The following is a 288,358-nucleotide window of genomic DNA, read 5'->3' on the forward strand; positions in this document are numbered from 1 at the left end:
TTAGGAATCAGGTTGAGCAAATGTCCCCCGTGCCTTGTGCTGTGCTCTGTGAGAAGAATAAGGAGCGTGTGCTCTGCAGGTGGGCAGAGGCCTGGGAAGTTGCTGGTGGGCAATTCATTTGCTGGGAAAGTGATGGTAACGCATCAGTGAGAGGAACATATTAGTTTGTGGGTATGTAGTCTGCTCCCACTGCTCACGAGGCTCCACATTTCCCAGGGCACTATGAATAAATAATGCAGTATGAAAATGAAGGCAACGTGGTTATCGGGGCTGTTAGATGGAAACACATCGGGAGCTGATTTGGATCTGAATATTCTGCCTATAGTTTAATGTAGTGGCTACTGGGGAAATCACTTCTCTGGAAGATCGTGCATGCTGGTGAGGAGAGGGTATCATGCTGGTCCTGGGACATGCTTATCTTTAGGAAAGAGTATTGGGAAATTTCGCTTCACGTTGGTGAAACTTGATTACTGCCTTATCATTCAGAGCTCGAGGGATATATCCATGCTGTTCTTATAACCTGTTATTTCCTCGCAGTTCCTCATATAAGTGATGGAGGCTGTGATGTAGAACTGCATGTGTGTGTGTGCAGGAGAGGGAGAGCCTTGTGCCTCTGTAAATGAAAATCCATCTGCTTTCTGTCTGGAGGAGGATGCTCAGTGCTGGGCACAGGCTGTTTGCTCTGGCTGTCACAGTGAGCAGTGGTCAGTGAAGGTGTAAAGCTGCAGGCCCCAGAAACGGGAAACTTGCAGTAGCTGATTGAGGACAGAGATGTGGCTCCTCTGGCAACCCCCCAGGTCCTAAAGCTGCCCAAAGCAACAGCTCAGGGTCCCTGGGAGATTCTGTTTCTGCAGCAGGGCTCATTGCTGGTTCTGTGGGAAAGGGAGCCAGGGGGGAACAAACCAGAGCTGTGCCAGGGTGCTCACGCTGTTGTTCCTGGTCCACATGCCAGGACCCCCAGTGCTCCCACCAGCTCACGGGGAGACACTGATCCCACACCAGACCCTCAAACCAGGGACTTTAGTCCCAGGGACTTGAACTCCACTTTGATGCCAACAGGCAGGGAACCTGCTGATAGTGCTGGAGGAGATCCAAAGCAATGCCAGCACATCCCAGTCCTTATCCAAGTGCGGAGCTGGAGGTGCCTTTTTGATTGGGGGTTGCATTAAAGCCTTTCAGTCTTCAGTGACTTCTTCAGTGAGAAACAGGTGAGTAGGGAATTATTGAGAGAACTTCTGCCTCCTCTGCCAAGCACAGAGTGACAACCCCGTGCAGGGACCTGGGGGAACACTGTGAGCTCCCCAGTAGGTTGTTAAAAAATCATTTTTATTAGGAAAGCAGAAATCCCACTTGTGAGAAAGATTGTTTCATGGGAGTAGATCTGGGGTTGCTAAACAGAGTTTTCCACTTCCAGCCAACCCACGTCACATGGTGGATGCTCTGGTTGTCTTGCCAAAAGGTGGGCTCAGGCCACACCAAGGGGGAAAGTGTTTCTGTGTGCACCAGTCCTTTTTTGTTTTTACCATGAAAAAATCTCAGACCTCTGGGGTCCACGGGTGCAGGGACAATGGCACCTGGAGAGGCACTTGGTACTTACAGCACCCCTGGAAGTGTTTGATCTCAGGGCCTTGGCACAAAGCTCCTCCTCAATTTTCTATTTTTTTTGCCCAATCTTTAGCTCATTTAATTCCTCATCCCAGTTTCCTCCTGAACATGTGATTGAATCCAATACTGTTCCCTACCTCCTTATGGAGTTCTGGAATATAGCACTGAACTTTCAAACTTTGTCATCTGTAAAAAAAAATTGCTTTACGTGTGAAAGTAAAATAAAAATTAAAACACCATTGACAAGAAAAATGGTTTTGAGCAATTTTCATTTTACTCTTTATGTCTTAAAACTGCCTCAATATTCTAGCAATAATTTTGGGTTGTTTTGACCTGAAAGAATCAAAGTCTTTCTTTTCTGACAAGGTTGACAGATGCTTTGACTGATGATAGCGAAAATCAGGTCTTTTAGTCTAAGAAATGTTACAACATCATTTGCATACAAACAGGGACAGAGATGAGCTCTTGAAAATCTTTTGCACTTGCAAATCCTGACACTGGAGACGAATAAAAGGAATTTTACTCCCTAAGCCCAGCAGATGCTCAGCAATAATGACATTGTTATCAACATTGGTTTGAAACTCCAAATTATGAGAGTGAAACTGGGAGATTTTTGTCTTTCCTCCCCCCAGACAGGCTCTCCCCATCCTCTCTCGGCTGTTAACAATCCAGGAGCATTAAAGGCAGGGATCTCTGCGGCTGCAGTGAAGCCCCATGGGGAGCCAGGCTTGTTTGTTCCAGTTCTCTGTGCATCCCAAATCAACTTCTCTTCTTTGTATCTTTTGCCATAAACAATTATGTTCATAAATATGCAAAGATTTGCTTCCTCTGAGCAAACCCCTCCACTGTCACAACTGGGCCAGGCGGTGAAGCCACTCACGCTTATTCCCATCATTATGAACTCCAAAATGAAATGAAATGAGAAGGCCAAATGTTGGGAGAGGAGGCTGTGGGACTTGGACAGGGACAGGGCAGTGCCTCTTGTGGGGGCTGCTCTGTTGCGCCTGCCTGGAGGGCTGCCCATGGCCCTGCTGTGTGCCCAGTGGGGGGAGAGCTTCTCCCCTTCCCCTTTCTCTTCCTCTCCCCCTTTGCCTTGCTTCTCTATTTTCCCTTTCCCTTTTTCCTTTTCCTTTTCCTTTTTCTTTTCCTTTTCCTTTTTTCCTTTCCCTTTTCTCCTTTTCTTTCCCCCCTTATTTTCTCCCTTTCCCTCTTTTCCTTTTTCCCCTTTCCCTTTTCTCCTTTTTGCTTTCCCATTTCCCTTTATTTCCCTTCATTTCCCTTTATTTTCCTTTATTTCCCTTTTCCTTTTTCCCTTTCCCTTTCCATTTCCTTTTCCCTTTTCCCCTTTCCCTTCCAGGCTGGCAGCACCCACCAAAGCTGGCAGCAAGCCATCCCCACCCCAAACTGGTGACACACTGGCACTTCTGGAGGGGCTCACTGAGGTCCCCCACACTCAGACACTGCTGTGGTAGGGTCTGGCTTCCCCTGGCACATAAAAAAAATAAACTGCCATTTCACCCATGTGTTACCCAAGGACAAGGTTTCAATTTAACTCCTCAGAGGGGCCCGGAGCTGCAGGGGAGCACAGGGCAGCATCGCATCTGCTGGACAGAAATCCTGCAAATTTTGGTCTAAACCATGAGGATTTTGCAGTGGCTCTCCCTGGCTCCCTTTCCCTCCCCTGTGGTCACATGAACAGTGCGCCATGTGAGAGGCAAGTACTTCACTCAGCATTTTAAAACTGTTTGTTACAAGACTCTATGAATTTAGTAAAACTTCCTAAATATTCACAAACTGCTCAGCAGCTCCATGAAGGATGGAGCAGGCTTGGGCAGGGGGGAGAATTTACTGATTTGTAGAGTCATCATATAAATTATTCACCAGCCCTAATCTGCCCAGCTGTATTTACTGTCCTGGGCCAAGAACTCCAGAGGCTGCTGCTCCCAACACCAACCAGCAATTTTGCTGCTTCGGCTTTTGGCGGTGAGTCAAGGTCAGACCTGACCCAGGCAGATGGGGTGGGAGGATGGGGGGGATCACTGGAAGCATCCAACAGGAAAAATCTCCATTAGGCCAATATATGAATGGCCTTTCCAACAGGCACTCTATGCATGGTGAACAAGCAGCAGTAATTATGGAATTGCAGAGGCTCCAGATGTTTTGTGTACGTTTTAGTCTTCATTTACTTGTTTTCTGTGCCGAGTTACTTGGGATACTGAAAAATGTAAATAATGAATATGTGATGAGCAGCAAGAATAGATCTCTGCCCTGCCTCCCTCTTCCAAAAAAGCTAATTAATCCAAATACTAAAATAAAAACTGCTTGAGTCTGCTCCAGCATCAGCCCTGAAAGAGCGCTCATGAGCAAATAACTGAAAACTAAAGCCCAGTTTACAGAAAAAAAGAAAAATTCCCAAGTTCTATATTGCTACAGCGAGCTCTTTCTGCCAGTGGGGATCTAAGGGAGGGTTGTGTCGATAGGAAACAACTCTGATAGAAATTGCTGGCACCCAGGTGCCAACAAACTGCCTCAAACCCTGGGCTAGAGCCACTGGTTTAAATCAGAACTGTTTTGACAGCCTCCTTCATCCCAGATTTTTTAGCTCCTTGTTGTTAAAAGCATCATTCTGGTGGAAGTTTGGAGATGGGGAAACTGAGGCACAGAGAACAAGCAGGGCTGGCAGCCAAAGGGATCCCTGTGATTGGGGTGGGAGCAGATTGCTGGGCTGGGTTTCTTAAAAATCAGGGCATGTGATAGTACATACATTGCCTAACATACACCCAGCATGGCTCAGGGTTGGCTTTCTCCTGGCTGTTGATATGGGATCCCAGTCTGGAGGACTGAGGGTTTGACTGCAGGAATTATATGGGGGATATATACATATATACACACATATATATGTGTACATATGTATATACTGTGATCTGATGTGTGCTCTTCAGAGTTTAATGCTTTATTTAGACTGAATTAACTTGCTTCACAGGGCTTTGTTTATCCATTTTAATAAATCAGCTCTTTCAGCTAAATCTTGCCTTAAGAGTTGATCATAACCAGAGCCTCTAAGAGCGCAGCAGATATAAATATTTGCTTTTACAACGGGAAAACTCTCCTGAGAATGCTTTAGCAACTGGCTGGGTTTGCCTAAAACAGGGAAGCTGGTAATTTGCGGAGTTGTTAATAAGAAGTGAAGAAGCAGAGAGGCGGAGCTGCAGGTAAGGAATCTTTGGTCACTGACCCAAGGGTCAGTGTGCCACAGGTACTTTAAGCCTGCAAGCTGGTTTCCTCCACTCCTCTCAGGTGAGGATGGAGCCTGGAGGCAGTTGAAGCTGATGCTGTAACATGGAGGGAGCACAAAGCACAACACTGGAGTCCAGTGTGGATGGGCAGAGGTAGCAAATACAAGTAATTTAAACTTTCTAATTTTTTCCTCTACTTAGAGATCCACACAAGCATTCTTGGCACTAGAAATAAGTGTCTTGCTGTCCCCTTTCCTTCTCCTTTTTTTTCTCCCCTATAAATGCACTGATATGTCACAATTTGTGGATGCTTTTGGAAAGGCGCCCAAGCTCTCCAGTGACTTGTTCCTGGCCCTTGGCATCCTTGGCCACCGACTCCCCTTTGTGCTCAAATAGGAGCTGAATTCCTAAATAGTTTTAAGGATCTAGGTTGAAAACGTGTTGCATTAAAAAAAAAAAATCTTTAAATAAAATACTCTGGAATTGCTCTTAGCTAATGAGCTTTCCTGGCTGTGGAGGATGGTCATCTAAATGGTGGCAGATAATCTCTAGGAGAATGAGGACAGCCTAGATTTCAAGAATAGCATAATTGTATGTAAATGCAAGGAACAGGGAGCTTTTTTTAGCCTGAAAGAGTAAAGTTCATCAGATAACATGGCAGCTTGAAGCCCAGGAGCTCAGATTAGCTGAGGGCTGGGGAGGGGGCTGGGGAGCAGACACAACAGAGCCTGGTGGGTGCTGCCAGCCCAATGCTACACAGGCATGGCTTTTGGGGGTATTAAATTGTGAGGATAAATATGTGCCCGTTTCTCAGGAGCCCTCAGCCTTCATCTAACAGCTCCCCTTAATTAACCCCCCACTCAGTGCTTCTGTCTTTCAGGGAACCTTCATCAGCAAATGGCTCTGCAAAGCCACCAAGCACTGTGGGAAATGCCAGAGCCACTTGGGCCTTTTGCAAATGTGGGATTATCTAGGGAAAATGATTTCCAGATCGGGGTGCTGCTGATTATTTCTAACCTCACACTTATGTTATCTGCATCTTTCTGCAGAGGCTCTGCTGATCTTACTATAATGTCTGTGCACTGGGCTCAAGGCTGGGTGGCTTTTGCCTTCCCGAAAAACAAGCCTCAGTGTGCTGGAAGCTTCCCTGCACAGCTTCAGTGGCTTTTGGGCTGACATGCTGCCAACACTGGGGCATTTTAGGTGTTACACGGGCCCTACTGAGCCCCACAGCCTGCTGGGGAACATGGATGTGAAGGATGATGTGCTCTCACTACCGCCTGGGCTATGGCCAAGTGTGCAATGCAGATGCTGGCTTTCATATGAAGTTTAACTTCAGTCCATCCCCTGGGTTCACACTTGGCAGGTCTTGCCGAGGACTTCTTGGGGAAAAAAGGGGGAAAAAAGAGAGGTTTTTTAGGGAAGAAAACTGTGGCAGCAATAGATCTGATCAGATTTAATTATTTATTTTTTTTTTAAGCAACAGTGACAGTGTGCCAGGCCAACTCTGGCAGCACAGCTGTCTGGGGCAAAGCAAAAAGCTACCCACTCCCTCAGCCAGTGAGCCCAGAGAAACTGGACCCACTGACACTCATCCTGAGCTTCAGGTGGTGTCACCTTCACTCAGTTGTTGGAGACACGAAAGCAAATGTCTGTGTGTGCCCCCTGCTCCCACGGGGCACTGGCACCCGCACGCAGCGGGCACAGAGAGCGAAACCAGCAGGGCCAGATGGCGACAGAGCAAAATTTTACAGACTGGTAGCTCCGTCCCTCAAGCTCAGTGGGTTTGTCAGGAATGGTTAATCATACTCCAAGTGGGCTAAAGAAGACAAAAAAGAGCATTCTTTTTTTTTCCTTTTTTAACCACGTGTCTCCAAGCGTACAGGACTTCTGGAGCCCGTATGAAAAATAAAAAAGGTTTGAAAGATGCATTTGCACTTTTTTTGCTGAAATTTGTACCAACTCTGTCTTTCTTAAACAATGTGATCTGAGATCTTTCTGTTGTGCTGGTGAAGGCCCCAGGAGCGGGGAGCATCACCTGAGACACTCTTACCTCCCCAGTTTGTTGCCCACCTGTTCTGACTCCAGGGCTGCATTAAAGCTGGGGTGTACACCAGTCATGGCAGGGATAGGGATGCTCAGCAGTGAGAACCAAATTTTTGAAGAGCTGCATCCAGCAGCAAAACCATCCTGTGAACGGGGGCACTGTGCCCTGGATTTCAGTACAAAATTGCAGGGGAAAAGTGCAGCAATTCTGTTGCAAGGAGTTTCTACAGCTTGTTCCATTAGCCCTGGGGAGAGGCAGTTAGGAGGAAAAGGGGAAAGGCTGGGAATTAGTGTTTTACCATTTGCTGAGCAATCCAGGCTCCCGCTGTACAAGAGTAGCTCAGTTGTACCACAGCTTTCAGACAACATTCATTGTCCTTTTAATCACTGACAGTGAATTAAATTGTACATATTAAATGCCAATTATATAATAACCTGCAGTTCCAGTGTCATACTTGTTCCTGAAAACAATATCCCTACCCGACTCACCAGGTCTATTTTGGAAAACATGGAAAAATCTGTGGTCTTTCTAAGAAAAAGGCAGTTATTTGTAAATTCCACATTGAAGTCTCTCCCAGACTATGCCAGAGGCCCACCAGGGATTTTGGCTGAGCAGTGCTGGCTTTTACCAGGTGTTTACTTCAAAACACCCTGGAAGTGTTCAGAAAGTGGCACTTGGGGATATGGGTTAGTGAACACAGTGTGTTGGGCTGATCTTGCTCAATGATCTTAGAGGTCTTTTCCAACCTTAATGGTTCTATGACTTGGTTTTTTTAACACCAAAAAATTAGTCCAGGTCACCAACCCTGGGGAAGGTGCGTGGTGTGCAGGCAATGCTTTCCTTGTCCACCAAAACCACATCAGGGATGGGGCTGAGCTGGTTCTTGTGCTTTTATTGCAACACTAGCTTAATGAAAATCAAGTTTTCTACTCACAATTAACCAATACTCCTTAAGAGCAAAAAACATACACGAGACTCTTCCCTTTGGATGAATACTTCCATTTATTCCAACTGGAAAAAACATTTTTTTTAAATATACTTAAGTGTAATTTCTTTTTTCTTTTTAAAGGAATAATAATTATCACATTGTCCTTTACAAACAACAAAAAAATTCCTAGCAATATTCTGTGGTATGGAGACATCCATCTTCCAGATTTTTCTGCATCTGCTGCTTTGAGTAGGCATCAGGGTGTCCCTGTGTGTGCCCAGGGATGCCGGTGCCATCCCTGCAGTGGGACCCTCATTCCCAGGGTGCAGGACAGGGGCTGGCTTGGAGGTGCTGTGGCATCCCGAGATGCTGGCAGCACATGGGACGAGGGCTATTAAGCCAGTTAAGCTCTCAGCCCTCCTGTGGCTCAAAGCCCAGCCTTATCTTAACACCCTCAGGCGCTAACCTGCATCTTTGGGTGCCAAGAGCCCCTTTTGCAAACCTGCTCCTTTCTGGGAAGCACCGGCACAACCTTTCATTGGCTTGCAACTGGGACATGCTGGGATGGCAGAGCCCCAATGGATTAAAGCACACAGAGAACAAACTCACATCCACCATAATACAACACAGCTGAGCCCTATTTATAGACCCTCTGCCACGGTGAGGGCTGTCCTGGCTCTGTGGCAGGGGCTGAGCCCCCCCGGGGGTCAAGCCCCCTGGCCCCACATGGCCCCAGAGGGGTGGGGGCGTCTCGCCAGACAGGATGGGGCCCACGGGGAGCAGTTTGCAGGTGTTCTCATATGTGTTAGGCAGTAGGCAATACTGAGACTTCCACTTGGTAATGAACAGCAGTTAACATAACCCAGGAGACTAGAGCACCATAAGACAAGTCTATATTCAAAACAACGTCATGCTGACATCACACAATTGCACCATTTACACTTTATTTACTCCAAATAATAGTTCAATGTTTAGTAACTTCAGCGTTCTCTACAGAGGTGTGAAATTCCTTCTCCGGCTTTGGTCATGTACAATGTTGCAGACATTTGGTAGTTCTGTTCTTTCCTGTTTAATAACAATTAAAAAAAAAAAAAAGTCCCTTTTGCAGCTGTCAGGGTTCCTGTATCTGACTGGTGGAGCATACCTGTGAATCACAGGCGTGAGCAGATTTCAAAATGCCAATGAGGCCTCATGAATCAGAAAATGCTCTCCTTATTGACCAGGATCAAAACAAATGAACAGAAAAAAAGAATTAAAACAAAAAAACTAAACCTCAAAAACCAATGACAACTCAATTCTCACTGATATACTTAAAGAATTTGGTGATGAAATGGAAGGGGGGATCCAAAGTACTGTTTGGTTAGCTCTGGCTGAAAACAATTCTGAACGTGCATGCATTTTCCCAGTGACTCCTAAGATATAGAAATTACTCTGATATTACAAAATACAAAAATATTTTCTCCAAACTGTCATTTACATCGCATTTACAACAACCATGGAAATAACTTAGGTTCCCACACTGTCTGAGAGACAAATCACCTACCAACATGGCTAATGGAAAACAAAAACGTGGTGGAAAGCAAAAGCTACCGGCAAACTGATGCTGAGAGTCAACAGGGGCAACCAAAACGTACAGACAAACAGAGCTCAAAGGGGTGGCAGTATCTGGGAGAAGGAGGAGAAACTACTGGGTAAATATTACAGGCTAAAGTGAACTTTTTAAATTTTTTTCTCCAAAGTAAGATGTGCAAAATATATTCACCGTGCCCAGGATTATGACTATTTATAGAAGCCAGTCTACAACCTTCTTACAAATCCCCACTCTTCGGGCCTTTTTTTTGTTACAATAAAAGCACTTACATGATCTAAAACAGTGCAAGATTGTGAGTTAATTTACATTCTCCCAAGGTGCCTGGCAAGGATGCCATTAGGATATGATACAGTTTTTGCTCTTCTGTCTTTTCCGGCTGTGCAACTGTCCCCTGGCACCCACCGTGGAAGACTTGGGCATGCTGTACGAGCCGTACTTGTGCAGGAGCTCCTCGCTGGTCACGTACCGGAGGCGGGTGGGCTGGGGAATGGGCTCCCCGAGGAAATAGCCCTCGTTGTCAGACTCCGAAGAGGAGGAGCAGGTGGAGCACCAGTCGTATTCAGCGAAGTAGGGCCCCCACCTCTCGCCCAAGTGGTTCTGCAAGGCGAGATCCGACACCGTCCGGGGACAGTGGCCGTAGACGTCCCTGCGGGGACCCTGCTCCACCGTCTCTCTGCAGCTCCTCTGGTGCATGAACGGGTCGTAGTCGTCCCTGGCTCGGAGCGAGGGTCTCTCCTTCAGCCGGTAGCACTGCTCGCTGGCCAGGTGCAGGGCGTTATCCGACCGGGAACGCCGAGACCGCCGGGGCCGGTGTGGGCGGTAGTGCCGGTCGTCATCCCGCAGGGTAGTTCGCCGGCGCGTGCGCTCACTCATGGGGGCATGTCTGGGCACCTCCTGCACCCCCAGGTTGCCCCCGGGCATCCCAGTGCCATAGTCAAAGCTCTGGTGCATCCGCCCCGGCAGTGGCCGCTCTCGGTAGCTGAGGGGGCTGGCGAGGTTGTGCAGGGTGGGCTCCATGTCCTGGTACTGCTGCGCTGACAGCAGGCTGCGGACGGACTCGGCGCTTCGGAACTGCATGGAGGAGTTCAGGGTCCCCATGTTGCTCATCTTCTCCGAGACGTTCATACCTGAGTCTTTGCTCAGGTCAGGCATGGAGAACCTGGAGAGATGCTCCTGGCGCTTGGCTCCGCCATCTGCTGAGAGGCCTTTGCAGGGAAAGGGCAAAGGAAGGAAAAAAGAGAGTTAAGACGGAGAATTTTCTATCAGTGGAGGGTGGAGGCTGGTTTTGGCCCAAGACTTTTGCTTTAAAATAACTCAGTGGTTTCGATGCTGTCCTGAAGAGCCCTTTCAAGAGGAGGATTTTTATTTTTTTTTTAAAGAGCAGGCAGTTCCTCCTTTGGGGAAATCACACCAATTTAAGGTGTTTTGTGTTGGACTCCAAGTTGCTTTTCACGACTTCCTTTCCCATATGTCTACACTGTCTGCGACTTGATAGGAATAACCAGCGATGCCAGGCAGAAATCATGCGTCAGAGGTAACCTGAGGCCTCCTGCACGCCAAGATAACTGGGGTGCCATGATCCAGCACCCACACCTTGTGCTTGGAGGACTGAACAATGTCGGGGCAAATGAAAACAGGGCCACTGACTAATTCAGGCTTGTCACCATGCTGCACTGCACATATCCCCGAATGACACCCGAAGGCACAGCCTTGGCCACGTGCATGCAGTCGGGTTTCCCAGGAGACAAGGAAACACCCCAGGACAAGACAGTCTTCTATAGCTTCCTGTAAGCAGCAGGACAGCTGGAGGGTCAGGCTATCCCTACAGATATCCAAGGAGCTGTGCATGGGCAGGAGCCAGGAACATCAGCTCCAGCTTGATGAGCTGCCCTGCCTGGGAAGGTGACCCACTGGGTCTCTCTGATGTGACAACAAGCCCTGAGCTCCTACAAGGTGCTTTCCTCCAGCCCAGAAAGCCTTCACCAGGCAGCAGGGAAGTGGGGTGTCTCCTCAGCACCTGCCCATCGAGAAGAAACAATGCACCCTACACTGCCTAGTCCTTGTCCTGTTTTATGGGTGTTTCCAGACTATTTTCTATCTCCCCATTGGCTTGACGAGTGGCAGCAGTCAGTGCTTGCACTGCAGGCTCAGGACAACGTGTTTCGCAAGTTATTTCAAAGGAAATCCATTTCATCCCAAATCAAACGCAGAGTGTTTGCTTTGGCTCTCTTTTCCCTGTCCCTCTCTGGCAGCCTCCCGGTGCAGACCCAACGCGCAGAGCTGTGCACCATCAGCAGGATTTCCAGCATGACGCACTGCCTTTATGCAATCACCAAGAATTTATGACTTTGTAAATTAATTTAAAAAAATAACAACCCAGCCCACAGTTCAAGAACAAACCTCCTTTTCCCTTAACAAAAGCTGTTTGCATTTCATCGACAGCTCGGCTCCTTCGGCATTAGCCGCTGCTGCCAAACCTGAACAAGAACACAGGCTGCTGTCACTAACCCCACTCATGAGCTGCTTCAGGGTTTCTCTGGATTCAACCTTAAAAAAATCAACAGATCCTGCAAACCTGGACAAAGTTTTCCAAACCCTCCCCTCGGTGGCACTAGGGAGAGCTCTGACTGGCTCTCACATGGTTTGGCTTTGCTCCCCGAGTCCCAGTGCCACAACCACTTCTCCCTGAACCTTTGCTTTTCTGCTCTTAATGGAGATGGTTCTGGAGTTTATGATTACAGAGGAAGGTAAAGTGAAGGTGATCCCTGAATGCTGCAGGAAAAGGGAGAGGCTGGGTTAAAAAAAAAAGGAAAAGGCATGTTTTGTTTCAAAAAGGACACACTTTCCAAGCCAGGCTCATGCCTTTTTTTTTTCCCTAACCCACGCTGATCTTGAGTGAGCAAACCCAATCCTGCCCACTGCCCTTTAAAAACAGTTCTGGATGGGCTCCCTGTCCCCTTCAAAGTCCTGCCCACCCATGCTCCCCACTCCCACTATGGGAGTGAATGATTCCCAGCACGTTTCTCCTCCCTCCTGGAGCCAGGATCTTCTGTCCCTCCTGTGTCACTGTGGAGGAGCCCAGCAACCCCCAGTGAGGGAAAATTAACTTGGTAACATGCACAAGGACCTCCTGCAAAGCCAGAGCAACAGTGGGATTGCTGGTAGAGCTGATCCCAACGAGAATCATGGTGGCCTAATCAGACCTGTCAGACAATGGCTGATGCCAAAGAAAATGACCCCTTGGTGACATTTATGCAGCTCCTCATTAAGAGAATCGGTGCAGCTCCGCAATAAGAACAAGCTATGGCAGTGCTGGGCAGGAATGCAGATCCAACAGCACAGGATGCTTCTGTGGCATCAGCAGGTTGATTTTGGCAGCACTGTTTAAAAGGGATTGACCTCATCCCACTCACAGGGGTGTGGGGTGAGCTGGTGCTTTGCTCCCAGCACCAGCCGCATTGGGTGGTACGGCTGCCCCTCACAGCCATCTCCCTCCTCCAGGGCTGCATCCAGCAAAGAACAAAATTGAGCATCTGGGGAGAGGCTCTGGAGACACAGAAAGAGCAAAACAATATTTTTAAATTAAACAAGACACATCTGCTTCTCCACATAACAGGCAGGAATGGTGTGGTTGAGATCAAGCAGGACGACCAGCAGTGAAACCTGTTTGTTTCTGCCAAGAGAAAAGTAAGCTGTGGTAAGCAGGGTGCTCCAGCTTGGAAAAGGCAGAGACAGCACTTCACCAGTTTAGTTTGTGCAGGACAGGAGTTTCCAGCCCCTAACACACACCTCCAGCAGACACCATGAATGCTTTAGACTTTTCCCCTTGGAATTGCTGGTCAGCACAGGGCAGCGAGTTCAAATAAGGAGCCTGCAATACACACATGGCTCAGGCTCAGAGCATGAGGTTTAATCAGGGAGCGTTTCTGGCTGTTCATCCAGACAGCCTGATTATAATTAAGCACACATGTTTTAAGATCTTGAATTGCTGGGAAAATGTTGATTCTAAGAGGAATCCTGCACAGAGCACGTCCACCACCATCATCGCCAGCACACAGAAGCTGGGGTGTGATGGAACCCATTCTTGGGAGGCTGCAGCAAAGCAAAGCCACCCTGACATCCAATGGCTTCATTTCTCCATAACACAGAGTGGGAAAGGCTCCTTGCTGAGGGCCAAATGCATCTTCCCAGGCAGACTGGGCAGGTTGCACGTGCACATGCCTTTTTTTGGGAACCACAGTACAAAGTGACCCAGCAAGCACTCTCCCTCCGGGAGAGGGAAATTTTATTTCATCTGCTCATCATGACAGTGAAGGATTCATTCTGCTCATTCAGGAGCAAAGATGTGCTCTTCCAGCATTGCTGAAGGCACCAAGAGCTCTGCATAGCTCTTAGGATGCCCAGAGCAGGTACTGGGTTGAGGATGCAAGTTAAAATCCTCATGGAACACAAAGGTGCCTCCAGGCTGAACATTACATTTACACCAGTGTAAAGCATCATGAGTGGGGTTAGGCCCACATTAGTCTTTCTAAGCTCCTGATATGATCCTGTCCCTCCCTATGGAGCAACAAAGGCTCAGCAAAGCCTAGTGGGAGCAAGCCAGGAGAGCTCCGGTATGACCGCAGCGAGTTCAGGGGACAGCAATAACCATTTGTCTAAAAAAATTTCATCTAGAAAGTATAACCTGGGGATAAAGTTTGAAAGAGCAGGGATTGTTTAGTCTAGAAGAGAGAAGGCTGAAGGGGATATAATAACAGCCTTCAAATATGGAAAAAAAATGCTTGCAAAGAGGAGGGAATACATTAATTCTCCAGGTCTGCTGACTCCTGCAAGGAAAATTTCAGCTTGGAGAAGAAGAAAACTCTCCCTGTGTAATCACAGCAGAAGGTGGCTGGGGCAGGCTCCAGCACTGGAGGGTGTCCCTGGCACCTAAAGGCCAGGGATGTCCAGGCACACGCAGGGCAGCTCCAAGTCCCCGCTCCCACACTGCCCTGGAGAGCGCAAAGGTGTCTCCTGAGGTTATCTGCCATTCCAGAGCTACACTTATGCATGAGGCCCCATCTTCTTGAGTTACCAATATTTATTTACAGCCACTGCAGCTCCCTCTTAATGAAGTGTTTCATCTGGGAACACAGCTAATAACCCAAGCAAGCCCCAACCTGGAAGAAAGAGCACGTGAGGGGAGACCCCACCACACAGCCCTGACTTTTTTCTAACAAGGAAACCTGAGAATCTGTTTCCCAAGGCCATCCAGGGGACCAGAAGCCCTGCTCTGGGCCTGTGGCACGGGATGGTTGCTATCACATCGCAAGACCATTACCAGGGTGCAAAACCAGGGGCAATGCGCTGACCCCACCAAAATTTCCTGCTGCAAAATGACGCTCTGAGACACTGAGCGCATCCATCACTGGCTGCCCCAGAGGCCCTTGCACTGTAAGAGGAGAGATGGCACCTGCTGCCAGCGCGGTGCACCGGCCGGTGGCCGCCCCGCAGCCCGATCGGCGCCGGCACCGCGGCGCACGTGGACACAGCAGGTTTTTTTTGCTGCCGCTCTCCGCTGCGTGGGGCCGCCAGGCTCAATATTTCACCCCGGAGCCATGGAAACGCACGCCTTTCGGATGAGCACAAGTGAGAGCTGCAGCTCGTCCGCAGGCGTTCAATACAGAACTCGAGCTGGTTGCAGCGCCGGGGACACAAAGCAGGCTTCTGGGTAATGTTCAGGTTTGCTGAGAACACGCTGCAAAATCCCCTCTGAAGTCTCTCCCCACCCCTATTAAGAACCATGTTTATCCCATAAACATTGCCAAGGGAAATAACACCCGAATAAGCAAAGTGACAGCACAAAGATATCCCTCGTGAGCATCACCTCTGCAACCTTGCCACAACAAAGCACTCGGAGGCGCTTAAACCCCACTGTGTGCTTTGCTAAACCGGGGCTGCAAGTTGCATTAATTATGAATTATTAAACCACTCGGCAAATGACAGCAGAGAGGCCGCAGAGAGTGCGTAGGCTGGGTGTGAGGCTGGGAATGGAGCCCCCCGCGAGGGGAAGCAGCTCCCAGCCCCCATTAAATCAAACTCCCCACGAAGCTGGGCTAACACAGGGTGAGCCAGCATCCCACTACAGAGAGAGCATCAGCTGCTTCACCCCGGCAGGGGAACGCAAAATGCCCTGACTTAGGATATTGCACACAAACAGGGCTGTGCTGACGCTTGCTTCTTGCCTTTACATTTATCACAGTGTACACATTTACCTGTGCATAGCAGCCCTCACCACCTGAGCCCCACAGAGGTGCCTGCCAGCACCAAAACCTGGCACCCAGCCCTGATAGCCAGTGTTTAAATGCAGTTATAGAGACACAGGAGGAGACAGCACAGCATCTCTTGTGTCCAGCCCCCTGTGTCAGAGCCTTCTCTCCCACAGCATCAGGCAGGTACATCCTCAATCCGGGTTTATTTCAAGGTCAATCCCAAGAACTAAAAAGGAACTTAAGGAGAAACAGCCTGCCCAGGGCTTTGTTTATAGTTCAGCCCCATCTCACTTTTGAGCGACCTCAGGGCATGCAGAAATAAAGCAGAACCCTTATGTAACTGAAAATTGTGGAAAATAAACCATTTGGGGGAAAGCAGAGCACTCACCAAGTGGGTCACAGTCCCAACAGCCTCCCATGGTGTGCCCCCATCTGCCACCCATAGGTGTCAGGGTATATTTCCCACCTGATCAATCCTTCTCTCAGCGAGTGCTGCTTGGGAAAGGGGTTGGATTTTAACCCAAAAGCATCCCTGTAACCTCCTCATTACCATCCCCAGCTCCTGAGATGAAGCAGGATGACCAACACGCTGGGTTGCGGATGACGTGCCATTGCTTACCCTGACAACATGTCCTTTTAGAAGTCCATTTTGGGTCTCCCCCTGGTTTGGTTCTTAGCCTACATGCTTTGCACTGTCCATGTGTGACACTGAAGGGGTGAAGCCATGCATATGGCTGATCCTGCAGCAAGCACATCAAACCTCCCACTGGTTGAGCAGCAAGACACGAGTAATGGGGAGAAGAAACACTCCTGACAGTTTTTATAGTGTTTTGGCATTGGGCCTTTGGGATGGAAAACCTCTATCTTCACATGGGTTTTGAAATTATCTGGCTTGGATTGGGGAGTGTTATACCCGGGTCTCAAAATTGCACAAAATCCTCCCAGGGATCTCATCTTCCGACTTGGAAGCAGTTCTGCGCTGCCCGTGCCTGGGGGAAAGAGAGTGATAAGAACATGATGGAGAGCTGGGAGCCTCCTCTTTTTCTTAGAAGAAGCCAGGAACAGTAAATGTGTCATTTTCTGGCTTGTCTAACTCAGCTGGAGTGCCTGGAGCATCTGCCCTCTCCAGCCCACAGGAGAGAGGAGCCCCCATAGGATGCAGTGCTGCTGAGGACATGGGGATGGGGACCACTCTCTGGATCCCTCACACCTCACTGCCATCCTTGAGGGTGTTCAGGAGCTGCTCCCAAGCCCTCAGTGCAGGAGAGACTGGGTCAATGAATGTTTTACCAGAAAATATAACCCTGTCCCTGAGGAACATGGCTTGTTCTCCCCCTCACCTGTCCTGCAGCTTTCAGCTCCTCCTCAAGCAGAGGAAGAAGAGGGACTGGAGAAGATGATGCTGTCAGGTCACTACAACTCAGACATACGGGGATCAGCCCTGACCCACGTGCATATTCATATGTTCTTTCTCTCCATTTGCTGGGTATATCACAACTGTTGTCTAGTCCTGGAAAAACGAACCAATTGGGGCCTTTGGAGCAATGTGTGCCATACAACTGAAATGACATTTCACCCTGTAACAGTGCTGCTGTTTAACATCTTTTTAAACTGGATTTATGACTGTGACAGATGAGGCTGTTCCATTCACCCAAACTCATCTTCTCAAGGAATCCTTTGAAATCTATTTCTCCTTTGCACACAACAGTGTCACCGTTCAATGACACTTCTACCTCCAAAGCGCTCCTGCTCTCTGCAAGGGGCACACAGAGACTGTTCTCAGAGAATAACATTTAGCCTGCAGGTACTTTCTTAAGTGGACTATTTGACCAGCTGGCATTTTCTGGAAATAACTGCTTGGAATCAGCAGAGATCAGTTCTTGATTTCTAATTCTGCTGCCAGGCACATACAATACAGTGCCTGCAAAACCTTTTTTTGTAGGGGAACACAAGCACAAGCACTGGGAGCAGGGCTGATGGACTGAGTATCTTCTGGGAAGTGATTAACCTCTGGTAGGTTCAGGCTTCTCATCATGAGCAAAGCTTCCTGGACAAATTTCATCTTAGCATCGTCCTGATGGCTTAATGCAGGGAGCTATGAGGTAAACATTGCTATAGGATCCACTGTTTTGTGTTGTTACTAATGCCATTAAAAAAAAAAGCAGCCAAAGGAAATAAAAAAATAAAAGATAATATAAAACTATAACATCAGCAAAAATGAGCTCTCTCTTGGAAAACGAGCTGGGAAATATATTTTGCTTTTTACCTCTCCATCCAATGGTCATGTTGGGCAAGAGGAGGACCCAGTCTCCAAACTGTAGTGGATCAAAGTCTGTTGTAGCCTTCAGCTGATGGCAGAAAAGGGATTTTCAAACAGAAACGTGTAGGGGAAGGAGAGATGCCCTCCACCAGCAGGAAATTCTGCCCTTTGCCACTGGATGTGTTTAAATCACATCAGCACTTGTGGCAATTACACAAGCACAAACCAGAGCACAGCAGAGACACTCCCACCTAATTCAAACCCCAAAACAGAGCACAAGGAGGGTCACAGCCACCTCTGCCACTACTGTGTCTGCTGGTGCACTAATGCCCACGGTGACAGCAGAGCACAACCCAGAACTGTGAGGGCACATGCCCAGGATTAACATGGTGTCTCACCTCTTTACTAATCCATGAGGAATTGGCTTTAAAGCGATTAAATAGAGCCTTTTGGGTAAGGTGGAAACCTGGGGTCTTGCAGGAGATTGGGGTCACGTAGATCTTGGCCTACACAATGGCTGACCCTGAAATATTATAGGGAACAGCATCTGCTCACAGCAGGCAGCCTTCCGGCCAAAGGACAGGGATTACCGCTGCACACCCCATAAGTTATCTGCATTTACTGACGTCTCCGGCTAATTAGTAGTTAAAGTCATAATAGAAACATCACAGCAAAATCTGCTGCCAGGGAGGGACCAACTTTTAACATGTGCTCTGCAGGTCAGGGACTGTTTGCCCTTCAGCTCCCTATAAAAAACAGAACGTTTTCAGCGATGCCATAAAACCTTAGATGGATGCGGTGTTAATTATTTCACTTTATAAGGTGGAGCAACTGTGCAGCATCGGTAGCTCAAAGGGACTTCATATGCGAATGCCTGGGAGGTTCCAGCAAAGCAGAGCTGGGGAATGCGGGGTGGAGGGAACGGGGTGAGCCAGACCCCCAGGCTATGTTGGGAGGAGCTCTGCAGGGTGCCTGCTGGGCAGCTTGCTTGGCCCCAGAGGGGATGGCAGGGATGGGAAAAGCCAGGCAGTGGGGTGGTGTGCCCTGACACCACCTGCCCAAAAACCTGCTCTCCCTCAGGTCACCAAGTCTCCCTGTCCTCAAAATGCTGCCAATTAAATTGGATGATAATTTTGTCCTCCATAGCTGCAGACACGGCCCTGGGGTAGCTGCCTGTTGCTGCTGCAGTGCCCCCAGCTCAGCTGAGCCAGCTCCCAGAGCAAGGAAAATTATTAGAACCTTACACATTAATAAAAATGTTATCACCTCACTCTGCAGAGAAACGGTGTACACTTGCTGCAAGCCCCATCACGCTGAGCATCTGCTCCAGAAAGCAGGAAAGCAGTGAAATGTTAAGGCAGGCACTGCCAGTAAGGAAACTCATACTTTGGCTCTGTATGGAGGATGGGTGCCTTTGGGAGGTCTCCCTCTCAGCATTCTTAAAAGGGGTTTCAAAATGAAAGACAGAATGATTTTCACTCCAATACGAAGGCCCTGCCACATTTCCTGCCTCTTGACCTGTATCCCCAATAACTTGTTACACTTCAGCTCCAAAGCATGCAACAACCCCTACGCTGCGCAGGGACTACTCATCCGAGCTTGGTGTTGCTCAAGACTCTTTGTACAGATGGGGTTTACGCAATATGAGTTTTTAGGAACACAAGAGGCTTTGGAAATGTGGAGCTCTGCTTAGGGAAATCTTGTTTCGGAGAGCAATTCCCAACTCCCTCGCCATTTCACATCTACTTCTCCTCTGAGTATATCTGAGGCTGTTTGAGCAAAACCCTTCCCAGCTCATTAGCTTCTCTCCCCCATTTTGCTGCTTGCTGGATAAGGAGATCCTGGTTGAACACAGAGATCATTTCACATCTTGCCATGGGGCTGGCAGCTTCCCTAAACAAACACACCAAATCCCGGGAGTGGGTGAGGAGGCAAGGGCGTAGCAGAGCAAACCTGTCCATCCAGGCAGGGCAGAGCCCAGAGCTCGGGTTCAGCTGGGCTCAGCTCTCCATGGGCCCAGTGATCCTCGCCGGCGCATCCCCACCACCCAGTGCCAGCACCCTGTGGGGCATCCTCGGGACTGGGTACCAAACACCCCACAGGCCACTCACTGCCAGTGACAAGGCAGAAGGACTCTGTTTTGCAGGGCTTCAGGTGCAGGACCTGCCCAAATCCAAGCACGGCTTAGCTGGAACAGAGAAAAGCCAGGGGAGCCGCAAAGAAGCAGCAAGGCAGCATCTCTGGTGAGCAAACCAGACCCACTATTCTCTTTCCTGAGAAGTTTTCTCTGCTGAGGGACTTGGAAGCAAGGATAGCTGTGCCACATGAGCGGAGTGGAGCGAGCTGCAAGGACTGAGACTGCCCAGTGCCAGCTGTGGACCAGAGCCCCACAGAGACATGTCCATGCACTCACACCGATCCCCACAGCCACAAATGAAACCCAAACATGTTTGGGGTGAGAGGTTTGAGAAATATGACCCTGGGATGCTCTCGTGAGAAACGGGCTCAGCCTGATGGGACAAGCATCTTGGCAGGCTTTTCCCTGCAGTTTTTACTGAGGGATTGGGGAAGAGGAATTAAAGAGCTGTGAACAGAGGGGGAGGAATTTCTTTTAACTAGTCATGTACTTGAGGATGGCAAAACACTCAAAAGGGGTTAACTGGGCCTATTTCAAAGCATTTAAAAATTTTTTTGGCCTGCAAGGGCAGCTGACAGCAGTCCTTCAAGCGCTGAAGCCTGGAACCTGCCTCTGTGTTAGCAACTGGCCTTGATTTTCCTCCTCTCTTCACAAAAGGGAGGATTAAAGAGCTCGAAAACACTTGTTTTGAGCTGCACAGGAAGGTCAGCCATCCATAAAGCCCTGCATTTGGTAAAAAAGCAAGCAAAGGGAGAGGGGCTGCCAGGCACACTGGGGCCAGGCAGGCAAGCCCATGTCACCGAGCCATGGTCCCCAAGCTGTCGGTCACCCTTGTATGAGAAGACACCTGCTATGGCACTGACCCAGAGCACCAGGGACTCAATCACATGGAGGGCATCCTGGGGTGGTCTATGGGTGGCAGGAGCAGGGGTGACATACCTGTTGCATTGGAGAGTGCAAGGGACTCCATGGAGCCCCGGGGAGTCTGCTCAGTGGGCGTCAGGTCCTCTGAGAACTTGAGGGCATTGATGGGGTGACGGGTGCGGCACTGCGGTGTCGGCATCCCACCTTCCTCTTCCTCCTCATACTTGGGGACTTTGACACTTCCTCTGGCTTCAGGGAAGCTCTGGTTGGACATGTCACTGTAGCTCTCCTGTGAGCGAAGCCTCCCCGAGTAGTAGTCCTCTCTGCAGTCCTGGATGAAGCTGCCGCCGTGGCTCTTCATTGCCAGCGAGGAGCTCCTCTTTGGGTTGCTGAAATGTTTCGCCCATAAATCTGGCTGCGAGCCTGGGACCTGGCTGGGGTTATAGGAGGTCCTTATGTTGCACTGGCTGAGAAGCTGCAAGGGGGTTTGGGACTGACTTTGCTCCATCTTGCCACCGTAGTGATAGAGCTCGTCCCGGCTCCTCCACAAGTGGTCCCTGTTGAGGCTTGGTGTCTGGCTGGCCAGGCTCAGCAGATCCATCTGCAGGGACAGGGGGTCCACATCGGTGGAGAGACGGTTGGAGGTGACCTGCAGCTGGTTGCACGGGCTGCGTGCCCCCTCCTCGCCTTTGCCCTTGTTCTTGCCAATCTTGGCGCTGCGGCGGGACTCCTTGGCTCGCGCGCTCTGGAAAGCCGAGTCGGAGGAGTCGGAGCCATTGGGGTCGTCGCCAATGCTGCAGGCCCTGGAGCAGAAGATCTGGCCCTGCTTGGGCAGGAAGGGCCGTCCCAGCAGGGACTTCTTGCACTGGGCACAGCAGAAGCAGGTCTCGGTGGCGTGCCAGTGCTGGCCATCGTATGTCATCTGGCCCTGGTCGATACCTTGAGGAGGAAGATGCACAGTGTGTCAAGGCCACTTAACACTGCACAACACTTGCATCAAGGTCAGGCAGGGGTTTTGCGCAACCTGGTCTAGTGGAAGGTGCCCCTGCCCGTGGTGGGGGGTTGGAACAAGATGATCTTTAAGGTCTCTTCCAACCTTAAGCATTTCATGACTCTATAATCCCCTGTGAGTGACATGCACTTGGCCTCAGTCTCAAAAGTCCTTTTTCAGGGTTTCTCCAACGCATGAAACTAATCCCATTTCTAATTCCTCCCAGTTCTAATTCCAGGCCTTTGCTTGGGAGTTACTCAATGTTAGGAAAGGCAGTAGAACCATGCCTCAAGCTATTTTGAATTAAATGGGGATATTTCCGATCATAAAGCAAAGGAATGCAAGAAGTTCTCCATAAAGTCCTTGAAGTCAAAGCAATAATATGCTGCCTATTTAAAAAAACAAAAAGCCTCTAACTGAACCATAATGAGGAATTTGTGCTGCCCTGGTTAAGCATGTAACAGAGCAGATGACATCCCTGTCCCTTGCTGCTGCCGCGGCCCCATCCCAATTTTATTTTGTCTTCTGGAGCCCCTTCTCCAAAAGAGAATGGAAAGAGCTGGCCCCAGGGGTCAAACACACACCCTTGCCTTGCACCCAGATGCATTTCCTGGGTTGCTTCACCAGCCCGCCTTGGGCTCAGTAAGGGAATTGATGCAGACAGTCTGTCCCCCACCAGCAAAACCCCAGGGGGTACACGTCTGCACACTGCTCTCAGTCAGAGCCGTGAGCAAAGCTCCTGAGGTTTCAATTATAACATTTATCCACTTGTTTAAACTGCTGTTCATGGCAAAAACCCTCGTTACCTGAGAAACTGCCACGCACAGCGTGGGCTGGCCAGCACGGCGGGTGCTGCACCCCTGAGTGCACAGCATGTGCTCACACACCCGCCGCGGCCGTGTCGCTGGGGGGCCGAGTGCTGCCAGATAACTTATAAATGAGCAGTATGTTAATGGTCTGTTTTATTCCAGTCTAAATTAGGTTTGGTGTAATCAGGTTTTTTCTCCCCTTGTAACGAGCAAAATGCTTTTATACAGACTGGAGTGCTACACTTGTGGGCAATTAAGAGACAAGACAGTGGGTGGGATCCTATCCGCTCCTTTTCCACTGCCCAAAGCCATCTTGCAGAGGAAGGAGCGCAGCCTCCTTTCTCTATCCTCACCTACCCAACCCAAGCCTTACAAGCACATGCTTACCTCTGATTTACGTGGCTCTTAAGCACAGCACTTAATGACTGCTATGAGCAACTTGCAGCAAAATGGTTGCAGACCCTCCTTTGCTAGAAATGTGCAAATATGCACCAAAACAGGGATTTTACCCTGAAAACCTAACAGTCAGCAGGCTCCAGCCAGCTGGTCAGACTGAAGATCAGCAGATGGGGAAGCACAAGAGAAGGGAGCGTGTGAGAAGCGTTAACAGCTGCTTCTTCACCGCTCTGCAGCTGAGCTTTCGGGAAGGATGTGCTGCAGGTCACAGCAAACGCATCCTCCCAAGTGCTTCACTGAAGCCCTGAATTTCCCCTCCCTGTGCCATCTGGCCAGTGCAAAAGAGCAAAATGTTTGGTTTTTCTTTCCCTGCAGCCCATGAAATATTTGAACATGTGAGCTCACCTCTATAGGCGAAGGGAGAGCTGCCTGCATGCTCACGAGCAAGTGCTCAGCCAAGTGGCAAAGGGGATTGGGGAGAGCAGCGAGGTGCTTCCCAGCCCACCCGGCTGGGGGACAGCATATCCCCCTGAATAAAGTGCATTTTAAATCACTGTTCTAGAAACACAGATGGACCCTAATGCGTTATTCCTTTCTGTCTGAGAACACCTATCTGTGGGGTTGATTTAAAAAGGCAAACAGAAACAATAATGATGCCTAATGAACAAACACCTTTTCTGACAGTGATCTTTTGGCAAGCTTGGATGGGAAAAATCTGTCTTGAAGAGCCAGGCTGTTCACAGGAAAATGAGATTTAAAGGAAAAAAAGCATGTATTATATTAGGCCAGGGAAGGCTTTCACCACTAGCTGCCACAGCTCCTGAGGTACCCTCTGATAATCCTCCCCCTTCTGACTACAGAAAGGGATAAACAGTGGTTTGACCAAACCAATCACTGTGCCACCTCCTTGGTGGGATGGGAGAGGGGCACAAGAGGCTGGAGCAGACCCCAGCCACAGGCAGTCCTGCCCGCAGCCCCACAGTGTTGTAGAAGCCTTAAAGCAATAGCTCCTGCCAGAAACAACCCCCCAGGCAGAGGTTTGACCTGCTGCCCTCCGGCACCGCTGGCACGTACCGATGTGCTGGGCGCAGGTGTCGCAGTACTCGGCGTAGAGGGACTCGAAGCAGCTGCAGCAGTAGGGCCTGCCATCCTTCATGATGTACCGCTGCCCCCCCAGCACCGTCTCACACTCAAAGCAGCAGAAGTGCTTCATGTGCCAGTGCCGCCCTTCGGCCTCGGTGCACTCGTCGGCAAAAATGATCTGGGGGGAAAACACAAACGTGGAGCAGAGTTGGTCAGAAAGGGGTCCTGGGATGCAGATACCAACCTTTGTGCGTCCAGTCCGTGTGTGGCAGCTGTTCCCATTTGTTCATACAACCTCCAAGTTTTACAGCCAGCCACCCTGGTCCAGCATGAGAAATTCCCATGGTTTGGTTTGTGGCAGGGGCATCCATCCTTTCTTAGGAAAATCCATTAAAATGCAAATACCTCAGGAGCGAGTTATTGCCCGGACTGCAAAGCGTTAAGGCAGAGCTGCAGTAACGTGCTTGAAGCTCATCCATCAGCTGACGGGGTCGATCAGGGTAATAAACACGCTTATACACAACCTATCGATCTGGTGGACTTCTGAAGAACAGAGCAGCCACTTACTGGAACACATTTACCCGTCTCTGAAACAGGGACCCGAGCACAAAGGATGAGCAAAAGCACAAGGAGAAGTGGCAGCTCTATGGGGGAGAGAGAAGACAGAGCTACCTGGCTCCTCACAGTCACCAGTACCCCACCCTGTGTGCTTATCAAGGTGATTGCAGTCATTATACCAGTGGGGAAACTGAGGCACAGAGCACTGTTAAGGGTGAGTTGGTGAAGCAGCCATTTAAAATATTTTCAGCAGATGCTTTCTTGCTGTCTCTGTTTCACATTCCCATTCCATCTCAACTCCCAAGCCAAGTCAAGGGACCAAGAAGCCCTGGCTCTGCCCTGTCACAAGGCACACTAAAAGCTTTTCACCTGCAGATCCTCTTAGCCCTGAATTACCCTTTCTCACAATTGGCATTGGATGTTTCAGGGGAAGAAAAGCGTGCTAAAGAAGGAGTTGAATGAAAGACCTAAACGAGAATTTGTAGGGATAAAAAGTATGTGAAAAAAAATTACCCAGCCTAAGCCACAAAGAAATAAGGCCAATCGAATGGTTAGAGGTTGTTTTTTTACTGGTAATGCTACAAATTTAATTGAATACATACGTCAATGCTCTTCAGATATGAAGTGCATATAGCCTTGGATATTTACTATTACACGCTTGCACAGATAGGACGTGGTATTTCATAGTACAGATGGTTTTCCACACTATGGTTTTTGTAACTTTAAAAACCAGAACAATTTCCTTCACCAGCCTTTTAAACAGAGATTGACACTTGAGAAATGCTCAGAGACGACTGTATGGTTTTCTATATCAGTTTTGTATTCCACTTGTTCAGCTCTTATAGCCTGTCAATCGCCTCTCTTAAAGCCTATTTCAGCTTAGTGTGTATACTCAGACACGACTGACTGTAGGAAACACAGCACTCATCCCACCAGAGGCTTCTTCTGGGAAAACAGAGGAGAAAGGAGGACCACCACACCCACCTGGGCTAAAATCATAGCATGGGGGCTGTGCTCTTACTGGAAACAGAGAAGCCCCCAGCTCCCTGCATGTAGACAAGGACCTATCTCTGAACAGTCCTAGGCATACTGCAACAAAGAATACCCGAAACCTCAGGAAAAGCTTGGCTGAACCTTTGGCAAAGCCAAGCCATCATATTTGGTGTGCATGCCTCCATGCAGAGGTCAGGGTGGATGGAGGGGAAAATGCCACCCAGTGAGCAAGGGGAACCCTCTTGTGCCACCCCCACAGGCAGCAGCATCAGTGGCAGATGCTGGGGTAAGCTGGCTCTTACCTCGTCGCACGCGGCACAGCGGGGCTTGAGGCACTCGGCGTGGTGCCTGCCACAGTAGATCTTCCCATCTTGGTAGAAGTAGATCAGGTCAACCAGCAGCTCATTGCAGACGCTGCAGATGAAGCAGGGAGGGTGCCAGCAAACGCCGTGTCCCGCTCGCGAGGCGAAGACGGCCATGTCCCCTCCGTTGATCTGGCCGCCGCACTGTCAGAAAAGCCCGTGATTAACGGGGGGGGTGGGTGAACCCACTGCCACCCATCACCAACCAGTTGCTCTCACAACCACCCCCTGCAGAGTGCCAGGAGCTGAAGTGACTACTCCACATCAAATATTGCAGGGTGCTTTTGAAACATGTCCTGACAGACCCCAGTGCTTGTACCTGGTGGGGTCATGGGCGGGTGCTTCTCCCGCGAGCTTCATAAAACCATAGAATGGTTTGGGTTGGAAGGGATCTTAAAGATCACCAAGTTCCAACCTCTCCTGCCATGGGCAAGGACACCTTCCACTAGACCAGGACCAAGCCCTGTCCAATCCGGCCTTGAATACTTCCAAGGACAGGGCAGCCACAGCTTCTCTGGGTAACCTGTGCCAGGGTCTCACCACCCTCCCAGTAAAGAATTTCTTTCTAATATTTAATCTAAACCTACCCTCTGTTAGTTTAAAGCCATTCTCCCTGTGATAGGGAAAGTCTCTCTCTAGCTCTCTTGTACCCCCTTTAGGTACTGGAAAGGGCTCTAAGGTCTCCCTGGAGCGTTCTCTTCTCCAGACTGAACAAGCCCAAGTCTCTCAGCCTGTCTTCACAGGAGAGGTGCTTCACTGATTCAAGTGTCAGTTCATCAGCTGCTACCCACCTGTTCACAGATGGCTCCTGTCATAGTTACAGGGAATGGCCGAACATTGCCTCTCCCTAAATTTTCCCTCTTCCTTTGGTTGCTGAAGAGTTTGAGCTCCCTCTTCTCCTCCTCATCCAATGAATTGCAATAGCGGACCTAAAAAACACAAGTGATGCTCAGTGTTAGGAATGTTCCTGGCTCCCCAGACAGCGAGTTGCAGTCCCATGGGCCCTGCAAACCTCTGCACGGGGGCTATGCAAACTCTGCCCTTGGCTGAGGGGAGGCTGGAGAAATGCAGGTGTCTGGGCTTCAGTCATCTGGGGTTTGGTCAGAATTTCAAGAGGCTGAGATGAGAAGAAAGGGCAAGAGGAAGGTTGCTCTTTGGCTGCTCAGTTTGCAGAAAAGTCTTAGAAGTTAGATTCTGAGTCCTACCCAGACCAGCAATCGGAGTGATGGTTTTCCTGCTTTCTCCATCAGACTCCTATAGCAGAGGTCTTCAAAACATTTCACTGGCACTTCCAGAGCACAGCCCCTTTTCCCTGTGCAAATGACGGAGTTTCAGTGATTTGTGAACTATTCTTCCAGCACAGGGTCAAGTCTGTACATTTCCAAAACCTTTGCATTGGAAGGTAATAAGGAAATAAGTAAAATAAAATGATACAATGAATGATGCCATCTCCCCAAAGCTTATAAAACTCTGAGGTTTTCTGGGCTATTTTCATCCTGCAGGCTTAACTCTTGGCTGGTTCCACCTCAGTGGAGAGTACGAGCGGAGAGTCAAGGCAGCCACGTATAGTACCAATACCCAATCCAGTCCCCATTATGTAGGAGAGCAGGCTCATGGAGCCGAGCAGGGTTATTCATGTGAGCAACCAACACGCCTTGAGTGTTCAAAGGAGCAAAACTGAGCACGAGGGGAACCCGGATGCAAAATCTGCCAATTTACAGAAAATACACGCAGACTTGCGTGTCTAACTTGCAGCAACATGGGCTGCAGTAGCATCATTTGTGCATATTTATTCCCATATTTTTGGCTGTCAGAGGCTGTGGGTTTCAAGCAGATGCCAGGAAAGCAGGCAGGCAGGTTGGGGCCTGAGGGTGTATAGGAAGAAGCCCCTTCCTGGTGCCTGGAGCTCCCCCTGCGCTGGCAGCGCTGTGCTGTGCCCGTGGCACCCAGCCACACGCAGGCAAACCTGTTAAAATCTGACCTAGACCAAACAAGTTACCTGCATGTATTTTCCAGAGCGGCTTCTTCAGAAAGCAGCATGAAAATGATTCTTTTTGTTTACACAGGGAAATTTTGCGGGTTACCAGAACCCAGTGTTCTCACTGGTGAGATCAGGACGTCAAAAGACCAGACCCTTTTTGCTGCCTCACGTCGTTCTTGCAAGACGTAAGAAGGTTTATTTGCTCTGACTGGTCTTGACTCAACCTCTGGCTTGCGAGGCTCTCCCAGCTCATGAGGTTCAGCTCAAGTGAAGCCCCTCCTTGGCACACTCACTCCCACTCCCAAGGTGAGTTGGAAGCAGCACCTGGGAAAAGGCTTTTGCAACTTCGTATCTGTCTCTAGATGATCTCAACAGCATTACAAGCCACTTTTAATGGGGCTTTGGCCTCCAAGGGCTGATAAAACGCTTTTATTTCAGAGAACTGCAGAACTGATGAAAAATTTTTAACTTCAGAAACAAACAACTCCCCACCTCCAACACAACCAAAGCAGGGAGCAAACATAGCCACTTAAATAGCAACATGATCAAACTTCAAGTAAATCCCCCCAAAAAGCAAAAGGAGTTGAGAAAGGATGAGCCACGCTTCCCCACAAGCAACCCCAGGAGGTGCATCCACTCTCCGCCCGCAGCCCTGCTGATGTCCGAGGACACGTTTTGGATACTGACCTCATTGTCGTGCGGTGGCAGCTGATGCAGAAGCTGCTTTATGCGAGACTTTTCTCCCGGGCTGTTGACGTAGGGTACCTTGTCCTCGGGCAGGCAGCTGTAGTACTGGTGCACCTACGGAGCAAGAGAGGGGACTGCAGAGGGGTTCCCCGGGCGAGCCCAATGCCCCCATGCCCAGCCAGCAGCCACCCCCTGAGCCAGAGGGCGCTGGGTCTTCCCAAAGATTTTGAGCATGGAAAGGCAGCCAGGAGCTGCTCTGGGTTTACTGCCTTTTTCTCCTCCGAGGAAGAGGGGTGGCAGCCCCGGCGAGGCGGCGGGCGCGTTACCGTTTGCTCAGTCAGCCTCCATAGCGTGAGCATGTTGCGCCGGCTGCGGGGATGTGTCGGCACCTGCCTCGGCTGGGGAGGTTAAAAAGGCTGCACTCCGGCAGCCTCCGAGTTGCCGGCTATCTCAGCCTCCACCTCCATCAAAACCCTCCGGGCTTTTTTCTGCAGCAATTTGTGGAAGTAAACAGCAGATAAAATCTGTTGGAAGGCTTAGTTTTTTCTCTTTTGTCTCAGAGCGTATAATTAAAATCGGCTATTAAAAAGGCTGGAGGACGGCGTGCCCAGCGCTGGGAGCGCAGTGCAGCCCGGAGAGGAAGCACACCCTGAACCCCAGCGTCTCTCCTCCGACTGCCACACCTGGGACGTGCACTCAAGGGCCGGGCCAGCACCGGGAGGGGACTCACTGGCTGATCCTCGCTGAAATGGCCACAGTGAAGCTGAACGGCTTGGGAAGAACCAGGAGAAGGAAGAGGTAAGGGAGAGCTCGGCTGGGATTGGGATTCTCTGCAGACCCAGATGCCTCTGGATGCTTGGGCAGAAGGAGAAGGTTGGCTGGCTTCTTTAAATCTGCTCTTGGCTACAGAGATGCAGGCTGTTTTGCCAGCACACACAGCTTTCTGCCTTTGCCACGGTGGGATTAGACCCGAGATGCTCCCTCAGCTCTCAGCAATTCATTTTGGAGTGGCTGCACCGCCTGCAGCTTTCACAGGGCTTTTCCCAAATGACACTTCCTTTGCAGCAGCTTCTGATCAGCTTTTTCCCTCGCTGTATGTTTTGGACTTTAGCCTAGAAAGCACCACCTGGGCTGGCTCTCCCCAGAGAAGCCCTCTCTGCCCACACAATCCCACAGCATCTGTAGATGACAAGCTGCCATGGGTCACCGCGAGGGGTGGGGACACAGGGTCAGGTCACACAGGGCTGGCTGGCAAGAGAGCTCGCCTGTAGGCTCATAAGCTGACAGAGGTGGCTCATAAACATACTTACCTTCCACAAGAAGAAATACCCTTTTATTCCAGAATAAATATCCAAACCTGTTTTATTCAGGAATAATTGCTTTGCATTCACCTCACTCCCTGCTCTCATTTAGAGCTACCTGCAAGCAGAGCTGCTCCAGTGCTTTTCTCAATTTATGTTCCTCCCCAAACTGATGTCACCATCCACCTTTCCCCATCATCATGTTTTCCAGAAAGGGAGATTTTTAGCAGATTTCCACCCGTAACTCTGCAGTGCTGATGACAAGGGAACTGCTTGTGCCATGAAGCTGAAGAACATGCTGAGCATATGCCACTGCAAAACCCTAAATTTGTTTTGCTAAGGCACAGCAGAAACAGACCCACCAGCTATGGAAACTGTCAAAGAAAGAATGGCTGCGAAGTATTTTGTTATGTTAAAAAGAAAACAAACTACGTAGTTGGAATACTTACTTTGCATTTATAGAGCATCCTTCATCCAGGGACATCAAAGCACATTGAAAACGCTTAAATTCTTATGATGTGCTACACAAGGTGGCAAATATACACACTGGAAAGGACTAATTGCAGCATCACAATGTTAAATGAGTGCCGTGAGTTTATGCAGCAAGTCTGTAGCAGAGTTTGCAGTTGAAAATCTCCAGTGATGCCCCAGATGCCATTATCCTTTACTGGGCTGCCAGGTTTCTGTGCTGCCTGCCTGGCCGGCACACACTCCTGCTGGTTTCTCCTGCCAAATTCCCCACGTGCAAACAGGCTGCTCGCTGTGCACTGTGCTCACATTGGTTAGCTTGTGTTTTTATTTCTTGCAATGAAATTTTTTTGCCCACTGAGTCCTTGAAGTTGAAGGAGACCATAAATTATTTTTTTTTGAAGAGCCGCCAAATTCCTAAAGCAACGAGCCCTAAGACGCTCACCCTGGGCAAAAAGCAAGGATTGGGGGTTCTTTCTTCTTCCTTCAGCAGCCTGGGTGCTGCCTTCCCGGAGCCCAGTACAGCAGGATGTATGTGCCCAGCTCCGCTCCTGCTTCCGGTGGGAAGTTTTCCATTTAGTCTCAGCAGGTCCACGGGAACTGGTTCCCATCAGACCAGCAACATAGTTCGGTAGGGATGGGCAATTTGGTTTGAGAAGCAAAACAAAATAAATATAACAGGCTCCAACCTGTGTTCTGTTGCCTGAAATAACCTGAAAGGGTTTGCTTTGGATCCGCGTCAGCCAGGAGAATCTTCCGCAGGGGTGCCCATGGACAGGATGGAATGGAGACAGCTGCCACTCTTTGCCCAGTGCCTGTGGGACATCTCACGAGGAGGAAACCCTTACACCTGCCAATGGCTTCCTCCAGCCACCATCCTTCCTGGGGACAAACTTGAACCAGAGGGCTGCACAGACCTTTTCACCTGGGGCATTGCTCCTGTCCCAAGAGATCCATCCAGAGTGCAGATGAAGAGCAAAAGGACACCCCTTGCCCAGGCTGACGTTAAGCCACGCGTGTGCAAATAACACTCTCCCATCCATCACCCGTTCCCACGGCATGCACCCAGCTCCCTGGCTGGGAGAGCCAAGGCTGGGAGGGACAGTGCCACAGGTTGCCAGCATCCCTGCCTCTGTGCTCAGCCGGTTGCATTTCTGACCCGCCAAGTGAGTGTCTGGCTCAAGAATAAGGAAAATAAAAGAAGGAAAAGGGGATTCTCAGATCAGTCTTGCTTTTCAGGGAAAAGGCATGCAGAAAATGTTAACTTGCTGGAAAATGAAAACTGCTCAGTCTGCACTTTGCTTTCGTACAAAAGGTCACTGTTTTACGTTACAGTAACTCCTCCTCCGTCCGGCTCTGGTTCAGAGCACGCACAAGCCTTGTGGCTGGGGAGCCCTGCAGGGCCAGGGCCAGACCCCCCGTGCACCAGTGGACGGCTCCTCACTGCCCTTACAGGGTCTGCAACATGAGCTGCACCCAGACAAGGACAACAGCGAGGGGCAATGACCCCGGATGGATAACATTTCCTTTTTAAATCGTGCAGTATCTGTAACTGTTTTATTATTAAATACTTCTGCCATACAACACCGCAGCTCTACACACTCCTACTGCCCCTCACAACAGATCTGCTCTGCCCAGGATTATCTAAACAAGCATCATTAACACACAGGAGCCGCTTGTGGTGCCAGACTAGGTTCATCCTCAGTTTCTCCACTTGCCCGACTTCGCTCTGACCTCCACTCACATCTGGATGAGAGAAACTGCAGAGGAATCTGGAATACAAGCCTCACAGAATTCAAGAAGCATTTGGACAATACACTCGGGCACATCGTGTGACTCTTGGGGATGGTCCTGTGCAGGGCTGAGAGTTGGACTCGATGATCCTTGTGGGTCCCTTCCAACTGAGCATATTCTGTGATTCTGTGAGTTAAAATAAGGCCTCAGACAACATCACAAGGCCGCAGATGCCAGGGGGATGGGCTGGACAGTGCACTGGACACCAGGCCAGCTGTGGGTGCTGGGTGCCACGGCACACTGGCCAGCTGGGCAAGCCCCATCCTGCCCCAGGGAGATCTCCCAGGCACTCGGACAGGCTCCGCGTCGCCAGAACCCAGCGCAGCAGATATCCATCTTCCCAGGGTGTTATTCTCACCTTCAAAAGGGAAACGTCCAAACACCAAGCTTTGCTAACAAAAACTGATACACACTTTGGAAATTAACAGCTGCTTGAAGCTAAAAGGGGAAGGGGGCATGGGACAGGAGAGGGAGATAGAAATTAAAAAAGAAAGAAACCAGGAGAAAGGAAAGAACATAATGTAAAATGAGGGTTAGAAAAAGCCTTTTAAGTGGAGCCAACTTTATTCAAAGGCACTGAGGAAAGTAATTACGTTAGTTTACAAATGCCTTTGTGTTCTGCAGTCTTCCTAGGTTTGGGGTGTGTTTCCAGTTTAACTTTGACTGTTTACAAACCTACCCTGACTCTGCTAAATAAAGGCAGGACTGCAGCTTGTCCTGACAGTCCCAGAGTGACCAAAGACAAAACCCACATGAGCATGTCTGTGAGCAACATCTTACACCTCCTAGAAGAAAAAGTTTGCAAACATCCTGCAAATTTAGGCTATTGATGAAGGATCTCTTTGATCAATGAATTAAAGGAGGTGGAGGGGGAATATCATTTTTCTTATGCCACAAATTGCTGTTGGGAAGCAGTGTTTGGTTGTACTCGCCCTGAGTACAACACATCTTCCTAAAGCACTCACCAAACTGGGCTGTTTGGAATGACTGTGCTGCTGGGATGGACTACAAAGGAGCACGAGGTGTCCTGGCACGGGTGCCGACTTGCTCAGCCCTCACAGCTCTGGCACATCCAGCTGGGCAATCCCACCTGGCTTTCATGGAGCCAAACAAACTGCAAAACCATCTGCAAGGTTTTTGCAAAGAACCCTGTGAGGGCAGGACGTGCTGGTCTGAGTGCAGTTCGGTGTCTGCACACAGATGTCCCCAAAAAGGGGACCTTGGTGCATCAGCCACTGCTCAGGCACAGCACAGTAAATCATCACACACAGTGGAGCCTGTCCAAAATACAGGCACACAGCATTGTCCGACATCTACCCATGCCCAGGACAGTATCATTTCCCTTGGGACCATGCTGGGGTACCACAGCCCTGGCAATCCATCCCACACCACCCAGGGATGTAGCACAGCAGCACGGCGAGCTGTTGGCACACTGATGTGCCTGCACTCAGTTGTGGCCCTGTCCCTGGCTGGCTGTGTGTGAGCTCCCACAGGATTTGGCTGCAGAGGGGGGAAGGCAGCCAGTGGCTCTGACAAGCCTGTGCTGGCCCGGGCGAGCAGGGCTGTTCCTGTGGCTTGTCTGCTCCTCCCCAGTGCCGGTTTTGGAACAACACATATCAGGCATTAATGATCTTTTACACTGAGCACTTAAATTTGACAGAGAAACAAATCTGATGCTTTGGTATTTCTCTCATTCCTGCTGGCCTCCCTTGGAAAAGCAAGGGGGAAAAATCCCAAACAAGCCACATGCAAATAACCTTCCCAATGTGTCTGCAAAACACTGCAAGTGCTCGTACACGTCAGCTCACACATGAGTTCCACAGATGACAGCACGTGTGAGCCTGGAAAACGGGTTCAGTGTGCTTTGGCCTGAATCTGGCACGTCCTCCTTTTCCAAGGCCATTAGGATACAAAGCACTTATTTATTTCTTGAAGCAAAACAATCCTTACAGCAAGGCCAGATGCTCTGAAAAAGAGAGGAGAGTGGGAACTGCTGGCTAGGTCTGCCAAGAGGGGGGATGCAGCCAGGCACGCACCCTAGAGGGATCCGGAGTGCCCCCCGAGACCCTGAAACCCCAGCTGGAAGAAGACCTGTATCACCCCCAGATCCATGAGCATGCCCATGTGCCGGCACACGGCGGTGGGAGGCAGATGCTATCCCTGGCGCCGGGCAGTCCGGCATCCCACAATGTTGGGTTTGCTCTTGGAAACCCTCTCCTAAGGCAGAGGGACAAAGGCAGGGAACAAAGGAAAAATAATTTTTCTAAGTGCTATTTTTTCTGGCACGCTCTGCAGCTCTCTGCACGCTCCTCTCCCAGGGCTAACGGCAGCCGAGGCGTCTGAGTGTTGCTGCTCCCCAGTTGAGAATGACATCCATTCCTGCCAAGCCTTTGGAGCAGCTTTTGGTCTGTAAGAGATCCCGCGGAAACATTGCTTCCTGCTGGCATCAAAGAGGAACATTTGAATGAAGGCCGTACATCCACACGTTTTAGACTTGTGAAAGTGTATGACATGATTTTTTCTTTTTTAAGCAGAAATTGAATTTGGATTAAAAGGAGCCAGATCAGTCCTTTCAATAGCATCCAAGAGCGGTCTGTGCTGCGAGGTCCTGACCGGCAGAGCCGCTCTTCCAGGGCTCAGGGTCCCCTGGAGCATCAGGAGTGATAATGATCATCTGCTGCATTGATCATCACTGATCATTCCCCTGTGTATCACACTTAAAATGCTCTTGGATTTCTAAGGCACAGGGTAGCTCTCCAGCATAATGCTGCAACATGGAAAACCTGTAATTACACGCTGGAATAAATCTCCAGGACAAGTTTATACTGTGCAGTTCAGGGCTTTTCAGTTTCCTTTTCCACTCCCTTCTCCTCCCCTGCCTCTCACCTCTGCTGACCACCACACAGCTGCTTCAAATTTCAGAACTGAGCAAACCATGTCAGGTAGGTGGTTTGGCTTCTGTGGCCCACCAAAAGGAGTTGACTCCCTCCCTCATAATAAGATTGTTCAAGGATTAAGTAATTTTAACAGCTTCCATGGGTTCACCACGATCAGGCCAACACCCCAGGATACAGAAATGGAGCAAAAGCCCAGACACATGGTTTTGCCATGTTTTCTTTTGCAGCATGGATGTACTCACACTCCTCCATTCACTCTGCTCCAGGGCAGAAGGAATAGCTCCAGGATCTCCTAACCCGTCCCAGCCACCCCCAAGTCACGCAGCAATGGTATCACACATGGAAAAAGCATTCCATGTGCGGGACTGCTGCTCCATCCAGCAGCTGGGAAGCATTCGGTACAGTCTGATGCCTGGAGGCTGGATTTAGACAGCTTCAGCCTTGAAATAAGAGCCGCTAACTGCCAGGCTATTTAGATACCGAGAGAGTTCACTGAGAAGGTGATGGACTTACCGCTACCTCAAAGTGAAACTGGAGAGCTTTTAAAATTGTGCTGAAATGCAGCTTTTGGCTTAAAATACTCCAGTGTGCACGTGTGTTAGGGGGCAAAATGAGAGGCAGCTGCAGCTCCTGGGACTGGTGTTCATGAGTTACAGCTTCTCCTCAGCACACTCGGCTTCCCATCCACCTTGCTCTGCCAGGAAGGGAGAGTTCTTCATGGGGCTTTTGTCCTTCCTCTACCAGATCATAAATTAGCTTCTCTGCTCCCATTACTATACATGTTTGGGGCACAGGATTGCTTTGGTCTGTCTTACTCCTTCTTTGTTGCATGCATGACTTTAGTCTCTTGAGGAGTGAAACAGTTTGCTGAACTGAGAAGTCTCAAGAAAGGACGAGAAGGTACAAGGCACTTGACCATGACCCACAGGCACAAATGAGACACATGTCCCCCTAGAGATGCCTGGCCCAGATAATGTACTTTCTACCACACCAGGGTGGTGAAAATGGGTATCTTTAGGTAAGGTGTAAATGCATTTTCAATGTAGGTTCACCTCCACTCTCCTTTCCTCACTGCGTGACCTGAACAGCAACTGATGAAACTTGGAGGTTTTATAACTCAAGCCCTTGCTGCAGGTCTTGTAAAAGACCCAGAAGAGGAATTAACATGTATGTCGGCCCCTGAATAAACTCCCTGTGACAGCTACGAGTTTCACACCACTGCAAAGCTCTTGAGGTCCAAGCTCTAACAGCTGCCTTAGAGGAAAATCGTCCCCTGAACCTTCATGCTGCTGATTTTAGTTCAGATGAGATTTTCATAACTTTTTAAGGGCCTCAACCAGAGCAACTGTACTGACAACAAGAGGGATGTAAGTTCTTATGGCACATGCAAGGGTCTCAAATGTTGGCATGCTGGAGCCATACAGAAAGCTGCACCGCAGCTGAAGTAGAGATCCATCTTTTGTTTAATTGGAAATCTCTGCCCATAACCAGCTGCTCCTATTACTGAGACACAATAAAGACAGAAATCCTCAAAAATCCCTTGTATTCAGAAATTCAAGCTGGCATGTTATAACCCCTTTGGATTTCTCCAAACCACAGGCCCAAGGAATTCAAGGCTGCACATTCACATGTATTTACACAGACCTTCCTTGCCTAAAAATGTGAAAAACACATCACAAAAGGACTTATTTTTAAGCATCTGCCCTCAAAACTTATGTCAGTCCAGGGAGAATCAGCTGTCAGACTGCCAGCCCCAGCAGACAAACTGGCTCCCGAAGTTGCCTCCCCTGACTTTGCAGCCAGGCTCGGTCTGGGATCTTGCTTTGCTTAGGACACGTTTCTATCAGTGTCTGCCCATTTCAAGACTCTCACAGTTATTTCTTTATCCAACCATTGAACTGCAGGCAGAGAAAAAGAGTATTTCTCAAAGCCTGTGTCCAGAGCTTCTGCACAGCCACCTCTGCCATTTCTTATCTTCCACAAGAAAAGTCCCTCTTCTGCCATAAGACAACTACTCATTGAGGTCTAATCCAAGTGGGATTAGACCCCACAGGAGCCTCCTGGCCATCCTGTGTAGCTGATTGCTACTACAAGAAACCACATTTTCTAATCACTTCGTAATTTATGGAGCTCAGTCTTGGGTTTTTACCCACCGCTCTCCCTGTTGGCAGGTTGCCGCTGAGCCTTACACCTCTGATGGTTTGAAATCTCTTCCAATTTCCTGCCTGAATGCATTTGGAGCCCATTTATATCTATTTTCTTGTGCCAAAGTTGGAGCTTGAGTAACTGCTCTTTCTCCTTTAATGCACAGGGAGTGATCATAACCCTTCAATTTGTTAGGCTGGACAAAACAAGCTCTTCTAGTCTCCTCAACGAAATAGTATTTCCAGTGTCCTTCCAGTTTATATCCCTCTTCTTGAGCAGCAATGGCATATGTTTTAGCTGCTTTTCCGGATGAATTTTTATCCTACCTTAATGCAGTGGTATTATAATTTTTTTATATTGCTATCTTAATCCCTGTGTTATGAACATATTTAGAAATATATAATATTTATGGCTTTTGAGTAAAGCACTTTGTAATCTTACACACTGATGAGTCATAATATAAGGGACAACTTCCAGCTCCACTCCTCATTGCGATGTCTGGATCAATATCTGTGAACTCTGGACCAATGCTTTTTTTTCTCTTCAGTAGTGGGCACTGAGTAACCAACAAAATTTTGACTAGTTGACAGGTACCACAGACCAGCTGATGCCTGAATTAGTATCCAGGAATCCAGTGAAACCTTATAGATTTGAGTCAATTCCCCTCTAGATGACACTTAATAATTTAAGCTTTGGATTGAAGGGACTCTCCAAATTCTGCAATGACCTGTGGATACTGCCAAAAAAGCGATGTCATGTTTGCAGGCCAACTCCTTCCTGCTGAAATCCTGTAAATTGCTGCGTTGAGTGAGACGTGAGCACTGTCTCCCAAGAATAGTGAGGTAGGAAGGCTGTCGTCCAAGTATAATAAGAAAACTGCATTAGTCTTTCAGGGGAACACTTACCTCCCCAGTTCATATGCTGTGTAGAGGTTTTAATAAAGTAGAATATTGCAGAAAAAGTTGTTTCATTTCATCTGTTTCACGTCAAAAAAATACGACAGCGAAACAGCAGAAGGCAGAATTCTCTGCCTGCAAATCTGTATTTTCAGCCCAGCCTGACAGCAGCGTCCTCAGCCAGAGTGGAGCCCACCAGCTGCTCCATGGCAGACACAGCCTTGCAGGGGCTCCACATCACGTGCACGTACCTGACTCACTGACCAAAAAGCCACAGGTCTGTCTGCAGCCTTGCACAGCTCCAGAGAGTCACTGCAGAGGTATCTCCTACCCCTCAGGAGGCAAATGAGCCTTCCTGCACACTGGGACACTCCCAGCCCTGTGATACCCCAGCCACATGACAACTCCTGGAGAAATTCTGCATCCCTGGAAGTGCTGAAGGCCAGGCTGGATGTGGCATTGAGCAACCTGATCTAGTGGGTGGCATCCCTGCTCATGGCAGGGAGGGTTGGAACCAGATGATCTTTAAAGGTCCTTTCCAAACCAAACCATTCTATGATTCTATGAAATTCAGGGTGCTGCTCTTCACCAGGGGACAAATCCCAGCCCTGCAGTGTGGCTCTTGCATAGCACAGAGAAGTCACACCCAGCTCTTGCACAGCCCAGGGGAGTCACACCTCGCTTTTGTCTCCTTAGTGGCTCATCTCACACATGAAAACTCATGGAAGGGCTGGTGAATGAGCTCTGCTGGATGGATTTCAGTGCCTGTCTCTGGCTCTGCTTACGGCTGCTCTTCATCTCCATGGTGATTAGAGACAGGTCTGAAGTGGCAAATCTGCTAAAAGGCCCAGCGACGCAGACCGAGGAGCGTAATGAGAAAACGAGCGTTCGTATTGAGGAGCATTGTGACTTCTGCAAGAAACAGATGCTGGAAGAACCTAAAAGTGCATTAACCGGGGTAATGCATGAGATGTCAGTAGCTACTGATAGAGCTAATGGATTTCTATTTTCTCTTGAGCATCCCAAACTCCCTGATAGCACAGGAGCTCTTAAAGAGCACCTGAGGTATCAAAGAAGCACACAGGTCTTCTGGAATATGTCACCACCATGCTCAAAGTGGGTTTCAATCGCTGTCCATGCCATGCTGTACTTATTAGAGACCATATCTACCTGGTCAGGTGCCACCTGTCACTAAATACCTGTATTTCCACTCAAAACAATAGGAGCATGGGCCAGCTTGGGCTCCAGAAGCCATTGTCACGCCTGGACAGAAAACAGTGCAGAGAGCAGGTGGCACCAGCTTGGGTCTGATCCTTCAACAGGACTCCCCAAACCCAACTGGTTCAGGTCCCCACAGCAGGAAGGACCAGCAGAGCTACTTCAAGACCATCTGCACTTGTCCACACACCATGTCCTGTGCCTCCTGGGAGGCACAAAAGGAGCCCCTAACATAAGGAAAGTGACAGAAAACAAGGCTGCTGCCTGATTTGCACGGTTGGATGGCACCAAATGAAACACACGGTGCTGTGGAGTTTCAAGCGAAGGCTGAGCGACGCTTATAAAGACAAGGAAAAAAACCCCCAAACCACCAAACAACTGGATTTTCTCTAATCAGACAGATAATATTTACAGCCCAAGGGTAGTGCCAAAATATTTCAGGAAATGCCTAAGCCGGTCTGAATAAAAGCTCATGAAAACACAGTATTTAAGGACAGCAACTACAACAGTAAGAATGAAAGCTTTCCACCCTCTCCCAGCCTCCTTACACAATTTAAAATGATTGCCATAGCAATTATCAAGGCTAAGCTCATTTTGCAATCTCCTCTGCAAATTAAGTTCTGACTTGAACACGTAAAAGACTAGCATAAAAACCAAAGAAATCATGTACACTGGAAGGAATAGAATCAATGCCCGCTCTGCACAGACAGCACGCTGAGGTCTAATCCATCCCGCTCAATTCCTGCATCGAGAGACTTGAGCTTTATTTGAGCTATTCCTTCCAGTAAGGCACAAACATGCTTGAAAAACCCAAACCACAAAGCCTTTGGCCCATTTTTCAGAGTAATCTACCAGCTTTGACTGTCTGCCCTGGACTTACCGCAGAGCAATCCAGGAGGGCAGAACACAAGCACTGAGTCCCTGGGGAACACTGGAGTCCCATCGTTTTTTTCCCAATGAAACATAAGTAGATATGTCTGTATCTTTTCCCTTGCACAACCACAACAAATCCCATCCTGGAAGTATTTTGTTTCCCCTCTCTCAATTGCCAATTACATCTACAGATGCAGAAAACCACGGGTCCTTGCAAGGATCACACGTGTATTTTGCTCCATTTGTGCATTCAGACCAGATCTGTCTCTGCAGGTCTCTCTAGTGCACCCAGAAACAGCCACATGCCTGCACCCTTAGAAGAAAAATCAGGAAAACTATTTCCAAAGAACATATTAAAACAATTATTTTCTGGTAACTGGGTGGTGTCATTGTTACCTGCTCGGGCTTCAGGCCGGGCGGGACCCACGCGTACTCCTCCAAGGCACAGCCTGAGTCGTCGTCAGAAGTGGAATTCCTCTGGAAGTCAAACATGAGCTTTGTGACCGTCTTCTCCATCTCCAGAGGCATAACTGTTACGATGTGCTCTTCCTGGGAGCACTTACAGTGAAGGCAAATCTTCCTGCAAGAGGAGGGGAGAGGAAAAAAAGGAGATGCCTCAGTGAGCTGCACTTTAAATAAGAAAGCAAAGCGATTCCTGCCAGTCGCTGGCCTGCAGGGACTAAACTCAACCCTTTCTTATGCTCAGGCATTTCCAAACGCAGGATTTGTCTCTTACAGGGAGGAAATAAAAGTTCATACTTGCTGTAACAACACTTGGCAATCCAGCTGAGTCAGACTGCCCAATGTTTTGGGATACGCAATTGCTTGTCCCTTTACTGCACCACGAGGAGTATTTCCAGGGGCCAGCACAGGCAAGGGCCGTGCACCCGCCCGGTGGAGGTTGACACGCCAGCTATAATTGCAGAGTTGTTACCGAATTTAGGACAGCTGAGCACTTCACTAATACGGAAAATGGTTGATTGACTGGGAAGCTGTGAATGACAAGTCCCTTTAGCATGCTGATAGCATAAATTTGCTTATTAAAGTAGCATAAAAATTGATTATAGTCTGAACATATAAAGCTAAATTAAATTAAGGGAGGCTACAAAAACCACAGTCACACTACAGTGGAATCTTAACCACCCTGCTCGGCAGCACTTGCTGCGGCTCAGCAGAATAGGGAGGAAAGCACAAGAAGAAATGAAAGAACAGCCCACAGGTTGCAATTTAACAGCCATTAGATTAGTTCACTGCAAATATCACTTATTCTTAACACTTCTTTTAAGGGGTTGTTGTTCCTGCAGCTTGTGGTCCGTGAGATTTTCCTCAAAGGCTTGAATTCGAGCATTTATCTGCAGGGCTGCAAGGACAACACAGAATCACAGAATGGTCTGGGTTAGAAGGGACCTTAGAGATCATCTAGATCCAACACTCCCTGCCATGGGCAGAGACACCTTCCACTAGACCAGGGTGCTCAGAGCTTCATCCAGTCTGGCCTTGAACACTTACAGGGATGGGGCATCCACAAGTTCTATGGGCAACCTGTGCCAGGGCCTCACCACTCTCACAGTAAAGAATTTCTTCCTAATATCCAATCTAAACCTACTCTGTTTCAGTTTAAATCCATTCCCCCTTGTCCTATCACTACATGCTCTTGTGAAAAGTCCCTCTCCAGCCTTCCTGTAGGCCCCCTTCAAGTACTAAAAGGCTGATAAGGTACTAATAAGGCCACCCCAGCCTTCTCTTCTCAAGGCTGAACAATCCCAGTTGTCTCAGCCTCTCCTCATAGGACAGGTGTTCCATCCCTCTAATCATCACACCCCTTCACCAGGGTAACAGCGAAGGACAAACCTGGCTGAAAACATCCCCTGACAAAGAAAAAGAGGTTAAAGGGAATGCTGATAAATTGGCTTCTATTTCTGAAAACTCAATGCTCTTCCACAGGCTGGGTCAATGGTGTCTATTTTAAAGCAACCACACAGGATTCTGAATTAATTTGCACTAATGAAGCGCCACTGACTTCTGAGGAATGAGATAAGATTTCACTTGGGTAGCAGAAGGGAGACATCTCAGAAATAATAAGGTACCACACAAAAAGCAAGGGAAAAGTTAACTCTGCCATTGCAGGTTTCTCTGCTTTAATGTAAAACAAAGGAATTCAAAGGGAAGCAACAGTTAAATCCAGGGGCTGGAATTTTCAAACACCTTTCCTTCTTTTTCACCACTGCATACAAGCCAGCTAAGCATACCAGCACTCGGATCCAGCTTCAAGTCTAAATTTCCATTTGGCCATTACAGCACAAAAAATGCACTCCAGCAAAAGTCAAGAGGCTCCGTTAAGTCAAGCCAGGGAGATTTGCCAGATTTTCCCATTTCCTGCCTTTCATCAGATCTAAACCACACAGCGACCCCCACACACCCCAGCGTCTGGTTTGCGTCCAGTCGGAGAGTCTTGGCATCGCCTCTGGCTGTTTCCTTAAAAAATAACCAAGGTACCATTTCATGTGAATACTTTAATTAATCAGCTACCGTGGAAGGACGCTCTGCCTCAGCAAAGCCACTGCTCTCATTGCTGTTTCCATCTCATTTCACTATATGATTAAGAAGCAGCTCAATAGGCAACAAGATGTTAAGAATAATTCATATCTCCAGAGCCCCAGATTCGGCATTAGAGATAGTTATTCTAATGGAGTTTAGGACTTCTTAGCCAAATTTTAACTTTCAGGACATCGATCACGAGCTCCAAAGGGGGACAAACCCAACAGTCCATGCTTGGATAGCGGCAATGCTGGGAGCATAAGCACTCCAAGTGGAAAAAGCCAGTGTGCAGGTTTCTGCCTTCTTCCCGTCTAGACACATCCTGTCCAGGAGATGAGAGATGGCAGGAGAGCACCAAAGGTCTTGGCTTTTAATAAACGAGATAAATCAGGACTTGAAATAACAGTGTCAAAAAGTGAACAGGTGAGATGTATGATCAAGCAGACCCCAGAGGTCATTCATTCCCACCACCATCCCACAGCTCGCCCCACATACAGCCAGGAGCTTCAGGACTGGGTCAGGAAGCTGATTTACCCCACCCTCCCTCCTGCATCCCAGGCAATGGGGTATTGCTGGTGAGTGGCTTCCCTGGTCAGAAAAACAAAGGATGAAAATGACACAGGTAGCCTGTCTACTCAGCAGTGATGTCCCCAAGCCAGGACAACTTTGCACCATTAAAACTTGATAATTTCCAGACATGGGGTTTCTGCCACCTCCCTGGGCAAACTACAAAATTCAAGATCTTGCCTTTGAGATATTCAGTTCCCTTCCCTTCCCCTCATTAAAAGCAGAAGATTAACAGCTTTAATTACAATTTTCTTTACATTAGGATATGTTGTTTCATGGGAACAATACCCAGTGTCCTAGGAGTGTCTTTCCACTTCTATGATCAGGTTTCCATGACTTCTTCACATATGTCTCACTTACTCAACTTTATTTTATCCTCTTCCAGCTCACTATAATTAAAAATAATTCCCTGTAGTAAAAATTTAATATAAAAATGTACATTTCAAATGTGAGATGAAATTGAAAAAAACCCAGTATTCCTGCCCCACCCTCACAGCGGAGCGGCACCAAGCGAGACGATGCACGTGTCAGCACCCAACCGTGCGTGCAGTGACCAGAGTGACAGTGTGCTGTGGGTGCTGATACCACAGAGGAGAGCTGGTGGGTGTTGGAGAGGAGCAAAGCCTGGGCTGGCAGCCCGCCTGCTCCCATCAGCAACAGCTCATTAGTTATTAACACGGGATGAGCAACAGAGCCTGGAGATGCTCAGTGTGCCACACACATTACCACAGACAGGGCCCCGCAGCCCAGGTGGGGTGGCACCTCCTGCAATGGGAGGCTCTGGCCAGACACAAGCCTTACCTCACCACCACCAAAGCTTCAGCAATAGCAACTTCTGCTGCCTGTGCAACCTCACACAACTCGAGAAGAACGTGGGCAGGTGTTCTTTAAGCACAGATAAATTAACGCCAATCACTGACTGGAAATCCCAGCTTCGTTCTTGTGCCTTTCCATCCTGCTCTCATCCCAGAGAAAGGTCTGCAAGCTTGTCTCGAGGAAGTGATTCGGAAAGATCTCCAACATCAAGGAGGACAAAAGGTTGGAGATATGTCAGACGTGTTACTAAAAGCTGGGGACATCCTGAAGCATCACTTCATTCCAGGAGCTGAGAGCGGGTGAGGAGAAACCAATTAAGTTGTGTTTCCCAACGAAGCAAAGAGAGCTGACAGCACGACTGGCTTTAGGCATGGAGGGTAAATAAAGGAGCTGTTAAGCAGGAAAGAAGGGAGGAAAGAAGAGCAGGAGCCAGCCAACAGCCAGGCTGCTGCGGGAGGCACGGGCTGGGGAGCATCGGCAGGGCTGCTTGGCACGGAGCTGCACACAGAGCTGTCCTGTAGCGGGGCCAGGACGGCGGGAAGCAAATGGGGAGAAAAAGAACATTTCCTGGTGTCAGATTTAGCTGGAAAGGAGCCTGCCTTGAATTGACTTCACATGGTACAAAGCAGCAATGGCTCAAAAACAGACTGAAAAATTTCTTCTCCTCAAGGCCAGCGCTTCATGTGATGAAGTTACAAGATGGATGTGCTTTATTTTGCATTGGCTGCTTTTACGTGCTGCTCTTGGCACAGTGGCCAGTCCTCTCTCAGAGGAGGCTCTAACCCCCATCCCCAGTCACATCCCCACCCACACGCTGGTGGAGGGGGACTGTGCAAATAGATCCACCACCAGGCCTTTTCTCTCTACGGATGAGAACAGGAAATCTGAAGCAAACAGGACCCAACATACTAATCAGAGAACCTGGCTCCTAAGTCCCTCTCACTTGGGATGCAGAAGCATGCTTCCAGCCCGGGTCCACCCACATACAGCTCTATGTGAACCCAATTGACCCCTGAGGTCTCTGGGACGAGGCAGTCCCTTGTTGTGCGCCATGGTTAGCAAAGCACAGCCTCTGCCATCTCTGGAGTCTCCCACAGCCCTTTCATCACAGCAATGGCACCAACAATAAGCTAAACCACGCTGAGAACACTAATGCTGTGCAAGAGGCTCTGGAGAGAGCTGTGAGCATGACCCCAGCTTTCTGAAGAGAGATGAGGTCTCCCTGCTGTGAAAAACCTGCAGACTCCAAACTGGGAAAGCAGAAACAGAGCTCAAAAGGTGGGGAACGGGGATGGGGGACAGCCTGAAGCCAAGGCAAAGGGGGTCCTTGCAAACGGTGCGTAGCTCCAGCAAAAGAGCTGTGCCAGCTGACTTCTCCCAGTAAATAGCCTGCATGTTTTGGGGTCTGGGCTGGCAGAGGAAGGACAGAACTCCCCGGGGTTGTGAGGGCAGCAATCCCTGCCTGTAGGAAAAGCTCCTTGTCAGGGCTCTTTTCTTCCAGCTTGGTGAGTGGGCATGCAGAACCTAGGGCAGCAAACAGCACCAAGGCAAAGCCTGCCCAGGCTGGGACCCACAGATATTCCAAGGAAGGGCAGCGCAAGAGCTCAACCCCTTCCTGACAACAGCAAGAATGAAGGCAGAGTTTAAAATTGTGGCAGAAATGTTAAAATTCCTCTCGGACAAAGAAGGAACTCGGTAAACGGCCCTTATCACCCACCAGCCCTGCTTATCTCTGCTTCTCACTTGTTTCTTCTGGGATGGAAATAAATGGGCTGTATCAGGGAGCAGCTCAGTCTCCAGACAAAGCAAGAAGCAAGAATGCCACGGCCTTGCCGGGCCATGCAATGCTTCTGCTGTGCTCCCTAAGATAGGATTTGCATGCATTTGTGCACACATTAACATGCAAGATCTGGAATCCCTCAAAAAGCAATTGTCAGCCGGGCTAGGATGGGGTGTGTAAATGCAGACGGGCAATTCCCTTCCCACTTGGCTTAAGACACACAGCAGTCTGATTTCTTTCCAGCCTCGTGCCATCATTCTGATTGCAATGAGGCTTTTGGGTCAGCCAGTCAGTAAATCAAAAATCACAAGATTTCTCGGAAAAGGGAGAGGCTGAGGATTTGGGGCAGCTCACGTGACCCCTGAGTCTCCTAACAAGGGCGTCTTAATATCCCTGCCTGTTACCTCCTCCCCTCATTTGAGACCTAATGAGGCATCTTCCCATTTCGAGTGAGCTTCAGCTACACAGACCCATTTCTCCAGATCCCACAGGCAGGGCAAACATTTACCTAAATGGAAAAATTAACATAGTCCTTCACTGCCATAGGCAGAGCCCAGCAGCTCTTCTTCAATACAGGCACCGCTCTCCATTTCCACAGACTGGGAAGCTGAGGTGTGGAGCAGCCACAGGCAGCACCCAGCCATCGCTTCCCCATCAAATCCCTGAACGTCAGCTCCATCAGAAGAGCCTTTGAGCTTTTGTGTTCAAAACAGAGTTTGGGCTGAAGTTCTGACTCTTTCTCCAACATCTGCAACACCGTATTTTGAACCAAATTCTCCCAGCAGCCCCCAGCATCTGCTGCCCATGGCCACAGGTCCCACGGACCTCAGTGACAAAGCAAAGTCTCTCTGGACAAAAAAATTTCTGCAGCTCCCCAGCTCTTCCAGTCACTTCAGCTGAAAAAAACCTCAACTATCAGTGGGAATGAACTGCAAAGACTTTGTGCTGCCTGGGTTGAAAAGGAAGCTTAGTGAAAGCTTTTACCCGCCCAGCTGGGGTGCAGGAGGAGGAGTGAATTAGACACAGGCACCTACAGTAGCAGCAATTCAAAGTCTGAGGACAAGGTGCCCTTGGTGGCCTGCAAGGACAGCCAAGGGAGGCCAACACTGACTTGACACAACATGCTGTGGGAACAGCTGGCTTGAAGGATCAACATCAGGTAGCAGCAACAGAGCAGGTGGAACAGCAGTGCCAGGAAATCAAGGAAGAGAGAAATAATCCAGCAATCAAACTGGTTGCATCCTACAGATGGAAGTTCCCCACATACCTATGGCCACAGGGAAGCACGTATAGCCACCCATCTCTGTAAAGACCCACAGTAGGTGGGGAAACACTGAGAGGACGGAGGAGTTGCAAGTCAGATTCTTCTCCACCTTCCCTATCCATCTTCTCTACCCACTCGATTTGCTCAAGACAACTCAACTTTCCAGTGTTGTTTTATTTTTAGATCCTCCTTAACCTCTGCAGTGCCAACAGCAGCAGCTGGGAAGGCATCCAGGATGACATTGAAGCTTTTATGACAAACCCCATTTCCACTCTTGGAAAAATTCTCCCCTATGGACGTTGTCCATGCTTGGTCTCAGGCTGGAGATTAATTTTATTTTTAAAACTCATTCTTTACCATTGCAAAAACTATTCTTGGTTAATTAAGAAAAAGAAAAAAAGAACCATCCCCAGTATTGCCAGTTGCAGCCAAATCAGAGCAAAAGCAGTCTCTGAGAATTTTCCAGTTGCTCTGCCTTCATGGTCAATCAGGTCCATCCATTTGAGAAGCAGGGGGAACATCTGCCCGCGGGTCCCCACTGCCCTGTCACCAAACCACTGCTTTCCCATGGCACAGCCCAGGGCAGCCTCCAGGCTTCTTCCAATTTTGCTGTCTGTGGTCTGAGGCACCACATGGCAGTCAACAACCATCAGCACACCAGAGGAGACCAAGAAATTAGGACAGAACACAACATAACGCACAAAACCCCAAATCCCTCATCCAGCCTGTCTTGGTGCCCTCTTAGGCAAACAAGGAGTCACAGAACCACAGCCCCAAACTGTGGCCAGATCTCGCAGCAACACCCCAGCGTGAATTCAAGCACGACCAACCTTTCCATCCTGTGGCTAATTCACAGGGAGGGATCTGGGGTGCATCACAGGGTGTTTTGGGGAGCCCAGGGGCACCTCGGTGCTCTGCAGTGAACACTGGTCCCTGCTTGGGCTCCAGTTTCTCCTCATGAGCTGAGTAAGAGCCCCAGAGTGTTTTAACACCCTCCTGACCTGAACCACACTGCCAGGCTGCTCCCATGAGCTGCAACCCCTGACACGAAAAATTCTGATGCATAAAGATGAGATGGTTAAATTAATGGATATTAATAACTCAGCAGCTCTCAGAAGAACTCTCTACTTGGAGCTCTCAGGACATTTTGCAGAAGACTCAGTATTTCTTTTTCATAATAGAGACTAGACAGACGTAGGCAAAGTGCTACACACCCATGTGAGCTGCAGATCAAGCAAGTGGGAAAAAGAAAAGAGGCAAAAGAAGCTGCAGTGAGCCCCAGCCTGTTGCCCAGCCATGCTACCAGGAGAAAAGATATCCAACAGGCTGCTCTGTCACATCCAAGACGATGGAGGCAGACTGCCAGCACACAGGCTTACCACTACTCTCAGCATATTTATATTAGGGGTTTTTTTTCCCCCCTTAAAGGTCCAGCTCTTAGCATACAGAAACAATAACAACCACATATTTTTCCCCGGTCACGGAGAAATGCAAACCACTAGTTTCCAAGCTGAAGAGAAGAACAGGCTCAATAACAGCAGTAGTAACCCTGAAGCTGGTGGGCAAACAATGCTGAAAACAATCTCGTGATTTGGAAAGGCAGAAGAAGGTACAGAATGGGCAGATCCAGGAGAAGGGTTTGGTGTCCCCCATGGCAGGACAACCCCAACTCCAAGGACCCCAGAGACCAATGGGGTCCCTGGCTGATGGGGATGGGGAAGGGGAGGTAGCGGGAGAATAGGCACAGCAGGACCCTGCCAAACTCTCTCTCTGGGCTCCACATCCAAAAGCCAATGTGGGTCTGTGTGACAAAGCCCTGTCCTACCCCAAGGGTTTTTAAAATCTTGTCAGATTTTACTTATACCATTGGGTGGCTTTTCTGCCTAACAAGATGCAGAGATGGGGGTTCTTTCTGCTTTGTTCTTAACTGAACGAAGAAAATTCTCTCCAAGCCTGGGGTTCTAGCAAGATTTGGGCTCTCCCCCTGGATCCAAACCCATCTCTCTATTGAGAAGTCCGTCTCTGTTCAGCATGTGGATCCTCATGTCTTCTCAAGTTTGCATAACCCTGGGCTCTCCACAGGCAGTATTTATCTTCCTGCCCCTCTCTTTCCCCCATCCCATTCCAGGCTCATAGCCCATCTATCCAGATGGGCTAAGCGGGTTCCCAGCGACCTGCCCCGGGGCTGTACGTGCTATTTTAAGGGCCTTCATCAGTTTGTATTTGCAGCATGACAAGCAGAAACCATGGGAAGCTGTAAACATGCTGCAATCCCAGCTTCTCCCAGGCACTACGTCCTAAAGGAAAAAAACTGGCTGGATAGGCAAAATGCTCAGAAGCAGAATGAGCTAGGCTAAAAATTGTCATTATTTCAAAAGTTAAGGCTTAGACAGCGTCCCTCGAGACAGGCAATATCGACCTGCTTGTGAAAGCAAACACTGCCAGCCTGATCCGTGCCTGTGCCGGCTAAGCCTGAGCCAGGCTGCCAACAGCAAGTGCGCAAGGCTGGGTCATTCTGCTAAGCTGAGTCTGGCTGTCAGAAAACACACAACGGGAGGAGATTAAAACACGAATCAAAATATAATCTTGTTAGCTGCAGATAGTTTTACTTCACAAATCTTTATCACAGGCTCAAGCTGGCACACTCATAAACACAACGCAGTGATGCGAGACGTGTAAGTGCTCCCGCAGTAGGCGAAATAATCACTGAATGAAAATAAGTCAGATAAGTTACAAGATAAGAGAGCTAAAACTGAAAGGATGACACTGCATCTAGTGAGAATAATTATTTTGGCATTTTTCTGTCCAGCGCTAATCCTCAATGGCTTGAAAAGATTCAATCTGTGTTTAGCAACGCCAAGGAATCATGACTAGAAAACAAAGAGTAACTGGATTAAAATCTTTCTACGGTCACAGGTCACGTCTGTGTCACATCTGCTTAAAATGTTCCTTCAAGGGACAAGGAAAAAAAGGAAATTGGACTTGAAAAGATTGCACTGCAAAACGTAACCCCCGGGTTGCAGTTCTAGGTTGGTTTATAGTTCGGCATTCTGGCATGAACAAGGAAGGGCGCAGAAAGATTATTACTTTAAAACTTTCCATCCTGAGGAATGCAAGCCCACCACAATAAACATCTGAACAGCAACGTCCTCATTCACAGCCCCAGACTGCATACAGTCTGCTCAAAAAATATGCAGAGAACACAGGCTTCCAGGAGCTGCATTTACCAGAGCAACACAATTAACACCGAGAGAGGAGGATTTTTTATTTCCTACTAGAGCCAGCTGAGCCTTCCTGATTATTTTTAAAACACAAAGTCCATTACAGTGGCATTGGCGCTTCTCCCTGACGTCCTGCAGCTGCAGAAATGCAATTTAACAATTAACCTTTTACATTGATAAACACAGAGAACAGCAAAGGCTGGAGAAACAGCGCAGCCCCTCGCAGCTCACCACCACCAGCACACCGAGCAAAGTTAGCAGCAGCTGCGTGGATCCATGGAATGCTGCTCATTCCTCCTCCTCCTCTGTTCTACTTTCTATCCCTCCTAAAAATCCACGACAACTTTGAAGTCGCTGGCTAAAGGCAGTTTTCCTTACCTGTTCCCACTGACAATGACAGTGCAGGGGGAGAGAATCCGTCGGGTTTCCGAGCAGTCCTAGCTGTGCCCGTTTGGCTCTGGGCTGGTGGGCTGCTCCCAGGACCAGCGGGAGCACCGCAGTGCCATAAAGCATCCCGAGCTCCCCGGCACAGCCCACCGCCAGCGCCTGCCGCCAGACGGGGTTTTGTCGGAGCCTTTCAGAGGAGGCACGAACCGACCGCGGCACGTCCCCGGAGGAAACCTGCCGTGGAAAAACGTGCCATTCCTGCCCCGCGCGTCTTAAGCTTTCGCTTCAATTGCCTCGCTCTGAAATCCAGCCTCCGGAGGGTGCCCCCCTCTCTGCTCCCAATCCAAATGAACCCAGCAGCTCCCCCCCTCCAGCCTGCCTTTCACTAAATGACCCTTGGAGGTGGCAAGAGGATGTCCAATTTGCTCGCCGAGCGCAAGGCATTAACGAGGAGCGATGCAGCCCGTGGAGAATAATTGGCGGCGCGGGAGCGGCGCGGGGCTCTGCTGTTGCATTGCTCTCCTCTCCTGCATGTTAATGAGCAATGATGTCAGCAAGCCAAAGTCACCGCATCCCACCCGGACCGCGCGCCGCGGCCCCGGCCACCCGCCCGTTTATTTACATGGAAATCAGCCCGCTCTTCCAAATCAATAAATCCTGTAGGCTGCTTAGGCAAAGGGACAGGGGGAAAAAAAAAATCCTCCTCGCTGGCTTGCGTGTGCGTGTTTCAAAGAGTTGGCTCCGCACCAGCAGCCCAAATTGAATGGTGTGAAGACACTAATTATCTTTCCCCCAACTATCATCTTATTTGATGCTGACCGAACCTCGACTTGCTGTCAAACTTCATGCACCATTTCTTAGGTACGCGGGCTATTAACGCAATGATCCGCTGGCTCCGAGCAACGTATCATTTTTCTCCTGGCTTTCAATGCCCTCTTAATTATTTTCTGCATTCATTTGCTATGATTCCCTACTGGTTTTTAGATGCAGCATGTTTGTGCACCAGCAGGGTTAAATATTCTGGGAAATACGAGTTATTAGCGTGGCATTTTGGTCACTGCATATTTTAATACATTTTCTTTCATACGGCCGCGACAGATGAACGATTCACACCTTTTATGTGTGTCTCAGGTGAATACTGCGAGCCCCAGGAATACACTGTCTCAATGGGAATGCTGAAGCCTCTTTCCCCTGTGTTTCCCTCCCCTTAGAAAAGAAAATGCAGGGAAGGAGCTACGCTGCCAAATCTCTTCTGCTGCTCTTGAAGTCCATTGCTTGGGAATTCGGTGGTCACAAATTACTCTCTAATTAAAGTCAACTGGATGAGAGTGTACTTCTCAGCTTTTGCATTTGCAAAAAGTGAGTGATATTCAAAAACCTAGTTTCTCTAGACCCAAAAAAACCACCGAAAGCAAATCAAACTTGCCCAACGCACAGTGCTTCTTGGTGAGGAATCCATCTGGTCCAGATAGCTGGGGTTGCAAACTGCAGATTGAGATGGAGACTGAAATGCAGATGGAGCTCTGGGTGGCAGTCCCAGACAAGAGGCTGTGAACTGCCAACCTTGGGATAACAAAGGGCAGGAAGATGTCAGCTAGGGCTGACAAGGGCTGGCAATGCCAGCCAGGTGAATGGACACTAACAGACACAAGAGCCAGGAACTGCCAATCTTTTGGATAACTCCAGATTTCAGAGCCCTTGATTCTGGCAATATTAGCTATGGTTACAGAACACAGAAGGATGCAGAAACTACAGCTGTGAGTCTTTCTGCAGCCTCAAATGCCTTAAATATTATTTCTCAGGCTCATAAATTAGGCTTCATTACATGGACTTACACTCAAAAATCTCAGGGGCGAGATCTTCAGCTGGGACAAAAAAGCCCAGCTCCTACTCTGAGCCTCCCCAAATTACTCAGCCAAGTGGGACAAACCAAGAATGTGCAGAGATCTGAACTGGCTCAGAGAACTTCAGACAAAAGAAAATATTCAGGGCATTGATTAAATATTTGAGCACTTACAGTTCCTTTTATTATTATTACTTTTTTTCCCCTCTTTTTTTTTCCCATTTAAATTAAATCTGCAGCTGCAAGTCCAAGAGCTGAGCACTGACTCTGTTACTGCATCCAGCCAGGTCAGACCTTCCTTTCATGGAGAAAAGGCTTCTGCTGGAGATGGTTGCAGCGCCAAGGATGGTCCCCTTTCAACTCCTCAGAGCAATAGAACTTGTAGGGAAAATCCCCCCATATCCTTCAGCTCCCTAAACTGGCTCATTTTGCCCATTCCAGCTTGAACTGGCACTGCGGGCAGGCTGTCAGCTTGCCTCTCTATGATTAACATGCCATGGCCCCAAGATGATTTATTTTTCCTCTTAAACTCAGAACATGTTAATGACAATACAAAAGAAATGAGACAAAACTGAATTGGGCAAAAGCAAATAAAGAAGCCTGCTTATAAAATGGTAATGTTGAGCAGAAAAGTTGTAGAGCAGAAATTACCCTTGTTCCCTGGAAATGTATTGCTAAAAGTACGCAGCAGTGACTAAGGGCTGCAACTGGCACAAGAACTGCTCCATACAGCAGGTCCTGTAGGCACTAATTTTCAGTGAACACATGAATAAAATGTCTTTATCTGCATTATCTTTCAAGAAGCAAAGACCTTTTAGCTACAAACACTTTGGAGCAAAGCGTCTTTTAGTGCTCCGAGTGCTGTTGGAGCAGGACCACCACCCGGCCTCGCACTTGGGGAAAGGTTGGCAGGGCACAAGCCTGAGTGTTCGAGCCCATTTCTTGTACAACGTGCTCTGTGTAACAACCTCCAGCAGCTTCCATCACTCCACACCAGCCTGACATGATCCCACCCCAGGGTGTGTCACAGTGTCATCCCCACACAGCCAAGCATCCTAACGTCGAGTTCTGCTCGGCTTTCTTGGCCAACTGATCACCTCAAGAAAGGGATCACACCAGCAACTGCAAACTTTTAAGTTGATTCACAAAGATAAAATGGGAGTGAGAAGCATGAGCTGAAGTAAAAGATTAGCAAGATCAATGCTTATAACACCTCAGCTGCATGAATAGCTGTGAGCAGAAGAGCTTTGTGTCTCCAAACAGCGTGTATGATCGTCATTGCTCCTGGCAGACTTCTTGTTTCCAATACTTGCAAATCTAAATATCCACAAAATCCAACAAACAGGCTCTTCTGAGACAAGAAATCAGATTAGAAGCTGCCACGTTTGGACACACAACTGTCTTAGGGAAATGGAAATGAGCCCTTCCTGCTTTGAAAGCTGCTGGTTCGTTGGCAATTGCTCCATTATACTGTTACCTACTGCAAGGCTTGTGAAAAGGTCATGTGTTGGAATAGCTCCAGAAGGCACACGAGATTTCTTGACGGATTCTGCACATTATGCAGGTGGAATTGGTGTTTCATTAAGCAACAAGGAGAATACCGAGCTGGTGGAGCACATTATCAAAGGTCACATGAAGGACTCGCACCATTACAAGGACGGATGCTGACAACTGCCAGCAATGAAGCGAGCGATCCAGAGTAAAAAGCTACTGAAATAAAGAAAGATCAGGAGCAGAAAGCCTCTGCTTCAGTGCAGAGGTGTGAGATAGACAGCTCTGCTTGTAAATGTAGCACCATCTTTCTTCCCTTTGTTGCTAGTTTTAATGAGAAAGAGCCAAACCCAGTCAACTTTAAACTTTCTGCCATTTGCACAACTCATCCCTACAGATAATTTAACAAATTATTGTAAGAGCCCACATTTCATAAATGCTGCATTTTATAACCTTGGTGTATTGATTGTCTGTCAATCAATAGGGCTCCATGTGACAATGTTGACTCTCCTGATGACAATGGGTTGCACAGCACGGCCACACACAGCGACAGCAGACTGGTGCCCTCAAGGTCACCGGGCTACTAACCTGATGAATGTCAGATCAAGTTGCCTTTCTGAATTATTTAGTGAACATCCTCTGCTGCAGCGTGCCAGGGTACTGCACAGCACTGCTACCTTGGGATGTCACAGAGGCTCCAGCTTCTGCCACCCCAAAATGCTGCCCATGCGGATGAAGACTGTTCCCTGCACTACACACACCACCAGCCTCTCTGGGATGAGAGGGATGGCAGGTCCCCCTCCCCACACCGAGCCCGTCCTGGCTCACAGCAACAGGCACAATAACAGATTACTTTCCCATTGCTCTTTCTGACCACAGAAATGCAGAATTGGATACCCACAGTGGTTTTTTTCCCCTCCGTTCCCACACTCACCCCTGTAATTTGCAGAGCCAGAGCTCCCGCCCCAGTGCCAGGACAGGATGAGCCCAGTGTGGTTCCTGGGCACAAGGCAGTGATAAGCAGCAGAACAACAGGCTGGACAAGGCACAGCTTTGCAAACACTGGATGGGAAAGGCAAGGGGACTGCAAAAAGCTCTTAGTAAGCAGGGAAAGAAGATGACTCTACGTGGCAGGGTACAGCCCCACTCCTCCCAGCCAAATGCCTGGCTCTTCAGGAGACACATACGGATATGCCCAAGGTATGGGAAAAGCTCCTTGGAGAACTCGAGTTATGAAATACAGGTCATGACTTTAAATGAGGTTGAGCTCTCTTTTTTCTTTATTCTCTTTGACCAAGGCAGCAGACCCTCCCCACATCTTTCAATGCCAGAAGCAGGGGTGTCTTATCTCAAAGAAAAATGGGATGAAGGGAGGGGCAGAGACCAACATCAGATGCAGATCATTAATCCCAAAACTTGGCCTCCTCCACTTTTCCTCAGGGCTGCCATTTGTACCTTCATGCGGCTGCTGCCTGAGACCGACCAAAACAGTCCTGCTCCTCCTGCTGTCACTGCTGCTGCCTTCCACTCATTTTTGGCAGAGCCATGGGTAGAGATCTGTGCTGTCAGTTTGCAAGGAGGAATTTAGTTTTTAAAACACCACCGAGCCCAGCAGCAGCTGACGCAGAAGGGGAAGTACAGCCCATACGCACTGCGGCTGATTTTAGAGGCAATTTTCTGTATTTCCTACCAATTCCCCCAGCAAGACAGGCCTGGCCCTGGCTGGCACCCTCCAGTGCACAGCCAGAGCTGGACAATGAGGCTGTGGCTGTGAGCTCAGCCTGTGCCGCCCATGTCCTCTGGAAGCCCTGAACCACACAAACACAGGGATGATGCCTCAGAGGACCCAGCGCACTGCACTGATGCTCCTGAGCATCGCTGCCTCGCACCCCCATCCCCTCCATGTCAAGGCACCCCAAAAGGATCCTCACCCACCGACTGGCTCTACCCAAGGGCTACATGCCCTGGCGTGACACACGGAGCACACCAACGATGGCATTTCATCAATTGCTCTATCTCCTTCTCTCTCGTTTTTTTTTAATCACCTTAATGCAAGAAGCTTTATAGAGCTTAACACGGTAAGGCTTTCATAGCCTCCAGCTTTAACTCAACACTACTACGTTTTTTACTTTTATATGTTGAAATCAAATTTGTAACCGAATGTGAAAAACAACCCGGCTGTTCCTGTGGTTTTCTTCCCTTTGCTAGACTGATAGGCTTCTCATCTGAAGACTTTTTAATAGTGTCCTTTAATGATGTCTACAAAAGCCTCATTAAAGCACTATCATAATTTAAGCTAAATAAACTCAACACAGTTATTTTTGTAATCACATATTTTTCTTGGGGCCTTTCCACAAACAATAAAGTGCTCACTGAAAATATGTTACAAAAGAAACGCATAAATCTTCAGCTTATCTGGTGGTATGTTTTCCAAAGATCTAAACCTTTGATCAGCAACAAATTAATTTTCCATTTACACAAAATAGAAGATGTATTTCCAGGATAACCAACTAACCCTGCAAGTCTGCATTGACATGTGCCTTGGCAGCAGCTCAGGACTCCCTTGCTGTCGCCCTTCTTGCTGCCTGACACTGTCAGGGTTGCTGTCACATCAGATGATTTTTATTTTATTTTTTGGCTTCAAACCTGTCTAACAGGGTGTTTCGGGTCAGTGGTTATGTCCTAAGGATTTCTTGTCTTCAGTCACTGAGCTCCCCTCTGCATTAGCCATGCACTGCCTGGTCCCACCACCAGAGAGGTGCATCCCCCAAGACCAGGGGCCTCGACCATCTCCGTGCTCAGAGGCAAGTCCTGGGCAAGTAACACAAGTCTGGTTCTTACCTCCTTAAACCAGACTGTGCACATCTCTTTCCTGGCTGCCAGCAGGATTTTTCCTGCTTCCCTTGCCCTGGCCAGCACCACATGAGACCCTGCACCCAGTCGGGTGCTGCAGGCAGGCCCTGGGGCTGCACAAACCTCCAGCCAAACTCCCTTGAAACCACCGAAGTTTGAGGTGGCCTTGTTTCTACTCCCACCCAGGAGACACAGCTGCCTGCCCTTTGCCAGCTAAGGAAAAAGACCTGTTTGCTGCTTTCACCCAAACTGTGTTAAATGCACAGGGAGGTGGTAAATCCAGCACATTTTTGGACCCAGCCAATTCTCTTGTAACGTGTCAGGGAGGAAATCCTGCAATTTGGGTCACAAACAAAAAGGGGCTTTCATGATGTCTTCAAGCCTTTTTCAAGTCCTAAATTTCCCAGTGTATCTGCAGACACAGGGGGATCAGACATGGTCAGGAATGCACCTGGCTCTTCACCTCACAACTGCTAAGTGGGAAGAAAGATGCCCAAATGGGTTTTTGTATCAAGAAGTAGACCTGGATGACAGTAGATGGATTGGCATGTGCTGTTTTGGTCCACCCCAAACTCCATCCATTACAAGACTTCTACAATCAGGCTAACCTTAAAAAAAAGCCCCAAAACATAAAAAAACCAATAAAATCATGAAAAGTGACATCTCAATTTAAGCTTAGGTGGTGTCCCAGCCCCAGCTCTCTTAGGACCGTGGCCCAGTGCTCATCCTGGAATGCACAGAGAGGGTCATCCTGTCCTAAGCAATGGCAAGGTTCCCAGCCTGGCTGTGCCACTGGTTGAAGCTGGATGGAGCTCCAGTGTCCCCCAGACAGCCTGGCACTACACAGACATGACAAGAGATGTTTGCTATTCTTCCCTTTGTTTTAATTAGTAAGAACAACTTGTTTTCGTGGCTTGACATTTGTTCATACTTAGGAATAAATTGCTTCCTTGAATGATATGCTGAGATTACAACGGGCTTTCTGTGTTTGTGTTGGTTTTAGTAGCTCATAACAAACCATGAAATTCATTACTCTTGCCACAAGCACCCACGAGATGTGCCAACCAGGGTGTGATTTATACACAGCTCAACTCATGGAAATTAAAAGGTTTTAATGTTGCCTGCAAGAAGTCCAGGGTTTGAAATTTTATACAGCTTTTTATACAGGAAAAAAAGAATCCTAGATGCAAACTACTGCATTGTTTTATCTGCCTAAGGACTGAACATTAAAGTCAGGTTAAAATAATTCACTAAATATTAAGTGTATAATTTGGACAGCCTTTTTAGTGATAAGCCTTCTGGCCTGCAAGTTACTTCATTCTCATCTGTTTTTAACTGCTTGGAAGCTATTAAAAGGAAAATATTTAACAGCAAAACTTCTCTGTTATAATCTAATTCGTCAAAAGCATTCTCACTGAAAGGAATCACTAGAGAACAGCCTGTGCCTCACCATCCTTAATGGGAATGGGCTGTCAGTCATACTCCAGTCCCATTTCTCCATGCCGTGTCAAGCCTTGTACATCAAACCCAATATACAAATCGCCAGCTCCATCAAGATCATTAGAGCCGCTCAGCCTGTCAGGGAAAGGTCAGCCCATCGCTGGCTGATGGCTGCCTGCTCCAAACACAGCATCAATCACAGCCCTCATCAAAGGCGGCCACGCCGGCGGGAACGTGCAGCTGGAAACCTGCATCCCTTTCTCCTGTAACCTGTCATCCTCTAAACCTGCTTCTCTCGTTGTAAAACACGGCCAGGCTTTTATCTTATCGTCATCTATGGGGAGATGCAACTATACAGTCGGCTCTAGGAACAGGGGGGATCAGGACCTGCAGGGAGGGATTAAGATCATATCAGGAGAGGGCTGGCCAGAAGTGTGGCCCCTGACTCCAGCACAAGCTCCCTCCTCTGCAGGGTCCCAGACTGTCGCTATTCCCTGGGACGGGTCCAATGCAGGCAGTATCACAGGAGCATCCCTGCTCACTGTGCCAGACCCAAACCCACACACCTGGTAACAGTCCTAGGCAAGGGTCAAAGCCATCCCGTAAGGATGCTTGCTTCCATCATAGCCACATCAAGGCATGACTTGCAGATGTCCCCAGCCAGGGGACTTTAGGGGTGCCCCACACTTGCAGACAGACTAGAATCCCCGTGCCAGGCTACTGCTCTCTTCCACCAGCCAGAGCCTCAGCCATGGCACTCCCAGCTTGTACAACTCCACAAGGGCATTCTGCCCACAGCTCAAGAACCAGGGGGGGTGGACAAACCCAACTGTTGGCAATTAACAGGCATTACTGAATGCTACGGCTCCCACCAGCCACTGCTCAGTAAACGTGCTGAAAACACAGGCCATTTCTTCCTCTTTTTTCCCTGCCATGCTGTGCTGCATGCAGCATTATCTTCAAAGGGCGAAGCAAACATGTTTGCTAAACATAAGCAGACTAAATACATCAGCCTTTTTTAGAAGCAATTATTGCTGCTAGAGACTTAGTGAGTCTCATTGTTTCGTGGCTCAGGAAGAATTTTGCCGGCTGCTTTGGAGTGGGCTGTTCTCCAAAGCAAGCGCCCTGTGACAGGGTGTAACCCCTCCCCAGGGAAATAAAAACCAGGTGGGCATCCAAAGGAGCCATGCTTTCTTCCTGCTGAGCATTTAACTCATAGTGTCTCCTCACAACAAAAGAACAGCAGGTTGGGGGTCAGCTTGGCTGCTGCCAGCGGGCGCACCAAAGGCAGGTCAGCCAGGCTCCTGCGGCAGAGAGATGAGGAAAACAGTGGATGGGTTAAAGCTGGGAACCTTCCAGTGACATGCCCAGACTGGAGGGGATTGCTTTGACCAGTAGTTAGACTGGTTACACTGGTACAGAGCAAAAAACAAAATACAGAGGTAAAAAGACAACAACACAAGTGCTGGGAATCGTCCTCTTCCCTACATCCCAAACAAGATGGGATGCTCCAGATCAGGGTGGCTCACCTGGCCGAGATCTTCAGAAATGTGGAGTTGCACAGTCAGGGCAACATCTCCCCTTTCCATGGCCTTAATTCAGGGCAAGAAGCTCAACCCCCACAATTCCTTCTCTGTACAAGCTGCGATCATTCCCCTGAGGGAATGCAGAGCGGGAGCGCTGTCGGGCTCCTTGTGGTACTAAGCACTTCAGACGTATCTCAAAAAGATGAGCAACCATGGATTGCCAACCCGACAGATGGGGGAAGGAGAAGGGAAGCTCACGGTACCGGCGAGACTATTGTAATTAGTGTAATAAGCAGCAATCGCAGCTCAACAGCTGCCTTCCCCTCCCTGAGCGCCTGCTGCACACACCAGCACAAACCATGGCCACGGATTTGACACTTGCTGTGCTCTGAACATCTCTGCTGTGACAAAAGTTTTGACTTTGGTAGTTTTCATTCCACGTAAGACACAGAGCAGAGCACTTATCTGCTTTCCCAGCCTCCACCTCCACCTGAGCAAGCAGCACCCTGTGCTTCCAGAAGGGACATGAAATTAGGTTTAGTTTTGATGTCAACTATGATTTTGCGTGTGACTTTGAACAAAACCTTGTCTCCTCCACGCTGAGGCAAACCTGCCATACTCAACTTTCTGAAGCCTCAGAGATGAGCCGTTCTACAGAAAATGGCAAAACATGACAAAAATCATTTATGAGGGGCATATACAACCATCCTCCTCGGATGGGTACGTGTCCAGTGTTGTTCTCTGAAGCATCTCTAAGCTAACTTCCCTTGAAACACAACAACAAAGTTGGCAGCGAGCATACAGCACAGAAAAATTGTATGCAGCTATAACTGTGTTCCTCCACCATCCTTACCACTAGACACCAGTTTTACAGGCTGGATCAACATCCCCAGTCAGCACAGGGGTTGCAAAGCTGCTGATGTGACAGGCTACAGGACCTAAACTGCAAAAATATGCTGTGGCTTAGATCCAGACTAATTCTGAATCATTTCTGGTGCTCACGCTCCAGGAGGGAACACTCTTCTCACTTCCTTCCTGCTATCCCTCAGTCTAACAGAGGTGGTCAAGGGAAGAAGTCAGATCCTCAGGGTATCTGCATATTTTGGCAGTAGTTAAGGATTCAGTTCCCAGTGATTTTTAGTGGGTGTTAGACACTCAGAAAGTGTCTGCTGTGAAGATGTTTGGAGGTGTGAGCTCCAAGCTCTTCAAGCGACTGTTTCCTGCAGTGCTTAAGAAAATGCGAGTATGAAGACAACAAATAAGGACAAGCTTGGAGAGCAGTAAATGTTTATGTCGAGGAAATTTAACCCCTCATGAAAGAAAGAAGCCCAGGCTGGGCGGAGAGCTCAGGAGTAACTGCAAACAGGAGGCTGAATGTTTCCTGAACGACCAGTTAGGCGGCCGAAAAGTAAGCGGCAAGTTAACCAAAGCAATCTACCGTGGAGTGCTACAAGGCATCGCTTCATGGGAAGTGAAAAACAAGACAGACCAGAGGCTGAGGCGCAGTGAGAAGCCCTCTGTGCTGCACGCCTGGCACAAACCATGCCGATGTCGTGACTGCCATGGGGATCGGCCGCCTCCTTTCTCATGCAAAGGATGGGGGAAACATATCAGAGAGCAAAGAGCACGGTACAGTCAAACCTTTCACTTGCTGCTCTGCTGTGCGGTGCCAGTGGAAATTAATGGGGGTTTCAAGTACATAAATGGATTGCAGAGACATCCGCAGCGAGTCTATTAGCTAATTAGTCAAGATTAGCATTTATTTTATCCAACAGGCACTCAGGTAAAGGAGGTAGCTCTCTCTCTGTACATGTCCCTTTTACACTTGTCAAGAAGTAGGACAAAGCAGTCTCCTGGTGACAGTAATATCAAGAGGAACTTAGTCTCCCCCAAGGGAGATGCCCGTGGGTACAGCCTGAGCTGGGCATGTCACTTGCTGTGGCTGGACAGGGCCAGCATCTCAGACCTTCAGCCCAAAGCCCATATATGGCAGACCTGTGCAACCAAGCTGCTTTTGGTACAAGCCTGAGATCAGTCTTGGGCTTACGGTACTGGTCTAGAACGAGGTATCCTAAAATCTGATACATGAGCCTGTGTCATCTCACAGGAATATTCAATCCATCAGGCTGCTACTGCTTCGGACCTCCCATTTATGCTGTGGAAGTCTAACACACCTTGCCACAATCCTTATCTGAGAATGGTCAGCAATTGTCAATGCAATGGTCAGCAAATAAATACATTTCAACCATTTAAGTACCTTCACTTATAAATCGAAAGTGTTTCTTACATTTGTTATTACCAGAGTAATTTGATACTTTCTATGCTGTTAATGAAGAAAGCATTAGTATCATTTTATAATCAGTTCTAATCTTCCTGGTATCATTTCACGCCCTTGGATAACTCACTCTGTAACTCAGTACCTACAGCTCATGCTGGAGGAGGCCCCCAGTCCCAGCCGGTTTCCAGAGCCCTGAGAACTCAATCTCTGCTAATCCCAGCCCTTTACAGCAACTCAGACCAGAGCAATCTAAAAAGGAGACACATGAAGTCACTTAGGCTTATCTCTCTAATTGCCTGCCTGTGAACCAGGGGTTCGGTGTCAGCCACTTGCACTCACATCAGACACAGCAGCCGGAAAAATCACACCTAAAATATTTACTGCAAGCATTTTGAGAACTGTAAGTGAAACTACTGAAATCCTGCTTACTGCTGCAACTCCAAATGCAATGCCAGCTACAAGGGACTCCGGGTAACAAAGCCAGCGTTCATGCCTTTCCCCTGCTGCAGCCCTTTCCAGGTCTGTGGCTGTGTAACACAGACTCCAATTCTCTCGACAGCTTTCTTGCACTGCCCAGTGCCAACAGAGTGAAAATGTTAATGAATACCATCCCATAAATATTTAATGCACATTTTCCTGCAAGTTCTGCTGTGATTAAATAGCCACCTCATTACTCAGGCCCATCTTTCTTTCTTTTTTATCTTTTCACAAAATACCAGGAGTTGGAACTACACCCATGCGATCGAGCTGCTGGAAACATTACTGCATAAACCAACACCAACAGGGCAAAATCCAAACACAGATTTCCAAGGAATGTAAAGAAAGGTCAAACCCTGTCAGAGCAAATATTTCCTCTCAGCTACCTCCTCCCAGGATCAGCAGAGAAAGAAAAGCAGAGGAGTCAAGCCAACAATATTCTTTCTTCTTGAGTGCAGTTATTTGTCTGGTTTTATTGTCTTTTTTCATTGCATTTGGAGGTCCTGGCCACAACAGGGGTTCACTGCAGGTACTGTCCAGATATGGGCATTCCTGAGTACCACCCTGGGGCTGGCTCTGCTCTGGCACCAACCCCTGAACAGCTGCAACAGGAATTCTGCTGCTTCCCTCCATCTGCAACTTGGAGGATGTCCATGATTTGTCTGAGGTTACACAAGCAATCCAGGACAGACGTGGAAGGGAACACAGATCACCCAGAGGCATTGCTACATTGGTGACGCTCACCCCTGGTGTGCAAAGCACAGCTGACCACAAGATCCATCACAGCTGCATTTGACACGTCATGACAATCGTTCAGGCATCACGATATAGAAACACTAGGACACTGTTTTCCGGGCCATTAGAATTGATGTATTTGAGTCCTTCCCACCAACCCTCAGCTATTTTGCAAACCAAACTGGGAGCTGCAATTCCCCTGGGACACCCCAGAGCACAAGAATAACGCTGAGCACCGAGAGTCAGTCAGGGCTGGCAGCACCGGGTTTGGGGTTTGTGTGCGCTGCCAAACGCGACACGTGGGATTTCGAGTGCTGCCATCCAAGCACGTCCCGGCTGGAGCGAGTGCTGGTGCTGGAGACACGTTTGTGCTGCTGCCTGTGGTTCTGCGTTGCAGGGCGATGCTCTAGGCCATGGGAAACGTTTCCTCTGAGAGCAAAGCCGTACAGCCCAAATTCATGCCAAAGTGCTAAAAATGTAAGAGACTCAAAGGACTAGAGCTCGCGTACGTCAGAACTTTTGGTAATTCCTCCCAAATACATAATTTTTTGGCACGGGTGCTACAATGTAACTGGAGGGCAAGCATTTAGTTCCATTTTAGCTGGGAGAGTCCCAGCTTCTGTCTCTCCAATTTATATATGGAAGCAGGCTCATTACGCAATACGTGTTTCAGCGAGTTCTGTGCTGGGGAGGGTGTGAAGTCAAGGCTAAGGAGGGGAATATCATTAAGAGTAATAAACAGTACAAAAGAAGGAACAAATAGGCTGGTATGAGGCATGGGCTGCTGCCACGTGTATCACAAGGATTCTCCAAAGAGAAACATTTGAGCCTCTTTGAGAATCAGGAAAAAGAGCAGCAAATGATGGTGAGTGGGGAATACTGGTGAAGAACTGGTGCCAGCTGGAGAGGTTGCTTTTGAAGTGTTGTGGAGAGACCCTGGGTGGTCAACACAGTGCCATGTACTAATGCATGGGAAATTTAAAGGCCACTGGGGATTGAAGGAAGCATTATCCCATTCAGAAGTGCCCCTGAGATACCACCCCACTCCCAGTCCAGTTGATACAGGTGAAGAGAGCTTTCAGAAGACCACTGCAACTTACTTTGTTTGTTTGCATAACACTGATGCCAGGAAAAAACAAACATCTATACTCTCTCATTTCAAATTCACTGCTGCCAGGAGAGCCAGCCCACGGGAGGAATCAACACCCATCTCTGGGAGTCAGAGCCCCAAATGCCAGCACATTTCCACTGCCAACCACACCAGAACCCTGACGTGGCAGCACCGGGGAAGCCAGCTCACCTGAGCTCCCTTGCTGACTTAAGATGACAGCTGCCTTCTGGAGAGGAAAAAAAAACCTTTTAAAAGAGAAAAAACAGGAACTTTTTCCCCCTCCTCTGGGTGAACAAACAGACTCATTTAAGGTATAAGTAGATGAAGTAGCTAATTAAGGAAATAACCAATAACTTAATCAAGATCATTAGAGGAAGCAGCATGTTGCTGCCATTATTTAAATGGTAGCAGAGCAAAAACATTCTCGTGCAACTGGAGCCTTCAAAAGCTACAGACAGCCTGATCCACACGGGGGGAGCTTCCCCTGTCACCCCATTGCTGGTGCCAAAGCCACTGAGGAAAACACTCAAATCTCCTGGTAATTTCCCACAGACTGAACATTTAATCATCCCCAGCCGCCACCACAAAAATCCCAAGTGAATATTTGCATGTTGAGAGAAATTCACCGTAAGCAGCAGCAGGGTCTTCTGCCCTGGGATGCAGCCCCTCCCTGTTTTTGGCAGTGGGGAGAACAACCCCATTGCAGAAATAAAGTCAAATATGTTGGGCTATATTAATTTTGCTTTAGGTATGTTGTGCCGACTGTGCTCCTCAGCCAGCTGCCCCCGGGGGATGGACTCCGGGATCTCTCTACCCCCCCCACCAAGGGGTGTTTGCACACCACTGCCACGTCTCTCTCTCTAATTACTTCACCAGTTGCACAGATAAAACATCTGCTGGAAGAGGGAAGGAATCCTAAAGCACACAAATAATTTGCACTGCCTAAACAAAGGCAAACAGAGGACGCTGTTAAACCCCCCTGCACAGCAAACAGCCCCAGGAGCTCTGCCCAGAGCAGACATCCACAGACTGTGGGCTCCTCTGCCTCTCCAGCAGGAATAAACCCTTGTTTCCAACCCAAACCATGGTTTGTTACTAACACAGCCTCCTTCTGTTTAATTCCTAAATGATCCTAAAGCAGTTGAATTCAGCAAGTTGATTAAGTACTTAAAAGACTTTGTTTCCTTCAAAAGAAGCCTTTGTTTTGCCTGAAAGAAAATTGGACTTTTTCTCCTGAATTCATGCTAACAAAGGCATAAGAAATCCAACATCTCAAAGTTAAAAATACCCCTTTATCCTGCATTTAACACAGCTGCCAAAGGTACAAAATTCGCATTTTGTCATTCCACACAAATCCTTGCAACAGCTGAGAAGACACACAGCACGTTTGGAAACCCGGAGCTGAAGATAAGCTCCAGCCTCCCGCAGGGTTTTACTCTTCAGGGGTTTTTCAATAGAGTGAGAAAGCAGGAGCAGCTCAGGGGCTGGTGACAGAAGTCATGTTTGCATCAAGGAAAAGTTTTCCTGTGTCCAGATATTAGGTCAGATACTAGCAGAAGATACGGCACATGCCTGCTCCTGGGGGAATGGCGGGGCTGTGCCTGGCCCCCGGCAGCCCCTGCCTGCCCCTGGGCTCTGCCTGCACCGAGAACCAGCGCTTGCAAAGGCAGGCAGCAATCAGGGCTGAAAAAGAAAATCATTTCCTAATGCAAACATTTGTACAGCATTAAAGCGGCTTATACTTTCAGATGCTATAAATCGGGCGCGATTACTTACCCCGGCTAAACAGGCATTCACACGCTGGAAAACCCCCCTGTAACGGGCGAGGGCAGAGGGAAGGACGGGCAGGACGCAGCGTGGGGCATCCTCTGGGGATGGCAGTGCCCGGGCTCGGGGGCTGCCTGCCTTGCGCCCCGGCAGCGGCTGCGGTCATCTGGGGAGGGCAGGTCCCCGCCGGCTGCCCCGGCTGGCGGAGCGACGCCCACCGCAGTTTTAGCTTATTGGTGAAAATCTCAAGCCCTGATCCAATCCTGTCCCTTTACCCAAATGTAGCTCTTTGCAGAGCCAACATCCCTTCCAATTTTGACTAGCGGTATGAAAGCAAAGTTACCTTGCCAGTTTATAAATCACATGAAGAGAAGCAATAACAAAAAAACCCACAAACCTCTCACAATTTGCTTCGCTCCTTCTCCCCAAAGAAGTTTCTTATCTACCTACTTGGAGAAGACCACAGCTGTGTGAGAGCACTGAAGGAAGCAGGCAACTCTCTGCCTATATCACCAGATCAAAAGTCAGTAAGGTAAATATCAGGATGCCAATAAAACCAGTATATGTCAGAACGTCTGCTGGTACCGCTGTCACATCTGGGGCAGGGCTGCAACACGTATGGAGGAGGTTTGCAGAAACAGTCAGCACATGGTTCCTAAAGTTATAGTGAATTTCCCAAAGGTAACTACTGAATCATAAAGCGCTGCTGGCAAACAGCCTGGCCGGCCAAAACATATGGTTTGCTTTCTTTTTTCAGCCTGGTGCAGACATTGACTGTAGGACACGTCTTCCTCTGTACACACAAATCTAGATGCGTGGCCATGATGCTCACTCTTGACACTCGGGCTACACTGGGTCTGCTGGCAGGGGGTCAGAAAGCAAAGGGCTACACCACGGGCAGCTGCCTGCTGCAGGCAGCGACCTGGAATCCTGCCCTCATCCGCAAACAACAGACAGTCAGGGATAAAAGCCTCTCGTGCAACAGCACATTCCTGCACTCGGTTACAGATGTGCAACCCTGGAGCAGCTCCAGGGCGTGGGCTGGCGTCTGGGTGAGCTCTGAATGCACACACACAGCTACCCCGAGTGAGGGGGGAGCCAGTGGTCTGCGCTCCAGGTGTCCCGGCGGACAGGCAGCAGGATCCAGATGTGGGCAAACTGCCCTAGCCCTCGCACAGGCTAGCAATTCAATGAGCTCTATTCATGGAGGAGTGAGCAGGGCTTCAAGGAACACAGAGGAAGCGCTTTTGAGGGGTATTCCCATTGTAAGCTCAAGAACCCCCTTTGCATTCTAGCCCCCTCCACCGCTGCAAGCTTTAAATATAGAAATAATCAAAACATACATTAGAAGAAGAATTTAGACCTTGGCAGTGTTGATCTAAGAACCATCCCACTTGGGAGCGGGGCTCGAAGAGCGCGGGCAGCCTCAGGGAGGGCTGAGCCTGGCTCTCCAGGAACAAAAGCAGCTTACAAACCAGGTTTGCCACGTGAGAGCCTAATTAGAGACCGAAGCCCACACAGCAAACAGACAGACTACAGAGGAAATTGGAGTCTAATTTACATGGAGAACGATTACTTACTGCAACCAATTAGTGTCAAGCTGACTGACAGAATACCCAAAATATATTCTCCCCACCCTCCTCTGCACGTCTGAGCTTTCCTTGCTGCGTTATTTAACCTGGGTAGTTCAGTAGGTGAGCAGTTGCACCTCATCACTAGACATGGGACAGAAAACAGAGACCTTCTGAGCTTCCCCATAACAAACACAGAGCTAGAGCCACCCACGTGCCACCCAGTGCCAACCTCAGCCTCAGCAGAGCCAGGGATAGCAACAGCAGAGAGCAGTGCAATGTACTTTTTTTCCTGGTCTTAAATCCTTAAATGACATTCTGAAGGTCACAAAATTAATTATTTAAGAGAGGTGCTCCCCCATTCCTGAACATGTATTCTGCATAGGGGCTTTCACACCCTCATTTGCAACCATGTGACAGAACTTCAGGTGAAGGTTGTGTCCCTGTTTCCTTTCCAACGTGCTCAGGCTGTGGGTTTCGGGTCCCAACTCACGTTGCTGGCCTCTGCCACAGGAAAGCACCATCCACAGCACTGCTGCTGCTACTCAGGACACTCAGCTCCAGACACCTGCTCAGCTGCTCATGAAACAGCCCTTTCTTTGCAGACCAGTCCCCCCTCTCTGGTCATGCTGTTCCCTGTGCACTGGCAGGACCATTGCTGCTCAGTGGGGAAATGGGGAATCCCACTGCTGCTGGAGAGAGCCAACGTGGACAGAAAAGCTCCTCCTTGGCTGCCATAGCCCAGTGGTGCCCAAAGTCCCACCAATGCCTGTGCTGGGGAAGGACATCACCTTTGTTCATGGCTTCTCTCTCCTGGTGCCCTCGAAGAAGACAACTTCATCATGTTTTCCAAAGTACAAGCCTGTTGCTAGTTCTGCAGAAAACCTGCCCCTCCTCGCTATCAATTAGTCCCCAAACTGGTAAAAAGACTTTTAAAAACTCCTGAAATGCACACATGGAACCAACCAAATGCTATTTACCTTCCTTTTACTGTTACAGAAGAAACCATTCTATCATCATTTTTCCCTTCCCAGCAACATGCTCATTATTAACAGGACTAATTGCTGTCCTTTTCTCCACACCCTGGATATGTGCATTTGTAATGCACAGTGACAACAACATTTCAATGCAATTTGCTGTGCTATTCTTCATAAATTCTTAAGGACAGTCTGTCTGGGCAGTGTCTCTGACTATTCATCAGACAGCTCTTGTGTACATATGCTCAGGCACGCAGGGACCACATTTTGGATATTTAAGACCAGGCAATCAACCCTTCCTTTGAAAAGCACCAGTATAAAGCATATTTAAAGACTTTATGGGTCTTCTGTATGGATGAGATAAGCTATTCTTTTAGTCTCTGCAGGCTACATGGATATATGGCATTTTAAAGGAAACTTACCCTAAAAAGAAAACTCAAAGGAAATGCTTGGTAGAGTATCTAGTAGCTGTTTGATAATATCTGGAGACAGCCAGGACCTCAGGTGGGGTAAAGCATCAGCAGGAATCCTTTGAATTTCAGCTCACTTCAAGTCATAAGTGCTAAAACAACTTACACCACAGGAGCACCATCAAGAGAGGTAATGCAGGACATCTCACCTGGGTCTTCTCTGGGTACAGACAAAACACCAGAAAGGCTGCAACTCCTGGTGGCTCTGGTCTCCCTCTTGGTAAAATTAAAAGTCTCCATTAATTACTAAGTGGATGCAATGAAAATGCACGTGTGCTCACGCTCAGAATTAGGCTCTTAATCTAGTGTTTGTGCTCCTGGAGTTTATCTCCTCCACGCCTCCCTTCTCCCCCGGGAACTGACTCGCTGTCACTTTATCTGCAGCTGCTCCAAGGACAACACACACTGCTTCGTTTTTAAATTCCCCTCCAGTGCTATGCCCCGAACCAGCTCTTCAGAGAGGGAGCCTCCACCAGCTGTAATTCCCATTAATTCCTCTTACGATTAACAGGTCAGCTCACTCCACCCCGATGACAGTGGGCTTCGGAAGTCCAACTCTATCAAAATTATCTATGCATGAAAGACAATCATTATAGGAGCAAGCGTCTCGCTGAGACTTTTATCAGCTGTGCACTTGCTGCTCGCTGTTGTGCCGCTAATGGCTTTATAGAGAGTGGGGAAAGCTTCAGCCTCATCGCTCTGTGGTGGCTCCAGGCACAGGAACCTCTCTGCGCTGGGAGAGATGTTGATTATAAAGCTGTAGAGGCAATCACTCCTGGAGAGGGGCAAGGGCAGGCAGGAGCACAGGGAAATTAGAGAAACCTTCTTCTGAGTGTATCCCATTAGGGCTGGTGGCAATTACGTGTCCTGATCAAGGAGGTGGGCTTCCCAGAACCCCCTCTGAAATTACCAGGAGGGGAGGGGAGGGAAGGTGAGAAAAAGAAGGAAAAAAGGGGAAAAACAGAAGCAGCAAAATAACCCTCAACAGCGGCAACAGACATCCCCCGGGTGGCTGGGAGTGGGGCACAGGGGAGCAGCCTCCTCCCTGCAGGCATCCCTGTGCTGGTGGTCACTCAGAGGAGACCCACAGAGATAAAAGGCAGTAAGACCAATCGAAAAATTCTTGTAAAAATGCTAATGGTCTTAGGTCCTTTTAAACGACCTCCAGCACTGCTAAATCACTTCTTTTATTTGCTTTCTGGTGGGATTTGCTTAGGTTTGAGCTCTCCATGTTTACGCTGATATGTTTACGCTGATATCCTGGTGCGCATGTCAGTGCCAGCTTGGACCCATGAGCCAACCCACGATGTAGCCACCACTGCCAACCTCTACAGACCATTCTTCCCCTCACCTTTCCACTTTTTTCACTGGTTGCACAGGAAGAAATGAAGAAACCAACTTAACAACATCTTCCTTTCAATATGCACTATTGGGAGCTATTGTAATAATAAAAACCAGAAGGAAAGGCAAGAACTTTCACTGCAAGCACTGTGCAGCCTTGCAGTCCTGACCCCGAAACTCCTGACAAGGTGACACATTATTAAGAAATATCCATATTAATCCCAACTGTAAAGCTCTACATTCAGCCAATTAAACTGCCTGAGTGGCTGAGTGCTCCCGGAGACCTTTGTACTCTCCTTTTTTTTTTTTTTTTTTTTTAATGCCCTCTTAGGGAAAGGAATGGCTTCTGCAGAGATGAGCCACCCAGCTCCTTCCAGCCTCGCCTTGTGTGTATAAAATGTTTTGGGTTGCTTTCAAACACTGCACATTAATCTGCGCGATGGAGCCTGTCTCCTTCAGCGTTCGATGATTTCTCTTCGAGGCGGGTAAGACAGAGCTGTTCCACTTGGCATCACATCGCCTCCCTGCCCCCTTCCCAGCCTTTTATTTTTTATTTTTTTATTTTGTATTGCCAGAATAGCTTACAAGCCACAACCCCTAGCACGTGTGAACCTGGAGAAGAATATATTGCTGTAGGAGCCCACAGATGTATGAGACAGCCCAGATGCTTCAAAACAGAACTGGAAGATTATAGTTTTAATGCTTCAAATTATGAAAAATACCATCACTCCCCTCCTGCAGCTTAGGACGCATCACATCTTTCTCCCTCAACCAGTTCTTTGCCTGTGACTGAACCTGGAGTGACAGAAACTGTTTCTTGAATTAAAGGCTGCTGGAAACAAACCCCAGAGAGGTCTTTGGGTGGTGATGACTGGGATTTGTTCCCGAGCAATGTGAGCTCCACTGTCCCACCTTGATGAGCTCCTGCACCAACAAATCAGAGCATCTCCCCCACGCAAAGGGCTGTCTGATACAAAGCCAAGTATTTTTACTAACACCACTCCCAGGACATGCATTTTCATGCCTGTCTGCCCAAAATTTACACAAGTGAGGATGCCTGTTGCTCAGGCTACTGCCAGCCAGGCACCTCGCTGGTTGCTTGCACATGTGACCCCTGCCACGGCCAAAGCACATTCTGAACTACCCACAGGCCACCAAAGCCCAGACTGGTGAATCATGACGTTTCTTCCAGTCTTCACTAAATATGAAAACGTTCAGTAGTTGCAGTCAACAGGCTTCCCCAGAGCAGACACTGAAGCTGCAGCCTTGTCTGCTGGGAAGTGTAACCCTGGCTGTAACCCCACACAGAGGAGATACACTTCACTGCTGGACCAAGTGGTTCCTTGCCACAAGCTATGGTGGACATTTCCCTTCCTCACCTTGGGCATTGTGCTCCATGGAAACACCCAGAGTTTGAGGAGTGGAGCAGGAGCCGATCAGAGAGGGACCACAGCCCTCCTCCCACTCCTGGTGGCAGCAACTGCTTGATCACACCCAGGTTAACCACGAAAGGGATGAGCACCTCTTGCTTCCACCATGGATGGGGCTTCCCAGGAGGGAGGATGGATGTGAAGGATAAAAGCTGTCTCAGAACGTATGAGCATCCTAAACCCTGACAGTTGCTAGAAATCCAGCAGCCTCAGGCTTCTGCAGCACATCTCGCATTTTGGAAGCTGCAACGGGAACACCATGCACTTTCCCTTATTTCCAAGCATCCCTAAATCCTTGGCTCCCGGCAATTCTACAGTGATTAAACACACAGTTCTCAGCACTGAAATCCCATAAAAATGAAAATCCATATGGGGAGTGTCCCTATAAACCAGCCGATACCTGCCAGCAGCTGTAATGTTGGTGCCATCAGATCTGCACAATAAATGAGTTCATTTTACTGGGGCAAGATTTTTCTACAGCTAAAATGGAAACAAAAAATTGGCTTGTGAAGATGAACGATGCCTGTGAAAGTTTTTTGCTGCACTTGATTAAATACAGCACACAACAAACCCATTTTTTCCTCCTTGAACAATAAACTCAATAGTCTAAAATTAAGCCCAGCAGGGTAAGCAAGATTTGTATAGATTTTGAAAGATACTGTGATTTTTTTTGAAAACCTGACCGCAATGTATACACTCTTTGCAAAATCACTGAAGTACCTCTGGCACTGAACATAAACACAGGGAAAGCTAAAAATCATGTCATGTTTTTATCTTGATACAGCCTACACCGCGAAGTACAGCCGTGGTTTGCCATTTCATGATAAACCAACTCTTTGCTTTTGATGATTTTAGTGTGTAACCATGGACGTGAATGTACGTGAGTATCATAAAAAGCAAACAGTAAGAAAAAGCCCAATCACAGAAGCACACCAACCTGAACCCCACACTTCCCAAGGAAAGAGTATTTGTAGATACCAGAATTACCATTTCTCTTCAAGACAACTGATCCTTTTCATGAAAATATAAGAAGCTCTAAAGAAATTCTGGTTGGCATTATTAAATGAACAGGCTTCATGCATTTTTTTTCCAAGAAAATGACTGAAGCTTGGCTTTAGCATAATCCTGAAGATTATTTACATCTCCTGTATTTTTTTCCACTGCCAGAGAAACATAAGTCTTCTTTCCCCCCCCTCCTTTCCTCTCTCTTTTACCTGTTTTTATACATTCTTTCTTGCACAGGAGCAGTGAGGAGGCAAGCAGGCATGAGAAAAATCCCTGGGGAGTGGCTGGGAAGGGGCAGTGTGCACATTCTCAATCCTTCTCCTCAGTCCCCAGCTTTCAGACATATGATGAAGGGGAGCTTGGGTTGCCTTTCAAACATTTTTTTATTTTTTCAATAGAAAAACCTAAGAGAGGAAAAAATTGTGACTCCTCAGAAGACAGTGGGAGAAGAAAGGGCTCCAAAACACTGCAGTTTTCTTGAGTATTGGGATGCTTTGGGGAGGGATTCTTACAGGGATGCTTCCATCAAGTGCTTCAATCTCTGCCTCAGTATCCTTATTGTTTCCAGTCACACAACCTCCCTCCCTCTCCTGCTTCTGCCCTATGCACTAAAACGGCTGTGCTCAGGGAATGAAAACAATTAAATACTCTTAAACAGGCAGGGCTGCAACTGGCATGGTAATGAGGTCATTATGCGCCTAAACGTGCTTTCTAAAAATAAATTACATCCAGGTATAGAGATCTCCTGGCTGCACTGTGCCCAGGGAATTGTCTTAATGCAAAATCTTTAACAGCCTGGTTTGGTTTTGCTGTTTCAAAGCAAACCTGTCCCCATCGGGACAACAAGAAGGGTTTGGCTGATGTGCAGCATCCCAAATTTCAGCTCCTCTCAGGTCAAAGGGAAGCCAAGAGACCTGGTGCTCTGAACAGCCAAATGCTGCATTATAGCCAAGGGTCACTTCTCAGTGCACCAGGGCACAGACAGGCTCAGGGACCTCTGCTCCACAACCAGCTGCCATCACAGGTCAGGACCAACATCTCATCCTGCTCATGGGATGTGCTCCCTGTCACCATCGTGGGGACAGACATTGCCAAGGTCCTGCCTGGGAGGGATCCCATCTGGCAAGCAGCCTTGGTTAGAATTACACAGCAGCCTGGGCTGCAGAAGGCTCATTTGCAGTAATTAGAAGCATGATGTGGGCACATGGGAGACTTCAAAGGACACTGGTAGCCTTGATGGCACAAGTCTCTTTTTTTAGTGGTCAAGCAGCAAAAAATCCCCTGTGCCCTTGAGCTTCTCTTAATAAACCAAAATTATACAGAATTCTTTTTTTTTTTGGAGGCAACCAGACAGGTCACTGCAAAACCCACTCCAGGGAAAGTTAAAGGTCAAAATTTTTATTTTAACATGTGCAATTCCCAGAATCATAGAATCATTTAGGTTGGAAAAGTCCTCTAAGATTATTGAGCCTAACCATTAACTAGCACTGCCAAGTCCACCACTAAACCATGTCCCCAAGTGCCACAAAAGACATGTGCATGTGTGTTCACATCCACACATATGTTCCCTGCTCCAACGCACAGCCATATGGGCTGCTTTGCTTCCACCAGTCTCCCAAACTGAATACAAACAAGGCTTCATGTATATTGGAATCTGTAGGAAGCTTAACATTTACTTGGCTTTTGTGTAAACACTTATGTGAATTACACAAGTTTCAGCCAAGAGTCTCGGCACCCTGCCGTGCTGAGCCAGATAATTCATTACAATTAAAAGCAGAAAGAGAGGCAATCAGGCTCATCCAACACTGGGCTGGTATGGATTTGCTCTTCCAAATGGTTTCCAATTTGTCTTCGCAGCAGCTCAGCCTCTCTGGAGGAAAACTCACTGGCATTTGCCTGGTGCTCCATGGGGATGCTGCTCCTGCACCCAGGGCCAAGCTGTGTACAGGACAGATCCAGGACACTTAAGTGTCCCAGCCTCAGCTGCACCACACCATCAAGGCAGGATGTTTTGGCCTCTGCCTTTGCACCATCAGAGTGAGGCCTGTTCTCACTGAAAATCACCATGCAGGCAGGTGAGAGCTGCCCTGGGTGCAGGTTTTATACATACAGAGCACCACATCCCAACAAAAGTACTTTTGTAATAATAACAATAATAAAAATAATCAACAAAAAGGCACGTGGATGTGGCACTTGGGGATATGGTTTAGTGCTGGACTTGGCAGTGCTGCATTAATGGCTGGACTCTGTGATCCCAGAGGTCTATTCCAACCTTTATCATTCTATGATAAAAGAACTCCCCCCGTAAGCAAATGCATCACCCCAAAGTGCAAGGCAGCATCTATTCCCCAAGCCTCTGCCTTTCTCACTCAGTATTCATAATATGCTAAGCTATTAAAACTATCCTATGGAAAGTGCCACGGCTTACAGTGCTGCAGAGAAGTGGTGTTATCATTTGGTATTTCTTCTTTTGTTATTACAGTGAATCTTCCTACATCTCAGAAAATAATCCAATTATTGCTTACCGCTGCTAAGGTCACTGTTGCTTTGAACAGAGATTTGGGTAATACTCTGATTACTCTTAAGCAAATATTGCTGGGACTTGAGCAGAAATTTCAGAGAGACCGAAAATCCATTTAACTGGAAACCACAGATGGAAAAATATTCACACTCTAGAGGATATAAACAACAAAAAGAAGGTATCATTTCTCTGCCTTATTAGAAAAATATTGGTTTATCTGAAATCAACAGCATAGATATATTCAGCCTTTAAAACAATGTATGATTTCTCATATCATATAACCTTCAAAACATGGCAATCATCGAGTCTTTATTAAATGATCCCATACGGGTTTCCAAAGGTATTGAACTACTTAAGTGCAATATATGGAAAATAGCAGAAGGTTTGTATCACTTGTGGGAATAAAAGAGCTCCTGGAGAAAAGCAGATATCAAAGATCAATCTGTAATAAGGAAAAGGAAGTTAACATCCCTTACGGCAGCCTTGGAGATAATTTTTCTGCATTGAGCCAACGAGATAACAGCAAAATCATACAAAATTCAGATGGTGCCAAGAAAAGGTGTCTATTATATTTCTTTTGGTGCAATTAATCATGGCTTCTTTACTGTCAGACCATCTCTAAGTAATGGCAAAAAAAAGGGAAAAAAATACCCAACTCTTTTTTTTTATTTCTCCTTAAGAAGGAATTAATCATATTGTCACTGGAAGAGTTTTTTTCTGACATTGCTTTTCTTGTATTGGCCAACAGATATTAAAAACAAAACACTGCTAGGACTTGCTGTCCTTCTGCTGAAAGAGTGGAAAGATGCTCAGATTAACCCCTGTGTGTCCTGCCAGCTGGGAAGAGTCCACCTCAGTGATAACACCAGAAAACCCAAACCAGTGTCTCTGGACAGGGGGAAGGATGAAAAACTCCAACAGCTCTGGGGTAGCCAGGGCTGCCTGACCCATGGATGGCTTCTCCTTCTCCTCCTCCTCTCCTCCCTGCTTGTTGGAGAGTTTCCTCCCAACACCCCCACAATACATACATCTTCATCCCACAGCAGGGATCTGTACCAGGGGCCTAGTTGAACCCCTGCTCAGCCCCAGTGGCTTTGGCACAGTAACACCCCTGTGCCCTTTTCAGAGCTGCATCTTTTTTTTCCCCACACTCTTTCAGCCTCCTGAGGTTTCCAGCACCGCGGGCGGATAACACCAGGGCGGAATGTCACGGTGTTGCGCCTGGAGCTGAGACAGCCAGTGACACGCCACTGGGGACACAGACGGGTGAGCAGGCACAGTGCTGCACTGTCTCTCTCCTAGGAAACCTGCTCTGCCTGCCTCAGACACGCCAAAATCCCAAGGGGATAGTGAAGAGTGGAAAACACATCAAGAAAACCTATTTAAAGTGATACCCTGCTGTCATGCAGCAAAGGCAAAATGTGAGCGTGTCTCAGTCCTCCTGATGACTCTGCTCCCTCCAGGGAGCTGCCTGCCAGAGCAGGGCAAGCCATGGGGCCAGGGGAGATGTCCAGCACCAGCGACATGGCAGCACCATCACAAAGCCTAACCCTGCTTTTGCCTTCCCCATCTTTGCCTCCTGCCTTCCCATCTCAGACCAAGAATGAGACAAAAAAAGGCTTGGAGAGGAGAGGACCACTGCTGGGGCAGCCTCTGGCTAGAAAAGACGCTAGGGGATGAGGATGCTCAGGGAACACGGATGGCCAGGAGATGAGGAGATCCCAGACAAGGCTCATTTCCCACTGATGGCAATGTGGGGTGCCCACTCACCTCCCAGCACTGGCCTCTCACCCCCCTCTCCCCAGCCAGGAGGCAGCAAGTGGCCACACAGGGATTCAGGCAGGTTTGGTATCATGAGGCAATGCTCTTATCCATACACTTCACATGTTTTCTGTTTTGAACCTCAGTTCCCGTGCCTTTCTCCTGTTTGCTTCTTAATGCTTTATTCATCACTGCCCACACCTATTCTGCAGCACAGACACCTGCAGGCTTTTAATTGCCCCTGGATTGCCTTGATTAGATGAGGACCTTTGACTTTTCCCTCAAGAGGTATCCAAGAGACAGGCCAGGCCACAGCCTCACAGTGCCAATCCAGAGCACTGGGCTTGATTTCCTCTTCTACACAGCAGACAGGGCTTGGGCTCTGCTTAGACCATCCCTGGGCATCTACAGTGCTATGGAATCAGCATGAAAAGGTACAAAATACTGTCTAACAGCAACTACATTTCCACTGGGCTAAGGACTCGTGCCTCATGGGCTTATTTCTACAAAACCATAAGTATGTTGCCAACTAATCCCCTCTTTTCAAAGTAATAACTATATCTGGATTTTAATTTTTTATTTTTTTTTTTAGCACAGGACCTTCTTTTTAGAGAAAAAGCAGCAGCCTAAAAAGCTGAAAACTGACTGTTTAAGAAATAAATTGCACTGGTGCCTTAGGAAGAACATGGGATATTTTAAGCACATTAGACTGTTAGGTTAAGTATCAGCAAATAGAGAAAGAAAAACACACAGTTTTGTGCTTCTCGTTAATGGTACTAAAACCCAGCACACAGGAAGGCCCGCGGCACAGGATTTTTAAAACCATTCTGCAAGCCACAGAATAGCCTCCAGGTTAAAAGTGCATTAAGACAATTATAATCAAAACACCTCTGTCCAGGGTGGATCCCAAATCCATGTCCAGGGATGGATTTAACTCCTCAGCAAGTGGACACAACCAAACCACACCATTGTTTTGTTGCCAGTGGCAGGAATAAGTTATCCCACCTGCCTCACTGGGACCAGTGCTGGCATGGGGACCTTGGATCCACTGCTGCAGGATGCAGGCACTGCAGGGAGGGTCCTGGCATGCCGGGGGAGACCAGCATGTCAAAATGTCCAGGCTTCACACAGCATCCCCCTTCCAAAAAACTAGCTGGGGTGAGACAGGTTGAGACTTAAGAAGTGATAGATGGGTCTGAGATAAATGAACAGATGCACCATCTGAGGAAAGGCAGAGCAAAATGCAGAGCCAGGTAGCAAGTGGTGCCTGTGATTATGCTGGTACAGCAAAGCCTTGATGCTGGTAGGGTTTTCAAGGAAGAAATAAATAATAATAATAATAATGAAAATCCCCAAATTGAGCTGGCAGACCCCTTTCTAAAGACATGTGTACAGATTCTGGAGGAATATCCAAAGCATAGTTGTGTTTAATACTGTGTTTACAAACAACACCTGATAATGCTGACTGGGTACACTTCCCAAATTAACTTTAGAGTCAGGAGGACCAAGAGAGGATACACTCTAATCTGCTTTTAGCCAGGCCTGTTTAAATGTGAGGGGCCTGGGGAGGCTGATAGCAGGAAGAGAAAACAGTATGGGTGGATTTAATGCAGAACCTGAGCTGGCTCACTAGCGTGGAAGCGAGCTGTCAAAGAGCTCAGGATTGCACCAAGGCACCCACCTGGCAAACTGAGCCCAGATATTTGACCCAGAGCAAATGAGACTTCACCACACATCAGCCTGATGCCGCTGGGACCATGCCACCATGCAGACCTCACACAGAGGAAACAGCCAACAAACTCCATGTATGGTGGTTTTCCAAAAAAGAGTCAAATGACCAGTTGGACAGAGCAAATGAACATTGAAGTAATGCCACTCGCACTATCGAGGTTCTCATCAGGGATGAGTATGCCATGAATCACTGCTGAAGCTAACTTTAAAAGGATATTGATGGTAAGAATCCCAGGCATCCCATTTGGTGCTCAGATAACATATGGCTCATGTGAATTTTATGGCTTTTATATTAATCTGCCCAGAATGCCATCGCTTTGTGAGATTTCATGAAATATTAAAATTAATGAGGATAATTTATTTTACAACTCCAGGCAAAGGCCCTGGGAATGATGAGAACCTCCCCATTAAATTCATGCAGGTCTGTGACTCGAAGCCCTAATATCTTGCATCTGTTTGCTGAGTGAAAGACGCGATGTCTTTCAACTTGGTTATTTGATGGATTGGCCTGAATTTGCTTATTAAGGTTTCTACAATCCATTATCACTGCAGGAAACAGAGAGGGAGGGATGATAGACTGAGCATGTTTATCAAACCATGTGAAATCCAGAGAGACACTCAAAACAAATCTCTACAGCCACTGCAGGAAAGCATCGGGCATCTTTATTGACAGCCCAAATGTGAATTGCACAGTTGGCTTTCAAAAACTCAACAGACAGCTATGATGTATAAGAATAGTATAGGAAAAGACTGGATTTTCATGTCTTAAGATGCATACAGCAGTGCTAGAGGCATTTCTAAAGGACTCTGCTCACCTGTGTGCGTAACAGTATCTGAGATATCAGCAGGTGGCAAAAGGCTGGAGCACCAACGCACAAACCCAGGCTGTAACAAATGGCGCTGGAAAGCAGCCGGGGCCAAAATATTCCCTGCTATAACAATTACTGTAGAAGAGAGTGGTTTCTGCAATATGCATCCGGAAGATTCAAAGCCAACAGCTGCTGGGAACTTTGAACAACCACAGAATTCAATAGTAAATCTCTGATGAATGGTTAACACCTTGCAAATCTTTTCAAGAGCAGGGAATGGTATAAAAGTAGCAGCCTGTTGCAAAACTAACCGCGCGCAAGATACAAAGTCAATGTTTTCACCAACTAATCACAAAATAACAAGAAGGGTTCATGCGAGGTTCCTTAGTCCAGTCAAGTGCCCCAAGGGGCAGGGGCATTGATCGTGTGAGTAATCGCGTGCGTCTTGGACCTTGGCTACGTCTGTGCACGCAGGAAGAGGCAGCGGAAGAAATCAACTGCAGCATGACACAGTCGTGCACTGGTGTGTAACAGCCTTGGCTGTGCTCACGTCTGAAAAAGCAGTTAGTAATTCCTGTACCTTAAACACATCACGCACCAACTTCTGCAAAATTTATTATTCCCTTATTTCTTATTGCCAGTTGGGCTGACTGAAATCCTGCAAGCCTCGCGACCGAACAAATCATCCTATTAAACATGAACTGAAGGGAATGGGTGGAGACACATCTGCTTAAATGAGCACACAACTGGTAGTTACTGAACACGCAATTATGAGAACTTGAGTCTGTATCTACAGAGATGTTTCCCATTAAGAAACATCTTGTTAATACCAAATACTCTTGGACCACTTCTCCACAATGTAAAAAATCACGTGCAAAACTACATTCTGCTTCCAAGATGCCATAAACATGAACAGCAGAAAAATAATATTATGAAAAAGGAACTTCACAGTTAGGTGTTATTGTGCCAAAACGGCTGCGCTGCAACCAAGCGCACAAACAGCACCATCCACAAAAGAGCCATCATCTGCCCAACAGCAGCCCGCCGTCGGAATCACAATTGATAAGGACAATGATGATGATAAATGAAGTTGGACCGACAACGGCTGGCTCTGAATTACACTTTGATTCTGTTATTTCCAGCTCCCAAGACACATATGCTCAATATATTGAGGACATATCATGGTGACATGTGGATTTGTGCATCGATTTCAAAGGTACGTGGAGTCACATAAACAGACTGGGGAGTGTGTGCTCAGTCCAGCCAAGACACTCGTTCGTTCCTCATATGCATGCAGGGATGGGAATGGGCTCATCAGCATCACTGCTTGGTTCATCCATATATTAACATCTGGATGCCAAAAGAGAATGAAAGCTGACACAAGATCCAAGTATTCCAAAACTCTGTGAGCTCTCTGGATCCTTGAAAACTAAACACTGAATTAAATAAGGTATGTCTTGACCTGAGAAGGAGAATTTTCACTTCCAGTTTAAACATGTGCTAAATTGTACAGACACATCGGTCCAGGGTGTTGACCCAAAGTCTCAGCTGATGAGGGGATGACCTTGCAGATGGAGTGATCACACAGCACTGCCAAAACAAGGAGAGATTTTGCTTTAACAACTCTTTTCTGGGAAATGATCAAGTGGAAACAGTCTCATTAAAGCAAGGGGGGACCAGAGAATAACAACACAGAGGTGAAAAAAAGGAAAGCAGAAAAGCTTTCATGCACCACCAAAACATGATGAGGATGCAGATAGCCATGCCTTGCTGCTGCAAGGACACTTGTTGGAGAAAAATCCCTCGAGAGATAACTCCAGCCCCTGTTCATCACACCCCAGCCTGGAGCCCTGTTCTCTCCCCAGAGTGATCACAGCACTGAACTGGCTAGGATGCAAAATTTTAGCTGGAACCAAAGAATCCTGAATTGGCTTCACAATTTTGTTTCTGGAAACCTCAGAGCAGCCCTGTCCTTCCCTCTTAAACAGCCCCGTGCTGCTCGTGTATGGTTTCACTGAGCGTCCTTGCTTTTACAGGTCTACCAGACGTAACTAAGGTCAGCAAAGGGACAAACACAGCTGGGAAAAGTCATTAAAATACTTGCAGTGTTCCCTTAAATGTTCATTGTTGTGCTTTGCTGGAGGACACCACATGCCCTCTGCATGCTGTGGTCTCTGGCAAAGGAAGTAAACCTGTTTCTTCCATGCTTTAACCCACAGCAAATCAATCTGCAACACCACGTTATACCTGTCCTGAGATAAAAGGAGGCATTTCTCCAGGGAACTACCTTCTCCTCAGCTCAACCCTTCTGGGAAGCCCCTCAACAGACTGGCTGTTCCCATGCTTATGATGATCCCACATTACAGTTTTTTTCAGAGGTCCTGGCTATAATTTAGATGTTGACCGACCTAACACCAAACCCCTCAGCCATCACCTTTGCCGTGCTAGGGCTTGCAAATCCATGCAACACACCCTCAAGGTGTGATTTTCTGCTGGTATAACCGACCCAGGAGCAGATGTGATCCCTGCTCACACCATGGAGAGATGAGAGGCTGAAGCTGGTGGACAGTTTGCTTTCAAGTAGCTGTTGGAGGTGGAGGTGAAATCATCATGAAGCAGAGGCAGATGTGACCAGCAGTGCTGCAGTAACTGCGAGGTGAAAAAGAGGACATACACCTCCCTACGAGTCCTCAGCCACTGTTTTGCCAAGCAATTAGGGATAGACTCCACTCACCACAAACATGCTTTTTGTTTCCAAACTAAACTAATGCCACGGCGAAATCTGTTTACAGAATGTCAGCACAAGTCTTTGAGATACATTTTCTCCCCATCCAAAAAGAAGATTAACCATAGTACCTTTGGCAACTTACATTTCAGTTAATAAGACCACTACCCTATGAATAAAACCCAATTATCAACTATCAAAATCCAAAGTTTCCTACAAGGGGGGAGTTTCAGCAAATGAGGAAAACAAAGCCTCATCTACTGTTAGCAGAAAGATGCTCCATCTTTACTTTCCCAGATGCTCTGGGCATTTGGCATCATAACCACAACACAGTACATCAATATACATATTATATACATAACATATTTTATCTACCAGAGCTCTGGTAGTCCTAGCAAAAGCATAGGACTATAGACCACTCATCAGAAGGAAAGCTTGTGTGCTATTTTCCATGTAGTTCATGCTTCCAATCTGCCCAGCGTAACTGTCTTGGGTGATTTAAATAAGAACTGAAAATCTTCCCACAAGACTGAAGCAGCACCATAGAATTTGTAAATACCTCGGGCTCCACGGAAGGCTGTTAATGTTAATACAGGGAATCTGTTTGATGCAAATGAAAAATGAAAAAAAAATACTCATTACAGAGTTTCTTGTAATGACAGTGCTCAAATATAACCACAACAGTCTGCTTTTGATTAGAGCAAGCCATTTAGTGCCGCAGTTATTATTTGTTGTTTCTATGGTTCCGTGGGTGCACATCACTCTTCCCAGACAAACACTGAGAAAGGCTCAAACACTTCTTTGCTGAAGTAACAAATCCTGCTTGATTTCAGAAAGCTTGATCCCATGCACACCTTCGCCATCCTCTCAGCTCCAATACTGCTTTCCATATTGACTTGACCTCCCTTCTCTTTCCTCCTTTTCGGAGGAGGAGTGGGGTTCCCTTACACATTCAGCTGCACTGGGAACTTTCCATGTTCTCCTGTCCACTTTCAGCAGAAAATGTTCTCATTTTTATTATATCTGAAAAAAAGTCATTCCCATCTTACGGAGAATTGTTTGGGGCTCATTTAAATCTGCGCGGTGCCATGGATGCAAAAGCAAAGGACCCAGATTAGCACCTCAAATTAAGCACATGGTCCCCATCCAGCTGACTCCAAGGTACTTCTTCTACATGACCAGCACCCAGCAACCCTGCAGGCTGGCAAAGCCATCCTCAGCCATCACAAAAACACATTTTTCTTCAGACTTCTCAACCTGAGGCTTATTTTAATTTCTTTTTTTTTTTTTAAAGAAAAAACCCAACAAAAACAAAAACCTCCAGCAATCGGTTGGGTCAGAGGGTTAGAAAATGGGAGTCCAAGTTTAATTAGGCGGTGGTGGTTAACGGCCCCAAAAGCACCTTGTGTGCCCGGATTTGGGACCTCGGTTCCTTGGCACAAGCCTTCGTTTGGCTGCAAGAGATGACACCAGACACACAAAAGCGGCTGCACAGCTCCAGGGTCGGTTTGTGCAGTATTAATGAAGCAATATAGATGATAAGAAATACATCCAGAGCCTGGATATACCAAATGCTCGGGGGAACTGGGCTCATATTAAACAACAAAATAGTGATCTATTGTGTAGGATGCACGTCTGAAAGAATGGTTTCCAGATGGGACCACGCCACTCCTAAACAGAGATTGCAAAAACCTCTCTTTTTAAATAAAACAAAATAAAAAGAACAGTATCTGCACATATAGTACATCTATAGCACACATCTATATTGCTTACATTTTTCCAAGGAGACTTTATGACAGCTTTCCTTTAATCTGTGCTTCTTTTGCACCTAGATTTCATTTTTCAGCTGAAAGAAGCAGAATCCTTACCAGATATTTTATCAACACAGAACGAGGCTTTCTACCTCAGAAGAAGAGAATTTAAATGAGAATTGCCACACCTTGCTTTTGCCCCACCAAATTCTCCCAGCTCTGGATGACTGGGATGGATTGTGAAGCTGGAGCTCAGACAGCAAGGAAAACAAATGTAAAGTTGTTTTAATTTTTATAGTACTTCCATGTGCAGTACATAAACCCCTATTCAGGGTAAACAAACCCATTGTGGAGCTGGAGGGAGTGATAACCAGAGTACACAGATCTCAATAAATACGTCAAACTATCAAACCGTCAGACTTGGCTCTTTCCTTTGCTATTTGAAAGGGACCAAACAAACACTTGGAATTAATAAAAAATCATTTAGAAAGGCCATATAATAAGAAAGCTGGTAATAAATCATGTTAGCAAAGCATCCCAGTACAGACTTGTGTGTTAGAGCAACCGATCCTGGGAGAAAAATGCTGTTCTCCACTCCTATGTAAACGTTATTAAAAACCTGCTTTGTTGCCACTGACATGTTGTTCCCAAAGCTGTTGAAAAATTTCCTTCTCATCAGTGATGTTAAAGAAATGTTCACCATGGGTTGAAATTCCCACCAGAAGTTGCTCGGGTTGCTATGGGGCAGGTCACCACACCCCTGCTCCTCCTGCCCCTGGATGCTGGACGAGAGGCAGAGGGGAACCAGGACACTGAACAGCCTGACTATGATTTTACCTATTATTACAACTCCACAATTTGATTTCTACTCCACTTCTCACATCTGTTTGCCAAATCCAGCTATTTGCTTATCCGTTTCATTTAAACATTATTTTCCTCTTCGACATAAACAGTTTATCAGTGGAGAGCTACTCCACACCAAACGAGGGCTGTGAGCAATATTCCACCCTCTTACTTATGTAAATACTGTTTATTAATGACAGACACAAAGTGCGACGCCTGAACCGAGGCCTGCAAAGCTTCGCACCCACATTTTGGCAGAAAATCTGAGAAATGTGGGAAGGTTTGATTGGGTATAAATCAGAAGGAACCCCACCTTGCTACCAGGGAGCTGTTGGAGCTCCAAGGTCCTTGCCATGCTAGGCAAGGCTCTCCATGCACCACGAGCCACCCTGAAATGCAAAGCCATTTTCTTTGAGTCCCAAATGGTTCTAAAAAGGCAAATTTTTTCTGAGTGGAAGTGTCAGATTGTGGCAAGGGACAGCTTTTTGCTTTATGTCACCATTTTACCTCACAGTCAGTTGTAGCCCTACAAGAGGAGTTGAGTGAAATGACTATTAAAATATTATGGCAACAGATTTGCACCACGGATCAGCAGCTGAGGTGATGAAAAACAATATTCCCCAGTAAAATTATATTCCCTGAATGACTGACCAGGCAACTGATACAAGTTTGGTACCAAAAAAAACCCAACCTAAAAACATATAGGTCAAATTACTTCAAATCCTGTCTAATCCTTGTTTACTTCACTAATGACTCCAAACTCTCTCACACTTCATCTGCATTACTTCAGTTGTTTATCAAACATTTCAATAAAGAGCTTTTTTCTTCTTGTTGTTCCTGTTTATTTCCATTTCCTATTTACAGATTTCAGACTTCAGCTTCGAACAGGGGCCCCACTTTGTTGTTTTTCATCTTCATTGGCAGACTTGCGGTCGACTGAAATAAGGTAACCTCTCTCTCCTCTACCTGCCCCTGGGCAGAGCCCAGAGCAAGGTGCAACCCCCTGGAGAAACACCCTGTGAGTCACTTTGGTACCCAGGCTGGGTGAAAGCTAATTAATTGACTGTATCTGTTCCTCTGTACTGTATTTATTCAATGCAGTCTCCCCAGAAAGGCTGGTTGCCTCATAGTTACAGCATTCAGATGTTATAAGTTCATGAGCCAGAATCAGTAAACATGATGCAATTATAAAAATAAGTTGATGTGGAAAATCAATTTAAAGGGTCCTCGAGAGAAAAAGCACTTCTAGATAAAATGCCTCATAAAAATGCACATAATAGCACCCTGGCTGCAGCACAACCAACAAACCAGGATTGCGTTTTATTTTGTACTGGGTGAATTACACCCTGAGACATCTGATTCTGCCTTTCCCATATAGCCCTGTATCCAAGGTTTCCAGCCCTGGATCTGCTCCCGCTTCCCAAGCCGCTTTGACTGGACCACACCAAGCACTCAGCCATTTGGAAGATGGACAGGATGGGTCCTCTCCTATTGTGCTTCTTGGTGTTTCCCAGGGTTTCTTTTTGATTTTACTGTCATATTAATACTCCTGAAATCCTATGATAATCACCCTTAATCCAGCTGTCAGGATCCCAGCATTTGTTACCCTGCATTTACTCCAAGGAAGGTGTGAAGGTGTTTTATCCCACCAGAGTCACAGACAGATGAGCTTCTAATTGCAGACCCTTTCCCAGGTTCCTTGTTTCTACTTGCAAACCCAGACAAGAAAGCCTTTGCACAGACCCTGCACTTTCACATGGTCAGCACATTTTTTTGGCTCTCCGGGCAGCTCACAAAACCACTGACTACCAGCTTTACTGCCCACCTGCAGGACTGGACAAGAGAAGACAAGTCTGCTCACCAGTAGCTTCTTCCTGATTTGGAGATCTCAAGAAATTCAAGTGGGTAAATCTCTAATCTCACCAGAGGGGCCCTGTGAATCACAGCCTCTCACTCATAGTCTGAGGTCACCAAGATGTGCTTTTGGTTGCAAGACCATCTCTTCAGGATGCTCTGCTCTAAATCTCCAACAGCTGGTGCATGGGCTGAAGTGAGGACACCTACACCTTAGGAGAAAGCCCAGCTGCAAAGTAGGCACCATACAAACGTGCCCAGGATGATATCTCTGCCCTAAAGACCTTGTAATCCTCTTAAGGAGAGAACAAGCTTATGGAATCCTAAAATTCTTTAGCTTGAAAAAGGCCTCTAAGATCATCAAGTCCAACCATTAACCCAGCACTGCTAAACCCACCACTAAACCATGTCCTTGAGTGCCACATCTACATATCTTATAAATACCTCCAGGGATGGTGACTCAACCACTTCCCTGGGCAGCCTGTTCCAGTGCTTGACAACCCTTTCAGAGAATAATTACTTCCTAAAGTGCAATCTAAACCTCCCTCGGTGCAGCTTGAGGCCATTTCTTCTTGTCCTATTGCTTGTTACCTGGGAGAAGAGACTGACCCACACCTGGCTACAACCTCCTTTCAGGGAGTTGTAGAGAGCAATAAGGTCCACCCTGAGTGGACCCTCAGCTGTTCCTCATAACCAGTTAGAAGCACTCCTCCCTTTCACTTCTACCAGCATTTTTTAAGAGAGTCCTGCAAGCACTGTGAGGAGCCTCACCTTGCTGGAGCCAGGATTACAACTTCCTTGCCCACAACTGCCCTGCAGGAAGAGCTGCCAGGGTGTGCAGGGAGACACACTGATATAATGACTATCAGAGCATGGGGACAGCCATGTAGGTCGGGTTGATGTGTGATTCCCTGGGGGATCCCGGGGCAGGTGCTGCAGCAGAGCACAAGTTTTGGGATCTCCTGGTAGAGAATCACCCCTGTATCCCCTCCCGGGCTCCTCACCCGTCTCAACTCCAAGCACTTTCCTCCTGCTCATGCTGAGAAGCCACAAACTCTTTAGGGATCAGGACTGGGGTCATCTCCTTTCCCTGGCTCCAAGCGATGGAACAAACTGTCTGAGCATTTGGGTAGAGTGTTATCCCAGTGCCCATGCCAATGCGTGCCAGACACCATGGCAACTGTGCACTGAGATAATGATGTCCAGCCACACTGCTCAGTAAGGAGGCATTACATTGCTTCCTTTGAAAGCCTTTGCCTGGCTCTGTCCTCTCTCCCCGTGCTGCCTGCAAGGGGCAAGGACCACTCCAGCATCACACTGAAGGGCCCTTCCACCCGCTCCTTACAGCAAAAAAGGCTTTTTTTTGTGACAGAGGTGATGGAGTTGGGCCTGGCAAACTCTTCACTACTCCTCTAGGAAAAACTCTGTGCCACAAGAAAAATAGAGATGGGTGAGCTGGAGAGACGATGTTATCCCTTGTATTCAGCACGGCCCCTTCCCTTTGCCTCTCCCCACCTCGAGCTTTGGGCAGCTCAGCAAAGCATCCCGGACTTGGTGCTGGTTCCCACCCACTGGTATCCACACAGGACCCTGCTTGGCTGGCCTGGCCAGCACCATTTCTGTGGTCTCTGTGTGTGGTCCCTGTTCAAGCACCATCTGTCTCGAGTTTAGCACAACAACGCCACAGCCCCACCAATTAAAACAGGCTGCAGAGTTAAATCCTGAATAAATGCAAAGTTAAGTAAATGATCAGCAGTGAAGATAAATAACACAGGGATGGGTCTAACACAGAGGTGGGAGCCAGAGGGGCTGGGACACCACAGGAGGTGAGGGCATGCACCCCAAACTGAACCCAGGTAGAGTCAGTCCCTTGGTGACAGCGACACCAGGACACCGCTCGCTGTCTGTCTTTAATGCAGACTTAGCTGTTCATTTACTGCTGCACTGCACCTCGCTACACCAGTGTCAGGTGAAAATGCAATTATTACGCAGCCTGCCTGGCATCCTCCCCATTCCAACCGTGGGCCATGTCATACTGGAGGAACAGGGTCGGATGCTCCCAGTGCCTGCATCCAGCCCCGGCTGTATGTGACAGCCTGGCACCAAGCCCTGCAGGTCCTACCTGTTGTCTCAGTACTACATCTATCAAGGATTTTAGGAGATCCAGGAGCTCTGTGATGCGCTCAGGGGAGTAGCTGTGCACCCCACGGGCAAGACAGGACACACACACTTGCAATAGTACAGCCCACTGACCCCACTGGCTCCAGTGGGAATGGGACCATGTCCTAATGCAGAGGATGCAGGTGGAAGCTACTCAGTGGGGATGGTTTAGATAAGCATCATATAAAATAGCTGAATCCCAATTCCTGTGCAGAAATGTATCTGCTTGTATTTACCACCCACATGCTATTTTATTAAGACATAATCTCAAACAAGAATTGTTGCCATTGCTGAAGTTTATTTTAACATATGGTCAACTGAGCCTAAGAAAAACATGTAAAATACATTTTAACGTGCTATTCTTGCCTAATGGTTTTTATAATTTTTTTAATGTGCTATATATATTTATACATTCCAAACACTTGGGGGGTGCACATTAAAAAATTATATCAGTCACAAGTTGACTGTTAAAAGAAAAAAGTACTGTGGTTCCTTTGTATTAGTCTAAAACCACGAGCGTTGTATTAATTTTCAATAGGTAAAAGGTAATTTGTGGTTTCATAAATTCTGTTCAAGACACGGTAATTCTTACCTGGTCACAGCTGTCAGACATTGATAGGCTATACTGTGGTGATGGGCTTTTAAAACCAGAAATGGATATCTTGTAAAAAACCTGAGGTATTTAAAAGGCTTAAAAATTTTTTCAGTCCAGAAAAAGACCAGCTGAAGCCCTGGCTGGGGTTAGATCCTTTCTTACAGTTCAACGAGGTACTGAAACACACTCCCAATATTGAGCACCAGAGTCAGCTCTGCTGTCTTTGATAAACCATCCGTGTACACAACTTTAAGCACACAATTTGCCACATAATCACAGATCTCAGGACCCCATTAACTGAAAACCATTTGCAGAACGAGCATCCCTGGGGTTTCCAGCTCCCTCATCCCATTTGCACACACTATAGGGTGCGACCATCCTGCTTCTGCAAACGGGAAATGCTGTTTGCATCCCCATTCCCAAATTATTCCCCCAGGCCTTGCAAGAGCATCTGATGGTGGTGATCATCCCACAAAAGTAAAGTGCAATAACACATCAGACCACCCTTGGGCTAGCACGGATAGAAAGCATTCCCTCTATCCAGGTTGTTCAGAGCTGCTCGCTCTGATGGGGGAACATCTTGATGGGGGACTGGTGTGTCCCACCCAGCCAGAGGGATGCTGGTGTCCCAGCAGGGTACAGCCCATGAAGAGAGTCCACAGAGCAACCCAGGCTTCCCCCCAAGGAAGCAGCTGAGCTGCTGTGGCCCTCCAACCCTTCCCAGATTGGTTTCTCATCCATATGATGCAGATACTGACCCAAACAAGGGTGGCAATCATAGAATCACAGAATCATTTAGGTTGGAAAAGATCCTTAAGATCAAGTCCAACCATAAACTTGACACAATTGGTCTTGTTCCTTCCATGATGCCATACAACCAGAACATGCCAGCCCTTCCCAGGTGGAAGATGGGCTCCTGACTCATCAGCAACCACACCCAGGGCTGGAAAAAGCCCTTGTCACAAGCATGGACAAGGTTACACCAAAACACCTCTTCAACTGTCCCTTTTTCTCATGCTTGAAGGGACATGGCCCTAAAGGTATTTAACCTCATGTGAAAGCCCACTCTGCAGAATTTAATTGGGTAAATTCTAAAATATCAGCTTTGTTTCTTCACCAGTAAACCAGAAAGCCGCTCTCTCACATGTTTATTTGAAATAGGGATTTAGCAAGTATTTAATGCTCTCCTCTTAGCTACGGTTTCAGGCCAGGATTTAAGTATCTGCGTTAAAAGACGAATTTGAGTTTTAAACCGCAGTAAGCACATTCTAAAAATGGAATAAAATAATCAATTCCATGTGCAAATCTCTGCCCTCCTGGTAACCCTCCTGACCCAAATACAACCAATGCTCTGACCTGCCTGGGATGGTCCCTTCGCTGTCTGCTTAAAGAAAGAGAAGCCAAAGAGCCAAGATAGAAAACACACCCTAATTTTTGCAGTTTTCAGCTATTTCCCTCAAAGGACAGATGGATGGGGAGGATGAACTCAGATCACTTGCAAAGGCCACACTGCACACACGCAGCATTCTTTATTCAGCATTTACATATTGACTCGCATCCTGTTTTGCTGTAAACCATAATGTTACTTCACTGCTGTCTGCAAAATAAGCAGATCTGGCAAAACACTTTAGCCACTGCATAACTCCCAGTTCCGCAGTTGCTCAATGGGGCTATTCATGGGCCCTGCACAGACTTTAATCCTTTCCACACCGAGTGGTGCTGAGCTCTTTTCCTGGCTGCAATCCTGAGTTCCCGGCAGGAGACATTTTCACCTCTGCCCTCTGGCTTTATCCCCTCTCTTCGTGCTGCAAATGATGCAACAGAAAAAAAAAAAAAAAAGGAAAATCATACAGAATGCAATGACTTTGATTTGTTTTCAGTGCTGGCCTGAAGGCAGCCATGGTTCAGCACAAGTAATGGGCAGCAAAGGATGGTATTGCTGATCCCAGCCTGGCTCACCATTACAGACACAGCAGAACTATTATTTTCTATATTTCTAGGACACCACTCATACAGAAAACACTCAAGATTAACCTTACATCAGATACAGGGTTGTCATTTTCTGATACACCTTTTCTATTTCTTTTTTTTTAAAGAGAAAAAGAAGAATTACATAGCTTTTTACATCCAGTGAATCAAACTCCTTATAATTAGGGCTGCTCGTTTCCATGGTAACAAGGATCCAACTCTGTTTTACGTGAAGTAAAAATAAAGAATAGCTCCATCCAGCTGTCAGTGTGGCCTGGGCACTTTAAGCCAGTGATGGGATGGTGCTGCAGATGTGGTGGAGCCTGGAGCACCCAGGGCAGATCTGCTCTGCTCCCAGCGCCACCACACTGGAGGAGGGACACACACTGAAGCACTCCTGTCTCCATCTGGCCAAAATCATGGACATGGGCAAGATGTAGACAGGGTATTCTCCAGTCTTCCCACTGGTGCCTGTGTCCCCTTGCCCTGGGACTCCACCACCACCCTTCTTTCTGCAAGAGCAGCATCGCCCACACCCTTCCCCAAGGGTTACAGCCTCCTCTGTGATGACTTCACCTCTAATAATAACTTCCAGAATCCCATGGACTCCAGAGGAAAATAAACTCCAGTTATTTTTTCCTTTTACAGTCCTCTTATTTTAGGAATTTGATGTGGGTGTAAAATAAAAAAGACACACCTATCCTAGCTGGAATAAAGCGCTGTGGGTATGATGTGACTCTGGCAAGCACAAAAGTGAATCACAGGAGGATCTGCACCGACTTTCTAAAGCAGTAATTTGCCTGGGCCAGGCTTCCGTAACAGATGTTGCCGTTTATATATGTAATTTTGTATTGCTTTTTCAAATATATGAAGAGGGGAAAAAAAAGAACCTTCAGCAATATAATAATCCTCCCTGGCACGCCAGCGCTGCTCTGCGCGCACACACACACACACACACACACGTCTGTAATGCTGGAGATGAACACATGCAAAAAAATAAAATGCACAACGGATGCCTGCTGGTGCGGAGAGGTGGGTGCCCGGCGGCCTCGCTGCCTGCGGGCAGCTGCCCATCTGCCGAGGGCACGGGGCCCCAGCATTGCTGCAGACCTCAGCCTGGGCAAAACAAGGAGGACTGCACCAAAAGCGGGTGATAACCGACCGTGCAGGTACGGTCTCGGTGTCACACCGCTTGCGCTCTGCCGTGAGCTCCACGAGAGCCACGTGCAACTGGAAATCCGTGACTTCCTCCATCAGCTTGCGGCAGATAACGACAGCGTCGCCCGATTTGATTTCACTAATCAATACTGAGCGCTAAAGAAGGGAGCTGGCTGGAAAGAGCTTTGTGTGTGTGGAGTTCCATGGGGGGAAAAAAAAAAGGAATTTTCCATTATAATTTCGATGCTGACATTTTGAACAAACAAGCCCTTTGCTTTTGCCCTCCTTTTTTGGAGATGCCATGGCATGCACACGGGATCAGGGCTCCAGGTTTCCCCAGGACAGGCACAGGGGAGGCAGCATCTCCCACAGAGCAGCTGTGTGTCCCCGGGGACCAAGTCCCTTACAGAGAAGCAGGGTAGAAGAAAAAGATTAAAAAAGAAGCTCATTACAAAAAGTCACCACTTTTGAACCAAGACCTGGGCACCTGGAAAGCTGAGATGTCCAAAAGCCCACAAGTAAATTCTACAAAATCTGAACCTGGTTATTTTCTGGATGACTTCTCCCTCTCCTCCTGCTTCTGGCAACCCAGCACCAAAGCCTGTCTAGATAGCAGCTAAAGGGACACGGCCAATGGGACAGCCCCTCTCACCCACAGCTAGGCTTTATGCACCCCATATAAAGTGGAGGAAGGTCCCAGCCTCCATCTGTCACCTAAGTCTGGGAGATCATTTCCAATCAAAGCACCACAGACTCCTGCAGCCCTTGATATGTTGTACTCCAGTGCCAGATGTCAGGTCAGAGTCATTCATGCAGTCAAAAAACCTGGTTACATCCACAACCATCCGAGCTAACAGGATGTCTCTTGAACAAAACAAACCCAATTATTTGCACAACATTGGGCAGGGGATTGTTCACTTCTGCAGAAGAATGCCTGCGACATTTAAACACTTTCCAAGAAAAACCCTTTCCTTTTCTCACTTTACATTGAACCACAAAGCTTTTTCCTTATCAATTAGCAATCTTAATTACAGATGAACTGATGACAGAACCAGTTTGGCTGAGTAAATCTCAGCAACTGCTGCTATACTTTAAGCCAAAAGGGAAACAGAAATTACTCGCTTGAGCTTCCAAATACTGGTTGGAGAAGAAACATGGCCATCAGTGCAGCCCTGGTACTGGCATGGACCTGTGGGCAGCCTGGGAAGGTCTTTCCTTCTCCCTCCTCTTTTCCCCACATGGATGGCATGCCCTCAGCAAAGGAAACTAACTGGGTTGCAAGTAACCCAAGCAAGGTGGTCTCCCACGCAGGGGCACCAAGCCATGGCAAATGATGCTGTGGATGCCCAAAGTCCGTGTGGGCTCAAAGGGAGAACAGATAACTCACAGGACAGAAAGGCACCTGGGGACACCGAATACTTAGAAATCACATTGGCTTAGAAAGTCATCCAATTGGAAATCCTTTGGGTGTGGGAGAGCATCGGAGAGACAGACACACTCTTCTCCTCTCCTCAGCTCCGTCGCAAACCCTCCCGTTTACCTGACTCCTCCTCTCCACTCTCAGGTTGTGTTCAGCTTTGCATTCCAAGAACCAGAGCATCTTGAAACCACCAAATTACTGTTTGCTTGTCTGTTTTTTTCAGTTGAAAACATAGAAATGCTACATTTGAGGAGTCATTCCTTTTGCGTCCAGACACTCTTCAGACCTGTTTCCCTCCCTCTCCACCTCCCCTCCACTGCCCAAGTTTTACCAAGGAAGTTTTTCAACCCAAGCCTAATGTTAAATAAAGCTCAGATTCATGGGACACTCTACATAAACCCAGCAGGAACATAATGTGGCATGAGGCATTTGCAAAACCCACTTTGGAAATCCACAGAGGTGCTTACAAAGACTTCTGCCCCGATCAAAGTGATTTATATTTTTCACGAGTGAGCAATTTGCTTACTAGGAAAGAGACAAATTTAATTTTTAATTTGCTCTCCATCAAAACAATATTTTCTTGTTGCTATGACAGCTAAGAGGAAAACCTCTTCCCTCAGCAAGAGCCAGCGAACAGCATTGCCACACGTCCCCCGGCAGCAGCTCGGGGAGGGAACACAGCCACGTGCATCATTTTTGGCTCTCGGTGTCTCTGATTTGATGGGATTTTTTAAAAGGACATTCTGAAGCCAAGAAGTAGAAAGTGTCTTTGGAGAGACTGAGGGGAAAGAGCTACAAAACATGGGAGCTTCATAACGCCTGTGGGACCGTGAACTCTCCGAAGCCCAGTGGATCATTCCAGGGACCCTCTGGGTTTCACACCAGGCTCCAGGGACCAGCTGCCCTGCACCATAACCAGAGCTGCACCTCTAATCCAAGATGCACAATGCTGGGAGGGGAAAAAAAAGACATCTGCTGACCATCAGTAGATATGGCAAGAGTCCAACAACAATAACAGAAAGGACTTAAATACATAACCGTTTCTTTTCCTTCCACTCCTCCTCCATGGCTACCAGCCTTGCAGTACTGAAGAAGTGCCCTGATGAATAAATATCTTCTTTCCCTTAGCAACAGTTAGCAACAGAGTCAAGGTTTTTTTGCCTTGCTCGAAAGAAACACATCTCAAACTAACACAGATGATTTAAACGGCAATAAATATAGGACGTGGGTGTAATCAAAAATCGCTGAAACGCAAATCGCACTTTTTAGCCTGGGTTATTTTAGAGCACAAGCAGAGCTGCCAGTGATCTGTAGAAAGAGCGTGGAGAGGGCTAGAGGGGAAAGGAAAAACGCAGCAAGATTTTGGAGGAGGACAGAGAGATACTGTCCATTCCTCCTGAGCAAAGCCCAGGCCAGGAAAAGCGATGATACTCCCGACGTTTGCTTTCAGCCTTTAGTACAATTTGAGTTTCTGCAGCAGATTTCTCTTTCTACAAACTGCAAAGGTCGCATATACTCAAAAATCTGTTAAATGCATAACCCCAGCTCACAGCAAATGTATTCTTTTCACGGCTCTATTCCTTTAACAGTTCATTTAAGACGTCTGCCTTGCATTTTTCCATTTGGTGTTGGGAAAATGTTTTCTTTCACCTGGCGCAGAGCCCAATTCAACAGAAAAAGAAAGCCCTCCCCGTTTCCATGGGGCCCTGCAGTATAAGACATTGGACTGATTTTATCCTTAACTGGGCTACTTTCGGCTCTGTTACCAGGTATTTCAGCCCCTTCCCTTTTGCCCAGGCTCTTTCACTCCTCTGTCATTAGGAGGATGAATTAATCCTTTGCTGGTTCCTTGATGCTACCAGCAAGAGCAATCCCCTACCACCACCTCTGATCCTCCCAGTGTTGTCACCACCACCATCACCACAATCCATGAGGGCCCTCTCCCTGCAGCCCTTCCCCATCTCACCTCCTCAAGCCTTGGTCCCAAAGAATGCAAACCTCTGCTGCCACCATCCCAGCAAAGCACTACGAGACAGAGGTCTAGCTGGGGTTTTGGTGACATCTCACTTTTCTTTCTCCACAAAGAGAAATATTCGTAATTTCCATGCAATTCACGTGCCTTAAAAAACAGTGAATCAAAGCTAGACCACAGAACATAGCCTGGTTTTTACCAAAACCTGAATAAAGCCAAATATCACTAATTGCAAAACAAAACTATGGCATGGTTCTGCTGATATCGTACTGCTGGAAGGTAGCTGGACTGTCCAAGGATTCCATGGGGAAAAGTGGTTCTTGGAGATGCCTGGCTCCTGGGGATATGGGGTGAACAGCAGGGTGATGGAGCCAGGCAGCTCCAATACATCCCGATTTTATTTCTCTAGAGGCCCAGAGTGATAACAGCATTTGGTTCCCGCTGAGTTTTTCAGGATAAAAAAATTGATTCAACTTTTTTTATTTGTTTTAAACTGAGGCTGGAGATGGCAGAAGGCAATTCTGCAGCTGAGCAAGCCCAGCTCCCTGGCTGACACTGTGTAATGCCACATCTCCTCCTTCACCCTGTTCTATTCCAACAATTGGAAACCTATCAGGTGCTTTTCTCTAATTAGCTATTGACTTCAGAGAAGGAAAAGTCCTCTACTCAGTGATGAACTAAGGAATGATTCCCATCTCATACACTGTCAGGACACTGCTGTAATGCACGTCATAAGGCCATGCCATATGGATTTGTAGCAAAAATGACTCAGTAGAATGATGCCAGTTGTGCCGACTGAGAATTGGGCTGCTACGTCTTTTTCTGTTATACGTAGATGTCTAAATCCCTAAGCCTGAAGTAAAATAATTTAGAAGCTCCAGGTAGAAAAGATCTGTTCCCAAATCCTCGTCACTTTTCAATCCGGTCTCCAACACATTATACTCTTTCTGCATTTAATGTGCCCTTAAGGTGGGGATTAGGCAGGCATTTGATTACGTCTGTTATGTTTATAGCAATTCATTTCCAAACCTTTACAAACTTTAATTAAATGCTACATTTTTTACCACCTCGTCCTGAATTGAGTGAGAGCAGCACAGAAAAATCTGTCCTCAAACAAAATTTACATTTCTAAAGCACCTTTTTCTGTGCAAGCACCTTGGGGCTACTGCATAAAATCATCCTGAGCTGCCTTAAGATGTATCAGTGCAGACATCAAAGCAGCTCTAATACCCAGCCTCACGCAGACCCGCAGACAGCTGAGATCACTGTGTTCGCAAGCACGAAATAAAACAGCTCCTGCCAAAACCAGCCATCGATCCCCTCAAGAGGTGGCCGTGGGGGAAGCGAGAGCAGCAGCCAAGCTCCAGCAGTAAAAACCAACCTTTGCCTTGGAGAAAGCCCACAAGAAGGGGCCTGGTAGCCAAAAGCACGGCAACCTCATCCAATCCCACAGTGGTTTTGAGCATCACTGTCCATGAGAGGAGACATCGCTGTGTTCCCATGAAGCTAAAGGGGAGTTGAGCATTCCCAGGGAAGAGAAGAGCTCGGCACAGCCAGCTCCCCAAAGCTGGGAATGACCAAACCATCTCCAAAAGTAACCACCCCCTCAACTGTAAAGACTTCCAGTGACTGGGGAACGTAATGCCATTGCCTTAAAATCTGGACTCTTCTCTCAGAGTTGGGTGCAGTTGGGGTCACCCCATCCCTATCTCAGTGAAAGGCCACACACTGGCACACATTGTCCCTACAGTAATTTCCCAGAGGTCTCACAACCCAAAATTTGTCTCTTTTCAGCATTTAGGACCTGAGAAATTGGTTTTGAAGCCAAATTTTAATTGAAGTTTGGAAATTGGGAATCTGGTCCATTTTAAAGTCTGCGTGCAGCAGAAACCATTCTCGGGAGCTGTCAGATCAAAAAGATGTGGATCTCATAAGATTAGCTAGGCTCTGCAGCTTTGCCCTTTGGGAGCAAGACAGAAGAATGATATCAAATCTTTATCAATCCTGAAACTCAAGCCTGGCTTGAACACCAGCACATCTCTGCAGCCCAGTGGAATAAATTCAGACTGCACAAGGAGAATACTAAAAAAGGTTCAGTTAAAAATCTCACAGGTCAGGTAGCATCAAGGTCAAAGCTGCAGACACTCCTGTGCACAGATACAGAAAACACTGAAACAGCAGCAAAATCCTCATTTTCTGCTTTCCTGCAACTCCTCTCCAACAACAGGAAGGGGTTCAGCATCCAAGGATGCTGTGCCCCATTTCCTGCCTCCCCATCATACAGGCTCCAGGGTGCCATGGGCAGATGAGATCTCTGCAGCTGTGGATGGTGCCACCCGAGCTGGCAAGGCACCCCAGCTCCTTGTGCCACAGCCAGCTTCAAACCTTTTAAACAGCTTGGGGGGGATTTAAATCATTGATCAGCCTTGCGCTTGCCCTCTGCGCCGGGCTGAAATTTCACTCCTCGGGTTACCATGGTTGGAAGCACCGCGTGTGCACGGAGCGTCCAGCTCTGCAAACTCACTCACTGCTCACATCCAAACAGCTTCACTTTTCCTGGATCGCGCAGAGGCATTTCCCAGCAATAACTATGGTCAGGCCAAATTTTGGCCTTCTCGCTGCAGTTGTTGCCATTAAAGAGCATTGAGAAGATGTAAAGCTGTGTTTTATCTCGCCTGGAATGTCCTGCAGAGGCCAGACAGGTTTTACTTGAAGACTGTTATCACAGGTCACTGAAGATCACTTTCCCAGTCCCTGGGAAAGTCACGACATGACTTCCCCAGGTTAAGATTTCACTTCAAACTTGAAAGGTTCAGGCCAAAAGGAAAGTTTAGGTAGTTGCTGCATGTGCTTGAATGGCTGGAGCAGGAAGCCAGTGTTTAACAGCACAAGCAGCCCTGCAAAATTTTACAAGACACAACCCTCGCGTTAGAGAATCCATTTCTTTCTTCATAAAATATATTGGGCCTTTCCACAAACTCCTTTTATTGGTCCATTTGGCTACTCACTCCTTTTATGAACTACTCAAGCTCCTGGATCATCTGGAAAGGCTGAGGAAGACGGCTGAGCTGAACCACAACGACGTGCCAGCCATCGCTAACAACCTCCTCTGCCACCATGGCTCGGGCACTGTGCGTGGGAGCAAGGAAGGGAAAAGCCAGCAGACAGGGCAGCTGGATTTCATCACCTGAAAGGAAGCACACATCATCTTTTTAACCCATTTCTTTTCAATGCCTACAAGGTTTTGGAGTCCCAAAGTTGAGATAAATCCCGCAAGCCCAGGTGTCTTTGTGCCTCTCACTTCAGCCCAAAATGCACTTGGCAGCAAACAAGCAGTTAAGACTGGGATTTTCTTTTTAACCAGCCTCCTACATATCTTCCATGGGGGTCCTTTAATGGATCCAGTTAAAGAGTAAGCTTGCATGGAGGTCCACATGCTAACATAACAACATATTTTAACTGTGTATTTAAATAGTTTAATTTCTATTGACATTGGCTAAGGTGAGTCCTAAGGCTTGCCAGTCTCCAGCACAAGGCCGGACAGCTCACCAGTGCAGCCTTTCAAGCCCTACATTGCCAAATCTCCTTTAACAACAACAAGCTCCTGCAAAACATTTCATAACCATCATTTCCCAAGGAGACCAGTGCCTGAGGCACTCTGTGTGCTAAGTCCAGCCTTTGTGGCACAGTCAATGCTGAAAAAAGACCACAAGAGCCTTAAAAGAGAGGAAAAGCCAAGCAGCATAAGCAGATATGTGCCTGGCTCTGCATATCTGCTCCTGCCCAAAAACCTGGAGCCAGTGGGGCAGAACCAGGCTCCTGTATTCCACGCTGTGGTGCTGCATTTTGCTTTTGGTCCCAATCCCAGACCTATAACACTTCACTCCCAGTACTGTTCTCCTTCCCAGCCCACCAGTCCAGGCAGGAGCACCTAACTGGTGGTGGCAGCATCATGTTGCTCTCACAGCTCCAAAACACGCAATGCAGGAATCACCATAATGGGACAAAATGTCCCTTCCCAGATCCCAGCTCCGGCGAGACCTCCAGGAAAGCAATTATCCAGGCACATCAATATAACAGCATCTTTATCCTGGTGAGAAGGTGCTTCTCAGCACACAGGCCAGCTTGTAACCTTGAAATTATTCACATATGTCATGTCTGAGCTGTACCAAGCCCTTGTGAAATAACCAGCAAAGGGTGAACGTTGCTTGCGACAATCCCACAGAGAGGCTGCTTTAAGCCCTATAATAAGGAGCTCTGCTGCCCTCCCAAATAGCAGGGGCTACTTTAAAAAAACCTTACTATTGTAATCTTGGATTACTCTCTACCACTCAAATCCATTTCATCATAATTAGTGCTCATTATTATAAAGCCCCTCCGACATTTCCATATTCCTCTGAACGTTTTAGACTCCACAGATACTCTGTAGCAAAATCCACCCAGCTGTGTGTTTTGCATAAACTGGTTATCTTGAACCACATGCCCTCTCGCTCTTGTTACCAGCCCCATATTCTATACAACAGCATTGACACTTCCAGCCTCTTGCAGGAGCCTTGCTTTGAGAGATTTAGATTAAACCCAATCCAAGCAGCTCACTGGGGTAGATAGAGGAAATCTGAATTATTCTTGAATTAATGACTAAAACCTGAACATTCAGCATACCATCATATGGTTTTACCAGAAAACACATCACCTGAAGCATGGCACAAAATCCAGCTGCCCAGAATATTTTAACATCACCACATTGCAGCCAAAAGCTGATCATGGACTTGGCTTTGGAGTTCTTTATTCCATCTTAAAAGAAACACAAGGTTCACTAAAAGTTCAACAAGAAACACACCTTGGTAGTGTCTGTGCAATTAGCTACAGGGAAGATTAAAAAATAAAGTCCATTTCTGTTGGAAAAACGTTATTACAGAAGATGAGGCCCCAATCTCTGTGACCAATTAAGTACACACCTCCATACCTGCAGGATGGGGTCCCTCACTAGCAAGCAGGTCCTTCATCATCTAACTAACAATGCTCCAGCCAGCATCTAAGCCCTGCCACCTCACCTTGCCTTCTGCTCCAGCCACCAACTCTGTATTTTAAGTTTCCTTACGCAGATGATAACCTCTACAGCAGGGGTAAGAACCATCTCAATGACTTCCACAAGAGCCCTGCAACTCCATCAGCTTTGGCAGCGCTGAGAACAAGACCTCAGCACTGCAAACTCTAGCACAGAAACCCCCAAGTCCCCAGATGTGCTGCTTTTCTAGACACAAGGACTCGTAATTCTGCATTCCCCAATATTACCCATCTTTCAAGACCTTTCCTTGACTTGGGTAGTTCCCAGCATCCTGAGATGTCTCTGGACTTCGTGTCTTCAAGAGGAAGATGACAATTGCAACCCTTCACTAGCTAGGCCCTCCTCGTTTTTCCCCTCTCAGCACACTTCAGTCCCCTCCAAAGCTCAGTGTAACACCAGGCTGAGTATTAATCAACACAACATGCGCTTCATCCAACCTCAGCGACCACTACGAATATTTAAGTTTTATATTATGTGCTGGGATTATTTTTATATATATGCCACCCTGGGTCTTTTTATATACACACTCACACCCCTATATAAGCAAACACACACACAAGAGTATTTCATTTCTGCAAAATATAATGTAAGCACAGGAATTTTGTTTCCCCTTCAGGCAGCTGGATCAGCAGCCACTCAGCACAGCAGCGATGCCGAGTGCCCTCTGCTGTACATGAGACAAATGCTTCTTTGTTTAAAAATATTTTCTAAATGCTTACAACTTTTCTTAGGACAAAATATATATTAAAATTACACTTGATCGTTTCAAGCGCAACACGCAATACTGGTGCCACCAGATTTCTCCTGTCAGACTGAAAGATTCATGTCTCTCACAAGTTGCATCAGCAGAAAGTAAATAAGTCTGGGCTGGAACTGCACTGGGTACAATGTGAAAATGTTTTATTTATACATTTGAAAATAGCAAAGGGAAATCAGAGCAAACAATATAGCTTTATTATTCAGGCATTTATCAGATAGCCTTCACACTCCAGCAAATCGCACATCTATTAGAGGTACGCGCTGAAACTGTCACGTGGCAACGTGAAATCATTTTTCTATTGTAAAGCAGCATTGTTCCTGCTACTGGAAGGAAAGATAATATTAAAACATATTCAAATATATGTATTTGAAACCGTTATACCTTGTAATAAATTATGCACTTGATATTAAAAATCCAAGCTACGCTGCACAAACCTGACTTTCAAATATTAACTTTTATTATCTTCTCACGTCCCAGCTCTTCTCAAGTCTGACATTTAAAGGGGCTGCACTTTCAGCATGTGGCCTTTATGGCACTGAACGCAGATAATATGACAGGGCCACACCTCTGTCAAGACCATTCCCACTGTTTGGCAGGCGAGAAGAGGAAAGGAATCGGCCTTGTCTCTGCCTTGCTGTCTCTTCTTTAAATGTTGTGTGATTTTAAGCAAAAATCTGACTACTGTAGAGTTGGGTTTTTGCAAAAACAGAGATTAAACCCTCCACAAAGAGTCAGGACAAGATACAGGACATCAAGTCCAGCAGCATCTCTGCTCTGGGGTCCAGCTCCACCCAAGGCAGATGGGTTGAAGACCAGCCAGGTCTTCCTCCATGGAGCAAACCCTGCCACGACAAGCACCTGATGGCGTGGGGAGGTCGGAGCAGCACCGTCTGATAGGCAAGCACCAAAATCCCAGTTACTGGCACCATAATGTATTTTTTCTCCCTGTGTCACACTCCCACAGAAGGAGACATCTTTTTTTAACCTGTCTCTGTGCAACACCTCGGCTCTGCAAGCAGGGCCCATCTGCTCTGCAGAGCTCCATGGGCACACCTCCACAGTGCCCTGGGAGGGGGCCGGTGGGGTCAGAGCACCCATGGGTGCTGTCTCCAGATGCCCAGGCCCCCAGGTGCTTCCACACAGCCACCCTGTCCCCATCACTCCATGAGCTGGTTGCTCATGGGAACCGGCACAACTGGTTCCCCATCCCTTCCAGTGACTCACTGCAAAGCCTCTCCATTTCCAGCATTTGTATTCACCTCACAGCTTGGATTTCCTAGAGGAGGCACTACCCAGGAAAACAAGCCTCCTCTTACGCCCTCCTGTAAATGTGTCCACATGAAGCTGACCAAAAATATTGCAGTTTATTTTTTTAAACAAAATCTTATACCAGCATTTTTTTTTTTCTCCCAACAAAACGTTGTGGTTTTTTATAACTTTTCATCCTGCTCTTCTCAGAGATTCTTGTCCTAGATTCCCCGTCTTGGTTGAAGGCCAAGCATCACTAGCTGAGCCAGAGGGAATATAAAAGCATCTTTCTAAGACACTATAGAAAAGAAGAATTGGACCCTGGGAGCCAATTCACTTTTATGCCTTGGGTATTTAAGGATCAAATACGCATTTGTGAGCTGACACAAGGTAAAAAGGTGGCTTTGAAACTTTATGGTGTATAAAGAAGCCTCCGAAAGCATCTTTTTACCAACTAGAGTGCAAGAGAAAACCAGGAGCAGCAACACATCCCTTGGGGACAGATGGGCTCACTGGCCACTCATGGTGGCACCAAGGGCACTGAGCACTTGCAACCACTGCTCTGCTTGCAGAGCAAACAGCTGAAGGCAAGGAAACAAGAAACATCCAAGACACGCTAAGGAGGTTTCCTATGGTTACTGCTGCCATGGAAATACTTTTTTGTTGGCTTGATCTAAATAATCTCTGGCTCCTTGGCTGCAGTACACTTCCTGCAAGGTTGGGTTGGATCCTTAGACCTGCACCCCGTCCTGGAGTGTAACCACACTGAGTACCAGCCGAATGCAAGCTGGTCCAGGAGTATCTCTAACCTGAGCTGCTTGGGGCTTTCCTCCAGGTTCCCTGCAGCACATGGCTTGGTTTCAAGCAGAAGAGGAGGAAAGAAAGTGGAGGGAGGGGAAAAGACATCCTTTACTAATTGCTCACAGCTGTGTCCGAGCAGCTCCCACTTCAGCTGCCAGGAGCTGCAGTCTCCTGCTCTCCGCAACAGGCTCCGAGCAAAAGAAACCCCTCCCAGGGAGAGGGACTCTCCATCCATCCACAGGCTCTGCGTAGGGATTTCAATAATTATATTTATACACTCCCCTTATCAGCAAGAGCAGCCATTATGTCTTTTATCACCACGGCGGCAGCATCTGCACAAGGGCAATTGATAGGGGATGAAATATTTGCTGCGATGGCTGAGTACAAAGTGCCTCCTTCCACGGCAAGAATAATAATTGTCTCACTGAGCTCTCAAAGTGTTAAGCTCTGGTATCAGGGTCCTGTGATGAGCAAAGAGCCACACATGGGAAGAAACAGCCTCTCCAGCAGCGGAGAGGAGCACCCTGAATTCTCTACACACCTCTTGGCCCAAGCACCGCTGAACCTGAGACAGGCCCTGGCCATCAGGGGCTGCACTGATGCGTGTCCAGAGCCCACGAGAAAAACGCTCTTTACAGCCATGCTCGCGAGGCTTGCCCTGAAATTTTCCTCACATCAGACAATTCTGCTAATGTTACAAATTCCTCCAACATTAGATAGTGACCGCAGAGATGCTGCGCTCGGGAAGAGTCTGGCTTTCCCCCGCCGCGGCTGGGAGATTATTCATTGGAGAAAAAAAGCAAATATCCAAATGAGCATCACAAATTGCAAAACCAGCTGCCAAAGGTCTCAGCTGATACTATCAGCCATCCTTAAGCTCGGTGATAGACTTACAAGCCAGACAATGAAAACGCAATTGATTATTTGAAGAGTGACTCACTGGTGTAATAAGGATGGATTACAGGGCGGGGGAGACAGTCTTTGAAAAAACCTAAAAGACTGCAGATTGACTGTTTAAAGGCAAACAGAAAGGGAACAAAACCAATGAAAAACTCTTGAAAGCACTAAACAGCCTTCTACAGTCGAGAGCAACAAAGAGGAGGGCAGCGCTCGGTGGGCGTCAGCCGAATAGCTGCGCCCCGGCCCCCTCCAGCTGGGAATCCCGGGCATCACCTTGTATCCAACCAAACTGGTGACCGGGAGCTTTCTCTTTCACGCCCCACCACGCTCGTGAAAGGCCTGTTGCAAACCCTCTATTAAAGGAGTTTTCCTCCCCACGGAACACGTGCCACACGCTCCAGGCGGGCGATCGCAGCCACCGCAGCACCGCCAGGGCTCCAGCAGGACACGTCCTGCGAGGAGAGCGGACTCAGTGCGTTCCTTGGGGAGCCAGTGAGGAGGATCGAGAGGGCTGAGGCTACGGCAGGGAAGGAAAATTCAGTAAGTGGATAGGGATGCCAGCCCAGCTTTGCCTGTCACGGGACCGATGGGACTCTTCATCTCCCACCTCCTCCCTCTCATCAGTTCAGCAGAGACTTCAACAAGTGATTTAACTCATTTCCCTGGGCTTGGGTGGATGCACAGGGAGCTCAGGAGCTGTTAAATCAGTTCACTACGTCCCACTAAATCACAGCCGACACGGCTCCCAAATCCATAACCACAGTCTCCAGCACTGACAGCTGTCTGCTTGAAGGAGATCCCCACTGCAAGCCAATCCATCCTGCTTCCAATCCATCCCACTTTCGTGGGTCTCTGCCGGGCAAATCCATCTTGAAAGGCTCTGTGAGGAAATTGTGCTTTGCCAGCGCAACCCCATGGCTGAGGCACCAGGAAAGTGCTTGCTGGCCACTGTTCTGCCTTCGGGATGGCAAAACCCACTCACTCACACAAGGCAAGTAACATTCCTCTCTTTGCATACCAAGAAGCAGCTGTAGTCATTTTCCAAAAAAACTCAGTGCAAAAAAACCCCACGAACCTTTAAAATTATTTGTTTAGAAGTAAAATATCAGGTAAACACAGAATTCACTGTTTGTCTGCTCTGCCCCCCTCCATCACCAGTGTCACTCACAATCACTCCAGAAACAGAATAAACCCCCCCTAAACCAGCCCAAATCCCTCAACAGCTTATTAGTGGTTTTTCACCCCATTCATAAAACTAGAATTGCACAAGGCCACTTCAAAACAGACAGAAAACGTACCCACACTGCCCGTTCTCTAGGAGAGATTCTGCTTTTTTGGCTTTTGCCAGCAGCTCAGTGGCAATGGAGCAGGGCAGGGCAGCTCCAGTTAGAGCAGCTGCAGAGCAGGGCTCCGTGCTCAGCTGAAATTCAATCAACAAGTGTCTCAAACTCCTTTGAGTTCTTGCAATACAATCCTGAGTGGCTTGTAAAGGACTTCAAACAGGCTCCCCGGGTTTGCCCGGAAACAAGCACATACCTCACCTGCTCTTTTGTACATCGCATACAAAAAAATTAAAGAATTTATTTTAGGCTTTTTGCCAGGGACAATACTGCCTCCGATACTGTAATGCTCTGCTAATGTGCATATCGTGTCTCCCAGCCAACACAAACAGGATACCTTATCAGTCTCGGCTGTTTAAAGTGCTGTTTCAGCAGCAGGGCATGAAGGAATGGAATGGACAAGCCAGAAAAAATGGTTGGGAGATCCTTAAATGCAACTGTACACTCAACATTAGGAAAAGACCGTCCCAGGGCAGGACGAGGCTGATCCCTACACCACACCCATCCAAACTTCCATCCCAATGGCCCAACTGCCCCTTGGCAAAGACGCTCTGGGAACAGTGGGATCAGCACAAGCATCACTAGTTACCCTGTTCTGTCCCTACTACCACAGGAGGGGAAAACTCAAAGAAAAAGTAGACCTGATTTTCCAAACACTTACACAAGTGTTTAACTTCGCAGGTGTGAGTAAATAGGACAGCTGAAGTCATTGATGCCAAGCTAAGTGCACACTCCAGCATCCCCCCGAGCTGAGCCTCAGTGCACACAGCAGCCACCCCCACCAAACCACCCCCACCCAAACCAGCACAGGGGCTGCAGGACACGGACTCTGTCACTGAGTAACCTGGCAGGGAGCGGCCTCTCCTTTCTGAACTGCTTACGACCAAATAAATACAACAAAAAATATCGTTAAAGACAAACTAACGATAGCAACCCTTCTGTGAAAGGCTTTAAAATCAGCAGACACAACCAACCTTTCTTTTTTTTTTTTTTTGCATCCCCTCTACCATGATGCAGTATCCTGGGGAGGCAGGTGACTCCTGCCTACCCCTGGGGACAGGCACAGGTCCCCTAGGGACAGCAGCACACTTGGCCCCTCTGCAGTCCCCCAGGGACTCACCTCAGGAGTGCTGTGATGGATAAGCACCGGGATGGACCCACACTGGCTGAATGTTGCCTATTTCAGCAGGTTCTCCATTGCAAAATGACAAATTTCCTAAAACCCACCAGGCCAGCACAATTCACTGTGGCAGCCATAGCCCATTCAAGATAAGGTATTGCTATTCTCACATCTCCAAAGCCTTTCAAATAAACATGCAAGGAAGTGTGGAATATCTGAATCCTAAAGGAGTGAGGCACAAAGCCTGTTATTCATGAAAGGGAAAAGCTGGGAGCGTGTGTGTGAAAGACACATAACCTATGAAAAATGCTGAAAACATATGGAAGCAATAATCTGTACTTTTTTTTTTTTTTTAGAAGTAGAAACAAATGCTTCAGAACTCGGTGTTATTCGTTCATGTGCTGCGTTACAAATATTATTGTTTCTGCTCTCTGGATGAGGAACAAGGCATCAAACTGGAGACCCAAAGGCGCCCAGGATGTGTATGGGAGCCTGCCTGGGCAGGGTCAGTGCTGGGGGAACGCAGAGGGAGGCTGCAAACACGGAGTTTCTTGGTGCTCGCCACGCACGAGCACCCGACCCTCTGGAGCGCTGGGCACTGGACAAACACACAAGAAAACAAACATCCACTGCCACGAGCGACTCCCTGCCTACAGTCAACAAGGCAGAGAAGGGAGTTGCAAAGCGACTTATCCACCATTGCCCAGCAACCTCAAACAAGCCAACAACCCCTTTGTGGGTCACCGCCTCATGACACGCGTCTCTTTTTCCTTGTCTGTAGGTTTTTGCGATCAAGTGGTCAATCACAACCCTTTGGGTTGATCACCTGGGATCTCCAGGTGGATCTCTCCTGAGAAGCTGAAAAGTTTATCCTTGCAGATGCTCCCTGATCTGACAAGGCCAGATGAGATGAGACTTCAGTGGGACTGACTGCAGAAGAATTCAGCAAGATGCCAAGTTACAGAAATAAATGCTCAAAACACTTCTATGCATCAAGACTTGTTAGTATGGAATATTACTCAATATTATGTCAAGTCACATGAACCTGCCTTGGAAGGTAAGGGCCAGGCACTATGTTCTGTACAAATACACACCACTGATGTTAAGACCACGACATATGATGGGAACACATGAAGAAAAGCAGATCTCTTCCCCGGCAAAACATGATTCCAAGGGACAAAGATTACTCAACAAATGCAAGGAAGAAGATATTCCAAGAAAAGATGTAAAACATAATCTCACACTGAAACTAAAGGCAAAGACTGATTTGCCAGGGCTTTATGTCATGTTTATTACTGCTTTTTAAATGCTTCTGCAAACCAGAAGAATAACTATGGCAACAAAGACTTCTCCGAAGGTTTTCAGACACTATTTTTAAATTTGTCTTCTCTGTCACAGCATCCGAATGCTGTGACAGAAAACCTCAGAAAACCGGCCGTATGCCACTGCCTCTGCAGGCTTAGCAAACCAGGTGGTACATCCCCCCTCCTCAAACCAGAGCTCAAATAGCACCCTGAGATCTGGGTGTGCTGCATCTATGCTTGTAGCTGGTCCTTCCGGGGAAGACAGAGAGCAGGGAACAGCAAGGTCTGTTGAATTGCAAGAGTATGGTTTTTGCAAGGCTTTCTCAAGGAGCAAACCAACCATGGCTCCATGTGCTAAACACATGCCAATCTCCCAACACGAAGGATTCCCTATTTTAACAACAGCATTAAGGCTGTAATTTTATTTCACCCAGAGTAAATCTGAAATTAGTTCTTCACAGTAAGCTTAACAGCAGCAAAAGCCAACCATTTGTCACCTTTAAGGTTTGCATATTCACACTAATTGCACCAGGACTAGGTTATAAATTCCCTTCCCTCCTCCTGGACCACCTCCCTGGAAGGCTTTTCTCTGCAAGACATTATGCAAAAGACACTCCTAATGGCTATTCATTCACCAAACTCCAGTGACAGCTTTATTTAATGCCAAAGCTTGTTAACAAGCTGAATGGCACACAGTTTAATGTAATGCAGATCTGATTAGAAAACAGCACCCGGGCTCCTAAGGAGTTCAATTTTTATTGAATTTGATTTCCCTTTTTCCACACAAAGCCATCGACCTGTATTAATGAGGATTTGGTTATGTACACCCCATTTCCATCCTTCAGACCGCAGCCCACACAGATGAACTCAGTCCATATGCACTTCGCTGACAACCCACCACAGCAGAAAGCAATGAGAGGAGAGGAAGGAGTCGTTTTGCTGCTCAGGCCATGAGAAATTGGGAGTTTTACTGGTTATAGTTTGATAGCAGCATCTTTGCAGACTTCACACCCAAGGAGGGTGGAATTCAATCTTCAGTCTTTTCAGACAAACCACCTACTTTCTCCTCTTCAGGGCTAAATGATTTAAAACTGAAAATTGAATTTCTGCCTTACAATAAGAGGCAGAGATCTGTGGCACTCAGCAGGGAGCTTTGAGGGCATAAAACACAGGGCTCCAGTTCAACTAGGGTGTTTTCAATTCCTCTCTTCCACCAAAATAGCATTAAATATGCTGACACTGCTACAGGATAATTCACCCACTACCTTGAATATGAGATCCTAAATTGCAGAGCAAAATTACTAAGATTCAGAAACAAACTTCAAAAAACAGGGATATTATTTAATTACTTAACAATTCCCTTTCATCTTCTTTTTGCACATCACCTACAGTATAGAGACCAGGTTTATTCTGAAAACAGTTCTGCAGAATACAGTTTATTTTCAGGAGGTTTCCCTGGCTCAGGAAGCATGTCTGTGCTTCCAGGAATGATAAATTCAACCAATACTTAAAGCCATCTCTGAGAAAAATGGCTTTTAAGGGAACGTAGGACCACAGAAATCTCAGTCTAACAAAGCAATTTGCCTGCTGAATGGAGTGGCTGATCACACCTAAAATCACAGGTAAGTAGAAAATACACACTCTAGCATAATTAGGTACAAGACAATGCCTATCTCAGCAATGGTTTCAGTGCCTGCAAGCTTACAAATTCCGTCTCCCTAAAGCACATCACCAGTCGGCATCTTTGAAGCAAAAAAAGTCCCATGTACATTTATCAGCAAAACTCTGCTGTTAAAGGATTATAAAAAGCCTTACAAATCTCTAGTGGTTAATTGATCTGGATTTACATCCCTAATCTGAGGATCTCCTTGCAAACCCTTGTTTCCTTCCAGTCTCATTCTGCACATTCAGGTGAGCAGCCCCAGCAGGCCCTGGCTACATCACCTCGTGCACAGAGGGCACAGGCTCCTCAGCATGTTTTTGACCTGCAAAACTACTATGAATAATTTGCCTGCTTACCTATTCCTGACATTAATAGACCACTGGCTAGTAAAAAATGAACATGCTTCCTCTCTATTGTGTTCTGGCAAATAGGTTGCCTTTATTTGGTTTAATTGCGTAATTACTCTTATATCAAGGCAATTAAATGGGAATGTGTGCAGGAGGGCTCTCAGCTCATGAAGTCCCAGCGTAAGGTAATTTGGTGTAAGGTCTAACCTGCTCAGCAGGATGCAAACCCAGAGCACACAAGCAGCAGTGCCTCTGGGGGCTGACCCCACCCATACCCAAAGGGTGCCCATCTTCTCCTGCCCTGGGGGAGGTAGAGAAAAGGCTGCTAGAACAATCCACGCTGTTTTAGCCAAAATCCTTGCCCATGTCTGGGGTCCCTCAGGAAAAGAGATGGCTATGGATGGTCCTGACAGGCTGAACCCTTCTGCACACAGAGTTTGGCAGGATCGTGCCAAGTGGCACGACGTGCCAGTGCAGAGGGCACAACCTGAAAAGAGCCACAACACCCCTCTCATCTGACACTACCCAAGTAGCTGGGTGCCCCTTCTGCTGGGTTGTTTGGCCTCCGATGGGGTGACATCAAAATTCACTTAATTCTTCAAAAGCCACTGGATAGTTGCACCCTCTGACACATCAAAACAGGAACCACAGCACCTCACAAAGTCCTTGGAGCAGGGTAGGAATACTGTTGGTGACCACAGCTTTTCTTCTCATCCTGCATTTGAAATTTCCCCTTGACACTTTTAGCATTATAAAGCAGCTCTGCAATGACACAAGGAAACCTGGGACAGCTCCGGAAAGCATTCATAAGCCCTGAAAAGAAGACAACTCAGGGGTGACCTTATAAATCTATTAACACACATGTGGCAGATTCAGATCACTGGGAGGGTGTCAGGAGACCACATCTCCTGCAGCCCCGGAGGAAGGGACACCTTCAGCTCCTGAAGGTCTGAGCACTTGGATGTTCCATCAGCACCTGTGGAGGGCCAGGCTGGAGGATCACCACGGTGAACCCCAGCTGAGCCCCACCCGCCGCTGTGCATCCCTTGGGGCAGACCTCAGCCTATGGAACCCGTCCCACCACACCCTGGGGCAAACACCACCAGGAACAGATGATTTGCAAGGCTGAACTTTAAGATACAACTCAGTGGGGGTATATCAATCCCCCTCCTTGCTCTGGACCTGAGCTTTAAGCAGCTGAGATGCATCTCTGAGAAGTAGGGCAGGGGCCAGGAGGAATGCCAAGCACAGCAGATACTGGAGAAAAGGGTATACCCTGAAAAATAAGGTTAAAAGGTCGCCACACGCTCCCTGGCCTACTAAGTCTGTGCACAGTTCCCAGAGCCCACAGCCCAGATTTAATATCGCCAAGTCCCAGATCGCCCATCAGCAGGAACTCATTTCGAGGCAGAAGAACGAGGGGAGGGGAGAAGGGGCTGACCCAGCACGTGGCCAGGGCTTGCTGTGCCTTGCAGGCACCGGCGCTGTCAAGTGTGTAAAGACACATAGCAGGAATAGCCAAAAATACTTGTTCATTCCTACACACCCCCATCCATTTCAAGAGCTAAATCTCTGCTTGGCATCACTGACAGGGGATAAATCCCGCCATGGGGGAGGCAGGAGTTTCACGCAGTGGTTTGGTGCAAACCATCAGAACGCCTTCAGCCGCGTTTCCCTCTTCCCACCCCACCCAGATTGTCCCCGCCAGGTGAGGGCGGCTTCAGCTCCCCCGGCATAACCCGGGGCAGCAGGACGAGCCCCTGACCGCAGTGGGGAGGCTGCGAGTTGGTAATTACCAAACCAGTTACCCCAGTCCCGCGTCTGGATCCTGCTGCACCCCGCACCAGCGGCCGCCACGGGCACACCTGTGGGGCACACCTGTGTGGGGCTGGCAAACCCACCCGCGCCTCCAGAACCCCCACCCCCGGTGCGCAACACGCTTAGGACTAACACAAGCGCTCCCAAAAAAAGCCACACCTACAGCCCCGATGCGCACAGAACCGGGGAGGGAGCCACGAAAACCCTGTGAAGAGAGAGGCTGGATGGGACCCACCGGGGTCCCGCTGCCCGCAGGAGTCGGGGCGATGGGATGAGGGGTTCACGGGGGTCTCGCCGGGCCTTACCTCCACTTGTGCAGGGCGAAGCCGGGACACTGGTCCCCGCAGGTGTTGCAGGGCTGGCCCCTCTCCGGCTCCCCCGACGCCGTCAGCTGCAACGAACCGCAGAGTCAGCGCCGGCTGCGGGACGGGGGGAGGATGGGGGGACAGGGGACACGCACCCGGGGGGGAAAGGGGGCACGCTCGGGGGAAAGGGGCACCCGCACGGCTGGGAGAGGGCAGGGCAGGGGCTGGAGAGGGGGACGCACCCGGGGAAAGGGGCACATGCGGGCGGCGGGAGCGGGCGGGGACCCGCACGGCGCCGGAGCGGGCGGCGGGACGGAGCCACAGGTTGGAGCGGAGCGGGGCGGGGGGGCGAAGGGGGAGAGAGGGAGAGAGAGAGAGAGAGACCCCCTCGACAACTCACCGAGCGGCTGGAGAGCCGCTTGCGGGAGCCGCGGCCGAACATGGCAGCGCTCCCCGCACCGAGCCCAGCGCAGCCCAGCCCGAGTGCGCGACAGCAGCGGCCGCCCCGGCCCGTCCCGTCCCGCCCCCCCGGCGGCCGCCCCTCCGCCGCTCCCGCCCCCTCACCCGCCCCTCGGCCCGGCAGGCACCGCCCCAGGAGGGCCCGGCTCCCCCCGCCCCGGCTCGCCCCCGCTGTCATCGCCCCGCTCCGGAGTGAGCGCCGCTCCCCCTGCTCTTCCCGGCGCTCTTGTCCCGCCGCCCTCGGGAACGCCGCGCCCGGCCGGGTCTGTCTGTAGCGCACAGCCCAGCGTGCTCCTTACGCTCGGCTGTTAGTAAAGAACCTGAGCTCCCGAAGGGCAGAGGTGCGATTTAGCACGGCTGGAGGGGCAAACGCTGAGGTTACAGCTCTGAGCACGCTGCGCTGTGCAGGGGGGTTTTACTGGCACAGGCACGGAGCAAACATCCTGGGTTCCTGCTGAGCTTCTGATCCCCTCCTCGAGGACAACAGGTTTAGTCGACAAACACGAACAGAGTGAAGGAGAAACACAGTCACAGGAAATATATTTGCAGCCTGAGATGCTGGGCCAGGACACAAAGCACCTGTTTCTGCCCCGGAGCTCACGGTCCCCCCAGAGCTACATATGAGCCAGCAGGGCTGAGATGTGTGAGACCGTGGGGTTGGGAGCCATGGGCCTGGGAGCTGTGGGGCTGGGATCCATGGGGCTGGGAGAGGTTGGGCAGCCCATGCATCAGCCTGCTCATGCCCTGTACACAGTGCACTACAAAGGGATCCCCACAGCCAACAACCAGCCTGTACCCCTGGGGTCCGCAATCAAACAGCACATCTGGCGCAAGGCAGAGCAAAATGAACCATGGGGAGAGGGGAAGGAGCAAACCCGCTTCACAGAGCACAGGGCTCCTCGGAAACTTGTCCCCAGTGGCGCTGGAGCAGCTTCGCTATTAGCATTTCACAGCTTCACCCATGGTTGTGGTTGTTTGCAAATCCTGCCAACCCTTCCCCTCCTTCCCTGCCTCTTTGTTCCTTTGCCTTGCTGCCTCACAGGTGGTCAAAACCATAACGCTTTGATAATTTTTTTTTTTCATTTAATCAATTCTCATTTTTGTCAATTCTTCACTTGTATCTTCCTGTCTAGGAGGCTGAAATTAGGCTGGGAGCTATGTAGCTGCATTGTTACCTCTTGAAGAGTCTCAGGCAAAAAGTTTCAGGGAGATTTTTGCTCTTTCCTCAAACAAAAAGAAAACCCAAAAAACCACAGACAATTTTATCGTGGAGAAAATTTTCTTTTTCACAGTCTTTTTTCATGTCACTGGGAAAATATTGAATGCTCCCTGCTCTGTTTTTCTGTGGTTGCTATTTTTACCTTTCCAAAACCCTCCATCTTCCCTCTAGTGCTCCCTTCTGCTAAATTTCCTCATCATTTTCCTTCTTGGTTTCTCTCCCAGTTTCCAGCTCATACAGTGGTGCATGAATATATTATAAACTCTCGAGGGAGGAGGCGATCTCTTCAAGTACACACACATTTCATTACACAGTGGGCAACTGGTTGCAAACTGGGCTTTGACCTCATATTGAAACACCTTCACCTATAACCTGTATCAAGTGTGGAATACATTAATATCGGGGTGCTGAGTTACTGTTATCTCTGCTGAAGGACAATGGCATTTCAGGGAACAGACACCGTGCAAGAGAGGGCCTGAAAATCTCCAGCACTTTGGGTGTCTTGCATAAGATTCAGAATATTTAAAACTCCAATTAAAACTGCTGAAATAAAAGCAGTATTGGATACAAGACTTATAACAAGATTCAACGTGCTGTGGGAAATGCTTTAAAGGTGACCTGCAAATCCTCTTTAATTGCTCTGCTGTTGCAAGAGGTGCCGTGCGCCCTCAATAACAGGGCTGGTGAGGACATCTGCTATAAGTTTAAAACAGCAAAAGTAAGTCAAAGTTGGAGGGTAAATTCCTTGGAGGTGTGGCTGTGCTGAATCACAGCTCCAGTCTTCTGATGAAGATGCAGGTCCTAAATTGCTACATAAAACAAGGCAGGTTGGTCCCCTCCCTCCATCCCAAGCTGTCCATGGAGCTACCAAACTTTCCTGTCACCCTGCCCGCTTGTATCCTTAGGCTCCTTCCAGCAGGTACTGCAGGCACTGGTGGGTGACTCCTCAATACACAGGCAAAAGGCAGGGGAGGCTCTGAGCATCAAGACTTACATCAGTGTGTTCAAAAGAAGAGGGAAGATGAGGGCAGAAGGGACTGCTGAAGATGCAGATAAGAAGGCTGAGGGATGCTCACTGCCTCTGTTCTGGTGTGCCTGGTGAAGGATCTGGGCAAATCATGTACACCCAGAGCCATAAAAATATTCAGGTAGCACAGACCCCAATGGAGTCAGGTCCTTAGGGACTCCTGGTCATATAAATATTTCATGGGGACAGCAGTTTGTCTCTGGCCAAGGGCATCCAGGACAAATAAAAGGCCAGTCAGGAGGACTCAATCATATTTTAGGGATGCTCAGATGCTGCATCTACATAAGGAAACAGCCAGGCCAGAACATCATCTCTGGGATGCAGTTGGGAAAGGGAGGGGATACATTATCTCATTGGCCTGAATGCTCCTCTTCTCTTTCCTCCCCCAGAAAAGCTGCCAAGAGTAAAGATCTCTCAGGAAATAAACTCCCACTCCCTTGTTCTCACCATGTGCAAAGGGGATGATGCACCATCCTGGCATGGCTGGGTGGGCAGGGGAGAGCAACACAGCTCCAGCCCTACCTGTGCTACCACAAGAAGTACTTTCAAAAGGGGATTTTGTATTATTGTTTTTATAAACATGGAGATCTTCCTCTTGAGAGGAGGCAGACTCAGCTTGGAGGTGGGGGGTGTCAGATACTGCTGTCAAATAGGCTCAGAAACAGACACACATGGATAATACATGCCAGACAGTTTGTCTGACAAATTATTGTTTCTGCTGTCACTTAAATTGTTCCATACGTCATCTTCCCCTCCCATTTCTGTTTCAACCAAACCTGCCTGGAGATGACACTTCTTCCAGCCCTTCTCATGACTAAACCAGTTTAAAACCCAGCTTGCTCCACTCATGTACTATGAGATGGACCCATTTTCCTTTGAAGTTGTGGATGGCCAAGAGGAGGGAAATGACAGGGATGCTCTTCTTTTCCTGCTCTCTGTTTTATCTGATACTACAGAAATAACTATAATTAAAATCAAAGAGCTCAGGAAAAGGTGAAATGCAGCTCCTGCGTTAGCCTTTGGTCACAGGGTAGGTGGAGCAGAGACTGGTGTGGGAGGGATCTGTGTAGGAGAGCAGTCTGGGATGTAGGGCAGTGGCCACAGGGTATCCAGGCTCTGTGAGCCCTCATGGCTCAGTGGGTCTGCTCACAAGCCCTGCAGAGCATCTTGGTCCAACATACTATTCCTTCTGGTCAGATAAATGCACTTCTACAAGCAAATTCAGCCTCTGGCAGCAGAAGGTGAAAAGGAAAAACCCATGTTGCTGCAGAGCTGTTCTGCTTGCCTAGTCCCAGCCTGTGTGCCCAACCTTGCACCTCTGCCAAGACTCATCTTGTATCGTGTCCGACCACTGCACATGGAGAAAAGGAGCTCCCATTAGGGCTCTGCTCTCCTGGTGACCTCCATTCCCTCTGGGACACCAGCTTGTGCAATAGCAGCAATGAAGTGACTTGTGTCCAAGCCCAGTGGGCAACCCTTACCACCCAGGAAGAGCAGCTGCAGGTCCACAGCAGTAACTGCAACAAGGGTATGGGAAATATGGAGACAACTTGTGCCACCAAAGACTGTGGAAAGTCTGCCTCCAGCTCTGGTCCAGCAATTCTGGATGGGAGTTAGCTGGCAGACACAACACATTTGTGTATGAAGCCAGGAAAATTTGCTAGTCTTTCCAGGAAAGTGCCCCCGGCTCTTCTATCCTGCAAACCATGCCTCATGTCAGGAAATCACCGCTAAAATATTCACATGCAGAAAGCTCTCAGCATCCCTCCATCAGCTCTGACACTCCTGGGCCTCCTACAGTCCAGCCCTGACCATCAGCAGCGAGGCAGCAGTACCACTAGCAGAAAGCAGTGGAGTAAGGCAGAAAACAGATCTCATTTTGATGCTGGGCCCATCCATTTCTCCCCTCTGTGATGTCAAGGTGAATTTGGCTGTTATGGACCGAGTCAGTCCCCTTGTGTTTCCTCCTGCCAGCAGCCTGTGCAGGTGAATTACAGCTCAACACGAATCCTGTCTCCGTCTAGTACCCTAAAGGTTATAAACGTCTGACTGTTATTAGGCAGTTATTGTCTGAAGCCTTTCAAACAGCAAAAGGAGGGCTTAAAATACCTCTAAGTGCCATAGCTGCTGAAGGAGTGTGCTGGGGAACAGGCATCTATTTTACTGCATCCTTCCTCCACCAAGCTTCCCTCTTCCTGGGTAAACGTGCCCCCATGAGGGTCTTTTAGGAGCGAAACAGTTCAGTGTTTCCGCTCATTCCGGCTCCAAGATTTGCAATTACTGCAGAGAGAAAAGGCTGTGCATAAACCCGAGTTTGAGGTGGGGATATGGAATTTCAATCTGTGCTGTGCATAACAGGAACCCAGGCCGGGATGAATCATGCTATGTTACTTCAGTTTTTAATTTTTTTTGCGCTGCGTAGGTTTTTCTGGGGCATATTCCATCAGGCACATAACGGTCAAATTCACTCTGAACGTTTATTACACAGTTAGTCTGTGCTACACACACTTCAGATGTCAGAATCGGTAACAAAGTGGGCTTAGCAACTTAACAAACCCTTCCATCAGTTCTGCAGATTGCCATACATTTTCCGAGTTCTCTTTATCACAGCATTTGACTACTATTTTTTGTTAGATTTGTTGGTTCTGAGGTATTTTGATTAAAACCGTACTGAGTAATTTCACCTTTTATCCTTAATAAGTACACTCATTTGTAAATATCCTAGGAATTTTTTTTCTGTCCTCCCACCCAGGAATGCAAATGGCCATTATGTGCTCCCCAAGGTATCTCCAAATAACCCTTCTCCTTTTAACCTTAGGATTTTATTGTGTTAGTTGCTAGGGAACTGAGTAAGATTTATAGCCATCTATTGTTAATTTTGAAGGCGGTCTTCAATTTCCCTGTAAATAGCATTTGGGAGTTGGAGTCCACACCAATAAAAACTTGGAGCCCAGTCCCACTCTGTGGAGAGGAGCACCTGCTATGAAATGCGAAGCCAAGTGGATACATAAAACTTACTCCCACAAAAAGGGCCCTGCCCTCTCGAACTGGGGAGGTTGGGCCCTGCTGGGGTGCTAGAGAGACCCCGGGCACCCCGGCCTCCGATGCTGGCGTGGCAAAGTATCAGCAGGCTGTGCATCCCGCTTCCCTCCCTCCTGCTCCTCTTCCAACCCCCTCCTCGTCCTTCAGGCTGTTACTCACTCCCTGAAATGAGATGACAGCACTGCAGCTTTTCCCAGAACTGGATTTCTTTGCTGTCGAGCTCAGAAGTCCCCCGGCACAGCTCTCCCTGCCTGTCTGACAAGGGGTGGGTGGTGGATGGCCCCGGTTCATGCGGTTCCTTAATTCTTCTCAATTTGAGGCTAAACAAAGCAATCAAATGGGGCTCTGCCAATTTACACACAACATCCTTGTGCTATAGCAACAAGTAATTTTCTACTATCCCCCCTCACTCCCTCGAGCTCTCTTTTGGTCTAGCAGAATTATTTGCTTTAAGCTGTAAATTCACATTCCTGCCGTGCTGCTTTTACTTCTCAGGACCATTCCCGAAAATGAGAAAAAATCAAACCAGTTTGGGGTAGGTGGTGCAGAGGCAGGTGTCAGCAGCCACGGCAGGAGGTGAGCTGGCAGGAGTGACCCATCCTGCCCTTCCCTTGCCACGGTGCTGGAAGTGTCACAGATGTCCTTCAGTCCCTCACATTAATCATTCACCACCCTGCAGGTGGAAAGGTCCTTTTACTCATATTTTTAAGGCTGCTTTACTGTCTCTTCTTTTTGGGAGAGAAAGAAAACAGCCTTTTTCTTACAGTTTCACAGGATTGAAACCTGCTGATAAATAGGGGAGTGGCAAAGCTGGGCTGCTGGTAGTAGCTGAGATCACCAGATATTAGGTAGCTGGTCAAAGGGAAAATCTAGAAAACTTTGTCTATGGTCCCTGAGATGACAGAAATTTTTTCTTTCATGGCCACCAATGTTGTCAGGTTTTACACTCGTTTTACCTGCTGGAGATGCCGGTTCTTTAGCCAGGGCAAACAGCCCAGGATCTACCTGCTGTCAAAAGCTTCTGATTCTCAGAAGTTAAATGCTTCCATACCTTTAGGCTCTTGAAAGGCCCAAGCCATTGGGAATGATCAAGTGGGGAAATGCCATTAGTGAAATCTGAATGCAAGTCATACCTGGAAAGCTTCACATACCACTTGCACAACGTGGAGGAAAGCCGACAAAGAGGAGGATATACTCAGGTTATCTTGGGTGTCAGCCTTTCCTGGAGCAGCTCTCAAGGGTTATTCCAGGTGAGCACCAGCACAGGGCACACCCACTGTGTTTTCCACATAGAGCAGGATGAAGCTGTCGGTGTTGACAAGAGCTGTTGAAAGGACTCGAGGACACCCCACTTTATGCAATTCAGTCAGCAGAATTTAGAAATATCTTTGAAAAGTGGATCTGAAGGACATCACCTCTCCCTTTACCTTACCTGAATGGAGCAGCAGCTCAAGTGAGAATCATCAGAGAGATCTGCTGGGGTTTCCTTAGATTAACTGTGCCACTGATCCAGGTGGACTGTCCCCTGAGACACATGGATTTGAAGAGATATGGCATCCTCAGGGATCCCCTGGGAAGAGAGCAGCGAAGGAGAGAGGAAGACAGCAAAGCATTTCAGCAGCTGAGCCCTGGCGCAGATGAGATAAGAGGCCAGAGCATCCTGCTCCCATAGACAAGGCTCAGACTCAGGGTGCTGCTCCCTGTGCTGCCAGGAATCAAACCTCCATGGCCACTGCTGCTCTGTGCCTCCTTCCAGCAGCTCAGCCCGCACCATATGTGGTTTGTTATTCAGTTGTTTGCCAGTTCAGCTCTGCTGTGTTTTCTGAAGCAGGGCAGGAATGGACCAGTGGGTACCTGCTTGTTCTGAGTTCCTGCAAGGCGCCAGCCTCAGGGGCAAGCGCAGAACTGCACACTCCCACCAGCACACACGTGGCCCCTGCTCCAAAGGGATAGTCAAACCTGGGACACCATGCTGAGACAACTTCATGAGGGGAGCCCAAGCCATGCATGAGACCAGAGCTCCAGCCCCTGGCAGCATCTGGTACCTGCCTGCATCCTCTGCTGCAGGCGGCTTTGCTCCCACCTGCCAGGGCGGGGGGGTTTAGAGGCACCACTTGTATTTGCCAGTCATAGCTACTAACCTGGACATGTCTGCTCTTGCCAGTGAGTTTGCAGGGATCCATTCCCACTTCCCTGCTACCGTGAGCGTTTCACAGCAAATGCTGCTTTCTGTTCTCCGTGGGGCTGGGGAAGGCAGGCAGCGAGCAGTTGAATAGCTTCAAAGAGGAAGGTCAGCCAGCCAGAGAGGATGGATTAGAAAAGGACAATGCAGCAAAGACCTGATTAATTTAATTGCTCGTCTGAAATATAGTTGCAGATTAAAAGAAGGATGAAGAAGTTATAAGCATATGAATGGAGCCAAGTAATGATTTTAAGGGAGAGAATAGGCAGAGCCCTGCCTCCCCCTGCACCCTCTGCCCCACATACAAAGGAGTTTGTATTCAGAGATTACTCCAGACTGCTGGCTCTTCTCCTCATGCTGTCTCCTCAGAAATGGAGACACTGAGTACCAACAAATGTTTAAGTAGCTGCAGCTTAGTATTGCTGCTGGCAGCTCAGATTATGTGTTAGAGCCAGGCATGTGCTGACGCCTGTGAGATGTAACGTGGAAACCATTCTGCTCCCAACAGAACTGAGGTTTTCTTGGTGTAAATGGATTGATGGGCATGGCCTCAGCCTCTGCACTTCATATGCAGCCACTGCCTTGGAGGACCTGGAGCAGCTTGGCTTAAAATTGTACGTACAACACATCTCCCTGTGCTTACAGTCAACTAATCACATCTCCAAACACTTCAAAAGCAATATTTATAACTAGAGAGAGGCAGAAGTAATTTCATGGAAAATTTCACAGGTTTGTTGTTTGTTTTTTTTAAAGTGGAACAAACAAACAAAACTTCCCAGGAAATAAAGTATAAAAAGCATCTGGGTTAGGTCAAAACACTATTCTTTTCTCCTTTTGATTTTTTTTTTTAAACTCTGCCTTATGTTTGCTAATATAAAATAGCTGAAAAATTAAGCCAGCTTTGAAGTGGAAACTCAGACTCTTCTGTGAAGGCCAAAAATAAGTTAGCGTTCTCCATCTCACTATTGCAAAGAGAGGTCAGAAACTTGTCAACTAAATCTGCTTCTGGAGGGCTACAATTCCGATTGCCTGGATCACTCCACAGGCAAAAATACTTGGAAAATATTGGAGTGAGACCGACAGGCACCACTTTTGGTCATCAGCTCCTTCCTCCTGCTCAATACAAGCTGGAGAGCTGCCTCCAGGAATGTGTACTGCAAAGGGACTCATCCCCTCCCACTGCATGACCAACAGCTACAAAGGTTGGTGACTTCTGGATGAACTCAAATGTGTCTCTTACAACGACCTGATTTGAAGAGTTCTCCATTTGAATAGTTCAGGCAATGGGAGAACTTACCACATCGGCTGAGCTGCTTCAGCTGTTAATGACTCCTGGGTTGGGTTGAATTTCTGTGCCTTTGCCCGGTAATGAAAGAAGTCTCTCACCTCAATGCTCTTCCCCAGCAGAATGTTTTCTTCTAAGTCAGCCCTCAATCGTCGGTTTGGGAAGAGGAGTTGTGTTGGAAAGACCCACTAGAGCAGGTCTGGAAGTGCCTCAGTGGAAAATTTTTTTTCCCCTCCTTGGTCTTTTCTGCCTCTCTGCACTTTTCAATACAGTAAGTGGGACTATGTGGAGAAGAAGGTTTTCTAGCAAATGTCCTGATTTAACACTTGTTCCTTGAGATGTGTGTTTTCCAACAGCCTTCAACAAAATGCACTTTATTTTTCCATTGTGGAAAAATGCCCATTATTGGGGCAGAAGGCTGAAGAGATGAAGCAATCACCTCTGTCTCTGAAGCTGTACAACAAGGCTGAAGAAGAGTGTTGCAATTTGCATAGAATAACAGGACCTAAGCACTAAAAGTGTTAAAATGACCCTGTCATTATACAGGGCTGGAAGGTTAAATATGAGTCAGGGACTGTGCACACACCCTGTTCGCTTAATCCCACAGCAGCCCATGTTTAAAATATTTGTAATCATTTATTAAGGATAAATGATAGAAAATAAAGATACTCTTAAGAGATTGGTCATTGAAACTAAGAATTGAGCTTTTGAAATAATGTGTGCTCTGTTTTCTGCATCTGACAGTGTTTCAGACAGCATGAGGAAGGAATCCTCTCTCCTTTGGGTTGAAAACTCAGAAGCTGGAAAAGGCTAGAGTTGCCAGCAGTAACAGATCTGCAGTATTTTCTGACACAATGCCTGAGTAACATACAAGGGAGGACAGAAAATGCAACTTCTTCACTCTTACCTGCAGTCTCTGGGGTAGTGGTGATGTCAGAGTGGCTGCAATTCATCATGTGACTGTCCTCCTGGGAGCTGGTCCCCACATTTGCTTCCTTTTAACCCAAATTTCTTCTACCTGAATTTTCTGGTATATATGATGCTATTTTTCCCAGCTTAGAAAAGTTGGGGGTTTTCCCCACATTTCTCTCAATAGCACTGCTAGTGGTGTGGACCAGGTTCAGTATCCCAGCTCATCCTTCAAAAACATTTGCAAAATGAGCTGTTTGTCTCCCTTTTTATCCCATGGCAAAGGATGTCCCTGGTCAATGAAGGCAGCACCAGCTGGTCACCAGCCATCTCTGAACAGCTCATGGGGCACCTCTGGGATGTGCTTGTGTATGTTTTGCACATTGGGGCACTCCTCTACTGGGCAGAAATTGGGGACCATCAGTCTGTCCAACCAGAGGGACATGAGTGCATAGTCAGGGCCATTCTCCAAATGATCCCTGGTCCACGTTGTGGGCTTGGGGCAGGGTTGTACATGCACAACATTCTTCCCCTCCCTCATTCCTTTTGCATGGGACAATCAAACAAGGAACCCAAAGCTTGGAAATAAACACCAGCACAGAAAGGAATGTTTACCATTCAATGTATTATTCCCTTGTGTACAAAGTATTTTGCCTCTATAATAGCACATCCATTGAAATACGATGGCAAATGCAGCAAGACCATACAGACATGTCTTATGGGTCTTTTCATTTCCTTTTGAGTATAAGCAGAAAGAAAAGAAACACTGTACAGGAAAGTGCTTGCAAAAAATACCCCAGTTTGTAGAAAAATAACAGCATTGATATACAAAACCCAGAGTTGTTTCCTGAACAAGAAATGTCTATTGTCTCTGGTCCTCAAAATCTGCTCTATCTAATGATGCCCATTAACGAACCACAGGATCAGTGCTCTGTCATTTTTTTCCCTTATAGTTTAATATTTTTTAGGCTTCTCTTGCTCTGTTAATAGCTGCTATGAAACTATACGGTAGAAATGAATGTGTACAGGTCAAAATAGTATTTCTTTTTATAAATAGCCATTCACTTCATTAGAGAAAATATAATAAGCCTGTACTTTCTAAGCACCACTGTTTCTTTCTAAAGTTCATAGTGCAATTTTCCCTTTTCCCCTACAGAAGTTATACATAAGCAATTATCATTAAAAAAAAAAAATCACTATTCCATTACTACTCCTTTCCCCTTTCCCTTTTTCCTCTTTCTCTTTCCCTTTTCCCCTTTCCCTTTTTCCCTTTTTTTTTCACCAGTTCTGTAGCTGCTTGCCTGTGAGATGTCTCCCAGCTGACAGGAACACGTCGATCCCTGACTGTCAGGCTGACAGGTTTCACTCCAAAGGCTGAACACAGCCAGCCCAGCACACACATGGGTTATGAATCCAGGGATCGGATCGTTTATCACCATTGATCCAACTGTTTTGTAACAGACTGATTACACATCCTTTGGGGAGCTCTGTAAAAGACTCACACAAGATCCTGAGGTTGCGTTTGTTAACTGTTTGCATCCAAAATGGCAAGAGTTATCTGGAGCAGCAGATAAGCCTCTTTGGTTTTCCAAACTGCTGGCAATTTTGTGCTGTAAAGCTTCCTTTCCTTGTACTTTGTGCTCCTGGCTGCCCTGACATATAAGGTGAGAGGGCAGCATCTTCCTATCACTAAGTAAAATTGTGGAGAAAGAGATAAGGGACATAGTCATAGACTACAAAAATAATCTGGTCACATCACCCCCGTTCAATGTGCTACGAAGCTCTGCGAAAGCGTGGCGTGCCACAAGTGGAGGGCTATGTACAAGCAGGAGCCATGGCACCTATGGGACATGGCTCCTCAATTTATATTAAAAAAAAAAGCCAGCGCTAAAGGTCTGGTTGTACATGGGATGGCAGAGAAGCAAGGAGCACAGATGCCTTACCAGGAAGATCTGAGGCAACACAGAAGTAGGCGTAAAGCAGCTTGTTTTTGAAGGGGGAGCAGAGTCATCTGTAAGTACAGAGTGATCTTGTTGAAACAAGGCAGCGCCAGCGCTGAAGCCTCCCTTTGCAGATGGTCTGGGAGTGAGTAGGAAGCCGGGGAAATGCTGCAGGTGCCTGCAATGGAGTCCCCTGGCCAAGAGAAGGGGCGGCTTGGCTGGGCGTGCTGTCCCCCATCCCCTGCCGTGGGGGGAACACGGCAGGGATGCTTTCAGCTTCACGCTAGGATTTTGTGACAAAGTCTGTAAGAAACTGCATCACTTCTGAGTGCACAGTCCAGGGAAACATATGGCCTGATCAGCCTGTCTGGGATGAGTTAATACCCCGCTTCCAGATGGAGCCAGGAAGCACAGTGGCACATGCAATTAGGAGACAAAGATGTTTTTTTAAAAAGTGAGTTCACTTCAGAGCCCTACGGAAAAGGGGCTTGAGCTGAAGATCCATCTGCAGGAATCTTCCTAAAGCTGGGGTAGATCTTAACGGATTTGAATCGCCTGACAATTTTTCTGCTGTATCCCCTTTTCACTGATAAAGGCACTGGATTAACTAAAACTACAGAGCATTAATAAATATCATGTTAGCACCAAACCAGTGCTTTTAGCACTGGCCACAGAGGTCATGTGAAATTCAAAACATACCTAAAAGATAAAGATTGCTAATGCAACTAGCACTGTATTCATTGTCATGTTTTCCTTGAGTGCTGTCAGCCTAATCCCTAAAAATAAAATTTAAGCACATCTCGTCTATTTTCCTTACATAAAGACAGATTGAAATGCCAAAAATACCCCTATGCAGATTGTGTAGCACCGTGGAGGGCCAAAGCAGCCCAAAACTGAAGGAAAATTACTGATTGAAAGTAAACAACTGAATACAGTGACAATAAAGTATCACTTGTCATAATGCTACATATAATGTAGAGTATACAAAATGCAGTGGTTTGACTGCAGAATTTAACAATAAAAAATAAAAATAGTAAAAGCAGCCTTAATATAATGATTTTACGTACAAAAATATTAAATCAAAATAAATAATCCCAAACATAAATATTATACTGTACATTAAGAATATGCAATCTATATACATATAAACAGATACAAAAGTGGAAGGCAGAGGTATTGCATCGCTATCCTTCATCCGTCTCATCTCCGCTGGCTGCTCCCAGAGAACCTGGAAAACACAGACAAGGTGCATATTAGAGTCAGATCATCATCTTCACCTCTGGAACCTGTAACTAGAGAGATCAACACAAGAGCGGAGCCAAAGTAGGTGTCAGTGAGGCAGGAAGTGTGTTTCCTTTAACACCATTAGGGTTACTGGGGGAGCAGGGGATCCCACCAGGATGCTGTGTGGAGTGTGTGGTTGTCCCCATTGCGCTCAATGCACAAGTGTTTTTGCAAGCATGGCCTGATCTGTTCTTTCAGGATGTTTTTGGGAAGATTTCCCTTCATGCAGAAGTTGCTGGGAACTCACCATCGCTATAACACCTGAACGTCGAGGCCTGTTCCAGATGATGGAGTACACTTCCCACAGTAACCACCACATCTTCCCACTACTTTGGTACCATCCTGCAGGCAAAATCAGAAATAACATCTTAGTAAGGGCTCAGGAACTCCACACTGTGGAAGGGCCAGGTCCAGGTTATTCTAGCCAGGATTTTTAATAGAAAATGGCTTGGAAGGAAAACAAATGATGCCTAAATCAATCTACAAAATCACCATTATATTCAAATACACACAAATGTAATTCTCTTCAGTGCTACCAGGCCAGATGGTGGACACAAATAAGAAAGGGTAGTTTTGATTTATTACATTGAAAGCTGCCCAAGGAGAAGGCTGTTTGGAGGGATATCTCAAGGGTATCTGCATTCTGTGATTTGCCCCACACTGAATAATAGTAACAAGTGGAAAACTTGGCTCCTGCAAGAGCAAAACCACACTGGACAATAACAACTCCTCAGCTATGCCTGAACATGGGAAGGGCATGGGAGGGATATTTGCAGGCAGTACCAAGAAACATTCATTTGGAAGGGAAAGGCCTGGAGTGGCTCCAGAGACAAGATGGGAGGGAAAGTGATGGAGTGAGGCAATGCCACTTGCTCAGGTACCATCCCTCCTCCCCTTCCCACAGCCAGAAAAGGAAAATGTGGAGTGGTCCTGAGCGTGGCCTGGTCTCCAGGTGAGCCCTGCAAGCAACTATGCTTCAGTCAGGAGATCAATACCTCCATCTGGCCTTCCTTATCCCATCTCCGCAGAGTCTTTCTCCTCTTGGTCATTACAATGGACAGATAGTCCTTGAGGGGAATTCAACCCTCAATTACCAGAAAATTGGACTTAAGCACAGAACAAGCTTGCACAAAGCATTTATTTTTAAACGAGCTCCACCCTGCCCTTGACATTATTGATCTGGGACTGCAGCAGGCTGCTATCATCTCTTCTCACTATGCCATTCTTTCTTCTACTCCTGCGGGCAATTACGCCCTTGGAACAGCACTTGACAGATGCCACCGGGTGATGAAGGATCTTTAAGCAACCCTGTCCCTTAAAGTTTGTTTTAATTCTGCCAGCCATGATGTCCTCTGCAAGCCCAAAGTTGTCTGCTCGGGCTTCTCCTTTCTGAAAGGGAGAATAGCAAAGCACCTGCCAGAACTGACATACAGGTCCTCTTCTACCTGCAGCGTGGTCAGACCAGTAGTATTTAACTCACCCCTAAGAGCACCAGAACAGATGAGGCTTAGGGGTTCACAGGGCTCCCCAGAGCCAGGGAGACTGAAAGAAGTGCAGAAGAGAATATTTTGCAAATTGCTTTTTGTTAAATGATTACAGTGACCTCCTTTGGAAGTTTTAACAGGGGCAATCAGGATGACTCACATGAAGTAACAGCCAAAAAAGCAATCCTAGTATTCTACCATTTCAGAACGTGACACAGAAGCAACAGAGTGAAGGCAACACTGAGGGAGGTGTCAATGGGCAGGCAAATTAAGCAGTACAAGTTCAAATTTGGCTGTGGAGTGATTTTGAAGGGCTGCCTGGCTTAGCCTGAGGTCTCCAGTCAGCAGAGCCACAGGCAGTGGCAGGGGATGGTGCCCCTGCCAGCATGCCAGCAGCACCCCAGCCCACTTGAACTTGAGTGACTCGAGACTCTCTCAAGAAGATAAACCCAGCCCAGCAGGAAGGTCCACATCCTTCACACTTTATCAGAGGTGTTTTGGGAACAATTCCTACTCAGTGCAGTTGCCTGGCACCAGACCCTCTCCAGCAGGTCCAACTCTGCTCTGCAGCCCTGACCCCACATGCCCTCGTCCTGCTGCCCGGCCCTGTGATGCACACTCCATGATGGACATCTCAGACAACTAATTAAGGATATCTCTGCCCCACAGCACTCAGTGTTTTCAGCTTCACAGTTAATCAGGCTCACTAATTAATTGCAATAACTCTGATCAAGTTAAACCCGCGAGGTCCTCTCCCCCCCCACTACCATTACAGGCAACACTTTAACATCAGATGTTCTTTTTTTATTAATCTCTATTGGAAGATGTTGCCGTGAATGACAATGTGGTGATTAAAAAATTCTGATGAGCAGGTATAGCCATAATTTAAGTTACAACTTACTGGGGATTTCTGAATTTCCGACACCGCGTAATTCCCTTGTGAGAGCCACTTGGCTGTTCCCATTAGGGACAGGCCTGTCCCATAAAGGTCTATGCTGAAGCGACCCTAAAAAACAAGAAGAGCCTGGTTATCCCAAAATGCTGTGCTTTGGCCTCTTGGCATGTCACGGTATCACTTTTCTAACAGGATTTTGCCAGCAACGTTTCCCTTGTTTTCCATCGCCGTGACCGCGATTAGCCCATTGTACAAATCACAGCAGGGCTCGCATTAGGAATTTCCTTCTGCTTGGTGGCTGCAGAGAAGGAGGGGCTGCAGCTTGCTTTTGAACTACCCTTTATTCCCGGGTTTTCACTGCCTTACCCAGGTTTTGTACTTTTTCCCTGGTTTTGCACTACTTTTTCTCTGCCAGGCGAGGGCATTCTTGGCTTTTCCATGGCAAACTGCGGAGCCTGACATGCTCCAGCAGCTGATGGGAAGGGACTCCAGGGATGTGCTGAAGCCACTGTCACTGCTCCCTCCTCAACTGGAGAGGGCACACTTCTCCTTATTTTCCTTATTTTTCACTGGGTTTTTTCATTGTTCGGGTTTTTTTGTTTGTTTGTGTGTTTGTTTGTTTGGTTTTTTTTTCCCCCGGACTTCAGTAAAATAAAAACTCTTTCATTTGCTTATTTCTTTAAAACACTTCATTCCACCTTTTCTCAAAAATGGAAAATTAAGGAGTATGCTGGCATCCAGTGCTCAGCCCCCCAGCCCTCCCCTCGCCCCCATGGCAGACCCCAGCCCTGCCTGTTTCTGGACCCATGGAAGAATTCTTTTGGACACATCCCCAGGCTGACCCGCAGCCCAGCACAGCCATGAGGTACCAGATGGCTGTTAGCTCTGCTCCTTGCACTTGCTGCCTTGGGAACGCTGATTTTCTGAGAGGAGCAAACTCTCTGGGTCAGGTAGACAGATATTAACATTCATGAGCATTCCTGAGGTAAGAAGTCAATCCCTAAGCCGCTGAGCTGTGCAGAAAAGTGTCAGCTCCAAAAGCAGGGAGGGAAGGAGATGGAGAGGTTTGCCCTCTGCCGTCTGCTGCTGCAATTCCCTGCATAATGCCATTTGCCAATATGGTCCATCCCACACCTTGGACTATCCAAACTTATCACTTATCATCCCCCAGCCCCAAAAAAGCTAGGCGTGCTGGGGACATGCAGCAAGCCATCTATAAAACAGTGTTGTCTCCTAAAGACTTTCAAAAAGCATATTTTTTCCAAGCAGCTGGGCTAGATGTTCTACATCACCTTCTAGAGGTACTGAGGAGGCAACTTAGCCCATGTCCTACTCTGTGCTTTCATGGCTGGGCAACTTGTGGTGCTGGGACAGGCTGGATTTGCCCTGATGCACAGGCACCACCTTCATTTTGTCAGTGTTTTCACAGCCCCAAAGTGGGGTCAGTGATGGTCCCACGAGGCTGCTGTCAAAATAAGCAGCAGGGTGTGGGGACACTGGGGCTGCAGCTGGCAGGTACCACTGTGGTCTCTGACTGATGGGCTCTGTCTTTCCAGCAGCAGAAATCCGACCTGTTCCTGCCCTGCAAATGCCCTCTCCTTCTCAGGCACCTCCCCCAGAGCTGGCATGGCAGGAGTCCTGCTGTCTGTCTGCTGCCTTCCTATCCAGAGGGGCTGTCTCACCCATCTTCTTGCACCCCTGCAAACTGGTTTAAGTGGGTACAAGATTGCAGAGCACAGAGGCAGGTTCCCTGACTCCCTCCTGCTCTCCCTGCCCAGCATTTCCACCAATCCCTGCCATGGACTGATCCCCCTGCCTTCAACTACCCATGTAAAGCCCAGTTCTCCTCCTACAGCCCATTTCTTCTTTCTTTTCTCCTTTACTGTTGATTGAGGCCATAGGGAATGTCCCTTAGGCAGCCACTGGCCTGATAATATGGAAAGTGGAAACTACTTTCTCCATCTTCACAAAGGGAACTTTCTCCATCTTCACAGAGGGAAAAGTTTCTCATCACTGAGATAAGAATGTGCCACACACTGAAGCTGGGCTGATGTGATCAGCAGTAATTAATAGAGGGCCTGAACATTACAAATGGCACCAATTCCTATGAAATCCTCTTCTTGTCAAATACCTGAGGGCATTTGGCAGCACTGTAGCAGTCCCCAGCAGTGGCATAAGGAACAGGTCGTCCATCATGTGTCCTTGCAAACTGTAAGTCAGTTGCTGTGGAGAAGAGTTGGTGAATAACATGGAAAGAAAGATGCAGGGAGAGAGACAAAATAAATGTAAACCTTTTCTTTGCTAATGTTTAAATTCACTAAACCTGGTTTCACACATTAATACGGAGAATGAAGACTACTAGATCTTTAATATTTAATCTCCCAATTCATCCCACGTGTGACTCCCAGCACATGAACACTGAATTTAACAGGAAACTTATACTCTCAGTGTTTACAACTCGGTTTAAGTCCATTGGTGATTTAAGAACAAGGTATAAATAACAATTAAACTCGAACCTTCGACTTGGGATTTCTTTTTCTATCAGAAAATTCCCCACTTTCAAGAAGGCTACAGGACCTCCTAAATCTCCCTTTTAAACAAAAGCAAACAATCATCTCTGCTCTCCTGGCTGCCCCAGCCCAGGGGTCGGGTTTTCAAAGGGAATTGGGGTATTTTGCTCTGGAAGGATCTGAAGTAACTGAGACTCATTTAGATGGGGATGTGAGATAGCTCCTGCCCGACAGAGGAAGGTGCCCAGATCCTTTTGAAATTCAAAGGGAGGTGGTATCAAATTCCCCGAGGGTGGTTCCTTTCAGATCTTTACCTAGAAGCTTTTACAGATTATTAGTAGCTTTTTACAGATTAATAGACTGGGAGGTCTTGAAAATTAAGTGATAAAAACCACTTATCAGATAAAGAGTCGTTTTACAAGGAAGGATTTTGATTTGTTAAAAAACCCTCAGCTATTTACTGAATGAACTCCCAACAATATGTTGTATTTTTAAAACATTTGCTGGAAACCGATAGCATCCCTGGAGTCAGGGAGACTGAAACTGTAACCCTATGGGATGCTACAGGCTCTGTGGTGGTGAGGTGGCTTCCAGCTCCAAGGAATTACAATAGAGACAGGGTATCACTTATATTGCACAGCTACAGCCCTCTTCTCCCCTGCTAATCCATGTCCCCACCTCCATCACTACCAACACAAATTATTTCCCCATGGTCTGGCTCTGCCAAGAGCCTCCTCTGCCCTGGCCATAGGTAGCAGCATCCCCGCCCCGGTGGAATCCCCTGCACTGGGATCTCCTGACACCCTTCTGTGTAAAATGGGGGGGCAGCTCCTGCCTGGTTAAGCTTTGTGTCTGAGTCCAGTCTGAAAATAGGAGATCAAATGAAATAAAATCCTTCAAAAAAATACACTGGCCTGCCAGGTGCATGCAAATACTCATTCTGCAGAGCAGATGTACCAGCAATTGTCTTAATATTTTCCTGCTTTACAGAGAAATAATACGAGCATCTCTGATGTACTCAAGTTGCAGTCTCCGAGAGTAAAGCAGCAAACAGGTGACCAAGTTTAAAAGCAGCTTTTAACAGGAAAGCTCAGGAATATTGCTCACTAGAGTACTACTGCTTGCTTGTAGTTACAGCTATATTTGCGTAAAACAAACATTTTGTTTTTAATGGCAAGGCCCTGTTTTTACTCACTTATTATTTGCATAGTGTTCAGGTCCAGCCTTACTTTGCTGAAGGTGGAAAACCCAGCTGCTGTGTAATCTTTCCTACACTGGCAGTCTTCTCGTCTGCTCCCGTTATACGGACACTCGGTCGGGTTATGCAATCTAAATCAAAAGAAAACCCTTTCTACTCATGACCGGGAAATATTGCCATGAAAAACAAAAACACTGTGAAGCTCACCATTACAGGATTTCTTACCTGTATCCATACACCTCTGAAAAATTCTCTGCATCCCCATTTACAAGGGTCACATACTCCTTTGGGCTGTCAGTCTGCATCCCAGAGCAATACACCTGAGAGAGAGAAGCCAGAATTTGGTCGCAAAGGCAAAGGCATCGCTGAGAAAACCAAAGGTAGAAAATCCAAGAGTGGAAGTGAAGAGCACATGCAGGGTCCTCTTGCACCTTTGGAAAATGCATTAACTATCATTCTGTTGCTGAAATGCACCTTTAATGTCTTTCCTTTGACTTGCAGGAAATATTCACCATCTTCAGTGACACCTTTGAGATTTTTGACGTCTTCGCAACTCCTTGGTAGTTCACCTGAAACAAAACAGAAATACTTGTAGTTACTGAGCAACTGTACATCAAAATTTCTTTTGGAACACTGTGAGGCATCCAAAACATCAAAACATCTTGTTTATTTTTCAGAGATTTCCCTGGTGTGCCTTAGTGCTTAGTTGGATGGCTCCCAATGCTCGGAAATACTGCAGATCTCTAGGAGTTTGATGAGAAAAGGTGCTGAAGCCACGAGAAAGGCAAAGGAAGGTGCAAATCTGCAGACTTACAGTCATGGACATTGTGGCATGTCCTCCTCTCCTCAGGTTTCAGATCCACATGGCACAAGCTGCTGACCTGGTCGTCGTTCGTCAAACACTGCACCGACCGGTGCATGACCCCAACTCCACAGGTGACAGAGCACTGCAGGACACAAGACAGAGATTTGGGGTTTATCTCAACAGTTTCTGGGTTCCAGAAGAACAGAGACAGGATGTTTCCCTAGTACCAAGAGAAAGACTCCAATCCTGCAAAGTGTTCAAACACAAGTTCAATTTTAATCAAATGAGTAGTCCCTTTGATTATTAATCCCTTCATTATTATCATCATCATTGATTACTTCAAGAAGACTACCATACTTTGCTTAGCATTTGCACACTTTGCTGGATGAGGCAGTTGGTTAAGATGAACCATGTGCTCAAGTGAAATGGTTCATTTTTCACATTAGGAAGGTCATACAAGAGAGAAATGTTCACCAGAAGGCCTGCATGGTAGAAATCCTCTCCTGGTGGCTGCGAGACATTGCTTGGGTCACTGCCAGGGGCCTCTGAACAAACATGGCTGTTGTTTTCTATCCAAATTGCACAAAAAAAATGGAGCCTCAATCTTCTCTCCCCTCACCCGCCGGAAAAATGGATAAATCTGTGCAAATACTGGGTCATCCTCAAACAGCACAGATCAAGGGCAATCTTATGGCTGAAGCTGCACAAGTTACTAGAGCAACCAAACAGCAGCTCATCCTGTGCACTGACTCACAGGGAGGATCTGAAGCTTCCTGTGGGGCAGGAGGAACTTTGGTTTCAAACAGGTTTGCCAGTTACTGTGACAACTTCCTCTACATATTGCTTGGCTTTACCCTCGTTGCCTTGTAAAGGTTTGACAAATTCCTACAAATGCCTGAGCTGGGTTAATAAATCAAGTTTATGGGAGAAACATCACATTTCAAAGAATGTCAGAAGCCCAAAGAAGTGAAATGTTATCACCTTAACTAAAATTTGATCTTGTAGTTCAGGCCCCAGAAGAGGCTCAACCCAAATAACTTTAGCAGAAAGGCCAAATTCTTTCCCCTCCCCTGTCCCAGCATTTGTAAGAAGGAGGGGCAGAAAAAAAAAAAAAGAAAAAATAATTTTAAGGCTTAAATAACCAGTGTTTTGACCTACTGGTGGTTCCAAAGTCTTGTTCATACATGTGGCCGGGTGGGATCAACTGCAGTTGCCAGCAATCCATCGATTTTTCCAGCACAAGACTTTCAAACCCTTGTTTTCTGCAAGAGCACTGAGCACTCAGCATGACCATCAACACCGCCACAAATTTTGGCTACATCCAAATTTTCATGTAGATTATGACTCTACTTGTAGCTGCTGGGACTCCCCCATACAATGGAGTTCAGTCTGGAGCATGGAGCCCTACACACAGTGGGGCTGCTGCTCCACCAGAGTATTCAGTGCATTAATTTATGCAGCTTTTAAACATTCCCCCTCCAAACCTTCAGTCTGTGTCCCTGACGTAAAAAAAATACCAGTTTGTTCCAATCTTTTCAGTTAAAAAAAGAAGTTTTCCAAACTTACGCTTCCCCAGTTGCCGACGCGCCAGGACGCCGAGACAGGGCATTCCCCGAGGTAGCAGGGCTGGATGTTGGGTGGCTGAGTGCCAGGACAGTTGACCATGTTCTGGTACCCGTACTCATAGTGGTCCTTCCCGGTGTAAATCTCACTGCAGGACACGAGGCGCTGCCTGTATCCCTTCCCACACGTGACCGAGCACTGCAGGCAGAGGAAACACCAGTGAGCACCACATGCTTCAGTAAGGCCACCAAAAACGGGGAGGAAAAGCAGGCTTGTCAGCTTGTAACACAGCAAGCTGCTCCAGGGGATCACTAGTATCTAGTTAAGCCACTCATGAGTATCATGAGAGGCTACTACAAGTGAGTTGGTGCTTGACACTGTCTTTGAGCACCCAGTTCCTCTCTGGAATGGATCTACAAGTGCTCCAGGACTCTCTATGCCAGGCTGGCTCCTGGGCACATGTTATTTCTTCCCAAGTGCAAAGAAAGGAGCAGAAGATCCTTGGGAACTCAGAAATGCCTCTATTATTTAGTTGGTTTGGTTTGTTGTTTGTTTTTTTCCCATGGGATACACAGAGATTGACCCTGAATTGCAGGTATTTGGCAGCAACTGGAAGAACGAGAAATTTTTCCTTGTAATTAGAAGATAAACAGTGTTCTGCCTTCCTCAAAAGGCTGAGTGGGAGCTGAGGAGAGACAATCTCTGGCTCTGAGAGTCCTATCCCACCTCTCTGTCTTCATGGGCCAGAGTGCTCCCAGAGGGTCAGAGATGTTGGGAGTGGGTAGAGGGTGTCTGGGCAAGGGGCAGCCAGGGCTTCAGCCTCACAGGCAGCTCAGTATTTCTCTTAGGAAATCACTCAGGAGACCAGGCTGCTCTGAGATATTATCATGTCACCGCGTTTTCCCCTCTTGCTCTATCTTGGGTGGCTTGTCTCTCCTCCCCCTCAGTCCTGGCATGTTTTCTTTTTTCCCTTTTCTTGTTCTTTCCTTTTAATCAGTGCTGTGTCAGCAGCTGCCTTGTCATTTCCCTCTGCTGTTCCTCCAACTGAAAGTAATCCTTCACTGGCTGCAGGAGGAAACAGGCTGAGATTAGCCCAGGTCCTCCCGCATGCGGCGCCTGCCGCAAGGAAAACTCATCTATTTTCCTTGCCGAGCCCTCTCCCAGCTGTTAGGATGAATCTCCTGCCTTTGCTCACTCTGGGTCCTTGCTCCTGCCAAAGACAGCACTGAGGAAGGATGTGTCCCCATGGTCACATCCAGGCTTGCCTTTCCCCCATGATGCTCGCCTGGACCCTTGCACAGTCCACAGGGCCCTGGAGCCATTCAGGAGGGGATGGCAATAAAACCACATAAATAAATGAATGAATGAAATAAACCAGCAAAAAACCAAAGAGGGTGCCTGCTGAACACGACGTGCTTTGGAAGGAAATTGCCTCCAGATATTAGCTAGGACCCTGAGCATGCTGCTCTTAGTCTTTAATATCCTGGTCATCTCCCACAGCCTTGTTCCTTTCTCTCCAACAGGGAGATTGCACAGAGAAACAGCCCCAAAAATAATAATTAAAGCACGCAGCACTGCCCTGCCAGTGTTGATTTGGGTTGCAATACCTCAGCAAGGGCAGCACTGAGAGAAGGAGAGTATGGCCCGGTGCCGAGTGGCACAGCCCCTGTGCACGGACAGGGATGGGGACTCACCTCTGACCACTCCCCCGTGATCCAGATGTATTCACAGGGTGGCAGCCCACAGCTCTCGATTTCGGGGGGGCGTTTGCTGGCATCGCAGTAGCCGCTGTTCTGCAGCTGCTTGTTGTTCTCATCCACACAGACCACCTTGCGGTACCGGGACGTCTCCCCGCACGTCTTCATGCACTGTGTGCAAGAAACAATGGCTCATGCAACCCATGAGGGATTTCAGAAAATGAACAGCCATCTGGAGGGATCCCTCCTCCCAGCAGCCTGCCTGAGTAGTGGCTCTGTGCCTCATGTTGGCATCTGCCACTGGTATCACTTGGGGGCAAACTTTCGACCAGGGCCCTGCTGTGCCAGGTGCTTTGGGAACATCCAGTGACAAACTGCTCCTGACTTCTGGAGGTACTAACCCGAATCAAAGATGTAGGGAGAGAGAAGAAACTGAGGTAGGAGGTATTGGGAAGGGGCAGATATAGGGTCCAGCTGTGATGGGACCAAGAGATGCAGGAACGGGTATGCTGGGCCAGGAGATGGGGCAAGGGGAAAAGAAAGGGGCCAACCCCCATCATTTCAGCCTCTAGGAAATACAACTGTTTGAAGAATGACAACTCAACCATCCCCCTTCCAAAAAACACACTGCTACACCTTTGGCAGTGGCTGGTGTTGGGGGACCCCCTTCCCCAGTCCCCATCAGCAGGTGAGCAGCAACGCCCTGCCCTGGCATGGAGTGGGGGCCCATAGAATCATCATGGAATCTTTTCGGTTGGAAGACACCTTAAAGTTCCAACCCTCTGCCATGGGCAGGGACACCTTCCACTAGACTAGGTTGCTCAGAGCTTCTTCCAGCCTGGCCTTGAACGCAACTCTGCAGCCACTGCACTGGAGGCAGCCCTGTGGGTTTATTCTCTTTTAAACATTGCCCTGCCTGATATTAAGAGCAACCCATGCCAGCTGAGCACAACTTCTCCCCACGGCCTTCTGGAGACTTTAAGGACTCAGTTCTTTCTCATCTTGGAAAAACCAGCCCGGCTGTGAGGCTGTGCTTGGAGAGCATCTTAGAAAAAATACACATAAAACAAAACAAATCAGCGTAGGAGCAGTTGTCTGGATAAACCCCTATTTTCCTAAAGTTATCGCCTGTAATGGACTTCTAACACTTTCAACTAACTGGATTAACAAGGAGAAAAACGCATGAGAATAATCATTTTATACAACATGTAGGAAATGTCTTCCCCCAAGGAAAAGGATGAAACATTCAATCAGACCATCCCTATTTGTACAGAAGCCCTGTTTGAAGTCACCTAGGCTTGGAGGACTGTGTCAGTTTATTCTATTTAGAGTCTCACCCTCCAAACATCGTTTCCAGCCTCCCTGAAGCAGCTCCTGCTCCCCTGGCTGGCCCACAATTAGCGAGATCTTAGTGGGTTCAGCTAATTGCAAAACGCAGGCACTGTCGGGGCCCTGTTTCTGTAATTAGCTGTCAGAACCAAGATTGTAAATTATGTGAGAACTCTGAAAAATCAGGTCAGTCCATGGCAGGAGCAGCAAACCAGGAGAGTCGCAGTGAGTGCAACGTCATGTTGGGTGTAAATACTGAGTACTGGGGCAAAGTGGAGAGTGATGGGGAAGGAAAGGGAGCCCCACAAAGCAGCATTTATTCCAAAAGAATAACTTAGGAGCTCTTAGGCAACAGTCAACATTGCAAAATCCACAGTCTGCCAAAAGACCCCAAGGGCTCTGTGTGCTTTCAACCTTATTTACTCTCTTGCTTTGAGTCCTTGGAGTGGAAGCTCCTTTTAGGTCTTTGCTGAAACATGGCGATCCTACAGGGGGTGGAGGAATTTGCTGGAGTGTGATTTCCCCAGAAAGCAAACAAACTGTGCTATATTTGCCCATCTCTGACTATCTCCCTATTACATAAGTAAAAACTGAAAGGGGGTCATTGCATGTGCATGTGGCATCACTCGTGCTCCATCTGGAAGGTGCAGCTTCCCTGAGCTTCCTTCCAGCCAGGCACCTTTTGGAGCAGCCTGAACCCCGACCTTCCTGCTCCCCCCAATGAGGGACTCTCTAGCACAGTGGGAGTGGGGCCACGGGATGCTCAAAGCTCCCCTTGTCTTTGGTTTGCATTTGCCAGCCCAGCAAGGGGTGAATGGTTCGGCCGCTGATGGCCACAGGAGGCACCTTGCAAGGAGTGGGAAGAAAGGCTGATTTTGTCTCCTCCCCTTAATGTATATTTAAGCCTAAATTTGCAAAGTTCATTGGCTCAGGTTTAATTTTAAGAGGGTGAACAATCTCTATGCCATCAACGCATTTTCTGACTTTGGCCGTGAAGAGCTATCACATCAAAAGCCCATCCTTGTTTACAGCACATCAAAAGCCCATCCTCTCCTCGTTTAAAGTCATTACTTGCTGATGGGAGATTGACACTCTCAAGCACATGCCAGCCTGCTTTGGGTTTCTCTGCAAATAACAGTTGTGTGGCCAAATAAACCTGAGCCAGCTCTGTGCATTTTGTCATAATCAGTAAAATAAAGTTTAATTATTTGTATTTTTTAGGGGTAATCGGCAATCAAAATAATCCCGCTGAAATATTAAATGTGGCTCAAAGACAGTGAGGCTGTCATAAACTAAGTCAAAGAGAAACGCTGCAGAGGTTCCAATCAGCCCCCCAAGGTTATAAAACATTATTCATGGAGAAAGCGGACAGTCCAGATAGCATGGAAAGGCTATTATTCCTTTCAATACAGTGATAGATTTTGTATGAAATCTCATGTTCAAGACTGATTTAAATCTCACATAAAAACAGTGGGGCCAGGGTATAACAGCTATTGATAGCAAAAGCTGAAAAACAGGTCAGGCATTTGACAATATTTGTCTCTTGCGTCTCATTTCCCAAATTCTGAACTATTTTCCTGGCAGTTCAAATTAAGGACCATTTCAAGCACTTCTGCAACTGTTTTAGAAGAGTAATAACAATAATTAAAATAACCCCAAAGGCATTGCTTTGCAAAAGCATTCATTGTTTTCTTCTTTTTTTTTTAAATCACCATCTGACACAGAGAAGAAATGAACTCCCCATGCCACGAACACTTGGAACATGCCTTGGGTAACTCTGCAATTCAAATCAGGCAAGGATGGCATAATTTCACCCCAAATAGCAAATGTCAAAGATTCAAGAATTGCATTGCAGCTTTGAGAACCATGCATTGTCCTTCCACAGAGGCTCGAATGAAAGAAAAAACCCTTCTCTCTCCCAATTTCCTCTTTTCCTTTATGACTCTGGTCTGAGTTTCACTTTGACATCAGCAAGGCTCTTTCTATTGACTTTCTTCTCCCCGGTGCGGGCACTGAGAACAGGTAATTAATGGTGATATACCAACAGAGCAGTAAAGGGTTTCCAATAAGTTCCCTATTCCTTCACATTGGCAAGACCAACTTTTTTCTAAACAACAACAAAAAAGAACAATAAAAAAAACCCCCAAACCTCTTGACAGATTTCCTTTAAAGATAAGAAATCAAGAACAAGACAGTGCTGGGATGTTATTTTACATCCTGGCTTTCATGTCAATTAGGGATTTCATTGCTGCTCCCTGCTCAGAGAATACTAATGCAATCTGTGCCTCCTCACTGTAAATAACACACAGACAGTATTAAAGGCTGGGAAGAAGGGGCTATTTCTTTTTTTCACTGGGTACATCAGAACAAAATGAGAAGAGCTTGAAAGAACTGCCTGGAGTCAGCCAAAGGGACGAGCTCACATTGGGCATCTCTGGTGTTTTCCTATTAATGGTTACCTATGGGTGAGGAAACTTTCAGCCCCTCCCCCTAGTAAAGCCCTTCTGGGGAAAAAAAGTATCTCCATAATATGTGAAAAATTTCCCCAGTGCAACTGGGGGAGCCCTGGAAAACTTAGGAAAACATCAGCATTCACCTCTCACCAAGGGCTTGACAGGGTGGAAGAAGACAGGGGCCTCACCACTGGTTTGAAAAGTTGCAAAAATATGGGAGAGAAGGCAAAATTTGGTTGAAGGTTGGACTTTATGATCTTGGAGGTCTTTTCAAACCTTAATGATTCTATGATTCTATGAAAGGACGGGGTGGGAGCTCTGGCTTTTCAGGACTAATTGCACCACTAGGTAAGGACTAGCACTGCATGCTGTTTAGTGACCTACTTTGCTGACTGTAAATTTATTAGCTGAAGAAATTAATGGGCTCTGTAAAACCAAAAGTTCATTGCAAGGAATTTGCTGGAGCCCCCTCAGCCATTCCTACATTTCTTTTTCAGGCTGGGATGTTTCGATCAGGTACCACTGCATGGCCAGCTCGGCTTTGCCTCCTGCTGCTTCCCATCTCACCTTGGCTCCCCGGCAGCTGGGAAAGGGCACAATCCCCTCTGGCCTCCTGTACTTGTGGCCAGGTTACACAGGATTATAAACCCAGCTTCCCAGCACTACTGAGACTGGGGAAATGAAGCTAAACTTGAAGCCTGTGGGGAAGGAGAGATGAGAGGAAAGCAAACACTGCCTTAACCTGGAATTTTTTCTTGCTGTAGAGGAAACGTTCCACAGCCTCTGCATGTGTGAGCTGCTTTTTCTCTCATCAAATTTGCTTTTTCTAAAGTCTTCCCTTTTTTCTTTTTTTTTTTCTTTCTTTCTTCTTTTTATTGACACCATAAAGGCTCTGGAAGTGTCTGCAGACACCAAAGCTCTGAGCAGGAAGCTGGTGGCTCCTCTCCATCTTTTGTTACCGGAGCAGGAGGCCCTGCTTTCCTTCACACCGTGGCCTCTTTACACTGTCCCGACAGCAAAGGAACCTGGACCAATTTTATCCCCCTTCAAGACCTCTCTGGGCCATGCAGGAGCACTATAAAAGCCCCCTGACTGCCAAGGAATGCTGGGTCCCCATTTGATTAATATTCTTCCTGCTCCCTGAAGTTGTGCACTGCAGGATTCCAGGTGGCCAGGATCAGGCTCTGATCATCCGCCTCAAAAATCAGTGAGACCTTTGCTGTTCCAAGGGTGAAGGGTTCTGCCACTGGAGCCAGCAACAGTTTTGCAGGGAGGCTGATGCACCTGGGTGGGGGTGTCTTCTGCCCCCTCTACCCCCTGCCTCCTGGAGGGCCATGATGGGCAATCCCTTTCTCCCTGTGTGATGAGGACACACTCTCCATAGTAGTGGTGGCCCCTCCTGCAGGCTGTGTGACACAGGAGTCAACTCCCCAGAGCTGCCTTTCCCATTTCCAAGGCTGGCAGACCCTGCTCCACAGGGAAGAGCCTGGGACAGTGGGATAGGGATGGAAGAGAACTGAGGCAGGACTGACCCAGGGATGGCTAAAAATGGAACAAAAGCAGAATGCAAAGAATAATTTTGGTACCTGGTCTGAACTCTCTCAGCCAAAACCTGTTGTGCACTTGAAGACTGACATGGCACCCTCTTGGCAGCACATGGGAGGGCTCCTCCTGCTCAGAGTCCCCTCATTCTCCTACCACCCCTCAGCCTCAGGCCCCCCCATTGCCCACACTGCAGGAGAGTTGTAGTCACTCCCTGAACCACTGGAGCAGCAGCTTTATCCCCTGATCCAGCCTAAAGGGTTGTTTTTGCTGGGGACTGATCCTGGTCACTCAGAAAAGCACCCTGTCCCTTGGGAGACCCCATCTCAGCACTGCTCATGGCTTGACAAAAGAGCATGGACTGGGAGCTCAGTGAAAGGAGAGGGACATCAAAAGAAGATGGGGTGATGGTGCAGGAAAATGGGAATTACCACTGTTCCCTGATTCCTTCAAACCCACAGGCACGAAACTCAGGCTGCAGCAGCACCGCAGGGCTCTGCCTCTGGGAACAGACCCAAATCCGCCCTACCCAAAACCTGCTCAATATTTGCATAGGTCCCAGCCAAACACAGGGCAGCACGAAGCAATAAATTAACCCTACCGAGATATTTCTCCTCTCCCCCTTCCAGCCAGCACGCATGAGCATTCCCTCTGCTCTTTTTTTGTTTTGGCAAGCCCTGCTTGCACCCCCCAACACCCCGACCCTCCAGCAGCAATCCCCGGCCTCCTCGACCCCGTCTCCAGCATCATCCCGCGCTTGAGAGCACAAGTGCCGTGACCCCGGGGATGGGTGAAGGGGGGTCCCCGCTTACCGGCTGCCATTCGCCGGCTGCCCAGCGGTGCGTGGGGCACTCGGGGAGGTGACAGTCCCGCTGCGGAGGGGGACGGCTGGCCGGGTCACACTCGACATCCTCGGCTGCCTTCGGGGCGCCGCTGTGGCAGTGCACGGCGCGGCGCTGGACACCCCGGCCACAGGACACGGAGCACTGGAGGAAAGGACAGAAGGTGAGTGTCGGCGCCCATCACACCCATCACGGTAAGTTCATGGGGTTCACCCTCTGCTCTGGGCTCGGCAGCAGCGATGCTCTGTTAAAACTTCCAGGTGAGACTTTTCATTGCACAAGGGGGAAATTATTGCAGGCAGGCTGAAATCCCTGCTCCGCTGAAGCCAGCGGGATTTTTTTGCCGCTGGCTTCACTGGGGTCAGGACTTCCCCGGCCAGGATTTTTATTGCAAAATCCTCTGGAGACAGCGGCACTGCTAAACCATCACGACACGCCAGAGGCAGCTCAGGCACTCACTCAAAAACGTAATAGTTCAAAATACATCAAATGCCACAAACAGAGTGGACTTTAATGGAAAGCAAATTTGGATTGTGTAGAAGAAAGTCTGTAGCAGTAGAGGGGGAAAGGTGTGATACAGCTGGGATTTCTTTCAGCAAGCATCTAAACATGCACATGCACACAAGGCAGGGAATAATGTTAGTTTGTGAAAATAAATGTCTTTTTGAAATTAACTGCATTTCATATTTCCTCCATTACACTGTGGAGTTTTTCTCAACTCCCAACTTCCAGGCACAGCAAGAAATGCCTGAATTACTCTGATTCTCAGACATCCTCAAATTATTATCTATACTACAATGCTTTTAACTGCTTATTTTTTCTTTCTTTCTTAGTGTTGTGACTGCTCACTAATATGTTTAGCAGTACTTAACATCCCTCTGATATAGATTCTTTCTGGCTAGAGCAGTGTACTATGTAGATTTAAAATAAAGAGAATTTGCATTTATAGAAGAAAGCATGTAAAAATCAAAGGTACGCATTTAAAACACAGCTGAATTAAAAGCTAATATAAGCAACCTTATTAATATATCAGGAACTAAGAAAACAAGTTCACAGCCTGTTATTGCAATACCAATAAAACCGAGCCTTCTTAAGGCAGGGAATTAATCGGTGCCTAATGGGGAAGCAATTCCCTCTTCTGCAGAGTGTTCCTCCATAATGCTGTTTGCTTTACTATACTAATGCCCCATAAAGCCAAGAGGACCAAAGAAAAGCTGACTGTGAATATTCCTCTCGCTTCCGATATTTCTAAGAGGGTGGGAGTATCCTTGTGTAGCTTTTGGAAAGCAGCAGTGACAGGGATTTCTGTCACTGGTGATGCAAACGCTTCCCATATGCTGCACCAGGATTAACAGCGCTGTTTGTCCTACGCGTTCCATAGGGGACACTAAACTGAATAATGGCCACAAACTTGGAGAAACGTATACACCAGGATGCCTACCACGCTCTAAAATGCCTTTTGGTTTGCATTTATCATCAACCTAAAAAGCACGTGCCCGGGTATGTTAGTATAGAGGAGCACAAGCGACACTGTGGCTCTTTTACGGTGGCCTGTGCTATCTGTGACACCCCGGTTTGGAGAGAGGGAGGGTGGTCCCTGTGCTGTGCCAGAATCATTACCTGATGTTCTATCCGTGTTTTTAAACAAGGCTGATTTCAGCCTGTAACTGAAATATGTAAATACCAGAGAGCAGAATAAATATTGGTATTTTTGCTAAGTGAAAGGTAAACGGCCATAATTGATATCACTTAGGAGAAGCAAACACATTAAATCTGACATTTCAGTGCAGACACGGGCTCGTTTAAAACTTGGAGAAAAAGCCTTTTTCCTTCCCTTCTGATTATTACAGGTATATTAAAAATGCTTTGCTGCAGGGAGGTGAGTTCATAACAACCTAGAAAAGAATTTACCACCCTCTGAATATAAAACATCCAAAGAGAAAAAAATCTGGGAGCGGAGCATCAGCATAGCCAGTGCCCGACTGGGATTAATTTTTAACCCTTCCTGTAATTTTTAATCCTGATTTTCTGAATAATTCCTTTTCCCAAAAGGAAAAGAAAAAAAGACCCTAAAGGCACAATGCAACAGGTCCTGTGCATATATGGCAACACAAAGACGCATTTTTATGGTAAAACCTTGGCTTAGTTCTCACACAGACTTTTGCTGATTTACCAAGAAGAAAAGGCAGCCAGCTCACAGCAGCTCAGCTTTGGGATTATTTTTCTGAGGCAATTAGACCTTCAGAAAGCTTTATATTTTTTGATAGTATCTAAGTGCAAACCGATCATGGCTCCTATTTGCAACAGTGGCACTGGTGACAGGGAAGGTGACACAGAGTTTCTTTGCCCATTTATACCCTGATTTCCTGGATATTCAGAGCGCCAAACCCCTGTCGGTTTCATGGTCTTAATGAGAAATTCAGCACCTAAATCCAGCTCAGGTCTAAGGCATTAAATCTTTGGCAAAGCCCTGCAATAGCCAGGGACCCACAGCCAGAGCTCCAAACCTCTGACAGCCCCAACTCTTCATCTGTCACAGACAGAGAAACGCTGCCAGCACCAGTGAGGCTCCGAGATCCGTGTCACAGCATTTCATATGGCTTTAAAAAGCCCAGTTTGATATTGTAGAATAAGTATTTCTATCCCTTCATTTTTTTCCCCAAGCAAGACCCTGGCTGGCTGAGCACATCCAGCATCAGGGACTGGGCCGAGGAGCTACTCCTGGAAATGCCTATTCTTAGCCTTATCATTAGCATACAAATATTCCTTAATTGCCCAGTCATGAGAGATTACCTCAGGCCATAAATCACCTTCTCCTATTAACTTGAGTTTCTTTCTCCACTTGCATAAAATTAACTACCATCATGCAGTGGAATGCTGGGAATTTTAAAACACTTTTATCAATTAATATTAGTGTATTTTAATGCAATCGACAGATCATCACGTTATTATGTTTACAATTATTAGCTGTAAAAAACTGCTTTCAGAAGCAGTCATTTTAAATAAGGTGCAAATCAGATACGACAAGACTATCTAATTTCCTTTCATTTCAGTCCAGCTCCTGTATAAAATTAAGGTTTCAGTCCTGCAGGTAATAACGGCAATAATACTGACTTAATTTCCAATATGGAAGCAGCACTGTGGATTTCACAGGCTGGATGCTCCCAGCCATTCCTCAGGTAAAGAACCTAGACCTCAGTAACTGAACCTCCATTCTGAATGAACACTTAGCACTTTATCCATTTAACAACAAATAACTCTTATCCTATGAATTCAAAGGTAAGCATGAGAAAAAAAAATAGGAGTCTGAAAACAATCAAGATCTTCAATGGGTTTATTGTCTTTTTAAATAGTGTACATTAAACAACAGCACGCTGTCCCAGCCCTAACATTTGCATGTGTGTCTGTAGCAATGTTAATGGTTTGTCTTTCAGGGAACTTGCATATAGCAAGAACTGGTGTTTTCTACCTTAATTTGGAAGACAGAGTGCAAGGGAACACGATGTTTTACAAGTTAACAGTTCATTTAGTCTGGGATTTTCAATAATTCCGCTGATTAGCACACTAATGAGGTAGAGGGAAAAGCAAGGTTGGGAGATAAAAATGTGATGCAGCAGATTCAAGGTGATGACAAAGACATTATTTTCAGGAAAACAAGGACTCAAGGTATGCTTTCAGCAAGCAAGATGCTTAATAACTCCAAGCACTTTCTCATTTCCAGCAGACTCTGCTCTATACATCACTGTCTGACTTTTTAATGAGGAAAATCAAGTGATGAGTTTGTTAAGAAACAAAGGGAGTGAAAAGCAGTTTTAATGAACAGCTCTGATTATTCTTTAAGCTTTCTCAGGAAGCTGATAATAAATTAGTTTCAGATTTCTCAAAACTAAGGAAGATTTTGCTTGAGATGTGATATTTACATAATGATATTAAAAACATGAATAAATAGTAGATTCTCTTTCATATTATATACTAATGATGTTTCTAGCAGAAACTTAAAATATACAATAAGGAATTTACTTTCAGATAGACACCAAAAGCAAGTTTCCATGTTTTCAGTTGGTACAAAAGAGTGCTACTCCACTGCTGTCCATGAAGCTACACTATTTTACGCCAGGATCTGGCTCAAAACTTTTATCCTTTAATAATTCAAGAGGACAGAAGTGATCAGAAGACCAAGTTCTAACCAATTTGAGGGAGGAAGAATATCAAAGGGTGCAAAAGGGTACACAACGTGTCTCACCTGTCCCCAGTCTCCTGCTTTCCACTTCGGACATCTGCCCCCTCTGCATTTCTTTTGCACGTTGGGCTTAGCAAGGTGTTTGCAATACTCTTCTTCTACATGTCTCCCTTCCTTTGACAGACAGTACACACTGCGGTGCTTTTGGCCCCTTCCACAGGAGACAGAACACTGTAAATATAAAGTAACAACAGATCATCTTTCACATAGGGCTATCTACACAGTCACACTTTCAACTGGACCAAAAAGCACTTTCCCAGGTCCCAGGCAGCCTACACAAAAGCTTGAGGTGGGTACAGAAGGGCAGCATTTAACCACTGGAAATGCTACCAATCACACTTAATATTCCATGGTAGTCTTGGTCAGAGCCCCCAAAAATGCCAATATCAAAACAAGAGAAAGCAGCTGACATTCAGCAGGGCTAACAGGCTGGATTCCTGGCATTGCTCCAGTGGTTTCAAAGGAGCAGAGTCATCTTACAGGGATCAAGGCAGGAGCCCTCAGTATCTACTTAGAAGAACTTGAAAGGAACCATTTCCATTTACCTTGGTACAAAGGGATGTCAAATGTTGGTAAATCAGGAGGCTAAAGTGTGATACTGCACCTTCACAGAGGGAAATAACTGCACAAGAGACAAGGCAGAAGAGAAAAGGGCAGCCTTTCCATGTCCTTGGTACTAAGCCTTGTGTTTGTTTTACCATTGTAGGCTGACTTTTTTTTCCTTTTTACTAAATAGACCGAAACCAGGACATGCTCATCCTTAAGATTTATGCATTTTGAAAACAACTCAGAAGGTGGCAAGAAGGCAGAGCCTGGAGAATCAAAGCAAAAAGCAAACCAGCAGGTATGTTAGCTGTAAGCTTTGTAGTGAAGCAACTAATTTCAACCTCCCTCTGCAGGTTCACTGAACTTTTTCAAATGTGACCACTTCTGGCATGCAAACCCCAAGCAACTTCACTTTGATTTCAGATTAGTCTCCTCCAAAAGATTTAGGAATCAAAGGGGTCTGGAATCACGACAAGAATTTAATATGACAGTTTCGTGTAGAACAAGCCTCTTACTCAGCATGATGCACCCAGAGACTCAGCTTCAATTTCTTCATTACATGCTATGTCATAAGCATACTGGTTTAATCCTCGAGTGCAAACACACTGTTTTAACCATCTCTCCATAGAAAATGTTCTGTTTTCTTTTCAAAATGGAGGAAACACACAGAAATGAGGCTTCTACCTTCATTTTGGAGCCACTCCATCAGCATATTTCCCAAGAAATATATTACAGCTCAAGCTCTTCCCAGCCTATGAATACATTTGAAACCTAAAAAATTTATATGTGTAGCAGCTCTGGAAGATCCACTAGAATAGAAATTGGCATATACAATGACACCTGTGAATATTTTATATTACAGCCCTACTTACAACTCATTCAGCCCACAAAGAACCAGCGAGAGCAGTAACTTGCTCCTAAATGGAAAAGGTCAGACCAGCGTGGAGAGAAATGGATATAACTCCTAAAATCAGACGTTGCTGCTTAAAAGCTTGTACAAATGATGCCCTGAAAAATGTTGTTTTCCTGCTGCCAGAGTGTTACAGATTAAGGAAAGATGGCTGAGGTCCCTTGTGATCAGTAGGGTTTAAGAGCCATTAACAGGGCTTCTCTGAGAGGCAGGGATGGCTGACTCTGAGTTCTCCTGAGCCCAGATCCAATTTCAGGATAGGCCAAAAAATCCAACGAGCAACATTCAATCTTGCACTGAGAAATAGAGGAAATGCTGTCCCTTGTAATAAAATAAAACTTCCACAAGTTACCCATATCCATAAACTTCCCTTTTTTTTCTTTAGTATCAAGAGAAAAAAAGATCGAGCTAATGTTATCTTATTTTAATAAGCCTTTAAATTTCATCTGAAGTTAATTTTTTCATTCTCTTCCCAGGCAATGAATGTCAGTAAGAAGGAAATGTCAAATCTTACCAAACCCAATTGTAAACTTCTAATACTTTCATCCATTTGCTGTCTTTGGTCCAAACACCAACACTGATACTTAGGAAAAAATTCAAGTGCTCCTTTGTAAGTGCTCTCCTTGCAGGTTGATGCCACTTTACTGTGACAGCCAATGCTAAAGAGTAAATTTACAGCCTTCATCAGGACTCTTGTCTTGCCCCACATCCTGACCTGGTACAGCCCAGAGCATTCCTTAGGTTAAAGAATACATTGGATCCACTATTTATCCTAAAGGGAGACTAACCACACTGTGCAACAATGCAAGCACATCTCTCAGGACCTGAAGCTGGTTGATAAATATTTGATATCACAAATAATATGGTGCTAGTCATTTCCAAAATTATTATTCCCCATCTACAAAATGTTCAGCTGTGGCGTGGAGCCTGATTCTGACATTTATCTTGTGATCCCATGATCAAACAACAAGTCTGCATGAACACCTTGGTGCACTCAGAGGTTGAGGCATAATTTGCCTAATTTTGTTAATACTTAAATGTAATTCCCAAGATGCTGGAATTAATCATTTCTATGTCTGCCTTTAATATAAATCAAAGTTAGGCAGCTGTGCATTTTCAGATCTAAACCACACGTTTGCTTTCATGCACATTTGAGTTATGATCTCATTTGCACTGACAGAAAAGAAAGGTTGGATAATCTAATGTAACAAGTATCAGAGACTAAAAATTCCTTTGCAAAGAGTCTACTTCATAACTGCCATCTAATTCGTCTCAGGTATTTTCAGCTTTTATCTGGCACGTAGATATGAAGCATATGTGAGCCACATGCGAAGAATAATTTAATAGTGGGCTTCATCTCAGTGCCATGTGAGTCAGAGAAGTGCTACACCTAGCTACCACCATCAGTCTCATCTATTTGAGACCCTGGAGGAACTTTTCATTTCAATCAGGACTCTTTGTCACTGCAAATGCTGCTGCTGCTTAAGGTACCCATCAATAGCAGTGCCACAGTGAGGTAAGCTTGGACCATGCTTTCCTTCAAACATTTGACTAGACCAGATAAAACCACTCCCTTCATATTTCTCTTTTTTTTTCTTGATTCCTTTCCCTCACCCCCTATAAAAAATGCTTCCAAGTGCCGGGGACAGACAGGTGGAATACCAGCCTCATCCAAGGCTCTTTGCAGTCAACAGAAAAACTTCTACTGGTTTTAAGCGCCTCTGATGCAGCTCTGAAGGTGTAGCCAGGTACTGTATTGATTTTTTTTTTTTACTAAGCAGCTTCCTAGAGTCAAGGATCACGTGCACTTGGGTATACCTGTGGTCACCCACCTCTTCCTCCACTTGTGTGGGAAAACGTTGCTCTGAAAGGCTGTTTGCAGCCTGTGATTGAGGCGCAACAGCAAATAGCACCCCTGGGAGAACCTGGGAGGGCAGCCAGGCGTGGAGGAGGGTGTGAAAACAACACATTGTGGTGTTTCTATTAAAAATCCACCAAAATGTTTGTGGCACATAAAATAATTAGGAAATACTATTTCAGAAAATCAACTATAGCCATCACACTAAAACTCTACCAGACCTTCCTCTGGTTATTATCTTTATTATCTCCTAAACCCACCACAGTCACACCTGGTACTTTCCGCAGAGAACAAAAACAAAAGGACTTCCCTAAGAGCATTAGGATCAAAGCATTCAGCACAGATTTGAGGGGTTTATATTTATTGCATGATTAGTGTTGTTAACATGCCAAGAACTAGAGATTGGCATGCTGCTGATTTTTTCAAATAAGTATACTGCCTAGTTTAAATAAATGAAAGAAAATAGTTTAAATAAATATGACAAAAATATTTCCATATCAACTGTTTCCATAAAGGTCAGAACACGATGCTAAATGTCTCCTGCAATGCCTTGCTCTGCTCCAGCACACAGAAAAGCTTGTGTTTTTGTTTCCACACAAAATTTGTTTTCTGTTTCAGAGTTCAGGAATGACGACGCTTATTCTGTTTTACCAAGTACGTGCAAATTGCTTTAAAACAACCCTTGCTGCATTTCCTACTCTGATCATTTGGAAGATGAGGGTACATAGTGTTCATTAAGACCTCTCTAAAATAGAAAGGCTGCTATTTGATTCACTGGGCTTGTAGCAGGAAAAAAAACAGAGTATGTAGCCCAAAAGCTCTTAAAAATTTGTACAGAATTTCAGGCTGGTTGGGGCCAGTTTCTGAGCCTCTTGCCAGAGACCATGACCTGCTCTTCTGCACTGGGAGCTCATGCTGTGGCCGTGCTGCTGCCAGGCTGAGGTCTGGGAACGAGGTCAGTCCAGCACCGAAAGGACTCCACAGCCCTGGGCACAAATGAGCAAACCTTGGTGAGAAGAAAGAGGCAGCACAGAGCAACCAAGAAGAAATGGAATGACTCTGCTTCTTGTAAGCTGTGCATTCAAGGGAAGATCAACACAGGGCAGAAAGGCATATATATCCCCAGCAAGAACCTGGGAACACTCTCCCCCCAGAAGTAAAAAGTTTCAGAAAATGCTGTCAGACCACTTTTCAGGCCCACCTTGCATCAGCCGACGATATGGGAGGTATTTGAGATAATGAATGCAAGCTGTGGTGATCACCAAATGAATTCCCAAAGATAGGTATGCTCCGATAGCTCACCAACAGCAGGGCTGGGGGCTGGGAAGAATTAAGACCAAAAATGGCTTTATCAGATTCTGCCAGGAGCAACCTTTTGGAGGAAATTAAAATCAATCCTTGTAGATTTAGATTTCCCCACATTAAGTATTATATGGAAAGCAAGCACTCATAAGTAAGCCATGGTTCATCCTTTCCAACAATCTGAGACAAAACATGTGCTGGATGAGATAAAGCAGAAAAGCAACAGCACCTTATGATGCTTTACACCCCCTTTCCATGAGGGCTGTGCTCCTGGATGTCAGCAAACTTCTCCAACTATGAGCAGAGCCCAACTAGGCACCCTCATAGTTACCTTTCAGCACCATATTAGTCTATGTCAGCTCTTACTACAACTTACACTGCTCCTATCAGAGGCTGAAACCACTGCCCTGTGACTTCTGTGCTTCTGAAGTCTCTTAAGCACAAAGGACATCAGCAGACACACCACCAAGGCAAGCCTGAACCCTTCCTCACCAGCTGAACCTTTACTAGAAGTCTTAATATGCCTGAACCTATCTAGCAACAGAGGCATTGTGGCACCCAAACCAAATTAGCTTCACAACAGCTACAAATTTTGGCAGGTAACTCCCTTGGCTTCAGTGGGAGAAGCAACAGGCTGAAAGCAAGGGTGCAGCAGTTGATATTTAGGAAATATTTATTGCTACTTTGAAGCCCTGTTCCTTCCACTGCTCTGTTTTAGTGTGGTCTCACACCTGGCTGCATCAGCACAGTGAGAACTCCGTGTCTGTGGGGTAGCAACATGTGTGCAGGGCAGGAGTCACCCAACTTGGCTTTCCTTTCCGGACAAACTACAGAGCCACACCTCAAGGCACCCAAGAACGTACGGTCATGGTGATTTTAGCTGGTACATGGCCAGAAAATACATGTGATTTTTGTATATTTAAAAGGGAAGGGGGGTCTCTACATTCAAAGGAGGGCAAATGGACCAGAGACCTGAGCAAAACACACTAAAGCACCACACTACAGTTTGAAGGAGGCTTTGGGAATGTTCAATCCATGCTGACTCCCCAGAGAAACGGGACAATTAAAAAAAAAAAAAAAAAAAAGACACAAACATTAGGGATTTTGGAAGGTGTAGTCGGAGTATGTTTGTAAACATTGTCCAGAACCCCTGTGGAAGTGTCTGGAGGAGCTGCATTACAGCCCTTGGTGTGCACAAGAGCAGGGTTTGCCCCATTGTCCCCAGGATCACTCCTTGCCCCAGGCACAGGTGAGTGAGAATATCCATGCTGGCCTGCCCTGTCCCTCCAGTGCACTCAGGGTCTCCATCCTCCACAGCTCTGTTCCTGGCTCTGAGCAGAGCTTCCCAAGTGATTATTTGCAAAAAGGAGAAATAACACAATCCACTAAATCTTCACCTTGCCACTGCCAAACCCAGCTGCAGGGACTGGTGAGTGACCTTGGATGATGTCTCTTAACACGTGAAGAAAAAAAATACAAACAGGAAAAAAAAGGAAAATTTCTCAAAGAAAAAGGTCCAACTTGATGTGTTGCTGCAGCAGAGGGAAGAGGCTGGTGTGCCTGGAGCCCATTCCTCCAGCACAGATTGCCCAGCAGAAAGGATGCTCTTGGCCTCTTTAACTTCTTCAAGATTTAAAGCCCTGAGCGCCAAAGTCAATAACATAATTTCCCCGGGCTTGGAAACCTCACAAGATATATGGGGAAAAAAGAGGTAACTGCAGCAAGAGAAGCCATGAATCCTCCTCTCCTGCAGCATCCACCTAGTAAGCAGCACCTTCTCCCCCCGCCCTTTCCCCTGCCCTGTTGCTACACCATATACAAAGACTTCACCAGGTATAGAAATCAGCAGGGCTGTGAGCACACAGAGCTGCCCTAAAAGCTGCATCCCTGCCCTGCTCCACACTATTTACCTTAGGCAACAAAAAAGCAAAAGCTCCCTTACAGCCACTGCAGGTCTCTCCGGGGGGGAGGTGTTACATGGCATTTCCTCAAATTAGGAGATGTGTGAGCTACCCAAGGACACCAGCATAATGGGATGTGGAAGGCACTGATGAAGCCTATTTTCCATGCTGTGGCACTTCTAGGACAGTACCAATTGAAGCAGCAAGGCGCCTCGGCTAACTGGCACTTCATATTTTTAGTGAACAGCTGTATTATAATGCCATTTAGATGTTCCATTCAAGAATAGAATTTCTCCATGTTGGATGGAGTGAAACACAAAGTAAAGAGCTCTCCAAGGATTGTTAGCCCTGTTTCACAGGTGTGCATCACACTGGGGGGGGGGCGTAGGAGCACTGGGCTGCAGCTTATTTCCCAGTTTTATAAAGAAAAATCTTGGCTTAATGCAGTAGGGATACTGTCAGCCTGCACAGGGTCTTGGGCATCAGACAGATTTTCATCCATGCTACTGGCTCACTCACCTCCCCTGTGAGCTAATAAAATTAAAACATGAATAGAAAATTAAGTGCCTCTGGAACAGGACTGACTACAACATTTTCCCTTAATAACTGCACAAATCAGTCACAAGGAAAGTTAGAAACATAGTAAACCTCTTTGTGCTTGGTGTCCCTCATCATTACACATCCTTGTTTCTAAATCCCTAGCATCTGAGCAACAGCAATTATTGCAGTGAGGGGTATACAGCATGACTGAAAAATGAGCAACACTGCACACAGACTTCTCAAGGCCCAGCTCAGGGATCTGCCTGAAGATGCTGAACTTCACAGCTCATCCTTGAAAAGTGTGTTACTGTTCCAAAGTGTCCCCTGCAGCCTAACACACAGTGTGATTCCTGCGCTCAGAGCCAGTGCTTTGGGAGAGAAATGTTCCCAGCAATTGCCACTTTAAGTATTGCTTTATTTCTCCTGGGTGTGAGCATGTTCAGAGGTGCAGGTATAGGAGGTCTGCAGGCCTTATGGAGCCAGCAACCACAGATGGGCCACCCATGACATAGAGACCAGTCATCGCTGAACAGCAGCCCCACCACTTGTTTGAGTTCAAGCCAGCCATGCACAGCCTAGAAAATGACCATTTAGCTGAGAAAACGTGTAAGGGGAGGTGTAAAAAGGCACAGAGGCACATCAAGTGCAGCCAAACAGCCACTGCACTTCTCTGGGAGGAGAGAAGCATTTTACAGTGTTAGGACAGAAGCATGGGTTGGACAGAAGCACGGTAAGAAACATTAGTGAATACTAATGGAGTTACCTGCTCTGAGTAGGAAGGTGCACTGAGGAACTTATGCAAAAGATGCACCATCTGGGGACAGAGGGAAGAGAAGATTTTGAAGAAAGTAACCTTCCTGAGTCTAACCACTGGCCCAGCTCATGTCTGTCCTGGCAGTAGCAACAGGAGAGGCTAATGAAGGAGAGCAGATGAGATTCTCTGCAGCTCATTTCCCAGCATTTAGTCACTGGATTAGGGAGGTTAGAGAGGACACTGCTGCCCAGTCCTTTTACTTCTCCGTCAGGCTAAAAGACTCTCGATTTAATCACCAGGTCAGATGATGAGGGGTGCAAGGGCCAATAGGGGCTTTCAAGGGAGGAGTTTGGATTGCAACAGCTGAGCTTTAAGTTGCAGGAAATCAGTCCTTGGAAGGGTGGATCCAGAAAAATCACTACAGGGTTGGCTCAGTGTCAAGCACACAGTGTCCCAGGGTGGTCCCTCACCTGCAGGTTAGCAGACAGAATTCCATGGTTGTTTTCCTGCTCATGGAGCATCAACACTCGCAAACAGGAGACAAAGAACTGACAGAAAAAGTACACCTATATAGTTCTCCTTTTTAAGGAGAAAGAGAAGTATTGGTGAAAGATGGTGATGGCAGACAAAAAGTAAAAATGGAAAGGAAAATAAAAATGGGAGATTTTGGGGCAGCAAGAGAGGAATAAAGGGATGTTCCCCTGCCAGGCAGCTGGGTACCACTGGCTTCACCCACCTGTGATTGGCTTGGAGCCATCAGCTGTGGGTCTGAGCCTTAACAGGAACAGCGGGCACTGAGCTGAGGAAAGAGATGCATGAGCCTCAGAGGAGCAACAGGCAAACGCTTCACACAAAAACCCCAACTGCATTTACCCTCTGGGACAAGCTCTGAGAAGGGCACAAGGCAGCAAATTGGTGAATTCCCAGTAATGGCCCAGGGATGTGCAGTTTTGGAGGTTGGCTGAAGGTGGGCACTGGTGGTGGGATGCTCTGGATGAGTGTCACACTGCAGGGAGTACAGGAAAGGGTCTGGTTTGCTTTTATAAACAAAAACAGAGAGGGCTGCACTGTCAGAGGCCTATTTTTGACTAGGGAACCAAAGCAGACAACTTCTTGCCTTTCATCAGCACAGTGAACCGGCAGTCCCTGGAGTCAGTCGGTCTGCGAGATCCTAGAGGGAGGCAGCCAGGAACCCAAGAGGGACAACAGCCTTGGTGGGCCAGCCTAAGCACACAGTAAACAGCTCTGAGACAGAGACAGCTTCAGACAGATGTCTGGGGATATCCATGGGCTACCAACCTCTCATTTTGCTCAGGATCAGCTTTATTAAATCTGTTTCTACTTGCTTTCTGAAGGCATGCAAGTCACCCATTGCATCCCTCTGCCTGGGTTATGGGTGCTGGGGCTATATGTGCAGCCGTCCTCTGCTGCAGCAACATTTGTCCTTCCCCCACAGGCTCCCAGGGTAGGACTGTTTTTATTAGTTTTCTGATAATACCTGGCACTACAGAGAAATACAGACTTGCTGCTGCAGTCTTGGAGCCCAAACCTTCATCGTATGAATGAAGGACAGAAAAAGCAATATGAATCACTGAGTGACTGGAGAGTTTAGTGTGCCTATCACTTCATTTTCAAGGATGGCTTTGTTATTGCAAAACATGTGTAAAGAATCACACAGCAGCTTAGTAGTGCTGCTGTCACAGCAAATTCATTTTCTGCAGAAGAGAGGAAGACAACAGCAGAGTTATATACACTTGCAACCAAATCTGTCCCTGGTTATCACTTCTGTCTTAGCAAGAGCTGACATCCTGCCTGCTAAGAACATTATCAGAATAATGACACGGAGAATATTGCTGTTGAACAGCCTATTTTCAGCCAGCTGCATGGGGAAGGCATTTTGTAAACAACATGTTGGGGCTTTGACAGAATTAAATACAAATAACCTGAAGTTTCCACTGACACCAATGTTAAGATTAAAATTCCTGAGCGCCAGCTGCCTGAAACAGATGTTGGCCAGGCAGTTCTCCCACTTCCCACCCAGCTCAGAGCCCCTTTGCTGCTACCATGTCTCTGAGTGCAGCCAAAGAGCCCTGCAAAGCCATCAATGCCACCAGCTTCCTGCCAAGGGGATACAGCAATGCTGTCCCAGCCCAAACCTGAATTCACATCCACAATAGAGTTTGGAGCTTAGCCAGCTAATGTTCTAATTATTTTACACTAAGCTTCCAATTCTTCATTAGAGCAAAAGGCCCTCAAAGACTGTGATTCCAGCACCTCTGCCTATGGGAGAAGCTGGGAAGGACACACTGCTGTTCTGCAGGCAGTCAGAGCTACACAACCATCGCATCAGCAGCTCAAACTTTAGATACCCAAGAGTGACAACTACTTGAAAAATCAGACTACTTTTAAAATTATACTACTTTTTAGGAAAAAAAAAATCTAAAAACCCACCCACCTGTTTTACACAGTTCAAAGTCAAATGATCGCTGTCCCAGCGCGGTGAAGCCCAAATGAGTCACCCAACTGAACCAGGGTGCTGTGAGATATAATTGTTTTACCTTATCTGTGCCCATTTCCTAACTCAGAAAGAATGAAAAACCCACACCAAGTTAATTCAGCATTATTCATAAATTGTATCAGGATACAGTTGGATATTAAGGTAAACTTAGAATTTCAGAGATTATTGCAAGGAACAAATCTGCTCCAAGAGAAGTGTTTTAAGTGAGGTTATGGGTATATTTTACATATGTGATATATATATACGGGTATATATGTTAAAAACCAGACTTGGGTTTCAAGTGAAGTGATGGGCTATTCTCTCTGTGAACATCTCCCTCATTCTGGAGAACATGGCAAGATTTCCTCTCGATATTCAAGAGTGTGTATGGAGATCTGTGTTCATACCATAAGGCATTCAGAGGAGAAAAAACACTCTCTATTCTGGTGACAATCTGTGCATGTTTTCTAAAGCATGGTTTTAATAAAAAGGTCAGTTCTATCACATGGTGTACAATTCTGTAGTGTGTAAATACATGTTCTTAAATAAGCAAGGAAATAAAAGTGTCACCTCCTCTTAGTCCTCTTTGAACATACATTATAATGACATGACATCTCACCAGTCTCCTTTTATAAAATTATCATTTAAACACACAATCTGTTTATCCATTTAATTATCTCTTCCCAACCTGGATTTAGCCAGTGGAATTCTGCCCAAGGACTGTGGGTTGGACTCTTCAGACTCCCTCTGCTTTAATTTGTATGTATTTTATAGTACTAATTTCACTGAAACTTGAGTAAAGCTAAGCCAGTCAGATGCTTGTGAGAAATTAGTTATCCAAACTTCGTAATTCATACCATTTTAACTGTGTTTAATTGTTGAAAATAACAATTTCTGTTGGAGAACAAAGCAAGTAAAAGAAAAGCCAGTAAAAAATGGAACGTTGCAGTACCATTTCAGAAAATTTAGCAAAAGTTACCAAAACTAAGTATATGATCTTAATTTAGCAAAAGACTCAAGAAATCATTATACAAATTCATTGTTCATTACATTCTACTTGTCTTTAATTTTCACTGTTCAACATTAACATTAGACATCGTAAAGGTATGCAACATTTATATAAAATTAAATAACAATATTGGAAAAATAAATACACTTTTACATAAATACATAAATCCATACTGCTGAAAAGTTTCAGCTAATACTATACTCTTGTTTCAAAAGTGACCAAGAAAATATGGTAGTGACACTCCATCTCAACAGATGAAGTATGTACAGCTACAGGATGATGTTTGCAACCAATGGCAGAGCTAAAGCAAATCCAGGTGACACCACACTAAAGGAAAAAAGTTTGGCCGTTACTACCTACAGTAGTAGCACGAGGTAGACATACACATGGAGTGTTCTGCTGGAGGGACACGAAGCCCTGTGGACCCCATAGATGCTTCTCAGTCTTCAGACAGCTCTGGGGTCCCCTAGGTCAGAGCCCAAGGACACCTCGGTAAATAAGACTGGAAAATCAAGTCACTTTGTGGCAGCAATCGGGGCTCAGCCCCTTCCCATGTGGAGGCCGAGGGCTGTGAGCCCTGTGGGCAGCTGGGAAGAGGTACCACAGGCAGGACAGGATGTCCCTGCCCTCCACCTGTCTGCCTGACACCCCACCCGCTCCCAGGAGAGCGAGAAAGGACAACCCACCGAGGTTAATATGACTGAGTCAAGGGAATTTTTTCCTGGGTGAAAAGAAAACAACTCAAAACCAAACGAGAGGACTGCACCCTGCCTTTCCAACAGCGAGGAGCAGGCACAGACCTGGAGCCTGCTCCTGAAACAGCTGTGAAGAGGCTGAGTGACACCAGAATGCCACACAACTCTGTCCACACCTTTGGTTCTTGCAAATGGTCCAGCACAGGTAGCCAAGGTTGGCAGTACCTCCCAGCTGGTAAATCCTGCAGAGCAGCCAGTGCACACGTTGCCAGCTCTGCTTACCTCCCCTCGCTCATGGGTAGCACCAGCCAGATCGGCGGACAAGGGACACGTTAGCACCTCAAATGAAATATTTCATAGCACTGTTGCTTGTACTGGTGAAGCACCGGATAAACACCAGTTCAGCAGTTTTATGGCTATTGCAGAACTCACTGAGGTATGATAAAAATACAGAGGAGGATACTGAAGGCATCCATGTCACTGAAAGCACCCGCAGAATGAGAGGTGGTTTTGGCAAGATGACTTTTCAAACTGTGACAATTAAGGAAGTTCAATACATTACAAACAGGCCTCTTTTTGATATTCCTATAAAGTGCTTTTGAGTCAGATTATTTTTTTTTTAAAACTTCTTCAACTGCTTTTATAACAACATACACAATAAAGATTGACATTTGTTTAAAGGCCACTCCAAAACAGACAGGTCTGTGGTTTCCAGCACTCCAGAAGCACCCCAAGCGGCACTTGCCTTGGTGCAGGGCTCAGAGCAAAGGGTGCTGCTCTGGGCAGGGAGAATTTCAAAGCTGTGGCACCCAAAATAGCACCCCAACCCTGCAGTTCAGGGCTGCTCCGCCCTCATAAGAGCATCTCTGTAGCAGAGTCCTCCAGCAGCAAAGGAGCAGTGTAAGACACCTCTGCTCCAAACACTATTTTGTTATTGGAAAACTCTCAGGGTTTTAAGCCTTCTAGCACCTTGCTGATCCTTTGCTGACTTAATGATAGAGCAGCAGCTGGAGGTCAGGCTAGACAATCACTCTCCAGAACCAGAGCAATGCACGAGGATAGCTTAGAGGTGCCTTTGCACTGTACATCACACTCATATTATATACACAGGAACAGAAATCAGATCACAGGTGTGAATGCACACGTTTCTACATAGGTCTATGTGTGGGCAGGTAGGGACTTGCACACACATCTGTACACACTTGTACATAGCTGGGAATTGATGCAATTTAGTACATTCTACCCAGTCATCTTGCTTTTGGCAGAGAACACGCAACTGGTAAACCAGTAGGCGTATAGAGCAGTATTACCATTAAAGAGCAGAACAATTTAACTTCAATGGCAATGTACTGCTTGAATGCCAGGTTTAAATTCATATGCAAAGACCTCAGAACCAAGATTCACAAGGCACAGCGCTCGCACGGTGTAATAAAATGGACAAAGGTGGCTACTTAGCAGAAAGTGCCTTTTAAATTAAAAGACTTGAGCTCCTCTAATGTAAGCCCTTCCTGAACAGGTGTTATTCTGAATATATTGTCAATAATCCTCTTTAAGTGCAGTTTTAAGACATGAAGCATTAGCACCTTGGTTCGAAGCAAATTAAATCTGTTGTTACGGGATATCCACAAAACGGTTCACAAAGAGAAAGAGTTTATGGTCGTACCGAGCTCCAAGGACCAGCGCTCCAGGCAGCATCTCTAGGACAGTCCTGCACATTGCACTGCTCTCTGTCCGGTGGCTTGTCAAGGATTTCACAGCTCAGATCCGTAAACCTTTCTCCATTGGGGCGCTGGCACACCACCAGCCGTGTTCTTGTCCCTCCCCCGCATGGCTTCGTGCACTGCAAGTCAGCAGAGGACAGAGCAATCACCGTCGGGGCAGCAAAAATACTGCTGACCAGCTGCTCGAAGCATTAGCACCTCAGGAGCCCAATGGTTGTTTCTGTTCCCAACGAACCCACTCCAGCCAAATTCCCCCCAAATGCCATGTGAGACTCAGAAGGGGTATCAGCTGTTTCAGCTTCTCTCTTCCTGAAGCTGTTCATGTTGCTCTACCATGATCCTGCCAGACCCAACAAGATACTGGAGGTTTACACCTCCAATTGCTCATCTCAGATGAATTTTCAGAAGGGAGCAGTGTTTTTATTAAAAAAAGAGGCCTTATGTTAAACTAGGCTTCTCTTAAAAAAAAAATCTCCATCTTTGTAGAATTTGCTTTTGCTCGGGAGGAAAATTTTCCCATGACAAATGGAAAGGAGAACAACACCAAGCAGTTGCTAGGGCTCACTCATTTATCAGAGGCTGCCTTTCAAGTTCCAATCTTTCTAATAAATGTCACCACAATATCCCTCTCTTCTTCCATTTTTCAGCCGCCCGCTAATGAAAGTCATCCCCTGTGCTGGGAGCCCAGGATGGATGGTGCACTCACCTCTCCCCAGTTGCCATAAGCCCACTGCGGACAGGGGCCAGATTCGCACGATCTCTGCTCCATGGGTTTGCTTTTCTCATCGCAGTTATTTGCGGTATATCCGTTTTCATCCTGGCACACCACGACCCGCCGCTGGAACCCCCCCGCACATGTGCTAGAGCACTGCAAGACACAATTGCCCACGGCTTCGTTGAGTCCAGGAATAAGTGTACATTCCCAGCTCCTTCCCAGTGCCTTGCACCGTGGGAATGCACTGCTAGAAATTTAATACAGCTAACAGGCATTATTAAACTTCAAACCCCAGCTATTATTAATAGCAGCGCAATGACTTAGGTGCTGACTAAGCAAAGAAAGTAAACACCAGCCTAGTTTTAAGCAGGTGAGTAATCCCCACTGACTTTAATGCAGTGTTTGACATCTCATTTGTGCTTAATTCCCTTTAGGGACTTCCATGCTAAAGCACTGCATACTAGTTGGAGTGAGAGGAACTGGCATTGAGGCTCTGCTGTGCTTTGGCAACAACTCTGCACAGCTGTAAACATCCCGGGAGACGGCCAAGAAGCAGAGGTTGGCCTTTGCCTCATGGAAAATGATGCTTTCAGCTTTCTGCCTAGAGAGCCTCGGAGATATGAGGTGTGAGAGGCTGAGAGGTGAAGCCTGAGTGCTACTGCAGTACTTGCTTCTGTGAGCAGAGATCAGAGAGTGGGGAGAAGGGTCCCTCTTTTCCCTGCACAGTGACTATAAGGAAAGACTGGACTAGTCCAGAAAGAAAACCAAAACCAAACAGCAAAACCCAGCAGTAAGAAAACCAGGGCACTTACAGCACCCCAGGGGCCAATCCTCCACTGATTGCCTCCCGGTATATGCGCACGGTTTCGGTTCGGGCTGCCCCCGGGGTGCACTTTCAGGCGATGATCCGGATAGAGGAAAGGGTGGATGGGCCTGCCGTAGTCATGGCTGTTTGGATGACAAGGAGACATGGAGCAGTCTTGCTCGGTGGCAGGGAGGTCGTCTGGGTCACACTCACTCCTATCCACCAGCTGGTCACTGTAATTGACGCAGATCACTTGTCGCGTTGCCTTACCTTGACCACAAGTCACCGAGCACTGCGTTACAGTGGGAAAAGGAGACAGTCACATTTCCAGCTTTGAAAACCAGAAAGACAACTATTGCTAACAACAATCAGCAGAAAACCTTAATATCCTCACTTATAAAAGCGCAAGTGTGACAGATTAATGAAGCACATTTCCAGCAGTGAGGTCTATAAGGCTGTCCTGCCAGAGACAGCGTGATGCTTACAGAGCTCCACTCCAAGGCTTTCCACTGCCCACATGGTGTCACGGTGCACATTTCTGTGGCTGATGGCTTTGGAAGGTGGAAACAAGCTGACTCGTCGGCCACAGAGCCCTGGTCATCCCGACAGCTGACGTATCTCATCCGGGTACCCTTCCCACATGTTGCGGAGCACTAGGGAAGAGCAACAAGCACTCTGCTAGGCAGTTTCCTGATATACATGGCAAGGACTTTGGAATGAAAAGTTGCTTAAATACACTTAAAAATATCATACTGTCTACTGTAAAATAATCCTGAAAGTATTATGACACGTGCTTACCGGTGTCCAGGATCCAAATCTCCACTGTGTCCTGTGAATGCCTGATATGGATCTCTTGGCTTCGGGACTATTTGGATGGGGAGGACATACAGCTATTTCACAGTCCTGTGCAGGAAATAAATGAGGGAAAAGTGGGAAATAAAGAATTTGCAGATGTTTTCCTTAAACCACCTCCTCTTCAACGTAATTATGAATAACATGCAACATCTTGAAACTCTGGGACCTGCATGCCTGTGTGGAGGCAGGCTTCCTCCTTGCATCCTCTTGGTGAATCAGCAAAACTCGGTATCAACATCCCAAGGCCTTTATATGCAGAACCCTCTGTGGACTTTTGACTTATTAGGAATTCTACAACAGGGATCCCCATAACCATGTGCCATCTCCACGCATTAAAACCAGATGTTTTTGAGGCAAAAGATGAAAGTTCATTAAGAGTTCTGGTATGAACACACATCTGCAAAGCAGCAACTTTATCTCCCTTCAAAGCTCCCTTCCTTCAGCACAAGACCTGCAGCCCACACAATAAAGGTTATGCTGCTGATTGCAGCCCTTTGATTCCCTGCAGCCCACCAGACCGCCTATATCCATGTGCTGATCTTCACCACACACCAAGCATGTGAGGGTTTGGGGACAGGCATGTCATTCTGCTCAGTCTTGGTACAGCGCCTCACAGGAGGGCTCTGGTCCTGTCTGGGCCTCCTGGGAGGTCTGGTGACAGAAATGATGAATAGCCATGACTTTACTCCATGAGTAGCCCTTGCCAAAAAGGAAATTAATACTGATTGTCCCCGTGAGGGAGAGCGCAGCTCCTGACAAACGGCATACATGAGTTCTGGATGGTTGTGATTTCACTGACACTGGAGACATGCATGCCAAATGATGGCTGATGACAAGTGGGTTTGTTACCCCTTGACTGTAGTGCAATTGGTCTCCATACATGGGAAAAACAGCCCTTTCCCAAATGTTGTGGCCTCAGTTAAACTCTGCGAGGTCATGCAGGACTGAAGCTGGGCAGGGCATCAGCACTATGACTCTCCTGTGACAGATAGATAGTAATGTTCTGTTTTATTCAACTCCTTCGGACACCTTGGACACATCCTCTGCTTGAAAGGGGAATTCATATGTTCGCTTCCAAGTGCACAGCATGGAAAGCCTCTTCAGCAAATTTGCAATTTGTACAACATTTCTCAATTTATCTAGCCAGGGAGGATGTCCCTGGAATTGTAGCTGCCACAAACACTACCATGTCACACGCGGCAGGCAAGAAATTATATCCCCTCACCATCATTTGTATCACACAGCAAAAGTCCTGCAGCCACGTGAGCCCAGACTGCAGCCAGGTATCCTCATCTCCATGCAAGCCAAAGGAGGTGTCTGCTGTGTCTGAGACCACAGCCTCTGAGGCCAGTGAATACTGTCTCAACCTTATGGTCTCTGGTTGTTTTCCCATATTCATCCACTGTGGCTACTTTAGCTCATGAGCTCCTAGAGACCAGCTTTAGCTCTGCATCTGAACGGCCCCTCTCACATCTCATCCTATGGCTAGAGCTCCGGGGACATAAACCATAAGCAAAGGTAATTAGTCTTCACCCCATGAAGTCCCGATGCCCTCATAACAAGTTGTCCATTGCCTTTTTGGCAATTTGGTGCTTCAGAGTGTGAGGTCAAGCACACATGGAGAGAGTCTGGATGGGAATTCCCTGATTATGGCTTCTCTGTCCCACTTCTACCAAAGCAGGGTGCTGGGCTGCACCTTTCCAACAGCCATGTAGGAGACCAAAGCACTGCCCTGCATGGGCTGGTGTTCAGGGCAAGGCTTTGCTGCAGAAAAGTGTCCCCTGACGCTACAGCCTGGATGCCTCCATGGGCACGCTGGCAAAAGATGGAGACAGGGCAGCAGGATTTACCTGGGTATCTGTTGGCCTGGTTGCAGCGTTACACTCATTATCATCCACCACTGACACGTAGGTGCCCACAACACACTTCACTGCTCTCATCTGGTAGCCTTGGCCACAAGTCACTGTGCACTGGGAGAGGAGAGATGGGAGAAAAAAGTGCTGGGTCTGAGTAGCTGCTTCGGTTAGAAAGTATTAATCAGTCCAGTCTGTATTTAGGCACGCAGCAAGAGCAGCAAAAATAAAACACAACTTCCCTTCTGCTTTCTCTCCACTTCATGCATTTCAGCTTTAAATTAGGTCAAAGTTTTAACTCTCTGCGCCCACCAGTGCCTCACACGCTTCACTTGCTTCCTCGGGAATGAAGGTGTGAGCATTGAAAGTATTTACTTTGCTGCACACATTAGAATCAGAGTCTGGGGTAGAACCTGCATGATATCCTTCTTTAAAACTGGTTGTTCAGCCCCACGGTAGCACGAGCAGCTAATTAATAATTTTGCTGATGGGAAATATGTCTGACTGGGACAACTGGTCTGGGTTTGTTGCTGTTTTTTTAAGTCAAGAGCTAACAGCTTTGTGGAAAAGCAGATGCCAGAACACTCTGGGAGAAATGAGCAACTTGTATTTTAACAGAAAAAAACCCCTCACCAACCCAGAAACTGGAAAACATTTAAAAGCAACCAAAGTTATTCAATGGGGGCAGCTTTTCTGTGAAAATTAGGCCATGTATTTATATGCCTAAATATGGATTTAGGAGCGTAACCTTGGAAACCCCTTTTTTGAAAATCACGGCCAATTTAGTATGACAGAGATTAAATTTAGCACAAAGGGCAGGTACTGTTATTGCTGCCTATCCGCTGAACCCAAGCGACCAGAGGGCTGCTTTGGTGTGCAAATCAATTAGCACAGTTATGCTGCTGAATTTGGATGAAAGGGCAGCTCCCAGCCTCAGCCACCCTCACCCAGGTCCCACTGGCTCGGAGCCCCACGGGGCTCTGCAGTACCTGGCCCCACGGCCCCACTTGCCACGATGCACACTCCTGCTGCTGGCATGTCTGCACCGACTCCGGCTTCGTCTCGGGATCGCAAAACCTGTCATTTAATCGATCTTCTCCAAACTGGCACCAGGTCTGGCGGTGCTTGTGCCCTTTTCCACAGGTGACCAAACACTGTGAGGAGAAAAGTGCAAGCTCAGGCGGTGCCAGGAATGCGCAGCCAGCTCAGCACCTGCCCTGGCACTGAAAAACAAACCTGGAGACCCACTGCAACCATTGCTTAAAAAAGAAATGGTGCCAAGAGGCAATTCTTTAGCTAACAATAACACATCCTGGAAGACAGGCAAGTGTCTTGCAATGAGAGAGGATTGCTCTCAGGAGCTAGTCTGGAGCAGAGGCTGGAGCATGGAGCACAGCCAGGCTGAGACCCCTCAGCACGGGCAAAGTGAGCTCACAAAGGCTCTTGTCTTCCAGCAGCTGTGAGACACAGGGCAAAGGCACAGCACTGTCCTGTGGGGTTTTAGCTGTGCACAATGGGGTGTCAAAGGCTTCTGAAAAACTTGCTCAGCTCTGGGTGTGCATGTTAAGGGTCTTGACTTCTGTGGGCTGCAACAGCCTCTTCTACTGCCCTGGAGTGGCTTGGCCTGCCAGCAGCTTGACTCAGGAGACAGATGTTTTGCAGAGAACAATCCCTGTTCCACTTAATTGGTTTCATTATGTCCTAAAAGAATACAATTCACAGAAACAAGAGCAATTTGGCCACAAAGGTGACAAGCAGCCTTTGAAGACTGTTCTCCAGCATCCCCAGTGCTGCTGCAGGAAAATGCCTATCAAGATACAGTTTTGTTGCATTGCAAAGGACACCAGCAGCAGCAGAAGAGATAATAAACAGCAGGGAGAGGCTGAGCAAGACATCAGTAGGGTGAAATCCTGCCCTCCAGTGACAGCCAGAGCTGCCAGGGCTTTTGAGGACAATAAAGGGAAAACGAGGGCAGAAGGTATTTTTCTTCCCAACGTTATAGAGGAACTGCGGAAAAACTAGGGAGAAATTACTGCAGGACTGGATAGGAATTAACTCCCTGGCGGCTTTGCAGGGAGGCAAGCGGCCACTTGACCACTGGCAACAACGCCAGTGACTTTGCTGCCTGTCTGAAGCCTCACTGTGCACAGGCTCAGAGAGATCTTCTGCAAGAGGCACGAACAAATCACAGGGGACGAGCACGGACAGAGATATCCCTTTGCAGCCAGCAGCCCCTCAGGGTGGAGGGACCTGCACCCACCTCGGACCAGTCTCCAGTTTTCCACTGGGGGCAGGAGAAGTCGCTGCACCGCTGCACCGTCAGCTTCTCCTGCTGACTGCACTTGCTGTCGTCCAGGACGTCGTTGTAGGTGTTCACGCACATGGCTCGGCGCCGCCGCGTGCCCCCGCCGCAGCTCTTGGAGCACTGCGAAGGACAGACAATGAGTAAGTACTTTCTGCCACTCTACTGCTGTTGCCTTTCTCCCTCTTCATAGTCAGGACTGCAGAGTGACTGCAGAAAACCTCCGGAAGAACAATTTGTACTTTAAGTAACAGGCTTTTACTTTATGTATTCCTTTAAAAAGCCAATCTTGCTAAAGCTTAATAAAATGTCACGGCAATGCATTTCACAAATTTATTTCAGGTTATAACCCCATTATTACTTTTACAAGTGTTGCCTTTCAGTTCTCCTAAATGGCTGCTGCTCGTTCTCATTTTAGGAGAGATTAACTCTCTCTGACCATACCCTCCCTGGAAAGCCCCAGGCTTGTCAATCTCTCAGTGCCAGGCCCGCATTCAGGAATTTTCTTGTTCACGCAAAAACTAAAATGTGTTAAAGGAAACAAATTTCAGAAGTCCTCTGCTGATGGCAACACATCCTCAGCAGCACCTGGCAGTGGTGATGGCTTTGATGGGAGAAGATAGCTAGCAGAGCTTAGTGTAATGAGGACTTTGGGATGCTTAAAAGCATAAATTAATTGCAGGGGAAAATAAGGAGTACCGGGCTGATTTAGACGACAGTGTCCTCCAGAAAAAGCAATCGAAGAAGAATCATGGCCAGCTTTTGTGGCCAACTTTTACATATGTGCTGTCTGCAACCTAAACAGCCCGATGTACCCCTGTGCAGGGGGAAGACAGCGTTCGCTGTGCTAACGAGCTTCCCTTACCTCTGTCCAGGCCGAGTACCGCCACCCTCCCACGTTACAGTCTCCAGTGCACTTCTCCCTGGTGCTGGGCTTGGGCTGGCTGCTGCAGAAGCGGTCATCCACCTTCTCTGTCTTGCCCTCCAGCCTGCTGTACTTGGAGCAGTAGATCTCCAGGATGCGGTAGCCCAGCCCGCACTGCGCCGTGCACTCGCTCTTCCTCGCGATGTGCCACCTGCGCCGAGGAGAGCAAACATCAGCTGTGGGGTTCCAGCACTCTGCAGGTGACGTGCTCGAGGGTGTTTGACATAAATAGGGAATGTATGCTCTTGAACTGGAAGTTTTGGCTCTTTGTAACACTTCCCAATGCTTTGTGACTTCCAAAAATCAGAGGCAATTAATCCTGGCATTGCTCCTTGAAGGGAAGGAGCTGTCGCCAGGTCCCTCTTGCAGACAGTGGAGTCACACTGCGACCCTGTGGGACCAGCCAAAGTGGTGAGGGGAATCTGTGGCCAGGCAAGGAACAGTGCTTTGAATGCTTTGCACCCCACATTCCCCTGCAGGAGTGCCACCTCAGCCTCTAAGAACTAAAAGCTGAAAAATACAGCATTAGAAAATGACCTGCACAGGCTCGAATTGTGTTCCACATGGCAGGACACCCACAAGACAGTCTCAGCTCTCCAAAGGACAAGCAAATGACTTGCTACAAGACACTCGAGCCTCAGTGGTGTCAGTGGGGATTAGAGGTGTTCCCTCTCAACAGACAGATTTCCACTCTGTTGCCTCCTTCCTAGGATGGACAACAAGGATTGGTGCTGGTGACCCTCAAGGACCCACCTGGGGATACACCCCTGCTTCATATCAGCCCAGCCCTGACAAGAGATGCTGGACACAAGGCCTGATCCAGGGAGGTGTTGGAGATCCTAAAGCCAACAGGAGCCCATTGCCCCTCAGACCTGGCAGGGGTTTCCCCTTGGGGACCTGGAGACCCCCGGGCTGTTGCCAGTGCCTGTGCGGGGAGTGCAGAGCCCCACTCCCAAGCCAAGAGAGCAAACTTGAGCACAGCCCAGAGAAGAATAAGATCAAGGGGATTTGGAGTCAATAGCTCCTGACTGGTGGGAGCCTCACATCCCTGCCTGCTTTTCAGACTCCTGCGTTTGCCCTTCTCAAGTTTCCAACCTGTTGCAATGGCAACAGCTGTTACCGCGACAACCCGACCCTACACAGCCCCTGCACGGCCCCGGTTTAACAGAGCCAGAGAAACCCCTCGGGAACTCGGCCATCTGAATTGCTTCACCAGCAGCCGCTTAATGCCACCATATTTAAGCCCCAGAAAGGAAAACAGATTGCTTTTTAAAGGAAAATGGGTTGTGATGATTTAGGCTGTGCTCCATCAATTCCAGCACGCCAGGAATTGTCTGGGGACAGCCACAAACCCAGTCTACACTAAAGCCTATTCTTTGCTTTAAATAAATGATGATAAATTCAAATATTAGTTACTTCTTTGCTTTAAGTATATGTTTTTCCATCTTTGCAGGTTGTTTGTAGGATGGTGCTGAGCATTTCTGACCAAGGCAGATTTCAGGCATTGTATTGCACAGGGAGACTTTTCAACACTAGGTGCATTTTTGTTATAGTTAGTCCTAATGTAATGCAACAAGAGAAATGTGAAAATGTACAACTGTGCCTCTCAAAACACTGCTGGTGGATGACAATCCCTCTTGGTTGACAAAGAGGTAACTACTAATCCTTTTCTTTTTTAAAATCTAATACAGGCTGGTGAGAAAAGGAATTGTGGTGAGAGGTGAAAGGAAAGAGTAAACAATAAATACACAATGTAATGTATATACACAGCTGAGCAGAGTGCACCTTAATTCACATTCTGTGTTACAAGGCTCAGTGGTGGGATCAGGCTGTGGAATTCGATCGCATCGCTGGTCTGACACCGTGAGCTGATCTGACTCTCTCTTACACACAGGTTTCCTTTTTCTTTCTCCTGCACAGAGAAAACCATCACATTGTTTGCCATGCAGGAAAGTGATCAATTCAGTTATTTCTCTTGCCCCTTTTATAGTAGCATTTAAGAGATGCTCAATTGTGCTTTTCCATCTCTTTCAGAAACAGGAGGGGGTTACAACTGAGCAGAGCAGAAGGGGTTTATTGCAGAAGGGATGGACACAGGCAGAGAGCTGCAGCCCCCCCTGCAAGAATGGGCTCTGAGTGTTTAGCAGGGTGGGCACTGGCAGGTGGAAAATATTGGATATCAGACCCAAAACCAGACACTGATGACTTTTGCAGCCTTAGCAAATGTCATGTAACGTTTTCTGTGCTTCAGCTTCCTCACCTGCAAACCAGGTCGTGAGGCTCACCTTGCTCAGAGGGGCTGTAAAGTGCCCTGCTCTGAAACCCATAAGCACCTTGTAAGATGTTACCTACTACGGAAGCCCAGTAAAACGATCACACCCATAATGTGGGAATTCAAAGAAATCAAACAGAGAGGGATCTCACAGCCCTGCCCAGATCCCAAACGAATACAGGACAAAATTTAGCCTTCCCAAACACCCACCTTGGCAGAGCTTACTGCAGGACTGCCATGGGCCATGCTCATTCCAGTAAAACTGCTGAGGTTTGTCCTCAATGGGGATATTAAACGTGTAACGAACGTCAGGATTGTACAAATTGCCAACTGATAAAACCTGAGAGGAAGAAAAGTGAAGCAGAGTAAACCAACAGAAATCACTGGCCACCATTTTCAGTACAATTATGCTGGGCAGACTTTTCCATACACACAACATATACTTCACCTGGAGCGTTATTTCTTGCTCAATCCGATCTGTAGAATTAATCCTTTCAACAGTATTATCCGATCCACTGTATTCGATCACAGCATTCCCAACTTTGATTTCCCTTTTAAACATACTGACGACAAAGTCTCCATTTAATATAAAGTCTCCTTGACTGTTAGATAAGGCTGCATAGGTGCAAAAAACAAGAACTAAAGAAGCAGAATTAACTCATACGTACATAATAACGTGGGTCATGCGCTCTCAGTGCTCCTTTCCTTTGGGGCAGGGAGGAAAAGCCCACTAGCACTCTCAAACAGAAAGGATGTAAAGAGAGCAGCAGAGCTTTTGCAGATATTGTTCCTTCTCCTTTTTCCACTGGAAAGCCTCATTAAAATGAAGGCTGAATGCCTGAAGTTGTTGCTGAACAGTTCACCCATAACCCAGGGCAGAGATATCCAAAAGGCTGCTGTACGGAGCACACACAGGCTGTATCCCCTCATATACCACAAAAATAATCCTGTCCAAACTTTTTCATAAGCCGTGTGGATAGAATGGCTTCCTGTTGTTTCCAAGTGTATTCTTAGGGTAAATGTTTGTACCCTAATTGCCTAAACATCATTTTCTAGTAGATAATTTCAGGGAGTTTGGTCAGTATCTCCCCCTCTCTCTCCATCTCCCTCCTCCCCCCATACTTTTTATTATTCCAAATCTTAAGGTATGTGAAAGCACTGAAGGCTTAAAGCCTAAATGCTTTATAAAAGGAACAGTTTCCTGAAAACAGCAGTCTGCTGCACAACTTCACACTAATGCGATTATGTAGCTAATTTCCTAAGTTAGTTTCCCCACCATTTCACCCATCACAGCTACGTTACTACAAAGCCCCTGTACTGAAAAATCTAAACTTAACACCAAAACACCAAAGGCAAGGTTTTTCCATCGAATGAGGAGAGATAATGAAGTAAAACACTGTTCGATAGCAAACAGACGTAGATGGAGAAAACCTCACAAAGTAGAGGCTATACTCAACCAAATCCCACACTTTGGAGGCTTTAATGTTATTAGGCAGTAGTAAAACTCACTAAAGGACTCCTTCCTGTTTACTGTATCTCCTACAACAGTAGGTACATGTCTTGGACTTGATGACAACATCAAATTCCTCCTAAATTGTGAAGCAACTACAAGGTTCACAGTACCAAGGGCCCAAGATTTCACACTCAGTGAGCTGCAAAATAAGTGGACACATGCACACTTCTCATTTGCTTCTAGTCAGGCCTAATGTGAAGAGATGCTTTCCCAGCAATATTAAAGCAACATTAAAGAAGATTTGACTTCATTGCTTCCCAAGAAGATTAAAGGCCCTCCAAGAAGAGCTGGGAAGTTTGGGGCTCCTTCTGGGGTGAATCAGTTTTAATAGGCACAACATGGGGAGGATTGCTTTTTCCAGGAAAGAGGAATAATAAAACTTAACTCCCTTCCACAAGAGGGAAAACTATTACTCTACAGTATGTTTTTTTTGGTGCTGATGTGCATTCATGCTGCACCATCTCGTTTCACTGATGTGAATGTGCAAAAATTATGTGATGCAGCTGTAAATGCACAGAGAGCCCTGCACGGTGCCCTCCTGGGAGTGGGGACGGGGAACACCCACTTAGCTTTTTGTCTCAATAAAGGGTCCAGCAACAGGATGGTATTTCAGAGCAACAGCCAAAGCTGTCAGCATTGTTTCCCTTTGGTGCATGGTAGTCTCCTCTTGCTCCTCAAGTGAGTCCTTTTACCTTTCATGGGGACCACCAGCCTAGTCATGTTTTTAACATACCCAGTTACAGGAATTTTGCAAGATAAAACAAGATGAAGTGCCCTGTTCAGAGATGTAAATACAAGACCCTGTGCTACTGGAGCACAGCTGGTGGTGCCAGGCACAGAGCATGTAAAAGAGGAGAACCAGAGACTCTGAGGGACCCCAAACAGGACTTAATGGTAAAACCAGCCTTCAACTGGCGGGTGTAACATCAGTCGTAATGTGCATTTGTGTTATCTCTGCTATTGAGCCCAAACAGAACTATGGGGTGAATTTACTGATCAGCGTGGTGGAAGAGAAACTCAAGCCCATGCCAAAGTATATCTGTGTGCAGCAGAGTGGTCTAACAGAGCACCACAAGCACGTTCATCTGCCTCTAGAGGCATATCTGCAGGTTAGAGAAAACAGTGACTATGGGAGTCCAACATCTAAAGGTCAAGTTATGGTTCGGTTTATATCAAACCCAGTATTTTTGGTGCAGGGTATTTCTTTATGGTTATGTATCACTGTCAAGGGCTCAGTCTAAGTGACAGCAGAATTATTATCCTCAGAAGAATAGAAAATAATTTCTCTATGTGTTTGTACACACATCTTTCAGGGCATGGTATATTTACTCTCCAGCCAAAGACTGGTGACAGCAGAGATAAAGTCACAGTGTGGAGACTCCAGCAGAGCTCAGAAGCCTATTTGGTTCCCAGTTTTGTGCCTCAGCTCCCATCCACAGCCCAGGCTCAACAGTCCTTCCCAGCCCTACACACACCCTAAGGGGGTATATCTTATAATCTGTGAACCTCCCAAACTTTGCATCTAGGATGGCATGCGTGAAAAGAAGGAAGAAGATAAGGCCCAATGTTTGGCAGACATAGATGAATTCTCGCCAAGAAAACATTTTCCTTAAATGAATTCTTCATCCTCCCAAGCAAAGAGCAGTCAGTAGATATATCACCACAACCAGACAACAAAGCAGACTTCTGGACTGAAATAAGGACTACAACTCACCCAGGTAGTTGTCATCCTCTGGTTTCCCTGAGTAACTGTGCTGACGCACATCAATATTAGTTGCACCAGCTGGGATGCGAACTACAACGTTATAGCCTAGGAAAGATTTAACAGAAAGTCAAGGCCATTACACAGACATTTCATTTGCTTTCTAGGGGGAAGGGAAATGAGCAAAATTACCTCACATTACACAAGCCGATACTTTTCATTTAGGGATAGCATAAATAGTTATAAAATGGAATATACTATAGCCAGAAGGGTTTTGTGTTTTACATCAATGTTTTTGTAGATTAAGTGTGGTAATGGCTTTTATAGACCCACATTTTTCACTATAAAGTTTTTAGCAACAGATTCTTACCATAATGCACCGTGTTAAATGTGCCTGCAACCGTTTTACATGAAGAATTATCTCCACCACAAACACCACATTTATCTCTTCTTGCTTTTGAATTCAGCACATGATCGCATCCAGCTTGCTTTAAGAGAAAAATTGAAAAAACTAGTTTGAGCAAATACAGACTAGAACAGCATTTACAAACCTCCTAATTAAGGCACACAAAAGCTGTGTATGCAAAAGGCTGCCATGAGACAAATTGTTTTGCTTCCCCACATTTTTCCACTGATTTACAGTGTGGCCATCCCACAAGGTTTTCCAATAAAAGGCTTTTTCACAAAACAAGGATAAGAACTGCTGTTTGCACCAGGCAATGCCTTCACTAGAGAAAAATTCTTGCATCAATTCTTCCCATAGAGAAAAGTGTGAAAAATAATTGTGATGGAAATGTAAAGGGCTCTGGGGCCTGAGCAGGAAGAACTGTGGCAGAGCACAGAAGAAAGCATCATTTGGATTTAGGCTCAGACCCCCACAGCCCTCACTAACCTAGGGCAGACATGTAAACAACCTCCACTTGAGTGTGTCCCAAGAAGAGCTGGTGAATGGTCTAGAGTACACGTCTGATGAAGAGCAGCTGAGGGAGCTGGGGGAGCTCAGCCTGCAGAAAAGGAGGCTCAAGGGGAGACCTCATCGCTCTCTACAACTCCCTGAAAGGAGGTTGTGGTCAGGTGGGGGTCAGTCTCTTCTCCCAGGTAAAAAGCGACAGGAAATAGCCTCATGTTACACCAGGGGAGGCTTAGATTGGATAGTAGGAAATAATTCTTCACCAAAAGAGTTGTCAAACATTGGAACAGGCTGCCCAGAGCTGTGGTAGAGTCACCATCCCTTGAGGTATTTAAAAGATGTGTGGATGTGACACGTAGGGACATGTTTTAGTGGTGGACTTGGCAGTGCTGTGTTAATGGTTGGACTTGATGATGACTTAGAGGTCTTTTCCAACCTAAATAATTCCACGTGTGGCTCTTGTGCAAATCTGGTGGTTGGCACAAGTTTCAGACCAGCTGGGGCTGGCAGAGCCTGGTGATAACGTTGGCAGCCCATGGGCAAAGAGGACACACCAACAACTGCGTGGAGCACAGTGCAGAAGTGCCACCCTGCCGTGCAAAACTGCAATCCCCCTTTGCTGAAGAGGGTGGGAGATAGTTACCCGGCAGAGGCCCTGCACGCAGATGTCGTTGGTGTCGGGGCCGCAGGGTGTGCCGTCGATGACGCGGTCCCGCAGCTGGTAATACGCCGTGTTTCCCGCCACCCGGCAGAACAACTTGCACCGATCCTTCATCAAGACTGGGCGTGGGAGGGAGGAAAACCAGAAGCATGTTATCTGAACGTCGTCACCCCGCGGTGGCGATGCAGGAGGCAGGATCTGTATCCCCGCCCCGGCCACTTACTGCCGCTGTATTTGGGAACCCAGCGCACGTTCGTGGGCAGCCCGTTGATGTTGAAGTGCTTCCCGTCGAAGTCAGCACACTGCTCGTCCCGGAAATCCTTCTTCAGCTTTGAGCATGGTTCGGTGTTGCAGGATTTAAACTTCATGCGGCGACCCACACAGTATTTCCCACCATTTTTGGGCCTGCAGAGACAAGATCAGGCTAGACATGAGATGAAATTGCAGTTCTGCACCTGCTCAACAGAGTCAGGATTTGCAACACCACTTTGTGGGCTGTATTAGTGCATACCTTTAATTATTAGCCTAGACTGACAAGTAGGAAAAGTTATGCAGGTGTCTAACAAAAAGAAGCCATATATATGTGATGATAAAAAGGGATGAAAAAGGGAGCAATTGCTTCCTGCTGAATGACAACATAGTGAGAGAAGCTAGAGATGAAGAGCAACATCTTCCTCCTCATCTGAGAATTTATTGTCACACCAAAGGATTCTGTCCAGGACTGTACTTCCACAACCCCTTCTGTCCTATGAATTTGATGGCTCAGAGTTTGCATCTGATCTAGTGGTTTGCAAATAACTAAATACCACATGAGAAAGAAGAAAGGGCTTCCTTCCCTACAGAGGCTGAAAGGCCAGGCAGCACTTAGTCCTTCAGGATTTCTAGCCCCAAATGTTAGAAATGGCAATGTTGGACACTTCAGAACAATTTTATCTCCATGTATTCCAGAAAGCACCAAACATGGCCAATAAATACTTTACCTCCATTTTATAGCAGAGATACCATCCAAGCCACATAAAAGCCAGTGGATAAGCCTAGGAGAAACTGTCATTTTGAATTTCCTGACTCCCAGATTCAGGACTGTAGTCATAAAACTATTTTTGTCCTCGTATGTAGACAGAGCCTTTGCCAGAAAACAGATCACTTGGGGGACTGAAAAAGCCTCTCCCATTCCAGCTGCTGTCAGCAGTGGTGCAGGAGCGAGTTGCACATCAAAATAACCACCAAACCTACATCTTCTACCCACCGCCCAACAAAACGAGTGCCAGCGTTAGCAAGAAGTGCAGCTTAGAAGAGCGACTCACTGGGCTCTGCTGTCCTGGCACCCACACCTCCTGCCTTCCAAGGCTGCTCTTCAGGGTCAGCTCTGCCTTACCTTGGGACCAGACACCCATCAGTGCCCCAGGGATGCTGTCAGAGTGCATCTTCCCTTGGAGCCCCCTCGGGAGGGAAGCTGGTTTGCACACTTGGAGGCCCTTCAAGATGCAAATGAACGAGTGATAAAAGGGAACTACCCTTGCCCTTAGCAGGGAGATGCTCACCGTCAGCTCTCCACTTTGCATGCAGCCAGCACCTCTAACAAAAGGGACAGCACCCCCCTGCACATGCAAGAGTGTCTCTACACAGAGTGAAACAACAAGTTCCTACAGCTGAACAGAATTTTTTAGCATCTCTACACATCCACCATCTAGGAAGCCCGGCAGGGCCTTTTCTCCCAAAAAGAACAATTCTTCACTCTTATGCTTGAAAACTCTTTGTGACTCAAGTAGCAGAGTTCCTGTGAAACAAGTGGGGAGACAGAGGCACAGAACAGCTTGCCCCTGCTGAAAGATTGCCTGCAAAGCAGGAAAAGGCAGGCAGACTTCCCACCTCTCCATTAGCACCACACTAGGGATGCTCACAGGTTTGGCAGCTCCAGATGAGATGATGAGAACTACCAGCTACAAATGCGGAATTTTTCCTGCCAGCATCCTCTCCTTGCTGAGATCCACACTGCTGTGGTGCAGACCCCTCCAGTCCTATCCCAAATGCCAAGGGGTATGATTTGTCTTCAGGCACAGCCTGGAGCAATAGCTGGTAACATCAGCTCTACCTGCTCCGAGGGCAGCTCTCATGTGCCACATGGAAATGAAATGTGTGCCACTTGCAAAGGTTTATGATGCTTCCAATTAAAGCAAGTGCCCGTGATAAAAAGCCCAAGCAACAACACAGTGCCCAGTGCAGATTTCTAATTACAGACTGATTTTACACCAGTTCCTAGTGGAGCAAGTCTAAGTCTGGTTTCTATTGATTTAGTCTGTTCTCCACCTTGTTGTGTCAAACAACTTGAAATAACTTGATTACACCTGGGACCACTCCAGAACTAACCCAGTGCAGCGGCCCCTGTAATTGCTGGGGTTTTCCCACCACTGGAGGCTATCCCAGGGACTATTCCCAGGGCACATCCTGTAGACTATTCCCATGCAGGCACATCAGCTACCTCCAGCTACAAAGGGACATCTCAACAATCTCACTACACAGCACTTAGGGAAACTTCTTAGCTGTGGCAGCAGCACACTCTAGACCTTGGTGAGTCCGCGTCATCCATAGGGATTCATTTTCATTTCGAAAGCATTTAAACCACAGCAGGACTTTTGCAGTTTGACAGAGGCTCTAAGTTACACAAACCTCTAAGAGGGCATTTCTTTAAAAGAAGTTGCAGTTACAACATTTTTGTGGTAACCACATTGCTTCCAATATAAATCAATTTAACTAAAATGAAACTTTCAAATATTAAGTTAGTTACGAAGAACTTGCAGGAGCATTTTCTTTTTTAAAGGGTATGTCTAACAAAATCCAAAGACCCCAAGCTTCTGTTTAGTTTCTTCTTCTCTAGACATGACCCCTGAGATTGAGATAACATTGACACATCGTGAACTGAAGGATGCTAAAACTTGCCATTGTGTTGCAAACTGTCAGCGTCATAACTGTGGCATTAAATCTCCTCTCAGACAGAGCTGGGGGTCGAAGCACACTCACACTTCTGATATTTCAAAACTGCTCCAAACCACCCTGACAGTTTTAGGGTGTTTTTAAACCAACACTGCTTTTCACAGCGTCTGAGGAAACAGAAAGAGCTGAACCTGAAAAATAAGTCAGCCTTATGTGACATTGATTTTCAGTGTCACGAAGAAATACTGCATACTTCCCTCTACGTAATATTTTTATGGATAAACAACAATGTACCACAGAGACAGAGGGGAAAGCAGTACATACATAGAAATCTCCTTGTTTTGCTTCAATTTCCCTTCTCTCTGAATCATCTGTTTGATGAACTAACAGCTGGTATGGACCCGCTTTCAATCCAGCATCATTCCCCTTACAAACTGCTGCACACACCCCAGCCTCACTGCACTCCCCCCAGTAGCCCAGAAACTCTTAGGCCCAGGGAATGGTGGGGTCTCATCCCCACTCCCACCCCAACAGGTCTTAAATATGCAATGCTTAGTGCATCACCTGCCATCACTAACCTTGAATATTTTCACTTGCAGACCTTGTGGCAGCACCCAACTCCCAGGAGTCCAGGAGCACCAGGTACAGGTACCCCTCCAAGAAGTGCTGTTTTGGGGCTGCTTTGCACTTGCTCACCCCCATGGGTGGCACCTCTGCCTGGGAGCACAGGCAGCCACAACAAAAAGCCCCTGGAGAATTTTAACTGCAGGGTATGTGTGTTCATCTGCATATCTGCCCATGTACCTGTCCTGTACATGTACCATGTACCTGTGCGTGACTGCAGAAAAAATCTGTGAAGCTCTAGTGTGCACAGATCAGCTTGAGATATCCTGGGAAGCCCTGGGACTGGGAATTGGTTGGTGTGCTGCCAGTGGCCAGCACAGTCATCTATAGATGTGTTTACATGTCAGGCTGAGACAGCTTTCAGCACAGGTGGATACTTTTGTGATGGACTAAAATGCAAATGTGATCCGACTCGCATCCAGAGATAACACTCCTCCATCCAGAGAACCATTCCTGAAAACAGGGCTCCTGGTATTGACACCTTATCAAATATATCCTTTCCCATAATTCTGCAGCTATGTCTTCCTGTTGAAACCAGGGCTTGCACCATGGACCTTCTAACATGAGACACTTGCAGCCGTAGGCTTTGTCTACCAGCCAGCCTCAAATTCCCAAGTGGCCAAACTCAGTGGGAAGGGTCTGGTCTGGTTAGTGAATACATTCCTTCAGTGTATGTCAAAACACAGTCTGCTGCCATTCCAGGGGCTTATAGCTCTTCCTGCAAGAAGATATTCAGGTGTCAGAGCACTTTACAGAGGCAGAAGCTGCAGCCTTACTTTCTGCACTGCAGTGGGAATGGGTGTCATTTTCAATGCCAGATTTTACTGGATGCAAGATCCAACTCCAGATCCTTGTGAACAGAAAAGGCTTTAAAAAGCTAAACCATCTTTGAATATAAAAGATTTACTGAGAACTATTTCAGACCTTAATTGAGGTTTCTGGGTTGGGTTTGCTGCCTTCTACAACAGAGGAGAAACTGTATATTTTTGAAATACTTTGAAAAGCAAGTGAGGTGAGAGAGTACCCAGTGGAGTCTCATCCATTTGCATTGTCTCAGCAGTCCCATGACAACAGGGACATGGATGGTGGGAGCTCACACTAAGATGTCAAATTACAGGCACAAAACAACAGCCACTGTAAAGTTGTGTGGATGGTGCTGGGACAGACGACGCCTTGTGGAGACCTCATGAGGAGTTGGAGAAGAGAGGCCATGCCCAGCACATGGCTCATGAAAAGGGGCCTGGAAAGAACCACTATCAATGATAAGCACAGAGGATTTCTCGGGTGGGTTGGTGCCGAGTGTATTTAGGTGCTCTTGCAAATCCCAGCCAAAGCAATACACCTCCCAAAGCACCAAGATACAAAACACAAGCTATGAGAGAAGATGGAATTTAAAATCCCTTGGCTAGCCTTCAGGATAAAGGAGATTTACTATCGCAAAAAGCTGTCAGTCCAAACAGATGCCCCTTCATAAGATGGGAATACATCTCACCGACAGCATCCAAGTTTCGGCAGCAGAGCTATTTTTGATCATGGAAAGATACTTTATTTTTGTCTCTCCATGGCTACTGGAAGACCATATGGCATGTGCTGACTCAACACAGCCAGAGGAGAATCCCTTTGCACTTGTGTGTTTCTTAGCATCGTTTTAATTAACGTGCTGGTGTCCTACTCCCTGAGCTTTGACCCTGCTCTTTCGACACTTGCCCAGCCGTGCTGAGCAGCCTCTCCTGTCACTGCACCACCGGTGTCACAGCTACAATCTCTCCCTTCTCCCATTAGCAGTGATGAACTGTCACTGGCACATCCCTAATGGCAACTTCCTTGGCAGCAAGCCATCCAACACCAATGATGAGAAAGAGGAGTCAGCCTGCTCAATCTTTTCAAGACCTGTCAGTGCAACCAGCCCTGCAGACCCCTCTACTCTGTCTCAGTCCCAAACGAGAGCCCAGAAAGCCTCCTGCCCACCCCTTCTTCTGAAGGAAGGTAGTTAAACAGAAACTAGAACAATTCACAATTTATGTAAACAGGCTGTTTTCACACCAGTTGCTCAAGCTATTACTAATATTTCGTCAGCCACATATTTGTCTATTTGAAGCCCACGGCAAAATTCCCTGCCATTTCAAAGAGTGCAGGATTTCGCATTCCAGGCTGACAGCAAACATTTTTGAGGGCCACTTTTTAATGGGGCACAGATTTCTGCTGAGGTTTGGCTAGTCTGCACCAGCTGAAATGTAACTGTATAAAGGATCAGATGCAAAAGGAGCCAAATGCTGCAAAACCAGTCAAAGCAGGAGTAAAATGGTAGAAAACTGTATAAAAGCCGGTAGGAACAGCTGCAAAAGCAGTCAAAGCAGGGATAAAGTGGTGAAAAAGGATAAAAACATGGCTCCTTCTTTTCTCCCTCCTTTCTGAAGCACAACTTTGGAGGAAGAAAAACACCCCTGGAAGTGGGATCCCAGCTGTGCCTCCACAGGAATATAGGAGGCAATAAACCCATGCAGGTATTAGATTTTTCCTTAGCTCACTGTTGAATGGATGCCTTTTAGAGCACTTTGCCCACAAACCAAATCTGTGCCCGGCTCCTCCTTGGTTCCCATCCTAGCTCATCCATGCCAGGCAAAGCCACCCATCCCCAGAGCAGAGTCACCTGTCCCTAGGGCACACAAGGGTTGGGGACGGACAAAAAGGGGATTTCAGCCCATTTGGGCAGCCCAGCTGTTTTTCCCCATTTCACCCACTGGCACTTCCCCTCCGTGCACTTACTCGGGCCTGTTGCACTCTCGTATCGCCGTCTTTATGCCGCCACCGCAGGTCCTCGAGCAGGTCCCAAAAGGGCTCCATGTCCCCCACGCTCCGTCTATCACCGGTGCCTCTCGCTCTTTGGGCACACACATCCCAAACCGGCAGTGCTGTGTGCAGGGGAACACGGGAAAGGTGGGTTTGCATTGCTTTTGCACCATGAGTCGACCAACAGCCCCCAGCCCGGGCGACAATTCAGGCTCGTTCATTTCCCAGCCACACACAGTGATTTTGCAATCAAATAAAGCTGAACTTCTCTCTATATCTTTTCCTTCACCTCTGTATTTTAGTTTCTCTGCACCCTTAAATGGCAAAGTGAAGGCAAGGTGCTGAGTGCATGGAATGATTTATGGGATGAAGACTGAGGACAACAGCAACCACTGAATATTCCCTGTTTACTGGTGCTGAACAGCACGGCAAAGCTCATGGCACTGGCTTTTCAAAAAGCTGCTTATCTGATTTCCTGGAGAGCTGCAGGAACTGTGCCGTGTCAGGGGAGGAGACAAGCAATGAGGACAAAACACCAGGGAAACCTCAAACCTCCCCACAGCTATCCAAAGCAGGAAAGGAAACTTCCAAATCTAAAAGGCAATTAAAATAGAAAAATGAATTCCTCAATCCAAAGTCTTTTTTTTTTTCACTCAGTCATAACATGGGACTTGCCAAGACCTGGTCTACACTTTTGTTTTTTAGCTCTGACTCTTGTTTTCTTTTGTTTGGAAAACTGCATAAAGTCATCATGGTAAGCCCCTGTCCCCATTCTCATGTTATAAATTGTGTCCTCTGGGGTATGTTTGCTAGACTGACTACACAGACTTCTGGAGAGGTGAGCTCTAGGGGAGAGTCACCTTCCAGCCCCACCAGAGTGGATGGAAAAATGTTCCCAAGACCCGTGAGAGCAGGACTTCCCTCTCACTGAACAGTGCTCGCCAAAGCGGATTTAAACCCAGAGACATGCAGATACCTAAATCTTTGCAATTGCAGGAAGCCCAAACATTGCTGGTTGCTCACAGATTAGAAGAGGCTACAGACTTACAGAAGAATACAGGTAGAGCATCATTAAAATATTCCCTTGCAATATTTCGCTGCATCAAGCAGGGAAACACCTGATGATCTTTATGGGAACAGGGTCAAATTTACTGATGTACACTGTTTTTGCAGCCCTTTCACTAAAAGCACAAGGTTGTGTCACGACACACCATGAGCTCGTGCCCCTTTTTTGGACATCCTTACGAGCCACTGTAGATAAAGCTGTTTAGGAAAACAGAGCAAAAGCAAGCTGTCATAGGGCTGTGCACCCAACAGGACACCAGCTCTGCAGCACACTGAACGCCTTTTGCCACGATGGCCGATCTGTTGCATGGCTTTGCTGATGAAGAAAGCTGATCTTGGGGGCATTTTCCCACAGGCATGGTTTGCAGGACAGCTGAAGAACTCATGCTTGAGTCCTACACGTGACGTTTGCTCAGAGATGAGCATGGTCTTTGGGCTGCAACATGCCCTAGATTTGCTTCCATCTGAAGATTTGATTCCCCAGACAAAAACTGGCTAAAAACCATCTGCTACAGTAAAGGACAGCAATAAAATCAGCTGCAATGCCTCTTTCTTTGCTGCAGGACAAACCCTTATGATGCACAACTCCTCCTGGCACTAGAGGTTGAAAACCTGAAGGCTGGGGACCCCTAGGCCAGCCCTGTACAGGGATAAAGAGGTCCCACAACTATCATCAAAGTACAAAAATACATGACACCAATCCAACAGAGCTGTCCCAGAGGAGAACTTCTCACAGCAACGTCGATGCTCACAGCTAAATATATAACCAGAGCCATGCTTGGCACCACTGACCCAGAGAAGATGACTGAATAGCTAACTAGTGAATGAACACAGCTAACAGACCGTGACATGACCTATATGTTTCCCATCCCATGGTTGAGAATTAACCAGGAAATCACCTGCATCCGTTGATTTTATTAAAAATTGGGGGGTTGGAGGTGATGGCAATTCAAAGGTGGGGAAAAGAGCAGCTGTTTTAAATAAACAGCAAGATTAGCTTATGGAAACGCAATGGTGTTTCTTGGAACCACACTGTGAACAGTCTGGCTGCGCAACCTCTGTGCCTTTCGCATTTTAAAAATAATTTCTATGTTGAGATACAACAGAAAAACTAAAAAGCTTGCCAGGATTCTCTTTCCTATGAGCTTACAGATCACAGAATGAAGAGAATAAAAGAGGTTTTGTCTGGAGCAGATTCAAAATATCTTAAGACACACAGTTGAGCAGGAGAGCACTGGCAGGGATGGGAGACACTACAACAGACTTTCCTTTCCTTTGTCTTGCCACTGGAGTCTCAGATAATTCACCAAATCCAGCTCCCATCCTTGGGCTGACTGGCTGAATAGAGTAGCAGGGGGCAGACAAGGGCTGTGAAGCTCCATGCATGCATAACAGATACGCTACCTGCTGCCATACGGCAGGAGACACAAACGATTACTATTCCTCTCTACTCTTCTGCTATCATTCTCTAAACAGCCCTGAAAACCACAAGAGAGAGAGAAAGGCCCAAATTTACGACCCTCTTTATTTTCTTTCAGTGATTTATCTCCACCCGACAATGAGCTGGTGCTGTGAAATGGTAAAACCACCACGATGGTGCTCACCCAGCAAAGCCAAACTCTGAGCTGGGCTTATGGCTCGATTTAGCAAGACCAAATTCAGTGTTCTCACATGCAAAATATGTGTAAGTTAATACTCTCATGTTGTTTTAGTGTCCTTGATTTAGAAGTAAATTTAGAGCCCGGTTAAATCTACATCCCAGTAGTTTTAGCTAGATTTTTTTAGCTATTCAGGCTCCCTCATTTCCAAAGATATCTCCATAAAAAATGGCATGGTATTTTCTCCATCTGCCAACCCATACATCACAGGCTTTAAACATGCAGACTTGAGGCATTAGTCAGCAAGCACCAGTTTGACGGGGCTCCTGGCCACAGCAGAGTACCAAAATAGCAATTTATTCCTAGGAAAAGCACTCTGGACTCGCACCTCAGCACTTTACAAGCCCAAGTAAACACCAAAGAGGAGAGAGTTTATGATGATCCAAACTTTAACATTGAATTAGACCAACACACAGATACAAGAATTACTCTGTAAAGCCCTTTTGTGAGAACACATTCAAATGCCTGAACACAAGTAGGCTGCATTAGCTTTTCTTAAGAGCCCATCTGCTCTCAGCTGAGAAGTTCAGGTCACACTTGTCTAATTTGTCTAAACTTGTCAAATTGTCTAAATTTGTGGGCTGAAATGTTTTTGCTCACACGGTCTTTAAGAGCCATGCAGCTGGACACTGCCTCTTGCATGACATGGGGTAACTGAGGGAGTGCTAATCTGCTCAATTGCAGTTGTTTGCACATCACTCTGGTCACATCCAAGGGTAACTGCAGGTTTGTTGGAAGAAAATTGCAGCCCAGATTTTTGGAATTTCAGGAAAATATTTATTTCTGACCTTCCAGCAGTGAGCAGACCCCAAGCTCACCAACAGAGAAATTGAGGACACAAGGTCTCAAGTCACAGGGACTCCACAGATAACTAAGCTTTATCCTGTGTCTCAAAACAGGGGGGATTTCACACAAAAACATTAGAGATTCCAACCACATCTCTCATGTGCATTCTCAACAATAAAAACAAACATGTTGACTGCACTTTTCCCTAAGAAAGGAAGGCAAATTGATCCATGATGCTCATTGTCCTGAAGGAAATCAGTCAAGTGTCATTGAACAATCAAGTTTTCAGATGCATGCAACGCAAGATTAATAACCAAAGAGTTCCACAGCCTGTATGGAAAATTATATCTAAAATAGCATCCAGAATTTTTATTAAAATACATTTGAAAGACTATGATTTAAAACTTTGACTCTTTCTAAAGAAAACTTATTAATATTATTATTGTTGTTGACTTTAAGAGCCAGAAAAGTAAAATTTTAAGCTGTACCATGTAGAATAACATCACACTATTTTTACTAGAACCAGATGGAGAATAGTTTTGTTCAGACACAAATGATGAGAACCAGTTAGCATTTTTATTCAAAAGCTTCAGCATTTCAATAAAAGAAAAAGAAAAATCATCTAACTACTTTTCTCCAGATCTGAACAACTAAAAATTAAATACTTACTCTAAAAACCACAATGCTAGCTGGAAATTAACATTGCACATGGAAATCAAAAGTTTCTATGAATTACTGCCAAAAATGTTCCATACAGAAAATGTCAACCAATTCTATATTTTACTCTGAAGTTGTCAAGATGAGAAGCCAGCTGACAAGTTTATGTTACACAAAATTACTAATTGCTCACATCACATAGCAGATTTCTAACAAAAGCTTAGGGAAGCTTTGCAAAAGTTTTGCTCAAAAGTTCACTCAAGGGCATTAATTTAAAAAGATAAGCACTCCAGAAGGAATACCTGCTTTAAACAATGTTATGCCAAGCAGTCAATTTTAATCACATTATCTGGGCTAGAGATGATCCAGGTACAACAGGCTTAAAACACACGGAGCTGCTTTGGGCTTCCACCCTTGCAGTCAGGGCTGTACCCCACACAACTACTGGCACTGGGATAGGATGATTTTGACTGATATGCTTAGCTGAGCCCTAGGAAATACAGCTACGAGGCACAAACCACCAGGTACTACAGACCTTTCCAGGCTCACATTCTGTCCCATCGGCCCAAGGTGTGTGCTGGGTTCGACATCCCTTGTGAGCACCATCGACGTTGATACACCAAAGTCGTCGACACTGCATCTGCTTAAATGATTGAAAAGATCAAAGTATTAAGTATGAGCCACAGGCCTTACCAGATAGATGATTCTTCATGAAATTATCCCCCTAGGATTTATCACTAACTCACAAGCTTGACAGTAAGTTGATGGACTGTGAGCCTGCCATTCATCCAACCCCAAGAGACCTTATTTTGCTCTGGCAAAAGCAGGAAAAAAAAGGTGTGAAATTTCACTTACCATATAGGGGCACACTTGAGATCCAGGTCCAAAAATTAACTCACATTGTTTGTTGACATCATAAATTAGCCCTGGGAGCTGCTGAGGCAATGTATAAGTTCTTGATGAAGGTTCATCAAGCAAACACTCTCCATAACCAGTGCTACAACACAAATCAGAAAAATGGTGTTAAAACAGGAGGCAATGAGATTAAATCCCATTGGTGTTTGCCCAAATTAGCCTTAGGGTAGCTGCACACCACATTTGCCGTATTTAACAAGCACTACAAGAGCTACTGCAAACTCAAGCACAGGAGGGTATGTTACTCATCCACCACCACCCCTGTGCTGTGACAGCAACCATCCACCACAGCACAGTCAGCTACCCTGGCAAAAGCATTTCTGAATGTGCACAACCTGCATTTAGTTGCTGTGCAAGCACTGGTACATTTTTATAAAGAATTCAGAAAAAAAATCATTGATTAGTAGAACTGCCCAAGGGACTGAGCTCCTGGATTTGCCAAAACACCATCGTGGCTCTTGTTCTATTCCACATCAGCACACACAGGAAGACATCACAGCAAAATAGGTGGTCACTGTGCATCAAACTGACCCGTGGGCTCCTGGAACGGTGTTCCCACCATGGATTAGTGCCAGGGCTTTATCTTGTCCTGTGGAGCAGAAAGGCAGATTCAATCTGCCTTCTAAAACACAGCTCTGTATCTGGGCCACGGGGCTTGGAAAAGTCACTCTTCAGGTTTGAGGGGCACACACAGTCCTTAAAAGCAATATCCATGGGGGAAGACTTATTCTTCCCCATTGAGAGGCTGGTCCTTGCCAGCCTATCAAGAGGCTGAACTGGCAGGGACTGGATGCCATGGGTGCATTCCTGCTATATGTAAAGGATGTGTGCACACACAAATCCCTCTGATTTCCTCCAAATGCTGCATTCTAGGACTTCAGAATTACTGAAGAACTCCATGGGACACATGCACACATAAAAACAGCCCAACACATGCATATGCAAGGCCTTACTCCAGAAATTCAGTGATGTATTTCCTACTGCATTTTGACCACATCCAGGGATTGGTGTAGAAATTCAGTGTTGGCGCCATGACGTGCTGTTGATTTTTACCCCCATCTTCCTTGCACTTATGATTGTCATCGTGTGGCATGTTAAAACTAAGAGAAAAAGAGCAGCGAAAAGTAGAGTCACTTAAGAGGCTAATGTCAAGTATTTAGCATAGCAAGAGCAACACTGTGAACTAAATGCAAGCAAACCCAAGAATTTTTCCTGGATATGCTGCTGACAGATATTACAGAATAAAAGTATTATTATGCACATATTCGCAAGTGTCAACAAACATTGCTCAAACAGGGTTCCCAGCACTCATGTGCAAAAAGCTGTGCAGCACCCTGCTAAGCTCTCCACACCGTGACTGCATATATTTAGCCAGACAAATCCTCAAGGGAGCCTGGAAAAAGACGCAATTCCAGCTGCAGTTTCCTGTTCAGCTGATGGTTGCTATCATGCAGACAGGCTGGAGTCTGGCTCCACCTTCATAAAAATGGCAAATACTCTGGAGCTGAGCCACAGAGCCAGGAGTTGATCTGAAGGAGTAAGTTTCTGAAGGAGATGAATGACTTGAGCCCACCATCCACTGCTGGCTGAAGACCCTTGGGCACACCGGCAATACCCTGTGTGGGATGCGAAATGTTTTCTAATGCAGTTGAATGCCTTGGGCCATGCTGTTGCCTAAATAGCCTTGCACCAGGGACAGACTTGGCTCTTACATTTATGTGGCAGGTTTACAAAATGCCATCAAGCATCGATATCAGCAGAAACCCAAGCAAAGTTTGCAGCACATGACATCTTGAAGAATGTGGTAAATACACTAATGGAGACAGAACGGCTTAAAGCACTGTGCTGTTTGAAGAGGAGAAGGGGAAATGACCTGGTGTGATCCTGTAGTCCAAGGCTGGAGAGTTTATATTCCATTAACATTACTTCCAACAAACCACCTTTACTCTCTATAAGAGGGCACAGAGGCGTTTCCTGCTTTGGAGCACCGCTAACCCTTCCTGCAGCTGCCCCGCAGCTATGGGGCAGCATTAGTGAAGGAATTAGCCACAGGTTAGGTGTGGGGAATGTCAAACCTTTGGGGACTTTCTGTCAGGAAGTGTCATTTAAACAAATACTACTGTGGTTAAAAATAGAGTGTCTCAGCCAGCTCTCTGTGAAGAAAAACGGAGTTTAAAACAATGAGAGATCTGTTCCCAAGTACTCATGCATCCCACACCTATAGACCCCCACTGCAAACCAGGCGTGAGATGGTTTGGGACTGAATCAGCTGCCTAAGGGTTATAGCCACAGGGTAAAGGACTACGTGATCTAAGATCAGTTTTCTCACTACCTGTCTCAAAAAATGTCAAAATTGGTTAAAAGAAATTTTCACTGGAGGAGGTGTATCTTGAATGACAGCATCTCTGTTGGGGATGTCCAGCAGCATAAGACTTTCCCTGGTGAAACAGTTCAGGAGGTGGGTCAGGCTCACTTATACAGCCACATCACCTCCTAGATGCCCTGGGTAAATTCCACCCTCACACGCAGCTGCTGCACTGCCTTCAGCAGCACCACACATAGCTGTGGGATGAGGTGTGGCAGGCTGAGGATCTGCTCTCAGAGGAGACTTCAGTCTCAAAAGGTAGTCAAAATGTGCCTGTGTCCCTCACCTGGGTCCTCCCCAAGGCACCCAGCACCTCCTAGCTCCAGCCAAATCCTGGCTAGTCCCAGTGGCTTGGCTAGGACACCATGTCTGCTGGGGCAGATTCTGCTGACATCTACATGTAGATGTGAGAAGATACAGTAATAAAGGACATTTTGTTAGCTCTCCTCCCTTGCTTAGGTGCTGTTTGGGGTACTCTGTCATTCACCCTCCCCAAAACATGTCCCTGTTGGTTTTGCTGCTCTCAGATAGGCTTCAGAGCACCCCACAGTTTCATCTTCCTCGGTGGTGCATCTTCTACCCAGGTACATTTATCTCCTCTCAAATAATTAGGCTCAGCAGGTACCAATTCCCAGCCTGGCTGGCAAGCCCTAGTTAGCACAAATCTTGGGCTATTTAAATGTAAATGTATTTACATAAAACATACACATGGCCAAGTTCATGTGCTATTGTGAAGGCAGTGCTCAGTCCATTATCTTCACTAATTGAACAGCTCCTGTATGGGTCACAGACTGTGCCCAGCTCTGCCAAACCTAGGAGAGAACAAAGAGGATTACAACAGAAAAAGAAATGTCACCCATGGTTCAGCACAGGCAACTAACATTGTCACTACAAAAAAAGTTGCTAAAAGACAAAGAAAAGGTTTTTCTTACCCAGAGTATCACATTTGTTGTGCGCTCTACAAATATCCTGTCTGAAAGCAGAACAGACCTGACACATTAATTTTCAATGCAGCAGTGAGTTAAGGTACAAGTACAATAACAGCAGCAGTCAAAAACAACTCTTGGTCCTTCAAGGGACCTTCTCATGCAGGTTTGCCACATCATCCAGAATCCAAACTAACCCCCTACCATAGTCAGAGTTTTTTCATCTTATGCTGAACCCATGGGCAGACCTTAGTCCTGAATCTCTCAAAGTCATCTATTGCTATGGTGGACACATCATCCCAATTCTGCTCACAGTTACACCGCTCCCACAATTGCAAATGTCCTTACACCCACATCAAAACCTGAACACTTCCCATAGCTGGATGTGTTACACACTCACAGTCTCTGACACACGACTGGCTACAGTTGTTATGAGAATATTCACCACACCTGGTAACAAGCACAGCTGTATCATGTTGAAGGTGACTTCCTTCTGGGTGGTTCTGGGATTGCTGCCACTGGCAGAAGTTTTTTAACGTAGTCTGGGCGTTGTAAGATATTGCAGGACCATCCTGATAAGCAACACACAGAAAGCAGGTATTAATTATTCATCACAATGCTCTATACAAATGCCATTGCCAAACAGAAGGTGAAGAAAATCACTTCCATTACCTGCTCATTATGTATCACGACCAATTTCACAATAACAATATTAATTAAATTTCCAATGCTTGGATCTTTGTAGATAGAAGCCACCTGTTGCAAAAAGCAATATTCAGAATTATTGCTAACATTCAAGGAAACAAACAATTAAGAGAACACAATCACGTTTTCAATTTTGTAACTGTTTTTCTCCTGAGCTGCTCTTCTACCCCACTCAGCACTCTGATGCTGTTTGGAGAGATCTCCTGCCAGAAGCACAATTTTAGAATGAAACAAACCTGCTGGTATCACAGAAACCCAGCATTTCCTTTTGCTTTATCACACATTTCACCAAATTACAGGATCATTCTGCTCTGACATTCAAAGACCACCAACCAAGACTGTCAAAAGCAACTTTCTCGAGTGCCTAATTTTGACATGGACAGTTTCAGACCACATATTCACTGTACATCTACCCTCAAACAGGATGAACATCCCTCCAGTGACACAACTGTGCAGGATACTCCCTTCCAGTCACTCTGCATCTACAGAGCTGCTTATTTGCAGACTGCACTACTGCATCCTAGTACCAGCAGCTATTAAAATGCTTGTCCTCAGCCTGAAAAGCCAACTTTACAACTGTGCCAAGGATCAAGGTGACCACAGGCTTTTTCTCCTTGCCAGAGCAAGGGAGGTGAGGCAGCTGCATAACCTATGAGCATCAGTCCCCTGGAAGGCACAGTGCCCAAAGAACCTTTTTAAATTCAGCTATTTCACATGAATTTAAATAAAAAGAAGAGTACAGTATGTGGACTAAAGGGCCAGTGATATTTCTCATGCTGTCTGGCATTCAGAAAGATGGGAGAGGTGTGGGAAAGATTAGGAAACATGATGGGTCTGGGAAAGAAGACTCCAACCAATATTTCCCAGCCGAGTTTTACCAATTTTTACTGTAATCCCAGCATTATCTCCATGCCTAGCCAAGGCAAACTAATGGCATTGCATACAAATGCAGCAGAAAGGGGCTCTGTGACCACTGGAGAACGATTTGTGGGTGGATCTGCTCTCCCTGCTTGAATACTCACTATTGACATCAGTGTTAAGACGTAGTGCTGTAGGTTGGCTCCATGGTAGGCGACCATCCTGCTGTCAGCCACCACCATCACCTCCACAAACCGCGGGTAGGAGAGAAACCGCTTCATTCTCCTGTGGCTCTTCTTCTCACCGACGGTCCCAGTCTTGTTGCTATCGCCAGAAAAAGAATTCACTTCCAGGCTGTGTTTCAACATCTCCACGTCAGACAATATGCTGCTTTCTGCCCACTGTCTTCTCCAGTGTTTCCGCTTGTTCTTTTTGTGACTGTGCTCATGATCTACGGTTAAAAACCAGATAAAAACAAAGTACGTTCTGGAGTGAATAAAATACCACATGTATGTTATGTCAAAATACCTATTATTACTTCAACAAAGAGTTAGCAGCTAACTGAAGGAGCAGCATTCTGTGGAAGCTCACCATGTAATCCAACATCCAAGGCTTAAATTTTAAAGTCATCCTGGGGAAGCCAGTGGCACTTAGAGGTGGACACTCCTGTCAGGGCTTCCCTGCAGCAGAGCTGTCTCCTTGCCTGTGCAGGAGGGATGGAGCCTGGTGATGGTAATTAGCCACCACAGCGGCCGTGTGAGGATTCTGGGCACGTCCAAGGTGGCCAGGAAACCACAGGAAACAAAGGTCCAAATCCTGTATTTCTAACTCAGGCATGAAGGACGGCAGGATTTGGCCTTCATAGCGAAGCAATTATATATGATTTATTTCTGTCTCTAACAATAACACGGCTGGGCTTCAGTTCCCCCCCTCCCTTTATTATTCTGTGCTACAGGAATGGTAAAGGTCATCTAATAGCACAGCTGCCACTGGCGAAAGAATAGAATTCAGGAAGTTTCACATATACTGCTTTTGATATTCAATTAGGCCAAACATAAAAGCAGCCTGAAAATATACTCCATGCTGATACAAAGACGACAAAGTGAAGAGGGAGAACAGGCAAATAAAACATATGGAACATGTACAATTAAGATTTACCATCTGATTAGTATGTAATTATAGCATTATTTAAATGTAAGAGCAAAATCAGTCTTATTTGATGCCACTTAATTTTTAATCAGTTCATCATAGGAAGTAGCTAATTGAATGTGATTCATCCATGAGAGACTGTTCGTTTCTGCATTTAATATAAAGCCAGATCTGAACTACTCATCTACAACTCCAGGCTACAACCCTCACGCTCTTTGTAGCTTTAGTTTAATTTCTTCATGGTGGTGAAAAATATCAGATTTCCTTATCTGACCCACTGAGTAGGTTAGAGGAAGCATAATATTAGGGAACAAAGGAATATTCAATGCTCAAACAAGATTGAAATGATAGGAAACTTCTTAGTTATTTTTCCTGGGTAGTTTCCTTTTAGGAATAGTTGTAATAATTTCCAAAAAGAAATACATTCTCTAATATCATGGCAGGTAAAGGAGATCAGCCAGCTTCTACCTATGTGAAAAACACTATCCTTTTGCCCTATGTGTAAATAGGCAACAGAGTATTTAAGAATTAAATCCTGTTTACTGTGAACTACCAAAGTCCTATAAATTCCTCTTTCTTGATATAGTCCAGACCACCTTAATACAGCAGAGAGTCCGCAGTTATTTGAGTAAGAATTCGAGAAAGCCAATGGCATTTGTGGTTATAATTGGATTGCCCTAGTTCCTCTGCTCTAATCAATGCCCTTGTGTTGGCAAGGTTGTGCTCTCATGCTGGCACAGCTTCGTGGGCAACCATGACATTATCCCGACTCATTCAGTGCCAATCAGTGTGGGAAGCCAACTATGCATACAAATAACTTAAAGGTGAGAGAAGAGGACCAGACTGAGGAGAAAGCACTAACCTCAGTCCTTCAGCCAGTTCCCCTCCTCTCTGCACCCTCAGCCAGCCACTTAAATTTCCCTTTTAAATAACTAACTTCCAAAATGAGCAGGTGCTCAAGGAAAAATGTGTTAAGGATGAGGAGATGCTCAAGGAGGCTCTGAGGACTGTGGTGTGAAGCCAGAGCTCTGCACCATCTTCTACCATGGCTCCACAGAGCCCCAGATGGGACCATGAGGCTCAGGTGCCTTCTTCTCCAGCCTGCCTAGCAGAGGAAGGTTAGATGGCAAAAGAAGAGGGAAACACAAAGGATTCTTTGCAGACATCTATTACACAAGAGGTGTATAAAAGAAATTAACTGATATTCACTGGGCTTGCAATGAAAACCTGCAGCTGGTATCACACATGAAAAAAACCCCAACAAATCCACCCATAACCCAGAGAGGCCCACAAGAAATGCAATGTCTGGTTCCAAGAGCCCTGACCTGACCCACCATGCAGGAGAATCAGAGCCCAACACAGTCAGATATGCCCAGCACAGAGCAAAAACTACCTTCCTTTTTGTTGCAGAGATCTGGCACAGTGTCACAGAGTCATTTAGGCTGGAAAAGACCCTTAAGATCATCAAGTCCAATCATTAACCTAATGCTGCCAAGTGTCGGTACAGTATCAGTGTTCTTCCCCCATCCAGCACACAAATCAGATAAATCATCCATTCAAAAACGTCGTACTTTTTTCCAGGTATGATGCCACTGCAGCACTTGGAGCATGTTATTTGGACAGGTCACGTATCGTGTGTTTGCCAACCTGGTTACTGGAAAACCAGGCACCAGTGATGGGGAAGCACTGCTCACGAAGCCACTCCCAGGCTTTGATAGTAGTGAGATGTTATCTTCACCCATCTTTCTTGCATATAACTACACTCAGAGATGGTGCACATTCACCTGTAAAAACCTGAATGCTAATGGCTGTGCACTGCTCTCAGCCCATCCATAAAACCCCCACATTAATGGGGGCTGCACACAGGCACCGCCAGTACTCTGTGTACCTGATGCTGGTGATATCCCGCTCCACTACCATGGCCACAACAGCAATGCTCTGACTGAATGGTGCAATGTGCTGCCCTTTGATCAGGCAGAAGTGAAAATCTCTCACATTACACAAGAAAACTGCAATTTTACAGCTACAGCTTCCTACTGCCACACACACCACCAAAAAAAAAGGGTGTGATATTTTTTCCAACTTGTTTTCCTTTTTTTTCCTATTGTGTTAACATATTAACAGAAATCAAGAAGAAAAATGGTTTGCTTGGCAGGCTCTCAATTCCTGCAATGACCTGAAAAACATCTACCTACACATGGCAGTAATTGGATGGGTTTAAGCAACAAAACATTTTTTTTTAATTTGCAGAAAAATCAAACCCCAATGAGTAGACAAACCCTTTAAACTATGCAAATTACAGATCAATAATTCAAGTAACAGACGAGCCCATGCCCTGATTCAACAGTTCATATTCATTTGAGAGGTGGATAAAAGCTGCTGGCATAATGTCCATTTTACTGCATGCTTTACTAAGACAATCTACACTATTTCCACTGTCTTTAAAAGACCTGGAGGTGTATCTTAATTCTTTTTCTGCTCGGTTTCTCCTTTGTAATGTGGGACTTTAAAATAGAGACCAAATTCTGTGACAGGGATATTCCCTCCTGATGGCATCTTCCCACTCCTGCCATTTATTTTTGCTTGTGCAAGAAGCCTCAGCCCAGAACTCATTCAGCTGATTTATGGATGATTCCTGCTGCTTAATGTATTTTGGATCTATCACAACAAAGAGGGCAGGGAAGACTCTGGCCCTACATGAGTACTTCGCCTGCACGAAAGGGTGACAGGGCAGAGTCAGGAACTGCTTTTGAAATAGTAGCTATTGTTACATTAAAATCAAAGATTAAAAGAAGGAACAATACCTTATCCCAACAGTTCTAATCCTTTCCATTTCTACGTTAACTTGTCCTTGGAATAGAAAGCAATTTGCTCAATTAAATAAGACATGTAACAATTCAAGCAATTCCAGTTCAGCTCCAAGTTCATAAGAGTTGCACATAGCAGGGGAAAAAAAATGTGATAGAGAGAGAGAGAGAGTAAGCAAGAGAGGGGCAAAAAAATCTATTTCTTGAGCTAAAAACATTAACATTGTCTCCCTGCTAGAAAAGGAGTGTGATCCTTTCAAACCAGCTTATGACAATAACTTTTCTGAATGTGTGACCTAGGATTTTTAACAAAGTTTGCTGCTCAGTGGTTGGCGCACAACACTCCTGGACCTGCTCTGATCCAGCTGGGCAGATGAGAAAACTATCACTTGGAAGCTAATTATTTATTGCACACCTCCATAAAGCAGATCAAAATTCAGCTAAGCTCCCTCAAGGCAATCAGTCAGCATGTGACCCATCTCCCTTGACTTGGGCAGGAGCCCCAGCAGCAAACTCTGCCCAAATGCAACGGTACAAGTTCCAGCTACAGTGGCTGGCTGGAATTTACTGCCTCTAGCTGGTACAAAAGCAGCTGTTTAAGTGACTGCCATCACTTGGAAAACAGAGGGGAGAGGCAAAATGGATTTTCCTTCATGCAGAGATCAGCCTCTGAAATCAAGCCAGATTTTTAGGCTCTTCTTGCCAGGAAAAAGGATGGAAGCTGGCTCCTCTTTAGGACACAAACAGGTCCTAAGCTGGACCAAAGGATTCTTCTAGCCCTGGCTCTGTTTTAGTTCTCTATCAGTATCTCTATCTACCTTTCAATATATCTCCAGATATATCTCAGATGGATTTGCATGAGGCCAAATTCTCACCTCTGTTACTGTGGGGGTGCTGTTGTAGCAAGCATAAGCCAGAAATGAACACACCTTCTCTGACAGCAGCTTCTCAGACAACAGCCAGGGATGGAAACACAACGGGGAACCAGCAGCTGCCTTACTCTGTACCACACTGATATGACCAGTTCTATGAGCAGGACTAATCCTGCCTTCCCTCTGGATAGCTCCTTGACTGTGCAATCAGAGCTGCTGCTATAGATGGAAAGGGAAAACAGATTTTATTGACAGAGACGAGATAATGGCCTACATCAGAAGGGAAATGAAGGATCCAGGTCAGCCGGGATCCAAAGAGAAAGATATTCTGCACTAAGGGTGTAAATGAAAGTTTGCTCAGTTTCTCCAATCTGCAAACCAGAAAGTGTTCAACTTTTAATTAATCTGAACCCACTCAACAGAGACCAACTGGGGTTTCAACCTTTGTCAGCAAGAACTGCACAAAACTGCACAGATCAAGCTTTCATGGTTAGAATTATTGGCAACGCAGTAAAATATCTGCACTTTCACAAGTGCCACTCTTAGAGCAATACAAAGGAGGAAAGCTGTGATTTCCCCATGTTGTTCATACTTTCCTTTGAATTAGGAAACAGTCTGGTCTCAGAAGACCCTCCCAAACTGTTACAGGAGGATCAAAATCTTGGGCTTCTAAAAAGAACTCTTCTTTGCTACTAAGAGAAATACTTGCATGGATGAATCATAAGCCCTCATGAACCAGGCACTCCTGCTTGTTAACTTTCTCACCCTTACTCCACTTTGAACTTTGCACATACACTTTAGTAAGTGGTTTCCTAAGTGTCCAGACGGAGCAACGTTCAGGTTCTCAGACAGGTCCATGTCTAGGAGCACCTGCTGCTGAAGTCAGTCTCACATGTCAAGCCTGGAATTTGTGTTTGCAATATGTAAAAATATTAAGGCCAGAAAGCACGGCTACATAGCTACAAGCAGTTCAGACTGGCATGAAGCATCACTGATGGAAAAATCAACAGTTCCACCCCTATTCACCCACTGCAACCTCTGGTGGCTTTGGCTACAGACACCTCAGCCTTGGAGGTGCCAAAGCCCAAGGTGATGCTGAACCCTGATGTCTTTCAGGGTGACCCTGCATTTCTTCTTACTTGAACCAGAACACTTGAGAACCCCGAACTTGCAGTTTGCACCAGTCAACTTTTCTCAGTAATAAAATATTCTCTGGTTTGTACCATGCAAACACCAAAGGCCACACAGACTCTAGACACTTCCTTTCCTGATGATGAATATCAGAATGCATTCCAGCCTAAAAGACCTTTTTTCTGCCTAGGGTAAAAAGTTGTATGTGAAAGCTATAAATTTTGCACAGTAGACAGAAACTAGATTAATGAACAAAACAATAAATTGTGCCTTTAAGGAAGGAAATACTAACAGATGAGCTGAGCGTGTGGCAGAAAACGATTCAAGATCATCTTATAGGCAAGATAATTAAATAAGTGCACCTCACCACTGAATTGGTACAACATACAGTGCTGAAAATTACTGCAAACCAGTTCCATCATCTACTGGTTTAGGAAAAAAATGAAAAAAAACAACAGTCTTGCAGAATGGCTAAAAAACCACACGTCAAAATGCTCTTGAAATTCACCCTGACCTCGCAAGGGACTGTTTTCTAAAGTACATCCCAGGGTTTTTTACCTGTGAGTTTTTACATATTTAAGCCAGGCTGTGGGTCAAACTGGTATGAATACAAGCACACTGACCTACTCTGGTGGCTTTTTAGCACATGAGGAAAACAGTCAGAGATGCTGTCTTTGGCCCTGCCTGGGCTAATGGGACTTATTTGTCTGCAGATCTCTAGAGGTGACACTTGCTGAGCCCAATTTCTGCCTTGCAAGGCACCTGAGCACCCAAACTCCCACACTTGCTTGCTCTTAAGGCAACTTTCAACACATAACAGTCACAAGTACACCAACATGTTAACCCCACTTGTGTCTAGTGATACCTATGATGTACCATGCCAACAAGAACAACACTGAGATCACCACGTTGTACTCAGTAAAAAGGTAAGAAAAAACATCCCATTAGAAGGAAAGAAATTGCCCAGCAATTGGCCACAGGAATGCTGGTAATGACAATACAGGCAAGTGGGAAAAGAAGTCACAGAACAGTCAGTCTATTTGCAGCAGTATATGCCAAAGGGAACAGGTAGAAAACATCAAAGTGATTCCTCCCTGCTTCTTCCACCTGCCCTTCTTCAGTGGATGTCCACACAGATGAGGTAAAAGTAGATGCAAAACTGCAAGTATATCCATTTTGATTCCAGGAGAATAATGTAACTCTGTTCACTTACAATGTTTAAGTTGCAAAACAATAACCACTCAATAATAATTTGTTTGGTCACAATTTTAGTCTTACTCCTTTAGGGTGCCAGAGGGATGCTTAATACATTTTCAATACTATGAGTAACAACAAAATGCATGCACCTTGCTTATAACTCACATTAAGGAATTTTAAACCAAAACCAGTTATGGGAGCTGTATCCTTGACTGTGATCAATTTTTTTAACTGAAGTCAGTCTATTACCTTATTTCACTTGCCAACATCACAATATATGACAAACATTACAGACTGATCCCTTCCCCAGCTCAGCATGGGAAAAGCTTGTGCTTGACATCCCAGGCCCATTTGATCAAGTACTAGTTGGCTCTTACTGTGCTTTTACCTCAATAGGATGCCAGAAATAGAATTAATTACATTGGCATATGGGACTTGTGACATAACTCTCTCCTTTGCTGTTTTTGGGAGGGAAGGAAACCTGAAATAATTAGTATCTGACTAAAAATTACAATTCACTTCCTTAAGATGAGAAACTCTTCTGAGGGAAAGAACGAAGTCAGTGTTTTACCCTGAGGCCAAAAGCAAAGCTGACAGCTTAAACAGACTTTTGAAAGAGCTCGAGGATTGCTCAACCTGGAAGCAAAGGCTTAGGAAAACCTCCCTGCAGATCTTCTGTAACCCTGGGGTTACGTGACACCCAGCAGTACAGAATTTGCCTGAAGACCTGCCTAGAAACCAGACACCTAGAATGTGAAATTCTGCTGAATGAAGGAGTTGAAAACAAAAAAAAGGGACACAGTTGGAACCAAGACAAACAGTCCAAAAGAAACAGCAAAAATACAAAAGGGCTGTAGACCAACAGCCAGAGTGCAAAGGATCTGTGATTTCACCATGGACCACTCACAAGAATACAAACACTGAATCCTGTGGAAAGGGAATCCAAAGTTTCTACCTCAAAACTGCTATAAAATAAGAATGTAACACATATAAAGGGTCTGTAGAAGGAGTAGGAAATTTTCCACCCCGGGTCCCATTCTGCTCCATTGCCAATTCTAACACTGAGTACACACCTTGACCCACAGCAAGAGCTCATCCCTTTCCTGCACCAATGAAAGGCCATGCTTCATGGAGAGGCTTTACCCATGGTGCCAGATCTCCAACACATCCTCCCCCAGGTCTCCTGATAACACTTTTAACAAATCCATATCCTGGCAACCTCAACCTGGCCACCCCTTCCCAAGCACACGGGAACACAGTGACAGGACCATCTCCTGCTTGTGCCATGGGTTCACCAGTGACTTCCCATGCAGCTGGGTGGCATTAGGAGAGAGATGACAACCATCTGTATGAGCTGAGCGGGCTGGTGCTAATTATGAAGCAGAAACAGGATCACAGTCATTGAGCTGGCAGCACCAGGCATTTGGTTGCTCAAGACACAGGACAGCAACCTCTGCTCTGGTGGTTTCCCAGTGTCACGTTCAGTGGGAAAGGTTGTTAAAGTTACTATGAAAGTGTAATCTATTACGAATTACTCATTAATGCAACTGAAAAATCAGTGACATATTACTGATTATGCCGGTGTCATGCTAGCTCAATGGCAAGACTTGGTTCACGCTGCTGGTTTCTCTAGTATCTTTTAGGAACCCTTCTCAGCATGACTTAGACACAGAGCTTCTCTCCTCCTCACCTGGATGGGTACGTGGGGCTTCCCTTTGTGGATCTTCTGTGCCTTGCCACACATGTACTACCTCTCCAGTAGTTGAACTGCTTTAACACCGCGACCGAACGCCCAGTTGCAAATCTGAGAGCCTTTTGCATCCGTTTCTGGCAGGTACTGGGATGTGCTAAGCCTGGAGCCTGTGCCTTGCAGCCATCTGTGCTGGTAGTACTTGGTGGTTTTTGGAAGCAGCCTCAGCAGGTGAGTCACTGGGCTTTCCCACCTCTGCCGGCAGCGGTGGAAGCACAGCCAGCACAGCACAGGTAAGACCTGCTCTATCCTGCACTCAAATGAGCCTATTTCTAAAACCTCACCACCTCAGCACATATTGCTGCAAGGCCTCTTTGCTGGCTACAGCCCTTTGGCTCCCCTCCAGAAACAGAAACAGCTCTAATCATCTTCCTACTAGTTTGGCACCATCAGTGTTATTGCTGCTTCTGCCTGAGGAGTTTTGCCCATGGTGGATATTCCTGCTTTAAACGCTCTCATTAAGGAACAAGGACTTTGTTCAAGATCCTCACACGCAGCCCCAGAGTCCACATCTAATGCCAGCCTCAGGACAGACACAGCTGGCCAGCAGCAAGTCATGGGAGCAGCAGGCACCCACTATACATTTAGTCCTTGGTTTATTCATCTCAGACCCAAGTGAGTCTTGAATATAAAAGAATTATGAAAAATGAGGAAAGAACAGGGAGGTATTTAACTAATGAAGCTGGGAAGGAAATGGGAGGTGCAGATCAGCAAAATGAAGGCAGTGGGTACAAAGAAGGAGCTGCCTAATAAAGTTCATTCAGGAGTTCTGCACCAGGGTCACAGAAAATGCTGCAAGGAATTTGTGAAGTTTGGAGCAATAGCTGTGCAGGCAGCAGAAGTGGGGCAACAAAAAAGCCCAGTTCTGACAATTATACTTATGGACACAGGGGAACTGTGTCTCAGTGGATGTGAAGGCCATGTCTGTCTCAGAACAAGGGGTGGCTGACAGGCAGAATGATTGGGTAAGATTCAGTAAAAGGCTAAAGCTATGATAAAACCCAACAAAACTGGAAGAGAAGAGCTCCAGAGAAGCCAACAACCAAAACACATATACAAATACATCAATGACAGAAAACATGGAAAATATGAGAGAAAGGAGAAGTAGCAGAAAGACACAAGATATAGAGCAAGAGACGGCCTGAAGTGATTTATTCAGGTGATGACCAGAGGCAGTGTCCTATTGGCGCCTGGAGCTGGACATCTCTCTGCAAGACCAAACCTTCAGGGTTTCACATGGAAACCAGCGGGTAGGGCTCACTGCCCTGCTCCTGGTGGAGGGTCATACTGGATGAGGGGCTTGGAGAGCTGCTCCCAGCCCCCTGAAGGCAGCCGGCACGCGGACACAGCTCCCTCCGCACCACAGGATGCGGCTCCGCGCCTTTTATCACTGGAGTCAGACTGTTCCTCTGCGGGGCGCAGGAAAGCTCCGTGCTCCAGCTTCGCAATGAGCCACTTCCTTTTTTTCTTTTTTTAGGATCGCAATTTCTTTTCTCTTCCTCCTCCACCTCAAAAAAGCGGATATTTAATAACTGGGATCGGAAGAGCCTGCTATCGTGAAGCGATGGGTGGTAGCGGCGCTGCACCTAGTGACATCACACTGTCAGCCCGGCCAAGCCTTCATCCCGTCAGGGCTATTCAGTGCAACACAACTAATTACTCTGCCAGATCCTCGGCCAGATGACAAATTGATTCACAGCACTAACTAAAAGAAGGGAAGGAGAAGAAATTGCACCATTTCCTACGACTGAAACTACATTAACCTGTTACCCCAAGGAAAACTTTGTCCAAAGTTTTTATTGCGGTGGCTGAGCTATACGCCAGACGGCTGAAGTGCATTGCCAGAGACCTCAGTGCTGTGCTACGAAAGTTCATCTGCAGAGCACAGTTTGCATTCGATATCCATCAGTGTTCAGAGGAAAAGGATCTTTTTTCAGAACATCTGCAGAGTATCTTGTATGTCAGAGGACCTAAAGCTGTTATCAGAAACTGCTAATGAAAACGTAACAAAAGCAAATACCTGTTTTTCTAAGCTGACCCGAGGACGCTGAAAACTAAAAGTAAGACCAGGGAGACTGCTGGAAATGAAAGCTTTTACTCAATCTGTCAATGAATTCACAAGGGAAAGTTTCCTGGAATACTGCAAGAAGTCTAGAATTACATCATCATGGCAAGGGCACACCAGCATGTTGCTTATTAATCATTTCCAGGAAGCAGGAAGAAGACTATCAGAAAGTAATTTTTAATAGTACCATTGCCCGGCAATGTGGGCTCCCTTGCTCACTGCAGGGTGGGTACCTCAGATTTCCCGCGCACAAATTTCCTCTTTGAGCGAATTTCCACCCCTGCCAAAAACCTGCAGTCCAAACACACCATTTCACACGTTCTCCTGACAAAAGACTGGATTCACACAACATCCCACAGCTATGACTAATCCTAAACTCTCATGAAACCACTCTTCTCTGGCATGAGTGAGAGATGTAGCCTGTCCTGAACAGTGAGTGCTGCTCGATTTTGCATGTTCACTGCTGCTCCAAAGACATGAGACACCTTCACTGACCAGACATAACCCCAGGGAGGACACCAAGGTTCAGCATTGCCCAAGCTGCCCTGAACTCACTCCTTAAATGAAATGACCAAGACTTGTTCACCATACACGTATGACCATAGCATCATTCCCTTTCAAAAGCTTGGACAATGGTAAAAAGGAGAGGCAGAGATGGAGGGAAAGAGAACAGGAGGACAAATAAGATCTCATGCCTATCAGGAACCTTTAAGCTTGTATTTGAGAGGTGAGACCTCCTCCCTCCACTGCATGAAGCAACTGAGCAGAGCAAGAAAACAAAGGCAAGTGAGAAGCAAAGCATGTTGGAAAAGAGGAGGGAGAGATATACACCATGTAGGTAATACCACAGAGGGAGTATTATTCTTCTGGATCATGATCCAGAAGAATAATACCCTAAATGGAAGCTACAATACAGTGGGGTGAAATACAGCACACTGTTACAGCAGCACAGTCAAGTCCACAAGCCAAAGTCAGAGCCCTCCCAGCTACCTTTGATTCAATGAGTCCTGTGATCTGCTGCTCCGTTCCTCCAAGGGCTACTGATGCAATGTGCCAGATTCCGTGTTTCTTTCCAACTGTTCTGAGTCTCCTGCATCTGATCTCAAAGAAGGGAGCAGAAACAGCTGGAAGAGAGAAACCAGAATGGCATAGTCCAGCAGCAACCCTTGGAAGAACAAACAATGACAGCCTTGTGAGAGGTACCATTGTACCCCAGCACATATGCTTGCATGTGGACTTGTATCCACATGTCTCCTAGAAGAAACACATGTTGCTAGTGCTCTGGCTGGTCACAGAGCATCAGAGCATCTTCTGACTTAGCATGATCAGTGCAAGCTGAACAGACTGACAGCTCAACAGCACAGCCATGATCCACGGTCATGGGTGCCAAACAAGTCACGCATGCTAAATGCATCCTAATTTTGGCACCACGCTTCTCCTCCAGTGATACCTTCACTCCCTTTGCAGCATATGAGCAGCTTGCAGCCCGTGCAAGGGGACCCAGTCAAGGTCTACTCTGTTTAGGCTTTAAAGCTCCTGAAGATCTAGCTGCAGGCCAAAGGAAGAGGGCAAAACAGCAGGTGAAACAGGAGACTGAAGGAATAAGCTTCTTCAGAGAAAATTTAGGTATTTGCTGCCAAAGCAGAGGATTAGTTGTGAACATCAGGAAGTCAACAAAGCAGAGAGCAGCAGGAGGCCACTGCAGATAACAGGGACAGTAGGAGCAAGGCTATTGCTCATGAAGGCACGTGAAGGGGAGATAAAAAGGCCTGTGCTCTTTCATATGTGCAAGGACTAGAAAGAGGGAGTGAAGAGGTCATGGAGATGGTGGTGGTAGAGGAAGGGCCACAAGGAAAAAGAAAAAGCCTTTGAAAATGAACCATGGAAAAGTGATAAATAAAGGAAGAACTGTTAGGGTTGGTGTTAGGACCTTCTCATTTCCACTAGAAGGAAAAGACATGCAACAGCCAGATTTGGGGAGGGAAAACCAGGAGCACAGCAAGACCAAGACAGAAGGATGTTATTTAAAGGACAGGAACAGAATATCAGACAGAGAGCAAATAAGATTAGGATGGTTAGGAATTACCGTGGAGGTAGGAGAAAACAGAAAATAAGTTTAAGAGGCTCACGGGACATTTAAGGCAAGACAGCCCAAAGGATCTCTTGCCAGCCTTACAGCAGGGATGAAAGGGAAACCGGAACATTTTTCCTGACCGCAACTTCCTTATAACCAATTACTAGAAAGCACAGGCGCAACACATCTCTCCAGGACAGCATTACTATCACGAGCCCAGTCCTAGGACACGCAACACCATTTCTGGAGGGGTCCCTCAACTCCACATCCCTTCTGCCCCACACAAACCTCCTGCCTTTTAGCTGCAAACAGCACTTTTAAGTGCCAAATCATCAAGGGCAGTAACAAAATGAGTACCTGGAGTATCGCAAGTCTGCCTGTCCCCTGAAGAGTTGGTTGGAGGTGTCCGGTGTCGGTAGACAAGATGTGGTTTATTGTGTTCTTCTTCATACTCCTGTTCTTCAAGTGATAGCAGCGGCTCTACAAAATAGTCCCCATCGTCAGACTTGAATGTGCCTAGCTGAAAGGGACCAGACAGAGGAAAAGGTGGTCAGCTTTGGGCGATGACAAAGCACCGAGCAGCACTACCCCACAAAGTGAGCAGTTAACAAGGGAGGTGTGTGACTGCCCAGTTCCACAGCGACCCCTGTGAAGGCACAGGCTGGAGCTCCAGCTGCAGTCACACCGCTTGCACCCACTCTGGGCTGCACTGCTTCCTGCAGGCATCCCACTGGAGCTCACAGAGAGATAATTACTAGTCATAGGCAAGGAGTGTCAGAGGGGCACATCTGCCAGACCCCATCCCTATGCCAGTGACGTTTCCAAGCCACCCCTGCCTGAGGGGCAACGGTGCTGCAACGTGCTGGAGGCCCCAGTACAACCCCATCACATGCTGGTTTCACACAGCAGTTCTCTCTAAGATAGGCTTTAAACCCACATGTAAGGACCAGAGGACAGTGTCCAGCCACTGAAATCCCTGCTTATGAGAAGACACCAACACTCCTAGTTGCACATGACTACGAATGTAGGGATTTGGTGGGCAAATAAAAGATATCCAACAAAAAAACTATCCTACAACCATCCCAGACTGGGATGCTGGACCAGTAACTGGGAGGGAGGCCCACCCAGCCACACACACATGCCCAAGTCTAGGTACACACATGCACCCAGAGGAGCTGCTGGACCAGACAGCCAGCAGAGGCTTCTGAGAAGCCCATGGGAGTGGCAATCCCGGGGGGCTGAAAGGCATCAGGGCAGATATAAGAGTCAGCCCTTCTGGGAGCTTCTGCTGTTCCCGGTGCCAACATCCCTGGACTGAAGAGCACCAGGCTGGGGTACCAGGCAGCGGGCCATGCTCCTGCCCCGCGGTGCCGGGTGGTCCCGGGCCAGCGCTGCTGGGGAGACCCCCGTCACCCCTACCCCGGCACTGCGGGGGCAGGCGGGTGTCCGTGCCCGGGTCTGTCCCGCGGATCGACCCCCGGGGTGCCGCTGGGTGGCAGTTTTTCCCCCAAAACCGGCGGAGCAGGAGGGGCTCACCCCGGAACCCGACGGAATAATGAAGGCGGGTTGGGAGAAATCCCCGAGCGGGGCGAGCCGGTGCCGCCAGCGGCGGCCGAGGGCGGGGGAAGGGGCCGGTCCCAAAGCTCTGCCCATCCCTCCATCACCCTGCTCCTCCTCCTCCTCCTCCTCGCTTCCGCCCCGGCGCGCCGCCCCTGGGCGCCCGGCGGGGCCCGGCCGGGAGCGGGAGCGGGGTGCGGGTCTCACCATCCCGGAGCAGAGGCTGATGACGGCGGTGAGCCGCGGGCGGGCATTGACGTGCCCCCGGTAGAAGCAGTGCTTCACGTCGGCGTCGGCCGCCTCGGCGTACAGGCGCCGCTGGTCGGCGGCGGGCTCTCCCAGGAGGCTGACGGTGAAGAGCGGGGCGATGAAGGCCGAGCTGGCCGTCAGGTTGAAGAGGAACTGCTGCCCGAAGGCGGACAGCCTGTAGTGCGCCTTGGGGGAGGCGGCGGCGGCCGCCGTCCAGGCGTCGGGGGCAGCGCTGGTGCTCCGCCGGCGCCGCCTGAAGTGGACATCGGTGGGGAAGGGCTCGCCGAACTCATTCACCCGGGTAGGAGTCACGATCTCGTACTCGCTGAGCTTCTCCAGCAGCTGGGCTGCGAGGCGAGAGAGATGCACATGTCGCTGAGCGGGGTGGCCGAGCTCAGCGCCCCCCGGGGGGGCGGCAGCCCAGCACCCCCCCTCCATCCGCGCCCCGCCCCTCCCCGAGCACCCCCTTACCTTGCCTGGGGTGCAGCTTCTGCCTCCTCGCTCCCGTCCGCAAGCCGTCGATGAAGAGCGTGGTGAGTGCCAGCGCCAGCGGCGCCAGCTGCATGGTGCTGCGCGCTGTCCTCGGAGGAGCAGCCTTCCCCGCGCTCCGCTTCTCCTCCTCCTTCTTCTTCCTCCCTTTCCCTCTTTTTTTCTTCTTCTTCTTCTTCTTCTTTTTTCTTTTTCCCTTCCTTTCGCCCCTCTCTCCCCCCTCCCCGCCCCCGGAGCGCTGCCGGGGGAAGGCGCCGGAGCCGGGCGGCGTTAGGGGCGGGCGGGCCGGCGGGGCGCGGGGCGCCGGGGGCCGCGCATGGTGCGCGGGGGCGGACGGGCCGGGGTCGGGACCGACGGGCCGGGACGGGGGAGCCGCCCGCCCGCCCGCCTGCCTTGCCTGCTCTCCCTCGCTTTCCGCCTCTCCCCCCGTCGGGCTGGTGGACGGGGCGCTCCCGGGAGTCAATTTAAGGGGGCGGGCTCCATAGATCAAGCAGGAGAAAAGATCCCGCCCTTGCAGGAGCAGGGACAGCCCTTCCTCCTCTCCCCCACTCCCCTCCTTCCAGCATGTCACTTTCTTTCATTCCCGACGAACGCCGAAGTCTCGGGGTTTGGCCAAGACAAGCCATCGCTGTGGCTGGACGGGGCGGGCCGGGGGGAGCCGCTCCCCGCCGGCTCCTTCCAAGAGACTTTAAAATCGCAAAGTGGCCCGGGCAGAGCGGCACCGGCAGCTGCCTGGTCTGCCAGGTCCTGGGGGGAAGAGCCACTTTGTCACTCACCGGGAGGAGAGCTGAGTTTTCTTACGTAATTGATGGTTTTCCTTTCCTTTTTTTTTAAGGCAGCTCGAAGAAGTGGACCAGTAATCGAAGAATCTCCCCCCGTGTGACACTTCTTTCAGCAGTTGTTTTCTTCTGCATTTCTCAGATAAGAGACAATTCAAGCAAGTTTTGTTCAGGGTTATATTTATGTTGTGCAGTTTTCAGGCACCCTGAGGGAAAAGAAAGAGTATTTCCTTATCTGAGTTTATTTTGTTCTGTTTTACAATTTGAAAGTTTTCTGTAAAAATTTAAGACATCCTTTAGAACTAAATGTAATTAAGAATTGTCTTCTACCCCTTCCTCAAACCAACCCCCCAAACCTTGGTTTAAAAGGTTTTTAAACCTTCAAAGCCTGTAGGCAAGGCAAAAGAAAATAGATATCTGGAAGTTTGATTTGCACTTCCATAGAAAATTTCAAAGTTCTGTACTTTCTTCACTCAACTTTGGGACAAAGAACAGAAATGCCAATATTTGCTGCAGAAAGGGAAAGCTTTAAAATAAAAATAAAAATCAATTCAGAATCTACTTCTGGGCAAAATATCACCTCCTGGCTCTTCAGAACAACTGGTGAAGTCCTAGAAACCTCAACTGTTAGCAGTAAATTATTAATTTTGTAGGATGAATATAAAAGTCAGAGTAAGCAAAGCACCACCTGTAAAGCTGTACTTCTTCAACCCTGCAGTTGACTCTCTGGGGTCGGAGGGCTGTGGGCAGGCCCTCAGCAGTGCAGGAATCTCCAGGATTGTGGAGACCCAAGTCAAGACACCCTCGGGGCAAGGTGTAATGGCACATAACCTCCCCATGTGGCATCATGCCCACACTTATAAAGCGTGGTTTAATTAAAGTCTCGGATGCTTACAATAAGATAACTCACCCATATTGGCTGAGGGGGTGTTGACAAAGCTCAGGTGCTTCCAGAGTGGAGTTGCCTTGTGTGCAGACAACTCTGACAGCAGTGTTGGGTCTTCTCGCTGTGTCCAGCCTGGTGTGAGCAGCCTGATGGCCTCTGAGTTCTGGGGACAGAGTTGTCCCCTCCTTCCACTGTGAGTGTGTAGGAGCGGTGATGTTCCCATTCTGGTACGTGTCATCTACTGCCAAGAGCAAGTTTTCCTAAAACCAAACATGGTGGTGTCCCAATGCACTCACCTGTTTATGAGTGAACCTGGACCAGATTTGCTTTTCTTGCTGCAAAGGGCCTGCACATTGACATTTTCCTGTCCTTGCAGCTGATTGCTCATCCACACACATTAAGAAAGAAATCAATCCTCAGAGGAGGAGCAAGACCAAACTATTGTAAAATAACTTCAGTCTGTAAAGCCTGCCACACATCTCTGGCTTGTATGGCCTTTCCTGGCTCAGCATGAAAGCATGTGGAATTCCCATCTATCCCACACCATTTTGTGTCCCAAGTGAGTCAGAAAAGGCACCGAGGTCTTTAGGCTGCTGGATGAACAAAAAGGGGAATCTCATAATGCCATCATGTAGCAGCCCAGGCTTCCTTCCAGGTGTGTTTTCTCACCCTGATTCTTTTCTTTCTTTCTTTGTCTCATCAAATAAACGACTTGACTCATAGCTGGAGTAACATCTGCTCCCTGAGCTGCGGTGCTGCTCCATGATGCTTGCAGGAGCAGCCTGAACCCTGACTCTCTTCCAGTACCTTCCTACAACTTTTATATGTGCCCCAAAGCTTTCAAACTTCACAGGAGTACAGGGTGCTTGAGCTTGGGATATGGCCCAGAAATCATGGCAGGGGAAGGGCAGGCTATATCCCGTGCTCAGGTGGGTGCAGGGATGTATCCCGGGAGTGCTGGGGGGAGCTGGTGCTGCCAGTTGGGCATGTGGAGCGATATCAAGCAGCCGGTCAGCAAAGGGGGAGTGAAGAACAGTGAACCAAGTTCCCTGAGGAAGGAGAGAGTGAGAAGCTAAGCATAGCATTAGAGCTGAGTCAGAGGGGAGGGGAGGAGGCTTACGTGGAGCTAGTCCTGCCAGTGTCCTGGGGGAGAGGGGTGCAGCCTTCACTCATCTCCTCGTCCTTGGATCAGAATAGTGTTGGGAAACAGGTCTGCTGCTGGTTTATCTGGGCTGCAGAGTGCCTCAGGGCATCCCCATTTCACAAACACCCCTCATCCCACCACTGAGCCTCAGCATCCCCCTGTGCCACGTCGGGTGTTGGCGGGAGCTGCCTCACTTCTGTTCTGTTCACTGTCACAGAAAAACCTATCAAAGCCTTGGGGTTTTTTTCTCCTTAATTTTCTGCAAGGTACCCAGTTAATTTGGCTCTGGGGTGAGGTTCAGAGGAGCTCTGGAGCTGGCATGGGGTGAGAAGTGGCAGCACATACCTGTGACTTCGTCGGGTAGGACTCCTTTTGGCACTGGGCTGAATGGAGCAAGGTTGTCTTGTGGAGCATCCTCACGGGCTCACCCACTGATCTGAAACTACCAACATGAGGGAAGGCATGAAACAGAACTCCACTCAAAAGAGGGGAGCTGACCCATGGGACTAATTGGAAGTCAATTATGGGGCAGAGTTGGGAGCAGACTGAAGGCTTCCAGGACCAAGTTCTGGCTTTGCAATGTCACTAGGCATGCTCCAGCAGCATGGCATGACTTCCAGAGCCATTTCCATCAATATACTCAAGTTGTAGGTTGTGAACCATTTTGAATCTTTACAGCTGCAGATTAGGAAGTGCAGAAGGAAAGCTGTAGTGTAAGTAAATAGATTATGTAGAGTTTAGAGAAGCTAAGCTACAATCTTAAATTCAAATAACTTTCCTATTAGGAAGGGTCTATTAATACTTACGGTATGGTAATTGTGCAGACTCCAAGTCCTCACCCAGTCAAAAGTAAACCCTAAGAGCCCATACCTACCAATGGAAAAATCCCCTTAAAACACTGGGAATTTTGCCTACATAAATACTGCAAAAGTTGAGCTGCAGATAATGCTTCTATAAACTACAAAATGAGAACTTGATCACAACAGCAAAACTTCAGTAAGAAATTTAAGGCAGTGCACACTGCTGCAAGAATACACTCGAGGAACCCAAATTTCTTGAAGTTTTTGCACTGCTTTTCCCCCATGTTACCATTTCCTTTTCCCCATAGGTGAGGCCATCCCCAATACTAATCTTTGTTCTTTGTGGCTCAGTCTCTCTGGGTAAGCCTCATCTTCCTTTATCTGCAGCATCCTCTTGCTTGCCCAACGATTATCCCACAAAGCAGACGGTTTCCCTTTGATGGTTTCTCCTCAATACCACAAGATAACTGAAAACAGCCAACATTTTCTCCCCGTGTCTAATCTGTGTGGTCAGAAAGTGAAAGATTTCTTTCCCTTCAAACAGCTGACTGCCTCTCTCACTCATCTGCTGATGCTGGTAACAAGGATACCACTCTGGGCTGCCTTTCCCTCTGTTGAGGAAGCTGTTCTGCTCACATAAAGGCTTCTCTTTAAAGGACATTTTCAATAATTGTGTTATGGCTGCATTTTAGATATTTTTAGCCTTTCACATTTGTTTGGAGGGGCTGAGATTTGCAAGTTCTTGGTGTATACTTAATTTTCAGACTTGTTATCTATGCCAAGCCAACTCTTTTTGATCCTTGTTAAAAGGATTTAAATATACAGTTTAGCACATCTGCAGTAGCCATTTAAGCTCCTGCTTCCTCCGTGGGGTTCTGTCCTTCCCCCAGGTAGTGTGCTGCTGCCATCAAGGGCTGAATCCCTGGGTTGTTTGAAGTCTCCTTCCTTCTAGGAGGCTGGAAAGTGCAACATGTCATTCCCAGCAACACCAGCACAGCACTGCTGTCACAGCTTGCCCTCGGTGGGCTCATATCCTGATCTCCGTTTTAGGGCCAGTGGCTGAGGGAGACATGAAATGATGTGCTGAGATGCTGCAGTGCCATCAGTGCCATCCCGCTCCCCTGAATACTGAGCTGTGCACATTGAAGTGACTAATCCAAGGTCACAGGGGCAAATAAGACCCAAACTCCTTCAACTTGGTCCTGTGTCAGACTGCAGCTCTGATGCCTTCCCAGCCAGTGCATTGCAGCAGGAGCTGTGTCCTGTGGGAACCATCTATTGCCCTGCACAGAGGTGCAAGGGCGGGCACAGTGGAAATTCAAGTATAGCCGTGCTCCTTGCCTGGGCGGGGAACCACCGTTTGGGAACAGAAGGTGAAGGAGAGAAAGCAAACAAGTATCTTGTGTTGCTCTACTCACATGCAAGGAAACTGGCTCTCGGTTTGCCTCAGAAACAACCCTGACCCTGGAAAACAGATACATGAGTAGGAACTAGGGACTGGGTGGGAGGAACAGCAAAGCCCACGTAGACGCTGCAAATGTGTGGGATTTTCGTCTTCAGGTCAGCACGGATGGACATAATGATCCCTTGAGGCTCTCCACTTAAAGCTGCTGGCTCCAGCTTACCCCTCCCCTGCTCCCAGCATTACTGCTGACCGTTCACACACTGCTCCTTTTCCTTACACCTCTTATCTGCCACAGGAAAAATGCTCAGAGTAGCCCAGCTTCTGGGTCTCACTGCAGCCTGGCAGTTCCTTTGGCCTGACAAATCCCTGATGGGATTTATAGATCCCATTCCCCTTTTTACTACAGGTAGCAATCTGAGACAGGTCCTAAAGTAGCTGAGAAACATTTATTTCTGGATCTTCCCATTTTTGTGTAAATTAAGCCATCAAGGTAAACATTATTTTGGTTTATCTTCTGTATTTGACACGCTATAAATCAAACAGGACCTGAATACACCCCTTTTGACTTTTGATATTATGTACATGTGCATCTATGCTGTGTTCCAGGTGCCTTTGCCAAAACATTAACAGTAATACTAGGAGGACTAAACAGAGCAGATGTTCTGTAATCCCACACCAAAAGGCAATCTGGGAATGTTGGAAGGTCTGCAGGTACAAAAAGCTTTACCCCTCGAGCCATGTACTTGTATTATATAAACTAATTATTGTAACAGCTCTGTGAGGGGTCACCATCACCTTATGAAGAGGAGACTGTGATGGCAGAGGACACGGGGTCGTGGAGCTCTGATCCTGTGATAGTTCCACCGTCCCTCTCAAGCTTCCATGCAGCCTAAGTGTACAATGTAATATTTCAGTGCAGGGATCATTAAACTCTAAAACTCTATTTTAGGAGGGTTGTTTTCATTCTTTCCCCAAATAGTAGATTGTCTCCAGAGATAATAAAATACAAATATCCATTAGAGTAGGGAAAAAGCTAAGCAACTTTACAGATACCAAGTTCTTTTTCCCTACACTGTTTGATTTCCCTTGGGGTGTCACAAGGTATGCAGCTAAAAGCAAAGACATCTCCCTGGGGGAAGTCTTTGCAATGTTGTTGTATTTGTATAGTGGTAGGAAGTCTCTACTGGTTATAAAACCATCAAAAAAATTGTTAATGGCTAAAAAGTGGGAATGTTTTAGGCCTAATCCAGCTCCTGTCAAAACTCATCATCAAAAACTTCCACTGACTTGGAGAAGTGCAGAATCTCTGTCAGTTCCAGAAGCTTTTACAGCATCACATCATGTTCATTAATATCCACCTGACAAGCATATATAACACCCAGTATGTTGTTACCAAGATGCAACAGCAAAAAACCCATTTCTTTCTGACTTTGAAAAATGTCTCTGCTCAATAAGCGGCAGTACCTGAAGCCAGAGCATTTTAAAATGCTGCCCAGATAGCTGAGGATTGCCAGAACAGACGGGCACAGGGAGGGAGAAGATAATCTAATGACCTCTCCATCACTTGGTACCACTGCTGGCATCATATCATTACCACAGCCAGAAGGTGCACCAGACCAGAGCAGCCACGTGGGATTGCTCCCTCCATGCTAAAGGAGTGAGAGATGCTGCTTAAATGTGATGTTGCAAACTTGTCTCCAGTCTCCAACTTGTCCTGTGCAGGATGTGCTGAGGAGGCAGCTCTCCTCCTACATATGCACTCAGTTTCCTCATATCCTCTGAAAGCAGCATTGATAAGGAGCAGACTAGGGATGCTTAGTGGTGAAGACTTGGCATATAAACACGTGACAAAACTCTAAAAAGGGATTTGGTATCTCCCTAACTATGGTATGTTTGCCCTGGATGAGTGAGTGGTGAACAAGTTCTATTTTCAGCTGCACACTCTGCAACAACCTGCCTGTTTCTCACGATGGCTGTCACCCGCCTGAGTGGCTGAGCACACCTAACGCAGGATCCCTCACTCTGCTTCGTGCCCAGATTACTGCTTTGCTGTCAGGTCCCCACAGCCTTGTCTTTGTTACTTGGCTACACTATCAAGCCCTGCTTTTGCAACCAAAACAGGGCATTTAACAGTAAGAATTCAGCATTTCTGAGATGGAGCGTAGATGAGATATTAAGGAGCAGCCACAGAAGTAGCGGGATGCAACTGAGGGAGAGCAAACTGGATGATCTGCAAAGCTGAAACAGAGTTGTCCTTTCCTTCCCAGCTGTTTCCATCAGCCACCTCTGCTCTAAGCCTTCCTGCCTTCTCACTCACTAAATACCTTTTTTTGATGGCTGAGGCTGTGTAGGAGCAAACCTGGAATCCATACATTCCCTCGCAGGTGTGGAGAGAGCTACAGGAATGATGTGAGTTGGCTGCAGCCTTCCTAACCACATTCATGTCATGCCACTCAGGCTGGGATGCCGGAGAGAGAATTAATGGAGTGTAAATCCCTGTTTGGAAGTCTCCAGCTTCTCCCTGTAACTCCTTCACTCCCTTTTCAAACACATGAGGAAGGGATCTCCCCAAAGAACCACAGCTGGACATTTTGGGTCATTTTAGAAAGTAGGGGAGAATTCACACAGCCAGACCTGCCTGGCTGACGGGTTCAGAGTGAGCTGTGATACTTCCAAGGGAATCTCTAGTCCTGAGACTAAACCCTGCTAGCAACAATCCTCTTTTAAAGTTATTGTATGGCTTGGCTACAAAGATAAGGCACCAGATGGCTTGGGAAGAATTTTTAGGAGACAGTCGTGCTGGTATGCCTGGAAGGATCTTGAGAGTTTACGTTTACAATAGACTATTTCTTTGGAGGCAAATGTTTGTCAGGAACATCAGTTTTAATTACTTAAAATGTAGGCTGTTTCCAAATGCAGACAGTGATAAGAGGAGGGTTTTTTCTGTCTTAGTTTTTTTCCTGAAGAGAGAATAGCCAGCAGAAATCCCTTCCTTTATAGGTAGCAGATTGACTTGTTCAGACTAACCTTATGCAGCTTTCATCCCAAATACTATCCTGCAGCATGTTCTTTCACTGATGAATTATTCATTGCACAAGTAGGTATTTCTTTTTATCTGTCTTCATTCAATGAAGCGAGCAGCTAATTTTGTCAGCTCAAAGAACACAAAAACATGGGTCAGTCATCAAAATTCCCAAGACTTTTTCACCAAGCCTTACTTTGTCTTTTGGTTGCAAAGAGGGATGAGCTGGGACAGGATCCATCAGGATGCCAGTAGGAATAAGCAGCCTGCCAGTAACCTCGATGTTGCTTTCATACACCCAATTTACTTCTAAAACCAAATGTCTGCAGCAAGGATTATAGCACAACTACCTACAGTATCGAGCTGAATTTGATGAAAGTAGGAATTGAGCTCCCATATACCCAGCCTGACATTTCTTTCCCAGCCAGAAGTGTTACCCAAATTTGTTTAGTGGATTTGGACCATTTAGGTCTTCCTGACAACCATAACCCTGCTGGAGCTCCTCATCACCTGCAGGTGCAGGTAGGCCCGAGGAGATGTGCACGTGGACAGCACAGCTTGTAGACCTGGAGATATGGCAGCTCTGCTGAGGAGATGATTTCCTGCCCTACAATGCAGGGATGTTGGGATATACATGTCATATTTTTCAGACCTCTCTACTTTCTGTATATATTACGACATAAATAACATTACCGAATGCTGGTGATGGAAATCAGGCTCATGTTTGTGAGCCAGCTGTTTCCATGTTTTCTCCCCGTGTTTTAGCAGCTTAATTCTTAAATATCCCTAACATTTCCATCCTGAATTTTTAAAGGGAGGAAGCACGACTTGGAAATTACTGTAACATGAGGAGATTTGTTGACTTAACTGACATTGTTTTGACATGACAGGGCCTACCAAGGGACCAAGACCCCTTTGTGCTAACTGCAGAGCAAACACAGGACTGAGAACAGAGCTGGTATCAGAGTTCCCCTGCCTTATCACACTCAGTTAATGCGTTACTCCACACCAGCCAGCCAGCTAAGAGTAGCATTTGTTGCAGGGAGAGGCAAAACTCATACGCACCAGCAGCATTCTTTCTCTCTACTGTTTTCGTAGCAAGTTCCTGGCCATGGCTCTTTGTAAGTCAAGCCCATAGTCAGAACAGAATTGTCCAAATCTGAGCCATTTTATCTACCAACAAAGCGGATGTTTGCGTTTATACAACAGCAGGACAAGGAGATGGCTGAGACTCCTAGAGCTGTCATAACTTGTGAGCCATGCTGGCATCTTCCAGCACCCACAGGTCAACCAAGCACTACAAGAGCCAAAAGAGAACCTCCCTCAAACAGATGTGTAGTACTGGGCTCATTTAAAAATACGTGTGTTATCCTGCTTCAGTCAGTGAATTAATTAACCCCTATGAACAGTGAGGATGTAACTTTGTAGCCCTGACTATGTATATATAAAATCATGTGGTTTAGGATGGCCAAATCTAATTGACTGCATGAAATTTTTTTGAACACAATTATGTAGAGAAAATAGGCCTCTGGGCCAGGAACTGGAAGTTTTCAGGATCTGACCTGCTTCTACTGAGAGCATCAGGAGGGATCCAGACTCACCACCTCTCTGCTGCTTCGGCAGCATCATTAACATTTTTGACCAAGAACCATCCCCATAGCCCTTCTCTCTTGAAGCCATCCCTGAGCCACTTTCCTGCAGCACAAGAAACAAAAGAGGAGATTCTGCATTGCTTAAACACATAAGAATTACTGCCCTGGCCCTGTTAGGGCCATTTCATGTTATCTCCAGGGCATGCCAATAGTGACTGTTCAATGGTGACATGGTAAGAACGAGGAAAGTTACAGCAGGGTCATACCTGAGCACCAGTCCATCTTTCAGGGATCTGCAGTTGGGTGATCTGTGCCAGAGGGGATGTCCTTGTGCTCCTCTGCTGAGCTGCTCCAGGGAGAGAGGGACACGAGTCCTGCCTGGAGAGATAGAAACATCACTGTAACTCTCACCCTTGTGCAAATGTAATGCTGGTGTTCAAAAGCTCAACCTTGCACTGCCCTGTGGTCTGACTTAACACCAAACACGATGGTTTAACTTCCACTGATCACCCAGGACAGATAAGGCCATGGAAATCCCAGATTTACAAATTCCAATTGAAAACACTCACCACAGTCTCAGTGGCATTGTGTGTAGAACTGCCAATGGCTGTGAGATCTCTTAGGGCATGGAGATATAATTACAGCTGTCAAGGATAGAAGTCCCTTTTTACTTCTCTGCCTCATTCCCTAAGATTTTTCTCATGCCCCAGCCTTCTCCTTGTGTCCTTCCCTCAGGCCATGTGTCATTTGTCCAGGTCACCAAGGGATTGGGTTCCTATGCCTGAAACCATTTCTTGTCTTATTGGCAGCTCTTCTTCTTTCTGCACCCATTGAAATCTATAAAAATAAGACAATGCATGAGCAGCTTTTTAATCTAATTATACTTATGTTTACTTGGCAGAATCTTAGATATTTTGCAACCGATTTATTTGACCCAGCAAAGAGCTTCCAGGAGAAGACATGAGCGGGTGATACAGTGACATGGATGTCTCCTGTCAGTCTGAAACGGGGTACAAATGTGCCCTTCTCCATCCAAGCCCTTCAGCAAAAGCATATCTAGTTCATTTCTTGATTTCAGAAAACGGGTGCAAATGCACCCCAGGCTCACTGTGCAGCTGGAGGTGTCTGGAGCACCCTGCAAGTGTGGGTACAGCTGCATCTGTCCCTCATGTCACAGGCACGAGCCCCCTGGCCCCGGGCGGTGTGTGAGTAGCACAGCAGTTGGAAAAATTCACACAGATGATTTTGCAAGCGTATTTGCTGGTTTAAACTTTGTCCTAGAGACTAGAGACTCCTACAACTGTGAGAAAGGAGGCTCCTTGTCGTTTATAGCTGAGGTCAGCGGAGGGCCAGAGCAAGGAAGTTTGTATTGCAGCAATTTGTACCTTATCTTGTTTATAGATGTAAACAGAAGGTTTACGCTTCCGTTACTGAACTCTCCTACACCAAAAATGTTCAGTGCAAAGAGGAGGAGAGGGATAGGCAATGTGTGTGCACTAATTTCTTGAGCATATTTCAAAAAGTACAGTTAAAGAGTCCAGTGTTTTCTGAAGCGTTTGGAGCTTGGGACTCCCTTGCAGGGTTTAAAAACCCATCTCTCTGCAGACTGCAGGGGTCATTCCAGGATCTCCATAGGATCTGGATGTAACTTGTAAGTTTGATGGACTTGGGTCAACACCATTGAAGCCAAGAGTCCTTTCATGAGCTTTAGGTCACTCCCAATTTCTTCTGAAGTCATTGCCCAGGCTTTTCTCATTTTAGTCACAGTACCAGAGTTTTGTATCATCTGAAAAGCTCCAAGGCACGGGACATATGGAGCCTACAAAAGCATAGTTATTGTGCTAGCTAGCTCCAGTCCCATGCCAAGCAAATTATTCATGCACACTCTGTGGATAGGAGGCACAAGCTTTCATGTGGTTATATGGATAAAGGGAGGAGAATTTGGGCCACTGACTCAGCCTGTCAGCAATGTTTCCCCCTAAATACAGCCATGGAGCTGCAAAGCAGATTTCTCACAGTGCTGATGGTGGGGCAGTACTCCCTTTGGAAAGTGTGACCCCTGATTTACATGCCGCTTGGAAACCAGTATCATATAAGGGATACAAGCCAAATTCTTCCTAAAGTCTGGCCTTTTGATTATAACCTTTCAGGAAAGTAAGCAAATGAACAAAAGCAGCTTAGAGATAGCATTTCAAATGAGAATCAGACAGCTTGCCTGGAACAGGAGCAGTACAGACTGCCCAGGCTGTTGGAGATGTGACCATGCCATGTGATGCTGCTCTCCTGCATCCAAAAGGAAACCTGACATTCTACAGGTGTTCTGCTTTTTGGGTAGTCTCATGGAAGGAGAAAGAGTTTGAGGAGACACACTACAAAAAGGTCCTTATAAGGCTGCTTCTTTTCCATTTCAGCTCCATGACCGAAGTGCTTTTTGTTTTTTGTTTGTTTGGTTTGTTGGGGTTTTTTTTCCTCTTACTGGATTTTATTCAATTACCATTTCAGTGGCCACTGTGGAGAGCAGGATACATTCCTGCTTCAGTCGTCTTTGTGTCCGCTTGGCAGCAATTCTGAACACCCAGCAAAGCAAACAGTTGGTATTTTCCTCCATTTTCACTTTCCCCTTAGAAATATTTCCTGTATAGCCTTGCCTCTCTGAAAAAAAGAAAAGGAAAAAAACCCAAAATTCTTATGATCCTTCCATAAAGGAATTAAATTTGCTTTATTATTCTAGTTAGTGGGAATAGAAAAGCCAATCAGCTGACTATTATTGTACAATAAAGCCAAGAGTAGTTCATTTCAATCCTTGTTCCATAATACTTATATAATTCAGACCTGGAGACAAAAGCACTAAGGTCATGGATTAGCCGTGGCTTAAAGTTGAAAATAGCCTGAGGAAGTAAGGATGACAAAGTAATTACTAGTGGGCAAATCATATATTAATGGGTATGGGAATTACTCACTGTATGACATTTTATCAACGTAAATGGAAGAAATACAAAAGCGAATTCAACTTTTAAGGTCTCCATGAAAAAATATATATGTGTATAAATGTGGCTAGTCTCCATACTTGAAACAGAGTAAAAAAAAATTAAAATGACAATATACTAAAATAAATTATTTAGTAATAATTAAAACAGTCGTTGAAATACAGAGCTGGTTCTCATTAGCAGGGCTTTATAAGTTTGCTTTTTTTCAGTGATGTATAAAACTAAAACCTGTGTCATTAACAGAGGTGCCAAATAGTTCAAAAAACACACTGTGAAGAAACTCATCCCTAAACACCAGTCATAAACTGCACTTTTCTAGATAAAAGATCACGATCCAGAGGTAAATAATTATGGCAATTTGCTTGGCTATAGCATGTGAGGTAAATCACATCAAAGCCTTCACGTGCATATCCAAACAAATTAGCAAAATCCACAATAAAAGCTCTGGTGGGGTCCATATTCACAAGTGCTGGAATTTCACAAGACACCTACCAAGGTTTCATTAGGATCACCTATTACAAGCATTACAGCTGGTACAATAATAATTGCTGTGCCAAAGATAATTGTGAGAGTGCAAAACACAGAAAAACTAGAAAAGGAATTATGTGACAAGAATGCTATGCAATTTTTCACACAACAGCGAAGAAAATTAGATTTCTAAGCAGAGAGTGAACACTTACTTGCCATGTAACAGCCACTGCCTGCACAGAAACCACCCCTCAGAGCCCATGGGAAGTTCAGAACAAGCAGCAGCTGAACACATCCAAGAAGAACAGTGGTACTTAATTATTTAGTGCTTCTGTGCTAGAAGAAATTACACCTGCACACGTTAACTGTGGAGTGAAAAAAAACATACATCAGCAAAACTACATGTGAAGTAGCTCTGTATTGACCAGACCACTTCTAACCTATTCACCAGAACACCTCCTTGAAGAGGAGAGCCTTGTTCCAATGATTGGGACTTACAGGGAGAAGTTTATCTTGGCTTTAATTTGTAGCTCAGTCAGAGCAGAGAGTTTATAGAGACTTCTTGAGTCTTTGTAACACTGCGTTAAATAATAGCAGAAATAAAACCACTGTCTTGGGATAATGCACCTTTTTTTATACAAACATTTCATCTCAAACTCTTAAACAGGCAATAAAACAACATTCAGTCTTGTAAGTCTTCTTTGGTTAGGTTCGTAATGTACCTATCTACAGTTACATTCCTTGCATTCAGAACACCAAGAAACCTCTATTTGTTAGTAACTCAGCCCAAAATAAATGTGCTATTTGAGTAAAAGATAATCTATTCTGAAGAAGGCTGCTAGACAGGTCCTGGGGATGTAGGAGTGCAAGGTGCACATGATTATTTAAAACAAACAAACCAAACAAACAAAAGAAAAATCAAGTATTTTCCATTGCAGAAGTGAATTTTTCCACACTTTTCTTCAAAGTCATGTTTTCTTCATTCAGATATAGGTTGTGACCTCAAACAAATATCCACTGAGACCTGTCTTACTGCCAGCCTTTGGATGCCAACATTTGGAAAATGAGGAGATATCGCATCATATGCCCACATGCACAACACAGTATCTCAAGCTGTTCCACTGTTTTGCCTGTCTTTCAAGTGCCCCATGCAGAAGCAAAAGGGTTGGTACATGTATGTAGTACAACTTAAAGGCTGATTAACAGGCTGGTTCTCATTCTCTCTGTCTTAAGAGCCCCATAATCCTATTTAGTGTTTTAGCTGTATCATACATGAATAGGTGGCTCTGTGCAGTTCCTTGTCCAGTGATGGCAAAGAATAATGCCTTTGGCATGCAATACTCAGCTGAGGCAAGCATAGAAAGTGTTAACTCAGAGGCAGGATAATATCCTATTTGGTTGAAGTAAAAAGTAAACAAATACAGGCTTTACTGCAATTTAAGGCTTAAGATGAGATCAGATGCCTGTCATCTCCAAAAGCCTCTCAATCAGCAAAAAATAATCCTTCATGAAATAGATTGTTGGGTTTTGGTGCAAATTTTTTTCAGAAAATGAAGCCATATGTTATTGTTCTATACAGTGGAGGGAGGTGAAGCATAAACTCAGCTGAAAACTTATCCAGGGCTTCTGGCAAGTGCGGGCCAGAAGCGTGTGATTTGTGCTGCTTACCAGATCTCTGCATTTCATGAATCCCAGATGATGTGCAGGGGGATCTCTTTAAAAGGGTGCGGGACGTTAGAACTATCATCAGCTAATGAAGAGGGCAGGGAAATGAAAATGGAGCCAAAGGGAAAGGAGAACACACTCATTTTCCTGGGAATTACTGTGTTAGAGCCACCTGCTTACAGGGTTAACTTTCTTCCCCTCTTTATTTCAAATGAGGGGAGTCAACCCGACCTTTACTTTCAGATCTGAGAGAAGCCTTGAAAACGAGAACAGTGAAGCCGTCCAAATGCAAACACTGGCTGCAGCAGACCTATTTATAAATAGTTTAGAAGAACACCATGAACTGCAGAAGAAGGGGAATTTTCCCCCCCCACCCAAGTTTGCTGCCTCAGTGAACACAGTGACATGCTTGAATTTGCTTTCTTACATACCAGGAGGCCTGTAGCAGAAAATGAGGTTAAATCCACAAACACAGGACCCAATGCAGTCAAGTGGCACCAGCTCCAGTTTTGCTGCAGTGCATGAAGGGGCTGTTCTGCAGAGAATGTCCCTGGTCCAACATGGTCCCTGAGGCTTTAGAGTTGGTGGTCCTGCCCCATGGCAACAGGCCCTGGGCAGGGCTGCCGAGGGGAAAAATCCCAAACCAGCTCAAGTGGCTCTGAGGACATCTACCTCTGAGAAGGGAGGAGCTGAGGACACCCTCCCAGGCTGCCTTCATCCTTCTCTTCCACCTCTCTCCAACCTAAAAAAGGTTTTCTTTCATAAAAAATAAACAACAAAGCATTCAACTGTGATAGTAAGTAACATTAAAAATTCATAAAGTGAGAAACTAATCCAAAATAGTCAGCACCCAAGCCCTCATATATTCTCATAACAATTCAGATTTATCATAGCCCCCAGCCTGCTATAAAACTCCAAGTCACATCTACTACTACACACTTCTGCTGGACTGCAACTTTCAATTTCGAACCTTAGTCCTACAAGGAGTTCTCTGAGCAGAAGGTCAACCTTTGTTTTGAAGGATGTCATAAGTGAAAACAAACTCTGGCCTTGCAAAACTTCCCTGTTTGTAGTTTTTTCCCCAAATTACTCAGAACAAGCAATCCAATAGATTAAATTTCCCTTTCTGAGAAGTGTTATCTAATGGCAAACCAGTGGTGATGTCACTGGGCAGATGATACAGTCACTGAAGTGCACCAGAGATGGCTCAGATGCTTGGAAAGACATTGCAGAAGGAGCATTTAATCCCCTTTCTGTTTGCCCTCACACACAAACACTGAGGATCAGGGCAGCTTTCTGGGGCCTAACAAACTTAGAGCAGATGACAGAGACAGTTGGCCAGTCAAATTCTGTATTATTTCAGAATAATACCTAGCTACCTGTAATTATTGCCCTGTTTTGGTGTCTCCTGTCTGCAGACATCACAGGCTCTCTTCTTACCCCTCTCTGAATCACATCAGATGCCATTGGAGCATGCCAGGACTGGGAACAGAAGTCAATTAAAGGCGAGATGCAGGGAAGAAGAATGTACACCTTTGACACATCTCTATAAACAAAGGTTAACCCACCATCCCCTCTTTTGCAGGTTACTCTAAAAGTGGGGTGAATTTTACTGACCCAGACGTTTCCAGCTACCTGTATCTTCTGTTTCCCATCAGGTTTCTCCTGAAACCTTTCTAACAAACTTCATGGGTGATTTCTTGGGTCAGGGTGGTATCTTTATATATCATAGTTCTCAGTAGAATTGTTTTCCATAAACTTGTTTGGTTACTCCTGAACTGAGGAAGTTCACAGAAGGTCAGCTGTAGAAAGAACTGAAGATGAGATTTTTTTAATGTTTTTTTTCTATGAATAATAGTCATAGACAGGCTCCTCTCTCCAACCAGCTGCCTGAAACATCCCACTCCATTTCACAGAAAACGATGTTGTATATGGGTTAGCTTGAAGGGTCATTGAGCAAGTTGCTGGCTACATCAATGGCACACTTGCTCTTCCAAGATAGCTGTGGCTAAGTTACTTTAATTGCTCACAGGTCCACTTTTGGATTAAAGGAGAATAAGAAAAAAATAAAGACAAGGGGTGGGCTCATTGTGTTGAGCAGTCCCCACCTTGGACAACCTGCTGGCAAAGAGGCAGAGTCCCCAGAAGTTTAAGGATGTCTCAGGGCCTCTGCAAATCAGCTCCAACAGGGCCCAGTAAAACACCTGGGGTGATGAAGGAAGGAGCCCTGACACTCCCTGTGCCTGCACCAAAGCCGCTGACAGTACTGGCAAAACACTGAATTTATTTGCTTTAGGTTGAGCTCATCAGAGCAACAGCTGGAAAGGTGAGTGTCTTTAATTAAACAGACAATAATTTATGACTTATATTGGATGCCTCACAGTAAAAAATAAACTGTTTATTAGTAATGGTTTTAAAGCTCAGTTCCTGTTTTAAGCAAAATAAATTTAAGTAAGCAGTCCCAGCTGAGCTTCTGGTGGGAGGGAATTTACTGGCAAAATTAAACAAGTTAAAAAAGAAAACTACTCAGAATTTACTAGTGTTCATTTACTATCCTTAAGTTTTGGGAGAAATGTAGTGCAACCTAGCACTTGCACTTCAAAGGTTTTCATGAGCCACTGGCAACAGGCATAACTCTCCTCTGCATGAGAATTTACAATCTTGGAAGCTCTCTCGTTTCTTATTTTCTTAGTACTGTAAATATATTTTTTACAGACACATTTGCATACACACACTATGTATATATATATATATATATACACACACACACTTATATACAGTAATATACATATATATACTTGTTCCTGATGCAAAGCAGTTTGAGAGTTTCCCTGCACAGATAATTTGGCAGCTGAAAGGTGTCCAGCTGGCAAACTCACTAGAATGGAGCACACGAGATGGAAAGGGCAGCAACTGAACACCAGTTTTGTTGCTGGAGAAGGATGAGTTTCCTGTAATACTGCAAATTCCTTCTGTAACCATGGGTAGATGATTCAGTAACAGACATTCAGAGGGATTTAGGTTTGCAAAGATGTGAATAGAAAACTTACAGGAATTTCTTTAATGCTTGATGCCAAGGGGAGCTGGACATCTCAGGAGACTGTTGAGGATTGCTCTGTGTGCCTCTTTCTCTCCTAATTTGCTTCAACAGATGTAGTTTCCTCTGCCTTGGCTCTTCCCATTAAGAAAATGTCAAATCCAGTGATTTCGTCCCTCATCAGTAAGGATCAGGAGAGTGAGATGCTCCAGCAAACAAGTCAGCTGAAAAAAAGGAGATAGATGAAGGAAGCTGAAAAGTTTAATGTATTGCTGCTCACCTTTGTCAGACATGAATGACCTATGAAATATTTATCATCAGAACCACTGACTTCATGTGGGTAATGCTACTCAGGGCCTGTAAGGCTTTGCTGCTTTCCTTCTTTTGCACTGAGCAGGAAATGCTTGTGCAGACTTGGAGGAGAGGAGAGCTTCACACCTGAAAGGGGGGTTCAGCTCCAGCGCCTTTTCTCAGCAATGATGGGCTGTGCCATTGGTCAGGAGGGTCTACTAAACCCTCAGAGATGAAAACCAGCCCCACTCTGTTCCTCGCCACACAACAGGCCTGAGATCTGTCAGAAACTCACCGTTATGGTGCAAATCCCAGGCAGAGTTCTGGGATCATGGAGTCATTGCACCATGTCACATGAATCTGGCACATCTGTGTTTTGATCTTATACAAAGCCATGGTCCCGCACAGGGATGTTCTCAGGCTGCCACCCTCTGCAGTAAAGCTTTCTGTGCCCCTTGCCCTCAGGTTCCGTTTCCCAATCACACTCAGGAATTATTACTAAAGTAAGTACTGGAAATGCACCTCCCAGCACAGTTACACAACATTTAATGGAAAAACCAACTTTGTGTGCTTAAGACAAAAGCCCGAAAGCCGACATGCATCTCTCTAACAGTGAAGTTAGGAAAGAGTTTAACAGGAAGCCAACCTGTGAGCAACAGAAGCTGCAAAGCCTTGTTTCCTTTGGCTCCTTCGCTCAGGGTAGGGCCAGTCTCTGGGTAGTAACACACAAAATCAAATCAGAAAACATCTCCTATAGCAGGAATACTTTTCCTATGAGTAGTTTGCGGGATTTGGAGATTAACTTGAGATTACAGAACAATTTTTGTTTCTGATTTGGGGGACTTGAATTTAATCTCTCCTCAGTTGATTATCTTGCTATTGCTGACAGATCTAGCTGTCTGTCAAATTTGGATGAAACTTAATGTATTCAGGTGTAGAGTCTGACTTAAAGTGTGATGGTGGAAATCTCTTTGGGAAACTGGGCTTAAAAATCCCCCAACAAAACTAAGTAATTGTAGTTTGACTTGTCTACTTCAGCTGCATCAACTCGACTGATGACTCATGGGAAGTTACTGAAGCAAGTTCACGAACCATCACTGATGCACAGCATGGGAACCCTGCTGATTGTAATTACTAGGAGGATTGGTTGGAGCACTAAATGACAGCCATTTATTGGACTAATAAACACAGAGCTTAGTGTTCCTATAGGAAACACCAGCAACTTTTGATACAAGACAAGGGAACGTGGAAGATCTTTCCTTGTGGATGTAGTACCTGCAAAGAAGCAGCTGTATTTGTTCCATCGGAGTTATAACATCTTTCTGAGTAACATTTCCAAATGAAGGACCACTGAGAAATCGAGATATTGTCCATTTTCTTGCTAGGATACATCCTGCTGGGGTTTTTTTACAGGCCATTAGTATGTTATCTGCTAGGCCATAAGACAACAAGCAAAGACAGAGAAATGCAGTCCAGTGAAATTTGACAAGAGGAGAGGATGCAAGGGTTTGCTACTTAAATAAATAAATGTTTAAATATTTAAACAAAAATTTTGGTTTGAAAGGAAAAGCTCTGTGCGAGGGAGAGTTCAGATGAAAGCTGATGTTTCCTGGACCGACAACAGATATAACTACTGATCCAAAAAAACTTGAACACAGAGAGCACTGCCAGGTTGCATTTGGATGGCTAATGAATAGCTGGAGTAGTTAAATGAAAAGAGATGTTATGTGATGCTAATACATAAAGCTCCAAAAGGATGTAATTGGACTGCTTTGATCAAGCGAAGAAAGAAATCCCCACCTTGGCTTGTCACAGCAGAGATGGTCATCTTGGCAAAGCTGAGGAGAAGAAATGGCCAGGCTTGCTCTGAGTCAGTGTCAGCAGCCTCCTGATGGCTCCCCATCTGACCTTGCTGAACAAGAAAGCCACAAGAAAGAGGAGAGCAGTATCCTGAGTAGGAGTAATTTGGTGACCTTGTCCAGGCAGTGTTATTCCCCTGCACCCATGGAGACAAGTTTCAGTGTTTTACATGACAATGGTAACGGGAGCCCCTATTCACCACAAACAGTGGGGAATCTTTCATACTGGCCCCAGGTATCCCCTCTGAATGTGAGTGTCAATCAGGACCACTCTGTTTTCGTAGAGTTCGTAGAGTTCAATAGGAAAGCTTCATCTGCTGGCAAAACTTAAAATTAGGATATAATTCTGCTCTGAATGTTAGCAACCAAATGACCAAAATACGCACTGTTTCCCAGTCATCTCATAGGGAGGGTGATGCCTGGAGCTCCAGGAACACAGTGTCTTTCCTTCCTTCATATTCTCACCAGAAGAACATCTCACCTACCTCAGTTTTACAGTGTTTTTACCTCCCATATCCCTTCCACTCCAGCTGTTTACCAAACTCCAGCCACTTTATTGGGCAGAACTAGAAGAATAAGTGATATTGAAAATATCTTGAGGGAAGCATAATCAGTGACTGCAAATCCAAATAAAGTTATTCAGCTATTGTTCATTCAGCACCATGCCCAAGAGAAAATGAAGCTCTGACCTTTGGCTATTTCATAACCTAAAAACTCCTGCTAATATTAAGACAAACATTTTCTTGCATGCTTGTGGGAGATATCTGCTGAAATCAAAAGAGAGGTTCCCATTGCTTTAAAGTTCAGGGTGTCAGAACAACCCAAATTTTCAGAACCCCTTGCAGGTGTCCAGCACATCCCCATTAAAGGATGCAGTCCCATTTCATGGAGTTGCACATACAGTGCTTGCCAAAAATCAGGCATCTTTGGCTACATAGATTCTGAAAGCTGCTTAAACCCAGCTATGTTCCTTAACCAAACACTTTGCAGGTCTTTATTCCTTTACAACCATATGTGCTTTCTTAAATAGCACAGGGCTCAGAATCACAGTATATTTTAAAATTATATAAAATGTTTCACGTGTCAAATTAGAAGTTATACATAAAACTTCATGTGGACCATCTGTGTTTGACCACTCAGATAATATTAATTTCTGGAGTTCTGGATCACAAAATTCTATTCATTTCAAAAGCTGGCTAAAAGATCAGTTGGATTTTATCCTGTTGGCTTGAATCTTGTATATCTTGTACAACTTCCTGGCTGTGTAGTTGACATGTTACAGCAGTAAGCACAGAACACTTAGAGGAATAAAACTGAACAGTATTTGGACACTGGGACAGTTTTCAAAGGGCATTGCAAATACACTCAATCCATCATTTGTTTTGCATTACTCTAAACCACATATATTCCCTGGGAGATATAAGTAAATTTTGATGGGAAAAGGAATGGAAGAGGGCAAGGGGGAGAAGCTAAGAAAATGTAAATACTTTAAGTGGAAATTAATATTGAAGAAATAGTTATTTGTACTAAATAAGTATTCCCAGGCTGAATATTAAACATTTTCTATTTAAATATAAACCAAACTATCTGTGTAACATAAGCATAGTTGAGAAACAGGAGTTTATTTCAAGTAAATACATATTTTTCAATTAAAATAATCACTCAAGCTAGTGAAATATCTCAAGCAATTTTACAATTTAATCAAGGCCCTGTGTGACTGCTGGGATTTTTTGTATATACCAAGGCTTTGGTACACACTGGAACATCAGAGGATAGAGACACTGCCAGCGCCCAAGGCTGACCTTAGAAACTTTTGATTTCTGTAGTCCTGCACATGCTTTCTCCTCCAGCACCCCCCTTTTGCAAAGTAGAGACAAATAGGAGAAACAGAGCTTTGCTTACTTAAGCCTGTCCTCATGCTGTGAATGCCATCACATGCTGCCTGTGACTCTATTCCACTGACTCTGGGCAAGGAAACCAGAGCGTTCAGTTCACCTGCCTTGGCCTGGGAGAGCTCCCCACCTCTTTTTCTCTTCCCATTCCCCATTCCCATTCACACACGCTAATTTATTTTGTATAGTTGTCATCTTCCTTTTGCTACTGGGAAAGTTTGTAAGGTTTTGCCTGGCCCTAAAATGAAACCAAACAGAAAGAGCAGGCAGTACCCACCTCTGGGAAATAGCCTAGACAAGAGGACAAGCATGGCTGTTCTTCCTGTTGTCTCACGGTTGTTTTTTCTGAAAATCTTGGTCTCAGTGTTGTGTCTGAGACATCATTCAAAAGCCATTCATGAGCTGCTGGCCATGGGTTTGCATAGTTCCTTTTGATCCCATTCATGCTTTGGCTTCCTCAGCTTCCAGCGGCAAGAAGCTCCATGACCAAATCGTGCTTTTTCTGGACAAGAGCACAGCAAACCAAAACAATGCCTGGGACAGATGGCATTTTGGCTTTCCTCCCTACCCTTGTCAGTCCACCCACAGCTGCAGGGACACATTGATGGCAGGGATACAACTCTGACCTGTGCAAGCACAGACACACCAAGCTGAGCATGTGCACAGAAGACACGCCAAGGCCCTTGATCCAACCAGCCACTCTCTGCTAGTCTGTTCACAGCTCCTCCTCTTTTGTTGCAAACATAAATCAGAGAATCAAGCGGGAAGGTTGTCCCGTTCATGCCTGTGCTCTGCAGTGGAGTATTTTACTGCTGAGACCTTCTCAGCAGGTGTTTTACCTGCCCTCAGACCCTGCCAGTAATGGAAGTTCGTGCCCTCCAGAGACAAATAATTTCCATTCTCAAACATCACTGCAGTTACAGAGTTTACCCCAGTGCCAGCTCAGTCTCCTTCACCACGCTTTAACCCCAAGCCTTCCTGCAGTGTTTCCTGTAATGATTTCCATTTCCCTTCCCTGCTTCTGGGACAGAAGAGAATAAAAGGAGACAATGCAACATGCAAGATGCTTGGGCAGGGGAGAAACTCCCCCTGTGGGCTTTCAGAGCAGGCTGGTTATCTTTGGAACTATGGCTGCATTCAAGCCTCACTGTGTCTCTCCATACCCGCAAAGTCCTCACGTCTCTATTAGTCCTTCAAGGTGGATGGGAAGCAGAGATGAGCTCATTCAGTGCCTCTGAGGTGGTGATCAGGGGCAGGAGGGTATTTCTTAAAGCTGTTGGTAGTGGAGGTCCAAGGTTTCACTCTCTGGTCCTTCTCTAACACGTAACATACATTCAGCTCACTTGTACTGCAAAATATCCCATGGACCAACCGATGTCACGCATGATGCAGTATCAAATTTTTGCAAGACAAAACAGCAACAGGGGATGCAAAACAAGTGCTGGCGAGAATGAAATAATTTCCAGACTGGGAGCTCAGGGAACGTTATCTTCAGAGAAGTGGGTTTCTGAGTTGCTTTGATCAAATGAGTTTCAAAGGTGATTACAGCCCCATAAGTGTTTTCCTAAGCAGTATCCTGTGGGATGGGGAAAGGCCAGAATTCAGGCAGAAGCTTTCTCCTGTACAAAAGCCTTGCCACTGACATTGTCAAGGGATCTGTTGCACTCCATTGTGTCCATAATCTTCAAATTAAAGCTCCCTAAATCCACAATAGTCTAATAAACCACAAGCCTGTAACAGCCCCTTCAATTTTCCACGTTAATAATCCATGGATTAAGAGTCCCTCTGCTGCTACAATAGCCAGAACTGATCTTCTCTACTGTGTCAATGACCCATGAATTATAGGGCTGTGTCTCAGATGGTTAGATAATACTTCACTCAAGTCCCAGCGATAGATTTTTCTAACAGGGCAGATTCAGGACTGTGTTCTGAAGTAAAAGCACATCATTGCATTCTCATTTTTTGGGACTGCTCTTCCTATTCCTCTTGGCAGTATCCTCACACAAAAGCACAGCCCCCGTTTTATCATATCAATCCATTTGTTTTGCAATAAATGGCCTAGTCACCTTTCATTTACAACTGTACATTTCATATGTCATATGAAAGTTTAATAAGTGGCACAGTTTCATAACTGGTTAATCAACTGATGCAAAATCCTTCCATTTTCTTGTAATAGGGTCTTATAATAGCCTGGAATATTTTATACTGATTTGTGGATAGCACTTCTTAACACACTTGTATCACTTAATAACCCTTTATTACACCATTTACTGTGAAGTACACACTGCATCTCCAGCAGTCAAATCAGAGGGCAAAAGGAAGCAGAGCAGAGTCACTTCAGAACTGCTGCCCAAACCCATCATCTGTAAAATGCTCATCGACTTTTCTGATCGGGAGCGAGCGAGCTTTTGTAACAGCTGCATGATTTCACCTTTGCAAATACCACCGCAGCCAGCAGCCTGGATTTCGCGTACGGATGAAGTGCCCTGTCAGCCACTGGCATGGAAAGCGATGTGATGGGTAGGAGCAGACAGATTGTCTCTATGGCATTTCCACTGGGGAGCACGGTCCCAATGGCGCGTTGTCTGCCGGAACAGAATGCCAGTGCAATTACTTCTTTTTCCCTTCACTTTTTAAAGCAGAAACCTTCATATTGAACTCAAAGCCACACAACTCATTGCACACTGTTGCAGGGTTGTTAAGCCAAGGGATCCCTGATAGGTTAGCCAGCCATGCCTTCATCAAAGCCTGGCTGTTCCATGCCATATCTTTTACAACATTTGGTTTAGACTCCTATTACTTGGAACATTTAAAACTACACTGTCAGTTTAGCTAGACATGGGAAGAGGCCCTGCACTGTAAGTAATCAGCTACTTTAATCTCTGTTGCCACATCTTAATGTGTATTGAATAAGAAGTTGGGTATTATTCTGTCCTTCACAGGGTGATAAATCATCTACTCCAAAGTTAGAGCAATAATGCTTTGGGGCAGGTAAAGCTGTGGCCATGACTTAGGTGCCATGGTGGTTCCCAGTAAGGAGGGATCCCATTACTTTCTGAAGAAACATAGTCCCTGGTTTTCTCTTTTTCCACAGTCAGTGAAGGTCAAATTCGTAAATCACTCCTAGGAGCCATGAGAGTTTATTAAATAAAATAGTCCCAAATAAAGGCTTGTTAACATCGATTCTGGAGCTTAACTCCACTGTTAAATCTTTCAGTGTCAGAAAGATCAGTGCAGCATCTACAGACAATTAAAATTACAGTCAAAGTAACAGTGCCAGCAGTTGTGGTGGCTGATAGAGAGTGAAGATAAATCTCTTCTGATGCAACGAAAAGAGAGCGACAGGAGCACTGAACAGCAGTAGACGATGAGTTTTTGCTGTTTGTATAGCAATTGTGACAAGTGTCAAGCCGGAGTGAAGTAAGTTTTGTGCTGCTGGCTACCACTTGTGATGTGATCCTGCAGCAAAACCCTGCAGTGTCACAAATAATTGGATTCTCCTTAGCTGGCAGCCTGGTTTACAGCTATCAGAATCTCACCTCTTACTTCACTCTGGTGGAGATTTTAATGATTTAATTTATTGTCTTTTAGAAGATGATAAAACAAGGGTCTGAACTGCCTATGTATATCTTGGGTTGCAGCTCAGATTTATGAGACCAGATATACTGCACTAAATGGCAAAAATAAAGAAACCTGACCCATTTGCCTCATGGAGAGGCTCTAAAATTCTGTCTTCAGTTCATTTCCCTTTGCAAACAGGTGTAAGAACAATAACTACATTGTCATTAGCCAGCGTATAGAATAAATACAAGGAACAAGCCCATACTAGCTGACCCAAGTGTGATAGAAAGTGCTGCTTTATCTCCTACAACTGCCAGGACCTGAGCAATGACTCTCCCCCGACTTTGACACAAAGTCAGCATTGTCTTCTGAACCCATCTCAGCCTGTAAGGTGACCTTGCAATATTTTTCTTGGTTGTCATGCTGAGCGCAATGTTTGTTATACTATTTATACAGAGCAGACTATGTTTCCATAAGGGAAGTATCAAGTCAAGCATCTGAAAGTCCAGAGGACCATATACTCGGCCAGGCTTCCTGCTCCAGAAATGGGGTGACCAGTGGGAACACCGTGGCAGTGCTGAGCTCCCAGTGCCCAGCAAGATGGCCCTTGGACCTTCTCATGATACCAACAAGAGCAGCATCCTATTCATTCACTCATTCAGCCCTACATTAAAAGAGCAATTGCTACTGTGAGACCTGTGGTAGCTTCTAAGGTAGGGCAGAGCTATGATTCCCATTTAATGAAAAAACACTAACCCCCGAGAAGTGAGAACAGGGCAGCACATGCAGTTGCCATACAAACAGCAGAGCCTGTCACTCCTTTCATGCCAAAACAGCCTAGTTTCCAAGGTGACTGGGGTCAGGTGAAGCACCACTGGTGTGCTCCCCAGCCAGTCCTTTGGAGATGAGGGCAGGAGGGACACCTAAAGGACAGCTCAGGATAACCCCAAGCCCACTACACTGAAAGGCTCTGTGCAGGTTTTGGATTACGTGAGCTCGCTCACCCCTCTGTCCCCCCTGCCTCCAGCATATCCCTACGTGCTCTCAATATACACACAGCTTGTTAGCAGCTCTGCAGGGTTCCCGGGAGCAGTGAATGAACAGAAACCGGGATTGTATGATCATAACAACCAGCTCAGTTTCTTCTGTCTCCTAAACCCCCCTCCCCAAGCACTGGAGGAGTGGCTCTGGAGGAAAGGCCATGAATTTTATATTTCCCTGACCAGAGGGTGATTTTGCCTGGTCAAAGCTATATACATTGTTCCTTGTTACTAAGGCAACAGGTACCTTACAAATGCTGATAATACATAAACTAATACAACTCTGCAGTTTGCTCTTTCTTTCCAGTGCGGCTTAATAACCCGTGTGGATGCTGCGAGCTGCTTCTCTCCCGCTGGGATAAATGAGCACTTCAGGAAGTATTATCTCCCTCCAGCCCGGACTCCATGGTGCCCGCACAAAGAGGAGGCACTGAACTGGGGAGCTGGGCCACTATCAAAAGGCAGAGAGGGTTCAGAAAGCTCCAGGGAGGAGTGGGAACGGCTGTGGGAGCACCACACAAATCTGCTGCAGCACTGCTGCCTTCCTAAAGCAGCAAAAGATCCTTAGTGCTCGCCTTCCAGAGGGAACACCACGTAAAGGAAATCCTGGAGCAAACACTCCTTAGTTCCATGTTGTGGCCCCATCATCGGCATCAAGAGCTAACTGGATTAAGTGCTGTTTGTTAAACTCCGCCTCGCTCCCCCTCTCATGTACCAGACTCTTTGATACACATGCCCGGTTGTTAAGCAAACATGCCAGGTCCCCACTGCTCTTGCGGTGAGAGCAGGGTTAAAATGCTTCACTGGTCTCCTTAATCCCTCTCACATGATTTAGTCAACACCAGTGGGGGAGAAGGACCCGCGGGTTTTGCCTCGGTGGCTCCCTGCTCTTCAGAAGTCAGGGAGAAGGGATGAATTCAACATTGCACTTGAGCTGGATGCTGTGGGAGCTGTGGAAGTTGTGGAAGTTGCAGAACACGGAGTGCACCCAAAGGTACTGGGGGCTGCATCTGCAGCACTCACGGGTTCAAGAGCTGCTCCTGCTCTAGTCTTGAGCCTTGCTTTTTTCACTACTCAGCACCATTTAAATCTTGAAACAGAAAAGGTAAATAGAAATTTAAAATACAGATTTCTGCTCCTGTCCAGAGCTGCTGTAGCACTTGTTCAGTGATAGGGAGATGGTCACTGTGCAGTAACAGAGGAAAAAGCCACCAGGAAGACAGGAGTGATTGCACACTACTGTGCTGGAGCACTCCTCCTCAGGGGACCAATAAACCAGTGATCTATCTGCAGAATTTAATTTTCAAAGGTAACAATTCTGTAAGAGAAATGGAATAAGTGGCCTTATTTCTGGGGACAAGAGGTAGCCTGAGATGCAGTAGGCTAACAGGAGCTCAAAAGGAAAAAGGCAACCCATAAACTAAAGCAACTCAAAACATAATGACTGATCCTCACTTTTTCCCCCACCTCCTTTCCTGTTTTGGGAGTTTGTTTTGTTTAGTTTTTCAGAAAAAGAATCATAGGGCATATATTTCAACTATTTTATGCTTGCTACCAGTCAGCCCCTTTGTCCCCATGATCTAACAATAACACAAATAACTTAAATAATGTATGTTTAACTTCCTTCCAAAAGCAAAACACAGGATGGGTAGTGTGCTCTCTCTCAAAGAGCTTTACAAGCACAGAATAAGGACAGTTTTACAGACCCCATTCTTGTCCTGGATGACTTGCTGCTGCTGCAAGACAAGGGGCTTTTATTGAAATCCCAGCAGAGAAGTAAACATTTGAAATAAAGCTAAACAAGAGTTTAGTTGTTGAGGAAAAGACAGTCATCTGTCAGCATATGGCAAACAAGCACTTCTTAAGAGTGGTCTTCTGTGGCTCTGGACTGGGACTCCAGTGCTTGGGTTTAACCACTGCAGTCTGAATCCCTTCCACCTAATGAGAGGGCTCCCTGCTGTATCAAATTTGCAGCACTGTTGGCTGCTGGAAGCATTATTCATTTGCCAAATAGATCTTAGGAAAACAAACCTGGGTTCCAAGTCTCAGAAACACTGAAATATGCTACTGGAGAATTCCCCCAGGGAAAACACGGAGCTCATCACCTCCCATTGAAAGGCAAAAGGTGTCTGCCCTAGTTGTGAATTTACTACCTTCCCATTTTATCTCCCCAGAACTTGCCTGCACTGTTCTCTAACCCAAGCCAACCTTTCAGGGAACATGTGGAGATGTATGGAACAAACAGGTGGGCTGCCAGGCTCAGAGAGTAGTGGGGAGCGACCTGACACTCAACTGGTGTCTGATCCTCAGTAGGGCTCCTCTCAATTTAATGCCAGGGCTCTCTGTTTAGCCACATTAACCTATCCAATGGGATGGACTGCACCTTCAGCAGCCTCACACAAGGTACTAAATTAGTAGGAATGGCTGATATGCCAGAGAACTGGGCTCTGTTCAGCTACATCTTGACTGGAAGGTGAGGTCAACTGACAGAAACCTCCTGCAATTCCACAAAGCCCAACAAAAACTCCTGCACCTGAACGAGTAATCCCCACGTGTGCTGCAGATTCTCTAAACAGAAAGCAGCTTTGCAGAGAAGTTGGGGATGAGGTGGACAGGAATTGAGTGCGAGCCTGTAGCACACCAAAGGTCAAACACCTACTGCTCTGAACTGGCAAGAACTTGGCCAGCAGTTCAGGGGAAGAGATTACTCTGTATTCCCATAGGAATGTAACTCTGAAGTCCCTCACAGTCAAGAAGGACACGAATATGATCTGACCAAGGCAGACAAGGGCTGGAGGACAGGACAGACTGAGAATGGCATTTCTTCAGCCTGAAAAGGAGGATGGGTACACCTAATGGCTTTCTCCAGCTACCTCATGGGTGGCTGTGAGGAAAACAAAGGCAGATGGTCCCACTTTGTGCAGGGATTGGTCTAAATGACCTGAAAATTTTCTTTCCAGCCTCAATTGTTCCTTGATTCTATGAAACCATTCCAGGAAGAATTGTTTGCAGAACACGACATTTGAAGTAATTGACTCCTGGAGAATGTGTAAAGCTCAGTTTCACCATAAACTCAAAAAAAAAAAAAAGGGAAGAAAAAAAAGAAAAATGTCACAGGGCTGCTTCTCATCTACGAAGTCCTTCCTTTGTCTCTGGGTGACTTGCCAACCCAAACACCTGTTTCATATGGGTAGAATGCAACAAATAGCTCACCCATATCTGTAATTAATCTTGAGGGTGTTTTGATTTTTCAGAGGATTAATGCACCCAACGTCTTTAATAAAAAACAAAAAACCAAAACAATCCAACCCTTCTTGAAATCAAGCAAAACCTAAAGCAGATGGGTAGACAACAGTTGCAAAGCAAACAAATATTCCATGGTTCAGCTCAACTTCAAATAAGTTCAGCACTGAAAACCTGAGTAAGCAAAGATAGTGTGTTACCTTTGGCAATCTGCATGGCTTCAGATTTGCAATATCATTTCTGATCTATGCAGACTGCTAATCAAAAATGACTATTCAGATTCTAATAAAAATAAACCTTCAAATTATTTCAGATGTAAATTGTGGTTGAGACTGAAATGTCAAGTATTCGAAAAAGTTCTCTGCATACCCCTAGTTCAGTTAATCTTGTGCCAACAGATTATGCTTCAGTTTTTGGTTACATGAAGCATGTGAAAACTAACAGGAGAGAAGTGGCCTACTAGCCCTATTTCCCACTCTGCTTTATCAGAACGACACCATCTGACCTCAGCAAAAGCAAGGCACAGCCCAACTTGCCCAGGAAATAGCAAGACCAGGACATTCTTATAATTGCATTTTTTCTTCATGACAAGGTTGGACCAGATGATCTTTCAAGATCCCTTCCAACCTGAGCTGTGCTATGATTCTATGAAGCATTTCTCATAAACAACAAACAAGTCTTAGAGCAGCCAAAACTTGCAATATACAGTGCCCTACTGAACCTCCCTCCTCCTCAACATATACTTTTGACTCACTTGTTCTAAAATTGTTAGTTTAGAAATCACTTATAATGAAATAATTATTTTCTTCCCCTTCAGATTTTCAGGTGTTATGCACTTTTTCTGGCAGGCAAACAAGAGTGACAGCATGTCTTATTACAAGGACAGAAGCGCTCTGGGAAATCCATTGCTGGAATATATGGAAAATGAAGGAGGTGAGAGGAAGAGAGCATGATCACTTTATACCCTGGATGAGACTGGAATCACTGTACAGGCCCTTTACACCACGATTCCTGCAGGTGTTGACAGGCACAGATGATTTCACCTAGAATGGAGCATGTGGGAGGGAAGGATTAGTTATGGCCCATGTTAGTCCATCTGACCTGCTTCAGATTGAAAATCCTGCTCTCTGGTTGCCATTGAGGGGGCTCTGGTGGAAATTCCTGTCGCCAGATATTCAAATTATCCTTTTTCTCGTGCTTTTCAAAATCTACCAGCAACATAATATCTTGCCTGCGCAGAAGTATTCTCCTCCCTGTGCCCCAGACAACAGGAGGCCATCACAGGATTTCTCAAACATCTATCTTGTTAAACTTTTTTTTGGTATTTTAGTACCAGCCTCTGGCCGACACAGCTTACGATTCAGCATATTAATCAAACTCCTCCACACCCCATCAGCGCTGATCTTGGCATACAGCTACTTTTGTCTCAGGGACTCCCTGAACTGTGTGCCCTGAGTTTATAAAAAATTCCCCATCTCTCAAACCTCAGGAGACAGACAGGGTTATGTCCTGTTGGGGGGATCCTGAAGTATGTCCTCTGAGGAGGAGTGAGCAGTGAGAGCTCTTGATGGTTAGTATTACTACACTAGATAGTATGTCAGGACTAGAACAAAGCCTAAACCATGCAACATGAATGACACTGGAAAATGTAAGGATGAGACATGTCATAGCTAAGTATGATATTTTTTTCCTGGTTCTCGGCCATGTCTACAACAGAAAATGAGAAGCAGGGGGAGAAAGTACAGTTTTCTTTTCTCTCTAGAAGTCAGGATAGCTTTATGTAACAAAACATGTCTGACACTTTCACTGCTCCTCCTAGGTCTCTCCAGTTGTCTGAGAACTCAGTTTGGAAGAGGAACTGGAGGTATACTGGCTGCAACAACATGTATTTCACTCCTAACACTGGGTCAGAGTGCCCAATGCCAGAGAAGGGAGTGCTAAAGCCCCATCTTTCCATCCCTCCCAACCACTGCTGTTCCTTCACTGATTGTATTTGCTGCTCCAAGACACCGTAGACCATTGCTCATAATCAGATGCATTGTACACATGAACAACAGTTCCTTTGATCTTCAAAAGGGTTTTACTTCTTTGATTATGAGTTTATCAGTAGCACATAATCAAGTTGCAGACACACACAGTTTAGTCTTATCCCATTTTGATTACAGGTACACAGCCAGCGAGTGTACCTTATGCTGTATCCAAGTATTTATTGAGATAAACTGCCTTAGCTTTTCCAGGAGACAATCTTTTCCTGGCAGGTGTAACAGGGTGAGCTTCTCAAGATATCAAGAGCCATCACAGCTAACAAACTAGCTGCACTGTGACTTTTCCCTCAAGATGAACTTTCAAATACACCACATCCCATGTCAATCCCAATCATAGTGTACTAAACATACAGCATCTTTGCAAGTGGTTTGACTCTCCAGCAATGTCTAAGCAAAGAGGTTTCAGGTAAAAAAACCTCCACAATACACTAGTAACATTTAGAATTAGGGATAGGAAAGAATGTTTGCTTTTCACTCATACCAACTTGTAAACAGAAAGTCAGGGACACTAATCTGGAAACTGCCTCACAGGCAGGTACAGCCCCCAAATGAAAATAAATGCAATATCAGCAAAGAAAGAGAAGTACTCCAGCAGTAATTAATTACTTCATTTCAGTATTTGGTAGCTGATTTAGTTTCTGACCCATATGGAAACACTGACAGGGCAGCCCAGAACACCTGCTGCCGTTCAGGCAAAAAAGCATTAAAACAAGGGTAAAAAAAGCAGTCACTTATTTTGTGTTTGCCAGCTTACAGCTAATTCTACGAAATCTGATTGATTTTAATAGCAGTCTACTCAGCTCTTCACTTTAAAAAAAGATGAAATTCTGTTTGAGGTGAACATGATGAAGTTGTGTCACCCAAGTGTGAAGAGGGAAATAGGGACTTGCCAAGGAAGCTCTTCTGGCCGTGCCCTGCAGTCTGCTCCCCTTCCTGCTCCCTGTTACATCACTGCTTTCTCCAGCCTTCTGAGCTCTTTGTAAGTCTTTCCTGTGGCCATCGTCAAGCCAAATACAAGAATCCTGTCAGAAAACTGACTTTCCAAAAATATTCAGAATCAGAAAAAACAGATTTCTTCTCTTTTTTTTCTTTTCTTTTTTTAAAGAGTTAAAATCCTTTTCAAGAGAGACTAAATTTTTCAGGAAAGCTTAACATGCTGTTTAACTTATCCAAATGTCTCAAAAAAACCTGGTCTCCATTACAGCATTGAACACCTGGAACTGGACATGCTTGCGTTTGGATGTCTGCTCCTAAAAGCAACAATAGCTTGTGCTGTTGTGGGTAATTCAGTTTTGGAAGCAGAAGCCTTGATTTATATGAACTCCATGCTAATGGAGAATTACTTCCAGTTTGTTACAGATTTCAGCACTGAAATTAGGTGGCTTTCTTGCCAAATTTGGGCCCAATGTGATTCCAATCGAATGAGTTTGAAGAGCTCCAATCCTTTTTATAATACTGCAGCATGGCTTGCAAACTAGCTTTTACATGTTTGGGGTTACCCAGCGCTACAAATTGTTGTTTTATCAGATGCAGCTGACTGAAAAATGAAAAAAACACTCCCTCTTTCCTCCCACTCTAAAAGCATTTAAAATGCAGCATTTCCGGGAACCTGGCTGGGTGGAGGGAGTTGGCAGAGTGGTTTGTAATGTATAAAATACAGAGGGACAGATGTTCAGCTGATCACTTTAACAGATACAACAGCAACACGAGGATGACAGCTCTATTAGATTTCAGGAGGTGATGTGTCACTTGTGCAGTAGGCTACTCCACATCTTCATAAAAACCACTTTTTATGGGGTGAGACGAGAAAGATCCAGATAAAAGCGACGTAAGAATGCTAGTCAGCCATAATCATGAACTCCATTAAAGATTTGCTGGAAATCACATTAAATAGGAGCTCAAAACTGCAGATGAGCTCTGTGGCATTCCCACTTGGCAACAGAGCCTCTCTCCTTGCAGCCCACTGCTGCCTGGTGCATCCTTCACCTGGCAGGTACACCCAGGTGAAGCTGGTACTCTTTTCAGAGTTAGAGAACTGCCCATTGCCCAGAGCATCACTACATGATGGACATTTAGAGAAGATCCAGTCTTGAACTAGTAATATCACAACAGCATGGTATCAACAGGGACTAACCCCTGAGATTAGCTCAGTTGGTTAGAGCATGTTGCTAATAACACCGAGGTTGTGGGTTTGATCCCTGTATGGGCCATTCACTTAAGGGTTGGACTCTCGTGAGTCCCTTCCAACTCACAACAGTCTGTGATTCTGTGAAAACCCAGGCTGGGAACCTGTATGATCCATGAGGCAGGAACAGTCACTTCTAACAATGCCTGTTTCTCCAAACTACCAGCTTTAGCTACCCCAGTCATTGCTCTTTGCCTGTGACCTTCTTCCACTTCATCTCATATTTCCTTTTAAAATGTCTTTTTCAGCTCTTGGATCCCAGGTGTTTCTCTTTCTTCAGCTGACACTCGGGCTGTGCATCAGGCAGCCATCATGACTTGGCAAAGGTTTACTGGGTCAGTGAAGGAAGACCCTCAGATCCAGATTTTTGCTATTAGAGTTGTCAGTCATGCAAGTCCTTAGAGACTGCGAGAGCATGAAAATTAAATCTACGGATTGAATTATCCTGCACTTTCGTTTTTCCTCCCTTAAGTGCACATGTGGTCTTGTCATCTTGTCATTTTTATCATTTTTAGTGACAATCCTCAACAAAATAGTGGGCAAAACCATCGAATTTCTTATTCTTGCTGCAAGCTGAATACCAAATATGAACTCTCCAAATTACAGTGACTTATTCTGCTTTGTCTGTCACATTCTCATACAGAATATTTATGTAGTATTTGCAATCAAAGCAGTTTTGGGCGATTTTGTTTGTTTCTTAATCTATAGATAGGATTTTACCCGTCTGCCCCCAGGACAAAAAAACGAAGGTTACTGATTTCAAACTTCAGTGATACTACACTGAGATTCCTAAAAAATGAGACCAGTAACTTGGAACACACTTGGAGAATTTGCCACAGGCAAATAAACTACAAACTGATGTCCTGATGATATCAACAAGTAGGGGAACCTGAAAACATCTGCATCCTGCCTGGCAATCAGTCAGAGGAGAAGGTAGAATTACTATGGTGATTCTGACCTGTAGTACTCAGTCCTTGGCCAATCACACTCTGTGACTGGGAATCAAAACACAAGAGCCCCTGAAGATCCAGGGCACAGAGTATACAGTCAACAGCTTATAGAAAAAGTGATACTGTTTCTTTTAAAGCTAAAATTCATTTCTACCAAGCTTTCAGTCCAAGATGTCTAGCCAACTATGGTAAAACCCAAACCCATGAAAACTTTTGCTTCACATCCATATTTTTCATCAACTTCCTTTTGTTTGCTAACACGAACATAGTACCCTATTAAAACCGGCACAGAGACTTGTACAATTTTTGCTTAGGAAAGAGAGAAGGCAGATGAGAACCAGCTGCACTTGAGAGCTGTGCAAACACCACAGTGTGAGGACCCAGAAGGTGCACCAAGAAGGGCTATGCAGGAGCACAGAGTTTCTGTCCCTCTGCTGTAGCCGTGCACAGCCTGAACAGAAACAGTAAACTGGTACAAATTCCAATGTCTAAACAACAGCCCAGAGTTTCAGGTGTGATGAGTAAGTTGCTTACATGATTTTTGGTTGTCAAGTTTAAGACTTCTTAAAAGTCCTAAGCAGCTGGAGCCCTCCACCCGTTCTGGAAAATCTGCTTCAAGCTGGGCAATCTTAAATAGTGTAAATAATTCACAGACTCCAACTGGGTCTGTTGCAAGGCTACATTTCCTAGGAAATTCTAGTGACAAAGGACAGGATTATGGAGGATGAGGTTAGAAAAATCAGTGAGCTGAGGATTATTGTGTTCTTCCTGGGAACCCTGTCTTCTCTTGAAGTCAAAGCATGCTCAGTTTGTCTGGTTTAAAAAAAAAAAATCAGCATGAAGTGGGTCCACAGCTCAGAGCAATATGGACATCAGTGTCCAAGAAACACCTCATTAAAAATGCATCAGGTTTCATCTTATTTTCACTTGGCTGGTACTTTCACCTTCTCAAGAAGTAGGACAAACATCTTATGCTGATAAATCACTACATCAAGTCAAACCCAACAGCAAGTGCTGTTGGGTCTCTAGTGCTAAGCAGTCAATCCAGCATCCTGTGTCAGGACAAGTATTCATAAAAAACCGAAAGGGAAGTGTTAGAAGGAGTTGGGTTTGGGGAAAAAAGGTAAGCATTCTACAAGATGTTTGCTGTACAACCTGATCCAGTAGAAACCAGCTTCTCCAATGCAGAGCCGGCTTTAGGGCTCATCCCTTCACTGAGAGCACCCCTGACTGTGGATTTACCAAGGAAAATCTCGTATGTAGCTCCCCCAGATGCATCCCTGCAACCACTCTGTGAGCTGAATTGCCTCTCAGCCTCTCCCACCCTTTCTAACATTTGTTAAACTGTGGTTCCCATCTATTCTGAAAAAATGACAACTATAACCCATAATAAAATCTGGTGATGGATAAATCCTGGCAAGAAGAGACATCCAGCTCTGCAGCCTGGTTACATCTACTGGCTATTAAGGGCCTGGAATAAGCAGGCAGCTGGCAGAGGTCTTGGTTGAGTTTCCCAGTTTTGACCCTCCATGAATACAAATTTGTTTCCAAGCTTCTAAAGCTTGAACTAGCACACGGTATCAATGCAAACGAAGCAGGAAAGATTTCTGCATATCAACTAAGTTGTTAACCAGTTCTGTTCTGTCTTCTGGCACATGTCCAACATTTATATTTATTGATTTAAGTTATGATTTTTATCCATGAGTTGTATAACTGTAAAGCTGCATCTAACTTGCAGTTTTGTACTCTGCCCTACTGATGCTGGTTCCCTGAAAAACCCAAGACGATGAGCAGGGGGAGGATAGGAAGTGTTGTGCACAGTGTCAAGGCCATTTCAGTGGTAAGTTCCTTTTCCAGGCTGGATTGCAGGAGAAAGGTAGTCTCAAGGGAAAGAAAATGAACATATGTACTCAGTAAATTCCTGATCCTTCATGAAAAAGCTTGGCCCAGATACAGCTATGGCTAATAGCCCAAAGTAAAGCTAGTGGGAAAAAATTTCTCATACACAAACTAAACAGTTTAAAAGTTGAACTTAAAGCCTCCTCCTGAATAGATGTCCAAACCACATGAATTATTTCATGCATGAAGTAGCTAGACAAAGAGCTAAGAAACAACAGCTGAAAATCCTGAAAACAACAAAACCCTCTGTATTGAAATGATAACATTATAAAGGTATCTCACCACTCTCACACTGAGATCCACAGAGCATGGGGCACCAGCAATGAGGTACCAGCAATGAGGTATGTACCTACTCTTCCTGCATGCCCATTTCCATAAAAACCTTCTCCAACATGCAATAAATGACACTGGAGAAGCTTGGTGGAGATGTTTTGAGAGACCATAGAAGTAGCCCCATACATAACCCTTCTCTCAAGGGCAAAACGATTACTGAGCCAAAGAGCCTGCTGTGAACTTTGATAAAAAGTACATCAAAGCTAGAAATGTAAAAAGCAAAATATTTTCTTCCTAAAAAAAAGGAAAAAAATAATAAAAAACCCCACCAATCCCCAACAACATAAAACTCCAACAACACCCTCAAAAGACCTCCCAAGCCCCAAATCTCTGTCGTTTGAAACCAGCCAGAGGAAGAGTTTATGTTCCTTCCCATAATGGATGTCAGTTCAGCCAGGGAGCCTGGCCCAGAGGGAAGGTTCAGAGAATGAAGTTCTCACACTCCCAGCAAGAAGCAGTGGCACCATTTTGAATGAAAATGTTTAGGTTGTTAATGAAATATTATTGTGCCCATAGGAAACAGAAGCTTGAGCAAAACAAAAGAATAACTTTTACTAGAACAGTCCAATTTCTTTTTTTCATTAAGGAAAATATTTAAATTAGGCTTTTTACCAGACACAGGAGAACATCACTTCTGCATGTATTCTACTTGCAGTTTGACCTGTCTCCATGAGGAAAAAAAACCAAAAGCCAAGAAAAGATGAACCCATCCAAAGTTGTCTCCTCACAAAAAAACCCCCCGAAACAAACATAATCTTTCCCACAGTTTGAGATCTCAAGCAAAAATTTCCACAACAAAAGAAGGGAGAACAGCTATACCCGTTAAGAGCAACTGAGATTTGGCCCGCAAACATTCAGAAATCAAAAACACACAGCAGATGCAATTATGTCTCACAGCAGAAATAAATATTCAACTTACTGCAGGAATGTCCCAATGGGCAACTTTTCTAGAAATAAATTTCAACTAGAATTCATTTAGTTTTGCAACAGATGCTTTAAATTTGAGTCTGCTTGTTCTCAAAAGCATGAGACAACAGCTGACCATAAGCCATATCTTCCTATCACCCTCATTCACATATCAATTTATAAACTGCTGGATGAAGTTAAGAGTAGAATCAATTTCGTGTTTAGGATTTACGAACCATTTGGAACAGTTCAGCCCTCTCTGACTTTATTTAGTTCTCGTCACCAAGGCACATTCATTAACTACCGTTAAGGAATCCCTGAGCAGTTTCTAGGGATCGTAACACAGCTATTAAAAGCCTTTTGGATCCAAACAGTAGTTATCCAACGCCAATCTATCTTTCCAGCTCTTGACAGGCACCACATAGGCAGACATCAAAAAGAGCTGGGTATTTGATGAAAATTTTACCGAACGATCTGGGAGCAGCAGGAAGGTTACAGACTTCAGTGCTTGCACAGGGTTTGGCTTGTGGGGCACAAGCTGGAAGTGCCTCTGATGTACCACCACAAGATTAATGTTCAATATCTTTAATCATTCCCTACAGTGTTTGAAATATGAATAAATCTAAAGCCTCTTAAATAAACATTGTTTATAATCTTGGACAGAAAACAATGTGGGAGTTACTGTGCAAGTAGAATACAATTTTAAAACTCCCTTCCTATTTTCCTGTTTCTTTGAAAGGGTCCAAACGAAAATAGCTCTGTTCTGTGCTCTCTGAGTTATCTGTCAAAGGGAAACGTTTCTGTGAATGCCACCAGCTGTTTTATATCGTAATTAGGGGATTGGTTTGTTATTGGTACTTACAGAAAAATATATTTTACTGATAACTACAGAATAAATATTTATGCCTATTAGCTACAACTAAATAGAAGTAGTTCAGAAATAGCTTTAATCAGTTGTTACTCTACCTGCTAGCAGTGTAACTACTTAAAGTATCATGAGTAGTAAACAGAAAAATAAATTATGAGAGCAAGGGAGTCTTCATAGTTGCTCTCTCTAGGAAGACAAGGAGAGACTCTAGCCCAGCTCTTATTGTGCTCTGTAATATTTTTTTTTAAATCACCTATGTGTTGAAATGCAAATGCTGTCAGTGAAAACTGAATGGCTGCTCTCTGTAGTACCTTGTGTATCTTTTTCTACACTGCAAATGAGCTTGCTTCAGTTTTGCTGCTCTCCAAGTATAATTTGTTAGCAAATCTTTCCACTAGGAAATTCACGCAAACAATGTTTTTAAGCAAATCTTGGAACATACTAATGAGAGACAAGATTTACATTTACAAAATACATCCTTGAAACCAAAGTCCAGATGCTGCAACCACTTATCCAAGGTTAACTTTACGTGCATTAGAGATTTCACAGACCTCAGGACCACTGTGGTGCTCAAATAAAATGACTCACACACAACCCTTCAGAAAATAACAGCAGCATGAATTTACAGTCATTTACATCTGAGAGAAACACTTGCTTACACCTTTAGTTTTAAGCACCTATTTAGGTCTTAGTCAAGTGTTTTTAAATTCTTAGCTGCATGAGGGTGAAATCTAATTCAGAGACCCCATGAGATTAGAAAAACATCATGAGAAATGATTCACTCATAATTGGAAAGTTGTTTAAAACTAGAGATGCACAAAACTGCTGAGTGAAAACACGGCCTGTTGATCTTACCCTATTTTTTACTAAAACAGAGAAAACAAAATTGAACCAAAATTTGGTGACATGTATGGATTATTCAAAGCAGGAGTGAAAACCTACACTTGGAGGATTTCTGAAATTAGAAATTGTGTGTGGGAAGAAATAAGAAAGCTTTAAAGCAACTGTGAAGATTTTTTTGTAATTATTTTCCCACCCTCTACAGATTTTTGCACACTTAGGACATATTCATCTTAGCCCCAGTTTTTGAGTAAAAATACAAAGAAATAAAGAAAATTAATGGGAACAAGTTCTTTGAAAGGGTGATAAAATGCTCTTACAGTGTTCCCCATCAACCACAGTACAGCTCTGCCTGATGAACCTGCCAACCAAAATGATCACAGAAGACAACATACCTTTGAAACCATTTTTAAGTCAACACTTGCAGAACGAGATTACTTCAGTACCTATGCTTTGGTAAAGCTCCTACAATTACGTTATTCATTATATATTGGTACCTACATAGTTCACATGTTTAAGTACCCTAGAGGATCAATACTGTTGGAAAACCAGTTAATGCTCCTCAGACATGAATTTCTGAGCATTTAAAAAAAAAAAAAAAAATCCATGTAAGGATGAACTGTTCGGTACTGGAGATGATGCTGATATGATGTTCTTGAAAACATCCCTTTTTCCATCCCCCAAAAAGATGTACTGCTTTGAGAGCTGCAGGCTTGGCTCTGGTTTTGACAAACACCTGGAGGAAGATTTCCCATTGTTGCCAATGATGGCAGTGGAAACTGGATTTGAGAAGGAAATACCAAAACTGAGTAGGAAGCTGGTCTCAACATTCCTATCTAGGAAAAGCACCGTGGAAGCCAATGAACTTGCAATTGCACCATGTGCTTGAATCAGGGGTAAATCTGGAGGTCAGATCAGAGAGGTGATGGAGCTTGAGTAACTAATGAGAACAGATGTCATGTCTACAGCTCTAACCACAGGCCTGACTCAGAGAACAAAGAGAAGACCTGCTTGGAAGTCCCATACCTTCAAAACCAAACAATTGTTCTTAGCCAAAACAATTACACTGCCATCAGGAGCTTCCCTGTATGGAGTCTGATGGTTGTGATATGGGACAAAGCTGATGGTACCTTGTCCCATCAGCACTCTAAGCTGATCCAGCTGTTTTGGTAGTGCTGTTGTACCCACACCATGTCAGACAACTGCTGTGTGATAGAAACATCTGTGTTCAGGTAGCAGAGTCAGAAGCAGGGAATCTGCATGCCCAGTGAAGCCAGCTGCTGGGAACTTGTCCCAGGGAGAGCAGATGGATAGTGGGCACATTGAAGGCTGTGCTGGCTCCCAGGGTTACCAAGCTGCTGGGGTGGTGAACACAAATCCTCTGAATGGGTTTTCATTTTCTTCCAGATATTACAACTGCATGAAATGCTACAATTCTTTTTGCCCTCTCAATCTCAAATTCTACATGTCACCAAAGAGCATGACACCAGTGACTGAAGGAGTGATCACCTTGCACTGCTGGAAAAAGCAACTAAGAAGCTCAAAAGAGGGGAAAAAAAAAAAAAGAAGGGGGGGGAAAGGTGCAGCCTCCTGAACTATAATCACCATCCAAAGCTTTTCCCAAGTATATTCCCATCCCCACAAGTCCAAATCAGGGCTTTCAAATTACGTCTCAGGACAAGTCTTTGTTTTTCTTGGAAGCTTTTCATTCGGAAACCTAGACTAATAGATTTGGGCCATAAAACAGTCCCAGCTTTTGGATTCTGAGAGGAAAAGATTTCCAACAAACTTTCAGTGAGCAGATATCTACTACCTGTCATCACTTCCCTGCTCTGTGCAGCTATTGGAGAGGGTTACCCCTTTTATTCTCCCCAAGAACCTGATTGTGTCAGGTATCAGAACATATACAACAAGGTTGTGCCAGATATCTCCAGCCCGCCGTGTTCACGATCTCACCTTTTCCCTACAGATAAGGAGCCTGCTGTGCTCGAGGTTGAGGCACAGTCTCAAGATTAATTGCCTCTCCTCCAAGCTCCTCTCCATGCCTTCCCACTCTCCCCTTCTATTGCTGCATTCCCTTCCCCGCACACTGAAAGGACAATGCTGAACACTAACACTGACCCCCCAGCCTGGCTTCTGCAGAACCAAACCTCCAGCTCAAGGTTTTCAGGTTTGGTTCCACAAAGTACTTTGGGGATGCTGAACATGTTAATCAGGGAGAGCTATGCGGTCACAGAATCCTGGTATTCTGCACTGCCAGTGAGCCATCTTTCCCAAGAAGAATTGTCCATCTGACTATCCTATCCGTAAGAAACGCATATCCAATATTTCCTATTCTTATTTAAGTCAGTTTTCATTAAGTCTTTGTTTCCACCATCTGAAGCAGCAAGCTTTGAACAGAGTATTATAAATGAAGATCATTTTACCTTCGCCCCTCACAGAATAGACTCCAGACTTAATTTAAAAAAAAAAATTGAGAGAATGAAATCAGACAATGATGCTATTAAAGAGTTCCATATCATTGTAACTTGAAGTAATTTTCTAAATGGATCAAGACAGCATAACAGACAAGTGGCTGAATAATACTGCAGATGACTGTCTTAACAAGAAATATTTTTCCTATTTTCATCTGTGATGTATCCACAGACAATAATAATGATAGCATGGAAATAATTTCTTTAATTACTGTGTGATCGAGTATAATAGAATAAAATGGCTATTGTTGGCTGGGATTAGGATCAGATGGATGCCTCAGAAGGAAATCCCTGAGATGTGGCTGGACAAACACCAGGCACAAATATATGCAGAAATTCCACGAAGCACTTTATTAGTGGGGGCATTCACTGAATGGCAGCTGATAAGGTTTTCAATAACATGGACTCTGCTAGTTGTATAATGCTCTGTAATCTAAACATAATTAAAAGTGTTAACAATTTTGTAGCCTTTATCTGAATGCATTTTTCCCACATGCTTTGGGTGACCGGGTCATAATCCAAAGACAAGCAACTCTCTTGTTTTACGCTGTTAGTTTAGCGAGTGGCAATTTTTTTCCTGCTCACAAAGGTCATTGTACCCCAGGCAACATCTCATGTTGGTATCTTCCACAAATCCAGGATGCACCAAAACAAACACAGATGGATTACATGTTGTCTATTAACTCAGCATTCCTCTTCCTTTCCTCAGATGCCAAAAAATAATTAAAGAGCACTTGTGTGCGAGTGGTGGTAATGCATTCATATAATTTGGCAATTATCTTGTCAGCTACCTTTATTAGATTCTCAGTACTGTAAATTGCTTTAAAGTATGTGCTATATGGCTGTGCTTTGCTTACAACATCAAATTCTGCAATTGCAAGCTCAGGAATAAGTTTTAATGGCAAACAAGTTTTGGTGAAGTTCAGGATGTATCTATATTAAATTTTTTTTTTTCATTTAAACTCAAGGAACTAAATCTTTCTTAGGAGGTTAAATGGGAGTTTCATTTGCTCTTCTTTTTCAAGAGGAACTCAGTTCTCTTCCATGCACATGCAAATAAACCAATTTTGAAAGATTCAGTGTGTCCCAAAAGCTCTCTTTTAGGCATCATTAGGCACACTAGTGAATTTTAAAGTCTAGCCATAAGAATATCACCCCAAGCCTGGGGAGTGGGAAAGGAGGTACATATGTCTGACCCAGTGGGAGCCCAACTTAAGAGAAGTCTTCACCCCAAACCAGAAGGCAGAAGTGGTAGCAGACCTGGGCCATTGGTAGGAAGGGTGTGGGGCACAAAAGCTGGGATCTCCCCTTGGTAAAGTGACAAGATTGGAGACGCAAAAGGAGTAAAAAGAGTGAGATTTTGTGAAGAACAACATTACTTCATAGATCAGAACTAACTGATGCACAGCAACATAATCATGATCTTAACATCCCCCTAAACACCTTTTGTTTTTCCCATCCTCTGATTTGCAGTAACTGCTTGCAAATTACTTGTCTGGCTCCATTTCTCTCATGCTGGCTATGTATTTTGAGGAAAGATTTATCTATCTCCAGTTTCCAATACTTATTGACACACCAAGACAGACCATAACAACAGCGAACCCCAACTCGTGCTGTCATGCCAAGAGGCACGTGGTGCACATGAGGCATTAAAGCCTATTTCTGTGCTGCTTGGAGCACTGATGGATGCTTGGAGTATTATTACTAGCTCACTTTAATTTGCAACAATTTCCCATGAGCTGGGATAATTGAATGCACAATAAAACAATCCAAATTGTCTGAGTATTGTGTTCACACTGTAGTGTGCACCTAACAAATGCAGGTGCTTTTTAAGGTGTACACTCCACTGCTCTCCTCCTAACATCTAGAAACACCCAAAATTTTTCTGCTCTATAGAGGTTTATGGGTTTATTTTTTTATAATTATAGGTAAGACTGAATGTACTACCTCTCCCCATGGAAATTTTCCCTCCTGGATTACATACAACTGCATTGACTGGATGTAAGAAAAATATAGAGGTGTGAAAATTAAGAAAAGATTCTTCCTGGCTTTGTGTGCATCACCCAGTTCCAAGTATATTGGCGAGTGCCTTTTCCATCAAAACACAAAGCATGAATGTGGGCATATTATGCTTCATTTCACAATGAGGCACAATTACAGCACTCAGTTTGCAAGGCTTGATTTCACAATGCCAGCAAAATCATACACAGCAGAGACTCACATCCTCCTCACTCAACCGTGTCTCCATCAGCTTTCTGAGTGCATGAAGCTACAGGCACAGGGACCACTTCAGAGATGGACTGAGGCAACTTTGCACTTCAAAGAACACACCTGAACACGCAACCTTGAGTTTTGGTGCTTGGATTGCGCAGGCTTGAAAGGTAAAAGACCTTTCCCAAAATCTTCGTTCGCGAAGACTGGCCATACTACCCAACATCAGCAACAGCAAGTGACCAGACTGGATGGAGTACGGAGGCAAATAATGAGGATCACCAAGTGTAGAGGGAAAATGTTGTATCATCCCTAACTGAAGATGCAAGTCCCTGAAGTTGGGCATATCTGATGATGGCTCTTTGAGAAATACACCAGCTGTGAGTGCAATGGGGCTGAATCAGATGTCAGTCCTCTGCAAAATTCAGCTAGTGGATTTAAATATCATCCCTTCTCTAAACACTGTGGCCATCAGAGAAACTTCAGAAAATCCATGGCAGAAAGACAGTGAAGTTACATAAGCATATAGACAACCTATTTTCAAAGTTTATAACTAAATAAAGTTAAGATCAAAGTCAACAAGAGTTTATTTCAGATATAAAGAAACATTTCAATTTAATGGATTTTGTAACAATACCATAGAGTTTTTCAATTTACAGATGATGTGATCTAACATTTTTTTAGATGAGTCAAATTATTATCTTTATCTGAATTTTAATAGCGGCTTCTATGGATTGTCTATATCTGGAAGATCTAAATAGAAAAACAAACCAACAAAAGTATTACCAAATTGGATAAAGGGTTTCCTTTCTTCCTCTTCCCTCTCCCTTTGTCACATGTTTTTCTTCTATCCCTGTCCGCTTTCCCATTGGGAATGAAAAACATTTTTGCAGAGGTAGTATCCCAGTTGGAATATTAGCTTGAAATTTATGAACTTTTGCTTTGAATTCCTACCCTATTCCAGGATGAGTGACATGAAAGTGACTTATAAGTAGGGTGCCCAGGCATCTAAAGTCTATGCCTTAGGAACACTAACAGTAAAGAGATTGTTATTATCTAAAAATGCCAACATACAGATGGTGTTTCAGGTGTCCCTGATACTTTAGAAGAATCTCACTGGGACCATACCAAATTTAGGTAGATAAACACTTGTTCAGATAGCTAAATGAACCAAAGTATTTGAGTATCTTGCCATCACAGCAGGATCCGACAGCCTAACCTAGTTATTTACTCTGTATTTGAACAATACCATGTTATTTCCAGGGTCTGGATCCCAGTATCTCATCTTCCAGATGAGCATCCTAACCAACACATTTCAGGCTTCCTTTCATCCTTTTTTTAGTTATTCAGTGAAATTCAGAAGCATTTTAGCCAAAGAGGCCTCTGCCATGCTTGCTTCACAGCCAAGTGGTTTGGGAACATGGGACTGGAACATGACCCTGGTGTGGGCAGAGGAGGTAACTGCTCTGTGGGGACACAGAGCCAGAGGGAGGACCTTCCCAATCCTGGAGCTGGTGGGTTTAACAGGACCTGGCTCATAGTTGCCTTCACTGCCAGTTTCACAAAGAGCAATAAATTATTTTTCCTGCAGTATTTTGACCAGCTGAAAATATAGGTAGCATTGTTGTTGCCTTAAGCGTTGTTAATTCCAAAGCCACTGCTTCCTCTGTTTGTAAGGGGAGGAAATATTGTGAACAAAACAGTTCAGCTTTTTCCTTGGTGTTATTCTTTTGTGTAAGCCACCATCATTTATCATCACAGAGTCAACCCCTTTTATGATACTCTAACAATTGCAGATATTTCACAACTAGAACGGATCTCTGCCAGCTTGCTCCCAGACCTCAAGTTCAAACTTGAGTGATATTGTGTCTAATCCTTGAAATGTCATTAGTAGTTATGAGTCTATTAATACACCACTTAAGCCACTGTATTTTGGCTATAACCTGTGAGGCTGAATCCCCTCACAATGTCACTGTCACTTAGACTAGTTAAACAAACTGACTGAAATATCCTGCCCCAGGATAAATTGTACCCCAGCATGACTGTCCTCTGCCCTGCTGAGGTAGTTCAGGTGGTAAACTTTGCCTTAGCAACACCACAGCTTGGGAATGGGATTAAGGGGCAAGAAACAACAATTGTAGGCCCTCTGCTAGAGGTCAGCTCACATGTGCTTCCTTGGACATGTCTGGCAGCCTCAGAGAGGCAAATCCATAATCACAGCAGTATGCAATCCGAAGGGTAAGTTCAGACCAGATACAATTGCACCATCAGGAAGCAAATAATCATCACTCATTTGCAAAAAGCTGCACTAGGAGGGGACAGTCCTATACCTCCCCAATGATTTATAAGCTACAATTGTGATTACCTCTGTGAAACAACACAGAGAATGACCTCCCACCAAACTCACACACAACACCCAGACAACTATCCTCTTCTTGGAAAAAAACAAAATGGAATTGATTATTTCATTCTAGCAACAAAGGTCTTGCACAGAGGGAAAATGATTCACTAAGTAATTTCCAAGTGGTGAGTAGCTCTGGAGGTAACAGCCCTGCCTTTGAACCCAAGAGGGAAACCTTAGGATCCTGGCCAGTAGACAGAAGTGTCTGCCTTGGTGCCAAAGACATCTCAAGGCAAGCATGACCAGCAGCTCTTTGTCCAGATAGACAAAGCCTTTGAAGATGAAGGTATTAGCTGAGCTCTGACCTGGAGTTGTACCACTTTCCAACTGTTTCTGTTTGTACATGAAGAATAGATGAACAGTAGCCAGGAGACTGAAGAAGAGGAGGGAGCAGAATCAACTAAAATGTACTTGGGAAAATGTCAAAGAGAACAAAACAAGCTCATGAAGTAGTGGGGGCAGAGGTGAAGGTTAGGATGAGCTGCATGGTGAGGTGAGGTCAGGATGAGCTACATGGTGCAAAACTCAGGCAGAGGAAGCAAAGATGTTTGTACATCACCTTCATGTTACACGGCTTCCCAGGGCAGCAGGTGCAGAGGATCTGTATGGTGTGAGCTGATCCTGCCACATACAAGGCATCTCTCTGAAATTTCCTTTTCCCTTGAAGGGGGGGAGGGGACTGGAGCAGAGCCAGCTGCATGGAGGCCAGCCCAGCATCTTCTGGGCGTTGTGCTCCAGGTAGCAGCTCCACCACTCCACAGAACCAGAGGGCAGCTTGCCCTAGGGACAGCATCTGCCTTGTCAGAGTGATTTTACTCACCAATCTATTCAAGATATTCCAGTGGAGAGTGCTTTGTTGTATAACTCTCAAGAGAAACAGTGAAATACCAACAGTTTTCAAACCTTGGACTCAAGGGCTGAGAGCATGTTGCAGGATATTCCTTGGTTGTGTGGTACATTTTCATTGGGTTTGTGTTATCCACTCACACTTAACAGAATAGCAAGGAAGGAAATCATACCTAGGATCTCTGCTTCAAAACAAACATTTACTATCACTACTTCCCACATCCCTGTGTGACTTGGGTCCAAACAGGCTTCCCAAAGCCACCCACACTGTGTGTTCCAGTAGTGTAACAAGAGCTTTTCTTTCAGGCAAAGAAACAATGTGTGAGCTGGAACTAGTTGAACAAAAAGTGGGGAAAGAAAAGGCTCAGCTACAAGTCACTTCATATCCTCATCCCGAGGGCTCACTAGATTTCTGCATGTTTAAAGTCAGACCCACCTTCATTAAATAAAGATAAGAAAGTATATCTCCCCTGCCTGAGGGACCAGCTTCCCTCTTCTACCCGCACCACCTCCCAGATCAGCCACTTAACAGCCAAAATCCCACATAGTCCTACATGCTACAAGTCACCTGCATTCTGAAATCCACAAGCATGTCCCCCATGTATTCTCAATCCATGAAAAAGGGCCTGTCATAAGGACATGAAAGAAGGAGATGTATTTCCAAGACACACTGAAAAAGAAGAAACCCCCTCACAAATGCCAGACTGGGACTGTCAGTCCTGAGCTTACACCAAAAGCCATAATTGAATATTTCTTCCCAGAACCTTTTTTCCAAGTCCAGAATGTCTCCCCACAAACTCCACAGCAGAACTTCCCCCATTCCAGCTGTTCCAGCTGCTGCAGTGTGGTTTCTCTCAGTAGGCTGAGCCATGCCCTGAACAGAGGCTGCATTTTCAGTGATCTTCACTAGAACCTGTGTTCCAACACCTCTTGCACGAGCAATGTGAAAAGACTCCTTACCCTCGCTTTTGCAAACCATGAATCAGGGAGAAATACAGCATCCCTTGATTTTAATAAAAACAAAAGTTCAGGCAAAACCCAGGATGATGTTGAGAAAGCCTCAAAGCAGCAAAGCTAGTTACTAATCCAGTTCTATTTGTTAATGTTTTCCCCCAAACAATAAGATTTTTCCACACAATAAGACTCCTTTAAAAAAAATGAAAACTACTTCACTCATATCATTCAGGCTGATTCAGAGCCTGTTCCCACTGTCAGTGACTTCAGCTAGTGAAGGGCTGGGGTGGACATTAATTGAAACTTCTATTCATAACTTACCTGAAGTTAAGTAATTTTCTACAGACCACCAAATCTGCTCGTCCTGCTCATGAGCAGATTCATAGGTGGCTGTTTGTGAGTAGTCTTAAAAAGAACCTCAACCCTGACAGCTTTCTTTGAGCATTGAAGGGTACAGGAGGGAGATTCTTCCCAGGCTCTGAATCGGAGGCCTCCTCTCTGGTCACTGACTGCCATCTCTGATCCTCGAACCTCAGATATCACCCATATGCCAAAAATTACTTTTGTCTTCAACAGGACAAAAATTACCAATAAAAGCAGGGTGACTGCTTTAGCTCTGGGGTCCTGCCTGCCTTCCTGTCCCAAGTAGCCTGGGGAACTCACCCGAAGTTAGATATAAGAGTTAATATTCCTCCACAGATATTTTGTCTTGCCTGTGTGTGTGCAGAAGTCAAAGTTTGGAAGCCCACTGCAAGGCACTGTAAATATTACTCAGGGGTGCTACTGAATAAAGTCATATAAAAATGCACAGGGCTTACAGGTCACAGCTGGACTGAAGTGCATTTCTCCTAAACCTTGCAAATAAGACACAAACTCTTTGCACAATCGGGGAAGAAAAAAAAATAATAAAAGATTTATACTGGCACCCAGAGGCTTGTGGACATAGTTCAAAAATATGAAAAATTATGTGCAATATTCACATAGGCATAAGGGACTGCAACTTCACCATAAAAAACATCGATGCAATTCCGCAACTGCAATGTATACAGGGTGAGCAGGATGAAGGGGACCTTCTGGGGCAGGGAAAAGGAAGAGGCCACCAGGACTGAGGCTGAAGGGTGGGTGGGGATTGGCTTGAGGAAACTTCTAAAATTAATGCAACTGATGAGAAAGGAATCTTAAGCACTTTCCTTTGTCTGCTTGTCCATCTTGCCTCCCCTCAGCTTTGCAGGGACACTTGGCAAAAATCACTCCAAGTTCACAGCTGATGAGTTAAGACTACATCAGACCTCTGGGCAGACACCTTTATCCAGAATGGAAGCTGTCTTGCTGTAACTACAAGGCAGTGCAGCCCTTTTAAATTCACACTTTAACTCCCCTGGATTATGTCGCCTAAATGTCCTCATGCAGGCAAACGATTAAACTTCTAGACAGATCCACCAGACACAAGTATTTTCACAGTACCCATCACTCTCACAGGGCTTTGTGGCACGGGAAAGGATATTTTTCCTTTTTTTTCACTTCACAGAACATTCTGAGTTGGAAGGGACCCACAAGGATGGTCGAGTCCAACTCCTTCAAAGTGGTCACAGGCAAAAAAGAGGGGTATATCGTTTCCAGCAACCAAAGAGACGAGCCTTTTATCCACTATTCTCTGCGTTGCCGGGAAGTCACAGAAAGCCCCTGAACTCGTCCCTCCTCAGTGACCCGCATGCCAGGAAGGCTGCTCTCCCTGTCTGGGAACCACTGAATTAAGTAATCGGGTCCCAAGGCAGCTGCCAGCCTGACTTCAGCAAGGGATAAATAAGACAAAATCAGCTCAAAGCAAGAATCCACGACCACATGACGTTTCCAGACTGACTGCTAATGTATGCGTCTCCGGAAAGGTGCAAATGAGGGAATGGCCCATTCGTTTCTCCAGTTTAAGTGCTCCTGCCTTTGAAGACAAGTACTAGCTGGAGACAATGCACCACATTATCTATCGCTTATTTAACATCGATGTTACAAAAGACTTTTGGAAATTATTTTCTTTCAAACAATAAAAATATGTTTTTGATATAAAACAAGCCTTCCAAACCAAAATTTTACCCTGGACAGAGCTAATCCAAGTGCTTTCCAACCATGAATTCACAGTGGGAGAGAGAAAACTGCTGAGTGTAAAACAGCAAGCGCAGTTTAGCTGGGACCTCTTTAGATAGCTAAGAAGTGAGTCATAGAGACAACACCACTAAGCTGGTCATTCATCAAAACCAATCTGGCCACAGACACCACAAGTCCTGTTATCTTGCTGCCAGACACTACATTTTCCCATATCAGTCTGCCTTGCAGCCTGGTCTCCTCATGGTCTCACAGTCTTCATCATTTTGGTCTTCTATGAATTTATTTCCTTCTTACAATCATTTTCACTTGATCCACCAGGTAACAGGGAGAGAAGAATGTTCAGATAGACCAAATCCACGTTTTTTAAAATTCCCTTGCTGGCTCTTAGAAAAACAAAATATTTTTTCCCTACCTTCAGGGGGTAAAGAAAGAAATAAATCTGCTTAAAACAATGAGAAATTTATTTTACTGACTTTCTTCCTTATCTGTTGAAAAGAAGTTCTCTCAGAGAGACCTAATGCATTTTAAGCAGGTCTCTTTGCTGCAAGAGACAGAGCAACAAACAAATTTCAGGAAACAAACAAACAAACAAAAACCTCCCTAAAATCAAAACAGTAAAGAGAGATTTGCCCCGGATGAGAAGCACACAGGGTCTTTATTAGCCATGTCACTTAGTGCATGATTAGTGAGCTGTTAGATATTACAGCAACAAGACAACTGCAATAGCATATGCAGAGCAAACAAGAAGCAAGGTTTTTCTTAACACAAACCTAAATTATACAAGTGGTTCTAGAAAGAGAGCTCTCACCACCATCTGAGATGGCTCAACATGCACATCTCTGAGGCACCCATTGATGCAACAAATTTTTCTTTGCAAGAGGCCCTTGGTAAACAACAGACAATGAGCTTTCAAGCCTTTCACTTGGGAGGATTTCCACCCAGAACAGCTTTCAAACATTATTTCCCTTTCAGTCAGCAAAAGCAACTTCTAAAACATTTGCACCAGTGTTCCTGCTTGGTTTTTCTCGAGTACCCGAGCAACTGCTACACAAACACGCCATCTTCAGCTGGAGAAAGTGGATGTGGCTCCAGTGACCTGCCCTGTGCTTAAACCATCTTACACCCACTGATGCCTGGATCCAACGTATTTTCCATTATGTTACAGCAACGGATAGAACTTCCATTCCCCTTTATAGTGTCTGTGCATATCTGATTAATTCTTCTTTCTCACAGGAAGTCCAGCAGCCATAGACTACCGTTTTATTAGGTAGAGTATAGCCAGATGATTTCAATAAAGCACTTAAAAAAAAAAAAGAGACTAGTTTCCTGGTATTACAATAAAGAAACTACTTGAAGGGAATAATTTCAGATGATAAATTTGCTGCCATTCACCAACACTTGCATAGCTGATTAAAAACAGTGCATTGTCCCAAGCATGTCCCCTCTGACTCCCCACTGGGAACACTCCCTGCAGTACAGATATGAAATGTATTCCCCCACTCAGAGATACTAATATTGATGATAAATTGGTAACATTTATCAGCTCTTGTGCTGCATTTCTTGACAGATTGCACACATCTTTTTATACACATTTTTGTAATATTTAGGTCCAAGTACACTGGGCACTCTCCTACCATCTTGAACTTTCTATTTGAAGTCTGCAGAAATTAGAACAATCCACTGTCAACATCAAACCCGTCAAAAGCCAAAGGAGTGTAATTGAGGACATTGGCAGTAGCATTATGGATGCACTCAACAGAATCCTACTACATCCATCATATAGAACAACCTATCTTTGCATGGGTGTAACACCAGATTTTCCTTATCCAGCATGCTGGCATCTTATTCCAGCAGCACACAGGGAAGCACACAGGCAGTGGAGAGAAGAGCACGAGAAAAACAAAAATCACCTGTGAGCATTATTATTGCATTTGAAATGAGCTTGTTCCAGCCAGACTTTTCCACTGGCATTTGCTGCATCAGTGAGTGCAGTAAGAATTTTAAGCTTGTAAGCTCAAGCATTGCCCCCAGAAGCCACTCAGAGGGCGGATCACTGCTGCTAACATAGTACAAGGTACTGCTCCCAAAGCTGCTCGTGATTCAAAAGGGAAATTAAATGAACAACATGAAGGTGGAACACATATTTTCATGTGATGGCTGTGCAAACACATGCAGTCATTTTGCAGCCAAACTTTGCTGGCCCATAAAGGAATGGTGTTGGGTATTGTTCATTTGCTGGCTCTTTTTGGTGCATTTTACTCAATACAGGCATTCACAGTTTCTCTTATTTCTCACGCAACACTGCCCTTTAAATCCGGTTTCCTACTTTCACCCCTTCATAATGCAGCTGATTCTATAACACTGCACATTCAAATCTCAGACCTGAAATATGAATGTAACTGATGAGAACTGGTTGATTTAAACTCCCTGTTAAGACTGAGCATATGTGTAGTCAGAAGTCTGTGATTAAGTCCAAATATCCTTTAAAATAATTTTTGCGAAAGTTTATTTGTGTGACAAGAGGAAGACATCCTCCCTGCCCTCTGATACTCCAAGAACAGAAGCATAATATATTGTGAAATAGGAGTATCAGTCTAGCTAATAAAATATTGGTTTAATCCATGGGCAAATAACTGACATACGTTAACCCTTTGATTATCCAAAAATCTGTAACTCTTGAAAGAGCACCCAGATATCACAGGTTATTACATGCAGGCAGACTGCAACAAATCCACACCTCTTTGGGCAGGTGCCTCCACGTTAACTCAGAATCTTACTGTAGCATCAATAATCACGACTGAAAATCAGAGTCCTGAGTACAGCACCAATTTTCCATCGAACCTGGGAAAGCACTGCTTTAATTAACAATGGATTTAGATGGTTGTGTTTGTGTAAGTTGCTGCTCCAGGCCATCCCTGTAGCGTTGGATGTTTGTGGTCTACTCAACTTCCTGCCATTCCGTCACTTCTCGCTTTGGTGCCTGCCATGAGACATGTCGGCTACAACATCTGTGCATGTAACATCAAAGATTCACTTTAGTTTACATTCTGGTGAGATGATGTAAAAGCAAGTTGTTTGGGCCTTTTTTAAATTTATTTTTCCTCCTCTCCTTTTTGGTCTTTTTCTAAAGACATGCCACTGATAGGCCTCAGTTCAGTGCTGGATTAGCATAATAAAGCGTGATGGTTGTCTACGAAGGTTGTTGCGCGTTCTCTCAACAGGAGGAAGGAAAGAATATTAAAAAAACTTTCCCATCCTCGAGTGTAGAGGGTCTTTCCAGAAGGAGTTTGGTCTATTCAAACTCAGAAGTTAAAATTACCCTAGCAATAACACTTTTCTTTTTCTTCCTTCCACTTTCATAACACTTTCAGATGACACGAGTTTACTTGAGGAAAAAACATTTGCTTCAAAAAATGCCTGCAATGAGGAAGAGGAACCTCACTGCAACACCTACAAAGTAAAACAATCATTTATGAACTGTTTTAGAAAAAGAAATTGGTCTGGCATACAGGACACTTGTCTCCTAATTAAACTGCTGTATTCATTGTCATACAGGTTGCCCAGAAAGCTGTGGATGCCCCATCTCTGGAAATGTCCAAAGCCAGGCTGCAGAGGGCTTTGAGTGACCTGGTCTAGTGGAAGGTATCCCTGCCCAACTCCCTGCAAGGGAGTTGCATCTAGATGATCTTTAAAGTCCCTTCTAACCCAAAACATTCTATCATTGTTATGTCCTTAATTAGGCATTGAAATATGTTGATGAATCTGGATGCGACTCCCACTGATTTAATGCCACACTGTTAAAATGAGGACAGGAAGGTTTCTCTACCTTCTGTATTAGGAGAATAACTATATTGAAACCACAGATACTCAGATATCACAGTGACAGGAGACAAGATGGCACCAGACAGCTCTGCATGACACAGTACCTGTCCTCTGTTCTTGCAAGCCTTAAAAGAAGCTCATATTGTCAGTCTCTCTCCAGAAGTTATTACCAGTACAAGGCTCTTTGGGATATTAATTATCAATAGAGGGGTAAGAAGAAAAATGAACAGAATTGAGCTGCTTACAGCTTTAAACACACGACCTACACTCAGTGGTTCAGAGCAGCAGGAAAACTCCTGCTGCACACAGCCCTGCTGCTGGTGGTCCCAGGCATCCCACAGAACGAGCAGTGTGAATTCTGCCAGCAGCAACTAACAGGTACAGATGCTCCCAAATACACCATTAACTTCTACCCTCTGGAAAACGTGCCTGGATTAAGAGAGTTCTGCATTTCTCCCTTCATCCATAACCACATACACACAGCAAAAATGTTGGTGTCAGGTCAGGGGGCACGAGGGCAACTTCTGGCTATTTTCATCTTACCAGGTACTGTAAATAAGAATTGCAATTGCTCAGCTGTGCAAGGCCCACATCCATTTGGGCAATGCCCTTGTGGCTTTTTTAGTGTGTTTGTGTGGGTTTATTTATTTATTTTTTTAAATGAAAAAATCCCCCTAATGTCTAGTTTTCCTCTTTGAGGAAAATTTACATTTTTCAGTGTAAATTGTGTATTTCTTCCTCATGCATATATATATATACACACATATATATACTGTATTCATTTATTTCTATAGCCAATTATAAGCACTTTGTCTCTGAAACTCTCTTTTGAAACTTATAGCAGGAAAAAGCCACTGATTCAACAGAGAATATTGACTTTTTTCCTGCTGGCCTGGATATCTGCCCGAACAAAGAGCTGGTTAAAGACAAAATACAAAGAACCCTTTTGTGTGGGGCTAAGTTCACCTGGGAGAAGTATTAATGAAGTCCCACGGGGGTGGGGACTCAAACTTCCCCGCTTTCAGCGATAAAAGAAGACAGGCTAAGAACACCAAGTACCCTGTCTTCCTCACCCCTTTCTCTTTAAACCATGAGAAGGAGTGCCAACATAATTGAGAATTAGGGATCTTTCTGCCATTAATCCATAGGGTCCATGAAGAAAGCAGGTAGATTTTCACAAGGCACGCCAGCTGCTGCATGGCAGCTGAGAATCTAAACCAAAGATTTAAGTAGGTCAATGCAAGAGGACTGTTAACTCTGACTAAAAGATCTTCAAAGAAATCAATAATTACATGTGACAGCAATACAAATGTCTGAACTTGAAATATGATTGTTTAGCATGTATGAAGCCATTTGATCAATTTTCTTTCTACTGCAGAAGACGAGGAACAAGACCATTCCTCTACCAGGAGATTAATGTCCATTCTAGTCAAATACTGTCCCTGGCATTACTGTGTAAATTATTACACTCCTAATCAATAATTATTCACCAGCTGTGGTGGGGAACATTCTTCTCTCACCTCATATATTTGATCATTTGTTTATAGCCTAAAGTTGGAATATTCAAATATCTTCATTTGGTTTTGTTCATTTTTAACTTGTCTTTGACACCTGCTGAGCTTGTTGCCTTAACTGTTACACCACAGCAAGCTACTGACTTGAGTTGTGCTTTGCAGAACCTATATTTAATTTCAGCACTTCTCACACATTGAAAATTAGGACAATAGATTGCTCCTTGTTTGCACAGTCTCAGGAGAGCTTAAAAGGATAGAAGTGCATGAGCAAGGGGCAGCTGACATGATCTAGGTGGCACTTCCAGGGCCAGTCTTCTGTCTGGGCAGTGCTGGCAGCTGCAGGAGCAGAAGAACAGACCAGGGAAGAGCATCCACCCAAAGGATGGGACACATCAGTCCACCTTGCTGATGCCAAAGCCTCAGTGAGTCAGGGGTTGGGCTGCTTGCCTATCCATAGAAGGAAGCAACCACTTCTAAAGAGAAGGAAAAGGCAAACACCCCCCCACACCCCCCAGCAATTGCAGGAGAGAAGAGCCCGAGGGGCCTGGGGAATAATTTCTTCCTTAGGACCAAGGAACTATGCAATGCCTGAACTACCTTCACCCATTTGTGGGACAGCTGTGTTGCCCACTGCAGCACAAACACAGCCTTGCTTCTCTGTTCCCAAGGGCCTTTTGTGTCCTGTCTTTTGCAGCACAAGTTCTGCTGCCTCTTTAGTGGGACCTTCAAAACATCCCCCTGCAGTGCTTTTCCTGTGCAAAGCACAAAAACATCCACACAGGGTATGGGGATTCAATTGCTTTTGCAACAGTCACAATTTTAATGAGAAGGGCACATTTCCAGATCATCTAATTTATTTTGAAGTCCACCTCTTCCAACTGTCCCACAAACCTCCTTCTCCACCTCCAATGCACACTCAACTTCCAGTAGCACAGTGCATCAGCACAGCTTGCTCAGGAGAGCTGTGAAAAAGCCCTGGGTTTGTGAATCACAGCTACTGTAAAAGTTATGCACGTGGACACCTCTGCTGAGCACGGGCTACTGACAAAACTGCACATCTCTCTCTTGTGAGGGCTAAAAAAATCACAATTGAATATTATTAAGAGAACATATTTTGAATTAATAACTTAAAGCAAGGAACAATTAAGACAGGCTGCCAAAGCAGAAAGATTTATGGCCTTCAGGAAACCACTATTTTGAAGGAATCGTTCTTCAGACTTGCATTAAAAAATAAAGTAAAATGGTTTTGATGATCCAATTTCCTTTTCCCCTTTTGTACTTCCCCAACATACACATACTGCCTAGGTTTTCTATTACTTTATTTCCAAGAAAAAATTAGAAATGCTGAGAGCATACCAGCGCTTGACATTGATACAGTGTCATTTCAAATAATACTCATTATTCAAGAGAAAGACTACAATAACCCTATAATGTGCTTTTAAGGAGAGGTCTCATAGAATAAATGCAATGAAGGCATTTTAGTTTGGACTTCAAAAAGTAAAAGTCTCATCACTGGTCAAACGCTTTTGCTCTGGGTAGCTCAGTTCTTTCTGATCATAGAACTAAATCAAAATGAATCTGGTTAGTGTTCTTAGATAAATTATTCTGTCATCTGAAAAACAAGTCTCTGTAGACATAATTGAAGGTTACTACTTTATGAAACTTGATAGAGGGTGTAATGACTCCATTCTAGCTGCATTTAACAGGCAGTCTGTTATGGTAAGTCAATATAACATTAAACAGGATATATTATAGTGCCTTTGTTATGAAAAGCCAATAGCAAAAAACCAGAAACACACTTTTTCAGGAAGTACAACCCAAAACTTTCTGCAAAGTCTCCTTAGAAGAGCACAATAGGGCTGAGTATTCTAACTCCATCAACACTTTAGGTTAAAAGAGACACACAAATTCATTACCTGGGATGAACACACGTATGCAGATCTTCTGTCTATGTGCAGAAAAGGCCATGAGGTAGCCTAGGTGCTGAACTTTCTCCTGGGAACATAAAAGTACCTCTTTGACCCCAGCCTCATGTGCCACAGGTCACCCTCCAACCAAAAGGAGCCACCACAAGCATCCGATGGTTTCCTTAACCTCTCCTCTCAGAGGAAACAGCTGGACTCCTGTTAATCACAGAGTGAAAGCACCTTTATCTTCCTTTCAGTCTGAAAAGATCCCACTTGCTCGTTAGAGTTGGTTTGCAAAGGGCACTGAGGGGCTACAGGTGGGCAGCATTGCCTGTTGCCTGGCCAGGCTGCCCCCTCCCCATCACACCTGCAAGCACGACCTAAAGAGACAACACTTCTTTTGTATGAGCAGTGCCAGTTTGACTTGTAGATTTATTGAGTCAGCCTACAAGCATATTAAAAAAAATATATAAAAAAGTCTGAATCTGGAGTGACTGTAAACAACTGCTTCAGCCAGTGCAAGGTACAAAAGCACATCAGTAAACTCAAACACAACTTGGAGTCACTTTGGCTGAAATGTTTAAGTGAATAATAATCCCCTTACCCCTCAGACATAATGCTGCTTTATGATTCTGACAAATCACACCTGTGTACATATGCATACAAAGGTAAAACATGTAAACTCACCCCCTCTGTGGCCAGACTGAAGACCTGTAGGTAAGAAGCTCTGTACATCCCAAGCTTAATAGAAATCTTGCTTATGGTATGTAACAAGATTTGTCTCATGACCTCTTTATTAAAACTTCAGTGCACAACTGTTAAAATGATAAAGTATCAGCACAAGCTTAGCTTTTTTGGTTTAACCTGAAGACTGATGGATATGCTCCCAACACTCGCTGAAAGATTTTATTTTATTAGGTCACATTACAGAACTGTCTTCCCAAAGAATGAAATAAATTCATCTCCCTGGTGATAGCATGCTTGACTGACACAATGCACTCACCAACATCTTGTACACAGCTGTGAACATTTGCAGTGGTGCCAATTAATCTACGATAGCATCAATGGAGACAGAGAAACAAGGAAGCCAACACAAAAAGCTCTATTGAATAACATAATAAATGAGTGATGCAGGTGTTCTGCGACTGGGTTTAATTTTTTTCAGCCTTGCAGAAAGGTAACACTTTAGTCAGCCTTGGTCTAGGTGTATCCCAGTCATTGCTTCTTGGCTGCCTCCTCTCAAATGGCAATGCACAGACTACACTGGGAGTTTCACTCACAAGTATAAAGCTTGTACATACAAATACTGTAAATAAATTTTCATGGTACAGCTGGATGTACTTCTGTTTTTAAAATAGCCTTCAACTCTCTGACTTTGATGATATTTTAGGGATTTTTTTCTGGCATGAGAAAAGCTATCCCTTCAAATAACCCCTAGGAACAGTTGCAATGTCCCATGAACAGAATGGCAAAAGTCAAAATGATGAGCCTAAAACTCACTGAATTTAATGGTATGTGGGCACGTTCTAGTTGCTTTGCTGAATGGAGGCCTTGCAGTCTTAGCTTAATGAGTTGCTTTGTAAGCTCTGAGCTAAATGGAGCTTGGAATCTTTAATGACCAATCTGTGTAAACAGCAGCTACTAAATAACACTTTAATGCCCTGATGATCTTTTAATTCAATAGACAAATGATGAAGCAATTTTAACTAGCATCATAGCCTTAATGCAGCAGGGAATGCACACTGGAAAGAGCAAACAGAATAAGTAAGCAAGGATACAAAGGATGAATAATATCTGGTATAATTCAGATGCTCAGATCTGCTTCCCAGAAGTGAGATCTCCAACACTGGTCCCAGTTCAGAATGTACCTATTTTAGCAGAATAGTGGTAAGGTGGTCTTTTAATCATGATGTATACTGGGCCAGGATTTTAGAGCCATGTTTCCACTCATGCTAAAGGAGGCAACATGATTAAAGCACAGTATTGAAAAACCATCTTGGCGTGCTCACAGTGAAAATTGAGATTGGGAAGTCCCAGCCTGGTAATATCACAGCTGTGGCAGGAAGGGTTGTGCAAATGAGGGGTAATGGAGCAAGGTCATTATGGTTGGTACAGTCATTTACAACCTGTACCCCTTCTGTCATAAGGATTGGGTTAGACGTCAGTCAAGTAGTGAAATAAACCCTTTATGAAAAAGATGTGGTTGAAGGCATGATGAAAGCAAAGCTGAATACTTACAACACATTGCAATGTCTTTAAAGAAGTGCCGACCATTTGCCTGGAAGTGCACGAGCCAAGAGTACACCTAAGGTCTGCATTTAATCTGCTGATGTGCTTACAGGGGCGGCATGTGTAATATAGCAGGCTGCAGGTGCAAGTGTTCTGTGAACCCACGCTTCTGAAACTTGGCCACTGCTCTTTTCTCTTCAAACAACATTACCATTGGATCCTACCAAAGATGCCAGCTGCCTCACGGGGTCACTCAGTCTGGATCAGGCATATGAAAACACTTCCAAGATGTGTTCAGCTCTCTCAAAGCTCTCCTGTTACCTGCTATACACTAAAGCCTCTCAGTTTAATCTGCTCCTTTCCTTCCTACCAGACCTGTATATTCATTACTTGCTTGCTTTTCCCCCTCACCAAACTCTTTGTTCTCTGTCAGACTCCCTGGTGCCTGTCAGTGCTGTTCCATGGGGTTATGCCACACTTGGCAGTCTCCACAGGTCTGGTGCCTTTTCTGCTAGGGCTTGACCAAGTGTTCTTCCCAAGCCTCACAATTTCTAGGACTTCTCTGAGAGAGCCATGTCTCAAATATATCACCCCTTTCCCTGGGCTGAGGGAAACTCACCAGCTTGGCACTTTCAAAACCTATGTCCATGTTCCAATTCAAATGGAGTTCAGGAGAAAGGTGAAGTCTCTGGTGCGTTTGCACAGGCACTTTCATGTGCAAAGGGCTTGGATTCAGTCCTGTGAACCCTACAAGTCAGTTCCCATTTCTCTTCTGATCAGGTTCTCCCTTTCCCAGGGAACACATATACAGTTTTCCTGAAAAACATAAGTCATATCTATAACATTTCTTTCCTTGAAAATAAGCAGCAGCCCATGCCACGGTTTTGTAGGTCTCCACCATAAAGACATCAGTTTTTGGGCTGGCTAATATCTGAGATGGGTTGTACCATCACACTGGGGGTAAAAACTGCTCCTTACCTGTTGGGGGGCAGATGCAGAAGGTTTTTTTTCTCTAGTTCCATTTGGAGGCATCATGAGAGAAAAAAGGACTTTTACAGAGTATAAATATCATGACTCAATATTAAACAGGCAGGAGAACAGAGGGGCCTGAAGAGACACATTTCATATTCCACAGAAGTGCAGGGTCTCCTTGAGTGGCTGTTGAAGCAACTTGCTCAAGGAGAGTATGTGGGATGTGTCAGCACCTTCCATGGATTTGTGGGAGAGACATGGATGCCACAGGGAGGCCAGGAGACACAGGAGTGGCCAGGGAGAGGGCAAGTGCATGGCTGAATCAGAGCAGAACTACTCTTTGGATTGTCAGTGCAGTAGTCCATGTTACACCCAGAAGTTCCCTGCTTTGATCCATTTTGATCTTCCAACCTCTCTTAATCTGAGGCTGGTTTATACATCCATCCCAACAATGAAAACAGGAAGCTGACAGAGGGTTCTGAATCTGTGGAAAATTTGTTGTCAGGCTTTTGGGCACAGCTCTTCCCTGCTCATCTTTCAGAAAGCCAACTCCCCCAAACTGGCTGATGATGTTGCTCCTGCCTGGCTGAGAGTTCTAGCAGCTGCTCTTGGTCTCCCGGCCACAGAATGCTTTGCTCCAGGCAGATGATCTGGCCTGCCCTGAAGCACTGATAGTGGTGAAAAGCTTTGGCTAAGTGGTTCCTCCACTTAGATAAGGCGCTCTTTACTTTTCCTAGAGGTTTTTCTTTCCTTTATGTGGCTGCTGATCCAGTCCATGTTGGCTTTTATGGGTGCACTAATGACTGTGCTTTGAAAGTTTGCCAGTTCATTATTTAATGGCTCCATCAAGACTAAACAAAATTCTCCCTCAATCCGTCCATCTCTGCAGGATAAGGCCTGGCAAAGCCTTGTGCCCCAGATAAGGTGCAGAGGGACATTGCCCTGTGCTCAAGCTGCTTGTACCATGGTGGTGTGATGCAGCCACATCCATGCCTCCTCCTGCACTGCTGGAGGTGACACTGCTCTGTGCCAGCAGCTCTCATGCAGCCCAAACGGTAACATTACCTGCTCTGGAGGTTTCTTATCACCAGGCTGAATTTCCCCGTTGCTCTCAGAATGGTTTTTTTGTATTTTTGCATCCTAATTTTTTCTGCTCAGATGACAGTCCAGCTGGCAGGGAAGAGGTGGTTCATTCAATAACGTACATGCAAATGCAGACAAATGGTTGGCAGTCCTCTCCTGTCCCACGGATTTATTGAGTCTGGATCCCAACAAATTCACACTGCGAGCCTCTTCCTTTTCACTTCTTTTCTTTTTTTCTTCTTCTTTTAGTTCTTGCAGTCACTGAAGATTTGGAATGAGGTAAAGCTTCTCCCCCCACACTTCACCCGGTAGCTCAGAGATGGACCATTTTTCTATGGCCTCTCCACAGGACATACTGTGACCCAAGATGCTCGTGCCCCCAGACAGCTTCTGTTTGCCTTTTGCTTCCTCTGTTTAACTCATGTCGTTCCTTTCTTGGGATCTCTCTCTGCTTATCTCCCAGGCTGCTGGCTCTCAGGAGGCATTTCTCTAGGATTAGAGAAATGCTTGTCTCACCACTGGCTCCTGCAAGATGGAGCCCCACACTTCATAAATAACCTGATCTGTAATTAGCAAGATTTTCTGTCTCCAGACTTGCAGTTCTAGTCCTGCACACTCCAGTGAATCCCTCCTTGTTTCTTCTTTACCAAAGCTGAAAACACCACTCACCTCCTCTTTGAGACTGATGTGCTCATGTGACCCCCGGGCAGATGGGGAGATCCAGAAAACGGGGCTCTCCTCCTGAAAATAGCAGCTTGCTCACCTTGTCCTTATCTCCTCACTATGAGATAGAAAGAAATGTTTCATCTTTATCTTCCCCGACCCCATCGCCAGTTCTGAACACAGACTTGCCTCTTACTACAAAGTTTGTGTAAGGCTTTTTATCCAGTTGTCTTGGGAGGCTGCTCCTCTTTCCTTCCCATCCTGTCTTTTCCCCTTTCCAGCCCTGCAGATGCTGTTCTGTGTTTTCCACCATGTGCTGTGAGAGGAGGGTGTCAGGTCTGTTAAGTTAAACCAGCCCTTCACCAAGAAAACATCCACAGACTTGCTTCAATCACCCTTCAGCCCCCATCCAGGCCATTCACAGGGTGGATCCTGCAGCCATGGTCTCCTCACCACCTTCTCTACAGATTTGTTGACCCCTCATATTTTGTAAGCACAAGGTGAATGATACTATAGTTGTGCAAAGGCTTTGGAGAGCTGAGCTGTTTGAAGCACGGGGCAAAATTGCTTGGAAGGAGCATCAGTTCACCCAGAGTCTCCAGCTTTGATGAGCAATGTCAACAGCTTTCTCTGACTTTTTTTTTTTTTTATCTCTGCTATATTGATCCACATGTGTATAAATGTGTTATTACTTATATTCCTGCCTCTGGGAAGATTTGCTTCCTAAAGCTATTCAGTCTGCCAAAACTCCTTTGCAAATTTAAGTGCTGCAGCTTAAATTGTTTTGTTATTCTTCAAAGGCTATTTATGAAAGTGTATGATAGAAGAAAATTATGTCCTATGTTCAAAATTCTTTTATAAAACCCTCAGTAAAACATCACTTAGATGTTTTTAAAACTGCTGACAGATTCCACAAAACAGCTGTTTATAGACAAATTCCCCACCAGAAAAGCAATGACTGGGAGCTACCACATCACATGTCCTTTGTGAACCCTGGGACTGTTGGGAAAGGTGACTTCAAACCTGAAATTTCAGATGAAAACAGTACAGAAAGATCAGAAATGTTCAAAATCCATACTAAACCTGGATGAAAATTTTGCAGCCTCTGGAGATGAATGAGACATCTATGGGTTTAGACACATGTTTTCATCTGACCTCTCCAGCCTATCTCAGAAGTCCATGGCACCAGGATACCACCACTGTGAGGGTGTCTCCAGGTCCACAATACGTGTCTGTACAAAATCCAGCAAAGCAGAACTTTACCAGCCCATGGCAGAGTTATAAATACACTTATAAATCTATTAAAAAACATGCTAAGAGGACTTAAGTGACTTTCACCTGGCTGTAGGTACATTTAACCAGTATGCACAGGCAGAAAGAACTCCTGGGAGTGGTGATAGGCCAATGCCACAGTTCTGTTTTGTCAGAGGCTGTCTAGTCTTCTCATTGCAAGACAGAGAGCTGGGTGCTTTCCAGGACTTTGCATGTAACAGAATTCTCAAAAAACAGACAAGTACTGGAAGTGAAATACTCGAGGAGACTGGCCAAACCAAAGGCAGGATTAGCAGCCGTCTCTTTTGCTGCCATCAGTAGCTGAACTGAAGATTTAATTAGGGGATGTTTTAAATATTTTCAAACAAATGCAGCAGTACTTCATATATCTTAATTTCACAGATGTATACAAGATTTATAAAGTATGGCAATATTTTTATGGCTCCATAAATCATCTTTAGTCAGAAATCTTAGGGTATAACCAGAAATGAGTATATGAGGTCAAACTGCACCAATAAGGATGGTAGAGAAGGGCAGATTCTTATAAAGTTCTATAGATTTTTCATGCAAAACCCTGAGGTCTTTCGATTCCTACTGAAACCTGTGGCAGGTAGGGATGCAGGACCTGGCCTTACATAGATATCATAGGGATACTGAGCACCACAGCTCCCACTGCAGCATCTCTCATGGTCCAAGGGTCTCCTGGGAAGAGAAGCAGCAGGCTTCCCCACTCCTCACTCCACCAAAGTGGGTTCATCTCTGGCGTTACAGTAGCTAGTTAGAGAAAAAGCACACTTTTATTTTTAATGGCTGTACATGGCCAGGGATTTTTTTGGAACTTGGCTCTCATTTTCCAGAAAGATATATAGGGTTTTTTTTGCAATCTAAGCAGCTTTATTTAATATGGAAAGTAGAATATCTTTTAAAACAGAAACCAGCTGCGTAGTTTATGGGTATCATCATATGGCTCTGCTTTTTGTTTCCTTACTTAACCGGAGTTTGGGGTTTCCAAGTTGCCAAGCTGCTAACACTAGTAAATGGAGTTTATTAGAGACAGTGTTTGTTGAACAATAACATTTTATATAGTCTGTCACTGTCTAGTACCTTAGATGAGTTACACATTTCTGTTCTCTATTCTTGCCCTGATTTTTTTTGGCACTTTAGATCCCATTTTCAGCTGTGGACACCAGAGACCAAAACTGAAGACATGATCTTGTGCTTGCTTATGCCTAAAATCTGCAAAGCCATTCCTGACCAAAGTCATGGAATCAGACCTCCAAGGGTTAATCCCACAGTGCCTTTTGACCGAGCTTAGCCAGCAGGAAGGGATTGGATGGCAGATGAAATACCTCCCCAGGAGATCCCTTCCAGGAGAGGGGCCCCTTTGCCCAGTTGTAAAAGATAATGTGTCCATTCAAAGGCTGTCCCAGGCAGGAACACAGACTGGGGTGGGTGTGAGGACTGGGAGAAGCATGGACCCTCCTGCAGTGATGCTCTCCCCTCCCAAAGGGTCAGCCTCTTCCTGGAGCTTTGGAGCACAGTAGCATTAGGAACAAACAACATTTGCAGCCTAAGATGTCTCTGGAAGTTGCTCTCAGAGGGCTGTTTGCATCTGGCTCCTACAGACATCAAATTCAAACCCAGCAGGATGGGCAGAAGCAAACACAGCTTCTGCTTGGCCCTTTAGTGGTTAAACTGCACGTGTGTAGCAGAGGCATCACTCAGTTGAAATGTTAGAGGGCAGAAGAAATGAGGGTTTTTCACAGCAGCATAGTTCCCCACTTCTTCTCTGTGCTCTGCAAATATTGTGAGGCAGTAGATATCTTTATCTTGTTATCTGTTGCTCTTCCTCTAATCAGAATAGATTCATGCCCTGCCAACTTTAAACTGCAGGCTTGCTTTTAATAGCAGTAACTTCAGATGTCATTAGAGCTCCCTTTCACCAGGATTCCCCTGGCTATTGGAGGATCTGAGCTTTTAAACCAGCGCTCTGAGGGTGCAGCTCATGGCCTGCATGGAGAACAGGGGTTACACAAAGTTCCTCCCCTGCTCAGGAATTATGGCTTCTTTGACTACTGCTAACTCAGCTCTGAATAAGGTGATTTATCTTCATGGTTCATAAAAATACTTCTTGAGAAGTTTCCCTTTTCCTGTCCCCCTTTGGAATAACCAGATTGCAGCATGTCTCAGATTTAAAAACAAATATGGCCTAGAAAATAATATCTTTGGATTTCCCTCACTCATACCTTCTGCTATACACAATGGCTTCACTCCCAGCTTTAAATTAGATGAGTGCTATGTTAGCAATACACTTCACATATGGACTGAGAGCAAGGCATAAAGAGTTCCAGCAAATGGGCTCAGTAGACATTTGTTTGCCAAGTATTAGCTGTTGCTAGAAGGTAATTTTGATTCCTCGAGTTGAGAGGCCCTTGCCAACAGAGAAAGTTTTGGTGCTTTGTTTTCTTTGAATTACAGTGCAAAAATTAAAAAAATTACTTGCACCATGAAGAACTTGTGAAATTTATTAATGTTTATCCAATTTTCCAGTGTATTCATTTCAGTGTAACAGTGATGCAAGACTGGTGCACTGAGAGTAGTGTCACCTCTCTAAAGGAGCTTTTAATCTGTATCTTTGTGCACAAGGATAGAGTGTGTCCCTGGGTGCTCCATTGCCCTGGCACACATCTATTTTGTAGTTGTTCCTTAAATATTTGCAGTACACTGGTACAGGATTCATGGCTGAGGAATCCGCAGCTAGGCACTGTAGGGACATAGAACAACAGAATTTTATATGTCCCAAGGTTAACAGCTTACTTTCTTTTTTAAAAGAAAAGTCAGAATGAGATTCTGATCCTTCCAAAAAACCTGTCTGTCTAATGCAATATTGTGAATAGTCCAATGAAGTCAATAACGACAGTAACCAAGCAAAAATTGGAACATATGAATGTGCTTTTGCAAGTCTGAGGAATGAGGAAAAGCAAATGCATTCCCCTGGGTTTTAGCAATCAGATAGCATATGCATTAGTAATGTGCAATACCCAGCACGGTGCATGGAAAACCATAAAAACATGAGCCATTGGAGACGGGCTCCTATATACAGAATTCCCTTCCTCTCAGAGGTATAGCCACTGATATCTACACACAAATCAACCGTAACAATAAGAATTGGTTTGGCACAAGCTTCCAGCCACTAATGGATAACACAGACCAAAAATGCTTCTCTTGCCTTTTGTTAGCTCCGGAATGCTGTTCCTCACTGGAGACATCCACAGCAGAAACCTACCCTGGGGCTAAACTGGGAGGGTAGCTAGAGCTAACCCATCTTTGTCTACAGAAACCTTCTAGCCACATAAATGTGTTTTACAGATGTCCAGTGGTAATTTACTCAGCCCAGAAGAATATACTTAATAGCACAAAGAGGGGTGCTGGGTTTAATGCACAGCCAGGGAGCTGCTTGTCACCACCACCTGCAGATAGAGCAGACACTGGAGAGCATTTTGCAGCCAAGCAGTCTGATCCACTCCTGCTGGCATGAAGTGTTGCCAGGCCCATCTCTCCTGTGGAGTCAATCACTGGCCAGCGCTAAGTCAATCATTGGCCCTGCCTTTGGTCCTGGGCTGCGAGTGCTGCTGGCAGAGCTACAGCCCCTTGTGCTCCACTTCTGGAGCTAATGGAGCCTGGACTATCATGCTCTAAATAGAGGAAAGGGCAAAATTTTAGATATAACTGCACCAGGGCAACAGAAATGACCTGCCCTGCATGGCTCTCTCAAAGTGCTGCTCTAGATGACAGACAAGTTTGAGCCTTGCTCTTCTTCCAGTATAGGCATTTGTGTCCTGTCAGAATCTGGCACTCAGCTTGGAAAGGGAAATTACTAGTCCTTTCCTGAAAGTCAATTACTGCTGTTTCAATCCCAGATAAACTAGAGAAGGGCTGCCAAGAGGCCACGAGTACATCCAAGGCCAAGTTTCTACAGGTGTCCATGCAGTTACAGTCAACGCTGAGTTGACACACCATTACATAGAGTCAAGGAACACATGCACCAGCGAGAGGGAGTAAAAAAAAGTAGTATTAAGGAAGCTATTAAATTCATGTCCATTTCCTAAAAACATGGAATGCAATTTGCGAAAACATCCTTGATATCGGTTGGAGCAAAAGAGGTATTTCAGATACATGCTGAGCAGTTGGATGAGTGTCTTCACTTCCTTCCCCCCAGCTTCTGGAGTGATTTACAACATCCTTTTAGTAAAGGACCCAGAGTCATCTGGAGGGGGAAAAAAGACTTATTGGAAGATTAAAGAAATTTAAGCTTGCCAAAGCTAACAAATGGACTCAAAGCTCAGCTACTCCTCGCTGGAAGGAGAGATCAGACTTTGGTTAGCAGGAGTGTTGGTACCAGTTTGTACAGGACTTTATGACAGCAACAGCAAAGAGGCCCTCAGGTGCTGCTCAATAAAGGAATTGACTTATAAACCCACCCTTTGCCAGTTGAGCCAAAGTCCAGGGGCCTCTGCAGGAAGGAGATACTAATGAACAATAATTTAGAAAGGAGAAAGGAAAACTGTTCAATCTGCAAAACTTTCTCTGCCAGGGCATGTCCCCACTCTCGCCCAGAGAGATCTGCCATTGTCTCCAGCGGGGCAGGTCCCTTGCTCAAGGTCCCAGGGTGACACAACAATGAAGTGTGACCCCTTAATTGTTCCTAAGAGTATTCCAGCATTGGCAATTCCTATTTCCTCTGCCCATGCCTATTCAAAGCTTCACTGAGTGAGGTTTTCCGTCCTTAGGTTCTCTTACGTTGTCCCTGAAAAATATGCTCACAATTACTAACTGCTTTTTGTCTGAAGATTTTTTTTTTGCTTCCCATCTAATGCTCTGCACTTTCTTTTATCTCTGTATTTATCATTCTATTATCAATCTGTGCAGCAATTCGATGAGAGACTTCTAATGTCAGGGATTTCTCCTGCCAAATTGTATTTGCAATAATGCTTCCCATTCTATTTTCCATGGTAATAATATAAAGTTTCGTTTTAGACACTATGGCTTTTAACGTAGTACATGTTTCTTTTTGATAAAAAGGTGATACAAACAACTCAACCTTGGTCACTATTAGTCTTTCACACAGCCAGGCATTTAGGATCGACTGTTTTTCTTTGAGAAAAAAAATAAATCAAGACAATGAACACAATGTATCAGGGATTTTTCTATTTAGCTTTTTGGATATAGAGCCTTGAAGGTCATGTTTAAACCCAGGAGGAACCCAACCATGAAGATTAAAAATTGTATATTGAAAAAGAGATGCAGAGGTTTTTAGGCAAGTATGCACGCTTTAAGAAGCTTGAAGTTATGGGCAGAACAGCAATAAGGTGGCATGTTGACAACACTGTTCCAATAACACTTCAGGAATCATTTGTTTATAATAGAGTTTATTCCAAACTTATTTTAAAAGGTTCAGTGACAGAGCACATATAGCTATGCATTTCTGAAGGAGCTGCAGGAGTTTCTCAAAGAAACTTAGCTACAAGTGAGTTTTCCCTAAATAGCTGTTATCAGGCTAAATAAATGTATCTGATAAACTGTGCATGGAACAGGGATGTGAGGCCGAGGTGAATAAGGGTATTTGAGCAATCAGGGGGTTTCTATCCGAATGCATCCCTTAATTAACTACAAAACTCAGAGCTCCAGAGGGTAGTTGTAGGTGCTGGAAAGCTTGAGCAGTCTAGCAGGAAACTGTTATATTGTCTTACACGTGATGCCATGAAAGTACCATTGAAGTCTGAGAGACAATATTGGAGTATTTGCTTGAACATCGTTCAAAGTTGGTGTTTATACTGCTGCTAAGCCTCTTAGAGTGTTGTATTTAGGAGAGGCTGGGACTCTGCCAGTGAAATATCTGCACTGAAAGATGTCAGCTCACCAAAGACTTTGTGAGAATGTATGGATGCTGATGAGACTTTCATCAGGAAAGGTTTCTCAGCTCCTGGACAGTATTCCTCAGCAAAAGCTGAGAGACATGGTGGAGTAAGGAATTGCTTACTTCTTGGGGAGCTCCTCAGGAATGTGGGAGAATCAAATTCAAGAGGCTGCACAGTGACTCAGAGCAAGCAGCACCTCCCAAAGCCCACGCAACTGGCCTTTCCCTCAGGCTCTCTATTATTCCTGAATAGGCTCTTTCAATCCTTTTTCTACAGGAACTTTTGGGAGGCCTTGAGTTTCTGTTGATGCAGAACAGAAAAATCTCTTAAATCTAGAAAAATCTTTGGGAACAGGAAGCCTGTTTCTTTCCCAGCTCTCCATATTGGTTTCTTTTTCCTAAAGCCATTGAGCCAACAAGAACTGGAGATTTTGGAGGGAAAGACTGCAAGGAGCATCATTGCTGAATCCTCTCCTTCACAATTCACTTGAGAACATCAATAAATGCCAAAATTCCAACTAGATCAAAGCACCAGAGCTATTGCTCTGTTCTCAGCTGCATGGTTACCCATCACCAACACCAGGTTATTTTGTCTTCTACTTTACTCTGCCTAAAGAGTGACTCAAAATTGCTCAGGAAATGCTGTTCGTTGCCACCAGCCCTCTCGTTAGCAAGGGGCCTGTCAGCCTGCACATTTGCAGCCCCTCACTCTGTGTGCTCTCAGTAGCTCATAGCTTGGCACAGGGACTTATGAGCCTCCTCCTGTATCTTGGCAACAACAGCTATAAACATTTCTGACATGCCTGGCTGCTTCTCCGTGGAGCAGGGCATGACCAGACCTTGCAGCCATAGAAAGAGACAGGCGTGGGGGAGGCAGGAGAGGGCTTGTTGCACGTCAGGGGAGGGGAGAAAGAAACTGCAATTCATTAAAAATCTCTTTGGAAGGCTATGTTCAGATTAAGATGATTTCCCTTGGCACAAAACCAGAATCAGACCCTGTCATTTTTCACCAGTTGAAGAGATCATGGAAGGATAAAGTGTAACCCAGAAATGGAATCAGATGCTTGCAGCATTGCCATCTTTGACTTGATTTTTCCACTTGAAGCTCAACAATGCAATAATAGTGTTCACAAGAAATGTACTTTTCCAGCTGCAGTATTGCAGATATGTGATGTCTACACCTGTAGAGCCATCTTGGGCTTGTGTGTTGCAATGGGAGCTGAAGATATAGGTGCTCCATGGCTTTGATAAAAGGCCCTGGCTGTTTTAGAATGTGCAACACTCAGACAAAAGATAGACTCATTTTGTTGATTGTTTTTCCCTGGGCAGGAGGCTCTCAAGAGGATTCTGATATCTAGAAGGGTTTATCCATTTTCAGAGGGTGTTTTAGCTCTAGTCCTTGGCTACACTCCTGCTTCATCAGCACGTGCAACCGCAGCACTTGCAGACATGATTGATTGAGCTTTCTACTAGCTGACTCCCACATGGAGACCATGTATCAGTATCAGAGCAGGATTTAGCTCAGACACACAAGTCTTGTCCTTACCGCCCAAACCTGGTGTTTTGTTAACATTTGAGCACTATTTCTGGCTGATATTTTGGCTTCATGCTGCTGTACCTGCTCCAGCTCAACTCCTATCCCCAGCTTTGAGATCTACTGAGATTTACTCCAGCCCAGATCTTGGACCAGAGGGTCAGCAGCATCAAACCAGCCCTGGTGGTACACAGCCTCCTTCAGCTCCTCTCACCCTGTGCCTGTTCCCAGATCACTGTCCATCCTACTCCCACATGATGGGGAGGGAATCACATGTTTTATGTCTTCTGCAAGGAATGATTTGTGCAGACGGATAAAAATCACCCACAGTTGAGACCAGGGCTGCCAGAGGTCTGACCAGACCATGGGCACAGCACCCATGGCTACATCCATCCATGGAGCATTTCACAGCAAAGGCCAATCCAAGCAACTTGTGGCCACTGTGCTAATGGATATAACCCTTCTTTGCACAGCTCACCTTACACACAGTCATGAAAGCTCCCTTATTCTGCAAGTTTTTGTTTCTGGAAACACCACAAGAGGTTTTTTTCCCCCCACAACGCAAAACCACAAAAACTTCCTTGGTAACTCCCTGTGTCCCTACATCAATTTTATTGCATTCCTGCTGGCATGGGGAAGGAATGAAAATGGGTGATGGTAAGATATCTGCATGTTTTCTCCTCGCTGCTTTTGCTGACTCAGAAATTTGAGAAGAACAACAAGCAGCAGCAGACAGCATAACCTAACCTTATCACGCTGGAATCCAATTGTATGGCTCACACAGAGCACTTCCAAGGCAGGCTATCGCTCTTACTGTTTATGTTGCATCACAGAAAACAGCTGGAAAAACTGTAAACTTCTTAATTTTCCTAACTGTATAGAAAGTTGGTTATTCCACTCACGAACATTACACAGAGGCACAGACTTTCTTTTTTTTAAGGTTCCAAAAAAAGAAAGGGGAAAGAAACCCCCTCCTTTTTGTTGAGGCTGCTGCAAAGGTTCAGACTTGTTTAAAAAAAAAAAAAAAAAAGAAATGCTGATGACTGCTAACTTTAATTGCCAAAAATGTGCTTTCTGTTATTAAAGTCCTAATGAGGGAAGTAGGAGAAAGAGCAGTTTCTTATTTCTCTCATGAAAGGAGAGAGAGGAAGAAAAGTAACAAAGAGCATAGCTGGTTCTCTGGGGTGCAGATAAAGGAATGACCTACTGGTCAAAGCTTTAGAGCCACCAGTACTGCAGCACGAACATTCCCATTTTTCACTAAGGAAATAAATTTACTTGCTAATAATGGTAGTGAGGTATGACCCAGTCTCCAGAGAGAGCACAGCACATACACAAATGGTTTCCCGAGGCTGCCGAGTGCCTCCTGATGTGTTAGGAGAGACTGGAGCGTGGAGGGAGGAAAGCAATGAAAATGCAGGTGAGGGACAGGCACATTTTCTCATTTCCTGGCCACAGTCTATTCCCAGCAGCTCCAATGAAATATGTTACCTCCTCTCCTGTGTGACTAACGCAGCCACAAGCGAAATCAAAAGGCACCTGGACTAGACAGCAAGTCCTAAATCTTTATACAGTCAAGGGATTCCCATAGGCAAGTAGGATGGAGCCTTCCACTTAGCATTTACAGCACTTGTGTCACAACCCACAACCAGGGGTGAGAAGCTCTGCTGAAGGTTTTTGCAGGTAAATGGCTTTGAAGGCCCTGTTAATTTTTAGGAGTCCAAAAAGGGCAAGGGGTTTTGAAGATGTGGGAGCAGAAGCAGCTTAAGGTAAGTGGAGATAAGGGAGCAGAAAGTAGTAGGGCTACTTTGGTTTTGTTAGAAGTCATACTAGGTGGAAAATGCAGCAAGAAACATCACATTGTGCCTTAACTCCAACAGCACAGAGACTGCTCTGCAATCAGCCATTGCAGATTTGTACACTCCAAGTATAAACTGTTTGCAGTGGTCATTTTGGCCCCTGATGGGCCCAACTCACACCTGCTAAGCCGGGGGCAAGGAGAGCCCTCACTGCAGACCCACCCTGCTTTCATCATCACTTAAGTACTTCAAACAGCTTTTTAAATGGCATATTGTTGTCTCTGGATACCGCTGGAGATAAAAAGAGCAACGTATAGTCCTCACAGCCCATCCAGTCTAACCATCCACCCTTCCTCACCAAACTGCCCTGTCTTTGTCTGAGCCCAGTAAACGGCAACTTAGTATTTTGTTTCAAGGCCATTCCTAGAATTAGGAACTGAAACTAGCCCAGACCATTTAAACATCTTTTTACAATTACTCAAATAAATGCTTTTAAAACAGAATTTACTAGGGCGGATTCAGATTTCGTTACTTATTCCTACTTTTGTTTTAGCATTCACTAGCATTTGTGGGAGTACGTGTACGCCTGAGCTCACATGCTGATCTCTGCTTGGGGATTTGTCCCCATAAAGCAGGGCAGAAGGACTGATTTGCCATATGTTTTTGTAACAGGCAAGGTGAAGAATTGCTAAAAACAGAGCAGACAACCTCCGGAGTTTGAGCCCAGCAGCTCCTGGAGGCAGACCTGTGACAGGAGGAAAAGGAGACGGGCGGCAGGTTTGCCCCTGGAGGAGCCGTTCGCCCTCTTGTACTGCTGCCCGTAGGGAATCCAGCGGAAGGGCAGAGGAAATGCTGACAAGAGAATAAGCAGCTAGGTATAAATTAATCCTGGAACCATCTCAAGTCCCATACTGTTCATAATTACCCATCATTTTCCTGGGCCAAACATTCGCTCCTCTAAAAGACCCTAATCCATTACCTGCCACGTACTGCCCTGCTGTAATTTCCTCATCTGCACTGAAACGTTCCGCCAAGCTTTGATGTTCTGGCAAGACCAGGGAGGCTCTGAAATTTGGGATTAGCAAACATCCGCAGGCATGATGTAGGCTCTCCAGCATCAGCACATGTTTCAGCATCTGAATCTAATAACGGCATGCCAAAATTTGGGAAAGACAGGGAGGTGATTCCTTGCTCTTTCAGGTGGCAGTGCCTGGGTCAGAAGAGCTGTTTGAAGCCAGGGCAGGCGGGGAACACTTGTCATGTCACCTACAGCTGCTCTGCCAAAGGGAGGTCACACATCCTGCTGTCCAGGCACCCCTGTCCTAAGGACAGGCATCTTCCCTAACATAGAACACCATTCTGGGGAGAAAGCTGTTTTAACCCTGAGCAATGCTGCCCCAAAGAGGCATCATTCTGGGCATGTGCCTACACGCCTTTTGTGTTTTGGGATTTTTTTAAACACTGTACATGAAATACATAATGAAGTACATACAATTTCCAAGCCATGGTTTACATGCCCCAGTCAGGGGTTGAGGAGCTGTGCTCGCAGCATGATGGTCTTTAAAATTCAACTGCTCCCCCGATGTGTCTGCAATCCTGTCTGTTGATGCCCAGGTATACATGAAGTAATTACAGCAGGAGCAGAGTCCTGTTTGCATAAATTTGGTTTTAACAACACTATCCAAGACATGAAAAAAGACAAATCACACAAATCCTTTAACCAGAGAGTTCAGCATCCCTTGCATTAAAAGAAAATCCTTGAGATAAAGTATACTATTCATAAGTGTGAGTATTTCTCTCTGAGCAGAGAAGGTGCCTTTGCTGAGCTCTGGGCTGACACCAAATATGTGTTGCCTCAGACCAGGGTAATGTGTGTTCATAAGGTTCAGATGGAGGGGAGGTAAGCAGCTCTCCAATTTTGGGATAAACAGCTGCAAACAAAACACAAGAAAAAATAGTTTTGTTTTGCTTTTCACTAATTTGTATTTGCTGAGAGCATGGGGTTTTTTCCTGTTGTTGCAGCTGGAAATTTCAAGGCGGCTGCAAGGTAAAAACTAAAATTGTACAAGCAATTAGCCCATGGTAATGTCTAATCACTGCTGGCATCTAAAAAAAAAAAAAGTGAAACAGCGGGGATGTTTAACTTTGAAAACCAACTACTGCACAGATGCAGGAACTATGTTTGTTGAGGAAGTTTTCCTTGGCATATCAACGTGAATTTTTAAAATTGGCTCAAAACATGCCAATATAAAGACCGCAGAACTATGGAAAGTGTTATTGTTCATCACATCAACATTTGAGTGTAATTCCTAGGAAACTTATTCACACAAATCCAACAGTTTTGAAGGGCTAGTCTCCACCACATCAGTTAGAAATTAATTATTTTCAGCTGTCCTTAGTATGCCTCAAGTTCATGCTCTTTTTATCCATGAAGAGTGCAGGTGTGATCTTGCATCCTTTGCACAGGCTCTGTGTGTGAGCAGGGGCCACCCCACAAAAGATGTCACAATCCAGCAATCTGCGCTGGACTGAGCAGCATGGAAGAGTCTTGAAGAGATATGTGTGCCAAAACCTACAGCAAGAAGATGAAATACATTAAAAATAACCCTAAACGTCATGTCTGCAGTTGGGGTTCAGCTTGCTGGGAGGGCCCCAGCCAGGGGGCTGGAGACTGTCCTGGCTGCCCAGCCCTGACCTGCTGGGTAGGGCAAAACACCCATTTGGTGCTTCATAACTGAGAAGTCGTCTCTGATTGAGCAGTGGGGTTGGTGCCAACCTCATCATGTGAAAGAGCTCTCCCTGATGCCAGAGTAGGGTGCTACTGTAATTCCTTGCAAGATTATGGCTGTGCTATGTTGCTGTCTCCAGAAGTGCATCTCTTGGAGAGACGTGTTCTGGGATTCAAAGGTGCAGCAGTTGAGTCCTCATTTCTCAAAATTAACTGCTAGCTTGACTGATAGAAAATGTCAAAAGAAGTCAGGGATTTCTAACTGCAGACACAGAAAACCATGCAATAGTATTCAGGGGGTGCATAACACACAGGCAGAGCACAAGGGACATCTGTGTACCCATGGTGGTGGCACATGAACCAGCTGTAAGAAGGGCCTGACAGTCCTTTCTACCCCTGATCCAACCCAATGCCAGCACTGATGCGCGTCAGAGCATCTTACTTTCCACAGCTTGATAAATCCATTCTGGCTTTTTTTCTTTTTCTTTTTTTTTTTCCTAAAGTCTCTCCTGTATTGATTTAAATCAGTGCAGGGTAATTAAGTTGTGTCTGCAACTTCACAACACAACAGTGTGTGTCTGCACCAACCGCCAGCCCTATATTTTCAGATGAAGCAAGAAAAGAACGACACAGAGCCAGCTAAAATTGCATTAAGAAATAGAGGAGCCGCTAAAGACACTCTGCAAACCTCCTACCTGTTTGCTCTTTGCAGTGAGTGCGGCCAGCCTTGGTCTGAGAGGGGGACAAACCATCCACACCAAGGAGAACCAGCACAAGCCCACGCTGACAGTGGGGAAAACAATCAGGACAGCTCACTCAAAGTACATACCCTTCCTCTACCTCCTCATGAGTGACCATACTCATGCCCAGAGGGTCCCCACCTACCTGCTGGACTCTCTGAGGAACACCTACAAAGAGAGGATGAGAGGACAGGATCTCTGCAGACCACAATACCTCTAAGGAGTCTCCTTGGCCAACAAACAGCAAAGGCTGAAGCACTGGTGCTTTTAAGGAGCTTCATGTGGTCAGCTCATAATCCTAATGCTCCACCCTGGGCAAGTGAGCTGTGGGTTGCTCCTCTGCAATAATTTACATCGTTTGGGCAGGTGAAGCTCCTCAGTAATTGGGTTCAGCTTGGATGGAAATCTGTAGGGAGCAGTCTAGACCCAGCTGGTCTTTTCTAGTGAATGAACAAGGTACCATATCAGTGTCACTCTATGATCCTGAGGAGGAAGTGTTTCCAAATGTGCCTTTGGAGCCCTTCCAGCTCCATCAGGTGCAAGAGATGCACAGGGTAAAGGAGCTGCCCCGGGGGAGCTGGGTTAGCCACACACACACTTCCCAATGTCTGCAACAGATGCGGGTGGATATTGGTTTGCAAATCCACTAACTACACTCAATGCACACCCTAGGACAGAAAGATGGACATGTGCAAAATATTCCCATGTGGGAACTGGCCAGAGGCTGGAACATGAGCTGCTCCCAGAGCCAGCAGCAGTCAAGCAAGTCAAGCAAGCGGATGGGTGAGATCCATCCACAGTCAGTAGCAGCCTGGGGAAAAAAAGAGGTACTTGGGTTGTCACAGATTGCGTCCTCATAGTCAAAATGGGTCATTTCTTGAGCTTATTGCAAAATTTAATTAAAATAGTTTTAAACCCTTTTTTTTTTTCATTTTACAGCTCTCATTTCTGCCTTCTGGGATTTTATTGGCTCAGCTCTTTTTTTTTATTATTTTCATTACATATTTCTGTTCTTCTCCATCAACTATCATATTTTTTTATGACACAGTAAAGCTGAAAGTGGGCTTTGACCCATGTATGTCATGCCTTTGTTAGCAAAATAAAACTGGAAAAGCATCTTTCAAAAAATTTTTTAAAGGGCCACTATGTATATAGTATTAACTTTATTTAATCCATAGCTGGGCACTTTTTCAAAGCTGAAAAAAGGAGATGGAGACTTCAGTACTTTTAATATAATCCTCCAACATCACATAAATCACAGAAGAAGACGCCAGCTCCTGCAAACACCAACCTGAAAATGAACATAGGCAAATCTGATGGTTCGACAAATCTGATGGGGTTTTGCTGAGCAAGTCAAATATGCAGGTTCAAGGTTGGCTGAGCATCAGTATTATGTTCCAGTCTACCTCTACTGTCATATATTTAATCTCCAGTAATTAAACTTTTAAATGAATCCATTTCACAAAAGCCACAGTGCATAGAGTGAATCGGTGAGTAAATTTTCATAACCTCGGAACCAACTCCACACTGGGGTGGAGCTGCTCCCTGTGCAGCAGCCTATGGAGCAGATAGAGATGTAACTGTCAAAATAAGGACAAAACCAAAAGAAAAAATATAAAGAACTCCCTTGGCTCAAGGTTTTCAAGTTCTTTCCTGTTGCTATAAAAATATTTTTAGAACACACACTCACAAGAGCATATTGTTTTGCTGCAGCCCCTGGTTAAAAAGAATACAAAATTGTAAGAAAGCTGTTTAGAAACTTCTGATTAGAGGTAAAAAGTATCACTGATAACATCTGGGTACAAAGTAAGAATTTACACCATGGTAGGCATGGAACATCTGGCACATGGATTGTTTGTTTTGGTAAGGTAAAATGAGTTTTGCTATGGCCATACCCAACACAGACAGATAGTGACAGGGACTGGATGTCATGCACCTCCAGAAGGATGCTACAGCAAAAAGGGGCTGGCATGGTCCCAGGATGAACTGTCAGGAGGGCAGAGCCTGTCCTGGGTATGCAGGAGAAGGGAGGACAGTGGTGCAATGCCATGGAGAATTCTGGTGTCTGTAGAAAGCCTGGAGGTGTTTTACTGGAGAGGATGTGCAGTGAGTGATCCGAGCTTCAGAGAAATGCTTCCTCGGCACATATATACAGAGCTTGCTCTTTTGAAGAAGACTTAGAAATGCTTGGGCTTTAGGGAAGAAGGAACTTTGGGGAGAAAATACCAGGCATGTAAAGACTATCTAATAATGACAAAAGACAGCAAAAATGACTGTGTAGGGACTTTTAAGCCAGACAAATTCAGATGAGAAATAAGGCATTGCATTTTCAGAGTGAGGAGGCTTACGTTTTGAAATAAACTACCAAACAAAATGGTGGATCATTTGTTTCCTGGTGTCTTTAAATCCAGACTGGATGTCTTCATGGAAGACACGTGCAAGTCAAACACGGGTTTCTTTGCTTCAAGCAGGGATGGATGGTTGAGGTTAAACAGCCTGAGGTATGAGGGGGCTACTAGGGATAATCTAATGTTTTCCTGTAGTCTTTAAACTCTGAATGTGTGACTCAATGAAACACAATATAACATGGAAATGCCCCCTGGTCTCTGGATTACTGCTTGTATGGGTTGTTTTGAGTCATCCCACGCCCAAGAGGCACTCCCACTGACATCCATGGCCTGTGGAAGAAGCTGCTGTGCCACATGGACAACCACAGCTCTGTCTGGGCATAAATTATCATAAAATGACTCAATTTGCTTCTCTGCAGAACAATAAGAGCTAATGCATCACATTGATCATCAGAACTAGATGCATGGGTCCTCACCTTCCAATGCTACCAGGCTCAGAAATACACAGAGCAGAACATTAATGTACTTTTCAGTGTTTGAAATGCACCCCTTTCTCTATCCCTTATAGAGCATGTCCTGAATCCACCAGACATCTGTGTCCCCCTGCAGACAGCCCTCCCTCCTACAGAGGTGCTAACTCCCTTTAGCCCTCCCTATTAAGGAGATCAAAACTGGTCAGAACTGCCAGTAAATTCAAGCAAAATTAAAATTTCACTATAAAAATAAAAGAAGAGACTAGAAAAAAAAATCCCAGAATTCCCACCAACTTCATAAAGCTTCAAAGGGTGGTTCCATTCATTCTCCAAAGGGTGGTCCATCTCCAGTGAGGCTGGCAGTGTGCCCAAACAGTCAGAGCTCTAGGCTGGCTCTGGAGCAGAAAGCTTAGTGCTTCCACCAGTGATGCAGAATGGCAAACCTGAAAACTTTCCCCCAAGTGTCCAGAAAAGCAGCAACACGTGACAAGCAAGGCCACATAGCGCTGACCTCTTATGCTTCACTTCAATTTTTATCCATTCCATGTGTTGCTTTCTTGCCATTTAGAAACTTAGTTCTCATTTATCAGCGTTTTCATATTTCACTTCTGCACATGGCCATCCATGCATTATCCATCCTTTTTATCTTGCTGTTTGAACTGTGTTCTGAAGCTCTGGTTCACTTTTACCATTCGTTCATCAGCATCAAGTTAAATAATTACTAAACAACTTGGGTAGCTGGCAAGCAGCGAGAAAGCAAGATCCATTTCTGCCTGGAGGGAAGAAAGACTCCATACAATAGCATGGCCTTTGTTTTGCATCTCACGGGGGATGCTATTGATGTGAAGGTTTTATCACATTGTGTGCCAAACCACTTGAGCTAGTTTCAGGTTGCAGTTCCCCTCGGGGTATTTCCACTCAGTGTATAAGATAACCAGATCTGCTCTCTGTCCACTCCCAGCCCGGACAGTGCTTAGTCAGCTCCCCAAATCTTGGCAAGCTGAAGCGCGAGAAAGCGGAGCTGCACTCCCTCCCTTAGTTATTATCATTTTATCAATGATCACTCCTCTTAATGCTACGGAGCACATGGCAAAACAATGAGCAAATTGCGTGTTTTCCTGTGGTGAGCAGAAAGCAGTGAAGTGACTGTAAACCCCAGCGCCCCGGACGTGTCAATACATTGTGCTTACATCTGCGGAATGGGGCTGCTTTAGTTCATGACCACAAAACTGCTGAGTACCTTGCTGCAAGGAAAAGGATTCTGGGTGCATGACAGATGCTGTTCTGTTTCCCACACATCAGGAACATCAGAATTCAGGGATCTGACCTGGGTCATGTTTTATTATTTTGTTTTTAGATTTATCTCAACATTTCCCACTACTAGGAAATACAGTACAAATAACAGTGATCTTAGCTTTGCTTTGTAGATCTTTATGTTGGCCACACCCCTTGCCCGGCTGACCTTTATTGTACATTGGAATTGTTATTTTGCATTATAATTTGTATTTCTGTCTTCCCAGCTTTCTTGCACTGTGCTAACATGAAATATCAAAGAGTTTTTTGTTGGGTTTTTTTTGCTGAGTTTGATACCTAGTGGAAAGAGTAGGTACATAGCATGAAGAGTTATGGTTGGATTCAATGATCTTAGAGGTCTTTTCCAACCTTAATGATTCTGTGACTCTATTCTATGACTACTGCTGGA

General features: G+C 45.9%; 2 protein-coding genes and 1 long non-coding RNA gene across 12 annotated transcripts; 1 reads left to right on the forward strand and 2 right to left on the reverse strand.

The window, feature by feature from the left end:
- Positions 1-8,738: 8,738 nt before the first annotated feature.
- On the reverse strand, positions 8,739-113,676 carry PRICKLE2 (prickle planar cell polarity protein 2). 5 transcript variants are annotated; one of them, XM_027700713.1, is made up of 9 exons: positions 113,602-113,676; positions 113,202-113,287; positions 40,768-40,951; positions 28,780-28,893; positions 26,903-27,040; positions 26,052-26,255; positions 24,190-24,376; positions 20,995-21,858; positions 8,739-10,612 (listed from the first exon to the last, which is right to left on the reverse strand). In XM_027700713.1, exons 1-9 carry the CDS (start codon positions 113,641-113,643, stop codon positions 9,744-9,746), a joined length of 2,688 nt encoding a protein of 895 aa, XP_027556514.1. In that variant the 5' UTR covers positions 113,644-113,676; the 3' UTR covers positions 8,739-9,743. The 5 variants fall into 5 exon arrangements, with proteins under 5 accessions (XP_027556514.1, XP_027556516.1, XP_027556518.1 ...); XM_027700715.1 differs by lacking the exons at positions 113,202-113,287; positions 113,602-113,676 and adding exons at positions 51,769-51,777; positions 64,160-64,163; XM_027700717.1 differs by lacking the exons at positions 113,202-113,287; positions 113,602-113,676 and adding an exon at positions 106,603-106,621.
- Positions 113,677-124,594: 10,918 nt separating this feature from the next.
- Positions 124,595-207,167, reverse strand: ADAMTS9 (ADAM metallopeptidase with thrombospondin type 1 motif 9). Of its 6 annotated transcripts, XM_027700638.1 has the most exons (40): positions 206,955-207,167; positions 206,442-206,830; positions 205,035-205,197; positions 191,797-192,083; positions 190,742-190,825; positions 190,520-190,641; positions 190,076-190,116; positions 189,850-189,955; positions 187,732-187,878; positions 186,719-186,860; positions 186,399-186,503; positions 181,674-181,819; positions 175,576-175,757; positions 175,335-175,471; positions 174,152-174,269; positions 173,794-173,889; positions 171,015-171,181; positions 170,777-170,906; positions 170,080-170,206; positions 168,235-168,445; positions 167,328-167,492; positions 166,057-166,221; positions 165,065-165,184; positions 163,158-163,262; positions 162,845-163,012; positions 162,367-162,651; positions 161,546-161,707; positions 160,782-160,958; positions 147,110-147,277; positions 142,837-143,010; positions 136,698-136,871; positions 135,007-135,201; positions 133,450-133,582; positions 133,110-133,204; positions 132,861-132,955; positions 132,633-132,766; positions 131,059-131,150; positions 128,934-129,038; positions 126,796-126,890; positions 124,595-126,492 (listed from the first exon to the last, which is right to left on the reverse strand). In XM_027700638.1, the coding sequence occupies exons 1-39, from the start codon at positions 207,046-207,048 to the stop codon at positions 126,801-126,803; spliced, it is 5,796 nt and encodes a 1,931-aa protein (XP_027556439.1). In that variant the 5' UTR covers positions 207,049-207,167; the 3' UTR covers positions 124,595-126,492; positions 126,796-126,800. The 6 variants fall into 6 exon arrangements, 5 of the variants coding, with proteins under 5 accessions (XP_027556439.1, XP_027556440.1, XP_027556442.1 ...); XM_027700639.1 differs by lacking the exon at positions 142,837-143,010 and having other exon boundaries at positions 186,399-186,506; XR_003536969.1 differs by lacking the exon at positions 124,595-126,492 and having other exon boundaries at positions 132,667-132,766; positions 186,399-186,506.
- LOC113975963 lies at positions 206,671-208,312 on the forward strand. Its single transcript, XR_003536970.1, has 2 exons — positions 206,671-206,784; positions 207,812-208,312. It is a non-coding gene; the product is annotated as an uncharacterized LOC113975963 (long non-coding RNA).
- Positions 208,313-288,358: the final 80,046 nt, after the last annotated feature.

Source organism: Neopelma chrysocephalum, unplaced genomic scaffold (assembly GCF_003984885.1).
Source record: "Neopelma chrysocephalum unplaced genomic scaffold, ASM398488v2 Primary Assembly neopelma1_147, whole genome shotgun sequence".
Taxonomy (NCBI): Eukaryota; Metazoa; Chordata; class Aves; order Passeriformes; family Pipridae; genus Neopelma; species Neopelma chrysocephalum.

Excerpts from the sequence above, each read along its gene's own strand:
- PRICKLE2 (XM_027700713.1), bottom strand. The coding sequence starts at position 113,643 with ATGTTCGGCCGCGGCTCCCGCAAGCGGCTCTCCAGCCGCTCG. Across the intron at positions 113,288-113,601 it reads AGCGGCTCTCCAGCCGCTCG|CTGACGGCGTCGGGGGAGCC; the intron begins GTGAGTTGTCGA and ends GGTTCGTTGCAG. Across the intron at positions 26,256-26,902 it reads CAGGAGCCATCTGTGAACAG|TGCGGCGGCCAGATCAACGG; the intron begins GTGGGTAGCAGC and ends CTTTTCTGACAG.
- ADAMTS9 (XM_027700638.1), bottom strand. The coding sequence starts at position 207,048 with ATGCAGCTGGCGCCGCTGGCGCTGGCACTCACCACGCTCTTCATCGAC. Across the intron at positions 170,207-170,776 it reads CTGCAGTAAGCTCTGCCAAG|GAGAAAGAAAAAGGAAACCT; the intron begins GTGGGTGTTTGG and ends TTCTCTGTGCAG. Across the intron at positions 131,151-132,632 it reads GAACACTATGCAAATAATAA|CAACTGACTTACAGTTTGCA; the intron begins GTGAGTAAAAAC and ends TCTTCTCCACAG.